The sequence below is a fragment of the Pelodiscus sinensis genome, chromosome 6 (genome assembly GCF_052426305.1).
Source record: "Pelodiscus sinensis isolate ZL-2025 chromosome 6, ASM5242630v1, whole genome shotgun sequence".
NCBI classification, from domain to species: Eukaryota; Metazoa; Chordata; order Testudines; family Trionychidae; genus Pelodiscus; species Pelodiscus sinensis.
The window spans coordinates 83218984-83502603 of record NC_143057.1 but is presented as its reverse complement, the minus strand read 5'-3'; the positions used below and the strand labels follow the sequence as shown (position 1 = coordinate 83502603).

Genomic DNA, 283620 nt, shown 5'->3' with positions numbered 1-283620 from the left:
TAAAATTATTCTGTTATATGCATGTTCACACATACCCACACACACACACTCCATTTTGCCGTTGCTTCAAGTTACCAGTCTGTTGCTCACATTAACACACTAGCCAGGAGAGTTAAATGTGAGGCAGGGGAGGGGGAGAGTGGAGGCTTCTCTTGGTCTGGACTGACACTCCATTCTTGACAAGACGAGACCCAAAGGTTCATACAAGACACTGATCTTTATAGGACTTTTTTTCCCCATTCAGGTCTAAACATTTTGCTGTGTCAATTCTTAATCATCATCAGTTCATGTAACATCTGTTTATCTGGAAGTTGTTTTTCTTTGTCATTTGACATCAGCATGTTAGAGCCTCCTTCCTACTGTCTTTCTAAAAGGGATGCATGCTCTTATCTTCAAGGATGTCCATATGTCCTGCACAATCGGATTTATCTTGGGCTCAGTTGCTGGCACTTGGATGCCCCGAGTCTTTCAGGTCCTTCTCCCGCTTCAACAATCTGGACTCTGAAACTGCTGAGCCTTTAAGTTATCATCTTTCTCCAAACATTCACATTCTAAACTCATTCATTCCTCCTCCCCAGGAGCTTCATATTGTTACACAAATAAAAGGGATACCTTTTGTATACAATTGTATCAGTTTACTTCTAATACAGAACTTCTATTAGTATGAAGTTTTAATCATTCATCATACTTTCTTTATAACACAATCTGCATTTTAATTACTCATAAGAACAACAGTGTGATCATGCTGAACCACAAGGATCTTTCTGATCTCTTTCTGTGTTGAGTCACAAGCAGTCTGCCTTTTGTATCTTTATTAAGGGCCTAGAAGACTGTTCATCCCTGCTAACCAGAGAAGGGTGGCCAGCAGAGTTATAGTTGCTTACCATTTATTCTCATACTACCAATTAACAAAAGACAGGACTATGCAGCACTTTAAAGACTAACAAGATGGTTTATTAGGTGATGAGCTTTCGTGGGCCAGACCCACTTCCTCAGATCAAATTGTGGAAGAAAATTGGCATGACCATATATACCAAAGGGATACAATCAAAAAAAGTGAACACATATAAAACAGACAAATCAGATTTTAGAATGGGGGGGGGAAGAGATGAGAGGGGGAGGTTAATGTCTATGAGATAATGATATTAGAGGTGATAATTGGGGAAGCTATCTTTGTAATGGATAAGATAATTAGCATCTTTGTTAAGGCCCATTCATAAAGTGTCAAATTTAAGTATGAATGACAGTTCAGAGGCTTCTCTATCCTGGAATGGGTTCCCTCTAATGAGTGTAGTCGCTAACATCATCCTGTGAGAATGCCTTCCTTTCTGAGCAAGCCTGCCAGCTCTTGGCTTGCATCTGTGGCTTTAAAAATCTGTTAATAATTCAAGTGAGTGCTTTGAAAGCTCTCTCTTGACCAATCAGAGAAGTACAGGTCAAATCCTCTCTCAGAGGAAAACCACCACAAATGCAAATGTAAACTGCTTATGTCCTGTCTAATTGACAACTTCATACTTTTGCTCCTAATGGACATCTCCCCAAATCCCCTTCTACCTATGATATCTATGATCATTGCAAAACATTTTAATTTAAAAGATTCTTGTTGTTGCTAAAGAATGACCATTGCTGTCCCCAAATATTCCAGGATTCTGTGGACACTGTATCCAACCTTATATTTGTTAAAAATTGTGTTCTAGTTCTTGCAAAGAACACCACAGAAACATGAACTGAGGGCAAACCAATTCAGTGTTATTTTGAGTCTTCCAAAAGCCTAAATCAAAAGCTCTGAGATGTCTGAACTAGGCAGTTAGTTCAATGGGTTGTTAAGATAGCAATTTAAATGTTAATATTGTTAACTTCATCACTGGAAAACGGCTTATTAACATCAAGCTAGTGTCCATGCCATACAATCCCAAACTGCCTCGTGTGCCTCACCAAGTGCCCAGAGTCTCAACTATACATTCCTCAAGTTCCAAATTTTTCAGGTTCCTCCCTGACAATCTCTACAGTGCAGCTATTGCATTGGCAAGAGAAAAAGTCTACGGCACTTCAGAAACAAATGTGGGGATACTGTACATTCTCTCTTAATACACTTTGTCCATTAAGAGTATTTCTTCACTGCAGTTAAACACCTGTGATTGACCCATGTCAGCTGACTTGAGCTAAGTGGTATGTTTAATTACAGTGTAGCCAACCTGAGGCCTGGCTCCAGCCCAAGCCCAAGCCCAAACATCACAATAATTAAACAGCCTCATAGCCTGAGCCAGCTGACACAGGCCAGCCACTGGTCTTTAACTGCAGCACAGACATCCCCATAGCATCCAGCACAGAAGGGCCCTGATCCTTTATATAGGTTCCCACATGCTACTCTATTACACAGTACAATAATTACAGTAAAACAATGTAATGAAATAGGAACACGAACAACACATGGGCAACTGTACAGATTATCTTAATTACGTATTTAATTCAATACAATCCTACAATTTTCTAATTTTAGATAAAACTTGCCAATGTGTCATACCACACTACTTCAGCATCCATGGACTTTGCTGCTGAGTTTATGTCTTGCATGCCACAAAGTATGCAGGGCTTTCCCATAGATTAATTTCCCCCCTTTTTTCTTTTGCTTCCTGTCAGTTTAATTTGTTTCATTTTATTGAGGGCGTATTTTAAATAGATAGATTGTCTTGTACAGTCCTTTAAACACCTCGATAAAAGGCAGAGAACTTTTTATAAATAATATAATTACTAATTATTAATCCAGGGTGAAAAGTCTGATTCAAATGAATTCTTCTTCAGGCTCCCAGTTGTTACCCATTTCCTTTGACTGTTCCACAGGGGCACAAATCCTGTATTTGTTAAGTATTTTATACTTTCTCTCAGTGCAGTTTCTGGAGCTTGATAACAAACCTGATAATTACCACCAAAAGCAACAGAAGATGCCAAAAAAGCTTTTAAAAAAAGCCCAAGATATTTGAAAAACATGTTATAAATATTTTAATAGAAAATTGAACCAAAGACTGCCCTTGGATGCATATATAGTGCTTACATTAACCTCAGCTGAAAAAATACCAGTAAACCCAGAAAAGAATATGTCCCAGTGTGGTAATTATTAGTAATTTTAATAAAAGTAAATTACTCTTTACATAGTATTAAGATCCCAAATCTGCTTCCCCTATTCATGATCAGACATACCTTGCTTCACGAATAGTCTTATGGATTTCAGTAGCACTATTCAGAGTAACGTACTACTTAAAACAAGGCAGGTTCTTAAACTGAGGCCCTAAAAGATACCGAACATATTAATTTCTTCTTCAATTCCACTGAAATCAGTAGAGTTATATTATGGATGAGTCTAGCCATCTGGATCAACTCTACATTCATCTAAGCCTATGAAAACCCACTTGTGTGTACATCAGTGCAGCTCCATATGGCTGCATGGGTTTAACAAAGTAGATTTTGGAAAATAGAAGGTACAGCATGAAAGCTTGTCAAAATGTTTGTCAGCAAAGCATAGAGAGAAAAAAAATTTAATCCTTTAAAAACAATTGGGCTTTTGTGTGTGTTCTGCTGAGCATACAGTGGAAACTTTTAAAATCATTATTATTAATATTACAGAAGTGTCTAGAAGTCACAACCCATCCTACTGTGCTACAGGCTATATGAATAGGTAGCGAGAGACAGTCTTGGTTCTGAAGATCTTACAGTGTAAATAAATGCAAGATAAAAAGTGGGAGGGGGGGACAGGCACAAGGAATTCTCCCAAGTCATACAGCAAGTTCCTGGTAGAGAACAAATAATGCCCCAAACTCCTGAGTTCTTGTTTTGTATTCCACCCAGACCAACACATTCTCTCTCCAATAAAAACAGATTAATTCACACTATCATGTGAAACCGTAGCTATACAAATACGTATTTAAAAGCTTTCTTGACAGGATTAGATTACTTGCTAATACACTTGTCCTTCATTTTCTTTCTTCATAATAGCATCAAGAAAAAACACAAAAACACATACACCACACTCTGCCCCCATATTTTTTCCTTTTACTATTTTTTCAATTCTTTGTTTATTCTGGTTCTAACAATATCCCTCTTTTTTGCTTTACCGTGAAAGGCATGTACTGCACATGGAAGCTACTGGAAATCAAATAATTCATAGGAATAATTCATAGGTCTAGGTTGCATTACTGCAGAAAGGAATCGCAGGGCTACCGTGGACTACAAGCTAAATATGAGTAAACAGTGTGACACTGTTGCAAAAAAAGCAAACATCATTCTGGGATGCATTAACTGGAGTGTTGTGAACAAGACACGAAAAGTCATTCTTCTACTTTACTCTGCTGATTAGGCCTCAGATGGAGTATTGTGTCCAGGTCTGGGCACCATATTCCAAGAAAGATTTGGAGAAATTGGAGACGGTCCAGAGAAGAGAAAAAAATTATTAAAGGTTTAGAAATCATGACCTAGGAGGAAATACTGAAAGAATTGTGTTTGCTGAGTTTGGAAAAGAAAAGACTGAAAGGAGACTTGGAAGGTGTGACACGAAGGAGGGAGAAAAATTATTCTCCTTAACATCTGATAATAGGACAAGATATAATGGGCTTAAGTTGTAGCAAAGGAGATTTAGGTTGGACATTAGAAAAAACTTCCTAACTTTCAGGGTGGTTAAGTACGGAATAATTTGCCTAGGAAGGCTGTGGAATCTCCATCTCTGGAGATATTTAAGAGCAGGATAGACAGACAGGGATGATCTGGCCCTATTGTGAGGGCAGGGGACTGGACTTGACGAGCTTTTGAGATCCCTTCCAGTTATAGTAGTCTATGATTCTATGAAAGTTAAATTAATTAAAAATCAACAACAGAAAATGGAGCCACTTTTTTCTGGTGCAACTAAACCAGAAGATTAAGATAAATTGTCTTAATTACATCTTTCTGGGGTATTTTTTGTTATTTATATATTTTGTATCACAATTTACAGGCTCAAATTACAGCACTTTAAATTATTTTGCACCTGCAGTTTAGACAACTTAGGACCCAATTTTCGAAGATATTTAGGTCTATCTACAAGTTGTGACCTAGCTGCATCTACAGGCACCTCAATGCAGATGGGTCCTTACTCGCAAGCATATATTTACAGGGGATTAAATAACTCATTGCTGACACAGGTCACCTGACTCAGGTTTGTAGGGCTTGGATATTGGGGCTGAGAAACTGCTGTGTAGATATCTGGGCTCAGGCTGGATCCTGAGCTCTAAGACCCTACGAGTGTAGAGGGTCCCAGAGCTCAGGTTACTGTCTGAACCTGGACAGCTACACAGCAGTTTGTTAGCCCTGTAGCCTCAGCCCTAAAAACCTGAGTCAGCTGACCCAGGTCAATCGTAGCCAGGTTTTCCTTCCTGGGTATATTTATCCTAACATTTAATTTAAGGATTCAGTCAGGAATCTAATGGCAAATTATACCAACAATTATTTACTACAGGAAAACAGAAACCAGTGTTTAAGATCGGGTAATATATTTAAAATGTAATTTAAATCTTAATTCTTTCAAAAGGAAAATATTTAAAAAACCAGTCACTGCAAGGCCAGAGTCTAGATCTGTATCCCATATAGCAGAATAGTTCTGTTCACACTTGCCCTGTTGTAACAGTTTGTGAAATTCTCAATTCTTGCTAGCCAAGTCAATATATTTGGAGCTAAGTGATGAAGGAGAAAATAAATCCAAAATACTTGAAAATCAAGATACATCTGTATTTGTAATTTTGGAGACAAATTTTCAGAAGTTGGTATATATATACACACTGTATATATAAAAGATAGCTGCAAATTGTGTGTCTGTGAAGTGAATACCTGCATGCTTCATTCCCCATTTAACACACACAAATACTCAGTGCTTGAACAAATGTGGATTTGTATGTACCAGTATAGCAGATGCAGTTTAGGTATCAACCCTTGAAAATGCAGTCCTGTAAATCTACAGCTAAATTTTGCTATTGATTTGTAATCAAAGATTTTTTTCTAGCTATTTATACAAACTTTTCTATTTACTTTTATGCTTTTCTATATACATTAAGTACATATATGATCCCCATCATTGTAACCTCTGAGCGCCAAACACTCTTTAGTGTACTTATCCTCAATTCCCCTGTGAAGTATGGAAATACTATTTAACCCCCTTTTGCAGATGGGAAACTGAGTCCCAGAGGCTCAAATTTTAAAGGTCTTTAGACATTGCTCCACTCAATGTGGCAATGCCTATGTGACTTAAGATGGCTAAGTTCTGTTTTCAAAGGTGACTTAGGACTCTAAATCTCTTTGAAAGTTAGAGGGTTTTATGCTCCTACTGCCCATTTCCATAAAGGTAGTTAGGGCTAGATCCACAGAGGGACTTAGGCTGCATGTTGCACCTTGTAACTCCTACATGGTCTGCTGCCCAGTGGAATTTTTCAGCCCGCAGTTTGGTGCCAGGCTTCCCTTACAATGGCTGGCAAGAGTTAGGCACCTAGGGGAGAGAACTTTCAAAAGCCATTAAGCCGAGCAGGGAGCCACCTAAACTAGACTGAAATGAAATGCCAAGGCAAGAGCTGGGAAGAATGGCTTGAATACTTAAGTGGCTAACTTGATGCATCTGGCTGATAGGTACCTCCCTCCACTCAGGGTTTTCTGATAACAAGTTATGAGGCTTTGGAGGCTGGAACACGCATAGGAAAAAAAATTAGTGGGTGCTAGCACTAGCCCCCTCTGTTTCCCAATGCCTCCCATCCACCAAGGGACATGCTGCTCAACTCCTCCCCCACTTCTTGGTGCCTCCCTCCAATCATGATCAAAACCATAATGATAATTTCATGGTGTGCAGGCGGTGTTGAGGAGAAAGGGGAGGAATGGGGATGAGCCAATCTTGGGGAGGTTACAGAACTGGGAGAGAAAGGCAGGGTATGGGTGGGGTTTTGGGGATAAAAGTTGGGTGGAGGTGGGGTCCGGGGCAGAGCAGCGATTTGAGTACTCTTGGGGTCAGGAGGAAGCTTGTGCCTGTGGCATTCTTTGAAATGCTTCCAGTTCCACATTTATGCCTGAAACACAGGTAGAACTGCAGGTTCTCAATGCATAGATGGGACAATAGTGTTCAGAGGAGGGATTATTTGGAACTGGGGAACCTTTTGGAAAGGAGAGGCCAACAGAAGATACCTGGACTCCATCTAATTTGAAATGGAACCAGACTGCTGGCATGAAAGATTAAAAATGCCTACAACCCTTTTTAATTTAAGGGCTGTGAGAAAGCTGACAGGACTGCCCTGTTCAGACAGAGATGTCCCTTAGGGAAGAATTTATTAAAGGACAGAAGTTGATAAGTACAAGCAGGAATCAAAAGTAAAGAGTCAAACAAAAAGTCACATTCAATAATATCGCATGAAGGAAGACAACTAAATACTGACAACTGTTTTAAGTGCTTGTATACAAATGCAAGAAGTCTAAGTCCATGGGTGAACTTGAGTGCTTTGTATTACATAAGGATACTAATGTAGTAGGCATCCCAGAAACTTGGTTAAACAATGATAATCAATGGGATACAATAATACCAGGTACAAAATATATTAGAATAAGAGTGGTGTGGGGTAGCACAATGTGAAAGAAAACACAGATTCAAATACAGTAACAATCTTTAATTAATAAAATACTACCATAGAATCTCTCTGACTAGAAATTCCACGCCTGAACAATTAAGAGTATGTCAGCAGGAATATATTGCCAACCACCTGGCCAGGATGACATTTGTGAAATGTGCAGGGAGATTAGAAAGGCTACAAAAATAGAAAATCCAATAATAATGGGGTATTTCAACTATCCCCATATTGACTGGGTACATGTCACCTCAGGACAGGATGCAGTGATATACTTTATAGACCACATTAATGATTGTTTCTTAGAACAGTGAGTCCTGGAACCAACATGGGGAAAGGCAGTTCTTGATTTAGTTTTAAGTGGAGCATAGGATCTGGTCCAAGAGGTGAGGATAGCTGAAGAGCTCAGTAATAGTGATCATAATAGAATTCAATATGCATGTCCAGAAAATACCAAAGAAACTTACCACCTTGGTGTTTAACTTCGGAGAAGGGAATGACAAAAATGAGAGCCAATTAATCAGAAATGAAAAGAAACTGCTACAAGAATGAAATGGTTTTTGTGCAGTTTGCTGCTATTTAAAAATACCATTGCAGAAACTCAAGTTAAATGTATACACCCAATCAAAAACCAGAATAGGACCACCAAAAGCCCCACACAGAGTAAAAAAATACAGTTAGAGGCAAAAAGGCATCCTTTAAAGACTGGAAGTCAAATCCTAGAGAGGAAAATAGAAAGGAGTATATATTCTGGCAAGTCAAGTGTAAAAGTATACTAAGGCAAAAAACAAATTGGAAGTGTAACTAACAAGAAACACAAACTGAAAGCAAACATTGTTTAAGTAAGGAAGCCTGCTCAAACATTCAGTGGTGCCACTGGGTGACTAAGGTGATAAAGGAGCACAAGATAAGGCCAATGTGAAGAAGCAAAATGAATTCTTTGCATCTATTTTCACTGTAGAGGCTGAGTGTGAGATTCCCACACCTGAGCTACTCTTTTTAGATAACAAATCTGAAGAACTGCCCTAGATGGAAGTGTCAATATAGGTGATTTTTGGGAAAAATTGACAAAACAAACAGTAATAAGTCACCAGGATCAGACTGTACTTACCCAGAAATTGTGAAGGAACTCAAATATGAAATTGTAAAACTGAACTGTGATATGTAACATCACTGGAGTCTGCCTCTGTACCAGATGACTAAAGGATAGCTAATGGAACACCAAGAGTTTAAAAAGGCTCCAGAGGCAATCCTGACAGTTACAAAACTAGCCTAGCCCATCAAAGAAAGGTCATCGTAGAGCTAACGACCCAGGATGGGAGACAGGACATGACCCATTCAATGGTGGTAGGAAGAAATGCTCAATTGTCAAGTACTCCTAGGTTGTGTCTACATTGGCATGATTTTGTGCAAAAGCGGCCACTTCTGCGCAAAAACATGCTGCCTGTCTACACTGGCAGGGAGTTCTTGCGCAAGAACACTGATGTTCTAATGTAGGAAATCAGTGCTTCTTGCACAAGAACTATGATGCTCCTGCTCAGGTATAAGCCCTCTTGAACAACTGTTCTTGCGCAAGAGGCCAGTGTAGACAGGCAAAGTTAATTTCTTGCTCAAGAAAGCCCGATGGCTAAAATGGCCATTGGAGCTTTCTTGCGCAAGAGAGCGTCTACACTGGCACGGATGCTTTTGCGCAAAAGCACATCTCTTGCACAGAGGCACATGCCAGTGTAGATGCTCTCTTGTGCAAATACTTTAATGCAAAAACTCGTGTGTTAAAAGTATTTGCGCAAAATCATGCCAATGTAAACACAGCCCTAATGTCTCTGCTTTAATCCTCAGATGGACCACATCCATGCAGAGACACCTCCTTGAATCTGACAGACATGTTGCCACTTAACACATTATTGATAATTGATGTCTGCTTTGCCTAAATATTTGTTTATTAGATGTAAGGTATTATGTAAGCTATGGGCAGAAAACACTATGTAACTTTATATTATTGCTCTTATTTGCCTCACGATTAGCATCTATCCAGGTGGTCTGGGATCTCTCCCCTACCCCCTCCAATCACTTGATCTGCCCATTGAGCATCCTATATAATTAGTTGTAATCTATTGTTTGGTAGTGTTCACTGAGCCTAACAAATGATGTGACACTCCGCCAGCTCTGTGAGTGTAATAAACTGTCCTGCTTGCTTCATACACTGGTGTCCAGATTCTGTTCCTACAAATACCTTAAAAATGTGGTCCTTGTGATTTGTCCAAGGTCACACAGGAAACCTTTGGCACAGCAGGGAATCAAACACGAGCCTCCTAAGTACCAGATTAGTATCCCAGCCACTAAACCATCACTTCTTTTCTAGCACCCTATTCTTCTCCCAGGCACCTCACAACTTTGCCTACCTTGTTAGCTATTTACCCTTAGTTTTAATATAAACCACAACAATTGTTTGGCATTGTCGGTCTATTCCAATAACTGTCTCTCACTTTAGGCTCGCCTCATCAATTACCTCTTCTCTACATATGCACACAAGTGGGTTGTGCCCACGAAAGCTCATGATATAGATCTATCGTTACTCTCTAAGGTTAACAGAACCAACTCTTTTAACTAAATGTATACTCGATACCATCATGTATGCAGGGCATGACAGTTTCGACTACCTGATATATTATTGCTTATTTGCTAAGTCCAAAATACTTCTCAGCAATCTGTTTGGCAACCCTTGCTGACTGTCAGAGGAAATTGCCCACATATGCTCACACTTGGTCAGGAGTTTTAACACTGCTATGACCTTTTACTAGTTAGAGCTTAAATACCAGATTCATTGGAGACTTTTACATAGTGAATTAGGTATCTTGAAATTCTTTACAAATGTTCACAAGACTGCCAATGATTCAACCAGGAGTTTTCCACAGTGACTTTAAGGTCTCTATAAATCTCTAGATTTTTGTAAGCAAATGTCATAAAATAGAAGCACCACCATAAAGTTTTGCAATGACCAGGAAACTCACAACATAATTTTATGTTTAAGTACTTAATGTTGCCCTTCTTTGAAACATTTTATCTATCTGTCTGGAGATGATCCCTGAATTGCTTTTCATTTTGATGATAGTGTAATGATTCAGTCCAATGACTGGTATAAGAGCATAGCACTGGCAAGCAGAAAGTAAGAGGGGGGGAAAAAAAAATCAGGTTTGACACCTTGATCTTATCACATTTTGAATCTAACAAAAATTATCTACAATGCTCTGTAAAGCAACAACAAAAGCCCATAAATGATCAGATTTTGACATATGGGTTAAAATTCTCTGGATTTGAACTTTGTGGCTCTAAAAGAGCCTGCTTCAAAGCTTCTCATGCACTCAACTGCAGGGCTGGAAATCTCAACTGGACTCCTTACTTCTCCTAATCTCAGTAAGAGACAAAAAGGTACATGCACCGCACCGATTCAATCCAAAGGACAATGCAGGAGAATTCTCCCTATTTAGAGCCCAGTAAAGAGTTGCTGTAAACTTTAATAAACTCTGTGCTTGTGTTGTTTTCTGTAATCGAAAGCAGAAGTGTTTTGGACTGACAGTATGTTGTTTGCTCAGAGATAAATGTATGCTAGAATGGACACCCAGGTTTGGGATACTAGTTCAGTTACATGTCTCACTGAAATTAGGGAAAATTAGATACCAGTCTTTTATGAGAAAATGGAAGTCACTGTCTTACATAAAAGCAGTTTCCCTTTTGGACTGAGAAAGCATGAGCTAGGAAGTTATAACACTTTATTTTTCTTTATTTTGCTTTAATTCTGTAGAAACTGCTGTGCACCACTCCCCATTTCTATTCTATAATATCTATAGTTTGAAAACACTTTATTTGGGGCTGACTGTAGCTAATTGGGATTTCTGAAGTTGCTATAAAAAACAAAACAAAAGAATGTATGTTTTGGTCTGAAAAACATATTTTTAAAGTATTACTGTAAAAAATAGCTGTTATCAGGGAATGTAGTAATGGGTTTTGATACTTTTTTCTGTAGAGCTGAAAAATTGTGTAGCTTGAGTAGGCTTTTTTTAATATAAGACTATCAGAATCCAAAACTATTCTATGGCAACTTGTTCTGGAAGTCTTTTAAGTGCTCAAGACAATTGAAGTGTTTAATACTACCTCCACTTGGGCTACCCAGAGAATTGCTTTTGTAACCTTGGAAGCTGAAGCCGCTGAGAATTTAACAGACTAAATGTATAGACATCTTATACATTTCTAAGCAAAATGATTAACAACTTCTCTTTTTGAAGTTCTACACCATTACGAGTAGCTTGGAAATGCTTTCTGAAATGCTATAGAAAACATGAAGAATGTTAGAAGAAGAAAAAGGTTGAAGTGTGTGATTGAATCAGACTGTCAGCATAATACAACAACAACTAACTACTTAGGACTTGTATACTAAAACTTTCCCCCCTTGCAGGCTATGAAAGAACTGTAGAACCATTAAATTCTTAACAAGTTTAATAGATCTTTTCATTTGTTATTAACATATAGCCAGATGGAATGTTCTACTTTTCTGACTGGCAATTCACTCTATCAGATCATTTTCTGCTTGCACCTTGTTCTGTCTCAGCTCATTGATGACTTGAAACAAAAACTCTAGCAGCTTCAGTGAACACCTCCGTCGTGGTTAGCTCTCTCACAGCAAAACAACTGGCACCAGACTTAGTTCATACCCAATCTTGGCCTGGGACAGGGATATTAATTGTTGCAGTCTCATGTAGGTCATTTTACTGGATCAAGGAAACAAAATTAACTGCTTTAATATGCTTCTATGTAGGAATCTGCATAAAACTGGGAGGGAGGAGCAGCAAGAAGGGTGAGCCAGCCAGTGTCTGAGCACATGGCAGAAATGCAACCTACCATTGCAGCACATCTGTAAATAGTAATCATAAAAAGCCAATTTAGTTTTAGAAACAGGGATTACTCATTACTAGGGATGTCAACCTGTAGATGACTACACTATTAACCAATAAGCCTGGGCTTATTGGTTAATCCTGTTGACTACATGCATTCTCCCCCCACCCTTGCTGCCTCTCTCTCTCTGATTGGAGGCAGCAGTGTGTGAGAGAAAACGGAGCGGGGGGAGGAGAGGAAACAGGTGGGAGCCAATACACGTAAGGAGCTAGCTTTTAAGCCATTTCTGTAGACTCACAGGGAGGGGGGAAGGGAGGTAGGAGCTAGTGCTGCCTGTCCCCCCACACTGCTGCCTCTCTCAGAGACAGCAGCATGGGGATAGGGGCAGATGAGGCTGCCCTGAAGCAGCCTCTGTCCACAGTGGGCCCAGGCTTGCTGTGGACAGAAGTTGCTACATAGCAGCAGCCCCTGTCTCTGGAGGGTCCAAGCTCCCCATGGACAGGAGCTGCCATGGAGCAGCCTTTGTCCACAGGGAGCAAGAAACCCCTGCGGGCAGAGGTTGCTGCCACTCCATGTTGCTGCAGCAACATGGGGAGATGGTTTTCAAACCGGCTCCCCTTGCAGACCAGCTCCTGCCTGCCACCTGGCACTGCTGCCTCTGATAGAGAGGTAGCAGCAGCACAGGATGGCTGGGGGCTCCCCAGGAGTGGAGCTGGCTTCTGGCCCTGCCCCTGGAGACTATCAAATAGTTGTGTAACTGCTAAAATTTCATGTGACTATTCAATTACATGATATCTAACATCCCTAGTTATTACCAAGAATATGTTTCATGAAACCTGAGAACGCCTGCTGCTATATCTAGCAAGACCCACAGCAAAGTAGTATGATATTAACAGGCAAACAAAGAAGCACCTAGCAACAGAGCAAACAGGCAGCTTGGAGCGACTCCCAGGAATCAAGATCAGCGGTGACTGCTGGAGAGGCACAAAAGTAGGCACCAGCCACATGACCTTCCACTATGTGACTCTTCCCTGTGCCACCCGTACTCTGGGGGGGAGGGCCCTACCTCTTCCCACTCCACCCCTTCCCTCAAGACCACTCCCCCAAATAACTAATGGAAGGCGTGACACCAGAGTCGGGCCCTCCCCCTGCAATCCTGGTGGCAGGGGTGGGAAGCAGAGTGATCTGGCCCACCCTGCTCTGTGCCCCCAGCTCAGCCACATTGCTCCATTTCCTGCTGCAAGAGAGTATTGGTGGCAGTTGCACTGCTTCCCTTGAGCCCCCACCCCTCAGCGATATGTCTGGGATGTGGGGAAGTGGAGCAGGCTTGTGGTGACATAGGGAAGAGTCCACTTCCTTCTGCAGCCAGTGAGTACAGAGCCGGGCCCAATCCCTATGTTAGGAAAAAAACTGCCCCCCCCCCCCCAGTAAAAATTTTGGCCAGGCTGCTTTTGCTATAGTGGGCTGCAGTACTCCTTGGGAGAAACCAGCCACAGCCTTCCTGCATACCATTGCCTTTAGAAAAAGGGAAGGTGTGAAAAGGGGAAAATAGCCTCAGACTCTCCCACCCGTCACCTTGGCGTGAGAACTGCAGGGCTTACCTGCACAGTTTCGGCCCAGCCTTTGGGACACAGACCCCCACTTGGTGACCATTGGGCCATATATGGTAATATGCAAGCACGGGAAAGCAATATGCAGACTTGGGGATAAATACCCATGGTACAGTTCGCTCGAAGGGGTCTTCGCAACACACGTACCACCGTGCATGTGCCTTCCCGTATACTCCAAAGTGCTGCTGGCCTGATCAACTGACCAGCCACCTCCCCCGACTCTCGGGCATAACCAAGGCCTTCACAACCGAACCGATATCTTTGAAATGTTCCGTGTGCTGTGTAAGTTGATATGTATGATTTGATTTTCTTTGTTGTATAAGCTTAGTGTTATAGTTGTTTTGGGTAGTACATAGAGTTGTAGTTATCACTGTTATTTAATTAGTGTAGCTGGATATTTTTAGAATAGAGACTATTCCCCTTGCCATTCCCATCCTTATATTTCTGACACGTTTAACTAGAAATCATAGAATATAAATACTGTAAATTCATTATTAACACGGTCTATTAAAAATCTTAGAATAAATACTATAAATTCATCACTGTCAAATATCTTTAATTTACTAAAACAGTCCACCTGGTTCTGTCCTCCCCCTCCCCCCGCCTTGGGTATGCCTCATGGGATCTGTGGTTCTCACAATACCCCACTGTTGGCAGCAGGCATCCCACTAGTCCTCTGGGCCATCGTGGGCCTTGTGAGGCTTCTCAAAGCACAGGGCCCAGAGCTCTGTGACTCTTTGTCCCTTCCCCGACCTTTTTGGGGGGGAATTGTGACCCTTTGTACTCCCCCATGTGTCACCTCTGATCAAAACTATGGCTGATATTTTTATTGTAGAAGGAGCTGTCAAGGAAGAGGCAATCCAGGACTATTACACCAACCTGTAGCAACCCCTAAACAAATGCTTGGAGTGGAAGATGCGGCTGGATGCAGAGAAGCTGAACTGAAGAGAACTAACGTCTCCTACATGGGACATCTGGAAGCTTTGAGGGATTCCAACCACACCCCGAGAACTGAAACCATTAAGAAAATGTCTGGACCAAAGGATGTAAATAGTGCAGCAGTTCCCAGGGATGGCCTTATCTTTCTAGATTCTGTACATACTTAATAGACAGTTAACAGATAATGCTGCAGTGTAGGGTTAGTGCTAAGCATTGCTGTAAAATTAGTACAGGTTGGATCTCCCTGGTCTGGTATTGTTGAGACCGGATTGGTTCCAAACAAGAGAATTTGCTGGACCAGAGAAGGTCTCCTGGCACCAGCCACCAAGACCATCACACACTGCTGGCAGGCTGCCCCAGCAGGCAACTCTGCCTCATCCTCCCCCACTGTGTGATTAGACTGCTTGCTCAGCCACTGCTGGCTCCACGGATGGCCCAGGCTTCAGCTCTTGCCATATGGCTCTGGCTGCATATAGCCACGAGCAGCAGCAGGGCTTTGTCCCCATGCCCACACAGTTTCAGCCCCAGCCCCATGCAGCTGGGGAAGCCCCTGGGCTCTGACTCGTCCCCACACATCCCCAACCCTATCCCTGCACAGCCAGGGAAGCCATGGGGCTCAGACCCCAGCCCCAACGCTGTGCAGCAGGGTGAAGCCACAGGGTTGCTGCAGGACTCTGACCCCACACTGCTACAGGGCTCTGGCCTCAGTCCTGCACTTTTGGTGGACACTGGAGACTGCTGCGGGTCTCCATCCCCGGTCCCATGCTTCCCCCAGCTGGGCTGCTGACTCTGATGCTTAGCCTGGTTCTTAGGCTCCCAGGCACTCTGGTCCAGAAACATTTGTGGTCCTGCTGGACCAGGGATAATGCTGCACCAAAGAGTGCTGGATTTTGGAGGTACGACCTGTAATAACGATTATATGTTTTTTATAAGTTTCTACTGTATGCTCAGCAGAAAGCACATATAAGCCCATCTGTGTTTTTAAAGAATTAAACACAAGAACAGGGATTTCGAAGAGTAAAAAAATATGGTAAACAAGACATCAGTTCTAAAGTGAAAAGCAACTAGTGCTACAGTAATGCCTGCCTAGAAACCTAGCAGCAACAATGATGAAAACTGGCTGCCCACAGGAGGAGGAATATTGATTGACACAGGAGCTATGGGCGGTGTTCTTTCCAACAGAATGGTTCCATCAGTTCACCTTTGGACAAGGTGGACATACCATTTGACCACAAGTCATCAAAAGGCATCATGGCAAAGGCAGCGCTGAGTTCTTCCAAGTAACTATGACACATTCTATTAAGGCTCCAGTTCAATGAGGGAAGGATAAGGCACTTCCCAGGAAAGACACTACTGATGGCAGGTAACGGAGAGGAAATACTTCCCAGAATACAATACAGTGTGATGGCTCTGCCAAAGAGAGCATGGAGTCCATTAAAATGCTACACTGTCTTTGTATGTTTGGTGGGAGGCCCCAGGCATTCCAACAAAACTCAACAGAAAGGAGCAGACAATCAGGAAGTTCAGACTTAAGATTGGCCATGTTAAAAAGAACAAGTGGCAGACTCTCCCCTACTACAAAGATGGGAGATGAGGTGCATGTGTAATTCTAACAGATTTAAGAGCCAACATCATGAGATGGGCACATGCGTCAGAAACTGGCAATAGAAGCATGCCTGAGATAAACTAGGGGGTGGGTATCTACTGGCCAGGCATGAATGCCTACTTAAGAGCATACATGGAACAGTGGAAGATGTGAAAAGGATATAGCAATTGATGGCAGAAAGATATTCTATGTTCATTAAATCCCAACCTCTCCCTGGGAAAAGGCTGGAATAACCCGGTTCAGTTTTTATTACAGAAACCCTATGGTCTCAGGTTACTACTCAAGCTTCTCAGAGGTGGGTTTTCTGGAATACACTCTGCAAGAACTGATCAGGCAATTGAAAGCACAGTTGCAAAGTATGGCACTGCTGATATTCTATTAACAGACAATTGGCCACAGTACACCATGCAATATTCAAATAATTCTGCCCCAAATGGGAATGTGAGCACATGTTCCCATGAGATACCCATAAAGCAATGGGAAGATAGCCAACACAAAGGCAAACCAGACAGGAAGAGATCCTGACCTGGCAATGTTAGGCCATAATTCAGCAGCCGAGGGAGTAGACAGTAACCCAATACAGGGATTGATTGGCTGATAAATTGAGACTACTTCCAAGGAGTGATGTTTTCTACAGTGGAGGAGTGATGGACAGAAAACAGAATTATTTAAGAGAATGCCAGGCAAAGCAGGCTGGCTACTACAGAGGAGCCAAGAATCTTAAGCCACTCGGCACAGGTCAATAGATCAGAATCTGGTCATTGACAGCCATAAAAACAAAAGGCAGAAAGCAAGCTGAAGCCTCTCTCTGCAGTGTCTAGAGCAGTGGTCTCCAACCTTTTTACACCCAAGATCACTTTTTAAGTCTCAGAACAGGCGAAGATCTACCGCCCCGCCCCTTCCTTGAAGCCCTGCCCTTTCCTTGAAGCCCTGCCCTCTTTATTCTCCTGTCCATCACTTGCTATCCCCAGCCTTTATACACACTGTTAAACAGTTTATTTTTAAATTATGCAATATATAGAATTAAAATCACATGTTTATAGTTATGAAATAAATAGCCTGTTTTTAATTCATGCTATTTAAATGTCAAATGAAGCGTTTACATTTATATATTTTGTTCTGCTATTTTGTAAACCTAAAATCAAGTATTGATAATTATATATTTTTTCTTCCAATAACAAAGTCTCAGTGTGACACCTGTGACTGAACAGTATCTGCCAGTGTCTTGAAGTCTGGGTTGTAGTCTGAGATTGCTAGTTGTATACAGTCCATCAGATGGGCATCTGTGATCCTACGCTCAGCCTGGGAAGCTTGCTCCAGCACAGCTGGATCTAGACGCAGCCTCCCTGGGCTGAGTGCAGGGCAGCCGGGCTGGAGGGAAGAGAAGTAGCTGCCCGGCCAGCTGGCCATGGCGCTCAGCCAGGGTACACCAAGCTCCACCTGGGCAGGCACAGAGGAGAAGCCGCCGATCAGCTGGAGCGTGGGGCAGCTTCTTTCAGCTGAAAGCCAGTCAGCTTGCTGGGGTGTTTCAGCCCTCCTGATCTCCCAGCTCCCACCATTCCTCGCAGCTACTCACCTGTGTTGTTGCTCAGTGAGTAGCTGCTCCTCAAATGAGAAAATCTAATGTAAATGTACTGCGCAGGCACACAGTTCAGAGAGGGCTCAAGAGCTACTCTCAGAGCCCCTGAGATCTACCCGTAGCTCGCGATCTACTGGTTGGTGACCACAGGTCTAGAGCATAGAGCAGAAAGCCTTTAAAGCAGCTCTAGCTGCTCTCTGCCTAAAGGTTCTGGAGAGGTGGCCAGGGGCTGGATCTGGCAGCTTGGCAGGCCAGATCAGTCCCGCTGGCTGCCTCTTGCCCATCCCTGAGCTAGATCACACAGACATGTTTGCTGAATACATACTTCGTTGTTTCAAATACTTCAGGTATGTCGCATTTGTGATGGCCCACTGTAACATGACAGTCTTTACTGATGAGGTGCTGACTGGTGGCATGGTGTTGTAAATGTCATGGATGAAGTACCTACTTGTTCTGGAAAATGCAGTTTCAAATCACGGCATGGTCTATTGAGTCCATTAATAAATGGAGTCAAACAATTTATTGTTTAGTGTTCTTAGTGCAGACTCTAAAAAACTGCTTTTATGTGGACATTTGAGAGAGTGGTGTAAGTGTACGGGTAGATATCTACCATTAACCCTGGAGGTGGAAGTATTCTGTTGCTGCTGTATATACACGTTCCAGAAGAATACGGCTTTGCACCCACAGGGACTTAGTCTGGGGGGAGTGGTTCAGCAGCAGCTTGGGCTGTGAGGACTCTGCAGGGCTGGACACTCCCACCTTGCTGTGCCGTACCCAGTCTCTCTGCCCCTCCATTTCCCTGAACTGCCCCCTCCCCCTCCAGCCATCTTGATGCCACCCATCTTCCTGAACCCCCTCAGCCACTCTAACCCCCACCTTTAGCCCCAGGCACTTCCTGCCCCTGGCCAGACTCTCTACCCCCAGCTTGCTTCTGCTCCCTGCCTCCCACCCAGACCTTGCCCCTCATCCTTATCCTACTCACTGGCAGCTCTGTCCCACACACTGAACCCCTCATTTTTGTCTCTGCCCCAGAGCCTAAGTGGGTCCATAAAATCCACTAACTCCAAAATCCCAGAAAAGTAAATCTGGCCTATGGGAAGTCCTGAACCTCAGTCCTCCCTCTGCCTTCCCTTCCCTTTGTGCCATGGGGCTGGAGTACCACAGGAGAGGGGTGTCTCAGTTGGGGACCAGAGAGAGAGTTGGGGGGTTTTTGGAAGAGATTTTTTGCTTCCCACTTGTGTGGTCCCCAACTGATTTTTCTGTGGGTCAGTGGCCCTGACAAAAAAGATTCCCCACCCTTGTCATAAATTAAAAAAAAAACATTTAAACCTTGTGTTGAACATAAATTAATATTTTATTTAAAATGAAGTTTGATTAACTCTCTCATGGTAGTTTAAGTGCTTAACCTGTTTAATAATTTAAATTAAACCAGTCTCCATAGCTGCAGCACTAGCAAAATGGCTTAGGGATAATTATGTAATTAATGGTGAGTTTCCATTAGCAACTGGTGGTCCACGGGACAAAAAGTTTGAGAACCATCGTGATAAAAAGGAACTATTGAAAAAAAACTGGTTTACTGTTTAAAGTTACATCAGTTCTCAAATATACTAAGCTATATTGGTCACCTTCTTTTACCTCCACTCCCTGTTCTGAACTCAGCTTTCACATATAAAGATATAATGAAAGCATTGGATAGGTTGTAATAAAAGAGCTGTTACATCGTAATTTGGTTAATGTGATTTTTTTTCCTTTAAAAGGGACTAATGCATAGAGTCATTCTGAAATTGAATACAGCATTACACATTCAGTCAGTGATAGTATTGATAAGGGCAAAACGATAAGAAAATAAAAAACCTTACTAGTAGTGAAAGGTGGAAACTCATTGAATAACTACTGTGCTGTACTTTTGCAGAATAATCAGTTGATAAGACAGCTTCTCAGTACTCTGTAAATGCAAGTCTTTGCACTTTGTAAGACCAAAGTGCTGTCACTATTCAGTTCTTCCTCAGGCGAACTCCTGTTTAAAATAACGGATTTAAAAAAACCTCAGGTTCTCTCAATCAAAAGTAAAATTCAACCCAGGTATCCCTGTATCAGTATCAAGTGTACATAGTATGTTTTTTACTAAGCATGACAAAAAATAAAAAAAATCTGAGACTGTCTTATTCCAAACACAGTAGATAGCTCAGGAAAAAATAACATTGACAGGCCATCTGTAGACTAGTCACATTTGATCTTAACAACTCAAGGAAAAATGTAAATGGTGTTAAAAGATATCCTGAGCATGAAATCTGGCTTCCCACCCCCTTAGGTGAGTACATCTCAAGGTCTTCCAAGACTTTGCAGCATATTCAAACAGAATTGTGTATATTTTTCCAACATAACACCACCACTCATGTTAAGCACTGGGATGATCACTACGTTGTGTGAATTTTATAACAGGTCTATGGAATTTGGCTGTCACTATCCAGTGTGCTTTCTAGACTTAGTCCAGTGTCAGTAAGTGCTGCTGTATATCACTTGTCTTATGAAATAACTTTTGCTAGACTGGCTGTACTAGCAAGGTGAAATTATGTGGTTTAATCAGTGGCACTTCATTCCCCACTGAAGAGCAGGAACAGAGACAAATTGCTGAAGCAATCCCAAGAAACCTAGCACTGTGTCTGCTTCAGGTTTCCATTAACCTAGGAACTCTCAAATACTCCTGTCCCTTCCCTTTTTCCTAAATCTTCCTAAAGACAATTTAAATACATAGGATGAAATCCTGGCCTTATTTAAGTCAGTGGGGTCAGGATTTCACCTCTAATATAGGATAGACTGCACCTTTACAATTGCAGAAACAGCCCACTACACACTGGGGGTGAATCTAGACAACTCTTCCAACAGCACAGCACCCAACAGATTGACTAAGTACAAAATGTCATGTCTATTTGAGACACAGGGGCATTTCAATAGGCAAATCTCTCTCACCTGGAATTCAGTTAGGACAGCTGGACTAACACTGTCTTCTATAGAAAGCGTCATGGGATAGTCAGTGCTCACAAGTAGTCAGGATCTAGGTTTTCCTTCTCATGTGAAAGACCACACCTCCCTAAGCACAAGATCCTTTAGCAGTGGGTTGAATCATTGGTTCTGTATTGGCTCATGGGGGAAGAGTGATATTTATGAACTCATTGCTAGTAGCATACTGAATGCTTCCTATATGCTATTCACATGAGCACTGATGCAGCACAGAACCATAGAAAGGAGGTCTAGGGACCTCCGGATGTCATCAAGTTCATCACTGCACACTAAGGCAGGACAGAGTATACATAGAACTTTCTTACATGTTCTTAAATACCTCCAATAATGGGGATTCTTACATGTTCTTAAATACCTCCAATAATGGGGATTCCACAACTACCCTGGGTTACCTATTCCAGTACTTAACTATGATTATAGTTTAAAAGTTTTTACTTATATCTAACTTAAGTCACCCTTGCTGCAGTCACCCTTGCTGCAGATTAAGCCCATTACTTCTTGACTTACTTTCTGCGGACATGGAGAACAATAGATCACAGTCCTTTTTATAGCAGGCCATAATATATATGAAGTCTTATCAGACCCTCTTCCAGTTCTCTCTCAAGACTACAGATACAGGTTGAACCTCCCAAAACCAGGACTCTCTGAACACTATACTTCAGCTGAGGTCTCCCCAGTGATAAGCAGAGCAAGACAATTCTCTCTCATGTCTTGGATACAACATTCCTGTTAATACACTCCATTATGACATTTTCCATTTTGCAGTTGTTGGCACATTCAGTGCCATCCACTGTAATCAACATACCTTTTTCTGCAGTACTACTGCTTAGCTACTTTTATCATTTTGTATCTGTGCATTTTATTTGTCCTTCTGAAGGATAGCACTCTGCACTTGTAAGTTGAATTTTCTCTTATTGAACTTAGACCCAATTCAACAATTTGTAAAGGTCATTTTGAATTCTGATCCTGTTCTGCCAAGAGTTCTCAGCCTCTCTCAGCTTGGCATCATCTACGCATTTTATAAGAATAGTCTCCACTCCTTTATCCAAGTCTACAATAAAAACATTGAATTGTCTGAGATCCAAGAGTAATCTAGCCAGGATGCCACTTTGAAAGCAAACCACTGATAACCACTCTGAGTATGGTTTTTCCAAGCAATTTTGCATGCACTTCATAGTAATTTCCTCTACACAACATTTCTCTAGTTTGTTTAAGAGAGACAGCCATGTAGGAATGTGTCAAAAATTACTAAAATTAAGATGCATCACATCTGCTCCTTTCCCCTTATCTTCTAGGCCACTAAATTTGTTGAAGAACATTGGGTTGATTTGGTATAATACAATCTTGACAAATGCATGTTGTCTATTACTTATCACCCTATAATTCTCTAGTTCCACGGTATCCAAAATGCTAGCCACATATGGCTATTTGGCCAGTTGATTGTGGCTGCTGCTTCAGAACTGGTTGGACACCACAGCTCTAGGTGCTTACAAGCTGATGTTTATTGTTTTAATCTTCCAGTTATTAAAGTTAGGCTAACTAGTCTATACTTCCTATTTGTTCCCCCTTTTAAAAAGATAAGTATAATGTTTACCCTTCTCCAGTCCTCTGGATTCTTACCTAGCCCCTGTGAGTTCTTGAAGATAATCATTCATGGTTCCAATATTACTTCATCTAATTCCTAAAGTACTGTAGGATAAATTTCACCAACCACTGCTGATTTTAAACTGCATTAACAAGTGTTGATGGGAAAAGGCATAAAGGGGAATCAGATGGAATTAGTACACACAAAAAAGCCTACTGACATAACTAAAAACAAAACGTTCTGATTTAAATAAAAACCCTATCAATAACCTAAGTAGCTGCAGGAGAGAATGCAGGCAGAAAACCAGCATGGGGGGAGGGAGAGGGAGAAGGTATCCTGCTTATTGCACTCAATGTGCCTGTGGGCAGGTGGCATGTGTGAGCATTTGGTGCAAGGAGCTCCTGGCCCTCAAAGACCACGTATGGGCTTTGGAGGCCAGGGTGGCTGAACTGGAGGAGCCAATGGAGTCAGAGAGGTAGGTAGATGAGGCTTTCTGGGATACTGTAGAACTGTCCCTGTGCTGTTAAGGAGGATGAAAGGCTCAGGGAAGGAGAACATTCAGCTGGAGCAGAGGGAAAGGATTCCATAGTTGAGACCGACCTTCCTTCCAGAGGATGTTATGGTATCCTCAGTGCGAGAGAATAAATCTCCGGGAGAGGGAACTCCAGTCGTTAGGAAAAGGCAGGTGTTAGTAATGGGGGATTAGATCATTAGAAACATAGATAGCTGGGTTGGTGATGACCGGAAGAACCATATGGTGACTTGCCTGCCTGGTGTGAAGGTTGTGGATCTCTGGAGACATCTAGATAGTCTTATGTGTAACTGTCATGATCATGAGGGTTAGCCAGCAGCCTGGGGACTAAGGGGTTAACTATGTCCCTTACTTAACACAGATTCAGCCAATAGGAATGTAGGTAGGAATTTCAAACTGAGACAAGGGAATTTTTGGGTTTTTCCCTCCTTTGTTTGGGCAGTTTATCTCCAGCTATTGAAGGGAACAGGATGTCTCCCCCTAAGAAAACTCTCTTCATAGTCTGTAAGTAGGATAAAGTTTAGATAAATCCTTTAGGTTTTATTGTCTTATGGTTTGGGAAATGGGATCTGATGTCTGTGCTTTAAAAATGGGTTTTGGTCTCCTTTGTAACTAAGTTCCTGGCCCATGGTAAATTTCTCCTCCATGAGTATATTATTTTGTTACTTTTCCATCTTGTCAGTAGGCTTGCAACAGGAATATTGTGGTGATAAAAGTTCTTTCCTTTTTATTAACCTGGTATTGGTTAATGGTTGTGTCCTGGTTTGTACTTTAGGGGTGAGATCTTTACCCTGTATCAATACTTAGGTGGTGGCAGCGGAGATTAAGATTTTTTTTGGGGGGGGGGGGAGTTGCGGAGTTTTATACCAAAGCCTGGTAGATAAGGTTTTGGGATACTTTTGCTGGCTCCCAGCTCTGCATTTATCATGCCAGAGGGGGAAGGAGCTATGAGGGTAGTGCTGGGGAGGAGCCAGTGGTCATGGTACATGTAAGTACTAATGACATAGGGAGAGGTAGGAGAGAGGTTCTGGAGGCCAAATTTAGGCTCCTAGGAAAGAGATTGAAATCCAGGACCTCTATGGTAGCATTCTCTGAAATGCTTTCAGTTCCACGTGTAGGGCCAAGTAGGCAGACAGAGCTCCAGAGTCTCAATGCATGGATGAGACAATGGTGCAGAGAGAAGGTGTTTAGATTTATTAGCAACTGGGGAAACTTTTGGGATGGGGGAGCCTATACAGGAAGAATGGGCTCTACTTAAACCAAAATGGAACCAAACTGTTGGCACTAAACTAAGGACTGAGGGAAAGCTGATGGGTGAAGAGAAGCACATGGATCAGATAAAGACATCTATTAGGGGAGGCTCTATTAATAGAGATGCTCGATGTTCTAGTCAGGATAGAGGATGGAAGTATGGGTCTGATCAGATGAGAATCAAAAGAAAAAGTCTAACATCAAGAAACTGCAGAGAAATAAATAGTGACAAATCATTAAAGCGCTTATACATGAATGCTAGAAGTCTAAACAGTAAAATGGGTGAACAAGAGTGCCTAGTTTTAAAGGAAGATATTGATATAATAGGCATCATGGAAACTTGATGGAATGAGATCAATGGGACACAGTCATACCAGGGTACAAAAATATATCGGAAGGAGAGAACAGGACGTGCTGGTGGGGGAGTGGCACTATACGTGAAAGAAAATGTAGACTCAAAGGAAGTAAAAATTCTTAAATGAGCCAAAATGTTCCATAGAATCTCTATGGATAGTAATTCTATGCTGCAATAAGAAGATAGCAGTAGGGCAGTCCCACACAACTCAGAAAGCGACGAGGCCATATTACTCCTAAGAAAACAGCTGAGGGCCACAAGGATAGGTTTGGGGGTGGGAGGTGGTGGTGATACTTTATTAAGAATTTTTCAATTAAATCAGGCCTGCACAACATACAGCTCCCAATACCCTTACCCTTTCTTCTCCCAGCATCACCCTGTCCCCCCCCCCCCACCCAACCTTTTCCTCATTGCCTGCACTTGGCCCCCTGCCTGCACTTGGCCCTCTGGCATTTGTCTCTCCTGCACCCCTGCCCCTTGGTGCCTTCCTCTTTCTCTGGACCTGCCCTACCCCCCCCCCCCCCGACACAAATCCCTTCCCCTCCCCTACCTGGCTTTTGTCTTCCAGTTCACGGGGCTGCCAGAGCCTTTTTGAATCTGGCAGTCACCAGCCGTGACGTCACGACGCCATGTCACACCAGCGTCCTGGCATCTACCGGCATCCTGCCCTCTGGCTTGCGCCCCTCCTCCTTGTGCCGGAGCTTCACGCAGGGAGCCCGGTGGCGAGAATCCCCGCACTTCCCTCCTCCCCGGTGGCGCTCCACTCCTCTGTCCGGCAGGCAGATTGGATGGGGCCATGCGGCCCGTAGTCGTCACGGGCTGCACAATGAGCCCCTGCAGGCCGCATGCGGCCTGCATGTTGTGCAGGCCTGCAGTAGGGGTATATTATCAACCACCTGATCAGGACAGTAGTAGTGACTATGAAATGCTAAGGGAGATTAGAGAGGCTAACAATCAAAAACTTGATAATGGTGGGGGAGGGGGCGCGGGATTTCAACTATCCCCACATTGACTGGGTTCACATCATCTCAGGATGGGATGCAGAAATAAAAATTCTTGATACCTTAATTGACTGCTTCTTGAAGCAACTGGTTCTGGAACCCACAAGGGAAAGGCTATTCTTGATTTAGTTCTAAGTGGAGTGCAGGATCTGGTTCAAGAGGTAAATATAACTGGACCACTTGCAAATAGTGACCATCATATAATAAAATTTAACATCCCTGTGGTAGGAAAGAAACCTCAGCAGCCCAACACTGAGGCATTTAAATTTCGGAAAGGGGAACTACACAAAAATTAGGAAGTTAAACAGAAATTAAAAGGTACAGTGACAAAAGTAAAATCTCTGAAAGCAGCATGGAAACTTTTCAAAGACACCATGATAAAGGCCCAACTTAAAAGTATACCCCCCCAATTAAAAAAAAACAAAACCAAGAAAACACAGTAAGAGAACCAAAAGAGTTCCACTGTGTCTTAACCAGGTAAAAGAAGCAGTGACAGATTTTAAAAAAAAATTTTTTTTAAAGTGGAAGTCATATCCTAGTGAGGGAAATAGAAAGGACCATAAACTTTGTCAACTTAAGCGTTTATTTATGTACATAAGAAAAGCCAAAAAAGGAGTTTGAAGAACAAAAATGCAAAGGCTGTCTATACTAGGAGTTTCCTCAGCAAAAAATATGCAAATGAGACTCATTTGCATGAGTCATGATCTCATTTGCATATTTTCTACTGATCCCATTTTTGCACAAAAACAAGCAGTGTGGATATTTTCTTCTTGCACAAAACTCTTTTTTCTGAAAGATCAGTAAACCTTTTTTGGGGCATAAGAATCGTGTAGAAAGAGGGGGTTTCGTGCAAAAAGAAAATGTCCACACTGCTTGTTTTTGCACAGAAACCCCAAATGCAAAAACGGGATCAACAGAAAATATACAAATGAGATTGTGACTCATGCAAACAAGTCCCTCATTTGCATATTTTGCCGAGAAAACTCGTAGTGTAGACGTAGCCAAAAAGTAATAGCAAAATGTTTAAGTACATCACAAGCAGGAAGCCAGCTAAACAACCTTGGACAATCAAGATGCTAAAGGAGTACTCAAAGATAATAAAGTCATAGCAGAGAAGCTAAATGAATTCTTTGCTTCCGTCTTCACGGCTGAGGATACTGGGAAGATTCTTTTTAGGTGACAAATCTAAGGAATTGTCCCAGATTGAGGTGTCAGAGGAGGTTTTGGAATAAATTGACAGACTTAACCGTGACAAGTCACCGGCATCAGATGGCATTCATCCAAGAGTTCTGAAAGAACTCATGTGGGAAATTGTGGAATTATTTACTGTGGTTTGTAACCTATCCTTTACGTTATCTTCCAATCATTAGGTACGGAACCTGGCTAATGTGACGTCAATATTTAAAAAGGGCTCCTAGAGGTAATTCTGGCAATTACAAACTGGTAAGTCTAACATCAGTTCCACGCAAATAAGTGAAAGCTATAGTGAAGAATAAAATCAGACACACGGATGAAAATAATTTGTTGGGGGAAGTCAACATGGTTAACAGGAAATCGTCCCTTACTAATCTGTTAGAGTTCTTTGAGGGGGGTCACCACACACGGACAAGGGGGATCCAGTGGATATAGCATACTTAGATTTCTAGAAAGCCTTTGACAAGGTCTCCCACAAAAGGCTCTTAAGTAAAGTAACTTATCATGGGATAATAGGGAATGTCCTTTCATGGACTGATAACTGGTTAAAAGACAGGAAACAAAGGGTAGGAATAAATGGTAAGTTTTCCGAGTGGAGAGAGGTAACTAATGAGATCCCTCAAGGGTCTGTCCTGGGACCCTTCCTTTTCAAGTTGTTTATAAAAGATCTAGAGAAAGGGGTAAACAGTAAGGCGGCAAAATTTGCAGATGATACCAAACTGCTCAAGGTAGTTCAGACCAAACCAGACTATGAAGAGTTTCAAAAAGATCTCACCAAAGGAAGTGATTGTGCAACAAAATGGCAAATTAAATTTAGTGTTGATAAATGTAAAGCAATGCACATTGGAAAAAATGATTCATAGTCTCTCTCCTCCTCCAGGGAGAGATCTTGGAGTCACTGTGGATAGTTCTCTGAAAACATCCACTCAGTGTTCAGCAGCAGTCAAAAAATCAAATAGAATGTTAGGAGTCATTAAAAAAGGGATAGAAAATGAGACAGAAAAGATCTTATTGCCTCTATATAAAACCATGGTACTCCCATGTCTTGAATACTGTGTACAGATATGGTTGCCTCATCTTAAAAAAAAATATATATATATTGGCATTGGAAAAGGTTCAGAAAAGGGCAACAAAAATGATTACGGATTTGGAACAGGTCCCATATGAAGAAATGAAAAAGACTGGACTTTTCAGCTTAGAAAAGAGGAGACTAAGGGGAGATAGGATAGAGGTCTATAAAATCATGACTGGTATGGAAAAATTAAGGAACAGTTATTTACTTATTCCCACAATAAAAGAATTAGGGGTCACCAAATGAAATTAACAGGCAGCAGGTTTAAAACAAACAAAAGAAAGTTTTTCCTTCAGTGAGTGTACAGTCAATCTCTGGAACTTCTTGCCAAAAGATGCAGTGAAGGCTAGAACTTTAACAGGCTTCCAAAAAGAACTAGATAAATTCATGGAGGTTAGGTCCATCAATGGCTATTAGCCAGGATGGGTAGGAATGGTGTCCCTAGCCTCTGTTTCTCTGGAGATGGGTGACAGGTGAGGGTTCACATTAGGATTATCTGTTGTGATCCCTCCCTCTGGGGCATTTGGTATTGGCCACTGTTGGCTGACAGGATTCTGGGCTAGATGGACCTTTGGTCTGACCCAATATGGCTGTTCTTATCTGTAGGAGCCTCTTCACAGGCCCAGCCAAAGAGTTCGCAAGGCCCAAGGTGGCATATTGTGATTGGCTGCACCCTGTGACTGGGCAGCTCCCATCCAGGGCAGTGAGTGAGCAGCCAGACAGGCAGAGGCAGACGGGCACCAGGCAGCATGGGGCCATGAAGGCACAGGGCCCAATGGCAACTGCCTTGCTTGCCTTGCCCTAAGGCCAGGCCTGCCTCTCCATGTCAGATACAAAGCAGTTACGTGAGACCTGCAGTAGCAATACTATCAAGGGAGAGAGGATCCAGTAAAGCTAAAGTTCTCTCTACACACTCTAGGTAGGCTTAGAAGAATTGTATCAGTAAACAGAGATTTTATCACACATACAAGTCGAAGAAAAAGTATATCCATTGATAATCGAAGTTCGCAGATGGGCAATGTAAGAAATTGTGCTTGAGAACCTAGAATTCCATATAAGGATCCTTTGTAATTTTGACACGACGTGGGCAATTTGGGTTTTAACTTTTTTGAATCTCAGCAAAGTTATATGCCCCATGCTCCACAGATTGTTTTGAAGAGACCTTTCTTCTTGCCTCATCCATTGGGTTTTTCCTATAGGTTGGAACCATCTGACCCAAAAAATTCAATGGAACTATTTGCATGAATAAGTATTATTTGAGACAGTCTTATCATCCCTAGTCCTAGCTGTCCTATTGCTTACTTTCATTTCTTATTTTGTTTTTACTTAAATCGCAAAACCTGTTCTTTAAGGCATCTAGCATACACCAGGGACTATACAAATAATACATAAAACACCTGTGATTCATGCCCAAATTTAGCATCCATTTTCTAGCACTGAGTACTCAGATACAGGTTTCTGTCTTACACAATCTCTATTGCAGATAGGATTTATGATGTTGCAATACAGTTACACGGAACGGAGAAGAGCTGGTGTGATTATTTGCAGGGCCTGTCTTGAATGGGGCACTGCAGCCTGGGCTGCTGGCAGTCGCACACTGGGCAGGGTCTCCATTTGTGCCCATGTGAGAAGAGCTCCTGGGTTGGTAGCATGGGAGGCTGGGTCATCTGTGATGCCCTTACCACTGGTGCAGGGGCAGCAGATTTGTATAATTTTTGGTGGTGCCCAGAATGGGTCTAGTCGTCCCTCTCTCACCCCTCCACCCGTACTCGCCTGCTTCAATATATTATATTGAGTATTCAATATATATTGAAATATACATATTTCACCTCTCTTTTTTTTAAATATATTTGCACCCTTTTTTCCTGGGTTATCTACACAAACACCATAGTAGCATAAGCATGGAACGTACCCATTGTGGATTCCATTGTGCATCAAACATATTATATTTTGTTGTACCTGTTGTGAAGAAGTGGGAATGTTCTTAATGTTTTCTCTGATGGGCACATGACCAGAAGTAAAGTCCCCTCTAAGGACTTTTTCCACCATCCTCCTACCAAAAGGGATTAGTTTGGCCCTCACCAAACCCCCCTCTTGCAACTATCCTGCAATTGCATTAACCCAATGTGTGTGACATTAACTCAGGGGTGGAGAGGCTGGGGAAAGTGTTTCCTCCCATAAGCAGAATTAATTGTGTTGTGCAACACTACTGAGTTCATGTGGCTTGTTTGGATGTGCTACCGTGGCACCCAAGTTATTAATGAATATCTTATAAACCTCTACTCTTTCCCTCTGCTGTCATGTCTCCTCCCCTTGCTCCATCAGCTCCCTTGGTGCCTGCTGCTCTCGAACCCCTCATCCTCCTCTGCTGTCCTGACTTGGACTCCTGCCCTCAGCCCTCCTGACCTGCTGCCCTCCACCAGCCCTTCTCTCCCCCCCTGTGCCCACTCCTCCAGTAGCCCCACTCTGATCATGTGAGCTACCCCTCCTCATCCCCTCTCCTAAAACCTTCCTTTGCACACCTGCCCTGCCTCTCTCCTCTGGTGCTGGTCCCTCTCCTGCAGGTATCTGCCCTTCTGCTTCACCCCCAGAATCCTCTGGCACCTGCACCTTCCTTTACCCCTGCATCCTCCTGATGCCTCCCCTTTCCCTCACTGTCCCTACCCCTTTGCCCTCTTTTTTCCTGATGCCAACCCCGTCATCATACTCTGCCCCCCATTTCCTTCATGCCCCTGTGCCCTTACACAACTTGCTCCATCCCAACCTTCCTCATGCCCACTCTTTCTTTCAAGCCTTCTCCCAGCACCTCTCCCTCCAGCCCCCAATCCCTTTTCCCTCTCCTCTCTCAGCATCACCCTGTCCCCTCTCCCACTGACACCTCCCCTTCTGCCCTTTTCTTCAGTCTCAACTTGGCCTCCTGGCATGTGTCTCTCCTCCACCCTGTGCCTTGGTACCTTCCCCTTTCTTCTCCTGACCTGCCCCCCTCCCCTCAGCACAAGCCCCTTCCTCTCCCACCCTTTCCTCTATTTTTCGACCTCCCCACCACACCGCACCTTACCTTCTTCCTTCCAGTTTGCAGCACTGGAGTCTGATTGGGCCCCAGCTGCTTCTGGGGCTCCAGACCAATTGCCAGGCCTGTAGCTGGGCTACATGGTTTTACAGTTCCAGGCCGTGACATCACGCCATGCCCGGGGGTCTCCCCTCTCAGCAGTTGCGCAGCTTTTCAGCACGCTGTGCAAGCGCAGCTTTCATTCTCACAGGGACACTCTGGGGCCACGGGGGGGGGGGGGGGGGGGGGGAAGAGAGAAGGAGAACGCTCTGGGGCCGGGCGGGGGCCGGCAGGTGGGGGCCAGAGCCCACTCCAGACAGGGCCGGGGGAGAGACCCAGCTCCAAATATTGATGGAGCAGGGCCCCCAGCTCTGCATATTGCTGGAGCATTGGCATCACGAGCCCATATAACTCGCTGCCTATGCACTGGTGCCTGCAGCAGCCTTCTCCTCTTCTCCCACAGCTTTGGGATGTGCCTCAGGTAGGCTGCACTGCCTGGGCAGGCATGGCCAATAATAAAGCCCAGGACCACAGAGGGGAAATGATTGCACATACCTCACACTGGCCCTGGAATAGAGAAAATAAGAGCATTTGGGAAGAAAAAGGAGGCAGTTTAGCATTTCACTGTGACTGGATTAGACTAGAAGTAGGGGGCAACCTGGGCAGCAATTGAGAGATGGTTGGGTTTAGGATCTGGCAAAAGGAAGAAAGGAGAGCAGCAGAATATGGACCCTGGACTTCATTTTGTCTCCCTTAGGGATCTGATGGGCACGATCTACTGGAAAGCTAATATGAGGGGGGGAAGAGTCCAGGAGAGCTGGCTGTATTTTAAAATAAGCCTTATCGAGAGGGCAGGAACAAACCATCCCAATGTGCAGAAGGAATAGGCAATATGGCAAGTGATCATCTTAGTTTAACAGAGAACTCTTCGGTGAGCTAAAACACAAGAAGGAAGCTTACAGAAAGCATGAACTTGGACAGAAGACTTGGGAGGAGTACAAAAACATTGCTCAAGCACTCAGGGATATAATGAGGAAAGTTGCAGCTAGCAGAGGAGATAAAGGATAACAAAAAGGCTTTTTACAGGTATGTTAGCAACAAGGTGTTGGTCAGGGAAAGTGTGGGGCCCTTCCTGAATGGGGAAGGCAACATAATGACAGATGATGTGGAAAAAGATGAAGTACTCGATGCTTTTTTTTGCCGGGGTCTTCACAAAGTAAGCTCCCAGACTGCTGCACAGAATGAGGAAGAGGTGAGCAGCCCTCAGTAGTGAAAGAGCAGGTTAAGGACTATTTAGAAAAACTGGACATGCACGAGTCCAGGGGACTGGATGTAATGCACTCCAGGGTATTGAGAAAGTTGGCAGAGCCATTTGCCATTATCTTTGAAAACTCTTGGTAACTGGGGAAGATCTCAGAAGATTAGAAAAAGGCAAATATAGTGCCCGTCTTTAAAAAGAGGGGAAGGAGGAGGAACCAGGAAACTAGACCTGTCAGTCTCACCTTAATCCATGGAAAAAAAATCATGGAGCAATTCCTCCACGAATCAATTTTGAAACACCAGGAAGGAGAGGAAAGTGATCAGGAACAGTCAACATTTATTCACCAAGGGCAAGTCATGCCTGCCCAACCTGCTTGCCTTCTATGAGGAGATAACTGGCTCTGTGGATAAAGGGAAACAATTGATGTGATATATCTTGACTTTAGCAAAGCATCTGATATGGTTTCTCAGTATTCTTGCCAGCAAGTTAAAGAAGAATAGCCAGGATGAACAAACTGTATGGTGGGTATAACCAGCTTTCTATCAGGCTCAACAAGTAGTGATCAACAGTTCAATGTCTAGCTGGTATAAAGCAAAGTACCTCGGGGTCAGTGTTGGGGCGAGTTTTGTTTAACATCTTCATAAATGATCTGGATGATGGGTTGGTTTGCTCCCTCAATAATTTGAGGACACTAAGCTGGGAAAAGAGGTAGATATGCTATGGAGCAGAGATTGGATCCAGAGTGACATAGGCAAATTGGAGGATTGGGAAAAAAGAAGTCTGATAAGCAGGGCTCGACAAATACAATCTACTCGCCCATGGTGAGTAGATTGTAACCCAGAAGAGCCGGGTTCGGGCGATCTGCGCATGCGCAGATCGCTGGACAGTGTGGCTGGCGAGAGGGGCTCACCGCAGTTTGGCAAGTCCTGCTGATAAGGTTCAACAAGGACAAGTGCAGAGTCCTACACTTAGGATGGAAGAATCCCATGTACTGCTACAGGCTAGGGACTGACTGGCTATGTGGCAGGTCTGCAGAAAACTGGGGATTACAGTGGATGTGAAGCTGAATGAGTCAATAGCGTGTCCTTGTTGTCAAGAAGGCTAGTGGCATATTGGGCTGCATTTGTAGGAGCATTGCTAGCAGATCTAGGGAAGTGATTATTCTCCTCTGTTCAGCACTGGTGAGGCCACATCTGGAGTACTGCATCCAGTTCTGAGTCCTCCACTACAGAAAGGATGTGGACAAATTGGAGAAAATCTAGGGGAGGAGATTGGAGCATGATTTAGGAGGAGAGGCTGAGTTTGGGCTTATTTAGTCTGCTGAAGAGAAGAGTGAGGCAGGATTTGTTAGACTTCAAATACCTGAAGGAGGGTTCCAAGGAGAATGGAGCCAGGCTATTCTCAGGGGTAGCAGAAGACAGAACAAGAAGCAGTGTAGTCTCAAGTTGCAGTGGGGGATGGCTAAGTTGGGTATTAGGAAAAACGATTTCACCAGGAGGCTGGTGAAACACTGGAATGGGTTACCTAAGGAAGTGGTAGAATCTCCACTCTTAAAGGTTTTTAAAGTGATGCTTGAGAAATCCCTGGCTGGAATGATTTAGTTTGGGTTAGCCCTGCATTGAGCAGGGGTTGGACTAGATGTCTTCCTGAACACATTATGTTAGCAAGTATCCTGAAGGTCATGTACATGAAGCTCATACACAATCCCTGTAAATAGGATTTTGTGCAGGGCAGTATTTTTGTTCTCACTGCATACAGATTACTACTAAAGAATCGTCAGAGAATGACATTTGCAGAAAGAGTCCCAGGCTGTATAAAAACTAAGCTGTACTTCTCTTTTGAAGTTTCACAGGGGTAGCCATGTTAGTCTGTAACTGAAAAAACTTAAGACCCAGAGAGTTGTCCTCCAGCACTTTAGAGACACACACAGAGACACACACACACACACACACAGAGAGACAAAATAGATGCATCAAGAGCTTCCATGGGCACTGCAGATTTCTTCTAATGAAGGGAGCAACAGGTCCAGAATAGGGATGTTAAGAACTAATCGACTGATAAGCAAATGCTTATCGGATAGTTGAAAGGACAGTCAACTAGTCACTCCCCACCCCTTGCTGCCTCTATCAGATAGAGGGGAATACTTCAAAGTGGAAGTGCCTCAGAGAGCCTGGGATCAGCTGTGGGATGTTGCCCCTTTGAAACACCACTGCGGCATTTTAAAGGGGCAATACTGCAGGGAGCCCAGCTAACCCCGAATTCCATGTGGTGCTGAGCCCAGGATCAGCAATTATGTACTGCCCCTTTGAAATGCTGTGGCGGTGTTTCAAAAGGGCAGCACCACCCTATCTCCTAATCAAATAGTTGATGCAAAAATGCATTGACTATTTGATTAGTGAAATACCGGATACTTAACATCCTTAGTCCAAAGTTGCAAATAAATAGCAGAAAGAAAGAAAAAAGAGGAGGTGATGGGGAGAGAAAGAGAAGGGGAAAATTGGCAATTAGAGGGCCTGGGGAGGGAAAAGAAAGGGAAAAAAAATTGTCAGAGTGTCCATGCTAAATGAGGCTAATAGAGTGGGCTATAAATGCCCGATACTTAACTTGTAATGTTATTAGGGTGTTAAATGTAGCAGCCCATCCAAGTAAGGTCTTTGTTCAGACCTCAGTTCAAGGTGTCAAACTTGTAAACGAAACCAAGTTCTGCAGCATCTCTCAAGCTGGTTTTTGAAATTGCTTTGTAACAATATAGTCACTTTTAGATCCATGAGTGGGTGCCCGGACAAGTTAAAATGTTTCTGTGTGTTACCATTTTGAATATCTGATTTGTATCCATTCACCCTTTGTCATAGAGACTGTCCAGTTTGTCCAATATACAAGGCAGAGGGGCATTGTCTAGCAGTGGTCCAACTGTATAGTTTTAAGTGGAATTTAAGCAATGTTTGTGGTGTGACAGCCCATGTTTCAGACAGCAGGGAAAGATCCCAGGTGTTCATTCTTTAGCTCTGCCGCTCTTGTACTGAATCATTGACACATCCAAAGCTGGACTCACTTGAATATGCCTGGGACAGCAGCCCCCTTCCCTCCCCTGCCTGAGCAGCTCAGAGTCTATTGGTGTCACAAAGGGCTCATTTGTCCCACCCTTTGTAGCCTAACAACCTGTGAGGTGGAGGGCAGATCATGATGAAATCTGCAGCAATCGCCTTCCGAGCTTCCTTCCCCACCCACCACTCCCAGAGCCTGCTTGTCTCAATGAATTTGAAGAAAGTGCTGCAGAAACTCCCAGCCCGGCCATTGGATCTGCCAGATACACTGCTGCAATCCTGCTGGTAGAACAAAGAATAGCCAGCAGGGAAGGGAGGGAGTGAACTAGCTTAGTGGTTCTCAACCTTTTTGAGCATATGGACATCTTTTTAATCTATTAAAATTTCAGAATCCACCATTTCCCCTTCCTGGGGGAGAGAAAAAGGAAAGAAAAGAAAAGTAAGGCTCGGGCCCACTGTGGTGGCCCCAATCCTTAAACTTTCCACAGACCCCCTACAATATGGTAATGGACCATCAGGGGTCCACGGACCACCGGTTGGGAACCACTGAATTAGCTTTTCAAGCAGTATGGCTGAGCCTGGGAGGTGGGGTGAGAACAGAGGAAAAGCTACCTATGTTGCTGTTGGCTAGCTGGCGAGGGGAGAGCAAACCAAGGGAGGCCAGTAAGCAGCATGACTGCTCACCTGTGTGTTTTGCATTTGTTGCTGCAGTTCTATTCTTGTCAAGAATGGCACCAGGAGCTCAGATTCTAACCCAGCTGCTTCAAATTTTAGCCAGGAGCAAGCAGCAGTTTTTATGGGCTGGGCAAGGCTCATCAAGCACAACAAAAGACTCAGGCTTGGCCTTTTGTTATGCTTCATGAGCCTGCATTTCTTTCACTCCAGTGTGTAAAACGGAGGGGGAGAGGAGTAAACAAAGAGCTGCCCACATTGCTCTCACTCCTGGCTAGAGGGGAGGCAGGAGAAAGTTTCCTGTTATGGTAAGAAAATTAGCTCCCCCAGCTTCCCTTAAATCAGTGGTCACCACCCAGTAGATCGGGGTCTACCAGTAGACCTTGGAGCCTCTGACAGGTGATCTTGACCTTTTTGGCCAGGAAGCTATCAACCACTGGTACTTCAGTTGCCTCTCAACCCACTGTCCTACTGCTCCTGTCCTCTGCCTTAGAGCTGCCCCCCTGGGAGCCTCCTGCTTGCTGTGCAGGGTGTGAGAGGGAGAAGGTGTGTGCTGATGTCAGGGTGTCCCTCCTCCCTGCCACTCCTGTACCATGTCTCCACACAGAGAGAAGGGCAAGGAGGGAACTTGACAATGAAAGTCGGTCACACTGACACTGTACGTGTTCATGTCTGTCAGTCTCACAAACACACACTGTCCTTCCCTCGCATCTCTCGATCCAGCACACACGTGGGTCTTGTTGTTACGTCTGTTACTACTTGCAAAGTGTGGTATTTTTGGTTTTTGACTGGACTGTGCATTTCATAATTTTCATTTCTCTCCTACACTTACATTTCATTCTTTGAGTAGTGAGTTCTAAAATGCCTAACCCATCATGGCTGGAGTCACTGTCCCTGTGGCAATTGCTTGCTCCTGGAAGTGGCTGGCATGTTCCAGCAGACCCTGAGAAAGGCAGAGCAGTGGGGTCTCCACATGCTGTCATTGCCTGCAGACACCGCGCCTGCAGCTCCCATTGATCAATAACGAGGAACCATGGCCAGTAGAAGCTATGGGCTCAGTGGATGAGAAGCAGCATATGGCTCCAGGGAGCCATTGCTGTACATGCCAGCTGCTTTCAGGATTGGTGCAGGGCCAGGGCAGGAGAAAGCCTGCCTTAACCCCACTGCTCCACCATTCAGAAGCTAGTGAGTTAAACAGTGCCCAGCCAGATGCTGCTTCCTGAACCCGTCCCAGCCCTGAGCTGCCTCCTACACCCAACCTCCTGCCCCAGACATGAGTCCCCCTGCAGCCAAACTCCTTCCCAGACTTTGCATCCTGAAACCCCTCATGGACCCCAATCCCTCAACCTAGGCTAAGCCCAGAGCCCCTCCCACATTCCAAACCCCTTGGCTCAAGACCAGAACCTGCACCTCAACCCCCTACCCCAGCCTGGTTAAAGTGAATGAGGATGGGGGAGCGAGTGAGCAGGGTGAGGTCTCGAAGAAGGGCTGGAGCAGGGGCAGGGCCTCAAAGAAGGGGTGGGAAGGAAGCCATGCAAGGGTATTGGGTTTGAGGTAGCTCTTACATTGCACTTAAATTGAAAAAGTGATGTTGTGGTTAAAAAAGGTTGGAGACCACTGTCTTAAATGGTGCCCCTGTGCCTGCATGGCACAATACATAAAGAAATGGAGAAGACAATGCTTAGGTCTAAACATTATATCCCATCATAATTTAATTAATGCCCTGGTAAGTGCCATCCCAGGGGTCACCCTGAGACCCCCACAGCATGGCGGCTGGGGCGGATGCCCTGAGCAGTGCTATGAATGGGATGGCTCTGTCCCTGGCTGCAATTCAGAGAAAGGTTTAAAGCAGAAACAAAAACCCACAAAACAAACATCCACTTAATGGAATTTCCTTACCTTTCTATTTAACCTACCCATTGTTTTTCCGCTCCTTCAAGTATTAAAACAGAGCTATTTGTTTTCACTATGAAGTTAACAGAAAATATATATATTACCCATAAAATATGAGAATCTTATTTGCTAACTGTCTGAAATCTATAAGCCAGATTCTGCTCTTGGTTACATCAGTGAAATCTAGCCCAGCCCTCTGTGTATGTATAGCACATTTGTATTCTTTAAACCTAGCAACTTAAATAATTTAATGGGAAGTTGTCTACTTTTTTCAGATTTTATCTGACCCAGTAGACTTTGATCTAATTCACAGGAAAATGAATGTACAGATCAAAGAAAAATCCTAAATGAAATTCTAATAAAATATTGCCTCTACCAGCAACTTTAGAAATGCAAACAATAGAAATGAATTTTAATAGGATTTAAATACTTGTTAAGCAGGGTATATATACTTCTGCTCAATTTCAAACCCCTTTGAGCTCAGTGGGATTACTGTGGTTTAAGAAAGCAGAATGTGGTCTAAGTGAATTCCTGTTGTATTAACAATAACTATGATTAATTTCTAAATTCAGCACTCGGACGTACATAAGCGACATACCAAGTATAACAACACGCTTTAAAAAAAAGGATCTAAAAACTTGTCTGGAATGTGAGGATTTCACTAACCCATGGGACAATGCCTGTACACAGTTGCACCTGTAGAAAGTTGTGCATAGTTCTATTACAAAATATTTCACGGACCAAAGGCCAAGTTTAGTCTTGGGGTAGGTGGACACAGCTCCAATGAGGTTAATGGAACTACAACTCTTACACCACATCTCAGTATGTCCACACAGATGGAAAGGCAGAAAGAGTCTAGAACCCCTGGTCTACACTAGGGGGATAAGTTCAAAGTAAGATACACAACTTCAGCTATGTTAATTGCATAGATTAAGTCAAAGTATCGTAACTCAAATTTTGGCACCAGTCACACTGTGGGAAGTTGAATGGAGCACACTCACCCTTGTAGATGCAGGACTACCGGCACTAATGGGAGTGCCCCTCTGAATTAGTATGTCTTCACTAGACTGCTAATTCAAACCTTCTCAGATTGACTGTGTAGACATGGCCCAAGTAAATAATTTAGGCCCAGATTTTACAGATCTTACCCACACTGGTCCTGTTCTGGAACTCATCTCTCCCTGCTGATCAACATTAGTGATTGGAAATGATCATTTCTAGCCAGCAGACATAAGAGAGTGTCCCATGTCCAAGGGGCACATGGAGCAGGAGGAGATTGGGAGTGCGCTTGCAGGTAGCAGAATGCTGCAGGAGGTCAGGAAAGCCCTATGGCTCCTTGGGGGCCGGGGGAGGGGACATCAAGCACAGTAAGCTATCAGAGACCAAAGGATCATTCAATTTGAGTAGCACAACAAGACTATTGCTTTTGTTGTTGTTTGCTTTCTTGTTTCATTTATGTTAAAGAACAAAGAGCATAGAGGGAAAGGGCTACAGACTGAATTGTGTCCCCCAAGCTGGCAATTAGTCCACCAGCATGTGACATGTTATCTCACTGAAGTCAATAGACTTGAGAGAATTTCTCAGGGAGTCAGGCTGTGGGTTAATGTGCTATCTTCCTGTCTCCAGCCAAACAAAACTATTTCTTATGGTAGCTGGAAGACATTTATGAGTTCTAAGAGTCACAGCTGGTCTAGTACTTCTTACTGAAACACCTATATTAATAGTCATATGTAGTTAGATTCTAATGTGCTTTCTAGCAATAAACTGCCAGTCCTTCAGTCACTCAAGCATTCTTTTCTGGACTTCGCCAGCCTCCACTTTGAATAGTCTAGTCCACCTCATATCTCATACGCATCCTCTTGTTGTGCCCAGTCCCTGTCACCAGACACTCCTAGTACTTACCAGATTTACTATTCCCAACAGAAAAGCAAAAGCACCACAGTATTCTTCATTCCACTGAGTATTAGATCCAAATATATAAAGAACATAGATCTATTTATAGTGAAAGTAAATTTGTTAAAGGTTATGATTTTAATAGCTAGTGAGGAAGAGTAATAAGAACAGGTTACACAAAACAAGAACTATGCCAGGCTTCTGCTAAACTAAGCATTCTCTCACCTATGGCCTTTTTTGCAGCAAAGTTGTTTGAGATCCTGCTTTAATAGGCATAACCTCACTGCCCAATTACCCCTCCTATACAAGAAGAGAGAGGTCCTTCTGCTTATACCCCCTACCAACCATTATTTTTGTCCTGATCAGTTTGACATAAGCTTCCATTGAACATGTAACATGTTGGGTGCAAATTATAGCAATATGTTAGATGTAGCAAATTGGTTAGTCCTGCTAGAAGTAATTCTTAAAGAATAGTGAACCCCTTGCCACTTCACATTTAGGAGTTCTCAAGGGCACAGCTTGTTCAAGTGAGTGTTACTTAATGTAACAACAATCTACCTGGCCCTATATGAATATTGATAGTTTGCTTTTTAACTACAAATTATTAAAAATGCAATGGGATGATCAACCATTACAAGTACTGCTAGGGTGTGAGAACCAAGACAATAATTGTATGAGAGCACCTAAAAGCCACAATTAGGGATGGAACCCCTTTATGTAACATATAGGGTCATTGTATAATTAATCTTAATTTAATGCTCAGTGAAATACATGATGCTCAACATAGTGGTGGGTGTGAAATAAGAACCTAGAATGCACTGGGAATTATATTTAATTGGTTGCTCTTGATTTAATGCATAACTGTTAAATAAGGAAACTAATATCCATATTCCATCACTACAGGCAAATAGAAAGATTACTAAGAATGGTAGGTAGCATATGCAAGTGTTAAGTTTGTCAATGAAGTCTGTCAATGCAGTTTATGATTCAGAAGTAATTCATCAGAAATTTGCATACTAATTACTATAGCAGAAGCCAAATTATTTTAATTCAGCACTTAGTTGTCTTCCATACAAGTTGTAAATGAGCAAGTGTCTCAGTATGTCATGGAGAGATTTAATTAAGCAACTTAGACACTGATTTAAATGTGCATCCTTTGCATTTGGTCACAGTTACAGTTGCTTCTCACTTCATAGAAGAAGTGTCTAATATATGGAGCTGAAAAAGTAGACCATGAATAAATAAGGATAATAATAAATAAATACTAAATAAGATCATGAGATCAACATTTAGTTTAATTGCACGTTTATAAACAAAAAAAAAATCACATAATACTAATTTTTTTTTAAATCATAAAATGTTATTGTAATGGAATTCTCACGCTGAACCCTTATTTTCACTTCACAGAACCCTGGGATTCCATGGAGCACCATTTGGGAAACACTGTCTTAGAATAATGAAGTCTATCATTCCATGATCCCTTGCACCCAAATTGCCTTTTACCTTCAAATTTCAACTCTTCCCTGTCTAATCAAGGATGAAGAATTGGTCTGAAAAATTTAAACCAAGTATCACAAAAGTGAAATGAAACATTGAAAGCATTTTTCCTATTGGAAAATCCTTGAATCAGTGTGCATGTACAGTGCTACCGCAACGGGGAGAATTATACATGGAGTTAATATGATTATAATATGGTTAATATGTATTTTCACATGTGTAACTGCAATTATTAACCGTAATACATTACTATAGTCTGGATCCCACAAAGGATACATGGATTACACCTTGTGTCAGTGTAGGTTTAATGCTTCTGGTTACAATAAACAAAATCACACACACTACCAGTGAGTATAACAATAATAAAAGGATACGAAAAATTGAAAGACTTTTTGCCTACAGTAGGTTAAGAGCAGACTGCTATGAAGAAAGATAGACCACGTGGACTGAAGTGATTCAAAACAAGTCACTGTTCTAACTTTTATCATGGTATTGAATTTACTGTATTAATATCACCACAGTAACATTTTACATTACGAAGAAAAGATTACACATTTGCTGCTGGAATATGCATGTCTAACTCCGATAAACTCAGAGGACTTGTGCCTGCTTATGTCAGCAATTTGACCCTAACCATAGGTGGCACATGAACAAAACTTGCATGTGTATGGGCGGGGGGGCGGGAGAGGGGGGAGCGCGGGGACTGGACTTACATAAGAACCAGACCTGGCTTGTTGCCCTACCCCTGCTCCACTTCTTACTGCTTCCCCTCTGGTTCTGTCCCCAAGAGCCTCCCATCTGCTGATAGCTCCTCTCTGCCCCACTCCTCTGAGGCCCGCCCCCAGCCACTTCTCTCCTTCCCCTCCTATCTCTTGCCTTTAAGGCAGGAAAAAAGTGATGGGGTCTTCTGGGCCCCCCATTCCAGTGCCCTTTAGCTGAACTGCTTTGGCTTCAGTGTGCCTGGCCTCTTCCTAGCTGGCCCAGCTGTAGGACTCCTCCTCCTGCGGAATGTGCTGATTCTGGAACAACTCAGGGGAGGGAAGTGGAGAAGAGCAAGTGGTGGGTGGGGGTGGACTGGGAGAAGAGGCAGAGTGGAGCAGGCAGAGGGAGAATGAGGGCAAGGCTTGGGAAGAGGCAGGATGGGGGAAAAAGGCCAAGAGGAAGCAAGGTCTCAGGGCATAGGGCAGGTGGGAGCTTCCAGCAGCAGCGCTCCAAAGGTGATGGGCCAGCACTCGAAAAAGGAAGTGACCAACATTGCATCTGGCTTTTTTTGTCCTGTGCATAGCCAGCCTTTTTTTGAAGAGACTAAGCCTCCCTAAGCCTCTTATACACACCACCCATGACCCTAAGGCTTAATTATTTAGCCTGAAAATGCCGGATGCAAGGAACCTTGTCTCTATAGTTTGTGAAATGCATACTATAGGTTGGCTACTCTATAAATAAAGGTATAAAATTGCAAGATTTAGACTCGGAGAGAAAATGATTGTGAGGGTGATTTTTTTCCCCCCACAAACCCATTTCTCTGTCTCAAGTGACCACACAAGGAATCAGCTAAATATCAATTACTCAGTGGAGATTGGTCTCTAAATAGAACGGTCAAAAAGTTGTATTTGGAACAGAGGATACTTTAAATCAGGCAAAAGAGTGGACTGCATATCAGAAGTCGGTCTCAATGCAGCTTTCAGTGTTTCATTACAATTACAAGGAACATAACAGGCAAACTAAACAGCATGTGTGTTGTGTCTTAAGATTTTGGGTGTTGTACTAATTCCTTCAGAGCAAGTCTTATTCTGACTTGGTCTAACAGCAATATAGTACAATCAAGCTTAAGTAAATATCCTCAAGCAGCGTAACTGAATATGGATAATCAAGTTTACAGATAACTGGAGAATTTTTTGTATTTGCATTTCAGAAAAATGTTGAACCATAATCCTGCATCAGAACGTGAAGGCTCAAATGTGAGATCCTGGTATACTGCCCTTAAGATTTACATCACACAAATAGCCAGACAAGCTGCTTTGTCTGTAGTCCCTGCCTACCTCAGTTGTAATGCCATTTCCAAAAGGTTCAAGCTTAATGAAAGCAGCATTGCTCATGTCTGTGTACATAACCAGTATCTTCATGTGTGAGCTACAGTGAGGTGGCAATCAGAAAGCTTTCAGGGTAGCAACTTTAGATCATTCTACCCATTTGACAGCTCAGATAGTTTTAGGTAAAATTCAGAGGTGAAACAGTGGAAATCTTTGAGATACAGTGAACATATTTTCCAAATCAGACTTACATTAACACACGTTAAATATTGATGAAAAAATCCTTACTACCAAGTATTTGAAACTAATTTCCCCAGAAGTGTTTCATATGTTAATATTGTTACTTAAAAGGGCCATTGGAATTATGAATACAATAATAGCTTTAAAATAGGATGTGAGCAGGGTTAGATAGCAGATAATGGACACATTTGGAATTTCAGGGCCTGTTGTTACTTTGCCAAATCTTTGCTAGGCCTGAGAAGAGCTCTGTGTAAGCTTAAAAGCTAGTTTCTTTCATCAGTAGAAGGTGGTGCTACTGATGTTAGTGTCTAGTCAACTAACCAATAAGCAGGAGCTTATCAATTAGCACTATTGACTAGTCACTTCCCCCCAGCAGTGGCTTTGCATTGTAAAGCCCAGGGAAGCCAGCACGTGAAGTTGCTAGCACGGCCCCTGCTTCGCAGGTGTCTTTTCATTCACCAGACCTCACACTCTCTCACAATCCCCTTCCCCCCCATGCAGAGTTGCAGCTGTGAACGTACGTCTCTGAATGAAAAGGGACGAAGTCGCTGTCATGGCCCCTGCTCCGTAGGTCTCTGAATGAAAAGGGACCCACAGAGCAGGGGCCGAGCTAGCAACTTCATGCACCGGCTTCCCAATGCAGAGCTGCAGCTGGGAAGGTTTTGCTGTGAATCAGCGTGAGCCAAACTGAGCGCTGCAACTTCCTACCATTGTCGACCAATTGAATAGTTGACAGAAAATCTACCGACTATTTGATTAGGGAAGTAATTCTAACATCCCTAGTTGGTACAATAAGAGAATTACTCACCTAACTTATCTTGCTAAATCTTTGAAATGACAAGTACGTTTAGGAAATATATTCATTCCTTACTTAGTTCATCTTATCTCTGGAAACTCTGCAAGCCACTGGGACTTCATGTGTATTCTCTTTCTTCACCAAAAATGATATGAGAAAGAGAGCTCATGCAGATCTCCCCCAATGCATGGTTCAACATGTGGTAGGATTTCACAAACAATAGAGAGACATGTGCATCTCATTTAATCTCTTCTATGCTGATGCTAATTTTATGCACATGAATTCTATAGGGTCAGCCTTATAGATACGGCGTGAGGGGCACTGTCTTTGGGAACCAAATGTTCTGCAAGACCAGATGAGTCATCTTAAAAGTAATGACTAGTGCCACCTAGATACAAAATGATAAATGAAATGCATTATTCAAGAGAGAATCTGAGTTACTACCTAGGACGTATTATTATTACCAAGCTGATTGATGTACCTAGTATAATCTGTGGTGGAATCATAGTGATTTGATTAGTTTTCTTTTGTAATGCAAAAATAGATGTAGGGGATAATGGTGAGCTAAGCAACTGTTGCATTAAAAAAATCTTTAATGCACTAACATTATTCTTTGTTGCTTAAATTATTTACTGTCCAGAATTTGCTGTTTTTGAAACGTAAAGTCTTTCCCAGAAACCTAAAGCAGGAATATGTTCAGCTAGATAATTATGATTCTTATGCCACTCGTTCCCCACAAATTGAAAGTCTATCTGGGGTACATGAACAAGTGTCAACTAGTTTACAAAACCCAAGCAGTGAACAACCCAGTGCATTGAACAATTCATAGGAGGAAAGAAACTAAAGAACTCACTGAAATGCCCTAAAATGTGAACAATTTCTATTCATGTCGAGTACTTTGAGATTAAGAATCAATATGCTAAGATGGAGTGGTTTTACTATGTTGCTAGTGGTCAGATAAACCATATTGAGAATATCCTTTCTGTACCCAATTTCATTTATATGAAATCTTTTACAAAGTCAATAATGACATTTATTTTCTATTTAAACAATCAGAAATAGGGTCCATGCTCCATACTCTTCAGATGTGCACATGCTGGAATGAACAGTCACAAGGGAATGATTCACATGCATAGGTGCTGATAGCACGTGGGCCTTAATTCCTCATCCTATTGCGAACAGGGCACAGTAGGGTTTTTCTTGGATAGGAATTTAAAAACAAAATTAACTAGAAGTATTTCAATTGATTATACAATTTCAAACAAATTACAGAGGGAGACACTGTATTGCTTCCTTTTGGACAAAGAAAATTCAAGTTTCTGGCATTTTATTTGTTGATTAGAATAGAAAACTTGAGAGGAATATACACACCGGGGTGGCAGTTAATTGAGTTCTAAAAGTTTGTCTATACAGGAGCTTAAGCCAGAAATATGGGCCAAGACTAAAGCAGCAGATCCCCAGAAGGGAACTTTGGAATAAATCAATCCTTACAGTCTACTTGTTTTTGTAACCCTTCTGACAGGTGAAGCCAGCAGCAGCCAGGATCAGATTCAATATCTAAGGGTTCCTTTCCATCAATCCAACACAGAACTGACTCAAGCTTTATAAATGTTGATATTGGCTAGAACTGGATGTCTTCAGGTAACTCAATATGCCCTTTCAGCTTGACTGTGAACCACTGGCAGCTGAGTGCACTTCTCCAATCAATTGTGCATCCATCTTATACTATGTTAATCCAAGTTATATTTCCCTAGCTTACTTATGAATAGGCCCTATGAGAGAATATCAAAAGCCTTACTAAAGTTGAGGTATATCACATCTAGTACTTCCCCCTCTCTCCCAAATCCACAAGGCATGTTACACTTGGTTTGACCTGATTGTTCTTGACAAATCCACATTGACTGTTACTTAGCTTATCATCTTGTAGGTGTTCACCAACTGGTTGTTGATTATTTACTCCATTATCTTTCTGGTGCTGAAGTTAAGATGACTAATCTATAATGCCAAGGTTTGTCCTTATTCCTGTTTTAATAGATAGACAGGAGTTTGGTACACCAGGATCTCTCCTGTTCTCCATATGTTGTCAAAAGATAATTACTAATGGCTCAGACCTCATCAGCCATTTCCTTAAGTATTTTAGGATGTAATTCGTCAGGTCCATCAGACGTGAAGATATTTAACTTGTCTAAGGAACTCTTATCTTGTCAAAACAATGGAGGCCTATGGCACATTGGAGACCAACATTTGTTTGGTCATAAGGCTTCATAGGCTGGAACCCACTTTGTTACTGACTTAGTCTTTAAGGGTACATCTAGACCATGTTCTTCTTTTCAGAAAACTATGCAAGTATTAAAGAAAGCACATGATCAAAACATAAGCCAAGTTAAAAAACTGTACTGAAAAGGAAACAGGGGCTTCAGAAGGAAGACCTGTAGTGACCATCTGGCTGGAGTGCCTGGGATAAGAGGCTGCAAACAATGAACCGGAGCCAATGGGAGCAGTAAGGCTCTGTGGTTGTGGAGCCGGTAAACAAACCGACCAGAGTGACCAGTTAGCAGGTTTCTCAGAGTGGATCTATGGACCACTTTGAGAAATACTGTAGTATACCCATGTAGGGTACCAGATATCAATGTTAGCACCCAGAACAGGAGACCCAATTTGAACAGACTTCTTTCTGTATTTGAGGGCAGTGTTATTTATACTTGGCCAGCTTCACAAATAAAAGGGGAAACGTTATCTGTAGCCTGCTGAGCACTGTAGGAATTCTCCTGATGTTTAATTAAGCATCCACGATACCTTTGTCATTTTAAAAACAACTATTTAAATACACACACACACACACACCCACCCACCTTTTTGGAGGAGGTAGAAATTTGATTTGTTGAAAATATTTCCTTATTTTTAAGGAGCACGTGCAAGTAATCTGAGTGCCTTATTGCAAACTTGTTGAACTATGCTATTTGATCAGACATCTGTACCTGCTATTTAGCATCACTAAATTATTCCAAAAGCTCTGCAGGAGGAGTGCTTTGCCAGCATAGCTTATACTGATATACTAGCAGGGATACAACTGTACCAGCAAAACTGTGCTTTTGCTGGCATCGTTTATTCTGGCTTCCTGAGTGAAATAAGATATACTTGCAAAAATCTACACTGGGGCCATGTCTACACTATGTGGAAGATCAACACTGCCCTGTCAATCTTCTGGGGTTTGACTTAGTGGGTAGTATAGACTCTCAGAGTCCCTGTTGGTGCCAGTACTCCTGCTCACAAGGAGGAAGGGAAGCCAAGAGAAGAGTTTGCTCCTGTTGGCCTCCTGCTGTATGGACAGTGTGGAAATGCGACGTAAGATGCGTTGACTCCAGCTATGTAATTGCGTAATTTACTTCAATCTTCTGATGTTGTGTTGACCAGGCCTAGAGGATTTTCTGATGTGCAAGATAAATCATGGATCACACCTTTTCACATCCCTGACCAACAGAGCTGTGCTGGAAGCAGAGCCAGCCCAAGCTATGGGCTGACCAGCTATCGCCCAGGGCGCCCCATTGTAGGCTGCACATGGCGCCGTGCTCCCGGGTCGGCCCTGGCTGGAAGTAGTTCTACAGTGTAAACCTGACCTTGGGATTTGCACAAGGAATTAATTGCATTTGCCTTCTACTCCAAAATGCAATATAGCCCATTAAAATTCAGTGCATTGAAGGCATGTTGGCCAAACCCTCAGCACATATGTATGTGATTAAAGAGAAACCCTATCTTCTCTTTGCCTAGGACTTCATTCCAGGTAGGATTCAGATTGGGACCTTTCAGATTAAGATTTTCAAGAACTAGAACATGTGAAATCCATACATCCATATGCAAAAAGTAATGATGCTCAGTAATCACATTTGGAAGCAAACATACTTCCATGCACAAGCACCAGTTGTGTGCACAATTTCACACACACATTTTGCCAATCCACCGATAATTTTTGATATGCAGATTGAGGCTAAAATCAGTCTTGCTAGCTGGCTTACATGGAAGGCTAAAAGCATAAAATTCCAAACTAACATAGTTATCAAGCCCAGTGGGATGAGTGAGGCTACCAGTTTTAGATCCCCATCAAAAACCAGGAGAAACACTGCCACAGCAAAGAAAAGAAAACCCTCCTTCTCAGGAGGTCTCATTTATTATCTTTTTGTTCTCACAAACACAATGAAAAGTATAAATTCATTGGCCCATGCCAACTACTTGCTACTGAAACAGAAGTGGAGAACACACACACACACACACACACACACAACCATATATACAGCAGAGACTAGCCAATGAGGTATTGAAATTAATGTACCCAGCTGAAACACATGCCCTCCAGGGGCTTGTATTACAAGTGATTTTTAAGGGCTTGCAACCATAGGTGGCAGGTATAAGAGGCAGGAAACTGGTAGGTATGGTCCTGCCCACACTCCACACACAGAATGCTCTGTGCTTCAGCACACCTCCCAGGCTGCCCTCAGTTTTAACTGCACTGAGCCTGGAGATGCTGAGGCAGTGTGCCCTGCCTGCTCCAGGGAAGGAGACTGGGGATGCCTGTCCTCCCAAGCCATGCGCTACCTTGCCCTCCCTGTGCACTGGGACTGGGAAGGCTCATGCAAGAGTCTGGATGCCTGCTCCTGCAGTTGTGTGGGATCACCAAAATTTGGTATACACCTTCCTCTTATCCTAACTTAAAGCAAAGTGAGGGTTTGGCTGTGCCAGGAAAACAGGATGTGACAGAATTCAATTGTTTTCAACAACATGGAAAGGGAGGGGGCTTATTGGAGGGACATGATATTGTACAGTCACCATTGAGGACAGCAAGCATGGGATAGCTATGCTGCAGAGTGACCACTGGGGACAGCTGCATCAGGAAGGGAATGGCCTGTTGGGAACAGGGCTCACCATCTTCTCAGCCACTGGCCCAAGAAAGTGGTCCCCTTCCCTCTCAGCCCCAAAACTTGACTGGGGGGAGCCCCACCATGGTCCCCCAATCCACAGGCAGCACCCCACAACTTCCCCCCCAACACTGCCAGGCTGCTCCCCCTCTCAGGTGTGGCCTGAGCTGCTCTCTTTCTCCTCCCCCTTGTCCAGGCCTGCTCAAGGAGCACGGCTGGGGCTGGCCTGCATGTCTCCCCTCTGACCCCGGGACATGAAGACCACAGCCAGGCCTCTGCAGCATCCCCTCTTGCCCCTGGGCCAGGCCTGGGAAGTGCTGGTGGCAGGCTTCCATGCTTCCTCACCTCAGCCCCATTTCAGGCCCTGGGAACACTGGTGGGAGGCCTCAAGCCCCTCCCCAGAGCTGGGCAATGCTGGGTAAGTCTTTTAGTGTACGCTCTCTGAGTTTGTCTCTGATCAAGAACTTCTTCTGATTTGTTGGTCTTCGCTCTTACCATTTAGGAGAGCAGGTTCCTCTCATCATAACTTAAAGCAGCATCAGGGTTTGACTATGCCAGGAAAACAGGATGTGTCTGCAATGGGATTGCCTCTCAAAACCAAAACAGAAGAGACAATCACCAAATCAAGTACAGTCCTCAAAATTGCCATAACTGAGTGGTGAAAGAATGAATCAAGGAGCTGGAAAATTACATGGGCTTTTAGAAATTTAAGTTCACAGAACTTAGTCTTACGTGGCAGAATAGCAGGACAAAAGGAGAATACTCTCTCCCAGCATCCAAAACCACATGGTCAAGGCCCATTCAACATCTGGAAAAAAGGAGGTAGAGGAGGGAAGAGGAGAGAAAGGGCTGTGATGTTTTTCCACAACAGCTGGGGACTGTCTGCATAAATGCTTCTGGCAGGCCAGCAGACAGTGTGAATGCAGCTGTTCTGCCAAATTCCTCTATGTGACAGCGCTGCTACTTTTAACATCAATCATCTTTGTCCAAAGCAATAGAGGAGATAGGGCTATTCTAGTTCCTAATGGAAGTTTTAGCATTCAAGTCAGAGCTCAAGTTCTGCAAACTACTGAATCATTTAATAAGTAGACTGTTTCCCTAAAAAGGACTTTAAACTATGCCAGTGTCTGATCCTGGAATAGTGGCTCTCAACCTTTCCAGACTACTGTACCCTTTTCAGGAGCCTGATTTGTCTTGCATACCACCAGGTTTCACCTCACTTAAAACTACTTGCTTACAAAATTAGACATAAAAATACAAAAGCTCCGCTGTGTGCTATTATTGAGAAAGTAATCATTTAAAAACTATAATGATAAATCAATTGAAATATAAATGCTGTACTTATATTTTAGTGTATAAAAACAAGAGGTCCTATTGCATCTTGGAGACTAACCAAAATATATAGAATCATGAGCCTTCATGGGCACAACCCACTTCATCAGATGAATTGGAGTGGAAGTAACAGAAACCAAGAGAGATATCTAACAGCAGAAGCACCTGTCAATTGTAGGACCTGTGTTAATGTGGCTAATTAAGTGGGCTGGATGTGTCCCATACATAGTTTTTTTATGTGGAGATGCAGATGTTAATGGCATGAGAAACTGTCTTTGTAATGCACCAACCTATTAATCTGTAGATCTACATATTTGACACCACTACCGTTAACTTAAAAGATATTAACAGTGTTTTGTGCAGTCAGCATGCATCTCATTTCATGTGCCCTTGCTTTACATGCATGTCACATTAGTAATGCTAGTACAAAACACTGACATGGACAGAGAACAGTGCAATCTGGTAACCCTGCATATAGGCAGTGATAAACAAAGTGACTTGTGGGCCACACACAGAACCCTGATGGGCTGCATATGGCCCTCAAGCTGCAGGTGGTGCCCCACTGTCCTGGGGTTTTTCCTTGGACTCCACAGTATCTCTCAGACTTATAAACAAACCAACCAAGCACTACCTAAGCATCCTCTGTCCCTCTCTGGGCTTCAGACTTTAATCCCTTTTAAGGTCCTTACAAAACATTGGCCCCAAGACTTGTCCTAGAGCCTACTGCAGGAATTGCTCCATTCCTTTGGTCAGGCCTGTAGCCACAACACAGCTCAGCTGCTCTCCTCGACTGATAGCCCAAAACTTCTTCCCTATTTAAAGTCCTATATCCAGCATTAGTGGCCAATCAGGGCTAACAAAACAGGGCTGGCCAGCCCCTGGACTTTTGGGCCTTAAGGGGGCAGGCCACCTTGTTACAACATGCCTCACACTTTATGGAATCATGGGTTCATCCAACATACTTTAATCTGAATGGCATAAAACTAGTTTTCAAACCACCTTGTTACTATCAGGTATTTGAAAGAAATGAATTTTAATATTGAATTGCCACCCACTAATATTCGCAAGAGATCAGAGACCACTGTTTTAGTCCATATTGTAATATGATAATTCTAATGTATTTATCCATTCAAAAACAATGACAACATTACAGGTGTAACACATTGAACTGCAATTCTGAAGTGCACATTCCTTAGTTACACTGTGCCTGTCCTTTTATTAGCTTATTTAAAATTCCCTAAATTCTCTTTTCTGTAGTTTAATACTGAGAAGATGTAATAGTGCTTTTCATTTTTATTAGAACCTTTCATCCAAGCTTTCATATATTTTAGTAACATTAAGCCTCATTATACTTGCAAATGGTATCTCTTCCACGCAAGTGGGGAAACTGAGAAAGAGGAGTTAGGCAGCGAGCCCAAAGGCTCACAGCAGACTGACGGAATAAAACACAGGAGTCCTGGCTCCCAGTTCCTTGCTTTAACCACTGAATCATACTGTCATAATCCACTGATTTTCATCCTAAAGTTCTGTAGAACATTCTTTTTTTTCTGATACTCTGAACAACATTGTCTCTAGACTATATTGCTGTAAGATGAAACAGTCCTGCTAGTTGAAGCAAAAATTCACAATGTAGATTATATACTGACCATACAGATGATCTGTAAAATCCTGCAATGATAGTGATTCCATACTGTGGGTTTGTCAGTGTGATATTTATAACCTGAATACTTTAAGCAGTCATGTTTTCCTCACTAAAAATAAGAGCAATTTAGTATTTCTGTTTCAGTTCAAATAGGAATTAACAGACTATTTTATAGGTTATTGGATTAACAAGAAAAGACATCCCTTTTCTGAAGGGTAATCTACCAAGGCATGTTTCCCTAAGTTATTGCCACCTCAATTGAACACTAGGGGTCACATTTAGATAACCACTGGTATATTAAAGAACCCATCCACGAAAAGCACAGGAACATAACCTTAGCGTTTTTGCTGCATCTGAAAGCTGATTTACTAAGCATCAATACAGAGTTAGAGCCTACCTAGGTTGAAGGATGAGACTCACAACATAACGCTCATGGGACCAACACCTTAGCCTTTCTAGATCCCACCTCTAGTCTGAGCGCCACATCAGACCACCTCTAACCCTAATTCAGGAACTCTGGCCACCGCTCTCCATATTGTTGATCTACAACCCCCATGAGATAGCTGGAGAGTTTGACAGGAATGTTAAAAAGTAGTGATATTTTTACCAAGATTGTTCTGTTTTTGCTATTTGTAAATTTTTAATCTCTCTCAATTATTTTATGTTGAGAAGCGGTTTCTGCACCTTCCATCTCTTATCTACTCTGAACAAAGCTGACAATATATTGCAGTCAAAACTAGAGTTCTGTGATGTTGCCGTGATTTAAATGTAGTGGAGATAATGCCATTGGGGGACTATTTTAACAAATCTTAAAATAATGTCAGTGGAAAGATTTGAAAGAAGTTTTATTCTTTGTAGTTAAATTCAATGCCTATAGATGAAATCCAACATCACTTACATCAATAAAGTGTGCCCACTAACACTTGGTCTTATGGTCTTTTATAATATTTTATTCCTGAGTCACTCCCTCATCATTATTCTCTTACCACACTGTCAGGCCTCCATCCAAGTTCAGTTTGTTTCAAAATCCAGACACACAGACATTAGGAAGGTTTACGCATTTTCAGTGACCACAGGCATTTCTTGCTCCCACCTCTCAACCACAGGGGGAAATTAATTCCAGAACAAAATATGGAATGTTTAAATTCTCAAAATAATTTTAGATTAAAGCCTGAGTTATGGCAGACAGCTCTGTATTGTGAAAGCAACATATTACAGAAATGAGAGATGGAAAATAAATATTAGGTCATCCTAAAATTTCCTCTCTCAACTTCGTGTTATTTCTATACAACTGGATAAATAATTGCTTTGTACACTTGGGTCTTGATTGTGACAGTTCTGGTACAACTTTACAAGAGAGAGGAGGAAAGCACAATGGTTCTTCATCACACCCTACCATCCTGCACCCTGGTGAGGCTTAGCCTGCCAGGGAGCACAAGCACTGCTTTTACCTCCTACCATTAATAGTTACCTGCAGGTATCAGGGTAAATTTGGAGGATATATAAAATACTCTCAGGAGGTTATTCCAAATACAAAGTCTACTCAGATTTCAGTTTCAGGCTTAGATTCTGGAGAGCAAATGGGTATCCCAACTGTATAAAATAAAAGGCCAAACGATGCTTAACAGACATAGGAGAGGACACAACGAAGGTGTATTACCCCAGCAGTATTAGAATTTTTTAGGCCTTCCCAACTGTTTTAGTCTGCATTTTCCAGTATGATTGTTACATCAAAACTTTACAGATGGGAGCTCAGCAGGTGGCAGTCTGCCCTATGAACCAATGAGTAAACATCTACATGATGGTAGAGGGGCACTGAGCTTCTGGAGGTGCTGTCTTTTTAATCAGCATCTTAATATGTCATTTAAGATCCTAGAGTACATTTAACAATAATAGAGGGGTTTTCCCTGTTACTTGGTTAAATTACAATCTGGATATTTACACTGCTGAGCTAGCATATACAGGTTGAACCTCTAGTCCAGCATCCTGGGGACTTGACCAATGCTGAACCAGAGAATTTGCCAAACCACAGGAGGTCAATATTGTCTAGCAGCATTACCAACACTTGCACTGCTTACTGGGCTCTTAGAAGACATTTCCAGATAAATTAGAGCTAAAAACACAGCACAGAACACTGAGAGCCAGGACCGGTGGCTGTAAACTTTATGTGACCATGGGGAACTTGGCCATACCCATGATAAGTAGACATCCCACTAACTAAAATCATGCCAGACCATAGCTGTTGCAGGGCAAGAGTGCACCAGACTAGAGATGTTCAACCTGTATTTCCTAAATTTCAAAATGAATATGTAATTCTTCCCTTCCCAAACACCGTTGTGCAGCATTACTAATACAGTATTTGTTGTTACATCTCAGAGATTGCTGAGTTTCAGCACAAGGTGAAGTGATTCGTTTCTTGTCAACAGAACATTTTAGGACCTGAATCTTCTGCATGAAAGCAGCATCATAATGTAAGACTTTAGGAGTGGTAGAGTGTCTTTATGAGAAAGCCATACACTTAACAGAAAGTCTCCCATTGAAACTGGTACAGGTCCCCAAACACCATTACTGATTATAGGCCAAATTCACCCCGGTTTAATAATACTGACATCAAAGCTATCAGCTGAAGCCTGAGGGGACTTTGAACTAAGACACTCACAATAGAGACAAGGGGAGAGAAAATAAATCTATTTTTTTAAGCTAAAAGGAAAATATTTTAAAATCCTTAGTTTCTTCAAAATCTTTTAGCAAAAATTGGATTTGTAAAAAACAGTCCTCTTGAACATACATTTGTATACAGATTCCTCGTATAAGAGAGACACAGTAAATGCAATATATCTGGACGTTAGTAAGGTTTTTGATACTCTCTCATACATAAACCAGAGAAATACAAATACAAACTAGACAAAATTATAGGGCAGGTACACAACTAGTTGGAAAAATATAATTATACAATAGTTATCAATAGTTCCCAATCAAGCTGAAAGAATATCTTGAGTGGGATTCTGCAGGGATCTCTCCTGAATCTGATTCTATTCAGGATCTTCATAAAATAACTTCCTAATGGCATAGAGAGTACATTTATAAAGTTATGGACTATACTAAACTGGAAGGGGTTGCAAGCCTTACAAATCCAAGGACAGAACTAGAATTCAGAATGAGCTTGACAAACTGCAGAAGTGGTCTGAGAGAAATAAGATGAAATTCAATAGGGACAAATAAAGTTCTCCATTTAGGAGGGACAAATCAGTTGCACACATATAAAATGGGAAATGGATGCCTAGAAGTACTGCAAAAAAGGATCGGGGGATACATTGAATCATGAACTAAATAGGAGTCAACAATATAATACTGTTGCAAAAAAGAAAAAAAGCAAACATTGTTTTGCGATGTGTTCACCAGAATGGTGTAAGCAAACACAAGCAGTAATTCTTTCACTCTACTCTGTACTGATAAGACCTCAAGTGGAGTATTGTGTTCAGTTCTGTGCACCGCACTTTGGGAAAGGGATGGACAAACTGGAGACAGTCCAGAAGAGAGCAAAAAACAAACAAACCAAACAAACAAAGAGTCCAGAAAACACAGCTTATGAGGACAGACTGAAAACCCTAGGTTTGTTTAGTCTAAGAAGAGGAGACAGAGGTGACAAATGAAATACATATAAGGTTTTTAAAATGAAGAAGGCAATGGATTTTTCTCCTTATCAGTGAAGAACAGGGCAAGTAGTAATGGGCTTAAGCTGTAGCAACAAAGATTTAGGTTAGACCATTAGAGAAAGTTTCCTGACTATAAAAATACTGGAACATCATCTAAGGAGGATGTGGAATCTCTGTCACTGAAGATGTTTAAGACAAAATTAGACACACACCTGTCAAGAATAGCATAGGTAATACTGTACATAGTCCTCTAGATGGAGGACTGGACTAGATGGCAAAGTCAGTTCCTTTCCTTTCCTATATTTCTTAGTCTGTGAAGAGGCTCAGCCAATCACATGCACTGTTAGATAACATGTGTCTTGTTCCACATGAGCAATCACAGCAAGTAAATCTTGAATCTAAAGTACGCTGGACCAGCAGCCCAATAAAACATGTAGACATGGAATAATGCAAGGGTGTTTAGTTTGTGACCCATGAGTGTCTTAAGAAGAAAATTTGTGTGATTATGAATTGGAAGTGTGGTAGTTTAGCTGCAGAAGTGTTCTGATTAGTCCTGTTGCTATGGCAGAGGAGCAAGGGGGAACTACTCTCCCTGCCAATCTTGGAACAGCTTAGGCTACAAATCAGAAGCAGTCAGTACAGCTGCTGTCTTCCCTGTTGGCTGCCCTGCTATATCAGAGTGGAGGGAGGAGAATAGTACTGGATCCTCTGCCAGACTGTGGGAGCAGGGGGGTTGGAAGAACCTGTATAGTGGAGATGCTGACAGCCACTGAACCAGACAGCAAACGCTGCATATAATGGAATTCACTTCAAGCCAGAAGGTGCAGCAGCACCTCCTAGTCCAGGCAGTTATGTGTGAGAGTCCCAATTTGACACTCTCTGCCCCAGCCTGGGAAAACAGCCAGCATGGGGAGACTCATTTTCCTGAATCACCTGTATGTATAAGGGGGAAAAAATTGCTAGAAGCTTCTATAAGTAGTTTATGGAAATAAAAAATTGACCAACCACCACATTTTAAATCCAAATCCAGATAAATGTTTCACACAGCTTAATCCTAGATTGGTCAAACTGTGAATGACAGTATACTATACATCCTAGTGCAGAAAAATACCTGTCAGGGAGATGTTTTGTTTTTTTGGTCAGGCCTGAGAGTATGTTTGGGGCCACTACTCTTGCCATTTGAAAGCTGACCTAAAGAAGTTGCCAAGCTGACTTGAGAGATTTGTCTGCCACTGCTGCCATTATGTTAAGCATGACCCTTCCCTCCTTAGTTCATTAGCAAAAAAAGAAAACGGTCACTCCTTCCTCCTACATTCTTCTGCTTCAGCATATTTGAGGCATATTGTGCAAGACAAATAAAATATTCTGTTCTTCCCATAGCACTCTCTTGCTGTCGCAGCCAGCTTCTCGTGTGCCTTGCACATATTGGCACATTTAACAAATCTTTATAGTTAGTATTTTCATACTAATTGGATTAAAATTTATTGCACATCAGTATGACTCATTGTGAGACTCTAAAGTGGTGCCTTTTTAATTCTATAAAATGTGATACTAAAGGAGGAACAGTTCAATGTTTGTTTAGGGCCCATATATATTAGCAATAAAAACATTTTGTTTTGCTAGTCTCCAAACTATGGGCTAGGCTCCCAAATGTGAGGAAAAGATTCACCACCTACACTTACTTTATTATAGACAGTGATTTTGAATTAGATGTTCCATTTATTTCAAGGCAGTTTGCTTCTGGGAGCAGAGGTTATGAAAGAATAAATAGTAAGTCTTAACGTTCCCATTCAAAAGCAAGTGGGAGCTATTCAATATATACACACTGTACGTAATTTTACGAGAAAAGAGGAATCCATGGCAGAAGCCACTCATTCTCAATAGCAATCAGACAGACTTTTACAAAGGTTTCCTGGAACACTTAACACAGGAGCCATCTAAATTAATGGCTAGTAATCTAAATTCTACATGTGCTAAAAGCCAACTTTGTCACATAAAGAGCCTTTTTGTTCCTGAAGGCCAATATCAATATCCCAAACTAAAGTTTGGTCATCTTTCTATGCCTCCCATATTTGAAAAATGTGAAACCTATCTTGTGGCAAGAGACTGACCCTACAAGGCAAGAAAGGAATGGATATTTTTGCAGGAGGAAAGACTGCAGGATTGAACCCAGAAAGAAATATTAATTTGAACAATATCTATTTACTCTATCAGCCAGCATGCTCACTCTAAGCTGCAACACAGACTTACCATTTCAGTATGCAGTAAGCCCCAGTCTCGGCTGCACCTTCTTTCAGGCAAGCTCTTGCTACCCACTGGGCCCCACTCAGGCCTTTCCACAGCCACCTGCATGGCAGATAGCCTGCAGGGAGGAGTGGATCTGTCTCACAGGTGTAGGGAGGACTGAATCCACAGGCTCTCATTAACCCCTTCCTGACTAGTATGTTTTGTATACCCCATCACACCTTCTACTCACTTCTTTTTAGAATACCTTTCCATGATAGCTATTCATTATCTCACAATGCACAAGGATAATCACCAGACAGAGCATTCTACCTTTGTGGAATTGCCCCAGCCTCTCACCTCCAGGCCAGTGTTCTCTCTAATCTGTGGGGCAGCACAGCTTCACAGGTGATTAATCAGCCCCACCCAGTCAGCTCTGAATGGAGCCCTGAGCCTCTGACTGGGCAGGGCTGATTAATCATCTGTGAAGCTGTGCTTCCTTGCAGACTAGAGGGAACACTGCTCCAGGAACCCTTTAGTGATGGGGGAGGACTGAATTCCTCCCCTCTCCCAGTTCATATGGGAACTTGCTGGCTGTTCCCCTTCATCAGGGAGCCAGGGGAAAGTGCATAGTTTTCTGCATTCCTCACTCTGGATGGAGTGCTCAAGGCGAGATGAAGCTGACCCTGCCCCAGCTGTGCCTAGTGGAGCTGCAGCGACCATAGAGGCAATTCTCATCTGGCCAAAAGCTGCTGCAGTGAGAGAGGGCTGGGTTTGTCCTCTCTTCCCCAGGGTAGCCTGCATACTGAACCCCTCATCCCCAGCCTCACCCAAGAGCAAAGGTTTAAATGAAGCAAGTGCATTTTTATACTATTTTCAAAAAAACAAAAACAAAAAACCCACCAAAAATTGAGTTAAGAAACTGAACAATGGTGGGTAAATCTTCTAGTATGTTATTTAAATCTAAATCCATCATGATACTTTAGAGCAAAAATGAATTCACTAGCAGTTCCAGTTATTTATAGAATTTTCTTAAGAAAATGGACTAGCTTATTACTTTACAAATTATTGCTTTGCAGCTGTCTATAAAAACATAATCTATAGTTGCTGAGTTTTATAAACAATTTAATTTAGATCCATCTGGGTCTGTTCTGATCTCAGGGTACATCAACACTTGCTCCCTAGTTCGAACTAGGGATGCAAATGTAGCAGACTGAAATTGCTAATAAAGCGGGGATTTAAATATCCTGTGCTTCATTAGCATAATCTTGCCCGTGCGTTATTCCGCTCAACAGCTGATTCGAACCAGGAAGTGCACTCCTGGACGTGTTAGTTCGAATCAAACCCCTTGGTTCGAACTAATGTTACTCCTCATTTGTTGAGCGGAATAATGCGCTGGTGAGATTATGCTAATGAAGGGCGGGATATTTAAATCCCCACTTCATTAGCATTTTCGGCCCGCTACATTTGCATCCCTAGCTCAAACTAGGGAGCAAGTGTAGACGTAGTGTGCAGATGTAACTCTTGTTGATGGGGATGCTGGTCAAGAATCGAAGCTTTTTTCTCTTTTCAAGTTCATCCTGTGATCAGTGTAAGTTGCCTTATATAAAAGAACAGTCTTTCCAAGGTGGGTGGTTTCAATGGAACAGAATAGTAACAAATAGAAACATGACCAACATGCCTGTCTGATGGCATGTGCTGCCAGTGCCATCCTTAACAGTATAGCTGCCTTACACAGCCCAAGCACCTGCACCCCGCTGCAGCACGGTGATGCCCTGAGGAGGAGGGCTAAATTCAGGGCTATGGGGCCACAGGGGCAGGAGCTGTGGGGGGCAGTCCCAGCACTTCAAGGAGCAGGACAGGAAGACAGCAGGGATTGGACTCAGCAGCCATGGCAGGATGGGGAACAGCCTCAGTCCACTCTGCTCCACTGGCTCCCAACAACATTGCTCAGGGGAGGGGGCTTGGAAGAAGGGGTAGGACTGCCTCTAAACTCACTGACCGCGGTGGGAGGTAGAGTGATGTGGGTGGGAGCAGGAAGAGTATAGCAGGCTGTGACCAGGTCACTCCAGTTTGTGCTGCTGGTGAGTGTGGGGATGGCCCAACCCCTGCTCCCAATGGCAGGCCTCCCAGTAATCCCCCTGGTTTCATTGCTCAGGGGAGGGGGGTTGGAAGAAAGGGTAGAATGAGGGTGGGGCAGAGCAGGAGTGACAGAGGTAGGGGTGGAGTCAGGGGGTTATCTCATAGGGATGGTCCTGCTAGGCACAGCTCATGGGGAAGCAGCCAGGGGATGGGACTGGCCACCAGATCTGATGCCTCTGCATATGCAGCTACCAAGGGCACCATGAAATTTGGCTGTGTGTTTTACGTATTAGTAGAGAGGGCTGTGTGCTACCCTAAAGGAAGGATGAAATTAATGAATTAATTAATGAAATTAATGTTATGGTACATCTAGACAGCAGGGCTATTTTGGGATACCAGAGGTATCTGGAAATAGCTACCCCACATCTTTGAAACGCCCCTGTTATTTTGAAATATTTATCAAAGTAATGGGTGTGCTATTCCGGCATTCCCGTAACCCTCGTTCCATAAGGGTTAGGGGGTTTCTCGAAATAGCACATTATTTCAAAATTTGGCGCTGTGTAAATGTGCCAAATTTCGAAATAAGCTATTTTGAAATACAATCATAAGAAGATACACAATTTGCGTAGCACAAATTGTGTCTTATTTTGAGTTTAGGGTGCTTTGTAGATGCACCCTATGATAGCAGAAAGCAGTTGCATTATGGAAGTGATGAACATAAAAGACTAATGGTCCAATTCTTTATTGCCCTGCACCTTTTGCAGTCCATTACATTTGTGGAAAACAAGTATAAAGCATATGTCAAAGGCTGCCATTGTGATTTGGACTGGTGTAAATAACTGCTCAAGATGCCCAGTAATGGGTGCACAGGTTCTACAGCAACACAAGCAGTGAAGCTATAATAGCAGTCAATTTACCTCTTGAAAATAAAAGGCCAGTGAGAACCTTCCTGATGAGCAGTTGTTCGTTCCTATAAAATACTGCTCTACAAGTAGGCTTGTAGGGCCTTATCCTGCAAATACTTACTTGTGTTTGGTATCTGTAACAACTATGCTTTTTTCTTAAAACTTAGACAAACCAATAAGCAAACCCTGTGAACCTCCCTCCACCCCCTCCACAATTTCTTCAGAAATGTCCAGATCTGTTTATATGAATTCCTGTTTCTGAGTGTTAATACCCTGGGATATTTTGGAGTTGGGTAGAAGAAGAGTGGTCATCAATAAAGTTGCCTAAATCTCAGATTAGTACTATTTAGGGCATCCTTTTTTTCCTGACAATAAAGGGGAAACATACAGATGAAGAAATTCCAATGGCAAGACTTCTAGGTCAGTCTGAGGTTTTTCCTGTAAATGGTTTTTTTTTCCTGTGCTTTAAGTTGTAATCAGTTGCTCTTCTACTAAACAAACAATACTAGTCTTAAGCAATTTCTTTTTTAATTATAAAAAACACACGCCACAATCTCTCTCTCTCTCTCTCTCTCTCTCTTTGGTAGAAGAGAGGAAATCTAACAGATTAAAAGTTCTGCTTTTCTTTTCACTTAGCTAATTATTTGTGGCATTAGCTTTCTTGGTGCTTATTTTCAGGGCTTGACAAGCGGTGGCGAACCCTGCTCGCCAGCCGCGCGGTTTGGCACACTGCGCATGCACTGATCACGCTGCGGCGCTGTGTCGGCTTAAAATCTACTCACTCCGGGCGAGTAGATTGACTAATTTGTCGAGCCTTGCTTATTTTTATTAGTGATAGCTGCTTTGAACTCCAAACCATATACTCTGCCACAATCAAATGTTAAATTTAAATTATTTTACAACAAAATTACTGTTTCAAACCTTTAATATGTGTTGTGCTTAATGCTGCTGTCTTTATCCAGAAAAAGCTTTTATTGGGTCTTGTCTGCTCTACCAAGTTTTGATGCTAAAAAATAATTTTTGGCAACAAAATAGTGAGAGCATACACAGCACAATTCTATCTTAGTCACATGCAAAAAAGCGCCCAGTTTCAGTAACAAAAAACTTCCAGCCCATGAGAATTTTTTTCTTTTCCCCTCCCTTTATCGTTGACAGATATGCAATGTAGGCCACCCAGGAGCTGTTGGATCTGATTAGTATATGGGGAGATGAGTCTGTTCGATCCCAATAGCGAGTGATCCAAAGGAACTGGTACACATATGGGCAAATTTCTTGAGGCTTGTGCAAAAGGGGCCATGATCAGGACATGCTGCAGTGCAGTGCGAAGCTAAAGGAGTTTAAAGCAATGAAGACAATCATCACTCTGTATCTGCACCTAACTTCCCTGCATTTCTGTAAGAAGCTGGACACTATCCTCTGTGGTGACTCTACCTCCAGAAGCCCCATGGAGACTTTGGAGGACATGGAGGCAGCAGAAAGAGAACCTGATCTGGAGGATTAAACAATAGATGAAGAGACTGAGCTAGATGAAGACGTGGCTCACGACAGGGTTGCCTAGTGGGGCAGGTAGCCAGGAATTATTCTCCACTCCTGAAGTGCATGTCCAGTCACTTCTAGTATGTGAACTGCAGGGATAGGTATAGAAAAAGTGGGAGGCAGACTGTGTTTCTGTGAGCTGGACAGTGCCCTGTGTAGCTAATGGTCATGGTCATGCAGGGTGTTGGTGCACAATGAGATCTCAAAGGAATTCTCTAGGGAGATGTTCTGGAAAGTTTTCTAGAGGTATTTCTTAATCCTCTACTGCAGATTTCATAGCAGTGTGCTGTGTTCCTTCCCCCACTGTAAGACACTGTCCTGTGTCATTGTGTAATCATTTGTGCAGGGACCAAAGCAGCACATAGTACCCTTCATTGTCAAAGTGCTTCCTCAAAGGTTTCCTGATGTTAATAGCAGCCCTCTGGGCTCTCTGACAGCCCTAGTATCTGGCTGTTCAAACTCTGCAGCCAAGTACTATTCCCCAGTGTTCCACCCTCTAGCTAAGAGCAGCATGAAGATATGACTATGGGAAGATTATCCTCAGTAAGGTCTAGCCTGCCATAGAGACATTTCCATCTTACTTTTAATTTGCCAAAGGCACATTTCACTATCATGCCACACCAGCTCAGCCTGTTGTTAAAATGTTCCTTACTGTTATCTAGGTCCCTGGTGTAAGATTTCATGAGCCAGTATTATTATGGGCATTTCTACAACCCTCAATGTAATTTTGTGACCTGGAAAGAAAGTCCTCGCTTGCAGCTTTCTGTACAGGTCAAATGTTCCTGATACATGCAAACATGCACCTTTCCAGACCACCTCATACTGATGTCTGTGAAATGCCCACAAGTGATCCACAAGTGCCTGAAACACCATGGAGAACTATTCCTTCCTGTTGATCTACTCAGCTGCCAGGTGAGCTGGTGCTAAAATTGGAACATAAGTGCCATCTATTGCCCCCCACACATATACAGTTTGGAAGCCTATTTCTGCAAATCCATCCACTATTACATGCACATTTCCCAGAGTCATGGCTTGCTGTAGCAGAATGCAATTATTGCCAAGGGCAGAGTTTCCGAAGTGGGGAAGGGGACAGCAGCTATGCACTCCGGCATGCATCTTGCTTTTTTTCCGGAGCAAGGAGAATGTACTTGCATTCAGTGATTTACTCTTCTACCCCCTCCCTTCAGCAGCCAGGAGCGAGAGGCATTCACGGAGTGCAAGTATTTTCCCCTCACTCCCTGTTAGTCCAGGGAATGGGAAGAAAAGCAAGGTGCGTCCCGGAGCACACGGCTGCTGTCCCCCCTGCCCTTCTGAAACTCTGCCCGTGGTTATTGCTCTACACACTTGCAGTAATACAACCCCAGTTGTAGACTTTCCCATTCCAAACTGATTTGTAACTGACCGGTAGCAATCTGCAGTCACCAGCTTCCAGACAGCAATTGCCACATGTTTCTCTTTGTGGGGGAGAGGCAGCTCTCATTTTGGTGTCCTTGCACCACAAGTCAGGGGCCAACTCAGCACAAATATCCAGAAAGGTTGCTTTACATGTCCTAAAGTTCTGTAGCCATTGGTCTTCATTCTATATCTGCATGACAATGTGATGCCACCCACCAGTGCTGGTTTCCCTAGCCCAAAGCGATGGTCTACCCCCTGTAGCTGCTCTGTGAATGCCAAAAGCAATGCTAAGTTGCCGCTCTCCATACTACGCAGAATATCGGGTGCCCGTGAATCTTCCTCTGTAGTAACTTTGAGAATAACTATGTGATGTTCTCGTGACATTGAACAGAATGTAGGAGAGAAGTGCAGGATCCATCTTTTCTCACTGCAGGTGCTGGAATGCACAGCAAAGAATGGCAGTTTGAAAAATAGCACAAAAGGAAGCTGCAAACCATAGGAGGGCTGGGACAGAAAGCAATGCCTTACAGGACATTTTGCACAGTCCAAAGATGCACCACACTCCATCCTGCATTCCCACAACACCTAGTGACAGATGGTATCACTAGGCACCAGGCGTGATGGTGTCATCACGCTGCCGATGATGGAGTTCCCAATGTTGACAGAGGGAGCAAGTGTGAACACATCTGAGTGACGTTGCCTTTGCTGATTTTGTGCGTATCGACATTAGTTTTGTTGATTAACCTTTATAGTGTGTACAAGCCTTTGGAGTCAATGAGTGTATATAGGCTGAGAATGGACTATCCTTTGTTTACAGTGCCTGCTGTGTCCAACCTTCTCCCATGGTTTGGTCACCTATAGCATTTATTATCCCTCTCTCTCTATATATATACAAAATTTCCTGCAAGATGACAGTGATGTCATGATGCCACTCTGCATCCTGCCTGCCTCCTCCCAGCTTTCCTTAATGCTGGGGAGCCAGGGATGCTGCACCATGGCTTCACATGCCCCCCTTGCAGCTGGATGGAGAGAGCTGGGGCTGGCGATGCCTTGGCCTGGTCCCCTTCCCTTCTAGTGGCTGGCGGGAGAGCGCGGGGCTCCTTGGCAGCCAGGGGGTGAGATAGGGGAGAGCCAATGCTGGCCCGGCGTCAGCTGTACCTGGAGGCCAGGGTGAGCAGGGAAGAGCCAGGGCTGGCCCGGCCTCATCCCTTCCTGATGGCTAGGGGAGGGGGGAAATCTGGGGCCCTGCCTGATGGCCAGGAGAGAGGTGGGAGGGGCTGGTGTGGCTGGGAGGGGGAGGGAATAACACTGAGGCTTGCATGGCCTTGGTCCTCCCTGGCTGCCGGAGGTGCGGGGGGCGGGAGAGCCAGTGCTGACCAAGGGGACTGGGGGACAGGGCAGGTCAGGGCTGCCACACCTCGGCTTGGCCCTCCCTGGTAGGGGGAGAGCTGGGGCTGCCTACCCCCAGGGAGAGGGGGTTGGCAAGCATAGCAAGCAGGGGGTGCAGCCCCTTAGTTGATATTGAAATACCTAACACTTTGAGTACTACCTGACCGTAAAATAATAAGTGCTCTTTACAGTCAAAGAAGAGAAAATGAGGGGAATTCTCTCTCTAATGGTGCTTACGTAAGAACTTGAAAAGACAAAAAATCCTGGTCTGTTTTCACATGTAGGGTAACTCCACTGGCTTTTCAAGAATAGAACTAGTCCCAACTATATGACCTATGATAAGTATAGACCAGAGATTACATTGGTAATTCAATATTATATATCTGCAAACACTTCTGTGAATTCAGAAATATTGAACAAAACTGTGTCTCCTTTCGTCACTGACCTCAGTGATTCTCCTTACCCTGTGCACATGCAGGGTACGTCTACACTGCATCCCTAGTTCGAACTAGGGATGCAAATGGAGACAACCGTAGTAGTTAATGAAGCGGGGATTTAAATATCCCGCGCTCCATTAACATGATCTCGCCGGCGCGCTAGTTCGTATCACAGCTGATTCGAACCAGGAAGTGCGCGCCGGGACGCGTTAGTTTGGACTAAAGCCCTTAGTCCGAACTAATGTTACTCCTCATTTTTTGAGGAGAATCATTTTTTGAGGAGTAACATTAGTTCAGACTAAGGGCTTTAGTCCGAACTAACGCGTCCCGGCGCGCACTTCCTGGTTCGAATCAGCTGTGATTCGAACTAGCGCGCCGGCGAGATCATGTTAATGGAGCGCGGGATATTTAAATCCCCGCTTCATTAACTACTTCGGTTGTCTCCATTTGCATCCCTAGTTCGAACTAGGGATGCAGTGTAGACGTACCTGCAGTGTGTGATTAATTCATTCATGTCACATCTCCATCATACTATTTTTGCAAAATAAACTTTTGGTGCTTTTGTAATAAAAATAATTGGAGTCACCATATGAAAGATCTAGGAAGTCTGTCTTTGAAATGACCGCAATTAATGGAGTTCACAAGAAATGAATTTGATCTGGAACAAGGGCACTTTTAAATTATAGCAAGGCATTTATTTCTAGGAAATTCATCTCTTTAATAGGTTTGAGTATTTATTTCTACTCACCTTACCCTCAAAACAGTAAATTAAAAAACTGTGGCCCATTGAAGGTTAAACTTGAATTCCCTATTAAATGCTGATTAGATGTTACCTTTCTCAGTAAATATAAAAAGGATTCATATCCCAAGGTATTATATCTATCAGTACATGTTTTGATCATATTATGATTATAAGAAATTGGTAGTTGGAATGAAACTTTCCAAACATTTTAGCTAAATAAACTAAAATATTTACAGAATGACCCTGATACTAGATCATACTATCCAGAATATATTATTTATGGCTTTGGCACGCAGACAGAACAAGTGTCTTAATTAGATGTAAATTACTTGATATTCATGTTAACATAAGCTTCAACATGACATTCTGAATGCACCAGAATTTTTGAAGGGAAGTCCTTTGGATTCAAGTCTGAGTCTCTGTGTACATATTCACATTCTGCCAGTTCATTCCTGAAAACCTAAAGCAAACATTTAAACCAAAACCAAAAAGTGAAAGAGGCATATCTGAGACTGACTTCCAAGAAGCAATTAGATTATTTTATAGTAATTATGTCTGGTTTTAGGTCAAGGAAACATTACTATGCATTACTTAAACAAGCCATCAGCACACATGAGGCTGGGAGGAAAACATTCTGATGCACTGATGAAGTGGATTCCAGACCATGAAAGCTTATGCCCAAATGAGTTTGTTAGTCTAAGGTGCCATAGGACCCCTCATTGTTTATCCTGAGGCATTTGCTCACAAGTAACTAAGATCTAATTTTGTTGGCCAACATGATAATGTGGTTATGTGATAATGTCCAAATTTTATTCTCTCAAATTAAAATGAAGTATTGTTACTGGTGCAATTGTCTGAAGGTATTGCTCTACATTCATTTTGTTTTGTTGTGGATGGTTGTGACAAGGTTTTGTATTTTATTTAATTTTATTTATTTCATTTATTTATGTATTGTTTTCAGCATGTCTGATTCATTCTTGGTCTGATTTGTTAAAATGTGTCCTCATTAAATTGTAAAATGAAAAAATGCCAGCTACCACAGACTGAGACTAGGTCAGAATTAATAATCTATCAAATTATTTCAAATTCATGGAAAACAAATCCAGTACCCAATTAACCATTTTTAGTGTCCATTTGTTTCAAATCTAGATTTGATCATGAAGAACATCATTAGTTAAGCCCTCCATTCATGCTGTCTGCAGAGTGCTCATTTTGACTGTGTCCATGAATATATTTTGTGTTTTATTTACATTCAGGCTTATAGAGAGTAGACTGATGGGCCCGGAGCTTCTACTTTGATGCATATATGTGAATTGGTTTGTTTTGATAAATTAATTGAGGAAACATGTATTCTACTACTGCAGCACAACAGAAAAACAACAAGGGTATTTCCACCACTAGTAATATATCCTAATAGACAACTGCACATGGCAGTTAGAAGTTTTGTTAAATATCAATGCACACTACCATTTGTTGTCGATTTGACTGGATTATAATGCAGCCACTGCAGTATGAAGCTCTCCTTTTCTTCTTCACTCAGAAACTGAAGTATAAAAATAGTCTAGTAGATGGTTTACATATTAATGACTGATGCCATAATTAGGTGTGTTTGGTTTTTTGGGTTTTTTTTAAACCAATCAATGTCTGGAGTCAAAGTACAGAAGCCATGCTCTAGCCTGGTGAATCTGGCATCCTTATATTCAATGATAGCACATAGGTCTGATTTTTCTTCAACTTCACTTCTGAAAGCATCAAAAACATATGTTTTGTCTATCCCTGTGTCACGTTACTGGATCTTGAGGGGAGCAGCCAGATCACTGATGCACCCATAAGTGGGGGTGTTGGCCCCAAAAATGGTATAGAAGGGGGCCATGTGAGGTATTGAATAGAAGCTTACTGTCTGATAATCCTATGTACGCTGTTCATGTGTTTGTATAATGTCTGTGTATGCAATTATTAGCATGTAATTGTATGGATACTGAAGATTTCCCTGCATGTGGTTGAGCATTGGGCAGGGCCAGGCCTGTGGACATGCTAATTAGCGAGGCCCTGTGGGACAATGGCTTTCAATGGGCCAAGGACACACCTAAAGAATGGGGGCTGTCACCTGAGAGCTGCCAGCAGGGAACACAGAGATTGGCCTCTGACCAGGTGACCTGCTACAGCCAAGAAGGGACCAGGAAGGAGGGATAAATAGGCCATGTGGTCAACGCCATCTTGTTCTCAGCTCAGCACTTCATCCCAGAGGCAGCATTGCAGGGATCGAAGAGCCCGGAAGACCAGTGAACCCATCCTGATGCTAGGATGTGCAACAAGAACTTTTAAACCAGCAGCTGTAACATCTCTGCTAGAGCCTGCATCGAGGGCTGGGAGTTTCGATGCATGTGATGTATGATTCTTTAGCAACCTTACTCTCATGCTTTTCTTTCTGGTGATAATAAACCTTTAGATATAGATTCTAAAGGATTGGCCCAGCGTGATTTGTGGGTAAGATCCAGAGGGTAAATTGACTAGGGATCTGTGGCTGGTTTCTTGGAACCGGACAGGACTTGTTTGGGGTAGGTGGGATTGGGTGCTAGGACCCCCCATCTGTGTATGAGGCCCGGGGCCATCTGGGGCACGGATATTGCTGGGGTGTCAGAGGGGTTTTGCTCGTGAGGCTTCAGGCAGGCAGCTGAAGCGCTCTGTGAGACTGGTTTGTGGCCTGTTTGGAGAGGTCACCAGTCTGGGGGCTGTAAGGAGCCCCGGATTTGAGCAATTCGCCCTGAGCAGACGCCCTCAGCTGTGCCCAGACTTGGCCCGGCACACCCTGAGGAAAGTTTTTTGATTTAAGAGCCAAGAATTTCTTTCAATGTTGTGGGGGTACAGCACAGCACTTTAGCTTTTGCAAAGCTTCACAAAAATAAATGCTCTTTTTGAAAAGTAAGAGATGTCAGTCACCATGAAGTTTGTAATTCAAGATGGACTCAATATGACTCAAATATCTCTGTCTTGATCTCTAGGATAATGCTTCTCCTCTGACTATATCAGCTCTTGACTAAATTCTGCAGTATGTTCCAAATGGGGAACAACCAAATTATTATATTTGATCATTGTTTTCGGTGTAGCAATCCTGCATACAAGGTGGATCTCCATAAAATAATTTACTAATAGCTTGAAATACTGGAAGTTGTTGTCATATTTTGGGACTTAGGACTATTGGGAAATGTTTTTCAAAATAAATACAGATTTTACTCTGACTGTTAAAATGGTGCATGATATGCCTCCATCATCCCTTTTCATATCCTCCTTACATTACTCATACTCAGTACTTGGCAGAAATGCCATTTGACTACATACTCTTTCTCTGAGGAATGACTAAATACTTCTGGAATGGCACATATATTTAAAGTTAACCCTTTGCTATGTTGACTCTCTCCTCAGGCACTATGCTACCAGCACTTCTAACTATCTTCAAGTCACCACTGACTTCCTGAGGAAACAACAGAGCATCACTAATCTTCCTGAAAACACCATCTGGCTACCATAGATGAAGAAGCTCTTTATACAAACATTTCACATGAAGATGCACTACAAGCTGTTAGGAACAGTATCCCTGATAATGCCACAGCATACCTGGTGGCTAAGCGTGTGACTGTGTCCTCACCCATAACTATTTCCATTTTGGGGACAATCTATATCTTTAAGTCAGTGCACTGCTATGGGCACACATATGGCCCCACAAAATGCTAACGTTTTTATGGCTGACCTAGAACAATGTTTCCTCAGCTCCCTTCTCCTGCCACACCTTCTCTACTTACACTACATTGATGGCATCATCACCATATAGACCCACAGGAAGGAGACTCTTAAAAAATTCCACAGAGATTTCAACAATTTCCACCCCAGTATCAACCTCATCCTGGACCAGTCCACACAAGAGATTCACTTTCTTGACAATACAGTACAGATAAATAATGGTCACACAAAGACCACACTAAACTAGAAACCTACTGACCACTATTCTTATTTACATGCCTCTAGCTTCCATCCAGGACACATCACACAATCTGTTGTCTACAACCAAGCCATAAGATACAGCCAGACCTGCTCCAATCCCACAGACAGAGACAAATTCCTACGCAATCTTTATCAAGCATTCTTTAAACTTAAATACCCACTTGGGGAAGTGAGGAAACAGATTGACAGAGCCAGAGAAGTACCCAGAAGTCACATAGTTCCAGACAAAACAAGGAAAATAACAGAACACCACTGGTCATTACCTACAGCCCCTAGCTTAAACCTCTCCAGTGCATCATTGACAATATACAACCTGTCCTGGAAAACAACCCCTCACTCTCACAGACCTTGGGAGACAGGCCAGTCTTTACCTTCAGATACACTCACCCAGGAACCTACCGCTGCCACAAACCTAGTTGCCAACTCTGTCCACACATCAATACAGGCAACGCCATCACAGAACCTAACCACATATGTCACAACATCTGCGGCTCATACAACTGCACATCCTCTAATATGATGTATGACATCAAGTGCCAGCAATGCCCCTCTGCCAATGCCCCTCTGCTAAGTCTCTGTGACAAAGGATTAATGGACACAAATCTGTCGGGAATGGTAACACAAACCTATAGGGGGACATTTTAACCTCCCTGAATATTCTATAATGGATTTAAAAGTAACTATTCTTCTACAAAGGAATTTTATCACCCAATTACAGAGGGAGACTGCTGAACTTGGAATTCATTTACAAGTTCGACACCATCAACTTGGGCTTGAATAAAGATATTAATTGGTTAACACTCTACAAAGGTAATTTTCCATGCCTTTGATATACACATTTGCACATCAAAAACTATGAATGGGACACATCTAGCATTATTAACACTGGTCCTACAATAGACAGGTAACTGCTTTTGCTGTTATATATACTCTGTATTCTGTAATTTCCAATCCAACTCATGTAATGAAGTGGGTTTTACTCATGAAAGCTCAGGATATAATATATTTGTTAGTTTCTAAGGTGCCACAGGTCTACCCTTTTCATCTTTGTTTTTTTATTTGCCCCCTCGTTAATGTTTTATCTTTTCCACATACAACAGGAAATACTAGTCACATCATTCTTTCACCCGCCTAGTTATGTCAAAGCCTGACTTTCATAATTAAAGTTTTAAGTGGCTTAAATATGAATTGAAGGTTTTTACAATTAAGTCAGTGGTAAGACTTCTCCTGGGAATAGTACCAGTACTATTCTATGCATAAAGGTACTTTTTCAGTCTGTCAGCTTTTCATGTCTCATTATTGTACAGTAAATAACAATTTATTAATAATATAGGACAATTGACCAAATTCTACTCTCATTAACAATGGATTTATACTTCTATAATGCCGTTAATTTCAACAAGGTTCATTTAACTTTATACCTTTAGTGTTCATCAAAAAGCCTTCCACCCTTTGCTACCACACGGAAAAACTATCAGGGCACAAAGATGACTTTTTACTCAATGCTTGTTGAAGACAGTCCAGGGAAAAACCTGAAACCCTTAATGGCACCAATGTTTGTCTTAGAGTAAAAATGTCAATAAATTCACAAATTGGTGAAAGAAAAATAATTTTCTATGGGTTGTTACTGTGACTGGATGAAAAATAAGCAGCCATGAAAATGAAGAGTGGAATATAACAAATTGATTCATAAGCAGGGGTGGGCAACAGACTTGCTGGGCTCTGGGCAAGGAGGCGGGAGGTGGGGGGTGGGGGAATAGCGCCATGCTCCCAGAAGAGGTAGGATCTTGGGAGGAAGGGGAAGGACTGGGGGAAGCCCTCGGCACCACCCGAAGCATGCTGTGCTAGCCTCCTCACCACACCCAGACCTCAGAACTGCCCAGAGTGCGCGGCACTATGCTCCAGTGGCAATTATAAGGGCCTGGGGCTCTGGCCAATGTTCCTGTAAGTGCTGCGGTGGAGGTATGGAGCCCAAGACCCTAGGAAAATTGCTGGGCCCTAGGGCTGCTGCCCTCTTTGCCCCTGCTTTCAGCAGGCCTATTCATAAGTATGGTCATTCACTCACTGTGCCTTTCTTTATCTCTTCAGCATCTGAGGAAGTGAGTTGTAGCTCATGAAAACTTATGTTTTAATATCCTAATAAATTTGTTAGTCTTTAAAGTGCCACCAGACTCCTTGTTGTTTAAATTCAGTTCTGCCTCTTTTCCCACTTAAGCAGCATTAAAATATATCTACAGCATGATAAATCTAATTTTGATATACACAGCGGCATTTTGCATGTATGCTATGGTTTTCCATTCTTAGAAAGGCTGAATTAATCTCTGGTGTAATTCTGACTTCAGATAAATATGACCCCTACACTTTATCTATGAGACTCAAAAAGTGTTTCAGTTTTATAACATTCTGTAAAAGTTAAATTTGTTAATTTATTTTTAACGCACCAAGAGATGTTTCATTCCTCTCTCTCTCTCTCTCTCTCTCTCTCTCTCTCTCTGTGTGTGTGTGTGTGTGTTGTTTTTACTGTGACATAAGATTTCTCCTTGTTTGGCATGTAGGATTATGTTATCTGTACCCTTTTGGCTAATGGAGTTCTCTGCATGAGATATGGGCATTTTAATCCTAGATACTACTTTTAGAACTTCATTTGTTTTGTTGTAGTTGCACAGAGACAGCTATAAATTAGTCCTTATGAAGCCAATAATGCAGATATAATACTTGAGGAATTCCTTTTGGTTCAGTTGTATTTATTTTTCCAAACATTTTGTTTGAGCGAAAATGAGATGGCTATCTACTGTTTCCTTATTTTTTTGCAGGAAAGCAAAGAGTTGTTGACTTCCTCTCCCCTCCCTTCCTTCCTTCTTTCTGAAGGTACTGTACTCATCTGAAAAAAGAGAACGAAGTGATTGTTCCTGTTCTCTTTCTTAAGTCATTTGAAACATTGTCCTTGCTCATTTTCTAAGTTTACTGCAATCTCAATACAGGGAGCAGGAGAGATTGCCAACAGGAAAGCAGGTAGAGAGCTTAGCTCATTCCAACTTCAACAATTGGTAAGTTTACCATGAAAGAGTTTTTACTGAAATCTTTGTTAGTTTAGTAGATATATCTATAAATATAGGAAAGTTATTTATCAACTACTAGTTTAAAAATAATGACTGTATGCCTTGACATGTGGTATATGTTGTCATTATAACATATCTACTGGCAGTTTTTTAAATACTGCTATTAGTTGTATGAGGTATAATCAATATATTGAGGAATGATTTCTCAGTGAGATTGATAATCTTTGCAGTTTTCAATAGTGCAAATTCTTTCATATGAAGCTGAGTAGTTGACCTTTCCTTTCTAGCAGCCATTGTAGCTTGTTACACACTTCACTGACTTTATAGTGAAAGTTTCAGTAAGGTTTACTGGGACCTCACAAAGGCAGAGATAGGGTTAGTAGGTATGCAATTGATAGGCTAGTATAGTTTGTTCATCTCTGACCATTACCTAGGACATATTCATTCAAGTATTATATGAGCAACTGAGCTGTCATCGAGCTGTCCCATAAAAAAGAAAGAATTACTACTCTTTTTTTTAAAACAGAGCTTTATTGGGTGTGTGAATACACGTTTGTATCTCTCAGTACCTTTGATATATGCAGTCTGAAAGCAGTGATATTTGAACACTTGAGTGAGATCCAGTTTCATTTTTAAAAGACTAAGTTACAACCAATGTCATAAATAGTAAGATTATCCACCAAGGATGATAACATGATAAAATGCTATCTACTCAGTTATATTTTTTATCAACCAATGGCCCGTCAACTACAGTTTCTAATGATCAAGTTAGCAAAGTCTGACTGCACATTTAGCAAAGAGTGTGATGTAAGCATGTAAGTTATTTGTATAAGGCAGGCAACAACACAAATAGCAACTTTTATACAAGAAGGCATAGTAGGAATGAGGAGTAGAATGTGTCACGTTTCTACAAAAGAGTATCTAGATCATCGCTTGGCCCCATATTAACTTGTCTGTGAGACATCAGAATGTTTTGTGGGACATCAAGTCCCTGGCTGCTTAGCTCCTAATGCAGGGCAGGGCACTCGAGACCAGGTACAGACAACTCTGGCTGGTGATGGATCCTCTGAGATTCATGGGTTCTGGGGGTTGTGCTTCCTCTGAAGTGGGAATATACTTTTCCCCCAATGACTGAATGAACACATTTTTCTTCCTTGTGATTCTTTTCTATACTCCCCTCTCCCCCTTTTCCAATGGTAGGGAGTGATCTATCCCAAATTAGCAAGCTTTCTGATAAAATTACATGTTTCTCCAGTACTTTATAACTAATGTTAAAAAGAAGGAGTTAATCAATGTATTGTTTAATATGGTTTGAAATTAAACGTACCAATTTATCTAATTTGGTGCTATTCATGAGCTTTGGATGATACGTCACCTACAAAATGTTTTCTAAGGTTACCAGTATAAACCAGTTTTCAAGTGTACGCAAGAAAATGAGATGCATACTTTTTTTATTTGGATGCCCAGTTTGGCACTTAGTTGGACATAAAGGCCACTTTATGTGACCAAGTTCTGATTCAGACAACCAAATGTAGAGTTTGGATAGTTATTTAGGTGGCTACGTCTGAAAACTGGGTCCCCATTAATATGTCAGTTACGATAATCAGAGAAGCCTTTTTATGCCATTTGCTTGGAATGGCAGAATTTTTCTGTTCTACTGCTGTTCCCACTATTGATGGGTCCCACCTGCAAAATTTTGATCTGGGATTGCAGACGCCCCAAAATTCTGGGAAGGTTGAATCCAGCATTTAGGCTCAATCCGTGATTAAGTTGGGAGCCAACTACAAAATTTAGATCCAGATTTCAGTGTTAATAATCTCAGCAAATTCATATACACTTGAAATCTGGGCCCATGTTTACTAGATATCCCGTCTGAGAATTTGGAAAAAAGAGAATTCTATGATCCCGAAGCAAAAAAGCATGTATACTTGCTGTTGTAGTAGCTAATCCAAACATAAAATGCTGATTTTAGACTCAGTTCTCTATTAATATTTATGTAAAATAGCAATGTAGAATGACACTTTATAATTTAGTTGTAAATACAGTCCCTGAGTTTTGTGCTTCATTCTTGGATTATGCGTTTCAGTTACATTTCTCTTTGATACAATACATTTTTGTTGGTCATTTGCAATGGGTATAACATTGTGCACTTTTGTTATAAAATCACTACAACATGATTTTATAAAATAATACCATTATAACTAACTAACTAACTTCGCTTTGAGAGGTTTGAAAATGGAGTTTTGTCCTTATCTCACTTTGCTGCGAAAAAGTTATAGGCAGAGAATCTGGGGCTATGTCTACACTGCAGAGTTTTTTTCAGAAAAATGGCCATTTTCCCAAAAAACCTTCACTTACATCCACACCCCAATTGCGTTCTTTTGAAAAAAGAATCGAAAGAACAGAGGTTTTTTCCCAACATTGGTAAACCTCTATCCACAAGGAAGAAGCCTTTTTTCTGAAAGAGCTCTTTCAGAAAAAGGCGTGTTTGGATAGGGAAGAGGGAGTTCTTTCGAAAGAAGAAGACTCCAGAAAAAAACACAGGTGTTCTGTTGGCCATTCCGTCCATAGTAATCACAGCTTAAATGTGAGATAGCGTTCATTCAGTGTGGACACTGTCTTTTGAAAAAGCAGATCACTTTTTCGATGTGCTTTGGCAGTGTGGATATTCTCTTTCAGAAGAAGTTTTTTCAGAAGATCTCTTCCGGAAAAGCTTCCTCCGAAAGAAGCCTACAGTCTAGATGTAGCCATAGGTTATGAATGCTAGCCTCCATAAATTTAAGTGTGTAAGTTTAGAGAGTATGCTTAATGTTTATGAAATAGATTTTTAGTGATTAGTGATTAATTCCTATGTTATTAAGGAAGGCAATAAAACAGGTATTTATCAGAGACACACTTTTTTATCTTATTTAAAAGCTTATTAGTGCCTTTCTTTAAAAAACCCCAAAACATAGTGACAATATAGTTTTGAGTAGAGCTGTTTGAAACTCCAATTCCCATTCAACAGGATATTCTGAATATGTTTTAAAAAATTGTTCCAAAATAAAAATGAAATTAAAATTCCAAAATTTCATTTGTAAATGTTGAAATGTTTCATTTCAATAAGGTAAAACCTTTTTTTAATAACATGCCTTTCATTTCAAATTTATCTGACTTGACTTATATTTTAAAATTAGATAATATAAAAAGGCAAAAGATTTCAACTTTTATCTTATAAGTTATAACAGAATATAACAAAAGTTGAAAAAGTTGAAATGAAATATTTCAATTTTATCTAAATGAATCATTGTGAAATTTTCATTGAAAATTAACAAAAAAGTTTTATCGGGATATTTTTGGGATCAGCAGTAGTTTTGAACTATTATACACTAACTAGCAAATATATAAAAATAATGAGTAGCCCCATGGCGCCTTAGAATATAATATTTTTTATATATTTTTACACACACACACACACACACACACACACACACACACACACACACACACACACACACAGTATCATGAGCTTTCCTGATGAGATACATCCAGATGAGATGCAGCTGAAGAAGTGAGTTTTGCCCAAGAAAGCTCATGATACTAAATCTATTTGTCACTCTCTAAGGTGCCAAGGGGCTACTCATTTTTAAAGTTACAGATTAAACACAGCTACCCCTCAGAGACTTTTTAGCTAATATATAGTTTAGTGTAAGGATAGGGGCTATGTCCTGCAGCCTTACTTCTGTGTGTAGCTCCATGGAAGTCATAGGAGAAAGGGATTAAAGTCAATGAGATTTTTTCTGTAGAAAGAAGCTTTTCTGCTGGCATACATTTGTGGGAGTGCAGACATGCTAATACACAACAGCTGAAATTTGGCTCATGGGTTCTAAATGTTTAAAAGGTATTATTTCCTTTCACATTTTGGCATCTCTTTTACAGTTGTTGTGCTGTTCATATTTTTTGGCAATGGGAGAATTTTTACCTTGAAAGATCTGTATTTTACCCACAAACCTTGAAAGGTCTTGGCCTAATTGTTCTTAAAGCAGCTTGGGCATAATGTGGATACAGATAAGTTTTAAAGCTGTAATTATAATATTGTATATTTTTGAGGCACCACCAGAAGATAAATGTGTTGGCATGGATTAGAGTGGACGAAAACTTCTTGGCAGCTTCAAACCAAGATAAGCCTGAAATAAAAATCACCACATTCCTAGAAGTAATCCTGGATTGATTGTAAGTAGGATTGAGAATTGATTATCCTAGGCAAAATGTATTGAAATTTTCAATTTTTGCATATCACAGGGACTCCAATACAGCAAAGCAATCTTCATGAATGGACCATTTCACCCATACAGATCCCTTTGTAGGTTTGGTCCCTTAGAAACAATAGCAATAATGCTTTGTAAAAGAAGATAAATATAGACAGAGATAAGTGTATTCATTATCTGACATACCTTTTAAAATGTTATGTCTTGAATGTCTGTATTAATCACCTTTTTGAAAAGTGTTGTTAAACCAAATGAATCATGTATTTTAAAAATGCAGTAGCTTCTCCACTCCCACTGCTCACCTGAAGAGGACTAATTAAGCATGGCAAAATGTGATATCAGAGAAGAAAAGTGTCTTAGAGAAAGAATTTTAGAAGGAAAAAAATGGAAGCCTTTAAAAAGAAAGAAAAGGTCAAAAAATAGCTAGAGGAAAAGCAGATGCTGGGAAAGCCTGATGTCACCTTCATTTTCATGTTGAGAAGCTGATAGTTATGAAACAAAAATGACAATACCATTTTTAATGGCTGATATTCAGCATGAGGGTTAAGAATGCTCATCCAGACAAGAGCTCTGACTAGGTGAACACCTATTGTATTACATCTAGGATGTCTAATTTGCCTTCATATCCATTTGGCAGGGATCAAACCTTCTTGCCTTATGTATAAAATACCAAAGATTCTAGGAAATAATCCCATCTGTTTTAAAAGAAGTACTTAATGCTTTCCTTTCATGCCCAGGGAATTCACAGCTATGCAGTAACACTAATGGAACTACATAGGTGCTATTGTGGTTTGTACACTCACAATAAAGTAATTTTTCCTTTAAATTGAGAACAGTATGGTATTGCAAGAGGGTTTCCTTCTTGGACATTGCAAACAATTGCATTTAACAAGTCTTATACTAAAAAAAATTGGGATACTTCTAAATTGCAATATATTCCCTATCTGGTGACTTAATTTCTCCCTCTTCCCCCATTTGCTCCTGGTTTCTTGCTGCATAATTTAGAAACATATCATCACTGGCAGTCAGTGACTTGAATCAGGGAGTAATACAGCTATTATTCTGTTTCCTCAACTATTCTAAAAAACAAAAAATGTAGCTACCTTTCACTTTCATCTTTTAGACACTAGATGAAAGCCAGCGTTAGTTGCAAACCAACTGTGAAAAATCCACTTTACAAAAGATTTAGGAAAGCTGTGTTTTTCATTAGTTGGAGATCAAATTTGTTTTTTTCCCCTTGACAATTTTTATAAACAACTAACATAAAAACTGTCCTAGTTTTTGATGGTCCATACTTATTGGGAATGTAGGGTACCACTTCATATAGAAACAGGATTTTGGAAGCTGTACAAAGAATAAAAAATGTTTAAATATTCACTTGGCATGAAGGTTCGCAATGTTGAATTAACAAAAGCAGTAAAATTAATTTAGTGAATATGTAGGTTGATACTTTTCATTGAAAAATCATTCTCCCCTCCACCTTTCTCTATTGGATTAGAAAGAAGTACCATTTATTTTAAATCAGAAGCAAAGTTGCAATGGGATCATACCATGAGTTTCTATTATTCTGTGAGGATTTATTAAAGAAGTGTGCTAACATTAGCAATGAGGCATCCATTGTCTGATCTTTCACTTCGAAGCAATAATTTCTCCTTATTCATTGACTGATCAAGTATGGAAACTATATAATTTATCTGGGTTAGACTGTAATTTTACAGTCTGCCCTGAGTAATAGAATAGTACATTGCTGCACTATGCCAGGAACAGAAACGAGAATGAATTATAAGCCAGAAACTATTCTATTTCCTTTCCTGCTTACTCCTTAATCTGAGTGTGTCTACACAGCACCCTAAATTCAAAATAAGATACACAATTCGTGGTACACAAATAGTGCAAATTGAGTATCGTATTTTGAATCTATTTCAAAATAGCTTATTTTGAAATTTGGCGTGTCTACACAGCACCAAATTTCTAAAGAACGTGCTATTTTGAGCCATCCCTTATCTCTCGTGCAATGAGGTTTACCAGGATGCCGAAATAGCATGCCTGTTATTTTGAAAAATACTTTGAAATACTGGGCAGCTTGTGTAGATGCGGGATAGCTATTTTGGGATACCAGAGGTAGCCGTGCAGTGTAGTCGTACCCTGAGAGGGGAGTAAATTACTTCACCCCTTTTCAGAGAGCAGCTTACACATCCCTGTCCAGATATCTGAATGACTACTCTGGCTGGCCACTAAAGAGAGGGGAGCCACAATTGCTTCTATACCTCCTCTCATTACCCACTTGCTTCACGGTAGGAGGAATATTGGCTAAACAGTCTCTGCTTTGCCCTCCCTCCCAGAACCAGAGTTGTAATTTGATGGAGTTTGTGGGCTTTATTCTGTCATAAAATGAAAATGATGTCTTCCTCATGGTAGGTCTCCCAGAAGGTATACATACTTCTTGCTACATGTGCAAATGTTTTATAAATGGATGTGTTGATGTACTCTGTAGCTTTAATAAAAATAATATGCACAATTGAAAAATTTAGATTGATTGACCTCCTTTTGGAAGGCAGCATTTCCCTTGTTAGAACAATCTATGTGTAGACCTCCACCCCATATTGGGATTCATAGAATCATAGGGCTGGAAGAGACCTCAGGAGGTCATCAAGTCCAGCCCTCTGCCCAAAGCAGGACCAATCCCAACTAAATCAACCTAGCCAGGGCTTTGTCAAGCCGAGACTTAAAAACCTCTAGGATGGAGATTCCACCACCTCCCTAGGTAACCTATTCCAGTGCTTCACTACCCTCCTAGGGAAATACAGTAAAACTCCGATAGTCCAGCATCCAACTGTTCGGCATTCACGATACTCCAGCATCAAAATGCCTGACCAGCTGATTAAAAAGCCTGCCCCTCAGCACAAGTGTTGGCTGTAACCAGAGGGAGCATAAGGTTGGAGGAGAGGGAGTGGGATCGTGTTACAGTATGGAGAAGAGCGTTTTGCTTCAGGGAAGGAGAAAGGGAAAGGGAGGGGGAGGAGGATCAGGTTACAACACGGAGGAGCTGCGAAGAGGAAAGGGGAGGCGAGAGGGAGAGAGATTGTGTCCTGGCCAGCTGTTAAACCATGCAGCTGTACCGGACCTCCTGATTCTCTGGCAAATCTGATACTCCAGCACCACCTAGGTCCAAAAGGTGCTGGATTATCGGAAGTCTACTGTAGTTTTTCCTAATATCCAACCTAGATCTCCCCCACTGTAACTTGAGCCCTTGCTCCTTGTTCTGCCATCTGTCACTACTGAGAACAGACTCTCTCCATCCTCTCTGGAACCTCCCTTCAGGAAGTTGAAGGCTGCTATCAAATCCCCCCTCAGTCTTCTCTTCTGCAGACTAAATAAGTCCAAATCCCTCAGCCCCTCCTTATACAAATTATCATCCAGTATCTCTGCTTAATGCTGAACATTAAATCATTCCATAACAATCATTACAAAAAGCAGTACAGATCTGAAAGCAGAGTTTTACCTGCAGTCATGTGAATACCAACATCAACCACATGTGTCTCACTGGGAAACAGATCCCCAAAAAATTGATTCCAAATATATATTCTTCTATCTGAGGAGATAAGAAACACCTCTCAATTTAAATATAAGTCTCAAACCAAGAAATTGAATGCAATGGGAGTTACTTGTGTCCAGTGGAGAAAGAATCAGGACCCAGGATTCCATGTGATAATCTTAATGAGCAGGTCCACTAGTCATCCACTACAGGCAACAACGATACACATGAGTAAACATAACCTATTTTGTGCAGTCTTGCAACATGCCTATACCTGTAAGTCAATATAATGTACGAGAATTCTACATTCCACATAAAATAACTAGCAACTATGAAGCCCCCAGTGGACTTCATGGAATCTCTGGCACTTTTCCATTCTCAGGAAAAAACAAACAAACAAACAAAAATTCTGCATGGGAAAAGATTTTTGTTTTTTTAACTTTATCGAGTTATTGTTATTTTTGTTGTTTGCTTTGGGTCTTTTTTCAAGATTTGTTTTAGGAGTTAGTTGTTTGTTTTTTTCGTTGGATGGAGGTTTTTGAATGTAAGGGAGAGTTAATGTTTTGTGTATTTTTCTTGTGAAGGAAAGCACTTTTTAAATGAGACCTTTGGGATGGCTAATAATTAATAATGATTAATAGATCTAAGTAATTATTGGAGTGGCTTGAAAATGTTAATGAAGTTTCAGACTTTCATTAAAAACTATATGCCATTTTTGCAAATGTTTTTTCAAAAAACACATCCCCTTTTTTCTCACTTCTAATCATTATTATAGTATAATGTTAGTGATGCTAACTTAATTTTTTCAGAGTTTTCTAACACTGCCATTTAAAACTGTATTTGAACCTTGTCAGCTATTGCGTATTTCTGCCCTAATGACAGGACTAAATTGATAAAGTTGAATTTTATTTCTGAAATAATAAAATAATAATCATAATCATAAAACCCCAAACCAAACAAACAACTGTGGTGCCAATTTCAGGTGCTTTTTTAGATCTGTTGCCACTAACTACTGCTTATTTTTAAAACTTTAATTTCTGCAATTGCTAAAATTAGAAAAATAATAATTAAACATTATTTGCAGAATATTCACTGGTGGATCAGAGAGTAGAAATATCATTGGATTCCCCTGTTACTCAACCAACTACAGGATTCAACTTTTGGATCACAGGGGAAGGGAAAAGCCAGAGATGAAGTTGTATTAAAGTATTCCTTGTGAGCTTTTAACAAGTCATTCAGAAACAATATTCAGAGCTGGAGCTAAAGCACCAAGGATATTGCTCTTTTACACACACACAAAAAAATCAACATTCACTTACACATAGGAGGAGACAGGAATTTGGTAGTGTAAGTTCTTTTTCTGATAGAACTACTTCAAATAAGAATTGTTTCTGTACACTTGTAGCCTGCATTTCTTATGCCTAATTAAAGAAATACAAACAATAGCAAATAACCAAGGCCACTTTGTGATGAATGCAATATGGCTAGATACCTCTCATCACATCTGTTGTAGTCACATTTTTGTTTATTTACATTGTGTTATCTGCTGAGGTCTATACTAGCAGAGAAAATTGATGCAAGATACACAACTCTGGCTACATGAATTTTGCAGCTGGAGTTGACATACTTTGCATCGATTTTTTGGTGCAGCCCCACAACAGGAGACTGATCGGAGAAATGCACCCCTTAACTCCTTTGAGCAAGGAGTACTCAAGCCAACAGGGGGTGCCCTCAAGGATTCAATTAGTGGGTCTTTACTAGACCCACTAAATCAAACACTGGAGGGTCAATAGCCAGAGCATCAATCCTCTCGGAAATGGAGATGTGTCCTTAGGCAGCTCACTTTGCTGGTGAAGAGAAAACTCCAAGTTCAAATTTGGAACATGGACCAGCAATTGGCAGATTACAGCCATTAACTTTATTTTAGTTTCCCTATATTTTATGAAGATTTGACAATTCTTAACATGGTCTCAGTGTAGTTTTATCATGATATATGCTTGGCTTAGGGAAGTAATTTTCCCTTAAAAAACAGAAGAAAAGTTAAGCTCTGGGTAAGGATTTCATACAATGCACCCAACTCTGGAGCGCTTTCCTCTGTATTGAAAAAACAGCTAAAGTACTGTACTTTTGTCAATGTCCCCAGTATGGTCTGGGAAAAGTTAGCAACACACACACACAAAGACCCATGTTAACTTTTTATTTAACCTCCTCAGCTTTATCCTGAACTTGTGCCCAAAGTGGAACATAGGAATTTCATATTGAATGAGGATCCAGTTGGTCCATTATCCTGTTTTGAATGGTGGCCAGTACCAGATGATTCTTTCGAAATTTAGATAATCTTCCATAATTCCTTCAATGCTGTACAGACAAATTCTCTTTTATACCTTCCAATAGATAATATGGGAATTTATAATTAATCACTGAAGATATACACTTTTTGGCGGCTTTGGATCAATACACTTCCACTCATCTTCACATAAGCACATTAAAATTATATTGATTGAGAACATTTTGAATTTGTTTAGTGCTTATGAAAGGTAGTAGATGGATGGCCCTCGAAACAAGAGTTCACTGTTGCAGGCATTTATAGCATATGATATTTCCTCATATTGTCGCACCAATTCACCTTAAGTTGGGGGAGCCATCTGTACAGATAGAGTTCAGCAGTTCAGATTTTTCTGCCCACTGTAATCCTTGGTCTCTCTGCTGATATTGCCAAAAAGCTGTCAGTTGGCACACATCCAATGGCTCACTAGGAACTTGGCTGAGATCACCACCACACATTTGTTTAAAGGTTAATTGACTAAGTCACTCTTGGCCCAGGCTGGTTTCAAGCTGAACATAGAAGTTAAAAGTCTTCTATTAGTCTTCTCAGCTAAGCAGTTCCTGCCAGTTAAAAGCATTTTCAAAAGTAAGAAGATTTTTCTTTTTAGAACCTTGTCCAGATTCTCTGCTGTTTAATACCATTTTCCTCTGCTGATGATTTGAAGGTGACAACACTTTGAACACTATTCTGTGTGGCCATACTGTCACTTCAAGGGCTATCCATCTACTATCTTTCATAAGCACTTAACACAGTAGTGTTAATGTCTGTGTGGGTGAGGTGATCCATGAAAATAATACTAATCAGTGTTTCAATATTTACACTCAATTGTACACTTTGTCATTTTAACAGTCCCTTGGAATACTGTAGCTCTTTCCAAAACATAGGCAACTCACAAGTGCTTGCCTGTCTAAGGTACTCAGAGAAGAATCCACAAAATACTGACAGCCTCATCCCATTACCATTTTTATCTCTACAAGAAAGTGACATTTTCCAAAGTAATCATGCTTTTCAAATAGGTTATTTTCAATAAAACCTTTTAAACACCCACTTAAAGCATCCATTAGTGCAGTGTTTCTCTATCTTTTTTTATAAAGTACCCCTTTTTTAAAAAAAATTATAAGTACCCCCTTTAAAAAAATAAGTACTCCCCGTACCTACAGTTTTCAGACACACAACATTTTTTCTACCATTTCAACATATTTGTTTAAACAACTTAATCATAGCTGGGCGGGCGATGAAATTTGTGGGTGTAAAAAGTACAACAATAATAAAACACTGTAAAACTTAACAAAAATTCAGTTTTCTCCAAATTTCAGTTGTGTTGAAGTCCCTCTCAGACTTATCTCAAGTACCCCTAAGGGTACTTGTACTACTGGTTGAGAAACACTGCTTTAGTGCACCCATTCAAGTATATTTATTGCACCTCTACCTTTCAAAATAGTTGACCATAATTGTTTGGGGGAATTTTATTGTTGGGAGACAGTGTAATCTTGCAGTTAAAGTACCTGACTCAGGATATCTGGGTTCTGCCATTGTGCAAGGTTTTATTTTTAAAGATAAAGGGCTTGATTTCCTTTATACAAAATAAAAGCTAAAGTGGGAATTGAAGGCAGTTGACCATTCACAATCAGATTTAAAGTGAACGATAATGTATGCAACTGAAATTACCAGGGAAATTTGTCCAATACACTATGGCTGTGTCTACATTGACGTGATTTTGTGCAAATACTCTTTAACACAAGAGTTCTTGCGTTAAAGTATTTGCGCAAGAGAGCGTCTACACTGGCATGTGCCTTTGCGCAAGAGATTTGCTTTTGCGCAAGAGCATCCATGCCAGTGTAGACGCTCTCTTGCGCAAGAAAGCTCCGATGGCCATTTTAGCCATCGGGCTTTCTTGCGCAAGAAATTCATGTTACCTGTCTACAATGGCCTCTTGCGCAACAACAGTTGCGTAAGAGGGCTTATTCCTGAGCGGGAGCATCATAGTTCTTGTGCAAGAAGCACTGATTTCACAAATTAGAATGTCAGTGTTCTTGCGCAAGAACTCGCGGCCAATGTTGACAGGCAGCAAGTTTTTGCACAAAAGCAGCTGCTTTTGCGCAAAATCATGCCAATGTAGATGTAGTCTATGTTTAAGAACCCATCTCTTTTTAAATGTTAAGGTGGTATTTAGCAATTGCAATATATATTAAAATAGGTGTCCAGATCTTCCAGGAGAAACTAGATCAAACTTTAGCTCTATATTCATAACTGAAACTGTATTCAGCTAAATCCACCTAAGCTTCATAAAGATGATGGATGCATAATTTGTAAACTGTTTTTAAGGAACTGGAGACTGAGACAGATGTGAGCAGTGGATAGGTTATATCTTTTGCTGTCAGTATCGAGAGTTGAATGAGTCCTCCTGTTTCAGTTCATCCAAAAGTAAGACCCACAGAATCTTAGTAGTATGTGGGTTCCCAGCATTTCAGCACCTCTGGATTTCACTTTCAGCTGTGTGAACCGAAAAATTCAAAGCAAAACTTTTTAAAAAGGGCAAAATCCTGGTCACGTTAAAGTAAATGACAAAACCAGTGATTTCAATAGCACCAGGTTTCAATCTAAAATCTTGTTTTTGAGGTGTCAAATGGAAACTGATTAAATTCAGCTGAGTATCCCACAGTAGCACCTTCTTATCTCCAGAAGTGTCCAAATACACACATTTTACCTGCTCTCTTCTTTTGGGCACCTGTTGATGTGCAAATGAAGCATTCAGGAGTTGACAGTTTGGATCCAAAGACTCATGATGTAGGAACAAGCCAACTGGCTGGCTGGCTGGCTGGCTGGCTTGCAGACTGATGACTGTAGTCCCCATCTAACAGCTCCTAAGACTTGAGGAGATGGGAGGTGACCAGGCCACATGATGGCCTTCTATGAGATAGTAACAGGAGTGGAACTATGGTGGGAAGGAAGGCCAAGCCAAACTGAATCCCTTTGAAAGCAATGAAAAGTTCACTTTTGCAACAAAGTCCTAACACAGAAGAGTTTGCAAAGGTTAGTTTCTCATTCTGGACTCTCTGCAGGGCTCCTTTACTTTTTGAAAATTGCTAATATTCCAAAAGAAAACTGTTTGGTATGTACAGTGGCTCAGGTGCCAAAAATGTGATGTTTTCAATTGCAACGATAGATGTGGAAGTAGGCAAGAAATAAGGATGGAATGAGATGAGCGGTGAGTTGAAATCATAAGCTGTGATTTTCAAAACTATTTTATACATTCCATAAAGGTGGTGACAAACTTCTTGTTCCAGATTTTGACACGAATACTGTTATGATTTTTATATAAAAGTCTGAAGAAATGTATCTTTTTGACATCAGATCATAACTTGATCTCAAAGCCCAGAAATGTCCTCAATTACAGCTATATTAGGGTGAGTCTACACTGCACAGTTATTTCAGAACTAGTGTTATTTTGAAATAATGCAAGCATCTACGTAGCAGTTCTCTAAGGGCACGTCTACACTGCATGCTTATTTTGGAATAAGCTATTCTGGAAGATATATTCCAAAATAGCTTATTTTGAAACAGAGCCTCCACTGTACAGGGAAGTCTCAAAATTAGTCCAAGGCAGGCTCCCCTAATGTGAATGTGTTATCTCAATTTAGAGCCCCAGGAAGCACAGGGTAGAAATTACCTAAAATGGCCTTGGTAGGGAGCTATTTCGAAATAGCAGCAGTAGAGTATCCACACTGCAGCTATTTCAAAATAGCTATTTCGGAAAAGAAGTTATTCCGCGTGGAATGAGGTTTACAGAAGTTGGAATAAGCCACCCGTTATTTCGATATTATTTTGAAATAATGGAATTGCTGTGTAGATGCTTGCATTATTATTTTGGAATAACACTAGTTATTCCGAAATAATGGTGCAGTCTAAGAGCAGTCTACTAAGTCTAAGAGCATGTCTACATAGCAGGGCTAAAGCTGAAATAAGATACGCAACCTTAGCTATGTCAATTGCATGGCTTTAGTTGAAATAGCTTATTTCAGCTTTTGATACTGTCTACACAGCAGGAAGTCGAAGAAAGAGCAGTCATCCTCTAACTTCCCTTACTCCTTGCAAAATGAGGGCTATAGGAATCCAAGTAAGAAATCCTCCAGCTCAACATTATTTTGACAGTAAGTTGAAATAACTTCTCGTAGTGTAGACATCAGTTACACCTAATGGATATAATATAACTGACAGCAAAATTTGATATTTATAATGGACCAAATTTTGCTGTCAGTTATATTACATCTCCAGCAGAGGCCCTAAACTGAATTAAAAGGCCACTTCATATCACTGACACATTAAAGTGGCTGGAGATGGTCAGTTAATGATCTCCCCTATAAGGGATAGAGGCATATTAGGAGGAGCATTAGGGATAGGAACATTTCAAAGGCCAAGTGTAAGCTTTACATAGTAGCCCACAGCACTGTGAAGCTATCCCACACAGAGTCCTATATCTAGTTTCCTTGGGAAACAATGTAAAAAGTATAATAGAAATGATAATGAATCATTCTGTCAAATTAAGGGCAAGCTAGCTGTTCATCTCTGGAGGAAAGGAACTTCAGTATAGACCAGGAAAAAACAGCTGGGGAATAAAAGAGGAAAAAAGCAGTGTTGAAACATAAGCCATAAGCACACCCAGCAATACAACTAAACAATTTTCTGTGCATATACTTGCTAGCAGCACCCAAAACCAAATTATACCATAATAATGTTTTCACCCATAGATTGTCTGAATTCTTGACAGTGAAGAGAACAGAGTTACTCTAGATTTGCATCTGTGAGAATAATCTTTAATAATTCTTTAAAATATGTGTGAAAATAATCAGGGCTCGCTGAACCGTGGCGAGCCCCGCTCGCCAGCCGTGCTGTCCAGCGATCTGCACATGTGCAGATCGCCCGAACCCGGCTCTTCCATGTTGCAATCTACTCGCCACGGGCAAGTAGATTGAATTATTTGTCGAGCCCTGAAAATAACAGTACGTTGATTTATTTTAGGAGAAGATTTTTTTTTAATTCCTGCTATAGAAAAATAAATGTACTCTTCAAAATGTTGTTAGCAAATATCTGTCTGAATGGTAAGAAAGGCAAATAATGGACATGAATGCCCAAAATGACTAAGAAGCTTAACTATCTGTATAGCCAGAGTGTGCAAATAGACTATTTCCCAACCTTGGGGGGGGGGGGGGGCTTTGACATAAAACAACTATGTTTAAAGGTGCAGTGAAACAACAGATATGTGGCTGAGTGATGAAAACTGGTCTGCTTTTCAGTTTGACTAAAAGAGGCCTGTCTCATTTTCACACGCAAGACAAATGCAGCTGTGCTGCTGTGGGAAGCTCAGACTGTGGAGATAACTCAGAGAGCCTGAAAAATAACTTAAAAACATACACACCAAGCCTGAATTGAGTCAGGCATGTGCAGAAAACAGATCCAGTGAAACTAACATGGAATAAAGTATTAAGTACTGTGTTATGTAACCCAAGAAACCATTACTTAATTGCATAGAACTATAAATGAAAACCACATGTTTCTATTGTAGCTGGTTTAGTGTATCATGCTAACCTGTTCAAATCCTTCAGAAAAGTTTCAGTTAATTGCTTATGCATATAACTGAAGAGTCTCCAATTTTTTGTAATCTTCTGCATATAAAAGTGGTTAGCATGGTTAAGTGACATGTCAAGAATGCTATCTGTTAAAGCTAAATCACAGCAAATCAAGTGAATTTCCAAAGAAAAAGTTACCTATGAAGAACCAGCCTTCTGACAAATTACATGGGAAATCATTAAGGATCTGACCCAGAGCCCACTGAAGTCATGGAGAGTCTTTCCATTGACTTTAATGAACTTTGGGTCACACTATAAAAGAGCTGACAAGTCGTCAGTTCCACTTTACAGCATAAATTCTGATGAGAAATGTTTCTTGCTGGAAAGAAGAAGTTTTATCCTGCAACCCTAAATCAGCACATGAAGGTAATTTCCCAGGGAGAAGTGAAAAGACAACAAACCTCTCAACAGTATCATGTTCATGCAGGGAGAAAAACCTGATCCTGTCCACTTCCTGATTTCAAATCATTCCAGATCATGTTCATGAGCAACTGTTTATATGTTTCCAATTCCAATGCCATTAACAGCAGCAAATAAAAAAGGGAAGAGAAATAAAGTTGCGAAGGTGAGCCCCTGTCTTGCATCTTAAAGATATCCATAATTTGGCAAAAACACCAAGGCTGAAATCATGAAAGCACTCCTCTTCAACAAAGCACTTAAGCATGTTTAAATTTAAGCTGTTGCTCAAGTCCCATAGACCTCACTGTAGACAAAGGAGTGTGAGTGTATGTATGTGTGTATGTGTATGAAAGAGAGAGAGAGAAAGGGCAGTTGGTACTAAAAGAAGATATTTATTAAAACTCCAGAAAGTTTACATTTCTCAACTCTGCCCTTACATTCCCCAACATCTCCCATTTTGTGACTCCCTAACATATCTTTATGTCCAATGGCTTTTCAGGAGGAGTTTCCTACCCCTACCCACACTTTTGTTCAATATTAAACATCTCTCTTCTAGATTCAGTCCACATGGTACAGATTCCTAACACACGTGTTTTAGGGATGAATTGGGCTTCACTCAGTCAATTTTCCATATTCATGTGTTTGCAAGCACATGTGGTTATTGCAGAGAGCATAGATGGAAAATGCACCCTGCTGTATCATCCCCACATATGAAATAATGTGACATTAGGGTGAAAGAGAAAGAGAGCAGCTGGCATAAAAGGTAAGGGGAGTGTTCTGGCAGCAGCAAGAAGATCTGAGATATGAGAAAGAGGACTGGGGAACTGGAGCTACAATTGCTCCTTATCCTCTGCAGCTCCATGTGAGTGGCATATCTGAAACCCATATCTGAAACCCATCATTTTTTACAGGTTTGTGCTCCAAATGGATGACAAAGAACAATGAATTGACAATCTGGCATTTGGGTACCAAACACTAAAATGAGTCACCTCCACAGTTAGGTACAAAGAGAACCTTTATTTTCTCATACATTGAGGGACAGACATGAATAGGGGAAAAAATAAAGAATGAGGAGAAATACTAAATACATGAAATTTACAAAGTTACAGCACACCAGATGAGAACATCCTCAGATTTTAGAGAAGTTCAGATCTGGATCTGAATTGAATTCTCTGCCTCACACCTAATTCTGCTTACTACAGCTCACTCAAGCGTACAGCAGAAATAAAATAAATAGTAGGCCTAAATGAGTGTGAGGAATTATGAAAACAGACAAGTATTGAGCAACACATGCAGTGAGAAATGCTAAAAATCAAAGCTTGAAATTATTCTCATTAGTTAAGCACTGAAAATATGTTGGACCTGGTCTAAAATATATCAAGATAGTCCCTGCCCCAAAGAGTTTACAGTATAGATGATTCATATTTTAAGGTCAGAAGGAACTGTTGTGATCATCTAGTCATTCTAATATGGCTTCCTGTCTGACACAGACCACAGAACAAATAAGAGAGCCAAGGCACACTGGGAGAATCAGAGGAAAGAGTTACCTTATTTACTCAATGTCCCTTTATTATTGCCATTTTTTTCCAATTGTGGACTTGACAGAAGAACACAGTCCTTGGGAGAAAGGTGAAGAGAGGTACACAGGGAATGAGAGGTTACTCCATGAATAGGAAGCAGCATGAAGGTAGGAGTGAAAGAAGGAAATTAAAAGGTCATTGTTGCTAAAGCAAAAGAGAAGTGGGAAATGTGAGAGATCAGATATGTATAGGTTGAACCTCTCTAATTTGGCACCCTCAGGACCTGACCAGTGCCGAATTAGAGAATTTGCCGAACCGCAGGAGGTCTATTTTGTCTAGCAGCATTACTAACACTTCCACTGCTTACTGGGATCTTGGAAGACATTTAGGGGTAAATTAGAGCTAAATTACAGCACAGAACACTGAGATCCAGGACTGGTGGCTGTAAAGAAACCTTATGGGACTGCAGGAAACTTGGCCACCCCCATGCCAGACCATGGATGTTGCTGGACCAGAGAGATTCAACCTGTAGCTCAGGCAGAGCTTTGCAAATTAATTCACATCAATTAAATGAAAGTTCATAGCTAATGGCAATATACAAATTCACATTTGTATAAATAATTTTAAGACTTGCACTGATTCAAATTGTACTCTGCAAAATATTGACAATATTCTGTAGGCAACAATTCTACATTGACCTGAATGGCCAAATGGTTCTTCTACAAATGTCTAATCAGTTGAATCCTGAGGTCAATGGAAAATTTGCCCAAACAATAAATGAATAAAAACTATATTAGAAATTCAGAGTTTGGCCCAAACAAAACTTAGGGGCAAGTTATGTAAAGGCCCATGAAACCTACTGGGTCAGTGATAACTGGGTCATCAAAATGACTGCTTGCAAATGTTCTGAGATTTGCAAAGCTTTCATAGCTCATCTGGAGTGAAGGAGTATAGTAGTTATTTTATTGGTCAATTGGCCCTCACCATAATATAGACAGAATGAAGTAATCAAACAGTAAAGAAAGGCAGTTACAATTAATTCTTTCCTTCCAAATTCCAGCATCAGTATTTCAGTTGCATAGGGAAAACAGGACTGAATTGACATGATCCATTCATCTGTGTGTTTGAATCACACGTGGTTGTTTAAGAACATAGTTCTTATTAACTCACAGGAGCTATGCCCAAATCTACCACCTTTATATTTTCCACACTTGCCTAAATTTCATGCTTGTTTCCCGATCCTCAAGCCAAGCTCCACTGTCACATCCAACTAGTCTGGGTTTCCTATCTTAAAGGGAACAAATAGTAACCTTTTTTCAGTTCTCACTCATTCAAGTCTCATTTCTATTATCATCATCTCTGTTCTGTAGTAGTGGTAGCAGGGGAGTAATTATAGTCTAAGCCAGCTGTGTCCAACCCATGGCTAATGAGCACTCTTCTCCCTCAGGGTGCGGCTCGTGAAACCTCCCCCAATGGCTTGTAAAGCCACCCCTGCACTCCCAAAAATGGCCCTCTCCTCCGATCTGGGCAGGGGAGCCATCCAACGCGGCCATTAAAGATGGAGAATTAAAGATGGCGTCAGCTGGCGGGAGCCTGATGTGGTCAAAAAGCCTTTAAATGTATTTTCTTAAAGGGACAGAGCTTTATTTTTATTTTTTTTCCTCAACCAAATGCAACTGGGGTTCCTTTTAAAGGGGGAAAAGGGAGCAGTCCCCCTTTTTTTTTTTTTTGCTTGACAACTTTGCCCCTCACTGGATCCACTGATATCTTGGCTCTTTGCCCAGAATGGGTTGGCCACCACTGGTCTAAGCTGTTTGGATCACTCACATTTATACTGGTGCCTTTCTGCCTCTTCTAATAATTGGTGATGGCTTCCATTTAAGGAATTTTGCCATATACTTCAATAAGATCAGGATTGAAGGGATTCTAAAGTTATGTATGCTGGTACCGTGAGTAGTATGATAGATGTACAAGTTTAGGTTTTTTTCTTCTAGGGAAATATGCTTGGAAATGAGAAAATAAGAGGTGATTCATTTTCTGTGTTAAAAACTCTTTTCCTCTTTCAAGGAAGTTAATTCAATAACAACATTACTTATAAATAGCAGTACAGAAATTTTGTTCTGGAAATGCCGCAACAGCTTTCCCAACACAGTTGGGATTACTTTATGTAGTTCCTTTTTTGTAGTTAGTATATCATACTCCAATATACTCATGTATAGAAATTAAAAATGGAAATTAGTGAGACATAAGCTTGTCCTCCATTAGTAAAAAGTTGAAAAAGACTAATATGGCTATCTCTCTGAAACCTACTCCATAAGTGATGGGCAGACCATTTGGGAAAAAAAGAATCTCTTGAAACTCTCCACCTATTTCTAGATCCCAACTGAAACAGAACCTTTTTTAAAGCTCTGGTGTGTCTTCATATGTGTTTAGGCACCTGAAAGTTTAAAGATAGCATGAAAAATTCTGGCTTGGTGAGATTTCCAGATTGAGTTTTCAGACTCAAGAAGCTTAGATAGCTCAGATAAATGCTCATTATCTAGGCTTAAGTCTAAAATAATTTCTAAAGTTTATTGAATATCATTATGCATACAGCACAAATATTTAGGTGAAAAGTGATTAAAGGAAATCAGCTGTGATTACATATTAAATGATAGACACCTATAAAATACTTAAAATGAGGGTGATATAAAATGTCTTTAAGTTTCTGAGAATAAAAGAGGGACCTGACTCCAGAGTCATGGATCTTCTAAAGAGAAATAAAGTAAAGTAATGAGGAAATATTCTATTTGATGGTAACATTGTGTCTTCTAGCAAAGTTATTTAAAGCAGAAGAGACTACACCTTTCATCTTTAAAGGAATTAATCCTTACATTTGTTATCAGGCTGCAATCCCTTCTATTGGAAGGGTTAGCAATCTTTCATGGAATGAGATGATGACCAAGGAGCAGGTCATGCTCCCATTAAATTAATGGGATACTTGCTATTGACTTCAGGAGCAGTAGGTGCAAACCCCACATTTGTCCCTCGTCTTGAACAACAAAAACGTTTGCTTTCCATAGTATAAGATTTGACAAAACTATAATAACAAGCCAGAAATGGCAAGATGATCCATAGCAAAATGTAGATTTATTGACAGGGGTGTCTCATTATGTTTGAACAGAGCCTGTCTCACAGAACCTGATTTGGAGCCCTTAGATGCTATTGTATTCCTTCACCTCAGTCTACCTGCACCCAGCTTCTGTGTTAATGCTGATTCCTGAATAATTGAACGTCCTCTTTCCCAGGTATACCTGAGCCAATGATTTATATGATAATCCATTATAGGATAATATGACATAAGCTTTTTGTGAAAGTGACTATGCTCTTGTTGAGCAATAAAATGATTCCTCTTCAGTAATGCCTCTTCTACTTCAAGGAAGAGACTCTCAAATATAGTGATAACCTCTGTCACTATTTCCGTCTCAGGATGGTTTGAAATCCCCAACACAAATGAAGGTAATGAAAGCTGAGAGAAGCCGGCAGCATCAGACAACAGCAAAAAGCACTTAATTACAGTAGCTTTGATAGATTCTTGATAGCATTACAATGCTGTCAGCAAGATCTGATTTGCCACTGCCTTTCACTTCTTTAATGTTTAACCAACTTTGGACCCATGTAAATGACTATACAAGGAACAGGACAATGGAAAGTTGAGCCCACAATGTTTAGGGAAAGTTTACATTTTGAGGCAGATGTATTTCCAATTGAAATTACATACGTTTAGAATAACTTCGAATAGTTTAAATATGCCAGACTTCCTCTCCCCTCCCCCACCCACCAATGGAGGGAGAGGGAGTCATCTACGTCCCTCTTGGATCCGAAAGAATTTCCCATTTTTTATAAACCAACCCATTGTGTGGTCATGAAAGAGGGACTAGATTAGGGTGCGAATTCAGGTCTAGCTGATAACAGTCCTTTACTCCCTGTCTTAAAGAGTTTTTCAGGCTAGAGCATTACATTCTGCTATTACTATTCTATTTTACTAACTGTAATTCTCGATGCCCCAGAACTTATTCCTCTAGTTCAGTGGTCACTTACCAGTAGATGAGGATCTACCAATAGATCTCAGAGCCCTGACAGGTGATCCTGATTGGTTTGGACAGGAAACTATCAAGCACTGGCACTTCAGTTGCCCCTCCACACACTGTCTTGGAGCTGTCCCCCTGGAAGCCTCCTGCTTGCTGTGTAGGGTATGGGAGTGAGAAGAGGCAGGGCGCTGATGTCAGGGTGTCCCTCCTTCCCCTCACTTATGTACCCTATCTCCACACAGAGAGAAGGGAATGGAGGGAGCTTGGCAAAATAAATCTGTCACACTCACACACTGTGTGTGTGTCTGTCATTCTCACAAATACACTCTGCTCTTCACTCTCATCATCTGACCCAATACATACTGTGGGGGGTTGTTGTTTCTTCTTTTACTGCTTGCAAAGTGGGTTATTTTTGGTTTTCGACTGGTCTGTGCATTTCATAATTTTCGTTTCCCTCTTACACTTCATTCTTTGGGTAGTGAGTTCTAAAATGCCTACCCTGTCGTGGCTGGAGTAATTATCCCTGTGGTAATTGCTGCTCCTGGAAGTGGCTGGTATGTCCCTGCAGCCTCTGAGAAAGGCAGAGCAGGAGGTCTCCACGTGCTGTCCTTTCCTGCAGACACCACTCTTGCAGTTACCATTGATCAGTAATGGGGAACCGTGGCCAGTAGAAGCTGTGGGCTCAATGCCTGTAGACAAGGGGCAGCACATGGTGCCATCGAGCCATTGCTGTAAATGCCAGCTGCTTTCAGGAGTGGTGCAAGGGCAGGCAGGGGGAAGCCTGCCTTAACCCCACTACTCCACCACCCAGAAGCTGTCTCAGTTAAGTGGTGCCCAGCCAGAGCCTGCTTCCTGAATCCCTGTTCCAGTCATGAAGCTTCTCCTACACCCAACCTCCTGCCCCAGATATGAGTCCTCCTGCACCCAAACTCCTTTCCAGAGCTTGTACCCTGAAACCCCTTCTAGACCCCAATCCCGCATCCTGGGCTAAGCACAGAGCCCCTCTAACACACCAAACCCCTTGGCCCAAGACCAGAGCCTGAACCCCAACCCCAGCCTGTGAAAGTGAGTGAGGATGGGGGAGGAAGGTGAATGGGGTGAGCAGGCTGAGGCCTCAGAGAAAGGGCGGAACAGGGGTGGGGCCTCAAAGAAGGCACAGGAAGGAAGCTGGGGAAAGGTATTTGGATTTGAGGTAGCTCTTATATTGCACTTAAACTGAAAAAGTGATCTTGTGGTTAAAAAGATTGGAGACCACTGTTCTAGTTAAACCCTTCACACACTGAGGCTTTCCCATTAGTTCTATTCTCACCAGTGAAGATTCTTGTTTTATCAGTTTTATCTCCTGGGTGCCCTTTGTGTCCAGTAGTGTCTCAGAGATTGCTCCAGAACTCTTCAGATTTTACTTTTGTACATCCTAAAAACATTAAGGTGACATGCTTGTGACCAAGTCTTTAAGATGTTGTCAGCTCTCCACACATTATCTAGGGCCATGTAGATGTTCTTTCATCTATTTTTAGAAGCAAATTTCTCCAAATTGGAGATTCCAGATAAAGTAAATGGAGCTTCTTTAGCATCTCCACATCTCCCAAAAATGGGGTTATTAATAGCAATCAACAAATTCACTTGCTCAGCCTCAGCATCTCATAGATGGCAAAGCAAAAAATTTATCTTTTTTCCCCCGCCTCATCCTGGACAGACAGTAGTACACCAAAAAAATATGTATTATTATAGGGTCAATATGAAATCTCAGTGGTCTAATTTAAATATTCAAATTAGATCACTGGGATTACATATGCCAAATTCTGAAGTCCTCAATATTTTACTCTGTTACACAGGCTAAATTCCTACTTGAGTTAATAGCATAAAATTTGCATGTAGATTTTGGAATTTTGCTTAATGACTTTATTGCATGAAAAGGCAGTGAAATGTTATCAAAAAAGAGCTGGCAATCTCAGGTTCTCAGTTGCTCTGGAAAGCTAAAGGCGTGTTTGATATTATTTAACTCGGTTAAATATGTTTTCTTTGTTTAAACACTATATACTTACCTAACTGATTTAGGTAAAGTAAAAAATATTGCCCACATTAATTCCATTCAAGATTTTAGCTTAAAAAAACCCCAAATGTCTCTCAGTCCCTAGCCACACGTACAATGTTTATCATCACTTTTCAAGAACCAGGAAATCTAGCATGGAAGCTGATGGTACAGAGTGTTCTAAACTCACTTTGCCATTGTTTTCTCAACAGCAGCACAAGTTAATGATATAAAGAAGTTTGAACTTCAGATGTTTTGGCTTTGAATTTTTTTGTCACAACCATACTACAATATATGCATCATCATTTGTATTGTTGTATCTTTTAGTTACAGAGCCAAACTCTGGTGCCTGTGCGTGCACATTCAAAGACAAGATTTGGCCTATAATTGATTTAGCTGAATTACACAGTGGTATTAGAATAAATATATGCTGAACAGTGTATTCAAGTACATTACCATTAGATCATAAACAAATGTTTGATCTGAGCTTGATTTAAAGCACTAATTTCTAGCATAGAAAGGTCAAAGCTTCTTTGTTTCCACTTACAGATTTTGTATAAGAGAAGTTAATTGGTAACTTATTTGGTCATGAGACTGTTTTATAAATGAACCACAAAATAAAACAAAGGCCTTAAAAGAACACGAGAAGAAATTAAAGTTTTGGTTTTTTGTTTTTGTTTTTTTTTTAAGGAAGGCAAACAATGCAGAAGGAATTAAATACGATGAAAAATGAGGATATATGTTTTAATGTGGACAAAACACACACATCACCCTGCCTGCAGTCAATGGACCCCGATGTAAAGTCTCACAGAACTGCACCACTAAGTGAAGAATTCAGGGCACAGCTTGCACAGTTCCAGTACAGTCCTTCACTTGGAGATATAGAACCCTTTCATGGATCCTTAGAAGGAGGGTCCCGAAAACGCAAAAGCATGCCCACAAAAATGCCTCATGCTATCTGCACAGGCGATCCCACATCACCATCACACAGCTCTGAAGACAACAACATATGCTCTCCAAGTTTTCCTTTGATGTATCAACAACCCACACAGCCCAAGTACAGCTCCCAAATGATTGATCTGTGTAACATTGGTTTTCAGTTCTACAGAAGTCTGGAGCACTTTGGAGCCAAGCCCATTAAACAAGAACAAGTAAAGCCCAACATGATGTGGCCCAACACTCCTGCATTTGTGCAGACTCCTTACTCCTATTACCCGAAAGTTCACCCTGGCCTGATGTTTCCTTTTATTATACCCCCAAACTTTCATTTCAGGAATTCCTTCCAACTGAAAAGACCCTTGGAGCCAGCATTCAGGAGGACTGAGCTGAGCGAAAGTGGTGACAATAAACAGAAGGTGGAAAGAGTAGATGTCAACCTCCAGATTGATGACAGCTATTATGTCGATGTAGGGGGAGAACAAAAACGATGGCAATGCCCAATGTGTGAAAAGTCCTACACTTCCAAGTACAATCTGGTCACCCACATCTTGGGACACAGTGGCATCAAACCTCATGCTTGCACTCGGTGTGGGAAACTTTTCAAGCAGCTGAGTCACTTACACACTCATATGTTGACACACCAGGGCACTCGACCACATAAGTGCCAGGTGTGTCACAAGGCTTTCACCCAAACCAGTCATCTGAAGAGACATATGATGCAACACAGTGACATCAAACCCTACAACTGTAGGATTTGTGGCAGAGGTTTTGCCTATCCAAGTGAGCTGAAAGCCCACGAGACTAAGCATGAGAGTGGCAGAGAGAATATTTGTGTGGAGTGTGGTCTTGACTTTCCAACCCTGGCCCAGCTGAAGAGACACTTAACAACCCATCGAGGTCCTATACAATACAATTGCACAGAATGTGATAAAACTTTCCAGTACCCAAGCCAGCTGCAAAACCACATGATGAAGCACAAAGATATCCGTCCATACATATGTACTGAATGTGGCATGGAGTTTGTTCAGCCCCACCATCTCAAGCAACACTCCTTAACCCACAAGGTAAGTCACTAATGTGTAAATTTGCCCTGATCTTGAAGGCCAACACAAAGCCTTTGCACCATTAAAATCCAACTTACATACTCCAAAAGAACTGATATCTACAGGCCCTTGTATGGATTTGAATTTTATGCAAAAACAACAAGAATAGTATGGCCATTAACAGAAATGATCTCTAGTCTTAAGAAATTCAGTGCAAGAAAAAAGAAATCTCATCATAGCCAGGAGTTCACTCAAGTTGCTTGTATTACTCCCCAAATTTAAATACACATTCTCCACATTAGTTTAGTTTTTATCTTCATGAAAACCATAGTTTTGTATAATGATCTTTAGCAGTGAAATTTAAACACATTTTTTTAACCATGTATAGACAAGAAAATTTACTACTCCTTGTTAAATTTTGTGTAAACGGCTTCTGTACTACAGTTAGAAAAACCATCCCAACCTCTACCACCTTATCCTAGAAGTAACCTAGAAAAACAAGTGACTGGAGCTGTACAAAAAGGGATCTGATCCAAAGCCCTTTGACATAAGTGGGAGTCTTTGCACTGGCATCAATAGGTTTTGGATCAGGTGTATAATCTGGAATGAACAGAAAAGAGTTTTCAGTGTGATGCGTAACATCTGCAATTAGAATTCTCAGTATATCACAAACCTATGGTAAGGATCAATTTTAATCTAACAATCAAATTGTATTTTAACTAATGTTGATAAACTAACAAACACATCCACATGTTTTATGAACAATTGGATTCAGATTTGGGTCTTCTCCCCCCTCCAGTGGTCTAATTTGGGTTAATGTTTAAAATTAAAACACTAAGAACACAGAACATTGCAAAATTTAAGTATTATAAGCTAATTTTTTAGACAACTACCGGTACATAGTCAGTATTTTCTTTTCTCTTTTTCTTCCCATTTCCTCTTCTGTAGGACCAACTCTTCTTTGGATTTACTCTGTAATTTTAAACTTAGCTAAAAGTCTAATACAAACTTGCAATAAAAAATGCAACACCTTCTTGCCCGTAATTAATCAAGTGTGATCAGTTGTGAGCACAATGGAAGAGTCCTTAGCTTCTAACGGTCTGTTGGATCTTAAAGCTATTATTTGTATCCACAGTTAATGTTTTATGCCCACAGATGGTCAGTAATGCCCAGTGCCACTGGTATTATTGCTTTAATTGCATGACTTTTTGCTCCTTACAAAAAATTGAGCAGGTAATTTTAAAATATTTTTCCTCAAAATAGAGACAGACTCTTTCTTTGTTCCTTAAGGCTAAATCCAACACCCATTGAAGTCAAACTCCTACCACTGACTTCAACAGGGATTGTTCCAGGCTCCTAGTTATCAGATGTTGGAAAGTTATTTTAGGTCTCACTTAAGTTTATAAATGGTTGACTTGGTATTGGCATACATGCAATTGGTAGGTAAGCTACTAGTAGAGCAGTAGAATTTTACCACTGGGTTTGTCATTTGGATGTCCTAATGATATTAATACAGGGTAAAATTTTCAAAAGCTCCTATGCCACAGGCTGCTAAGACCCATTTTCTGAAAGGAGCTAGACAATTTTTTCCACAGTGTTATATAATAATTTCTCATCACTAATAAAATCATATGATGCTCTTGTAGTCAGTAAGAAAATCAGTTTAATGGCTCTCCCATAGACTTTCAGTGGAACTTGGGAAAGTGATTTCACTTCCCCGTGTCTTGGTTTTCCCCCATTTGTAAAATGAAGAACATGCTCCCCTATATTAATGTTCATAAAGTGCTATGTGATCTTTGGATGAAAGCACTATAGAAGTGCAAAATTATTATCTAAACGGAGTTTGAAAGGGGAGGCCGAATAGCCTGATATGACTGCTCTGTAAAACTTACTGAGGGAAGTGCCACTTGCTATTCCTCACTCCTATTTATATTGTTCTGTCATATAGACATTTTATGGTTTCTCTTTCCCCTTACAAAATCTTACATAAATTGACCAGAAGAAAACAAAAGTATCCAAATAGCTACCACTTCAGCAGGGTGATGTTAACAAGAACTGAACTTATTCATTGGTTTATTAGCACTGCTTGAATATATATTCATATAACAGCTTTGAAAATAAATGACTGAAACAGTCACATCTATTCAGTTTTCTGACTTTCTGTTTCCATAAGGGTGTAAAAGAGCATAAATGTAGGATCTGTGGCCGGGAGTTCACTCTGCTAGCCAACATGAAGAGACATGTGTTGATCCACACCAATATCAGAGCCTACCAGTGTCACCTGTGCTTCAAGAGCTTTGTGCAGAAACAGACTCTGAAGGCACATATGATTGTCCACTCTGATGTCAAGCCCTTTAAATGCAAGGTAAGACTTTCTCATGAGTTGCAGAGGCACAGTATTAGTGAATGCTCCCGAGATTTCATTAAGAGTGGCAGGATGCAATTGGAAAAGCAATACCTAAAATAATATTATATGCTAATTTAAATTCACTTTTCAGAATAATTCTTTAGTTTCTTTTCTTAATCAAAGTAGTTTCAGTGCAAATAAAAAATCCAAAACAGGGGCAGGAAAAATTACAGATTTTTTTTTATTTCCCACCTTAAATATTTTCAGTATCCTTAATCTTGAAGCTGTATTTTTTTCCTTAGTGAGTACTAAAGGTAGTTGCTGATCTGATAATGATAATAAAAATAGCTGACATTTCTTCTTTAGAATGAAATATGCTAGATAAAAGTGCTCAATAAATTGATGTACCTATTAAAATACATTGACCTGGGGAGTCACAGAAATGCCATTAACAATGCTCCATAATCCTACACTATAGCTGGTGCAAGACATGAGGTACACTGTAGCAAAACAGAACTACAAAAACATTTTGAATAGGTCAAATATAATTGCCTCCAAACTGAAATTTGGCCAGGACATTAGTATCCCAGCCTTCTGAAAAATACTTGTTTGCCTTTTGTGATGACAACCAAATAGCATAGGTTCATCTTAGGCAGGATTGCTACCTCCCTCAAGATAGCGCACAGAAATTAAATGGATGTAAAGCACATCTTGATCTGAACTTCAAGTTTGGAGGCATTTGGATTTGGGGTTCTGATTTACAACCATCTGAAGAAGTGGGTTGTACCAGCAAAAGCTCATGATACCATCTATATGTTTTGATAGTCTTTAAGGTGCTAGACTATTTGTTGTTTTTCAATTTTTTATCATAGGGAAGAAGTTATTCAAGTTTGTTTTCCTGCTTAAGGCTGACCTGTATAATCACCATTTTCATTTCTTATATGTATTACTTCTTTTAACTGACAACATGGCTCAATAATATATCTTTTGCTTATAATGCCCAAATTTGTATGTTTCAGTCTCATTTGGGTATCCTTTAAGCACAAAGGAACTGAATGCAGTATAAATACTTACAGAGCATTATGTTTTCCAGTTTCTGCATAAACTCCTGGGCTTCGTCTTCACTGCCAGTTCTTCTGGCAGAAAATATGGTAATGAGGGAATAATTAGCATAAGTTGTGATCTCATTAACATATTTTCTGCTGTTTTGTTTTGTGCAAGGGGTTTTTGCACAAAAAGAAACAGTGTGGACTCTTTTTTTGTGCAAAGACCCTGTTTTCGGCAAGATCCTTATGCCTGTCAGGCTACGTCTACATAGCTTCCCTCTTCTGAAAAAGCCTATGCAAATGAAGTGTGGATTAGCATATTGCCGCACTTCATTTGCATAAGTAATTAGGAGCCATTTTTGTGCAAGTAATTAGGAGCCGTTTCTGCATCTACACAGTGCCTTTTTGTGCAAAACCCCTCTCTTGCGCAAGAGCTGTTCTTCCTTGATTTTTCAGGAAGAACTGCTCTTGTGCAAGAGGGGGTTTTTATGCAAAAAGGCACTGTGTAGATGCAGGAGCAGCCCGAGGCTGGCTGCAGCAGCTGGCACCCTAGGCGGGGTGGTGCAATTGGCTCCCCTGCCTGCATGGCTGTCAATGGCTGTGATGTCACCATGGGGCGCCCGGGCCAGCAGCGCCCTAGGCAGCTGCCTGGCTCGCGTAGGCTCACGGGCCACCCCTGTGTAGATGGTGCCTTTTTGCACAAAAACCTCTTGAGCAAAACCAGCTCCTAATTACTTATGCAAATGAAGCAAGGGAATATGCTAATCCACACTTCATTTGCATAGGCTTTTGCGGAAGCGGGAAGCTGTGTAGATGTAGCCTCACAGGCATAAGGATCTTGTGCAAAATGGGGTTTTTGCACAAACCACCCCCCCATCCACACTGCTTCTTTTTGCGCAAAAAGACATGATGGAAAATATGCTAATGAGATCACAACTTATGCTAATGAGTTTCTCATTAGCATATTTTCTGCCAGAAAAACTGGCATTGAAGATATAGCCCTGGAGTTTGATCTGGATGCAATCTTTGAATTCTTCATTCAAGAGTCTGAAATGAGACCTGTTCTTAAAGGAAATGAAAGGTAGAGCTAATCACAAAATTTTCAATGAAATAGTTTTCTGTTGGAAAATGCACTTTAGTCAAAATCAAAATGTTTAATGGGAAAATAATTATATCAATTAATTTTTAAATGGAAAAAAATCAAAACAAATTATTTCAACTTTCTTGTTTTGTTTAAATAATGCTGAAATGTTTTGTTTTGACTTTATTGTTTCAGATCTGCTTGTTCATACTTTTATATAATATTACAATGATTTCATTTTATTACAATGTTATTTAACATCAAAGCATATTGTATTTAATATGTCATATTGTTGCCATATTATCAAAACAAAACACTTCACCTTATTAAAACAATGTTTCGATGGTACCAAATGACAAATGTTTAAAAATTTGTCAATGGGTAATTTAAAAAATTTCAGTCTTTTGTTCTGATTCAGAACAAACCAGAGTAGCAAGCAACATGTTTTTCAACTAGCAGCAAAAGCTTCAGAGGAACACCTGTTTTCCTCCCCATCTCTACCCAACATTGCCTTTCAGAACAAAAACAAATAAGCATTGTGGGCCACATTCTTCCCACTACTACACTGGTAGAAGTAATGTCTCTGAAGTCAAAAAGGAATTGAACTGCTGTAAGAAAGGGGAATGCCAGGGCCCCTAGCTCAGGGTTATCCATTGCCTCTCTGGTAGAATCCCCAAAGGAAATTTGGATTAGTCAAGACTTTTTGGATGGTATTCAGAGGGTTAAGGCAATGACCAGATAGCAGCCTTTTGGCACCCCGTTCCTCCTCAGCAGAAGGAAGGATATAGCTGTATGAACTGCCTGCTTAACAATGGCTCACATGTCCCCAGGGAACCGCCTGCAAATAGATTTCATCTTGCTTTCTCTTGTACTTTTCAAAGCTTCCTGTTTTCTCACGGTCCTTTTGGACAATTTACAGTCTTTCTCCCTCTCCCTCTCTCTCTGTGAGGAAAGGAACACCCTTCTTATGAGGAAAAAAAAATAGAAGAAGAATGTAAGGGAAGGACAGCACAGCAGTGGCCTTTCTGCCTCACTGCAGGCTGCAATTTTTGAGGCTTTTTTTCTCATAGCAAAAGAAAACACATGGCTTTCCTATATGTCTAATCACAGCCACACACAGACTATCTGATGTTAGGGAGTAGAAAATTCTTGTGCCTTGTGTTTCCTCACCCAGCTACAGCTTGTAATCTCATTTGGCTCACTCTCTGAAGAGTGAAGATCCTTTCAGCTTTTAAAAAACAAAGTCTATGCTTCCTTATTAACAAAAAATACTACAGTATTCAGTACCAGTTGCTTCCAATGATGTTCTGTTGCTACAATAAGATGGGAAGATTGCTTCTCCTGAAATTAATAAGAGGTTTGCCATTGGCAGTGAAATCAATAACCATTGAATCTTTACTAAAGAATACTTTGGTATTTTCCTCAGTAATACCAAGTACACTTGGTAGCCTTGGTCTTGGAGTAAGAGTTTTATTCATGCTCATTCCATTCTTTGCTTCTCTTCCAAGACTGCCCACAAGGACGCTAGTGTGTCCCAAGCTTTCCTATTATATCCAAGAGCATGGTTTCAAATCAGTAGGTAATGGAAATGAATTCATACTGTAGAAAATTTTTAAAGACTCATAAAATGCTTGACAGAGTCTAATACCGAGACTCTGGAACATGGTGCTTTGTGCTATAGGGTTACTTCATGGCATGAGCAAATGGCTCAGCTTACAGGCATTTTGCTACAAAATTTTGAGTAAGTCAGTGGGACAATTCACTGGCCAGTATGTCAAAAGACTCTCAATAGCTATAGGAGTTCAATTAGTTTTTGTCAGTTTTATTTCTCACAACTAAACCAGTTTAACAATGAGCTCCACATGTAAACTACATTGTTTCACCTGACCTGGAATCTCTCACAGGAGACTGTCTGCTCCCTGTAGTTCCCACAGCTCTAGGCCACTGCCTGGGAAGCACTACATTCCAACAGATTGGCTTCCAGCTTTCCTAGCTGGCTCTCAGCAGGCTCTGCTCCCAGTCTGTTTGACTGGGACTTACGGAGAGCTTCTCTGCTGCCTTCTTTTCTTTGTCCTGTTCTCTAAACTCAGGCTGCTTTTATATGCCCATAGACCTGACTCTGAGAGCATGACTACACTACAGTTATTTTGAAATAACAAGGTGAGCATCCACACAGCTAGCCCATTATTTTGAAATTCTTTCAAAATAAAGGGTTTGTTATTTTGAAATAATAACCCCTCATTCTAAGAGAAATAACACTTATTTCAAAATTGCTGTTTCAAAATAGAGTTAATGTGGATGCTCAGCTGCTGCTATTTCAAAATAACTATTCCCCAGAGTCATTCAAATAATTACTTCCCAATGCTTCCATGGGTTCTAAATCAAGATAGTGTGTCCACATTAAGAGATCCTGCCTCGGACTAAATTCGAGGCTTCCCTGTAGTGTGGACATGCTATTTCAAAATAGTTATTTTGGGAGTTATTTCAAAATAACTTATTTCAAAATAACCTGGTAGTGTAAACATAGCCTGAGTCACAATCTTCTGCCATGTGACCCTGGAACGTATTCCCCTTCAGTTGGAAGGTAGGCAGAATCTGGCAAAGGGTGGAACTGAGCCCAAAACCCCACAGAGGTCCAGTTCACCCTGTAATCGTGCCCTTCCCTGCCAGCCACTCTCCTAATAGATATAATTTTATTTCCTTTGTTTTATTGTCCTGTAACATCTCCCTCGCGGATTTTCCCTTGGCATCACTTCCCCCCTGCCATCAAGGGATTCAGTTTCCAATTACATTCTTCAGCTCTAGTGAAAAGTGGTTTTAGGGTCAGGAGCAAATTTAGCTTTATTCCATTCCTTAGACTGTGAATGATTCAGGGAAATGGAAACTCTGTCCTCTTTGTCCAGAGAATCAGACCCATTTTGTTTCCTCCAGAGAAAAAGAACCAACAATATGTACGGCTGACTAAAAAGACTCTTGCAGAACTTGTTTTTATAAACCTTATAAAGACTCCTAGACGAATTAACTACTTTAATTATTCAGACTGATGTGTTACTTGCATTTCTTTGGTTAGTATTTTAGAAGATAGGTACAAAAATCCTCCAGTCTGAGCAACAGATTAGCCAGAATGTGAACAACAAATGTTCTCAGGCTAAAAAATATCTCTTAAATTCAGAGAATCATTGCTATATCATGGGCTGTTCCAGCTGCTATTAAGAGCAGCTATTGTCCTTCATGGATTTTACTATGTTAACAGGGCTGAGGATAGACTTGCCTGGGCCCTGGGTAAGGTGGGAAGGAGACTAGTTAGAGAAGGAGCATGGCCTCAAGTGGTAGGGGTGGGGATGAGGCAAGTCTCCCTCACCCAAACATTCTGTGTCATCAGAAACACACCACCTGTGACTTGGTGCCAATGTAAAGGGCCCAAGGCTCTGGATGCTGCCCACTTCCCTCCTGTCTCCCCTTCCCCCAATTCCCTATCAGCAGTCCTCTACGCTAATCAACACTTCTTTGCCTCTCTTTCCCCCTGGATGCTTTCTGAGGCACTGATTTCAATAGGGATTTATTACTGAATGAGAACGGAGAACAGAGTTTGATCCTGTAGTTGTATATAATTACACAGATTATGATAAATCAATTGCTGCAGTTGCTACCACCACAAAAGATTAGCAAAAAATGATATTAAAAAGTATCAGACAGCAATCTGAGGATGCAAAGGATCCAGGTCATGGTGAAATCTGCTGTGTTATTATTTTAGTATACTGTCTGCTGTAAATAGAGGTGATCAAAAAGTGGGCAACTATTCAACTGATGAAACAAGATTTCAGAAGCAGGAACTAAGTTGCCTATGAACAGTTTATAATTCTTGAATGGATATATCTGAAATGATTTTGTCACAATTTCTACAAATAATTCTTGACCTATAAATGGAGTACAGCCTATTCATTGCAGATATTTAATCATGAAAATTTGAAATATAAGCTGCCAGATTTGTTATCTTTCCTTGGAAGCTTAGGACATAGAGTCCTATTTCCTAATTGGATGAGTAATACTTAGAATCTAGTGTCCTGTGTGAAATTACAAATTAATAATTCATTTTCTGAGACTATTCTAAAACTTTTATTAAAACTGGGTTTTTTTCTGTGAGCACTTTTGCCAATAAACTCGCTGGCATATTTGCAGAAGACAAAACAAGGACTAACACAGAGGAAGCAAATCATTTAAAAATGCAAGTGACTATTTTCAGATATTTTTCAGTATTCATTCAATTCTATTGTAGATTTGAAAAGAATACTCAGATATCATGCAGTTTTTAATAGTTCAGTTAACTTTTCTCAGAGGAAAATGGGAAGCAGTTCTAGTGCAGAAAAAAGAGGGGGATAGTCCACCCAAGATCAGCCCACAATTTTAAACTTTCCCCACAACAGCAGATAGTCTGGTAGACAGTGTAACAAATTTGAATCATCCCTCAAACAATAGTATAGTAAATTCCCCAAAATAATGTGAAATATCTAAATCAGAATTCAAATGAAACCAAGGTTTCTAGTTTAAATCCATATAGAAAGTACTGTATTTAGCTAGGGAGCCCCTGGGCTCATATAATATGAAGATGCAGATTAATCAGTTCAACTGGGAAGAGACTTTGATTAAAATTTTTCCAAAAAGGAGTTCAAATGTACAGTATGCAGTGGGTTCTACGTCTGCTGGAAACTTTCCTGACTGAGGGAGACATCAATATGAAAGGAAGAAATGAAGTTACTTGTTACATCCTTATCAGGAATTGGAAGTTCAGAAGTCCATAACAGGGTTAACAAATATCTGTTTGTATATCTACATAGCAGCATTATTTCAGAATAACTGGTGTTATTCCAAAATAACATAATGCACATCTATACTACAAGCATTTATTTCAAATAATGTCAAGCTGGAGGACTTCTTACTCTGACATATGTTAATCCTCCTTTCATGAGGAGTAAGGGAAGTCGAAGGAAGAGTGTTCTTCCTTTGACTTCCTGTTGTGTCGACAGTGCTGAAAGGCAAATTAAGCTATTTTGACTTAAGCTACACAATAGACGTAGCTGAAGTTGCATAGCTTAATTCGACTTTTACCCTGTGTGTTTGAGAACACATTTTGTTTATAGGGCAATGAAAGGAGACATCTAGGAACAAAAACAAAAACCCAACATATTGTTTCATCAAAGGGAAACCTGCTGGATCAATGGCTAGTGTTGGAATTAATGTGCTCCAGGAAAACCTGAGTCATTGTTGCAGCCACAAGACTGTCTGAACTTCAGCTTACTCATCACAGGCATAAAAAACAGAAGCTAGTACACAGAAAAGGAGAGGATCAGAGAAGAATCAAGAGGATGTGGGGGAGGGAGAATTTGCTTTTACTATCTTTCTGCTAAATACTTCTGTCATTAGAAGTGCATGGATAGGGAAGCTATACACTACTTCATTAATACCTTTTACCTGTCTGATCTTTCATCAGAAGTTTTCCATGTTCCTTCTTGGCATGGTATTAAGGTCTAGATTTAAACAGCAGAAAGTATATGGCCTGACTGAACAGGCAGGGTTGCCAGGTGTCCGGTTTTCGCCTGGACAGTTCGGTATTCGGGTCCCCCCATCCGGTAAAAAAAAACCCAGAAAATACCGGACATGTGAAATGTCCGGCATTTCCTGTTTCCCTTGGATGGAAGCCCGGCGGGGACAATTTTCCCCTGCCGCATCTGGCGGGGGTGGAGGAGTGAGGAGTGTGGGGCCGTTTAAAGGCGCAGCGCCCTTTTTTCCCCTTAACTTTGGTCTCCCCCGGGTTTTTTTTTGCTTAACAACTTTGGTCTCCTCCTTTTTTTCCCCCAACAGAATTCCCCCCCACACTCTTTTTTGTTTGTTTGTTTGAGGGGTGTTCGGTATTTTTTGTTAAACCATCTGGCAACCCTATGAACAGGATTTTGAAGTTGTGATTTATTTAAAGCTAAAAGATATAGAACTAGGCCCAGGCCCCTTTAAATGTCCACCAGAGCTTTGAGCAGTGCACACCCGGTGACACTGAAGGGCTGGCTGGGGCCTTTAGCCCATCTTCTACCTGAGGCCTGTTGCCTTCTGGGGGCCTGGAGCCAGCCTCTCCTAGCCTGGCGAAGTCTGTCCTGAGCCTTGACTAAGCTTATAGAGCTGAGCCTCTTATGCCCATTTTATGGGCTTTCTCTGATTCTGAAGGGCTCTTTATTTAGATTCTTACAACATTAAACAACCCAAAGTGTTTGCTTAGCTATGTATGTATGTATGTATGTATTTGGATAGAATAAGCCCCAGCACTATACTGACAGTTTGTTTTTGTTCTTTGGACACAGTTTGGAATGATAAAATGAAGTTCCTGGCAGAAGCTGTCTGGGCTACAGTACATTCTTATCTCAAGGGGAAATTGTATTTACCTTTAAAGTGCTCGCCTTATAGGTGCATCTACAAAATAAATCATTTTAATTTCCATTGTTCTTGACAGCTGTGCGGAAAGGAATTTAACAGAATGCACAATTTAATGGGACACATGCACTTGCATTCCGACAGCAAACCATTCAAGTGTCTCTATTGTCCCAGTAAATTCACCTTGAAGGGAAACCTCACCAGACACATGAAAGTCAAACACGGGGTCATGGAAAGAGGATTTCATTCTCAAGGTAATAACTAGCAAGAAGGTTGTTCTTGCAGTGGTTTGAATGCACACAATGACACTGTAAAGGGCACAGTGACAGATCTCAAAAGATAGTTGTTTCCTCTGCTTTTGATACTGGAAATTACTGAACTTCACATTGCTAGGAGATTATGTTGCAATGTAAGAGAGGTTTATTGAACCATATCAATGTTTTCTAAACATTATCTGTCACTGTTCCTCAATCTCTGTCACTGCACAGTAGATGAACTTCCTTGGATCTCCATCTTATCCAGGTAGTGCAGTAGAGTTTCAGTTTTACTGATTAGTTTGGGCCATGGAAGGGAGTTTAAGAGTTTTAGTCCTCATAAGACCAAGATGATCATGGTGGGTTGAAGAAGCAATTGGAGGACATAGCATAGAGATTATACTGACCCTCCTGACTGCAGGTGTAATTTATTATTTTTGAGTAAGAATTGCAACTTCATTTGGCGGAATTCCCAGCTGTTTTAACACCCTACATCCTTTTGGAAACTTGTAGCTGGTACAAGACACTGCAACAAGATCTGCCATATCACATGTGGGAACTCCAGTGCCCCATGTTCCTACTGACTGACTTCCAAAATGTCAGGTGTGACCTGTAAAGCCCAAAATAGTCTGGAATTTTCCCACTTGAGAGATAAGTGGGTCAATAAGGCATGATGAGAGACAGAGATCAGGATAGGAGCTCAAACTAGAGCTCCCTCCAGTTACAAGGAGCAATTTCTCCAGTAGGGCATATGCCATTGATATTTATTCCCCATTTTGGTTTGATGAATCAACTGTTGTTGACTTGTGAAGAATATGCTGCCTGTTTGATTAAATGGGCTTTGCTTTTCAGAAGAGTTGAGATAGTTGGGCATGAGGTTTCATTTGGGAATCCGGATGGCAAAGAGATTTTACAAAGTTAGATTTTCTTGATAATTGACTGTTTTGTGCTAGATGGGATTTGTTGGTGTGTTTTTAATAATTGCTGGGATTCCTACAGCCTGCAGTGCATAATTTTAATAACATTTAAAAAACATTAAAATGAAACAGAGGTGGATCCTAACATGTAGAAGTTTAAATGACCTGATATTTACCGTGCAGGGTTCACACACGCACACTTCCCTATGTTTGTCTCTGACCACTGCAACAATGAGACTGCATACATTCTGTAGATGTCATTGCCAGTTATGGAGGAAATAGAACCAGTGGTAGAAATACTTGCCCCACTGAAGTTAATGGGAGTTTTGCTATTGACTTCAATGGGGACAGGATTTCACTTAATGATTTTTAAAACCAGAGATGGGGCCAAACTGTGAAGTCAGACTCCTGATTTGAGTTTCCTCACAGTTGGAGGGTTTTGGAATCTGAGGTTATTGTCTGGGCTCACTTCTGTTTTCAAACAAGCAGAAGGGAAACACACAGAGCAGACGCTCGAGACAAGACCCGTATGAGTATTGTTATGAAAGGAAAGATTCTGTAAGACCATTCAAAAATGTCATCTGATTATTTCCCTAGTAACTTAGCAGAAACGCTGAATGATACATAGCAGGCTTTTCAGTACCATTAGCTGAGGAAGGTCAAACTAAATTAACTGAGGAACAGCAAACTATTTAGAAATGATCAGGGCTACCATTTTAATAGTATTGCTTTGGAAGCAGAGCACCCATAGAATGTATTAACAGGTTTTTATACCTTTTTACCTCACCTTGAATGGGCAGAAATTAAAGCTTTGGTGGTGCTGTAGATGATCAGATATATGTAAAAATATAAACAGGGAAGAAGTGTGTAAATCTAGTAGCAAAAGTAGTCAACTAGAGTTCATGACTATAGGTTTTTGTCCCTATTTGTGTGACTCATTGATAAGTCCAATAATCTATTTTATGCTTCAGTTTAATTATCTATAAAAGGATACAATAATGCTTTTTCTATGTTAACTCTTGCGGTGCCAAGAGACTAATGTTTATTAAATGTTTGGAGCTAAATGGATGAAGGATATACTTTGTAAGGGCAGAATATTTAAACAGTCTGACCCCATCTTACACAAATTGCATTTTAAAAAAAAATCCAAACCCAAACCATGGTTTGACTAAAAAGACAGCATTAAATAAACTTATGTATAAATTGTAACCTTTTTTTAAACCACCATAAGGTTTTGGAAGAGGAAGAATTACACTGTCCCAAACAGGTGTCTTGAGAAACTTGGAACAGGAAGAGCCTTTTGACCTTTCCCAGAAAAGCCAAGGAAAAGGAATTTCATTTCATTCTGATGGTGAGAGTGCCAAGGGAAGCTCAGGTCAGGAGGAAGAGGAAGACAACTGCTATGAAGCAGAGCAGTACAGTCCTGTCATGTACCATCATGAAAACAACAAGCTGTATATGCCCCGAAATCTGTCTAGCAAATCAGACTACGTGGTGAAAGATTTCAAAGAGTCCTACTGTGATGAGAAGGAGGAAATGTTGAGAGAAGGAGGACTGGAGAAGGAGAAAGGAAATCAAGACAAAGAGAGCCAAGAGGAGAGAGACTTTGCAAATAACAAGGAATGCCTGAACTTTAGACCCTTTGAACAGGCCAGACTCAGCCATTCTCTCTCTGATTACCTATACTTCAAACACAGGAAGAACAGTTTAAAAGAATTACTGGAAAGGAAAATGGAAAAACAAGCAATGCTTATAGGCATCTAAATTGACAACTTTTAAGTTACACTTGGAAACTGAGAACCAGGCAACTCATTCATGGTTGTTAAAATGAATAGTTATTGCAAAAAATTGGCAGCTTGTAAACGTTTTTCAGGATGAACGAGCCAAATGAATACAGATAATTTTAAGATAAAAATATAGAATATTTCATTTCCTGGTGTAATTTGACTGCTTTATTCTTCTCTGATAGACATCATTTTCATATATATTCATTTCATATATAGGCAGACAATAGAATGGGTAAAGAGGTTTTATTTCCTTTATTTAGGACAATACCTACATATTCACAATTTCTAGTTATCAAAAAGCAGTGTACTGTAGTGTTTGAGGTATAAGTTGACTAAAGAATATATAAGAACACTTATTTCTGCAGGTTTCAAGAAGATGCTAAATGTTTTCCAGCATATGCAGAAATATTGTTAGATATGCATGCATGAGAATACCGTCATTGATAGCAGAATTAACACAACCAAGAGGTTTTGAGTTTTGCAAATGACTGCTTTACTGCATCTGTTTACAGTGGGAAATAGGAAACCAAATAAGATGAAACTCTAATGTTTTGTCAGATAAGCAACAACTTTATAATTTACACTCTTGTGAAAGGACTAGAATTGGGCCTTTTCTTCTATGACAATAGAATATAGTAATGCTCGCCTCTATCTCTATCAGCATGGTAGCATTTAACAATTATTGAAAGTAAATAGCATGAACTGAACAGACATTTTATTTTGTTGTTTGTTCAGGCCAATACATTTGAGGAACAGCAGCACATTGTATTTGCAAGTTTTGCTATAATTCCACATAATTATCTCATTCTTATTGCTTAATTTAGATAAGCACAAGGGTAAAATTTCCCATTCAGCTCTCCATTTTATCTTGGAGCGCACTGCTATTTTGAAAGCCAATCTCTTACCAGCTTTTGTTTTAAAAGAGACATCAAAACAAAACACCCCCACAAAGGCATTAGGGTCTTCTTGTACTTCATTTTCTGTTACTTATTTGACAAGGCTGCATCCTATTGGTCAGTTATGTGAATGGGAGAAAGTTTGTTTGTCAAATCAAAGAAAATTTAGAGTTCTGCTCCTACTATTCTTAATGATTCAGTCCCAGATTTTCATTCTCTGACTCATGTCCTATCCTATTGTATCGGGTCCTGGACAGGGAACATATTATTTTTAAGCAGGATTAGTAAGTACTGTATTCGTGTAATATATGTGGAGTAGTTTGATAGAACACCCTACGTCTTTTATTCTGGTAACTAGTAAGAGTCTTACTCAGAACACATTCCTTTAAAAGTGGACTTTTTTTTTGATCGGTGCCCTCATTTCTATAACTTTGAGAGATATAGCAGAGTCCAAAGCCATATTGTCACTTGACAAGGAAATAACAAAGCTTTAATTCCTTCTTAATTATATGTCCTTTTGAGATTCAAAATAAATCCAATAATTGAATATGTTTAGATTTACATATTAAGACATATTTTAAAAAATATATAAAAATGATTTTCCTCTGTATTTATCCGTCAAGCATTCAATTTAAGATTCTGTTTTACCACTGAAATATGAGATGTCTACAGCACATGAATTTGTTATGAGACACAAATATTATAGCACATATATGTTCATGGGTCATTAGGAACCCAGGCTGATTACTTCTGCTTCAAAATCTGAGTCCTCTATCACTAAAGGAAACACTCTTGGCTCATGGAAGTAGTTCTCACATTCTTTCTGTTGGCCAGTCACTACAGGGAAATACCACTCAAATATGGTTGTGCAGCATACTAGATTTGTACAGTTTAAATCTATAGTGAAAGATATGCTGTCATTTCTGACTACCTTCCAAGGCCTAGAAATGGGATACAATATAACACAAAGATCCTGAATGAGGAGCACATAAATATTACTTTTCCAGGATACTTAAAAATGAAAGATCCATTTCCACAGTCTAATTAACTTTCTTTCTGACTTGAATAATTTTAATAATAAAAGCCAGGGCATACCAAATTTGTGTGGAATGCAGGCAACTTTGGGACTAAAGTGAATGATGCCCCCCCCCCAATAAGGTACATTTGAAAAAAAATAAGAATGGCCATAGTGAGTCAGATCAAAGGTCCAGATAGCCCGGGGTGAGCAAAAGGGCTTCCATGGACCAAATTTGGCCTGCTAACTGAGTTGATCTGGCCCGTGGAGACCCTACTGCTCCCTTGCCCTGATTGGCCTGGGGGGGAGGAGGTGCAACATCTCCCCCCACCCTGTAAGGGGTATAGCGCTTCTAAGCACCATATGCTCCTTGCAGGACAAGGAGCAGGGAGAGAGGAAACTTTGCATGCTCCCCCCGCCCCCAGGCCAGTCAGGGGGCAGGGAGTGAGAGACATCATGTGCTCCCCCTCCCCAGGCCCTAATTAGCCTAGGGGTAGCAGGTGGGAGCCTGCAAAGTCTCTTCCCACCACTAGGGGCACAGGTACCAAGAATCAACTGTCAGCTGTTCAGAACAGCTGGCAGTTCCTTGTGAGGGAGGGAAGACTTTGTGTGCTCTCCCACCCCCAAACCAATCAGGGTCTGTGGGTGGGGAAGCACAGAAGTATCCTGGCCCCACCACTTCCACCTGAGGCCCTGCCCCTTCTGGGGTGGCCTGGGGCCACTTCAAAAATTTCTGAAGTGGCCCCACCAGTCAAAAATTATTGCCAACCCCTGAGATAGCCCATTATCCTGTCTTCTGACAGTGGCCAATATCAGGTGCTGAACAGGTAATCATCAAGTGATCCATCCCCTGTCACCCATTCCCAACTTCCAAGACTCTTTTTGCCAGGACAGCATCCCTGCCCACTCTGGCTAATAGCCATTGATGAACCTATCCTCCATGAATTTATCTAGTTCTTTTCTGAACTGTGTTATAGTCTTGACCTTCACAACATCCTCTGGCAAACAGTTGCAGATCAAACTGACTGTGCAGGTCAACGGCCATTCAGAGATAGGTCCATGCCATTTTATCATATGCATATATGTTACACACTTTTTCATTGTGAGATGGTCCATCCTAGTCATTACATTCAAAAAGGGGCCTTAGGGTTAGGTGTCTATCTTGAAAGCTGTATGGTTGCAGAGGTAGCATTGCTTCATGGATAAAATAATGGACATTGTGAGTCTGTGGTTCTATTCTTGGCTGGGTCATATTGAGCAAGAATTACAGATGAAGAATGCTACTTAAAAACTAGGTGGTATTATGTGATAAGAGACAAAAAACCACACAAAGTGCCTTAGCCAAAAGATATAAGAGATCAGCTAGTCACTCAACATAATCTCATGCAATAGCGGCCAGATTTTTACCCCCAGTCATCCAAATTTCCAAGAGAACTCAGCTTCCATGTAGGCACTACATAAGTGACCAGGTTTTCAAGCATGTTAAGAGTGCAGATGTTTTTAAACATCTAGACTTGAGTAGAGAATACCGAAGTCTGGGCTTGAGCTCTTCTGAAAATGTGGCTACAAACATGGGGTGCTCAATTAGTGACATAAACACTAAAATATTGGCTGTGGAAGAGGTTGCAACAAAATTGCATACTCTTAGAATCTTTACTGATGCCACCAAATGCAAGTGCCAAGTGGGCCCTTCATAAAGTATGTCAATGCAACTACATCAGCTTGCCTGGCTGAGTGATGCAAAGCTTCCAACACCACCTTCATTGTCACCAGCATTTTCCTCCTGATAAAATCTCATGTCGCCTCAGAACAACAGCAAGATGTAGTCCTGTAGCTGAAAGGAAAGGATAGTCTTCCTCAAATTGGCAGTTGGGAACTACCATTCTGATTTGAAATCTGATGTAAACCACACTTCTTACACAAAGAAATGATCACCCGAGTTTTCTTTCCAGGAGGCTCTCAGGAAATTCCAGACTGTTCATTCCCTTAGCCATCAACCATCCCATGCTCATTCATCTTAGATCTATAAAGAATTCAACCAAAGCATTCATGAATCACAGAGTGGCAATGGAATTGCAACAAAGCCATTCCTGAGATAATGATAAGGACTTGGCACAAAGAGACAAGCAAAGCAATGTGGGTCCCAAGGAACAAAATTAAGGACAATCTCCACTGTGAAATGCCTTGCTTTTCTTTTAATCGATCTTCACGTTATTTACATTGCCATTTTTGAAGGGGGGATATTAAGAGCTTTTGGTTTTCAAATTCCTTGTAGAAATAAAAATTGCACTAAAAGTAAGACCTTTTCTAGATCTAATTTTTATGTGCTCTACTATGATCTGCTCTGCCTACAGGCATGGAATTGCTCCAGGTTTATATTATAAAGGAGCCACTGTAAGGTGGCACAGAAAGCTTCACTTTCATTTTCTATAATCTGGACCTTTATAATTGTATTATATTTTAAAACCATTTTAGAGGATGCCTCAATGTGGCCTCTTGCTGATGGTCCCACACTGCCTGCATGGCCACTTTGGCACAGCAGGTCAAATTAAAGCACAGCCACCATGAAAGCTATACATTTAATTTGCTTATACTGATTTCCTTGCTTATTACTGGAATCTGATTAATAATGATTCAAAAGTGCTTATAAAATTTATTTGAGCAAGTGCTCCACAATGAATTTCAGTCAAGGAGCTCTGCCAAAGCCTACTGAAGAATGGTGGATCAGCAACTTCATCAAGGTATGGGCAGCAGAAGGTTCAGGACACACATCGTTATAAGTAGGTAAATGTTACTATCAGGGCAGCACTGGAGTGTTGAGTTCTGTAAGGTACTATACAGCGCAGAGTAAGCAAGCAACAAATCCAGGCAACAAATAGAACTCTGGATGAAAACTATGGCGCATTTGTTGAGAAATATGCATTATTGATAATGTGCTGCTGCCTGAACAAACAGTGAGCTTTACCATAAAGAATTTGGTAACATTTTTCACAAACTCAAGTTTGCAGGGTCCAGAGCATCCCCTACAAGGTTCTGAGCACCCTCCACTCCTATTGATGTAGACATCAGTGGCTAATGCTCAGTTTGACAGAAGATGCTCAGCCCCTCTAAGGAGTACGCCCTTTATGTTGTTGTGTAAAGGGAGCTTCACCATACACTTCCTGGCTTTTATAATGTGTCAGCTACTGCTTGATTATCAGACAGGCCAAGTGATCGTCTGATGCTGCCACCATATTCCTCTGTTTAGAGCTCTGTGCGGTCATGTAGCCAGTTTTGTAATTTCATTATTCATCTGGTGCTGCTGGACTCAGGTGCAGCTGGTGTACATTTAAGAAATGCAATGTAAGTACTGTATTTATTATGCCAAAAAGTATTTAATTAAGTATTAACAATTTTTTAATAGTAAGTTGTGTCTGCTTTGCTGAACAAGATGTAACAGAGCTAACATTTTGTACTCTTAGCATATTTGGAAAATACTGCAGTGGATGTTTATTTCATACAGAATGCTGGCTTGCTGTCTAAAAACAAACTCAAAAGAATTAACCAGTTTAAGTTGTGAATGTTCAGCTTGTGGCACTAGATCTTGATAGCAAAAGCAGTTCACCTGAAAATAACATGTAAAATGTATTTTGTTAATTTAAGCAAATAAAGATATATGGAAGATGCTGCTGTAATTCTTGTTAAACCATTAAACACACCAGGACATAAAACACTAAAAATCTGTGCTGTCCAATAATGCACACAGTGTACTCAGACCATAATCTGACAGGGAAGGCCCTCACTTTACTCAACAGTGACTCCTCCTGGCCACTGACTCTTCTGTCAAAAGGACCGTGATTGTGATGGGACACTGATAGAAATGGAGGAAAGGTAAATGGGATGAGGAGAGGGAAAGACCTTCAGAATACCTTCAAATATGTGAAGCACCTCACCATCACAGACTGCCGGGACAAAACACAACATCATTCTTATTTATGATTTAACTACTGACAACATACTCAGCCCCATACAAGACTCAAAGGTCAGGCCTCACCTCCAGGAATATATAATCAAAGGTTCAATCCTGCAAAGACTTCCACATTTCCTTAAGGTTAAACCATGTGTGAAAGTCTCTACAGTATCAAAGCCTAAATGAGCTAACTGAGCATAGATGGTGAAGACACCTCAGTAACCCAGAAGATCATTCTACTATAAAACACCACTTTAATTAGGCTGGTAGTTTTTCTTTTTTTCCAGTGAGATGCCGAGAGGACGGCATTATTGAGAGACTTGGGTTAGTGCTTGCAGATGTTGTAGAGCCTATTTAAAGGGAGTGATTTGAATGGAGAATTGGAACCTGTCATGCTAGGCAGAGAGGGAGTTCAAACAATGAAGGAAAACAGGAACATTTCTGTTTGAGTTCTGACTGTCACAGAAATAGGTTTATTCTATAGTGATTTAGAAGTCCAATATCCCTTAAAATGTGGGACCTTGTTATACGACTCCCAATGATATAAACCTAGAGATCTCATGGATCAGAAGCAAAGCATTTTTTCTAATTATAGATAACCATTACAGGCATTATAAACTAATTCTGCATGTGAAGGAAGGTATGTCTCTTTGATAGCTGGGGAGTGCCCTAGTTCAGTCCCTTGTGGCTTAGTATCTGTGGCTCTCAACACTTCCTCTTTGCTACATGCAACAATATATTTTAGAAAAACTGATGGTTGGCCCTTTTCACAACTTTCCTTTTAATTTTTGGTGAAAATGACCTTGTATCTTCAAACAAATAAAGAGGAAACGAAAGAGTTTCTCCTAAAGTCCCCCAGGGAGTTGCTATGTTTTCAGAGAAATGTGGGAAAAGTCCCGGTTTAGCTACATGTAGCAATGTAGCATGCAGGGAGAGAAGCGGGAGAGGGATTACCCAAAATAGGAGAAAGGTGACAACACTTCATTTAAAATAGAAATTGTGGCATTTATCAACTCTGTTAGCTAGAAGCTATTGCCATAAAATACCGAAGAATAGTCATTGCTGAGCACAGCAAAAATTGCAGTCAGCGTCATTACAAGTTAAAAAGGATCAAATCTTCAGTAGGTTAAAGTCTTGGCCCATGTGCAAAACCTGCATCTAGAGTTGCAAACCTTCATGTTCATTCACCATTGCCCCATTCTCTCACACAGCTGCATGTTAAAGTATGGCTGCACAGTTTTACAAAGTGATAATGGCTGCCGTCATTTTTCAGAGTTTGGGACAAAGGGTCAGTGTTGGCAAGGCTGGCGTTTGCACGTAGTGCAAGAGGAACACCTGGTTGAGGAATACTTTAGCAATTTTCTAGTAAGTAGTATCTTATCATAAGCTATAACCTCTCAATGAATCGTCCAAAGTATAAATGAAAAAGAATAAACTTTGAGAATAAGCCTTATGGTCCCTGTCATTTTACCAGTGGGGGATCTGAAAGGTATTGTCTATTCAGGGTTTTCCGCGATACTGTGAAAACTATATAGGGGAATGCCTGCATGGAGCCCTAAGGGCTTCTGGGGGAGTCTGCGCCTAGTGTCACTTGTTGGATCATGATTTTAGGGGGCAAACACTTCTAGGCTATGTCTACTCTATAACCTCTTGCGCAAAAACATATGCAAATGAGGCGAAGCATGGAATATCGCTGCACCTCATTTGCATAATTAACGGAGGCTCTGTTTTTGCACAAAAACTCCCTCTTGCTCAAGAGCAGTTCTTCCTGAAAAAATGCGGAATAATGGCTCTTGCACAAAAACAGAGCTTTGTTAATTATGCAAATGAGGTGCAGCAATATTCCACTCTTCACCTCATTTGCATATGTTTTTGCACAAGAGGCTACAGTGCAGACATAGCCCTAGTGTTCAGGTAGCACAGCTTCTGAGTGCACTGGAACTGTGCCAGTTCATACTGGCAACAGTTTTGGCCCTAAGTTCTTTGGGACAAAGATCAGGTCTTAGGGTAAAATGGTGAGTATACTGCTGGCACTCAGTTGCAAATTAACAATTAATAAAATACTAATTAACATATCAAGACAGAGGATCTGGTAAACCAGACTGATTAATCTGAATGGTAATGAGCAAACTGTTTACATCTTTATGGGCAAGTAGTATATAATTTAATAATGGTAAAACCAGTATTATTCTAATAAAGTTAGATAGGGTTCTACATAGATTAATGAAAAAGGCATGGAGATACTTTGGTGATTCGAGGAAGGGGACATACGAGTATCCCTAAAGATAGACAGAAAAACCTACAGATTTTAATACAAATTATATCATTCTATGGAATTCTACTGGTTGATTTAAAAACTCAACAGAAAACTTGTTCTCTATAGGTTCCACAGGACTTTTTCCTATAAGTATATAACTATTGGTTTATTTTCTTGAGCATGATTATTTTTAAACACAGTCTAAAACACATCTGTGAAAGATAATTAGCTCCCCAGCCATCCGAATAAATATAAAGGAAACCAGCAATGAAAGAATCTTTCTGTAAAGAAAGTCACAGTAAAATTTAAGAAATAAAAAAGATTATGTATGCTATTTGAAATTCTATTAAAAATGAATTTTTTCATGTTGTCTAAAATGATATTATTTTTGAAGATGGACATATGCATATTATCTGGGGGGTTGGAAAAGAAATTAAATCCTACTGGAATTAAATACATTTAAAAAGTTACCCTCATGAAAATTTGCATTAGACTGTAGTTAGTCAGGATTCTGATTAAGCAAAGTACTTAAGCACATGCCTAATCTCATGTATAAGAGTAGTCCCATTTAAGACACTGGGACTATTCCCATGCTGAAAGTTAAGATATGTTTACATTTTTTATAGAAATCAGTACCAATATGTCCAGCATGTCCATCTAACTTTGAAAATGTGTTCCTACATTATTCATCTTCACACAGCATTATCGCATCCTACTAACTCGACTCAGCTAGGTTAAAAGGAATGTCTCGGTTTTGTTGCTACGGAAGACTTGCCATAATAGAGACTGATACTACACCAATGAAAAATAACACTTGTAGTTTAGGGACAGAAATATACCTACACAACAGGCATTAGGATTCAGTGAACTCTTTTCTCAGTTGCTCACAATCTCATATTTTGAAAAATAGAATTGTCCAAGATTTTAAATCTGCATTTTTTACAATCCTGAAAGACCTAATGTATTAACTAATTTTCACACTGGACTATCTCCTGCATTCTGATGAAAACTAGGAAGCCATTAATCCCATGCTTTTTTTGACTGTTGGTGGTAAAATATAATTTCTCCTGCTTCTGGTTCCTTTTTAAAAGAAATATTTCCCTTTTCCATTTCACTTTCTCAGATTAACTGTTTAACTGTCTGCTGCATGTAACAGTTACTCAGCATTCTGCAGAACATAACAATTCCAAGGTGACCTACACCAGATACACTTCTGCACTGTCATTTGCATTCTTTCTATTTTAATTCCACTAAGTACCGCTCAAGGGAAGAGAACATACCGAAACAGTAATGAGCAATGAGACAGAACTACAGAGACAGTTACTCTCTGAAATGTACTCCAGTACCAGCGCCAAGATTATAGCAAAGTAGTTCTGGCTTAAGTGAGCCATAAATTTAAATTTAAGAAACTTAGAACAGGTGGATTTTTCTAAGTAGGCTAAAAGAATGAGAAGGTGTGAGCACAAATTCACAGTGCAATTTTTAACAAATAGGCCTTAGCTGATGAGATAGTTTGCTAAGGGTCTATACACTTCAATGCACTTATTTCCATACATAAAGGATTTTAATAAAAGTAATGTGAAAAAAAAATGCAGACTAGACTGATATCTGCCATTAAACACACACAGCTGATCAGGGCTGCTAATGAACTTCTCATCCCTCTCATACCATGGCAAAAGCCTAGCAAAATAGTCAGCCAACCCAGCCTCTTGAAACAGGGGAGTCAATTAAATTCCAATGTCAAGGACCCTTCTTTGAAAATAACATTCTTCCTCCTTAAGCGAAAGAATTTTCAAGCGTCTCAACTACTGTGGTATCACAGATGGATAGTGACAGATGTGTGTGGGGGGGGTCATGTTTAATGGTCAGAGCTGGAGTCCATGGCCAACTGCTAGAGCCAAGGGTCAGAGACAGGTTACTAGGGTGAGGCACAGCTGGATCTGAACATAGAGCTATTACAGCCACAGACAAATGTTTTGACCAGTCACTGAACTGCTGCTGCTTCTGGGTTTAAGAAGCAGAGTAATAACTCTTTCAGTCAACCGAGCAGTGTAGCCAAATCAAGTGGCTGTACATGATAGGTTGCCTGGAACCTGGCTCTGCAGCACACTCTGATTTTTGACATATAGAAGCATTTTCGTGGAGGAGGAGTTTCACCTATACCAGTGTTTCTCAGAGTGGGCCGAGGGCCTGCTTTGGGAAAGCCGTTAGTGGGCCTATTCTACTTTGTTAACCTAAAACAGGGGCGGATATAGGGCACAGCGAGCGGGGTGGCCGCCCCGGGCCCCGAGCTTCAAGAAGCCCCACGCATGCGCCGTGGTGCCACCGTGCCTGCGCCGTGTCAAAGGAGGGGCCCCGCGAAATTGTGCTGCCCTTGGCCCCGCAAAATCGTCATCTGCCCCTGACCTAAAAGGTCCATAATCATGGAGCCTCACAGCTCCCATTAGCTCTGGTTTGCCATTTACAGCTAAGGGGAACTGTGGGAAGTGTCTTGGCCCAAGCCACTGCTTCCTGCAGCTCTTCTTGGCTGGAAATGGTGAACCAGAGCCAATGGGAGCTGCGAGGCTCTGTGACTATGGACCCCTTAGGTAAATAAAATGGCATGGGCCCACAGCCCACTTTGAGAAACACTGACCTTCACTAAAGTTTCTAACTCTTCCAATTATGGTCCTCAGTTTCCAATTGCTTATAACTTTGCTAAACCCAAACAATTCAAGCTGATTTTTTACTCTTGTTCTTTGCTTCAAACTATCACTACTTCTTTGTGTTTGGGGTTGAAAGTTGAGCAAAAATTGTGCAGTCATTTTAGGGAACAAGGCTAAGCGGAGATAAGGTCATTTTAAAATTAATTTTGAAACAGTTGTAACACCTCCATGATTTGGAGCAGGTCCTTGATGTTTGACAGAGCCTCATGTTGGGGTCAGAGAGCATCCTTTGGTTGACTGTACATCCTGTGAAAATTACCATTTGCACATGATGAACAAAATGTGTTGGAAAGTGGTCCCTTCCTTTTTCAGCAGCAATGTGTATTCTCCTGGCCCCTCGTGAGCCTCCTGCATCAGTATGAAACAGCCACCACTGGATTTGGACTACAGCCTTCCCCACTAATTTTCCCTCTAATCTTTTCTCCTGTATGTGCGGAATAATGTTACGTGCACCAATGCATTTGTGAATGTGCACTATCTCTAGAAACAAAACCTAGCTGTGGGTGCTCAGCTAATCAGAAGAGATTCAAATGCTGCCTAGCTGAGTGGCTGCATAGCACATAGCATATGGGAAACACAGGTCCTCCCCCAATGAATTCTAAGTTCACCTCTTCCAGTTGGTGTAAAAAATTCTCCGCATTTCACACCTCTTATTATTGAGCAAAATCCCCATAACCCTGCCTCAAGAGAAAGTCAAATATCAGCCATTAATTTTGCATAAGGAATAACAGATTGTTGCACCAGGTTACAGGTATGACTAGGACCCAGGGCTCTAAAATGGTTGAATCAACTGAGTCTCATTCACTTAAGGTAAGATTCTGGACCAAGCCTTGTTCCAACTTTTTTGACAAAGTGGACTGACATCACTGTTTGACTAAGAGTCAAATGACCAAGACCACTTGTAAATTTTATTTTGTAATTTCAAAACAAGCAAGACAATGTCACCTATTCCTAAACAAATTCCTGTGGATAGCAAACTTTTGGTATCATTAGTAATAATATTACTCCACAAAACAAATTTGATCTTTCGCATCCTGGTTTATATATATATGATGGATTTTTCTGTGTTGGTAGCAGGCCTCATGATAAGTAGACCCTACTTCCCCACATGCATGCCCTTATAATATTCCCAAGATTAGTGAGGACTCAGAAGAGAAGCAAGACTATGTAAGGCCACCATTTTCTTTTTCTCAGCTTGCTACACAGCCTCTGGGAGTCATGGCTCAGCACTCATGTTGCCCATCAGTACCAAGAGCAAGTTAGGGAAGCTAATGATCCAATCAGTTGATCAAATTTGGTCATATGCCATGTGCGATACATTGCACATAAAATAATTAGTACACAGACTCTGAGTTCCACAACTACAAATCTACTTGTTTTATGGTCATGAAAGTTAAGCCATAATATACTGTTCATTGTGATTTTGGGTGAAATAATGTAAATCATAAACACATAAGATTTGGATCAGCCTATCTTTCTAGTCACTCTTTGGCTACATCTATACTGCAGGCTTCTTGCGCAAGAACAACTGTTCTTGGGCAAAAACTTGCAAAGCATCTACACTGCACACCTGTTCTTGCGCAAGTAAATTTACAGTAAAGCATTGGAACAGAGGGCTTCTTCCACAACAGTTATTCCTTTCCCCACGAGGAATAAGCCCTCTTGCGCAAGAAGGCAGCGTGGATGGCCATCAGAGCTTTCTTGAGCAAGAGAGCATCCACACTGCCATGGACGCTCTTGCGCAAAAGCACATGGCAGTGTGGACATGCTCTTGTGCAAGACCTTTTGCACAAGAACTCCTGCACAAAACAGTTATTGCACAAGACATCTGCAGTGTAGACATAGCCTTTGGCTTTACTCTAGTCTACATAGTTTCTAGTATATAAAAAGATTAGGTCTTGGAGATTGAAAAGAGGAAACTCTTCAATAGCCCCCTAATTAGAGCAGAGATTCCATAGAGATTTATATCCCAAAAGCACACCTTTACCATTTCATGTCAGAAAATCTTGATTCCCTCTTCAGGCACAAAGAGAAACACTCCAAATAAACTCCTGTTTGTATGTTTTGAAGTTTCAGAGATGCTCTTCTGCTTTTAAAGTCCTATTCCTGATTCCCAGTCTCTCAACACACCATTAACGCTGCTCTCCAGGGGGCATTACTCAGATCAATTTTTCAATTTGTAAAGGTCATTTTCAATTCTAATCCTATCCTCCAAAGTGCTTGCAACCACTCCCAGATTTGTGTCAGCTGCAAATTTTGTAAGCAAGTTTCCACTCCATAGACCAGGCCATTAATTAAAATGAAAACACCCAGAGCTGACTCTTGCAGGATGCCATTAGCTATGTCATCTCACTTAGGCAGCAAACCACTAATAACTACCTGTTGAGTATGGTATTTTGACCAGTTTAAATTAAATTAATGGAGATTGCCTATCTCCTAGAACTGGAAGGGACCTTGAAAGGTCATTGAGTCCACTCCTCTGCCTTCACAGCAGGACCAAGTACCATCCCTGACAAATATTTGCCCCAAATTGCCTCCACAAGGATTAAACTCACAATCCTGGGTTTAGCAGGCCAATGCTCAAACCACTGAGCTATCCCTCCCCCCCTAAAGTTGTGCATACACTTTACAGCAATTTCATCTAGAACATATTTACCCAGTGGCTGTGTCTAGACTGGCAAGTTTTTGCGGAAAAACTTGCCAGCTGTCTACACTGGCCGCTTGAATTTCCGCAAGAACACTGACGATCTCATGTAAGAAATCAGTGCTTCTTGTGGAAATACTATGCTGCTCCCGTTCGGACAAAAGGGCCAGTGTAGACAGCTCATATTTGTTTTGTGCAAAAAAGCCCCGATCGCGAAAATGGCGATCAGGGCTTTTTTGTGCAAAAGCGCATCTAGATCGGCACAGACACTTTTCTGCAAAAAGTGCTTTTGCACAAAAGCATCTGTGCCAATCTAGATGCTCTTTTCCGCAAATACTTTTAACGGAAAACTTTTCCGTTAAAAGCATTTGTGGAAAATCATGCCAGTCTAGATGTAGACAGTTTGTTTATGAGAATGTCATGAGGAACTATGTCAAAAGCCTTACTAGCCTCCCCTAACCTTCCTCCCCAAGATCTCACAGATATTGCTTTTCCCCCATCCACGGCCAGTACAGGCAGTCCCCAGGTTACATGGATCCGACTTACATCGGATCCCTACTTACAAACGGAGTGAGGCAACCCCGCACTAGCTGCTTCCCCCCAGCAGACCAGGGAAACGCGAAGCTAGCGCCCCCCCCCCCCCCACCCAGCAGACCAGGGAGACGCGGAGCGGCTTTTCTCAGCAGACACCTCAGCTTGAGAATAAAGGACTGAGGGAAGTGAGGTGTGGGAGAATAAAACTGAGCTCTGGAGAAATGTTTGGCTAGAGTTTCCCCTACAATATGTACCAGTTCCAACTTACATACAAATTCAACTTAAGAACAAACCTACAATCCCTATCTTGTACGTAATCTGGGGACTGCCTGTACTCATGAAACAGAAGGAAATTAGGTTGCTTTGGCATGATTTATTCTTGACAAATCCATGCTGGCTATTCCTTCTAATCTCCTTACAAACTGTTCAATAATTCATTCCAGTATCTTTCCAGGTATCAGAGTTACACTGACTGATCTATAATTTCTCATATAGACACGGAGTTCTCTAACCAGGGGGGTTCTTCTCCCCCCCCCCAACCTTTCCGCCCCAAGTCCTACCCCCTTCCACATCTTCAGAAAAGTTCTTGCTCTGCCTCTTCCCACCTCCTTCTCGGACACATTACATCCCCACTCCTGCATGTCATGAAACAGCTGTTTGTGGTGAGCGGGAGGTACTGGGAGGAAGATGAGGAACTGAGCAGCAGTGGTGGTGGCAGGTGAGAGTCACTGACAGGAAGGGAGAGCTTGGCTGCCAGTAAGTGCTGAGGTCCTACCAATTTTTCCCTGGGGGTGCCCCAATCCTGGAGCACCTCGAGTTGGTGCTTATGATTACCCAAGTCCTCTTTGTTCCCATAGTTAAAGCTAGGTGAAGGTTGAACCTCTCTAGTCTGGAACTCTGGGATCTGACCAATGCTGCACCAGAGAATTTGCCAAACAACAGAAGGTCAATATTGTCTAGCAGCATTACCAACACTTCAACTGCTTACTGGGCTCTTAGAAAACATTTGGGGGTAAAATTAGAGCTAAATAATAGCACAGAACACTGAGGCTACATTTACACTGGCATGATTTTGCTCAAGAACTCTTTTGCGGAAGAGTTCTTGTGCAAAAACTCTTCCAGAAGAGAGCATCTACACTGGCATGTGCCTTTGTGCAAGAGATGTGCTTTTGCGCAAGAGCATCCATGCCAGTGTAGATGCTCTCTTGCGCAAGAAAGCTCTGATGGCAATTTTAACCATAGGGTTTTCTTCCACAAGAAATTCATGTTGCCTGTCTACACTGGCCTCTTGCACAAGAACAGTTGTGCAAGAGGGCTTACTCCTGAGCGGGAGCATCATAGTTCTTGCACAAGAAGCACTGATTTTATACATTAGAACATTTCATACATACATTACTGATTTCATACAGCAGTGTTCTTGTGCAAGAACTCACGGCCAGTGTAGACAGGCAGCAAATTTTCGCGTAAAAGTGGCCGCTTTTGTGCAAGATCACACCAATGTGGACACAGCCTGAATGCCAGGACTGGTAGCTGTAAACAAACTTTATGGGACTGCAAGGAAATTTGGCCACACCCATGATAATTGGACAACTGGCTGCCTAAAATCATTCTGGGCCATGGATGTTATCAGACCAGAGATTGCCAGACAAGAGAGGTTCAACTTGTACTATATTTTACCTTGCCCCAGTTCTTTGGGACCTCATGTCACACAAGAGTTCTCAAAGATAATCACAAATTCCTTCAGTTAGTTTCTTTATTTCAACAGACCTTACCAACTTGAATACATCCAACTTATTCAAATATTCTTTAACTTGCTTGTCACTTACACCAGGTATGGGCCTTTGGATTCCAGGAAGCACTGTAGGAAACCTCCACTTAGTTTGCCCCTGGTCAGGGCAGGTCTTTGACTTTGAACTTTGCCTAAATCTAGAAGCATCTCTAAACTATACTCTGGGAGGTACCCTTCTCTTTTGCAGTCCTAGGCCTTTCTACCTCCCCTACCTTCTCTGTATTCCTTCCTTTATATTAACCCTTGTTTCCTACATTGGACACAGCTGTGAATGTCTCCCTCCATGACTGGGAGTTCTGGCATCGGCCAGTGAGTGTGACTGACAGCTATTTGCCTTCAGGCTCCCCTTCCCCTTCTGCCTAAACTCAGGCTGGGATATCTAGACAATATTACAGAGCTCTTTCCCTGTTTTGGCTTTCCTTTATGTCTTTGTTTCTATTATCTAAGCTATCGGATGATAGGGAATTTTATTTTTAAAAAAGCATCTCATACATTTAATTATTTCCCAGGGTAGAAATCTTTGCCAGTGTTTCGGAAGCACTTTCAGGACCAGTAAACTTTTCTAAGTACAGGTCCTAGAACCGTGCTCAGACAGAAAAAACTCAACTGAGTTAAACTGCACCCCCTCCGAGCTAGCCAGTCTGGGGGAATTAGAGAGGGGACTGGAACAGACAGCAAGTGTCACCCCCCCCACACACACACATTCACCCCAATGGTGGGAAGTAGAGGGACCTGGTCCTAGCTCACTATGCTATGCTGCCTCCCAGCAATGTTGCTCAGGGGAGCTATGCTGGCTGAGACCAAGTCACTCTGCTTCTCATCACTGCTGGTGAGTGTGGGGGTGGGCCCAACTCCTGCTGCCCCACTGGTCCCCTAGGTTGCACCGGGTCCCATGGGGCAGATTCTCTGAATGGTCCAATGGACAGGACGACTTTGTCTCCAAGTTATAAAGAAGCTCTGACTACAGCCTGTTCACCTGCAGCTGGAATGGTATAGGAGCTGCTACAGCAGTTCTGTGCCACTTGACGATCATGCTGTACAGAGAAAATTCTGGAGCAGTATCTGCAAACGTTAGGGATTTCTTATGCCAGTAGGGTGGTGCAAAACAACTGCAGTGCTGCCCCGGATCAGGTTGAACTGTTCTTTTTCCCATTTGGAATCTTTGCGTATGTGAATTGTTGCTCAGAGAGGAGGAAGTTTGCATGTCAGGAAAATTGCTTCCTATTGCAGTGTGAACAACCCAACTGGTAGCAAACTGGCTGTTTGCCATTTAAAATTGAACAGCCAGTATTAAACTGTGTCAGTTATTTTGTATTCTTTAATGCTTCTAGGCACACACTGGAGCAACAGTGGTCTCAGATCATAATGAGTTCAGTTCAGATAGATGAGGAATGGAAAGACAAGGAAATTTGCCTGTCATAAAATTTGTTTTATGTTCCATTGTGAATTGCTAACTGGCAGCTGGTCAGTCATTTGGAGTTTAAAGGTCTAGGGACACCTGTGTCAGGTGCATCCCTTTTTTAATCTAACAGGGCTAAATTTATGTGAAATAGATGACAGCTTGAACTGTTAACTGCAATCAAGCTGCCATTTCCCAGTTAGATTGTCCATTGGACAATCAATTAACTGATACCCATGGCCAGTGAGCTTTATTGATTGGTACATGCTGATCATAATTCTTGTTACTGGACAAATAGCTCATGAGGACATTTTAATTTTCAGTGTATAAGAAAAACTGGTGCTTGCTTTAAGGCCCAGTCCAATGCTCACTGAAGACAATGGCAAGAATAATTAATGAGTGATGAATCAGTCCTCTTGTGTTCTTCCTCCCTCCTCCTTGGCTACATCTACACTGGCATGATTTTCCGGAAATGCTTTTAACGGAAAAGTTTTCCGTTAAAAGCATTTTCGGAAAAGTGCGACTGGATTTTTTTTTCGGAAAAAGACTTTTGCCGGAACAGGAGCAGCATAGTATTTCTGCAAAAGCACTGACAATCTTACGTGAGATTGTCAGTGCTTTTGCGGAAATTCAAGCAGCCAGTGTAGACAGCTGGCAAGTTTTTCCGCAAACGCAGATGATTTTGCGGAAAAACTTGCCAGTCTAGACACAGCCCTTGTGCATTATAATTGCATTTAATAGCACTAGAGGAAAGAAAAGAGGTTTTTTTGTCCTGGTTTTCCACATGTTGACATTCAAATATCGTGACAAATCATCTCTTGAGTCATGGTGGATTTTTATGCAGTAGTGGATTCAGCATTTTAAAAGATTACCAGGCATAGTGAAAGGTGAAGGAGTCAAAATTGTCATTTGAAGATGGAAGGTGCTATCAACTGTGGAATCTATATCAAATTTGAAGCTATTGTTTCTCTCTCCTAAATAGTGACACAGATCATGTTCTGGGATTCCAGGTACAAGACAGAATGGAGGTTGTTGGCTATTTTTTCAAACAGGGTTCCCTCCCTGCCTGGGGTGCTGGAGCGGTTTGTATAGTGGGGATGCTAAGAGCTATTGAACCAAACTATAAACCCTGTAAATAATAGAAGCCACTTCAAGCCAGGGGGTGCAGTAGCACCCCTTGTTCCAGCACTTATGCTCTCTGCACTAGTTTTTCAATGGGACTTGGAAGATGCATTTCTTGGATGTAATCCTATTTATAATGAAGGTACAGAACTCTTGTTTCCCCACACACAGTAGGAACAAACACACAGTTCAAACTAACTTTACTCCTAATTTTTGAGGAGTAACTCCAAACCAAGGGGTTTGGTTTGAACTAACGTTTCCCGGCACGCACTTTCACTTTCTAAACAGCTGTTGATCAGAGTAACGCACCGGCAAGATCATGCTAATGAAGCACAGGACATTTAAATCCCCGCTTCATTGATTATTTCGAATGCCTACATTTGCATCCCTAGTTTGAACTAGGATGCAAGTGTAGACATAAACCTATAAACCTCTCCCTTTTCCCTCTGCCATCATGTCTCCTACCTTCCCCTGGCCCCATCTGCTCCCCTGGTTCCTGCTACCTCCCACACCTCAACTTCTTCTGCTGTCCTGACTCCTGCCCTTCTCACTCCCTTCAGCCCTTTGGGGCCTTGTTCCCCTCCCCTGCACCAGCCCTTCTCTTCCCCTGTATCCACTCCTCCTCTAGCCCCACTCTGATCATCTGTAGCTACTCCATCCCATCCATTCTCCCAACACCTCCCTCTACTTACCTGCCTGCCTCTCTCCTCTGTCCTCTGGTGCCCATCTCTCTTCTCCACGTGTCTGCCCTTCTGCTTCACCCCCCACAATCTCCTGGTACCTACACCTTCCCTTTTCCCTGCTCCTTCCTGGTGCCTCTCCTTTCCTCACTTCCCCTGCCCTCCTTGCCTACTTTCTCCCTGGTGCCCACCCCCTCACCATCCTTTGCCGCAGTTCTCCTCATGCCCCTCTGTGCCCTCACACATGACTTGCTCTATCCCCTGAATTCCTCATGCCCACCCCTCCTTTCAACGCCTCTTCCCCCAGCACCCACTCCTTCCCTCTCTTCTTCCTCCCCTCTCCCAGCATCACCCTGTCCCCTCCCTTCTCCCACCTCCACTGACACTTTCCCTCCCATCCTCCCTCCTGCCCTTTTCCTCATTGTCTCCTCTTGGCCCCCTGGCATTTGTCTCTCATCCACCCTGCCCCTTAGTGCCTTCCCCTTTTGTCTCCTGCCCTGTCCCACACTCCTCACCCCCCACCGTCCCCTTAATTCTTCCCCTGCCTTTTCCCTCACCTTCTACCTTCCACGTGCAAAGCAGTTTGCGGGACTGAAGCCAGGCTGTGATGCTATTTTTATTACCATGGTCTGGCCTCAGATGCCCTCACAGTCCTGGATCCAGCTGCTCCCAAGGCAGGACCACGTTCTGCAGAGGCCACCCACAGCTCTATTTTTAGTAGCACGATCCCAGTCCTCGTAGACTGCCCACATCCAACTGGAGTCAAGAGACAGCTGCACGAGACCTATTCCGGTGCAGCTGCCCCATCTGGAACGTACCTCGTGTCGCTTCCACTTGACTCCAGCCGTCCATTATTTCAAAATTATTTCAAAGTAATGGAGTGGCTGTGTGGACGCTCACATTGTTATTTCAAAATCATGCTAGCTATCTCACAGGCATTATGACTGCCTGAAGCATCGGGAAGATAAGTAGCCCTCATAATTTTCTTAACTTCTTTGCTACTTAAACACAAATAAAGTAAGTGCATCCGTCTTATTATTAATCTTAGACAGAATGCTGAATTTGCACAGAGTTCTTGGTAGAGACCCATTTATCATTCACTGTATAGACTCATGCATCTACAGGGCTATAAAACAGATTAATAATGTAACAACTATAAAGCCACTGACAATTAAAGTACAATTGCTTTTTATCCTCCATTTCAGAATTTGAAGCATTAGCCATGTAACACAAGACTGAGATTCTATTTCACTGTCATTTCCTTCTATTTGATCTAAATGTTTCCCACTTTTGTAGTAATCTTAAAATCATTGGGATAAATAGCAGTTATGAGAACCTGCATTTCACAAGCACCGCAGATGCTATACCGAAGACAGGTATACATCTAATTCAGTTCATAAATCACACAGCATCTGATCAATGGAGTATAAGATTATTTATTTGAAGTATTTCAGGCCTAATTACTCTTCTTCAGAGCAAGATGTTGCAAAGGTTGACAAGGATTCCATATAAACAATATCAAACACAGGAATGGGATTTAGTTGTCCTCCTCTCTCTTATACCAATATAAATCTGGAGTAACTCATTCGGAATCAGTGCATTTAGTCTGGTTTGAGAGAAGAATCAGGCCCATGACTTTTAATCTTACTGTGGTATTAGCAAGAAGTGGGACGTCTTTCTTTGGATACCTACAAATGCATTTTTTGAACAACATGCAGGGATTTTGCTGCATATTTCTCACTGACACTTGTAGAAGTTGTGCAGAAAACTTCCTGGGTATCGATTTTTAAAATATCCATTTGAGTTTCTATTGGTAATTAGAGATCACTCTAAGTAGTTTAGCCTGTCCATGTTTGTACCCAGGGCTCTAAGGGCACAACTACACTAAAAGGGAAGGTTGACTAAAGATATGCAACTCCAGCTACATTAATTCTTAAATCACCATCCACACAGCAGGAGGTCAATGTGAGCAAACACCCTGTCCACTTCCCTTATTCTTGATGGGGGTGCCCTCTCAGTTCGAGTTAGTGGGTCTTCTCTAGACCCACTAAATTGAACCCCCAGAAGATTGACCGTGGCAGCGTCAATCTTCCACATAGTGTAGACATGGAGTAGCTGAGCAGAAATGAGGGAAAATGTAACTTTTTGTTTTTGTTAAAATACAGAAATTAATCTATTAAATAGAGTAGGCTGAGGAAGAAGAGATCCCTCTGTCACCATACATATTCTGCATTCAAACACACAAAGGGACTGATTTTCAGTTGTTACTTAGGCAAATCACCCATTTGATATGACTTCAGAGCCCAAAAGAATCTTATATTTTGCAAAATTGTCTTATGACCTTCTAAAGAACTGTAATGTTCTTTCCAAACAGTGGTTTTGATTCCTCTGCATCTACTTGGTCAAAACTACCAGGAAGTTCAATGCCCAGCTCTTCTGGTGCATTCAGGGAGCTTCGTGAGGCTATGCTTGTGTAATCCAGCCAGAAAAGGGGCCTATATTATTCAGGAATTGAGGGATTGTATATGGAATCCTGCACTGACAAATATCTTGTAATTGTTGGCATAGGGCCTGCAGGGTTGTTGATAGACACAAAACAGGAGTATGGTTAATGCTTCTCCTTGTTGTGCTAATACTCAGCTGCATTGTTAAGGCAAAACAGATGAAAGTAGCCATGTAATAAAGCAGATACCTGCCTGTTCTAGGTCTCTGTATAATAGTTTATACTTACCCATTAGTTTGAAGAGAAAAAAGTTTCCTAAATGTTGCTGGAGGCTCACTAGCATCTCCTGACATTAAAGTATTTCTTGACTACGGCCACATACAGTCTGGGGCAAATGCTGGCAATCTCAATAAGGACCAGTTACACAAAACTGAAATTTTTACATCAGAGACAAGGGTGAATGTGTGAGGTAGTGTCTTTTATTGGACCGATTTATGTTGGTGAGAGAGAAGCTTTTGAATACTTCGTCCTTGTCTAAATGAATCATGCTTGGCATAATCCAGTTATCTGAAGGTAAATGGTCCCATAATCTCACAGACACCGATGACATTTGTTTCATTAGTAAAATGCAAATTCCTATGAGGCATCATGTAAAAAGCTGCAGTCTGTACCCAATCAGGTATGTATGTATTTCAAGCAAACACCATCAACTACAACTAAAGTGCTACCAGACCATTTGCTTGCTGGGTTTTTTTTCTGTAACAGACTAACTCAGCTACCCCCTGAAGCTCCTACACAATCTATGTATCTTCACAGATATTCCATTATGCAAGTCCAGCACGTACAACCCTACATCAACAGTAATAAAGTAAGCTGTCCAGCCTTTCATCTGTAGAACTTTCAGTAACAATGTTTCCTCACTACCAATCATGTTCCAAATATACTTCAGATGAATGTGGTCATTATTATATTTGAGCACTTTCTCGTTCTTCAGTATTTCTCATCACAAAATCAGACAGTTACATTTTAAACAATATCAGTGTGTAATTCTAGATATAGTGATAGAGATGTAGCCGTGTTAGTCTGGTGTAGCTGAAACAAAATACAGGACTATGTAGCACTTTAAAGACTAACATGATGAGCTTTCGTGGGCCAGAGAGAGTTCCATCTCTTCCTGCATTCTAATCTACAATAGTGTGGTGCTGCACTGTGATTTCCATCAACCACAGTTTAGGCATTCAAGGATATTCTTCTGGGAGAGTTTTCACAAAGAGACGCATTGCTCTGCATATGGGAAAAACAGAAGCAGTTTTTCCCATATGCAGAAAAACTGCTACAAAAAATGTGTAACTAGAAGAAATAGCACATTCCTCTCTTATCTGGATCTGAAAAACAAAATGACCTGGCATAAGAGCTTAAGGCCAGAAGACCTTAAGATCATGTAGTCTATTTACTTGTATAATTCAGGCCATAAAATTTTATTCAGTAATTCCTGTATCAGGCTCATAACCTCTGGCTGAGCTAAGCATAACTTTTAGAAAGACATCTAATCTTGATTTAGATATTGCATGCTCAGAATTGATGCAAGGACATATTTGTTTTAGAAAAAAAGTATTTTAGACTGTACATGACACCTGCTCCTGGCGTCAAAACGCGGACATTTTTGCCCACATGGCCCAGGTACTCGCCCAGCAGAGCCATCCAGCCCGGATCCTGGAGCAAGTCCGGGCTAAAGTAAAAGAGCTGCTCCTGGGCTACGTCCGGGCCAGAAAGATCCAGGGGGCAGGAGCCGACGCCTGCCCCCCTACCGACGGCTCCATGCCATCCTGGGCCAGCCAGTACCACAGGGACCGGATGTCCCCGTGGACACCTGCATGTACTGCCCCCCCCACCCCCGTCACCAGGATCACTGAGGCGGGGGAAGGAGACACCAGCAGCGGGTCGGAGGATGAGGCCAGCACCACCACTCTGCAGGCCCCCTCCGGCAGCCCCGACATCTCCCATGCGTCCTCGGAGGCCGGGGAAGGATTCACTGGTGAGTGTTGCACTTTGCACTCACAAGGGCGGAGGGGAGGAGGAGCCAGGCGCCCGGAGGGGGGAGGGGGAGAGCACATCACTCAGGCCACGTGAGCTGCACGGGCTGCGTAGCATTAGGCAGAATGCAGCACGTGAAACCATGTGGCCGCAGCAGGCAGCTCCAGGCATGCCTGTGACTGTGCTGCTCACACACATCTGGCGGGAGCAGGGGGAATGGTGGATGCCAGCTGGAACCAGCCAGGGCCCCAGGGGCTCAGGCAAAAGCCCACACCTCCACAAGGCTGCAGCACACAGAACGGCACACTGTTCCATGCCTGGCTGTGCGGCCCAGCCAGCTGCTCCTGGGAAAACCGCAGCATCACAGCCCGTGAGCGTGGCCCCCACTGAGCCCCTCACTTGCTCCCGGTGCCTTGGCTGGCCCCCCCGAGGGAAGTCCCCACTGCGGCCACACATGTCCCTGGGCTATGTGTGTGAGGGCTAGCGGGAGGGGGAGGGGAGAAGCGCTCAGGCCAGCCCTAGGTCCGCCTGAGTTTTGCTGCAATGATAGTACACTCCCCAGTCACTCTCCTGGATCCGTCCAGGAGATATCCCACGTGATGGGGATCTGAGAGCCCAGACCATGTCTGCCAGATGTGCTCCCAGGCACTGTGTGGGGATTCATTAGCCCAAAGCCTCACAGCCTTCACCAGCAGGGAGTTCCACAGGTTAACACAATACACGTGCCCTCCCACCCTCCAAGGGGCCAGGACACAGACTGGTGGTTCCAATACATGGAGGAGGACCCTCCTCCAAGCATGCAAACATACAACACGGGGGGAGGGGGCTAACCAAGTGGGCCCAAGCCACACTACTGTGGGTTCACCTGGGCTCAGGGATGGAGGGCATGAGGTGTGGGGACAGTGGCCGGGCTGCCTGACTGAACCATCCTTTCTTCTGTTCCCCACAGCGGGACCAAGCACAAGCCGGGGACCCTCTAGCCCTGCAGCAGTGGCAGCAGCAGCACCCCCAGCCGCCCAACCACCACAGCGGCAGCTCCGCCACCGGGACCAGCTCCTTCGGTGCCATGTGCAGGCCGTCGAGCGCGTTGAGGCAGCCATCACACGACGTGTGGAGGTGGACGTGCTGTGGCGCCAGGAGGCCTGGGGCTCCTGCCAGGCCCGGTGCGTCCGCATGGTGGATTCAAGCGCCACCCTCATTGCACACATTGGCCATGCCATCCATTATGGCATGGCCTTGCCACCTGCACCTGCCATCCCTCCCCAAGCACTGCCCCTGCCCCCTCCTGCAATGGCCCCTCCTACTCCGGCCCCTACCCCTCCTGTGCACCTCCCCATGCAGCCTGCCCCGACGCAGCCTGCCCCCCATGTGCAGGTCCGCCCCCGCAGGAGCAGTTGCAGGGGCCACCCCTCCCAGGAGTAGCTCCTCCCCCTCCCAGTTCAAGGTCTCCCCTCTCCCCATTGTAAATAAAACAAAGACAAGTTTCTGTGTTCAAGAAAAACTGTGTTTGGTGTTTATTGGGCGGTAAAGGGAGGGGAGAGGAGGAGAAGGGAGGACAGGGGTAAGGGTAGGGGATGGGAGGGAGTTGTAAAGGGTACTGAGGTGACCCTACTATGGGGCCTGGGAGAACATCTCTGTCAGGGCCTCTTGGATGCGCACCCCATCCTGGTGCGCCTGGCAGATGGCAGCTGTGCGGAGCTGTTCATAGGCCAGGCCCTCAGCTGCCATCCATGAAGGGAGGAAGGCCTCCCCACTCCGCTCCACAAGATTGTGGAGCACACAGCATGTGGCCACTACCTCTGTGGCGTTCCGTTCACCCATCTCGAGACGAGTGAGCAAACAACGGAAGCGGGCTTTCAAGTGGCCGAAGGCGCACTCCACTTGATTGCGGGCCTGGTTGAGGTGGTCGTTGAACCGGGCTCAGTTCTGGTCCAGCTGCCCCGTGTAGGGCCGCATTAGCCAGGGCAGCAGGGAGGAGGCCGCATCCCCAATGACACAGATGGGCATAGGCACATCCCTGACAGTAAACTCCCGCCGGGGGAAGTAGGTGCCCGCCTCCAGCCTGTGAAACAGGCTGGAGTTCTGGAGGATGCAGGAGTCGTGTGCTCTGTCAGACCAGCCTGTATAAACGTCCAGGAAGTGGCCACAGTGGTCCACGAGAGCCTGGAGTACGATCGAGCAGTACCCCTTCCTGTTCATAAAATGGGCCACTTGATGTTCCAGGGCCCGGACGGGGATGGGGGTTGCATCCAGGGCTCCCCCGCAGTTTGGGAACCCGAGGGCAGTGAAGCCGGCCACCATAGCATCCATGTCACACAGGTGGATGACTCTTGGGAGCAGGACATCATTGATGGTGTGGACGACCTGCAGAAGGGTGCAGAGAAACACAGGGAAACACATCACATAAGGCAGGGTGACTGTGCGCTCACTTGGGCTCCCCCCCGGTGATGCCCTCTGTGCACACACACACACACACACACACACACACACACACCAGGGCCCTCTCCTCCCCCCCCCCCCCATCAGGCCTGTGCAAGGGAGGGACAGCCCAAACCCCTGGGTGACCCAGCCTGGAGTCTTGGCTGCCCCTGGGCATGGAGTGCAGCACCCTCCCTTCACCCCACTCCCACTCCCCCTGGAACTTACCTCCATCTCGATGACACCGACGGTGGATCTGCCCACCCCGAACTGGTGTGCCACCGATCGGTAGCTGTCCGGGGTGGCCAGCTTCCAGACTGTGATGGCGACCCTCTTGTCGACGGGGATGGGTGCCCACAGCCGGGTGGTGGTTCTCTGGAGCGCAGGGGCGAGCCAGGCACACAGCTCCAGCAACGTCCGCTTTCGCATGCGAAAGTTCCGGAGCCACTGCTGGTCATCCCATTGCCCCAGGACCAGCCAGTCCCACCAGTCCGTACTGGTGTCCAGTCTCCACAGTGGCCTCTCCACCATGGGGTGGGGATGCCACAGGGACGCATCCTGGTGAGGAAGTCCAAAGTGATCTGTGCCTCCAGGTCCTGGAACAGGAGGGCAGCAGCCTGGAGCACCAGCTGCAGGCACTCCAAAATGGCCGGAAGGGGCCAAAGCAGGCACATGGCCACCCCTGGCTCCATGGCAGAAAAAACAAGGGAGATGAAAAAATAAACCAGGCAAAGGCACTAAAAGGCAGTGGTGACCAAAAAGGCAGAGGGCAACCACCAAAACTGCTACGGCTGTCAGTCCCTGCAATAGGTCCCAAAGCACGCAGCAGGAGAGAAACGGCTGTCCAGGGAGATCCCTTTAAGCACATGTCTCAAAGGAGCTCCAGCCACCGACCCCAGAAAGGGCTGGTGCCCTTTTTACCTCTTCAAAATGGTTCTGGGCTTCTGCTTTTGCGCAAAAGCGTCCCGCCAATGTAGACGCGCTTTTGCGCAAAGGCACATCATTATAACGATAACTCCGGGACCAATCTGGACACGCTTTTGTGGAAATGCTTTTAACGGAAAAACTTTTCCATTAAAAGTATTTCTGGAAAATCATGCCAGGCTAGATGCAGCCAAGGAGTATGTGGATCCCATCACAACAAGCTATGATGGGTCAAAAGCTTAGCAGGACTCAAAATAGACTAGCTGTCTGTATGGAAAGTGACTACACAGCACTACCGTAGTCAGACTCCCTCTCTGCTTGCCCCACCCCCACAAGCTGCTCAGAAAAGCCAGCTGGCCATATCCAAAGTACCACTCACCCCTTCCATCTGGATCACAGCTGTTCACAGACACATATGGCATCTTAGAATCAAGATATTCAATTTTGGGACAAAAACCAAATACAGGTTGAACCTCTTTAGTTTGGCACTCTCTCGTTCAGCATGATGTTAGTTAGCTGGATGTCCACTTATCATGGGAGTGGCACTCAGGCTGTGTCTACATTGGCAAGATTTTGTGCAAAAGCAGATGCTTCTGCGCAAAAACTTGCCACCTGTCTACACTGGCCGCTAGTTCTTGCTCAAGAACACTGACATTCTAATGTAAAAGCGACGAGGAGTCCTGTGGCACCTTATAGACTAACTGAAGCGTAGGAGCATAAGCTTTCATGGGCAAAGACCCACTTCGTCAGATGCATGTAGTGGAAATTTCCAGAGGCAGGAATAAATCTGCAGGCCAGGATCAGGCTGGAGATGACGAGGTGGATCCAATCAAGGAGGATGAGGCCCACTTCTAGCAGCTGATCTGGAGGTGTGAATTCCAAGAGAGCAGAAGCTGCTTTTGTAGTTAGCGAGCCATTCACAGTCTTTGTTTAATCTAATGTAAGAAATCAGCGCTTCTTGTGCAAGAACTATGATGCTCCCGCTCAGGAATAAGCCCTCTTGCACAAGTGTTCTTGCGCAACAGGCCAGTGTAGACAGGCAACATGAATTTCTTGCGCAAGAAAGCCCGATGGCTAAAATGGCCATTGGAGCTTTCTTGCACAAGAGAGCGTCTACACTGGCATGGATGCTTTTGCCCAAAAGCACATGCCAGCGTAGACGCTCTCTTGCGCAAATACTTTAATGCAAAAACTCTTGCGTTAAAAGTATTTGCGCAAAATCTTGCCAATGTAGACATAGCCTCAGTGTTCTGTGCTGTTATTTAGCTCTAATTTACCCCTAAATGCCTTCTAAGAGCCCAGTAACTAATGGAAGTGCAGGTAAAGCTGCTAGGCAATATTGATCTCCTGTGGTTTGGCAAATTTTCTGGTTTGGGACCAGTCAGATCTTGAGGGTGCTGGACTAGAGAGGTTAGAACTATACTTGCCAATTTTTAAGATTTCAGTTTTTCAACAAAGAAATCATTTTTTCTGTGGAAAGCAGATACTTTTCATACACAAAAGTATAGTTGGAGGTGGTTACTTGGTTTGGCTTTGAATAGCTTCATTTCTGACCTCATCTTGTCATTTATTATGGAACAGCTAACAAAATAAATGAAAATAAAAAATATTCTGCTGCTCTTCAACATTCCTAAGCACCTACATTTTATTGCTGTACAATAGGTTATCTATAAATCCCCACCTTCATAACAAGCTTGATGTCAAATCCTTCTCATGGAGGCTGCTAATGGGATCGAAATATAGCAGCAGCGGCTGCTATACAAGTGTTCACATCTTTCGAGCATCCTTTAGCAATTGTCTATGATGCTTCCCAAATGTTTGACAGTCTCTGTAAAATTGATGAAAATAGTAATTTCATCCCATGAATACCATGGAGGCTTCACTGGCTAATGTTCAGCTTGCAAGTTCTTAAAGCATTGTGTAAGTGCTAAGGGTTACTGAGTGCAGAGGTATATAGACAATACTGTAGCAAAGCTAGCTACATATCTGTGGTCCTCAAAATGTTCTTATTCCACTCAACTAATTTATCCACCCCTTGTGAAAACATTTCACTTTTCATGGCAGCCACTGCTTATGAACGTGGCAGAACAGATATAATATGAGCTCATTTGTGCTTTGGGACTAGAGAAAAAGCGAGAGAATCTGTTCCATCCTGTATTTCATTTACAAGAGATTTTCCTCAATTACTGTATTACATGGTGAAATTGATTTTATTAATTATAATTACAGTAATCTTCTGTATTTTTGTAAAAGAATAAATTAATCAGGAGTTTGTTGAGCTGTTTAATAGGCTATCATGGCTATTAAATCATCAATTTTCACTGTCCCTGTGAACCTCCTGATTTGTTTTTATTCCCAACAATGTGCTCTACCGTAATTCATTAAGGCAGAAATCCAAATGCATCTTGGCAAGGAAACAAAAGCTCTGATGAAGTGAACATTAACAGTGTGATTTGCTCTAAGATGGTGATACATTCCTCTCTTCATGCCACCCTTCATTGGGCCCCTTTCTGGTTATTCATAATTAAAGGAATTATTGAAAAATGTAGGACAATATTTCTATAACATGGATCATTTCTGCCTTCCTATGAACTGCCCAGATTAATCTGATGATAAATCTTCAAAACTGGCGTGACCCATTCACTATAAGATTGTCCTTGAAAATTTATAAGGAAAAATGCCACAGCTGTAAAGAAGACTAGGTGTTTGTATAAGCAAAATGTTATAACATGCATTATAATCCCAGGAGCAAATTGAGCATGCAGTGTTGCTTTTCTTAGATATTGCACTGATATTTAAGTTTTAGGGAAAGAACAGTACTAGAAACATGTTGCAATGGGCAAATCATAGTTTGTCCTGGATAGGTGCACTAAATAGGAAAGAAGAGACATGGAATCAGGCCATAGGGGGGCCATAAATCAGCTGATCAGCATCAGGAGCTTCAAATAAGAACATAAGAACAGTCATACTGGGTCAGACCAAAGGTCCATCAAGCCCAGTATCCTGTCTGCCAACAGTGGTCAATGCCAGATGTCCCAGAGGGAGTGAACAGAACAGGTAATCATCAAGTGATCCTCCTCCTGTCATCCATTTCCAGCCCCTGACAAACAATGGATAGGGACACCATTCCTACCCCTTCTGGCTAAAAGTGGAGCAAAAAGCTAGTATAGGAGCATATCTGAGAGATGGAAGAGAACGGAAGGTGTAGCAATTTCCAAGTCCCTCCTGGGGCAAGATGCCTTACATTGGACTAATAACACTCTGCTCAAAATAAGACTCATGTAAATGCAAAGTAATCCTGCTGACTTCAGTCAGGAGACTGGACAACGTGGGTCAGATTCTGTGAGACAGTGAGCAATTCCCATCGATGTCAATAGTAGTAGAAGGGGCTTAGCAGGATCAAACCCAGCATTTGTGGAAACACTTGTCGGCATTCTCAGAGCCAGTGTGATGGAGAATAATTGTGTAGCCTTGTGTTGTGGTTTATTCTGCAAATCTGTTTTCACTTCTGTGACTGCTACTAAATGTTTAGAGCCAAATAGACACAACAGATTCTTTTAAATATAGACAGTAATTGTATTTTACCAGATATTTGTGGCATGAAAGCTTGCATGTGTCAACACTTACAAAATTAAACCTCTACAAAGGGTAGTAAAAGTAGAGCAGAACAGATTCTGTGGTCTGAATTTCCCCTGAAAGTACTTTACCACTAATGCTATTTTGTACATGTATCATCCTTTCTCCAGTATAGTTCTCTTTTTCTGTCATTCTGATGTGAGAACTGATAAAACTTTAAACATAAAGAAGAAGTTCTTCCCTAAGTCTACGCCTTTTATTTCTCCTTTTTTTGCCATTGAGGTGATGTTTTTAAGGAATAGCAAGGAGACATTTCTGAGAAGTTATACTCCTAACTTCATGTATTAGGAACTTTTTTTTAAAATTAGGTAAAGTGAAATTATGCGAACTAGTTTCCTGTTTCTAGTTTAGCACATTACACTGAGCAGACTTTCTAGTTTAACACATTACACTGAGCAGGCTTTCTTACCCCAGGCCTGGCTATACTATTGTACATGGGCAGACCACTGCACCTGAGTAAAGCCCTATTAACGCCATTTACTTCAATAGAGCTCTGCTTATATGCAACACATCCCAGGATTGGGTCCTTTACTTACAGTGATTAAATAGTTACCAAACCAAAACTGAAAAATCCTAACATTTTGATTCTTATTCAGACTAAGGTCTCTTTACACCATGAGCCATTGTAAGTTATATGTAACGTACAGTATGTAAGTTATATGTAAATATTACTTACAAGGGAGTGTTAACATACACTACAATTTAGGCCTCAGTTCTGCTGGAGTACAATATATTCACTGTATTTATCCACTCTTTTATTATCAACTTTCAAAATTCGTTCAAGTTTGCATCACCAATTCTCCCACTACAGAATGTTTACTTGAACCAAGTTCTCCCTTGGAAAGAAGAGACATTGGCAATGCCTACTGACCAGGGGAATGAATTATTTGGACCTCAAACATCTTAGACCCAGAAAGATTAGAATCCATACAAATAGATGGATTAGCCCCACTGTAATAGGTGGCATGCATGGGTGGGGAGCATCTTTTTATGTTTTGGGTTGTCAAAGAAAATTAACAAAAAGAGAAGGAGGGTGAAGAATGATGTAGTCAACTAGTGTAAAAGGTGAGTTTGAAGCTCAAAGAAAAGAAGCATGCTGGGCTTTGGCCAGGTTACATTTTTCTACTCTGAGTAGCAAAAGGAAACTGAGAAAGGGTCACGGCTAGTCCATCCTTTATACTCTAGCATGGGAGAAGCACGGCCCCCATAAATATAGTTATTCACAAATAACAGGCACATCTACAATGGGAGCCATGCTGACAACAGAGCTCAAAAACTGGGTTTTCTTAATGGCTCAGCTCTTGGAGTCAGGCAATTACCAGATCCTGAACCTCTCAGCTTTAATTAAAAAAAAATTAAACAGAATAGCACTGGTCATCTGTATCATGGTCCATACCTACCTTAAGCAATACTACAAAAATCTGAGGTTTTTTCAAGTTATTTAAACTAGACTCAGACCTTACACACAACAGAATGTAGACATTTTTTGAGGCCTGGGGCCATTCCTTTTCTCCTATCAGTAACATAACAAATAAGGGCTTTGTTGGGAAGGAAAATAATGGGAAATTATTTTTTGGGAGGGAGAAAAAAAAAGCACTAAAAAGATATTAAACCGAAGTGGAAATGACAGAACATACAGAATGAAAAGAATTTTTTTTAGAAGACATCACAGGTGCACACCTTGTATCATTGTGAAAAATAAATGAATATTAATATCCGGTACAACTTGGAGGGGTATCAAATTTGGTCATCAATATGGTGTTGGTGTGTCTGACCCTAAAAGAAACTTTTTAAAATTTGGTGATTTGCAATAAAAAAAATTGGAAATTTTCTTTTTCTTTTATTCTCCTAATTAAAATATTATATATTATTCCCTTCTCTTTGATTACGGGCAGTTATCTTCTTATGCATGCCATTCAGATTGCTTCCACCACTTTCTGTCATGAAGTAATATCAACGATTATTTTGCTTCAGTAAATTTATTGAGGCCATTTTCCAATTAAATGCCATGAATGTCTAGACTTAGTAATCTTTTTGTTTGTTTATTGGCATCAACTCTATCAATTAAATCCTCAATTTCAGGTAGTTTAAATAAGCCTGTGCTGCTTCAACACTTCATTTTGTTACTGCCTTGCACATAATCTCATTAATTAAAAACGTAAATTTTTAATCAGTCATTTATATTGTTAGAAAGTATGAACTGGAGCGCCCTCTGTGGTATCCTGTGTCACAGTTCTAAGCAACTACTGGAAGACAGGAGCAAATAGATTTTCTTCTTTCATTCTATACTGTGCAAAAAAGAATTTTAGTTATTTTAACAATACATAATGCCTGATAGAGCCGGAGTATCAACCATTACAGCTGCAAATTCCATCATTTATCTAGTGCCTGAAAAAAAAACACAAAGATAAACATATCAAAATATGATCAGATTATTTATTACTTTGAAATAGAATTCCCTTTCTCTCTCAGTCATACGGCAAACAAGTTGAATTTTGTTACACTAGTTTCACTTTGTTTTAATGGCTTCCCTTCAAATATTTTTATTCTAATTATTTTTAGTTTGTATGGTATTTTGTTGGGTCTGGATACAATACTGTACAATATACTATAACACATATGGGTATATTGATATCTGTGGAAAAACTTGATTCCCCAGGATTCCGAGCATTCTGATTCTACTCCAGCAAAACACTTAAGTGTGTGCTTAGTTTTAAGCATAAATACTTTTAACTGTGGCTCACAGTCACATTATTCCTAAACATATTAGACATGGGGTTAAATGTGCAGCTGAATCAGAGCCACAGTTGTCAGCACTTTGCTTGACTAATCCCTAAACTAACAGACAATATTACAATACACTGACATGTTTTTAATCACATAACTTCAGGACATGCAAAATTTGAGAGACTGGGAACCTGCTTAGAACTTGACTACATTTAATTAGAACACAACTGTGCATGAAAGTATCAAAGCAGAAGACGACAACCACAAAGTTTGCTTGTACTCTTATCTTCCTTGATACATGAATAGGTTCCCAGTTTAAGACTGGGTTGGAAAAATTATGGTAAATATATTTTGAATTTTAGTTACCTTTGGTCCTTCTGAGCTTACTTTTTATTATTTGGCTATCTCCTTTATTTTTCACGATGGTATTATTTATTCTTTATACCATACAGTTTTGTGCCACCATCGTTAAACAGTATAATTTTATTAGTGCTGAATTGCACCAGTTCATATTTAGTAGGTCTCCATTACCCTCAGGTAGTTCCCTTGGTTTTTGGAAGATGGTGGTGCTGCACCTGTAGTGTGTAGCAGTTCTAACAGAGCTTTGCTCCAAGACTCACTCTCTCTTGTTTGCATCATACATTTATTTTCATGGTTTTCAAACCTCTCAAAAACACTATCAATTGTATTATAGAACTATTATAGACTAATAGTGAACTGAAGGGGAAAAAGCCTTCACTGCTAGTAGATCACTAATCTAATAGACTGATGTATACTTGGTTTTAAGGCCTAATAGATAAATAGCAAATACTCTATGAAGAAATGTTATAAAGTACCACAAGACTTAGTCAAGGCATTTGTTAATTCTTGCTTTGTTCTAGGCTTGGTAAACTGCAAAAGATGATACCCCCCCACCCTATTAACATGTGCATCCCATTTTATATATTCTTATGTACCATCTTCTACCCTTGATGAGATCATCCTATCTTTGCTTCATTTACAAATGACCATCAAAAAAATTACCAGATTCAATTACCAGAGTCAGGGCTTCTCCCTCCCTCCCTTAAAGATAAAGGAGTGTACTACAATTTCAGCAACCCTTTCTCTGGTCCCCACTTCTCTTACCTCTATGTTCATATCTGAGGCTATGTCTACATTACAGAGTTTTTTCCGCACTTACGTTCACACTGCAATCGCGTTTTTTCAAAAGAAAATCAAAACAAGAGAGGGGTTTTTCCAACATTGTTAAATATCTTTATGTGAGGAAGAAGCCTTTTTCTGAAAAAGCTCTTTTGGGAAAAGGTGTGTGGGGACAGGGAAGAGGGAGTTTTTCCGAAAGAAGAGGAAAGAAGAAAAAGCACAGGTGCCCTGGTGGCTACTCCATCCATAGTAATCACATCTTAAATGTGAGATAGCATCCACACAGATTGCTTTTTTGACGCGCTTTGGCAGTGTGGACGCACTCTTTCAGAAGAAGTCGTTTTGGAAGATCTTTTCTGGAAAAGCTTCTTCTGAAAGAAGCCTGCAGTCCAGACATAACCAGAGTGATCAACAAGAGTGGTGAGAATAACCAAAGTAGAGAACTATACCTCATGCTATTGCCAAGGTATTCAACTCCATCCTAATCAATGCATCCGGGATGGGACAGGATTGACAATGACATTTGCCTATACAAATGGAAGCTGATGACTAACTATGGCCTGATGGCTTTGTCCTCCACTCTGGAAAGAGCAAAGATGGAGGATTAGTAAACCACAGCCCATGCTGACATGGACTTTAGTGTTACAAGATAACACTTTTAAAAAATGTTAAGTTGCAGACAGGACAGTGGCTTTCTTTGGTTTGTAAAACCGGAGAGGGGCCTCGCCAACCAGGAAATCTGATCTGCATAATACGACATATATACCCGGGAACAGAAATTGTACAAGGAGCACACATTTTTATACTGAACATAGAACACTAGAACTGGAAGAGGCCTTAAGAGGTCATCAAGTCCAGTCCCCTGCTCTCATGGCAGGATGAAGCACCATCTAAATCATCCCTGACAGATGTCTGACCTGCTCTTAAATATCGCCAATGATGGAGACTTCACAACCTCCCTAGGCAATTTATTCCAATGTTTAAACCACCCTGACAGTTAAGAAAAACTTCCTAATGTCCAACCTAAATCTCCCTTGCTGCAATTTAAGCCCACTGCTTCTTATCCTATCATCAGATATCAAGGAGAGTAATTTCTCTCACTCCACTTTGTCACACTGTTTTATGCATTTGGAAATTTAGCAAAATTGAAGATACACTGGCAATTTAACAAAGATAAGTCACACTATTTTTATTATTCATAAAAGTGCATTTTATATCAAACTATTTTTCTCCTAAATATCAAATGCCTCCTTCTGAGTGCACACAACACTCTGCTCTTTTCATTTTACCTTAAATTAATGTTTAGCAATTACTGAATTGAAACCATCTTTATGAATACTGTATCCAATATATTTACAATACTGTATGAATATTCATTTTAATAGAAAATATTCAAAGCTTCTTTAGTGTCTGGATTGAGTTAGAATTAGTGACAACATTCCAAACTGAGGATAAGTAGAAAATTGTCTTTAATCAATAAGTCAATGAATTTACCGATTAAAGACAATTTTTTCTTATCCTCAATTTGGAATTTTCACACCAGTTCTAACTCAATCCAGACAACACATCTAAATAAAAAGTTAAACATATTGGGCATCAGGACAAATCCTCCAAAACCAACTATAATACTACTAGGAACATGTGTGTATGATATTTTATCTTGACCATATGCATGTGCTTATGAAAGCAGCACACAGATGCCTACATTTCTCAAATCATCATTTGAAGTTTGCCCCATAAGGTAAATCCTTTATGCTGCACTTGTGGAGGGCACAAAATCAGGCCCATACAAATGACACTATTCCCATAGTATCTAATGTTTACACTACTAAGCGGGACAAAGCAGAATACAACTTAACGAACAAAAATCACGTTGACAGAGCAAACATGTTTGTCAGCTATAAAATGTATTATAGTGCCAGAGTCAGGAGAGAAATTCTGCACCAAGAAGTGACTAGTTGAATAAGAAAATGTCAGTTTTATACAATCTGCTCCTCACATATTTTCAAGGTCATATTGGCTCATTTGAATGACTAAGCCTCTGATCCTGCATGGAACCCTGCTGACTTCATAAGTGCATAGGTCTGCCCATGATTCTTTATTCTAGGGTCAGTGCCTATGCTTTTACTTCTACTACTTCCGCAAAGCCAACAAAGAGGAGACTGAGTTGAATTCTATTCTTTCTTGTATATCAATTGGATTATTTACTAACTTCCATTTATAGGGCCAATTATTTTGACATGTGCAGAACCAATCAAAAACAATACATACACACAGGTCACAACTTGGACTCTAATTTTTATTACTGGTGTGAATGCACACGAAGAAAAAAAATCCTGCTTGACCCTCTGCTCCCTCGTTGAGTGTGTAAGGCTAGCAGTCAGAAAACACATTTTCCTAATAACTAAAGCATATTTCATCTGGAAATCAGTAAAACACAAACATTAAATTCCCCTCTTCCTTTTTCACAGTCCCATTTTTCAGGCTAGGACCACACTTGAAACATCATCATTTATTTTGGTAGACCTGTTACATGTATCACATTTACTCTAGAAGACCTTAAGCAAGAGCTGGGCTTGATTTGTAGTGTTTGTGTGAAAATCTGAACTCTCCCAAACCATAGGGGTGTGAGGTTGGAACCAGAATCCGAGGTCAGTCCATTTCTATTTTGAAGTTTAATGACTTGAACTATTTCAAAGAAGCAGTATCCAGGCTCATTAATTAGCTTCCCTTGTATTTTTCAGAGCATCTCCACACTCACGTTTATGAAAAGCAATACATTAGCAATTCTCTGACTATTTCAAAGAGGACAGAAAAGGGATGAACTTTGTAATGAACTGGAGAAATCTTGTGCAACCTTTTAAATCCCAATGTGCATAAAAGCTCTAAGCATACCTACTACACTTGAAGGCTCTAGTGTCTTCAGAGCATCACCCACCATACTGTAGGAATCAGAACTTAAATCCATGGACATTATCATCTACCCTCTTGTAACCCACAGGAATCAGGTCAGGACTACATGGTGCTTTTTGTTTCATATAAAAGCTTTTAGCGTAAGCAAAACCTGACTTCAGTGCCAAAGAGGGAAACTTCAAATACTGTCAGATTATTCCATTTTTCATTGTGCAAGTTCCCAAATTCATATTTTATTTTGAGCATCAGAATTCAACAAAGAAAACCCATGATTTTTTTTTTTAAGTTTCAGACAAATGACTTAAAACATCTGTCTGCAGGAGAGAGGAAGATGAGATGCTTTATTCACATATTTTTAAAAGTGGTACTGTTGTGAGTACAATTTGTAGTCAAATATAGAACTACTCAGAAAGCAGAGCCGATTGAAGTGGTCTGAAAGTCCGATGGCTCACTTGCTTTTGCTTTAATAACTGTATATGGTGCTTCTTCTGATAAGGAGTCTGGCACAGCATGTCATCCAGAGTCAGCTTGGTTACCTGTCCTGATGCTTGCAGCTTGGCACAGATATCTTCTAATCTGGCACGAAAAACAGAGTTTTCCTCCAACTCTTGCCTGACTGTAGCCAGCTTTAAAGAAGAGATAATGGCACACTATAACAGTCCAGCAAATACAAATCTCATTCAATCATTGCCTTCCAGACAACACAAACAACCATTCCATTAAAAAAAAAATGTGCTAAGGGTGAGATGCAAGTTTAGCATAACCATCTGCAAGAAGAGATTGTTAAACAGCACGTTACAATGCAACATGCCACTGAACATGGATTGCATACCAATTGAAGAGAGTTTATTAGATTAAAAGCTTCTGTAAAGTATCTGAAAAGCTTCTGTTTTAGTACAGACTGTAGGAACACAATTATTTCTTCTTTAAACCCAAATGATATAATTGTTTTCTGGAATCTGTTTCCCAGCTCATAGAACTATAAATTCAATGAAAGTAATCTAGCATGTTACACGTAAAGTGCAATCAGGCCTCTATAATGTTGAAAAGTTCTGTGCACCATGAAATCTGTAAATAGAGATGAACTCACAAGCAAATCTGTCTTATATGGATTTGATGAATAATGCACTCTGCAGAAGCAAGGGGGTAAAATATGTGTTTGGTCTTTAACAAATTTATAAATATTTATTTAAATATAAAACATTTGTAACCCTGTAAAGCAGGGGTGGGCAAAAGGGCCTCTGCTAGCCAGATCCAGCCCGCCAAGTGGGTGGATCCAGACCGCAGAGGCCCTGCCGCTCTCCCACCCACAAGCCAATTAGGACCTGGAGGCGGGGGGGAGTGCACAAAGTTTCCTCCCCCTTTTCAGGAGCATGTGGTGCTTGGAAGTCCCAGGCACTCCTGATGGGGCTGCAGGAGACTTCGTGTGCTCCTTCACCCCCAGGCTAATCAGAGCCTGGGGGCAGAGGAGCACACAAAGTTTCCTCCGCTCTGGTCCAGCCCTGTGAGGAGCATGGGGAACTTAGAAGTGCCACGCTCCTGGCAGGATGGGAGAAGACTTTGCATGGTCCCCTGTCCCCAGGCCCTGATTGGCCTGGGGGAGAGGGAGTGTGGGATGTCTCCTCCAGCCAGGGGCATGGACACGTAGGAGGAAGGCAGGGGGCGAGAGGGAAAAGGCACTCCCCTACCCCCAGACCAGTTATGGTCTGGGGGTGGGAAACCCAGAAATATCCTGGCCCAGCCCCTTCTGCTCAAGGTCCTTCCTCTTCCGGAGTGGCCCTGAGCCACTTCAGACATTTTTGAAGTAGCCCTCAGCAAAAAATTATTGCCCACCCCTGCTATAAAGAATATGGAGGGGGGAAATATGGGGTTTTGATCATGAAAACAAGTAAATTACAGGAGGCTGCTTTTTAAAAATCCTATTTTTTGTATCTTATTGTTTGTAGTAATGTAGTTTAAAATATACCCGTAATGTAGACAGACTGTACAATTATCTTTCTACCAACTAACAACTCTGTTTGACACCTACTCTTTCCCCACCACCCCATTAATAATCCTACAGATAAGTGTTTAAGTGGGTATTTACATCTTCTTACACTGTCTCAGTCAGTAGACCAGTTCAGAATGAAGAAGTTCAACATGCTGCTAAACATTCAGAAAAAGGAAAAGCTGTGCTGCCAAACCCAACTAAATCAGTGTTTTCCTATAATGTATTTTACCTACTGATTAATTAACACTTTTTCTGTAGGAAATCTCAGAATACCTGACAAACATCAATAAACCTCACAACATCCCAATGATATGAAAGTTAAGGTAGGGTGTACAATTTTAAAAAGCACTTACACAACTTAGAACTTTAATTTTACTGACATTAAACAAGACTTAAGCAAAAGTACTTAAGCATCTAAGTCCTGGTTTTAGGTGCTACTGCAAAAGTAATTATCAAGTTTGTTCATTTATCTGGTACCTCATGCTATCTAGAAAATTAAATACAATAAATGATAATAGAGAAGGGATGATAAAATAGATAAATGAACAGCATTGATGATAACAATTACTTTTTTGGTAATCTTTGTTCTTTCACTTAAGTTGTTCTATTTCCGCATTCCATTCAAAATAACTTAAATAAGCCAAAGCTCTAGAAAACTTACTAGAAGAAGAGAAAACCTGGAATGGTAGGGGAAAGGAATGGACTGGCTGAATCACCCAACAGGTCTCATTCTCGGTGTTAATGATTACATAATTTTTAACTAATTTAACCAATTATGAAGGACTCATAACTCACCACCTGCTCAGAAAACTCAGTTCTTTTCACTAAGCGGGAATTACCCATATCCAGTGCTGCTTCCAATGTCTGCAGAAGATCTTCTAGTGCCCCAGACTTGGCTTGTATAAGAATCTTTTTAAAGAGGGAAAAAAAAGATATACAACAACCAAAACGCTTGCTTTTAATGTGTTACAAGGAGAATAACGTCAAGACTGATAGAACAAAATACAAGCCAACTGTACAAATTTTAATTTTTTAAGTGTTCTCTTGATCTTGAATAAAATCTATCTTTCATAGGGGAGGACTTAAATAGAAACCAAACCAGCCTTTACACTGTAATAATTGGGCCCTTCAAGGTGAATCAGAGACAGTGGTCTTCAGAGACAGCTGTGTGTGTTTGTTGTTCTGAGGGAAACTGGTTTTGATTTTACTGAGTTATTACTGCTGCAGCCCCTGCTAGTTAACCACAACCGGTAAGCATCACCCAGTTAACCATTCACAGCCCTAGCCTACTCTTATACTGAAGTAAAATGTATGTATGTCACTAAGGGGTGTGAATAATCCACATCTCCGAGCAATGTATGTTCTACCGACCTAACCACCAGTGTAGACAGCCCTAGGTCAGAAGAACTTCTCCCAACAACATAGCTATCCCCTCTCTCAGATGCAGAAGTTATTAAACTCACTCCCATCTGCTTAGAGCATATCCACTCTAAGTACTAAAAGCACGCACATGCACCAAAGCTGTAAGTTCTGCTGTGTAGACTTATACTTATCCATGTGCTACAATATTACAAATAGTAAAGAAATAATAAAAACCAAATCAGAGGGGTGGCATTTTACATCAAGACTGGGCACATTTTGCATAAGTACATGTGATCTATCCAGAACCTCAAAATCACCCATCCCCCGCCTCCATTTCAAAATCCATATGCAAGATTTCTCTGGGCTCTTTCAGCTAAAGTAGTAAGAGTGCTATCATACTTAAACATCAATAGTTATTACTAGTCCTGCCGTGATTGCAGGGGACTAAGTCTCGTCCTGGATGACCTCTGAGGCCCCTTTCAGTCTTAAGCTTCTATGATTACACTGGGTGCAAGACAGTAGAAAAAAATCAAGGTCAAAACACATATGTAACTCTTTGAATTTCTCTGTACAAGCCTATGTGAACATACAAAATAAGCACACTTACATTAAGATTACAGCACAGTCTGTTCTCTCTGTTCATGATCTGAGAATATAAGGACTGGGCTTTCACCACATCATTCTAGAAGGAAGGAGGGAAAACCCCAAATATCAGGTTGTTTGTATAAAACCTAATTTTGTTAAACAACTTTTTTTTTAAGTTACCAGATGATGTCTTGAAGGTCAAAACTATAACAGGGTACAAAAAGAGCTAGATATATTTATAGAGGATAGGTCCATCAACAGCTATTAGCTGGGATGGACAGGGATGGTGTCCCTATCTTCTGTTTGCCAGAAGATGGGAATGAGTCTCCAACCTGTTCTGTTCATTCCCTCTGGAGCACCAGATACTAGCCACTGTCAGAAGACAGGATACTGGACTAGATAGACCTTTTTACTGATCCAGTATGGCTGTTCTTATGTGCTGCTCTGGGGGTCTTCAGCTAGGAAGCTGGGGTTATCCTGGCTGTACTATCGACTATTACTGGTCAAACCTCCAACCAGTATGAATTTATTACTCAGTTTACCTTTCCCTGAATATGGAGAAGAATATGCACAAAAAGCTTGGGTTAAACAAGCTGAGATTCCCCCCCTCCACACTTCACCAAGGTACACTTGTTTAGATAAAGACATAAAACAAGTTTGTTAACTATAAAAGGTGTTGATTAATCCAAGTTAACTCATGCGATTAAAAAAATATTGTGATTAACAGTGTGATTAAAACTGCAATTAAACAGTAGACTAGCAATTAAAACGTATTAAATGTATGAATGTTTTTCTACATTTTCAAATACATTTTAATTACAACACAGAATACAAAAGTGTTCATTTTATAATAAATTCCAACATTTGCACTGTAAAAACAATACAAAGAAATAATGTTTTTCAGTTCACCTCATATAAATACTACAGTGCAATCTCTTTATTGTGAAAGTGCAGTGTAGATTTTTTTTTTGTTACATAACTGCACTCCAGAGGAAAACAATATAAAACTTTAGAGCCTATAAGTGTCACTTCTTGTTTAGCCAATTGCTAACAAACAAAAGGTTGTTTATATTTATGAGAGATAATGCTGCACGCTTCCTATTTACAAGGTCTCCTGAAAGCAGAGTGTTTGTGTGCCAGCTACACTAAACATTTATATGCTGCTTCATTCTTTGGCCACCAATCCAGGGGATAGGCTTCCACGCTGATAACACTTAAAAAAAAGTAAAGTGAGGGTATGTTTACACTGCCACCCTAGTACGAACTAGGGTGGCTAATGTAGGCATTCGAACTTGCAAATGAAGCCCGGGATTTAATTAGGAGCTTTAATTCGAACTACCTAGCCCATGTCGCGTGTAGCCGCGGGCAGGTAGTTAGAACTACAGGGCATTTAAAAAATGGCGGCGCCCGGGAACATGCAAATAAAGCCCGGGATATTTAAATCCCGGGCTTCATTTGCAAGTTCGAATGACTACATTAGCCACCCTAGTTCGAACTACGGTGGCAGTGTGGACATACCCTGAGATATTAAATTTTTAAGTGAACTCCGTGGGAGAGAATTGTATGTTGCCTGCTCTGTTCACCTACATTTTGCCTATTATTTCATGTTATAGCAGTCTTGAATTGTTTGTTTTGAGAACACTTTCACTGAAGACTTGACAAAACACAAATGTACCAATATGAGATTGCTAAAGACAGCTACGACATTCGACATAAGGTTTAATAATCTGAAGAGCCTCCAAAATCTGATGCAGAAATTTCAGAAATCAACCATTCCCACCCCTATCCACACACAATATCAACTTTCTGCTGGTGGTATCGGACTCAGATTATGCAAATAAACATGTATCGGTCTACATTGCTTTGGGTCATTATTGAGCAAAGCCCACCATCAGCATGCACGTATGTCCTCTGGAATGGTACCTGGAGCTTGACTGAGAATATTTCAAGTGACTTTGTATACAAGAAGTAGGAAGAATTATCTCCTGCAAATGTAAACAAAGACACTTGTTTGTTCGAGAGACTGGCTGAACAAGAAGTAGGACTGAGTGAACTTGCAGGCTCCAAAGTTTTACATTACAGGCAGTCCCCGACTTACATGGATCCGACTTATGTCGGATCCGCAGTTACGAACATGGACTGCGGGACCTCGCGGTCCCGCAGCCCGTGTACTCCCGGGCAAGAAAAGCTGCTCCGCGTCTCCCTGGTCTGCAGACCAGGAAGACGCGGAGCAAAGCCACGGAGGGGCTCTGGCAGCGGAGCCCCTGGACTGCCCCCCTGCCGGCTTCCCCCGCGGCTTTGCAAAGCTGCGGAGGGGCTCAGGCAGGGGGGCAGCCCAGGCGCTGGGCTGCTCCGCTGCCCGAGCCCCTCGCGGCTTTGCAAAGCCGCGGGGGAAGCCGGCAGCGGGGCAGCCCAGAGGCGCTGCGGCTGTCCCACTGCCGGCGTCCTCAGAGGCTTTGCTCCCAGTCTCCCTGGTCTGCTGGTCTCCAGCAGACCAGGGAGACTGGGAGCAAAGCCGCGGAGGACCCGGGCGGCGGGACCACGGTGCTTCTCAGTCCGCCTCCTGCGTCTTCCAGGTCTGCTGGGGGGGAGGGGGGAGGGCGCAGCTAGTACGCCCCCCTCCCCCCAGCAGACTAGGCTTTTCTCCAGTCGCCTGTGGCAGAGCAGCTGGGGCGCTGCCGGTTGGTCCCACAGCACCGCTCTGGGCGCTACTGGACCAACCCGGCAGCACCCCAGCTGCTCTGCCCCAGGCGTCCTGATTCAGCCGCTGCTGGTCAGTTTCAGCAGCGGCTGAATCAGGACGCCTGGGGCAGAGCAGCTGGGGTGCTGGTGGGTTGGTCCAGTAGCGCCTGAGCGGCGCTACAGGAGCAACCCAGCAGCACCCCAGCTGCTCTGCCCCAGGCGTCCCCAAGTCAGCTGCTGCTGAAACTGACCAGCGCTGACTACAGGAAGCCCGAGGCAGAGTTGCTCTGCCCCGGGCTTCCTGGAATCAGCTGCTGATCAGTTTCAGCAGCAGCTGACTTGGGGACGCTTGGGGTTCTTAAGTTGATTCTATATGTAAGTCGGAACTGGCGGTCAGTTTCAGCAGCAGCTGAATCTGGACGCCAGATCTGACTTACATACAGATTCAACTTAAGAACAAACCTACAGTCCCTATCTTGTACGTAACCCGGGGACTGCCTGTATTGCATTTTTGATGCAGTTACAGTACTGTTTATATATAACTCTGCATTTGTATGTTCAACTTTCATACTAAAGAAATTTCACTACAGTACTTGTATCAGGTCAACTGAAAAATACTACTTCTTTTGTTTTTTACAATGCAAATATTGGAAATAAAAATATAAAGTGAGCATTATACACTGTATTCTGTGTTGTAACTGAAATAAATATATTTGAAAAATATACAAAACATCCAAAATATTTAAATAAATGGTGTTCTATCATTTTTTAACATCACAATATTCATATTACTAGCACAAATATGGGGTGTAGTGTCACACAAATGCCTTGAGGGCAGGGTCCACATTTATGTCTTTGGACTCTGGGTACTACTGTTGCTAACAAACATCTCAATTCATACTGTGTTGGGATTTTGCTGTATGCTTTAACAGGGCTAAATAATTGTGTAGTGGATTGACTATATATTCTTAGAATATCAAAATCATCACATTTTAAAACAACAATTATCTTAATCTCTTTTTAAAAGGTCTAATCATGGTGGTAGGCAGACACACCTCCTCCATTTTAATTTTGCCTCTGCTTGCTCCCATATGCCACAGAAAGTCAACAGAAGCAAAGGCTAAATAAAAATAAAACCTTAATACCTGTTTCAGAGCAAACGCAACAGCAAAGCAGTATGCTCGTTTTGGCATGCTCTCCCCTTTTAACTGAGCCTCTTCAAGTAAGTTTGTGCAGATTTTGCAAGACTCTGGGCTGTTCTGTATAGACATTTAAATTCACATTGTGATAGTCAGTTTAGAGAAGCAGCAAAAGCTGCACATGATTTCAGAATGTTATTGACTATATTTACTGCACATAAAATACATACATCTCATAGGTCATACGAATAACAAGACATGCATCTTTTCAAATAGTCATCTCACCTGAACCACCAACGTAGACAACACTAGGTCAGGAGAGCTTCACCTGAACCAAACTACACTACACTATATGGCAGATTCTGTGCAGCACTTCCTGAGAAGGATAGCACTGAAGGTACAAACAAGGGGAGGAAGGACTGTGGGAGCAAAGGTGATTTTAGTTTAAACCACATTTGCGTTACTTTGCGGGCTGCTCAGAGGACTAAATGGTTCTACGACCATTGTGCTTAGCACGATGGACACTTCCCCCTCCCACGGCCTGTATACCTCCTAAGCAAACTGACTTTTCATTATTACATCTCAAAATGCATCTTTCAATCTGCACTGGATCCCAAAGGAAATTGAAGTACTATTAATCTAAGTGAAATCTGTACTCTGCTACTTGAGAATTCACCTGTTTCCATAAGTATTATCTCTTGTATATTTTAGAGATTTGTGTGGCTGTCTGAGAGTCCATTTGTTCAAGAACTCCTGCTAAACAATAAGAGCTAGGACCACTAAATTTTGTATGCAGCTTCCTTTTATCCTAACTTAAAGCCAGGTCAGGGTTCAGCTGTGCCAGGAAATTGGAATGTGCTTGGAATTACAGTAAAACTCCGATGGTCCGGCATCTGATGGTCCAGCACTCCTGATGGTCCGGCACCATGAAATGCTCCGGGCAGCCGGACCATTGGAACTGCTCTACCCCAGGCGTCCTGATTCAGCCGCTGCTAAAACTGACCAGCGGCTGAATCGGGGACACCTGGGGCAGAGCAGCTGGGGTGCTGCCGGGTTGGTCCAGTAGCGCCGAGGAGCGGCGCTGCGGGACCAACACAGCAGCACCCCAGCTGCTCTGCCCCAGGCATCCCCAAGAGCAGCTGGGGTGCTGCCGGGTTGGTCCCGCCGCACCAAGGGTCGGCGCTACCGGACCAACCCGGCAGCACTCCAGCTGCTCTGCCCCAGGCATCTCCGATTCAGCCGATGCTGGTCAGTTTCAGCAGCGGCTGAATCAGGGATGCCTGGGGCAGAGCGGACTATCAGAAGAGGGGGCTATGAGGGGTCTGGGATGGCATTCCCCCCCCCCCCACCCTAGACCCCTCATAGCCCCCCCTTCCAATAGCCCGGCATATCTGATAATCCGGCACCCCTGGGTCCCAAAGGTGCCGGATTATCGGAAGTTTCCTGTATATTGTTTTCCACGGGAGCTAATCAGAGGGACAGCTATACTGCAAAGTGACCACAGGGAGCATCCACACCAGGAAGGGAGTCGTCAACAGGGGATGGAGCTCTCCATCTTGCTGGCCACTGGCCCAGGTAAGTGGCCCCCCTTGTGCCAAACCTCTTCCTCCCTGGCTCTTGGCTGCAGATTTGGCCTGAAGGAATGGGAGGGAAAGCCCTACTGATGCGCCCCCCTGCAAGCACCACCAGGGCTGTGAAGTGCAGGTTCTCTCCCCACCGGAGCCACAGTCTACCACCTCCCTCAGCAGCACCGTTGGGCTGCCCAGCATAGCTGTGCCTAGTGGCCTGTGAGTCCCATGCCCCCTCCAGCCCCTGGCTGGGCCCAGGCAACGCCGGTCAGTATTCTAGTTACAGAATGCATTTTGAAAGATGGCTCTATAGAAGGAATTCTAATATAGCTTTGATTTCAGCTACTTCTTTATTATAGATCATATGCATTATTTCTTGGAAATAAATAACCACAAAGATGTTCCACTAATGTCTTGAACTGTTAGGGCCAGGTTCTACAAAGATTTGCGCGCACGCACGCACACACACTGAAGCCAGCAGGATCAGGGCCTTATGGTGTTAAATGCATTCATTGATATTACATCATGATTTTTAAATGGGATGATATAATAAAGTGTGATACATTTGTCCACATATTTTCTACTTAATTAATCACCTTTCATTTTTTTCTAATATTTGTTTCTGATTTTTGTTGCTACAACTTCAAGAGTTACTCTGGAGATGTATCAGCTGAATGGTTTAGGATTAGTGTATTTCAGTGTTTAAGGCTGTTATATTATTAAAGTGATGGATAGTCTTCACCACTACTAATGGCCCTTGATATGTTATTTTATTTAAAGTACATTATTGGAGACTTATTGCAATGATTAGCAGACAGACTTATTATCTAAAGGTTTTATTCTCCAAAAGATAGCTACTGCCCTTCCTGGCAGCAGGAGAAAAAGACTACCTGGTGAAGTCAGAGGAGAGCCATCCCTTTCATTAATGATTTGAAATACTCAGTTGTCTGACCTTAAAAACACTTTTGTGCAAAGATTAAACAATAATTCCTTTGTTTATCCACAAGCAATAATCCCAGCTTTAAATCCTATATATATTTCTGAGCAGGTTCCTCCTATTGCTATTCAAAATAAATCTATCCAGTTTAAATTACACATTACTATTACTTATTGTAGCATCACAATTATTGCATCCTTTTAAGAGTGTGCTCATATAGCCTGTATCATAATATATGCGCGCAATGGGGATGAATTCTAGTTGCACAAGCTATCTTAATTATGGCATTTTCTAACTTATGAGTGCTCAACTTTGTAAACTTCACTTTTTTTGGTGTGTGCAATATATTTTATATACTTGACAAAGAAGCCATTTATGACTGACTCAGGTTTCCAAATGAAGTATTTGCAGCTGATGAGAAACCATATCAGGGTATCAAATAGAAAATTTTAAATATAAAACTAATTAAAATAGAATACCACAACAATTCTTCATAGAAATAATGAAACATTTTACCAGTTTGTAGCATACTGCAAATGCAAGTAGATATGTGTCTTTGATGAATTTTACATGTTGTTTTTTCATTTCTACCAGCACTTCCAAGGCACCTGCCAAAAACCATGCTTATTATTGGATTAATGTGTTTCACTAATTGGGGCTCTTATACTTAATACATGATCCATCCACTACTGAAAAACAAGATTATTTTTGAGCTCATATAATACTGTAATCTGCAACATTTTAAATGTACACTTAAGAATTATTAGTTTAAAAAGAGACTTTACATATAAATCATACATTGCCAGAAACCTTCCATCAGTGTCAGGTGGATATATCTATTGTTTTACAAAAGGGATGAGATGAATACTTGAATTTGGGTTAAATTTGTATGTAAATCTAATCTTATTGTCAAAGCTATATTTGTACAAATCTGATTCTCAAGTCATATGCCTGCCTGCCATCATCCCAGATCCCCAGACACCAGGCAGTGGCCATTTAAAAATAACCCTGTACAGCATTTCCTCAAGCTCCCAGCTGCTGCTTCTCTACACCCCGGCCCTCTGTCTAATCCCTAAATCTGATCATTTCCAGGACAGCTTGCCTCCTTGACCTACTGACCCTGGCAATATATGAAGTCAGATTTGCCAAATGCCAAAACTATGTGCTAGATATTCTATAATTTTTTTTAAAAAGTGGATTTGTCTTAACCTTACTTTACACTGTGCTTTACATTTTTCAGATTAGAAAAACCTTTCTAGACCACATGAGACAGCTTCCCAGGTCTTCATAAAGGGCAAGACTGTGATTTTAAGACAATGGGAGTGATGTGGAGAGACGCGTTGACTGCATGCATTTTCAGAACAGAGCCTCTGAACGATTTTCTTACAAGCATTTATTTTCCAGATGCTCTAACGCCCACAAAAATGCCTGAATAAATTTTCTTCAAACTTCTCCATCTCACTAATAAAACAAAGCAACCCTCGGGGAGGAAAATATTAAAAAAAAAAAAAAAGCATGAGATGTGTCAGTCTACAGGACATTTTGAGAGACATTAAGCCTTTGGAAAATAGGAGTCTAAAACAAAAGGCTCTCCACTCAACCATAATTGTAATGTATTGCTAATGGGAGATTAGACTGCTGCTATAAGTACTTAATAAGTACACATTATGGAGCCCTTCAAATGCTGTTGCACAGGCTGTGCAGCTTTCAAATCCAAGAGTGATCACATACGGCTCAACTAGCCAAAAGAAGCATAGTGTTCAGTGTTATTTATATCTTTAAAATAGATCCATGATTACATTTAAGATGTATACCTTGCTCAAAATGCATTTGCCTTAACATTTATTTCAGTACTTACTTTCATAATGACCTTTTTTAAACAACATATCCATCAAAATATTGAATGATGTGCTATCAGAGAAGAAGCCATGCAGAGTCTGGTGAAGAAACATATAAACAGAGCCGGTTTTAAAACTAAATGGCTTTACCACGTACCACATCTTCTCCAGCTGCCGACTGGCCAGGTCCCTTAAGTGAGACATTTGGTTCTCAAAGTTCTCCATGTGTTCTCAGTGGAGTAATCTTTAATTTTCCATTGAACTAGATCATTTTGGGTCATTGATTTTTGAAGAACTTCCTACTGAGTTCTGCTTCATAAAAGATCAATGGCAGGATATGCCCTTTATGCTAATACAAACAGAACTCTCTGGGAGCAGGCAACTTCGAAAGTTTAACCGTTTATAAACCAGGTTTGGGTTTTCCTGTAGCTGAACGCAGATTAATGGTGTCTTTGAAGGACAAAGTGCAAGTACCAAACTGAAGGAGTTCTTTGCTGAACACAGAACAAAAATATTGTGCTGACCAGGACGGGAGCTGGAATTATGAGGAGCAGAGTTTAATGAGCTAAAACATTACAATGAAAAAATGAGCACATCTTCCCCTCACTAAAATTATACTGAACATGGAACATTCACATGGAATGAATGAGACACAATATAATGCTAGAAGTAAATTAAGTTTGAATTTCTACCCACAGATGCTTAACAAATGACTGTCACTGTTGAATGTTACTGTGGAGAATGAAGGAGCTAAAAGGAAGGCTGCGACTTTGGTAGGGACATCACACCATTCCTTGTAATTGTGAATCTGAATAAAGTCCATGATCTTTGTAGCAACAGCTCCTTTTTCCTCCAGGAGTTGCAACCTGGTTCATATGATCACAGATCACGTTTGGTGTGCCCACTCTATAAATGGGGACTGAGGGAAAGAGATGCCAAAAGTTAGTGGCTTGCAATCCGGTGGACTAGGTTACAATACCCATTCAATTTAGCCCTCTGTCCACCCCTCCATATATGGAGGGATAGATGAGCCACACATTAGTGGTGCTGTGACCAAGTATCAATGCCTACAGCAGGAAGCCAAGCTCAGCCCTACATGACAGAAGCTACTGCTGTGGGATGAGTGCAAGGCAGGCTTCCTCTCTACCTTCCCCTCCCCCTTCCTCAGGGCCTTCTCCCCTCACTGGGAACAACTCACTTTCCATCCCTTCCCATAGTTCCCCTTTCCACAACATAGCCTTGTTTTCACCTCTGCCATTAAATTCATTGCATTTTTTTTAGTGAAAAAAGTTGCAGCCTTACATGTATGTGGTACTTTTAAAAATATACCATGCCCTGATGGTTATCTCTTCAACACTGATTTTAACTTCTGGTAGTCAAGCAAATTAAAGAAGGTTAAGGGAGAAACCAGCAGGAAAGGCATGACAGTTGCAAAGATAAGGCTTCTTGGAGAAATAGTGAGGGACCTATCTATTGGGAATAGCCCTTGTCTGGCTCCAGCTAGTCTGGCAAGGTGTATTCATCCCAAACCAAGCCTATGATCAAGGTGTTCCTAAAACACAGTGTGTGTCTTCATGATACAGTCAGTCTGAGTTACAACTTGAGTGTTACGTCCCAGTTTGACTCCCATGCACACACACAAATCTTCAGCTTGAGCTGACAGGTGCTTTAAGGATGAGTTAGATCAGGCAATTTTTGATGGGCAGCCAAGCCAAGATTTTGGAAAGTGATCAAAAGCCACGCTCTTCCATGATATTAATGGAGAAGGCATGGGGTCTGGGATGGAAGTTGGGTGCAGAAAGGAGCCTGGGGTAAGGGACTGGGATGTAGGGATTTGGATGTAGGATGTGTAAGGGAGTTTGGGTGAAGGAGGCAGTTGTGACCTGGATGCAGGAGTTTGGTTATGATCTAGGGCAGGAGGAGCTGTGACTACAGGCAGGTGACTGGAGTGCCAGATCTGGGAGGGGGTATGGGTTCAGGAAAGAGGCAGAGGTTTTGGCTTATGTTGGGTGGGGGGAGAGAGGGGCTAGGATGCTAGAGGCAGGCTCTGGCTGGGAGACTTTCCTGGGTGACTCCTGGCCAGCAGCCCAGCACGTTCTTCAGTCAGCATCCTTGCATGCCCCGCCCCTTCACAGGCTGCACAAGCCATGTGTGTCTGTGAATAAGAGCCTGAGGGGAGGCGAGAGTAGTACTTCACACACTGCCTGTTCTTCAAACAGGCAACTCCAATTGGCATTGTGTGTGGGGCGGGGGCAGCATTTCCCTGCTCCCCCTGGCTCGCAGCTGAGAAACACAAACTGCCCAGCAGCCAATTTTCTGGGCAGTGTGTGGGGGCCAGGACAAATAGGGAGTCTATGTGAGGCTCCCTGCTGCATCTGTGGGCCAGTTATAATGGATTGGCGGGCCAGATCCAGCCCATGTGCCTTATTTTGCCCAGCCCTGAGTTAGATGCTCTGTCAGCTGGGATTGTGCCTAACAGCACAAGCAGAAAGATTTTCTTCAGCTTCACTTAAGCTAGCATGTTAAAAATAGCAGCATGAATGTTCAGTAAGGGTGGTGGAGAGGACTAACCATCTCAGCTCAGGTGATTGTGCTGGGTCTGAGCTCAGGTGTCTAGCACATGCTGCAACATCCACATTGTAATCTTTAGCACCCCAGCTTGAACCGGATTCAAGGTTGCTTGGGTAAGCTAGCTGGTGCAGTTTTGTTGTGTAGACATGCCCTGAGGCCAACACCAAGAAAAATAGAGAAACACACAGGGACTGCAGCAAGTAGGACGGCTCTCCCAAACCACAGATGGGAATAAACTGAACCTACATAAAGTAGCTTAAGCTTAATTAAGGGAATATATTCAGTGCTGTTCTTTTGGCTCATCTGCCAAAACACCGTGTTCCCTTTGGCAATTAAATACTACTTTGTTTTCAAGATGCTGTTTCCGAGTCACTTCAATCAACAGCTGTCACTCATTCCTGAAGAAAAAGGGCTTACAGGTGCCAAAAGTGGTTGGGGCAGTTGGATTAGCATAGGCTGGCTAACACAGGTGTGCTACAATCTGAAGACTCAGTCTAGGGCCATGGTGTCCAATCAGTTCTGAAGTAGTAGCCACTATAGTGGCTACTGCTATAGCGAACTAGCCAAACTCAATCAGCCAAATAGCCACATGTGGCTAGCGTGTTGGACACCATGGATCCATGGATCTAGGGAGTGGTTGGACCACATGATTCCACCCAGAGGGAGGTGCAGGCAGTTAGGCCTTTTGCCTGAGGGTTGCACTCAAGAAGGGACACAAAAGTGTCTGAAGTAGGGATGTAAAATCCTGTTTAATTGGCTACAGCCTCTCTCCGACTTACGAACCGGTTACAGACCAAGCAATTGCTCATAACTCGGTTTGTTCATAAGTCGGACCCCACTGAGTTACATGCAACTGCACTGTTCATAAGTGCGGATCGCGTTTGTAACTTGGGGTCCGCCATTTACGATAGTTTTGGTTGTAACTGCGAATAGTTGTAAGTCAACCATTCGCAACTCAGGGACCGGCTGTAACTGGTTAAACATATTATTTAAAGGGAAGCAAGGGGAGTGCTCTAACCCAACTGGAGCGCCCCTCCCTGCCCACCGCTGGGCTGGAATGACTCCCCCTCTCCTCCCGCTGAAGGCAGGGACTGGCTCCAGCCTGGCCAGAGCAGCCCCTGCCTTCTGCAGATCTGGGCACCCTGAAGGCAGGGGCTGCTCTAGCATCCCAGTCCGAGCAGCCTCTGCCTGTGGGGTGCCCGAGCCTACTGCAGGCAGAGGCTGTGCTGGAGCAGCCCCTTCCCCACAGCAGTTCCCCCACAGGGCTGAAGCAGTCCCCTGCCCACGGCAGGGACTCCAGCTCCACTGGTTAACCTTAACCAGTAAGGCTCCTCTCTTTACATTACAGGCCTCCAAAGTGCATTCACCCCTGTAGTAATGACCTATGTTGCATGTAGATAGCACTTCGTTTCTTCAAAATGCTGTCCCAAAACTAGACTTTAGAATTGTAAAACAATAAGGGACTGGTTTTTAAGAGGTGCTGAGCACACACAGTTCTCATAAGCTTCAAGAGCTCCTGAAAGTTCTCAAGCTCTCTAAATGTGGGCCCAGTCTTCTATACAAAAACTCACAACCTGGTGACTCCCAAAGATGATGTTATGGAATCAACAATGCACCAATAAAATATATTTACCACCTCAATGTTAGGTGTGTTTGGTAAGCTAGAGAACTATTTGAACCAATACATTTTATAAAAATGTAATTAGTTTGAAAGCCAGCCAACTTCCCAATTACAACAGAAGGGACAGCATGACTGAATGTTTTCAACTGTTGTCCCTAATGGAGAAAAAGATGGGCTAACCACCACACACGTTTGTATCTTAGTAAATGAATTCCCATTATTTCTATACATCTTCCATTTTATTATAACTTTGAGCTTACAGGAGGTTAGGACATGCAACATATTACTGACCAAAATGAGAACTGAAATGGAAAATAATTATTTAAAAAGGGAAGCTACCTGATCTTTGAGGAGCTCTAATGCAGGTACGTCAAGGTCCAGCTCATAACACAGCCTCATAAAAAGAGGTCCAAATTTAAAATCACCAAAGGCCACATTTCTGTTCTCTGCATGGTACCTGATTAGGAAAGATTTTTAAAATGTAAACACATCAGGAGTAGAAAATTGCAACTAATTATGACTTCCAAGAATAATGAAATCCATACGTGAAATAGTTTAGGCAGCCTGTCCTGTCTGTATGCAGTTTATATTTAGAAAAATTGGAAGATCATTGCAAATTAATCTGTAACAGTTTAGCAATAGAGTGGGCCTAAATTGCTATAGCATTTATCTGTATTGTTTTTGTCACTGGGGATGATGTGTGAGGCCAGCATGAGAGGCTCACGTGCCTCCCTAAATGCTATGGGAAGGAGGGGTCAGCCAGCTCCTCCTAGAGGAGCAGATTACTGGGGGGAGGGAGAGAAGGGGAGACTGGAACCCACAGCAGGGATCAAGCTCCCCCTTGCACTCACCAGCAGCAGCAGGGGAAGCAAAGAAAGGTGGCTTCAGCTCGCTTTGCTTTTTCAGTGCACCGCTCCAGAGGAGAGCAGGGCTGCCCCTGCACTCACCAGTAGGAAGGGGAGAAACATACCCAGGGAAGCAAAGTGAGCTGGGAATGCCTTTCCTCACCCTGCCCCTAGTGCCAGAAAGTGCAGGTGGTGGACTCATGCTGCCAGTATGGGTCCCCCCAGCCCTGTTAGTCCCTCAGGCCGCCTTAGGGAATACGTGGAGAGAAGGTGGAGTGGGGTGGGAAAGGCAGGGCATGGGGCAGAGGGGGGTTGTCCCGGCTCTTCCCCAGGCTGGAGAGGAGGGAGGGGGTCAGGTGGCTGATGGCACCCTTGGTTCCCTCCTCACCAATCTCTTCTGTTTGTGGCAGTAGCTTTTTAGTACACGAGCTACTGCAAAATGTGTTGGATTGACAGCCCTAAATACTCTAGGCCTCTGTTTGCAAAGCAAAAGCAGTAGAGGCAGCAGCAAGCCCATTTCCAACATGCTTCCACCCTTTTTTGCAGGGCAACATCTAGGCACAAGCAGCTCTTTCACTCTCCATAGTCCTTTTTTCCTGTTTCCTGAGCTCACCATTTCATCGCTGCTGGAGAGATACATTACAGCAGTGGTAACCAACTAGTAGACTGGGATCTAGCAGTAGATCTTGGAGCCTCTGACAGGCGATCTTCACTGGTTTGGACAAGAGGCTATCAAAGAGGCCAGCACGTCAGCTGCTCTTCTCCCCACTGCTGTGTACCTCCTGCCCTTTTCCTTAGAACCATCCTCCCACTCCTGCTTGCAGGGCAAGGCAGGGAAGGAAGAAGAGGGGGTGTTGATGTCAGCGTGCCCCTTCTCCCGCCCTGTAGTCTATCTCCACAGAACAGAGGGGGGCAAAACAGGGCTTGGCATGGAGGGAGTTTGCTGGCTGCTTTTAAGAATGGTACAGCGCTGGGCCAGGGCAGGGGTGAGCCTGTCTTAGCCCCATTGCACCACCACCCAGGAGACACCTGTGATAAGCAGTGTCTAGCTGGAGCCTGCATCCTGAACCCCTGCCCCAATCATAAACCTCCTCCTGCACCCAAAGTCCCTGCCCTAGCCCTGAACCCCCCCAGACCCAAACTCCCTTAGAGAGCCTGTACCCTGAATGCCCTCCTGCACCCGAACTCCTACCCCAGGCTCAGCTCAGAGCCCCTATCACACTCCAAACCTTCAGCCCAAGACCAGAGCCTGCATCCCAACCCTCTGCCCCTGCCTGACGAAAGGGAGGAAGGATGGGGGAGTGAGGGAGGATGGAGTGAGCAGGGATGGAGCCTTGGAAAAGGGGCATGAAGGAGGTAGGGCAAGGGTATTTGGGTTTGAGGTAGATCCAGGATTGCAGTTAAATTAAAAAAAGTGATCTCATGTTTAAAAAGGTTACATTACAGTTAAAATTACCATAAGTGCATAACTGAAATATACAAGGAGCCAGAGAAAACAATTTGCTTTAGAGTTTTTAAGTTACCTGTAAATAACATTTTTAGCTATTTCCAGATCATCTGGTGTCTGACACAAATGCAGTAATGTTTTTAATTCCTCTTTGAGGATCATTCCATTTTTCTTCAATTTTTCTTCAATATTTCTAAAATATGAATCTGAAAGTAAAAAATTGTTGCAGCAATCTGTTGGACACAGCTCCTTCAGTCAGCATACGCTGTACTGGAAATATGACAATTTCACAGGCTACATCTATGCTACAGCACTGATGCAGCTGTACTGTTGTAGCACCTGTGGAGAAGATGCCCTAAGCAGACAGGAGAGAGCTCTCCCACCGGCATAATAAGTCTGACTTCTGCAAGAAGCTCTCCTGATGATATACTGCTGTCTACGCTGGCACTTAAGTCAGTATAATTTACTTCACGCAGGGGTGTGGATTTAAGCTCCCCCTGAGCTGCGTGACCATGCAGCAGCCTATTAAGTGCTAGGCATGCACTCAGGGCTGCAGCAGGAAGAGATGCCTTTCTTGCAGCCTTGGACCTGCAGCAGCTGGGAGAGGTATTGTCCCCACCAGTCCAAGCCCAGGACCAGACCTGCTGCTACCAGGGAAGAGGCACCCTACTCCTGCCCCCAACCCCAACCAAGCCCATCCCTGGACCTTTTGTTGCTGGGGGAAGTGCATCCCTCTCCTGCCCCAACCCAGTACCACCTCAGAGCTGCCTCAGCCGGGTAAGAGGCAACTATCCCTCTTCCTGGAGCTGCTGTGGCATGAAGAGGTACCTCCCTCAGTAGTAAAGTTGCTACTGCAGGGAGAGAATGGTGGGCGAATTCTCTCTCCTTGCCCTAGCCTCAGGACAACCTGCATCCCAAATCCCTCATCCCTAGCCTCACACCAGAGTCCCCTGTAAGCTGAGTGCTGGGTACCTGAGAGATTCAGGTACCACCCAGCTGATTAGTAGAGCACTCAAAGCTCACACAGCCAACAGCATGTATTTCCATTGGTGGAGCATATCTGCACATACCTCAGTGCACATCATAAAATTTATTCTGCACATGGATGGAAAAAAATTGCAGGGAACATTGGCCCTCCACTCCAGTGCACCCAACCTTCTACCCCAGCTCTGAGCCCCTGTCATACTCCAAACTCCTTGGCTCCATGCATGGGCAGAATGAATCATGTTATGCGCACCAATCATTGGTGCACATAATATAATTCATTCTGCGTATGCCTGGAAAATTAGAGGGAACACTGGATTTTATTCATACCCTTAAGCAATGTAAGTTATAGGGAAGTAATCTGTAATGTAGACAAAGTCACAGCATTAAAAGGATTCCCCCAGTAAAAGGCATAAAACTGCCCACAGAGAAGTACATATCTGAGGATTTTCTTGAAAACTTGAACATTTGAAAGAGATAGGCATTATTTTTAGGGTAAGTCAAATTGTCAACAGCTGATTATGTACCACCTGCATTGTTTTTTTACTCTCCCAAGGTGCTAATGTGGCACTATTAGATGCCATATACCTCAATTTTAACTTAGGAGCCTCTCACTCTTATTCTATTTTGCATATGACATGCTGACAATTTTTAACAGTCTTTATCTTTTATCTCAGGAAATAATTCTCAGCTCGCATCCTGCCCTCCTTCCCACACACAAAGAAGAGGTTATTTAAGATTGGGTTCTGCATCTTCACTTTTACAGATCATCTCCTAGTCCAAAACACCTAATTTTCTTCTTTGAGATAATCTCAGCATTTGTGGAATTAAAAAGGTTATTATTGACAGAAACTAAATCTGTGGATAATCATGCAGTTTCTTGCATAACCTTTATGAACATCTCAGGGCAGATTTATTTTTCATTAAAGAAAGGGAGAAGGAACCTCTATAGATTTTCCTACTGAGACTCTGTCCATTAACTATAGCAGAATAAGACCGTACTCCTCAATTCTTTTGGAGAACCCAAACTTATCTTCCATATTTCTAGTTTACAGGTGTCACTGGAATCAGAGGAAATGCAAGATGAGAGGCTGGGAAAACAGAAATAGCCAAATAGCACACAACTGCTAATTTACAAAGTGGATTAAGACAGAATTATTGGCATAAACATCTTCTGGATACCTAAGCATTTACTAAATATTGTACTGTTTCTCTGTAGAAGAAAACAGTTACCTGTTCTAAAGAGTTCCCAAGTTGCACTGTGGTTTGGTAGTCTTGACTGGAACAAACAGAAATATTAAGCACAAATTATAATATTGATGATATTGCTCAATAAAATAAATACAGATACCTTTATCACCATAAATTTTATGTTCAGTCGCCACCTTCTTCTGCTGAAATTCTTGCAATCGTATAACATCATCTGTTAACAGATATCGCTTTGCTAAAAATGGGACAGAAGGAAGGGGAAGAGTCAACATAATATTAGATTTACTGTTTGACAACACTGAAATTTGCAGTTAGGGAACTACTGCCATCATTTACCATGTAATGCAGGACAAGAAGAAGTTTTAGGGCCTGGTTTTCAGAAGTGCTAGGCACCTGCAGCTTAGTCAATGGAAGCTGTGGGAGTTCAGTGCCTTTAAAAGCCAGGCTCTTAATGTGCATCATGGACAGAATGTGACACTACACCTGGCACCTTCTTTCTCAACTGTGAGTTATGACACTTTATGACAAAAACAAGTATTTACTCCTGTAGCTTTACAGGGTAAATACTGATAAGGAGGAATGAGCAGTATAATAGTCTTGTCTCATACATAAATAAAATAAACTGCAAAAGAAAAAATTAAATTAAGATGTGTGTTCCCCCACTAACTAGGCTGTGAGAGCATTCAGAACAGAATGTAAAATCCTTGTGGCAGTGGTCCTTTCTGGCTTTCCCAAGAGATCCCACAATACAGCATTCTATGATAGCACAAATAGTGGCTGTGAGGAGACTGATATTTTGGCTATCATAGAACGATGCATTCTGGGATCTCATGTAAGCCAGGAAATACTCAAAGAAATTCACAAAAGGGAAAAATATAAAAGATAGGCATGTATTATATGCATCACAACAGCACCAAGCAAGTTTGGAGCTCTTATGTGCTAGGCTGTATAGAAGTACATAAGATGACTGGGGATGTAAATGGTTAACAGGAAGGGGCTGCAGAACACCTCCTTCCCCTTTCTACTGGAGGGGGGGGGGGGTGAGGGCTGGCCCTGCCTTCTCTCTCCCTGATTATATGCTGGCTCCTGGGGAGGCAGCTTTGCTGCTGCAGCAAAAGTTCCTCCCCAGGAGTGGAGCCAGCAGAGAGCTTACTTAAGTTTTATATTGCAGAGCCTGCAGCACTGTAACTACTAGGACTTTTAACTGTTACATTTTTAAACAAAGTTATACATCCTTAAAGACCACATAGTTCTTGCCTCAAAGAGTTTACAATGTCAGAACACCTGATGTTGAAATCTTTTATTGTGTTTTGCATCTCATCTTTTTCTGCTAATTATCGGCTAAGTTCTGTTTGCAAAATCTTTACTATCACCGACATCTGATCAGTAACAGAACCTATCTGCAACAAAACAATTTTGACAGGGTTATTGTAATCGTTTACTTTTCCACAATCGTCAGAGGGGTAGCCGTGTTAGTCTGAATCTGCATAAACAATGAGAAGTCCCGTGGCACCTTACAGGCTAACAGATTTATTGGAGCATAAGCTTTCGTGAGCAAAGACCCACTTCATCAGGTGGCTGCCTACATGCAGGGAGCTCCCCCATTGCTGCTGCCTCCCCACACTGCTTGCTGCCTCTGTATCAGAGACAGCAGTGCCGGGTGGCAGAGCAGGAGCCAGTCTGCATGAGGAGCCGTTTTTAAAATCAGCTTCTCTCGTGGACCGGTTCCCGAGTGCCGCCACCGATACAGAGGCAACAGTGCAGGGGGCAGGTGGCAGGGCCCCCCCCCCCCAGGACTGGGGCCAGGAGTGTGCTGGCTGCCAGCCCCGACTCTGGGGACTATCAAATAGTTGTGTATTGGATAATATTTTGTGCAGTTACACAATTATTCAGTTACACGTTATCTAACATCCCTATAAATGACACAATTCTCCTATTACCTACTGAGCTAGAATCCTGAAAATCATTCCTCTCTCCTCTACCAAAAATGTGTCATTTCTAACATTTCATCAAGAGATCATCATTTTAGTAATTTATTTTTTAAGCGATCCTCTGATTTGGAGATTAAAGATAACCTAAGATTTTATTTATTGGATTTTCACTAACAACATTGCTGAAGGTGTGAAACTGCGCCACAATAAGCGTTGTTAATATCCACAGCCAGTGCTTTTTGTGTGTGTGTGGGGGGGGACGGGGGGGGGGGGGCGGGAAGGTGCTGGTACTCCAGGGGAAAAATTGTTGAGCTCTGACTGGAGGTGCTGGTACTGCATCTGGAGGTGCCGGTACTGAGTACTGGGGCAGTACTGTCACAAAAAAAGCACTGCCACAGCTGTCCAAAGCATGGAGTGCAGTCAGCTAAGAGATAATGGTGTCCCAGGGCTGCATATTAAACTTTATTTCTCTGTTCAAAGGCAGAAAAAAAAACCACATGGAGATTGTCAGATCCATGGCTGAGTGTAGCCCTTGCATTTAGAAAAGCCATCTTTTGACTAATAAATTGTACAAGTTTAATATGAACATAACAGGGAGAGATAAAAGGCATTCAACTCCAAAATACCATTTTTACTCCCCCATCTCTCTGCTTTCCTCTTTCACCTGTTCTCTCTTGCTTTACACTCAGCCTTAAGCTCTTTTGGGGATGGGGGAACTGTCTTTTTTGTTCCATGTTTGGACAGTGCCTTGCATGATAGGGTTGGGATTAGGGATGTAAGCGACTGGTCACTTCCTCCTCCCCTTGTTGCCTCAAACAGTCCCCACTGGCCCCACACTCCCTGTGGCTCCTGTGGCCCTTGTACATTTCAAAAGCAGGGAGTGCAGGGTTAGCAGGGGACTATTTTGAGTCCCCCGCTGGCCCTGCGCTCCCAGTGGCACTTCCGCATAGGAAATGTAGGAAGAGCTGGTAGGGCTATATTTCAAAGGTAGAGGTGCCCTTATCAACTAATCAAATAGTCGATGCAAATTATATTGACTATTCGATTAGTTGATTAATCTAAATTTAACATCCTTAGTTGGGATCCCAGTCCCTGATGAGTTTCTTAGTACAACTATAATACAAATAATATATTTTTTGACTAGCTTAGTTTTCACATTTCATCAGGATGTACAAGTCACCTAGTACAAACTCTACAGTATAAAAGCTAACAAGAGGTTTTCTTTGCTATGTCACTTTCTTGGGAAAAAACAAGTTGTGGAGGGCAAGTTGACATGCACATTGATTGCAAAGGAAAGATACAAGGTTCTAGATAATTTGAAAATAGAGGATTATGCTCCCAGAGCCAGAAACCCTTACAAAAATAACCCTTCTGGTACTCCAGGATTCCAGAACTCTGGAAGGTCACTTCTTAATGTCAAGTTTTACATGGCAAGCATCCAACACAAGAAGAGTCAAGAAGTCTACTTCATATATGGCACCCAGATAGCGTGGTGGCAGACACAGCAGAAACAGACAAATATAGAAACCTAACCATAATACCCAGTAAAAAGTGAAGTAAAGAGCATTAAATGCAAATGTATGTAGTTTTGAACCCCTTACACAGATTTTCAAAGAGTGAAATATAGTTCTTTATTAGGTAATTAGAAACATTTGGAGGACAATGTGGACAGAGGCCATGGAAGTCACCACTGTGTAATGCGTAGTGGGAAACAATAGAACTGGAACAATCACCATGAAACATACGCAGTAAAGCTCTGAAAAAACTAATTATGGAGTTGGGAGAACACTTCTGGTTTAGATTCTTCACATGAAACAATGTCTTATATTCCTTCATTGTGTTAATTATACATATACCGTTTCCATCCCAAATCAGTGAATATTACTAAGAAGCTACTAGTATATCCCACCACTGCAGCTATAAAGTCTAATGTCAGAACTGTGATTACAACTCAGACACTTCTATTTTGGGGCTTGATCCTGCTAAATCTCAAATGCCCTCAAATCCCTGCCCCCAAAAGACTATGATCTGAAAGATAAAAGAAAACAAAATTCCAGGGAAAAGCATAAAAATCATAAGCAGAGAAATTGTTGGGGGGGGACTGATACATGCATTATTAATGCTGCACTAAAATATATAGCTACTATTTGTCTCATTGGAAGATCTACTCCAAACCGCCTCTTTTCCCAGATAAAAATTATTTTACCTGCTGCAACTGAATGGGGTTTTTAAACATTTTCACAATATTTTCTAAACATGAAAAAAAATGTTTATTCTATGTAAACAAACTCATTTACTAGAAGCTGCTAAAGGATAGGAGTGGATGGCATAGAGAGGAACAGCAACACCAGAAATGGACAGCTGATAGCTGCAAACACAAGCGGCTCTCTAGCCCAGTGGTTTTCAAATTACAGGTTGCAACCCAGTACTGTGTCGCAGGATGTCAGGCACTGGGTCTTGTTGCTGTAGGTTGATCAGTGGGGCTGCTAAGGCAGGTTTCCTTCCTGTCCTGGCACCACAGACTGCAATGCACTCCACAAGGGGCTAGCAACAGGCCTGGGTCCTAGGTGAGGGCAAGGAGCATAAGAGCACACAGCGCTTTGTGTACTACTCCTGCCCTGAGTACTTCCTCTGCACCCCCACTGGCTAGAACCCGTTGCTGGCTGCTTCTGGGGCACAGCATGATGTGCAGTGCCAGGAGAGGCAGGAAGCCTGCCTAAGCACCCCTGCTGCATGGCTGACCAGCTGTTCGAGGTACACCCCTCCTGCATTAGCCCAATGCTCTCATCCTCAGCCCTACCCTGGCACCCACGTTTTAGTCAAATTATAAGAGGTCGCCGCCATCAACAACTTTCTTCAACGGGGTCATAAACGAGCCTAACCCCAAACACAAGGGCGCACACGCCTGCAATGCTCCCCGCTGGCATGCCGAGGGGCTGCTCCATGCCAGCCTAGCAGGGATGGAGGGAGCTTGCAGGGACTACACAGCCCAGAAGCAACAGCGCCTCTTATCCGAGTCCACTAACGCCAAGGCGCTGCAGTGCATGCTGGGAAACGTAGTCCGCATGGGCCGCAGCACCGACATTAGAGTGCGCAGCTGGCTCTGGGGCCCAGACCAGCCTATACACAGAACTCCCCAACCGGGCCGCCCCGGGCCAACCACCGCGAGTACCTCCGTGCGGGCAGCTCCAGCAGCCGGGCGCCGCGGCGGCTGCGCGCAGCATGGAACGTTTGATCGCCTCCCGCAGGATTCGATTGGAAAGGCCGGCTACCGCGGCAGCCATTCTGTCCTCGGGACGTACCACCGGCGCGCAGAAGCGGGGGGGAGAGGCCACCCGTAAATACGCTTCACCGCATTCTCTCTCCCCGTCCACAACCGGTGCTCTTCCGGGGGTAGGAGGGGCGCAAGGCTCCAACAGCTAAATAACTAGTTCAGGGGATCCTTGTCCCTGCGGTTGTTTTCTTCTCCTCCCCTTCACCTCAAGTGTTGGTACAGACCGAGATGGCGGCCCCCGTGCTCCGGCGAGCCGTGCTCTGGAGCCGGGCTGGGGTTGTGAGTGTGTCTCGCGCCGCAGCAGGTGGGTGATGGAGCGCGTGGCCCACGCAGCACGCGGGCTCCAGCTGCCTGGGCAGCGCTTGGCGCGATCGATTCCCGCGGGGCCCGGGCTAGGAGCTGCCCCACGGACGGGGTGCGGCAATGGTGTGCCCAGGCCCATAGGCTAGAGCAGGAGAATTGGGGTCTGCTCCTGGCTGAGGCGACGTACAAAATGGGGCTAATACAGGGCGTCTCAAATTTTCGGGCCACAGCCCAACCCGCTCAGTGCAGACCTTTCTGCAGACCCCCAGCCAACCACCCATTGTGGTAGAATAGGTGCAGGAGTGGAAGGTCTGGGAGGGGAAGGGAGGGGAGTGGTGCGGGATCTGGGCATGAGAGGGGTGGGAGGCACTTACCTGGCTCTATGCCTCCCACCGCTCCTAGGTACTGCTCCCAGTGACCTTGATTCTGGCCAGTGGGGGCAGCGGGGAAAGCCTGCACACAAGTGGTTTTCTGTAGCACTGTTCCCCCAGTGGAAGTAGGGAAAACGGGAGCATTTGGTGCTGTTTCTTTTCCCTGTAAGTCGGTTCTGGCCCATTAGCCCCTTACCCCCTCCCAGTGGAAAGCTGGTGCTGATGCTCCAACCTCTCTGGTGGGAGGGCAGGACTGGAGCACCAGAAACTCTTCCCCTTTGTGGCAGGGAGCCTGAGCCCTGAGCCTGTGGAACATGCTTTGAGAACCACTGGATTAATCTTACACACAAACACACACACACACCCATATCAAAAAACAGGACTATGTAGCACTTTAAAGACTAACAAGATGGTTTATTAGGTGATGAGCTTTCGTGGGCCAGACCCACTTCCTCAGATCAAATAGTGGAAGAAAATTGTCACAACCAAATATACCAAAGAATAATATTTTTAAAAAAATGAACACATATGAAAAGGACAAACACATTTCAGAACAGAATTTCAAATTCTGAAATTTGATTTGTCCTTTTCATATGTGTTCATTTTTTTAAATTGTATCCTTTGGTATATATGGTTGTGACAATTTTCTTCCACTACAGGCAGTCCCCAACTTACGCGGATCCGACTTATGTCGGATCCGCACTTACGAACGGGGCTTTTCTCACCCCGGAGCTCGCAGGCGGCAGGACCGCCCAGAGCGCAGTGGTCCTGCCACTGCGTCCTCTGGGGCGAGAAAAGCTGCTCCAGGTCTCCCTGGTGTGCTGGGGGGGACTCCCCAGCACAGCAGGGAGACCCGAGCAAAGCCGCACAGGCGGCGGGGTCCCCCGCCTGTGCGGCTTTGCTCCTGTCTCAGCACAGCAGGGAGACAGGAGCAGAGCCACACAGGCAGGGGACCCCGCCGCCTGTGCGGCTTTGCTCCGGGGCAAAGGAGCAAAGCCGCACGGGCAGCGGGGTCCTGCCGCCTGTGCGGCTTTGGTCGGGTCTTCCTGCTGTGCTGGGGGGGACTCCCCCCCAGCACAGCAGGGAGACAGGAGCAAAGCCGCAGAGGTGGGGGACCCCGCCGCCTGTGCGGCTTTTGCTCGGGTCTCCCTGGTCTGCTGGGGGGGGAGGGGGCGCAGCTAGTGCGCGCCCCCCCCCCCAGCAGACCAGGCTTTTGTTGCGGGACACCTGGGGTAGAGCAGCTGGGGTGCTGCTGGGTTGGTTCTGCGGGGACCTACCCGGCAGTGCCCCAGCTGTTCTGTCCCAGGAGTCCAGATTCAGCCGCTGTTGAAACTGATCAGCGGCTGATTCCAGGAAGCCGGGGGCAGAGCAACTCTGCCTAGGGCTTCCTGTAGTCAGCCGCTGATCAGTTTCAGCAGCGGCTGAATCTGGAGCCAGTTCCGACTTACATACAAATTCAACTTAAGAACAAACCTATAGTCCCTATCTTGTACGTAACCCGGGGACTGCCTGTATTTGATCTGAGGAAGTGGGTCTGGCCCACGAAAGCTCATCACCTAATAAACCATCTTGTTAGTCTTTAAAGTGCTACATAGTCCTGTTTTTTGATTCAACTACACCAGACTAACTCGGTTACATTTCTATCACTATTCTACACACCCATATGACTGAGTACCTTTGGACCCCTTGCTCCATTGATCTGAAGAAGTGGATTGTGCCTACTAAAACTCATGATGATATCTACATTTTTGTTAGTCTCTAAAGTGCTGTAGGATCACTTGTTGTTTTTAAGTTCCCTCTGTTTTTCATCCACGTGTAGAATACATTTTGTTATGTGTATCAAGGCATGTGCATATATGTACTGCTAACAGAAACATTTTGCTGGCTGTGGCTGCTCTGCTAATCAGCTGGGTGGCATTTGAATCTCTCCTGGATTGCTGCCCAAGCGCTCATCTTACAGGGAACACTGCCTACTGGTATACTTCACGAGGCATACTGGAGCGGTCGACAAAGGCTTCCCTTGTCGACCGCGCTGCATCTAGACTGCCGCGCTGTGCTGAATCAGCTGATCATTAGCACAGTGCGGTGGCCATTTTTATTTTAATGAAGCGGGGATTATTTAAATCCCCACTTCTTTGACTATGCCAAGTAAACTATTTTTAGTCTATACGTACCCTTATTCCCTTTATCAACCCTATACCATCATCTACCCAGTCAGCTGCTTTTCAGGCTAACATCAATTAGCACCCTGCCTTCTGTTATCCTGGAGCTGTAAAATCTGCAGGCATAAATGCTTTATTTCCTCCAAGCCTTTCATGGCATTTTACATCTATAGCTGTATCTCTTTCCCTTTTAGCAACATATGACATGCTGCCCCTTACACCTCTCATGTATTCCTTTTCTCAGTGGAAAGGATTCAGGGATTCAGCATTTGCCTTTGTCTATCAGAAGATATGAAGTGTTGCTCATGTTTCACAGGGCTGCTGTCTCTCAAATAGAGCTTGGAGAATAACCATTTTATTTGAACCCCCCCCCCCCCCAAAAAAACCCCACCCTTTGAGTTGAACCTAAAATGAATTTTTGAAACTTTGAGGGCAAATAGAAAAATATAAAAAATCATTTGGGGTCGAATGCAATGCTTTGCTTGATGCTAAACTTTTGCTTTCAATTTTGAACATAGATGTTTTTGAATTAACTACTGAGGTAACTGTGGGACTGCACACCTGTAGAAAACATGCCCTCCCGCTCCCGAATATTTGTGTTTTCCTGTAGAAAACGTCAGAATAATGAAGAAAGCCATATGTAGGGTTGACAGATGATTTAACAAAAATACCAAACAACCGGGAGAAAAATCTGTCGGGGGGGGGGGGGGGGGAGAAATGGGGAAGACCAAAGTTAATCAAAAAAAAAAAGGGGGGGGGGAGCCAAAGTTGTTAAGCAAAAGTTGCACCACTCCCTCCAGTTTGGGACCACACACTAACCACCAATGCACCCACCCCTCCCCCTGAACCAGGTCCCCCAGTCTCTCCATCCCAATGTACTCACCCCTGCCTCAGACCCAGGCCTCCCACAGTGTCGCCCATCCCAATGAACTCACCCCTGCCTCAGACCCAGGCCTCCCACAGTGTTGCCCCCATCCCAATGCACTCACCCCTGACTCAGAGCCACGTCCTCCTAGTGTCCCCCCATCCCAGTGCACTCCCCCCTCCCCTTGAGGCAGGCATCTCCAGCGTTGGGAGCCCCTGCTCCAATCAAATCTCCCCCCTCCCCGCAGCAGAGCCAGGCATGGAGGAATAATCTGACTTTTAAAGTGGCTGCTCCTGCTGCCCGGCCTGGCTGCCTCGGCTCACATTGTAGAGAGAGGGAGGCATCACGTGGCCAGCTCCCAGTCTCTGATGGTCACGTGGGCCAGAGCAGCATGAGCTCCGCTCCCACCCCAGCCTAGCACCCTTCTAGCGTGACGCCTGGCAAGTACCCTCTCCTCCCCCCCCCCTTCGCTAGACTCTGCTACGCTCCTCACTCCCCCGGCCCCGCCAGATGCGGCAGGGGAAAATAGTCCCTGCCAGGCTTCCGTCCCAGGGAAATAGGAAATACTGGACATTGCACATGTCCGGTATTTCCTATTTTTTTTACCAGACAGAGCCTGCAAATAGCGGACTGTCCGGATGAAAACTGGACACCTCGCAACCCTACCCATATGGCAGGAAAAGAGGTGTGGGGTGTGGTGACCATGTGTACAGTGTTGGGAAATTGGCCTCCAAACAGAGATTAGAGATGTGGGGGGAAAGAGGAGAGGAGGCACATGGACTTATGTGCCACTCCCCTCTTCCCCTTTCTGCGAGCATTGAGCTGCCTAGTTGAAAGAGGATGCATATCCATCTTGGCTCTGCTGACTGTACAGATGAATGCTTCCTCCTGTGTCCTAAAGCCACAGTGAGTGCCTGCGAGGGGGGTGGGGAAGCAGGGAGTGGGGTGGAGCAAAGAGTGGAGCAGTGAGGAATGGTCTAGATAATATAGTTAGTTGTGCCATGAGTACAGGGGACTTAACTAGATAGAAGAATAGAATCATGGAATAGAATAGTAGGACTGGAAGGGACCTTGAGAGGTCATCGAGTCCAGTCCCCTGCCCTCATGGCAAGACCCAGTACTGTCTAGACCATCCGTGATAGACATTTATCCAACCTGCTCTTAAATATCTCCAGAGATGGAGATTCCACAACCTCCCTAGGCAACTTATTCCAGTTTAGTTTAATCACCCTGACTGTTAAGAAGTTTTTCTTAATGTCCAACCTAAACCTCCTTTGATGACTTTTTGAAGTCCCTCCCATAGTCTGCTTCTGTGAAGGAGAGAGGGGAATAAAGTAAAGGATTGCCAGCTTTCTAAGTGCACTAGACCAAATGCTTTGTGCACTGTGCACTGACTGTGCTTACGGGCACCACCTCTCAGTACTCATAATTGCCATAGTTCCTGGCTAATCAGAGCTGCAGAGCAGGCTCTCAAGGAAGGGGTAATGTGTGTAGCCTCTCTGGCCTCCCCTGCACATAGGACCTGGACAAGGCAGCTGCTTAGAGCCAAGGAGGCAGGGATCCTGCCTTATCTTTGCTGCACTACCAACCAGACTTATACTAAGGTCCCTTTTCAATTGGGCATTCTGGTCAAAAACTCTGGGAGGGGAATGTAAGAGTGAGGCATAGGTGCTGGAACTAGAGTGTGTGTGTTGAGGGGCGGGGGTGCTACCACCCACTTCCCCTGCTTGAAGTGGTTTCCATTAGATAGTGTTTACAGTTTGGTTTAGTGACTCAGCACCCCTGGAATGAAGGTTAGGGGTGGAGCATAAGAAAGAAAAGGGGATAGAGGAATCGTGGTGAAGCAGAAGCCAAGCTTGTGGTGTCCCTTCATCATCAGCTTGGGGCTCCCCCAATAAGCAGGCCTTACCATGATAAGCCCTACCCTCCTTCTCCTGGACCTCTCACTCCCAGACCCTCACTTTACTGGGCCCCAACCAGCTGAATCTAGGTACCCACATCATCAATTTCCATTCCCGCAGCACCTAATTCCCCCTGCTGAGCCCCAACCACCTTCACCTCAATTCCCTGCAGAGTTCCATTGCCCTTGCATCTAGACCCTCCCAATGAGCCCCTGTGCATTAAGATCTCCCATCAAGCTGCCTGCAACCCAGACTTCCCCATGGAGAAACCTCTCACTCCACTCCTGGATGTCCCCACTAAGCCCCTTCACACTTGGATACTGCTGGGCTCACTCTGTTCACCCATATCTGGTGTGCCTGGGGCAGAAGCAAAAGAAAGGACTATGCAGCACTTTAAAGACTAACAAGATGGTTTATTAGGTGGTGAGCTTTCATGGGCTGGACCCACTTCCTCAGATCAAATTCTGGAAGAGAGTTGGCATGACCATACAGGCAGTCCCCGGTTAACGTACAAGATAGGGACTGTAGGTTTATTCTTAAGTTGAATCTGTATGTAAGTCGGAACTGGCGTCCAGATTCAGCCGCTGCTGAAACTGACCAGCGGCTGACTACAGGAAGCCCGAGGCAGAGTTGCTCTGCCCCGGGCTTCCTGGAATCAGCCTCTGATCAGTTTTAACAGGCTGAATCTGGACACCAGTTCCGACTTACATACAGATTCAACTTAAGAACCCCAGGCGTCCCTAAGTCAGCTGCTGCTGAAACTGATCAGCTGCTGATTCCAGGAAGCCCGGGGCAGAGCAACTCTGCCTCGGGCTTCCTGTAGTCAGCGCTGGTCAGTTTCAGCAGCGGCTGACTTGGGGATGCCTGGGGCAGAGCAGCTGGGCGGCGCTACTGGACCAACCCACCAGCACCCCAGCTGCTCTGCCCCAGGCGTCCTGATTCAGCCGCTGCTGAAACTGACCAGCAGCGGCTGAATCAGGACGCCTGGGGCAGAGCAGCTGAGATGCTGCCGGGTTGGTCCAGTAGTGCCCAGAGCGGGGCTGCGGGACCAATCGGCAGCGCCCCAGCTGCTCTACCACAGGCGTCCGGAGAAAAGCCTGGTCGCTGGGGGCTGTGGGGGCATACTAGCTGCACACCTCCTCCCCCCCCCAGCAGACCAGGGAGACGCGGGCAGCGGACCGAGACGCACCGCGGTCCCGCCGCCCGGGTCCTCCGCGGCTTTGCTCCCTGTCTCCCTGGTCTGCTGGTCTCCAGGCTGTCCCGCGGCTGTCCCGCTGCCGGCGTCCTCAGAGGCTTTGCTCCCCGTCTCAGCAGACCAGGGAGACGGGCAGCAAACCCCGTTCGTAACTGTGGATCCGACATAAGTCGGATCCGCGTAACTCGGGGACTGCCTTTATACACCAAAGGAATACAATGGAAAAATAAGTGAACACATTATACAACTGACAAATCAGATTTAGAACAGAAGGGGGCTAAGGGGAGAGGGCTAGTATCTATGAGATAATGATACCGGGGTGATAATTGGGGAAGCTATCTTTGTAATGGGTAAGGTAAGCAGAGGAGCAGGGCCCTGGGGTGTTTCTAGGGCAGGCCTAGCCCTTGCACCGTGTCAGGTCAGGTGCAGCTTCACTGCTGAGTCCCTGTGCTGGGAGAGGTGTGAGTCCTGTGCTCTCCCCTGCCATGATGGAGCCATGTTCATTGACAAAATTTGCAGAATTTTAAATTATTGTATACATACATTTTAATTTTTTGATGCAGACTTTTTAGGTGCAGAATTCCCTCAGGAGTGGAATTTGCTGAATAAAATTAAATGACGTTTCAAAACCCAAACTTATTCCAAACTGAAAATGTGTAGCATTTTGTTTGTAAAATATAAAAATGTTTTGAATTTCATTTATTTTCTGAAACAGTTTGAGGAAACTGATATCAGTTTGTAAACTGACATGAAGTTGTTATTGAATCTGCATTTTTTGCCCAAAAAGAGTTTCTGTTGAAACATTTAATTTAGCCCTAATCACAATTGTGCATGAACTGACAAGTACATGGAGAAAACTACATGTATAATGCTATGTGGGGTTGATTCATGAATGTTTCCTGATCTTAAGTTTTTATTAGAGTCAAAGCAGTGAAAAGAAGAAGTGTGTGAACACTAAATGATATTTTAATGCTTCAAAGCTTTCTGCCAAAGGGATATTAAGTTAAGTGTTGTGGAAGTTAATTTCATGTTGCGGGGCTAAGGGAGGTGGATATGGTAGGCCAGGCGGGAGTGCTCTGGCACTGTTGAGCCTCCCTTTCTCCTCCCCTCCCTCCACCCCGTGAGGTTTTGGGGGTCAAATTCGTACTTTCTTATGCCCTTTTATGGCCAGCTTTCAGCTTCTTTTGGGCCAAGAGTTTTTCCTATTTATGAATCTCAGACTGTAATCTGACATAGATTATGCTTGGATAAATCCAGGTGAATTGCCAGTTGTAATTTTTTTGAGGATTTTGCAATTGTGAAAGCTTATGTCCTTATAAAAATATTGTAATAAAATGTATATTTAGTTAAACTGACATGTTTAAATGATCTGTCTTACACATTTTTTTTTCAATTAGGCAGACGATCTATTCTTTCTGCAGCTTATGTGGACAGTTCAAAATGGGACGAAAGAGAAAAAGAGGTGCACAGTTTGGGTAAGAAAAGAGTTATTTTACATTTACTCATCTTGACTAACTGAAAATGCTAAAATCACTATGAAACAGGTAATATGGTTACATTTTGTAGTTCTTTACACTAAGTATCATTTTACTCCTAAAATACTAAGATTGACTAAGAGGATCAGAATCCAGTCCTGCAATTTAAAATATCTTCTTTGTTTATACTGTTTATCCTGAACAAAAACATGCAGATATTTCCCCCCAAAAGTAGACTTTATACCTTTCTTTAAAATGAGAAAATATCTTTTCTGTGAATCAGTTGCTTTCTTCATAAAATATACAGATTCTATTAATGTAATTTTTTGTTTTAATCTAAGAAGTGCCCATTCTGGGTTCTGATATCAGACTTTAAAATGCAGTCTTTCTGTGCTACTCACAATAAAAAAGATGATGTTAGATGTACAAGACGTCATTTTGTAAACTATTGGAGGATAATTCTCGCTTTCAAAAATACTGTCTAAAATCTCAGTGTCTGCTAAAATATTTTCTGAAACGTTTTGATTGTCTATGAGGAAAATTGAAATTCTTATCTTAATGTTGAATCAGCTCAAAACTATCCATTGTGGTGCTTGCATTATCTCCTGTAGACCAAGCTCCTTGGCTGGACTATACCTCCCATCAAGCATAGACCCACTGAAGGGGGGACCAAGGAGGCAACTGCCCAGGGCTCCTGGCAGCCATCACCACTACTGCAGCAGCGGCAATGGCCAGAGCCCTGGGCTCTTTAAATCACCGCCAGAGCACCATGCTCTGGGGAGCTCTCAGAGCTGCCTGGAGGCTTTTGGGAACTGCATGGCCTATCATAGTAGTTTTATGGCCAGCTTTCAGCTTCTTTTGGGCAAAGGGTTTTTCCTAATCATGAATCTCAGACTGTAATCTGACATAGATTATGCATGGATAAATCCAGGTGAATTGCCAGTTAGTGCCAGTTGTCATTTTTTTGAGGATTTTGCAATTGTGGAAGCTTGAGTTGGGGGGAGGAAAGGTACTAAAGTATCCAGTTGGTTTTCTTGACCATGCAAGAGGATATTGTGATGGGCTGGATCACAGTAATCCCCTTGGGATTGTCACCTGGTGTATTGGTCATGCCATTGAGCCCTCCAGCCTGCCCTCTGAAGCACCCCATCACCCTGTCTGGTCTATCCCAGCCAAGATAAAGAATTGGAATACAGCCTGAAAGAGGACCAAATCCCAAGTAAATCCATTTTACTCTGTATAAAAGTTTTGCACACAGAAAGTGTATACATTTGCCCTTTTTATTGATGAAAGAGAGGTGCACAGTGGTTGCTTCTTCCTTCCCTCCATGTAACAGTTATTTACACTGGGCTTGATAATAAATAAAAGTGGTTTTATTAAGTATAAAAAGTAGGATTTAAGTCAGCAATGGACAACCTAGGCTAGCAAGTGGGCTGCATAAGTTGCCGCCTTTCGTCTAAGTGGACCATAAGACTGTTGTAACCAAGATGGTCTCCTGGGATTCTTACACAAGGTAATGTGAATGTATTAATTTAGAATGCCAATTAGGCTAATTAAAAAGTACGAAGATTACAAGGGCAACTCCAGATATGTTTCTATCACTGTTTGAGTGCTCTTTACCTCTGGACGAGGCGCGTCAATGAAAACTTAACACTTTAGATAGATTTTAAAACCACAAGGCTATATTATCTTATCGCAAATAATCAACAAAGATTAATCCCCACAAAACAGTAGGGGGTTTACCAGAGTCACTGGCTCTAGGGACGATTGATGTGGTGCTGGCGACCTCAATCCGTTGGCTCTTCCAAGCCTCAGGAGAGGAACAACAGAAGTCCCTTGGTGGTAGTCGGCGCCGAAGCTGGCGACCTCAATCCTTGGGTCCTTCCGGGCCCTCAGAGAGGAACAGCCAGGAGTTTCTCGAAGCGCTGGAATCAGGTGCGAAGTGTTCACCTTCCGTGAAGACCTCGTCCTCTTCCTGCACTTCGGCGCAGCTGGAACTGGCGATGGAAGCTAAAACCCTGACTACTGTGCCTTAAACTATTCTAAAACAAAACCCTAAGTAAATCGCAACGCACCCGCCGAACAAGCTCGACAATGGGCGACATGCGTGGACCGACGCGAACCTGACGAACAGTCATGATCTATCTACCACTAAACTAACTAAACCTAAAAAGAGAGAGACACAAGCCTTCTCCTTGGTCTACTCCTTAACTTAACTCATTTACTCTAATCACTCATTGGGGGACAATAACGCATCCAATCACACGTCTCATGCAACCTAGTGTATCCTAAGCCTATCCCGACGACCCGACGCGACAATGCCAACAAGTGTGTCACAGGCTTTTATAGACTAGTCTCATACATATGCATGAGGGCTTCATTTTAAAATGATTGGTTGGTACAAGATGCGCATTAGCATAAATTTAAAACAATTGGTTCTTAAACATATTAATTACTTATTCATGACATAATGTTCTCCTTATGAATATTCATTGAGCCAACAGACTAGACTCATGAATATTCATTTACAGTTGAAATTTGAAATGTACACCAGTCAGTTGACAGTCATGATGACTCAGCAATGTCTATGATGACGTATGCCTATCTTATCTTATACAGGCACATTATCAATTAATATTAGTTAGAGGTGTTCATTAAGATGTTATCACAAGCACTCATTAAATATACAATTCTGTTAACCTTTCTAACAGGATAGGCTAGTTCTGTTAACTGTACTTGCGTAACTAGAATTGGCAGGGTGTGCTGATTGAACTGCAGCAGTGCATTGACTAGATGCAGAGGGAGCACATGGCTCTTACAGTCAATGTTGTATGCAATCAGCATGCATCCCACTTCGCATGTCCTTGCTTTATGTGCGTGTCACTTTAGTAATACTGGCAGGAAAAAAACTACATGGACAGAAACCAGTGGAATCTGGCAACCTGGCATGTGGGCAATGACAGAAAAATTGCTTGCAGGCCACACATAGATCTTCAATGGGTCATATGTGGCCCTTGGGCCACAGGTTGCCCACCCTGGTTTAAGTGATTGCAAGTGAAAACAGAGACAGAACAAAGTAAGTTACTAAGCCAAGATAAAACATGCCAGCTAATCCTAATATACTAGGAAACTTATTGCATCAAATTCTTGCCTCACAGCCTTCTACCTTAGACTCAGTCGTTCGCACTGTTCAGTCCTAGATGTTTCCGGCAGACATCTTGTATGGTTAGTGGGGGTCTCCTGGCTTTTGAATACCCATTGACCTCAGTGAGACTTGGGGGTGGGGGAGAGCCCCTCCTGCGGTCAGACAATATCTTATTCCTTGGGCTGCTGAACAGGACCTTTCCACTGCCATAGAAATGCTGGAGCAATGTGGTCTCATTGAACCTTCAACTTCATAAGAACGGCCGTACTGGGTCAGACCAAAGGTCCATCTAGCCCAGTATCCGGTCTACCGACAGTGGCCAGCACCAGGTGCCCCAGAGAGGGTGGACCGAAGACAACGATCAAGCGATTTGTCTCCTGCCATCCCTCTCCAGCCTCTGACAGACAGAGGCCAAGGACACCATTTTATCCCCTGGCTAATAGCCTTTTATGGACCTAACCTCCATGAAATTATCTAGCTTCTCTTTAAACTCTATTAAACTTCCTGTGCCAATGCCCCAGCATGGCCCATATGTAAACCTGGTGGGTCCTGGAGGTTAACCATTGACTACTGGGAACTAAACTGTGTCACTTCAGTCCTTGCTGATTTGGTAGCCAGGGGTGGGTATAATTGTAGACTTGAGGCAAAACCCACCACTGAAACTGTGATCCCTGCCAAGTAAAGGCAGTTTTCCGTCAGCTTCCAGAGGCCAGAGGAATAGTCAAAAAGCTGTTAGAAACATCCAGCACTGAGAACCATCGGTCTCCTGGCTAGATTCAGGCAATCATTTCAGAGAGGCCGGCTACCAAATCAGAAAGGAGGGAAGTGACACAATTTAGTTCCCTTATCCTGTGTTAGCTGTCTGGCTGCTCCGAGGGTGAGCGGGGGGAGGGGAGGGCGGGACTCAAGTCCCCAACCCTGCACTCTCCAGACAAATGCCATAGTCCCCAGTCCACTCAAAAACCCAGAGCACATCCCAGTAGTCTCAGGACCCACCAGGTTGCCTGTAAGCTGCGCAGATGTTTACTGAGCCCCTCTCAGAGGTTCAAAGCTCCTGAACAGGCAGGGAGCTCAGCTGACTGGCAGGGTGAGGGACATTTAGCTAAGCAGCAGCTAAACAGAGCTAGAGTGCAGTCCGGATTATCCGACCTTCGCTTATCCGACCTTCCGGTTTATCCGACATAGCCATTCAACATGCTATTTATATGTCCATGCGTCGCATACCGCCATGGCCGTAGCTTCGTTTGTTCCTTTGCACCACTGATTTATGTTTGTTCTGTGATTGTGTTTCATTTTTCCAATTGCATTTTCCCCTTAGTGTAATATAATTTTATTGTTTGAGGAACATGGCATGTGAGAGAAAAAGTGGTTCTTTCCATTGAACAAAAACTCGAAGCATTAAAGAGAATAGACAAAGGCGAGTCCATGCTAAAAATTGCATCCGAACTCAGTGTGGGGCGACTTACAGTTGGTGACTGGAATAGAGGAAAAGAAGTGAGTTAGAAAAGTGGTGCTCTGATCGACTTTCAGGTGCAGGACTGAAGGACAGAAAAACAATGAAAAAATGTGAATATGAAAATGTGAGTGAAGTTTCATTCTTATGGTTCACACAGCAAAGGGATAAGGACATGCCTATCACAGGCTCTGAGTTTCCAAAAGGAATTTAATGAAGGGGAACCTGATTTCATGGCTAGTATAGGCTGGTTTGATTGCTGGAAAAAAAAGATACAGGTTAAGGCAGCTCAGTATATGTGGCGAAAAATTATAGGCAAATCAGGAAGGGTTTCTGAAATTTAAAGCAAATTTTCATTGTCTCATCAAAAATGAAGGATTATCATGTGAGCAGATATATAACTGTGATAAGATAGGCTTAAACTATAAAATGCTGCCTTCAAAAACTCTAGCTTCTCGGGCTGAAGCTTCAGCTCCTGGGCATAAATGAAGTAAAGAAAGAGTGATGATTCTAGCCTGTATTAACGCTACTGGTAACCACAAACTAAGACTCACATTTATTGGAAAGGCAAAAAACCCACGAGCTTTCAAAAACATAGCACCTCTGCTCTACCAGTTTCGTACAAGAATCAGAGGAATGCATGGATGGATTCAGCAATTTTCCGAGGCTGGTTTTTCAATGAATTTCTTCCTTCAGTAGAACAATTTTTGAATTCGGTAAACCTACCAAGGAAAGCAATCCTTGTCATTGATAATGCGCCATCTCATCCTCATGAGGATGAACTGATCAGTGGGGTATCAGCAGAATGAATATGTGGACAAAGAAACCATCTACTTCAAGACAGACCCAAGAAAACCAACAATAGAACACCACTTGTCATCACCTACAACCCCCAACTTAAACCTGTCCAACACATTATCAATAAACTACAGCCTATATTGGAACAGGATACCATACTCAAAGAGGCTCTGGGAGACAGACCCATAGTCTCCTATAGACAACCACCTAACCTCAAGATGATTCTTACCAACCACCACAGGACATACCACACTAATACCAACCCTGGTACCTTCCCTTGCAACAAACCCCGTTGCCAGCTTTGTCCACATATTCATTCTGCTGATACCATTATTGGACCTAACCAAGTGAGTTATAAGATCAAGAACACATATTCCTGCGCATCCAGAAATATAATCTATGCTATCATGTGCCGAAAGTGTCCGTCTGCTATGTACATTGGACAAACATCTCAGACACTTCGCCAAAGGATTAATGCCCACAAAACAGATATCAGACAAGATCACAAAGAGAAAACAGTTTCTTGCCACTTTAACCAGAAAGGACACTCTCTAAATGACTTAGCCACCTGCATTCTGCTACAAAGACCTTTTACATCTGCACTTGAAAGGGAATCCTCTGAACTGTCATTCATGTTAAAATTCGACACTTGCCAACAAGGACTTAACAAGTCTTTGAACTTTCTCACCCATTACCAAGACAGTTTCCCCAATTATCACCTGTAATACCATTAACTCACAAACATCCCACTCTCCCTACCTTTAATATCAGCAATTCACAGACACTTACCTTCCTTCCTCCCCCTTCCCACCCCCCCGCATCCCCCTTCTGTTCTGCAATGTGATTTGTCCTTTTCATATTTGTTCATTTTTTTAATTGTATCCTTTGGTATATATGGTTGTGACTACTTTCTTCCACTATTTGATCTGAGGAAGTGGGTCTGGCCCACGAAAGCTCATCATCTAATAAACCATCTTGTTAGTCTTTAAAGTGCTACATTGTCCTGCATTTTGCTTCAACTACCCCAGACTAACACGGCTACATTTCTAACACAAGAAATGGTGCAAGAAAATTGTGGTAACCTGCTACCTTTGTTATAACAAATTCCAGGCTGTGAGAAGGTGAATGATGATGATATACAGGAATGGATGGAGAAAGACGAGCAATAAGAACTGACTGACCGCAACATAATAGCTCTGGTGAATCGGTATGACAATGACAATGAAGATGAAGATACAAACGACCAGGGCTCGACAAACTATAGAATCTCGCCCATGGCAAGTAGATTTCAGCCGCGTGCCCCGTTCACTGGTGGTGCGCGCATGCGCAGTGCGGGGCTAGCGAGCGGTTTTCGCCGCCGTTTGTCAAGCCCTGCAAATGACAATGACAAAACGGAGAGAATTAGTCATAGTGAAGGGGTCAAGGCTCTCGAGGCGTCACTGGCTTATGTTGAACAACAAGGGGAGGCAACTGCTAGTGATGTTATGTTATTGAGATGCTGATGCAACCTCACCACAAGGAAGAGAAACAAAGCTGGGAAACAAACTTCAATCACTAATTTTTTTAAACAATAACTTTAGCATTTTGCCATATTGCATACTAAATGTTCTGTACTCTATTATGTTATATTAAGAAATGAGAGAAATATTGGTACACAAAAGTTCTATTCCACTGCTCTGGCTTTGTAGTGTTTCAGTCTTGTTCATTTACGGGTTGTATGCATATAATGTATTGTTATAATCTTGTCTCTGTAAAAATAATGATGGTTGCGTTCTAGACAATCTGATTCCCTTCTGTGACAAGGTAACTTGTTCTGTGGATGTGAGGAAGGTAGTGAATGTGATATTCCTTGATTTTAGCAAAGCTTTTGATATGTTCTCCCACAGTATTCTTGCCAACAAGTTAAGGAAGTATGGATTGGATAAATGGTGGATAGAAAGCTGGCTAGATTGTTGAGCTCAATGGGTAGCGATCAATTGCTCAATGTCTGGTTGGCATTCGGTATGAAGCAGAGTGCCATAGGGGTTTTGTTCAACATCTTTATTAATGACCTGGATAAGGGGATGTATTGCACCTCTTAGCAAGTTTGCAGATGACGCTAAGCTAGGGAAGAGATAGATACGTTGGAGGGCAGGGATAGGGTCCAGAGTAACCTAGACAAATTGGAGAATTGGGCCAAAAGAAATCCGATGAGGTTGAACAAGGACAAGTGAAGAGTCCTGCACTTGGGACAGAAGAATCCCAAGTACTGCTACAGGCTGCGGACCAACTGGCTAAATAGCAGTTCAACAGAAAAGGACCTGAGGATTGCAGTGGATGAGAAGCTGGATATGAGTCAACAGTGTGCTCTGGTAGCGAAGAAGGCAAATGGAATATTAGAGTGCATTAGATTAGAAGGAGCATTGTCAGCAGATCTAAAGAAGTGATTATTCCCCTTTATTCGGTATGGGTGAGGCCACACCTGAAGTATTGCGTCCAGGTTTGAACCCCCCACTACAGGAAGGATGTGGACGCATTGGAGAAGGTCCAGCGAAGGGCAACAAAAATTATTAGGGGGCTAGAGCACATGACTTATGAGAAGAGGCTGAGGGATTTGGGCTTATTTAGTCTACAGAAGAGACGACTGAGGAGGGATTTGATCGCAGTCTTTAACTACCTGAAGGGGGATTCCAAAGAGGATGGAGAGAGGCTGTTCTCAGTGGTGACAGATGACAGAATGAGGAGCAATGGTCTCAAGTTGCAGTGGGGACGGTCTAGGTTGGATATTAGGAAAAACTACTTTAATAGGAGGGTGGTGAAGCACTGGAATAGGTTGCCTAGGGAGGTGGTGGAATCTCCTATCCCTAGTGGTTTATAACTCCCAACTTGACGAAGCCTTGGCTGGGATGATTTAGTTGGGGTTGGCCCTGCTTTGGGCAAGGGGTTGGACTCAATGACCTTCTGAGGTCTCTTCCAATTCTATGATAATAGCCTAAACTTAATGTTCTTGGAGTGGTAGGATTGAGAGTGCCAGGTATTGGAAAGGATGCAGAGGAGAATATTGGTTAGTTTTGGATGTGGATTAGAAGGTAAAGAACAGTGGTTTTTAAAAGGTGAGATTGTGAGATGCATTGCTTATGGTTTTCAAATAGCATACCGATGGGGGAAAATCAGTTTAATATAATTGGCTCTCTTCTGAAAATTAGATGTTCAGAAAATAGGAGGACTGGATGGATCTATGTTCTCTAGAATATTATGTGCTCTAACAACAAAGATGAAGTTAACTGATTGATGGGAAGTCAAGACAGGACCAGTATTCTTTGTAAACTGAGTGTTTGGGCAGCCACCCAGGAGAGATTAAAATGCTGCCCAATTGATTAGCAGAGTGCAGACAGCTAGCAGTATGTGTTTCTACTGGTGATGCACATCTACACATGCCTCAGTGCATATAACAAAATTTGTTCCATGCATGAATGGCAGATATTAGAGGGAACATTGACATCACTAATGGGCAGCAAAATAAGTTTTCTTTTTCCTTGCGAAAGAATTGGCATTTTAGTAATCTAAACAGTCCTATCAGAACAATAGATGGCAGTGCTCTCATTGTAGACATCAATGATTCTCATTCAAGACCTTTGTTGTTATAAAAATTAGTTCTTTGCTGATGGCTCCTAGTAACATGGAGGCCAGCGCCAGGTATGTGTGCTGCGTCTCATTTGCAATTTAGTAGTTGTGAGCAGTGAGACATTTGAAGAACTGGAGCATAAACTTTCTGGGCAAAGACCCACTTCGTCAGATGCATGTAGTGGAAATTCCAGAGGCAGGTATAAATACACAGGCATAAGAAAAGAGTTCCAATCAAGACTAAGGTTAAAGACAATCTCTAACTTTAGTCTTGATTGGAACTCTTTTCTTATGCCTGTGTATTTATACTTGCCTCTGGAATTTCCACTACATGCATCTGATGAAGTGGGTCTTTGCCCACAAAAGCTTATGCTCCGATAAATCTATTTGTCTATAAGGTGCCACAGGACTTCTTGTTTTTGCAGATTCAGACTAACACAGCTACCCTTCTGATATCTGAAGTACTGTAGCACTTGTCAAAGTCAGACAGGACTCACAGATTTGTCAGACCGCTCTGTTTATTCAGCAAAGCTGCTCTGCCAAATTAACCCAGAAAATGTGAGCCCTATACAAGGTTCAAACCCCTCGATTATACAGTCAAAAGAAAGCCAAGTTAACAGGATTAAAAAGAGGGGCAAAACTTCACATAATTAGTGTGAGACTAGTCAAGTATCTTCATTTCAACATCAAGCACACAGCAATCTCCTGTCCCTATCTCCCTGTTTATCTCAATTGTTTTCTGCCTAACACCTAATGTTCCTTTTCCTGTTAACTCTGGCTAGCACTCTGGAATCTGCATACCTACAAACAACATTAACATACTTTTCTTCTTCCTGTTTAGAGACAAACAGTATTCCTTCAACTTATTCAATTATTACAGCATAATTCATCTTTCTCTTACAGTATAATTCTTTCTCCTTTCACACACTAAAGGCATAGGATAAGCTCTTGATTCCAGCCATTATTAAATCTCCCAACACGGGGCAGGATTTTTCCCTCCCAAGCATTTTGTTTTTATAAAAACTGAATTAGCACTTGACAGTTCTGTACTGAAGTATGTCCCCACTCACAGTACAAGTATGCCGTAGGTCTCAGAATTGCCTCATCACTGGGCTTCAACCTTGTTCTTGATGAACCACCTTTATGAGATTGGACAGTGCAGTCTGCATACCACGTCCATGTTTTGTCATAAGGATGTCAATTGTCAGATTGGTTTGTGTGATAGAATGACGTCTACTGAGGAATTGAACTGAAATGCATTCATGTTCCAGGCCACCAAACAGCAATCTGAAGTTAGCCACTTCTGACCTGAGTTAAATTTCAAATCAGTAACTTGGGAGATGACAGACTTTCTTTCATTAGTACATCCCGAGCCACCTAATTGTAGGGAGCAGAAATTTTAGTTTCCAGGAACAGATTTAAAAATAAATGATCAGACATCCTAAAGCCTATTATTCCCATGACTGAGAGAGGAAGATGATGTCTTGAATTTAAGTTACCCCCCTTTTTTTTAAAAATACATGCCAAATCTTTTATAGTCTGAAGAAAATTACCTTTTTTATGAAAGATAATAATTCAGTAAAAATTAACCTAGTATGCATACATATGTGAGAGTTGATCATATTAGTCTACTATTTGATAATTACCACATTTTCTGTGGATATGTATTAGAATTTAAATACACATTCACTTTGGCCATGTAAACACTAGGGATGTGAAAGATTAAACAGGTGATGCTTACTGATTCTAGTTAACCAGTAACTGGTGGGAGCTGGAGCAGCAGGCAGGGCAGCTCTGGTGCTCTGCGGGTAGAAGCTGTTCCAATGGAGGCGAGGAGCCAGGAGCCAACGGCAGCGCCAATCCCCACATGGGAGCTGGCAGAGCCAGCCCTAGTGCAGGGGACTGCTCTGGCCGGGTTGGAGTGGTCCCCAGTGTGGATCCTGCAAACAGTGTAGAAAAGTAAAATGCTTTAAGCACTAATCTGTTATTTCATTAATGAAAGATTAAGACATGGCCTCTTTCAGAATTCATTAGTTTTTGAAGATTAGCCTTAGATACTTATGCCTAATTACACAAAACAAGTTACTTAGAAAAATAAAAATCACAATGAAATGATGTTCTAAAGAATGGCACAATAATGCAGTCTGTAAAGCAGTCCACCCCCTACTTCTGGGGCATTCTTGCTGGAGTACTTGACTGTGATCAGATAGGTGAACTGACATTATTTGAGCCAATTTACCAGCTTTCCACACTTACACACAATACATTCATAATTTGCAGCACAGCTAATATTTTGTTAAATAGCAACCCACTTCACTATTGAACAATTTAAAATAATGAAATTCAGAAAATAAACATTCGTCTCTCTGTTCACACCAAAGTGAACTTGGAATATGTTTAGTGCAAATTATTCATTCTTCTCTAGTAGCTACAGTAGAAGCCGTAGTTTGGCTGAACAATATCGTTAAATGATTTTTCTTTCCTATACTTAAAGCTTTGATTTTAGTGTGATTTTTTTATACTGGGACTGAGGAAGCAGTGTCAGTGGTGCATGTTTCTTTCCGTGATGAAGTGCTGACAGATTTCCAACTTCACTCACTGATGAAATGACTAATCCTACAGGTCATATGTGTCTTTCTCAAATACTTCAGTAGGAGTTGTGTGAGTGCCTTTCAGGACTGAACATCAACACTCAAAGTTGTCCTAGGCATCACCTTTCAGCTAGAGATAGAAATGTATTAGATCCTCAAAAGTCAATGAATTCTGAAAGAGGCTGCTACAAATGTATTTCTCAAGCTGTACATTCATTCATCATAGAACTATATTGTGGTTTTGTTTAAATACCGAAGAGATTCTTTTTGAATATTTCCTGTTCTTTTCACTGTAGATTAAAAACTCTAGATAGTCTCCGCTTAACATGCTCAGGTGGGCACCTTTCTGCAATTAGTCTTCTGGTAATTGCTGTCAGTGTGCTGTTGCTGCTATATCTGTTGGCCCTGGGGAGTAATTCATTCCACTGTTTGAATTTTATCACTGTTGCGAAGAATCAACAGTCCTTTCCAACTGTTATCTGTTGTGTAGAGTGGTGGTTGCCAGCTGCAGTGGGCTGCGGACCTCTGGCTGCCAGGCTGCAGCATCGCTGGAGGCCAGAGCTGGGGTACATTGCTCTCGCTGCAGCTGTTGGGAGAGGCATGCCCTGCCCTACATCTCAGCCATCCAGCATCGGGCAGAGGTGGGGTCTCTTCCTGGGCACAGAAGAGCATTTCCTCATAATCAAAGAGGCTGTCAAAGGGGGTGCTGTAGTCATCATGAACAGAACAGATTATGAACAGCAGGCTGCCAGATAACTCACTAATACCAGATTCTACAGTAGGGGTGGGCAATAATTTTTTGCCGGGGGCCACTTCAGAAATTTTTTAAGTGGTCCTGGGCCTCTCCTGAAGGGGCAGGGCCTAAAGTGGAAGGGTCGGGGCCAGGATATTTTCCTGCTTCCCCACCCACAGTCCATGATTAGTCTGGGGGTAGGGGAGCACCTTTGCCTCCCCCAAAGATTCCCTCTAGGGCACCGATGCCCCTGGCAATAGGAGGAGACTTTGTGCACTCCCCCTTCTGCCCGTAGGCCAGTCAGGGCTTGGGGGGCTGGATCCGGCCCACTGAGGCCCTTTTGTCCACCCCTGTTCTACAGGCTTCTCTCCTCTGATTCCACTAAAGAATACCAAAAAACCCTAAACCATCTGCTCATGAAACTTCTTGCTACGAGTCAGGACCAAATCTACATAAACACTTCCCCAAATCCCTGACCAGGAATTTTCTATCTGCTACCAAGATACACAAACCTGAAAATTCCAGACGACCTATCATTTGAAGCATAGGCACACACACAGCAGGCTTGTTTAGTTATATTGACGCTCTCATCAGGCTACCAACACTCCTAACTATCTTTGAGACACCACTGACTTTCTCAGGGAAGACAGATTACAGGCTGTCAGGAACGCTATCCGTGATGATGCCACTGCACACCTGTGATTTTGTCCTCACCTACAACTATTTCCAATTTGGAGACAATTTATATCTTTAAGTCAGTGACGCAGTTAGGGACACCCACATGGCTACACAATATGCCAACATTTTTATGGCTGACCTTGAACAGCGTTTCCTCAGCTCTCGTCCGCTAACCTTACTCTTCTTATGCTACATTGATGTCATTTTCATCATATGGACCCACAGGAAGGAGATTCTTGAAGAATTCCATAGGGATTTCCTCTCTCTCAGTGTTCTGTAATGTTATTTAGCTCTAATATATCCTGAAATGTCATCTTAGAGCCTAATAAGAGTGGAAGTGTTGTTGATGCTGATAGACAATACTGACCTCCGGTGGTTCCGCAAATTCTCTGGTTCGGCACCAGTCAGGTGTTGAGGGTGCCAGACTAGAAAGGTTCAATCTGTACCATGTTGGGCATTATTGGAACAGGCTTATGAGATGTTAACATCCATTTGTGATTTGATGTTTTTCTTCTTGGGCTTCAATCACTGTGTTGGTTGGTTCTGTGGTTTTTATTTTATTCTAAAACTAGCAGAAATACCTGGCGTTGCCCGGGTATAGTATAGTAAAAGGTGTGATGAATGAACTACGTCAATGACATTAACATAGCATATTTTATTGGAAATACTTTTCTCTTATATATTACTTTAAGAAATTAACATAGTTAGTGATGTGCTTATAAAACACATTTACATTTAACTCATTTCTTAATAACAAAAGGTGTGGTAAATGAACTACGTAAATTACATTAACATAACATTTTATTGGAAATATTTGTTCTGTTATCATAGGGAAAGGATCTCATAGTTGCAGTTTATGTGACATGCTTAACAGAAGAGACCAGCAAATGCCTCTGATCAGGCGCTATTAAAAGCAAATTAGTGGCCCGGCGGAGGGGCGCAGCACTCAGTTGAGCGCCCCTGGCCGTGTACGTCACCGCCCCGCCCCTCCTCTCCCGTGGAGGCCTGAATGAGCGCGCAACACTCAGCCCAGCCGCCACGGAGGGAGGGGAAGAGGGCCGGGCACTGACGTACATAGCCGGGGGCGGGGCCGTGTACGTCACCGCCCCCTCCTTTCCCTCCTCCACCAGGGCCCGGCCGAGGGGCACAACACTCAGCACCACGGCGGGAGGAGAAAGGGGGGCGGTGACATACATGGCCACGCCCCTTGGCCATGTACGTCAGCGCCCCGCCCCCCCCCCCCTTTCCCTCTGGCTGGGGCCCAGCTGAGCAGTGCAGAGCGCCACAGGGGAAGGGGGGCAGGTAGCTGTCGTACACGGCCAGGGGGCATGGCCGTGTACATCAGCATTACAGACGCACAGACACTGGGCTACTATATGTATGATAAGAAAAAACAAAAACAGAAGCATTGTCCAGTAAACACCAAACTTGAAACCAACAATGAACTTTCAAGGCATCTGTCCAGCTTGTTTAGGCACTTATTAATTTCACCTGTTGCTTTATGATTAATAAGTCTTTTCCCAATATCAAACATTTTGAAAAAATCCTCCATGTATTTCCATCTAACTCCAAATGAAAATAAAATACATTGCTAAGAACCGATATTCAATGTCATGACAGTAGGCCTTGTTCCAGTTTGCAAAAGAGTTAATCTTTTACTGTCAGTTTCTCTCAGTAACTTTGGTTGGTGGGAAATAATTTTATTTGTGTTTCTACAGCTGAATTGGCCACATTAATGGACAGAACCTACGAAAGAAATCTTCCCGTCAGCTCTTTGACAATATCACGGGTAAGAAAGAAAACTCACCTTTGTTAATAGTGGAGTGTGACATGAGAATACTTAACTTATCCCTTATGAGTTCACTTGATTTCTTATCTGTGCTCAGAGTCCAACTATACAAGTGTTGTTATATTGCTAAATTGAATCATAAGCTGTATAAAACTCTGCTATAGCCACCTGCTTTCACTGATTCTTGTACTTGGAGCGTAAGCTTTTCAGCACAAAGACTATGTTTTTATGATGTGTTTATACAGTGCCTACCACAGTAGGTCCTGACCCATTATTGAGTCCTTAGATGCTCTATACAGTACAGATCACATAGAGTACAGATCATATATGTATATTTAATATATACATATTAGATTAGATTCACTGAAACTGGCACAGAAGAGTATAACTTAAAATCCCCTGCACCAGCCTGGGCTGTGCACCAAAGGTAAAAAGACCCATCCATCCCTATTGAGTGCTGGCAAAGCTGCTGTTGCCCACCCTTTTGTGGTTTCTGTTTGTGACAGCAACGGCTTTAAAATCCACTAGGTATGAGGTGGCCAAACTAAACCTGAGAAGGAGCCAGAATTGACCGATGCACATTGCCAAAGAGCAACAGTTCTATGTCACCAGCCCGATCATCTCCCCACCATCACTCTCAGCACATCCTGCCCACTGGCAGCCCCACCAGTCAGTGCCTCCTTCTCCTTTTCCTCCTGCCCACCGTGATCAGCTCTCTCTCAGTGGGAGACACTGGAGGGGGGAAGCATGGGTGTGACAGGCTGAGTGGTGAGGGTAAGAAGTGGTAGAATCCTAGAGGGGAAGAGTAAAAGGGACAGTGCCTAGGGCAGAGCTGGAGGTTGAACAGTGAGCACCCTCCGGCTCAGTGGAAAGTTGGCACAGGTAGTTCCAGCCCTGGATCTGGTACCTATGTAAGGAGCTGCATATTAATTTCTGAAGAGCCACATGTGGCCACCCCTGCACTAGGTGCTCCATAGCAGTGGCTCTCAACCTTTCCAGACTACTGTATCCCTTTCAGGAGTCTGATTCATCATGCATACCCCCAAGTTACTTCACTTAAAAATTACTTGCTTACAGAATCAGACACAAAGGACAGCACACTGAAAAATTGCTTACATTCTTATTTCCCCCCTATAATTACAAAATAAATTAGTTTGAATATTAATATTGTTCTACTTCCGTGCATAGCATATACAGTAGTATAAAGTCGTTGTATGAAATTTTAATTTGTACTGACTTTGCTAGTGCTTATTATGTAGCCTGTTGTAAAACTAGGCAAATAATCTTGATGAGTTGATGTACCCCCTGCATACTCTTGGGGTACGTGTGTCCCTGGATGAGACTTGCTGCTCTATAGGAATCCCATTTGTCTAGGCAACTTCAGGGAAATACACTGCCTGGCCATCCATTCTCCTCCCTCTTTAGGCCTCCCGCCAGAGTGGGGATTTTGGCCACTTTCTACCACTGCAATTTTCTCCCTCACTTCAGCAGAACTTGACAGCATGTTGATTTGGGTTAAATTTAGCCAATAAGTGGTTCTTATAAGAACATAAGAACAGCCATGCTGTGTCAAACCAAAGGTCCATCTAGCCCAGTATTCTGTCTGCCGATAGTGGCCAATACCAGATGCCCCAGAGGGAGGGATAACAACAGGTAATTCTCACTTGATCCCTCGCTGTCTTCCACTTCCAGAGAAACAGAGGCTAGGGATACCATTCCTATCCGTCCTGGCTAATAGCCATTGATGGACCTAATCTCCATGAATTTATCTAGTTCTTTTTTGAACCCTGTTAAAGTTCTAGGCTTCAGCGCATTATAAATATTATATTATAAATCTTAGCCTATTATACTCGCCTTCCTTTTTTGGTAGGGGAGTGGATTGTGATTTATTTTCTAGATTGTGCTAGTAAGTGCTGCACATATGATGCTTGCTTTTAAAAGAATTTCAAACCACAGAACTACGCCAAGAAAGAGAAATAGCTGATTTGATGTATTGGAAACTCAGCAGTACTATTCACACCCATCAACAATCACTGGAGTTACCAGTGGAGTTGTCAGACCCTTTCATTCAGGAAAAAAACACTTCATGCAGTTAGTAAACACTTTTTGTGGCCTCAATTCTGGTAAGTCATCTCGTTTGTAACTGCTTCCACTGGGAGAAACTGTAAACAGTTTTGCAGGACAGTATGGTCTTGGTCCAAAGCCTCTTGAAGACATCAGTGAAAAGGCTCACATTGACCTTAGTGGCTTTTGGATCAGAAAGCTTTGCTTAAAAAAGAGAGAAGGAGAGATAACACATTTTGGGTTGAATTGTAGCTTTCTGACTGAATATAAAACTTGTGAGAGTTCGGCGATAATTACTGAAGGTTGAGGAATAAAAACAATCTAGCAGATTCCCATAACTCCTCCTGTTCTCCTCTCCTGATGTCTGTTTTTAATTTAAGATTTTTTTGTAATATTGTCTAAATTAGAGAGAACTTTCCATTGGAAAAGATCAGCGGTAGCTCCATGGAGTTACACTGGTGTAAATAAGAGCAGAATCGACCCTATTACCCCTGCTTTCTTTTTAGTATTACAGTAAAACACCGATGGTCCGGCATCTGTTGGTCCGGCACTCCTGATGGTCTGGCACCATCAGGAACCCGGAAGTGATCTGGGCAGCCAGACCATTGGAGCTGCTCTGCCCCCGGCTTCCCCGATTCAGCCGCTGCTAAAACTGACCAGCGGCTGAATCGGGGAAGCCGGGGGCAGAGCAGCTGGAGTGCTGACGGGTAGGTCCCATAGCGCTGCCCCTCGAGGCTGCGGGACTAACCTGGCAGCACCCCAGCTGTCCCCGATTCAGCCGCTGCTGAAACTGACCAGCGGCTGACTCCAGCAAGCCCGAGGCAGAGCTGCTGTGCCCCGGGCTTCCCCGATTCAGCCCCTGATCAGTTTCAGCAGCGGCTGACTTGGGGACACCTGGGACAGAGCAGCTGCAGTGCTGCTGGGTTGGTCTGGCAGCGCCAAGGGTTGGCGCTACCAGACCAACCCAGCAGCGCCCCAGCTGCTCTGTCCCAGGCATCTGGATTCAGGAGCTGTTGAAACTGACCAGCGGCTGACTCCAGGAACCCCGGGGCAGAGCAACTCTGCCTCGGGTTTCCTGGAGTCAGCCGCTGATCAGTATCAGCAGCAGCTGACTTGGGAACACCTTGGGTAGAGCAGCTGGGGTGCTGCCGGGTTGGTCCAGTAGCGCTGCTCCTTGGCACTGTGGGACCAACCTGGCAGCCCCCCAGCTGCTCTGTCCCAGGCGTCCTGATTCAGCCGCTGCGGAAACTGACCAGTGGCTGACTCCAGGAAGCCCGGGGCAGAGCAGCTCTGCCTGGGGCTTCCTGGAGTCAGCCGCTGATCAGAATCTGCAGCGGCTGACGTGGGGACACCTGGGGCAGAGCAGCTGGGGTGCTGCCGGGTTGGTCTCACTGCACCAAGGGTAGGCGCTACCAGACCAACCCGGCAGCACTCCAGCTGCTCTGCTGCAGGCGTCCCCGATTCAGCCGCTGCTGACACTGACCAGCAGCGGCTGAATCAGGGACGCCTGGGGCAGAGCCGGACTATCGGAAGGGGGGGCTATGAGGGGTCTGGGGTAGCATCCCTTCCCACCCCAGACCCCTTATAGCCCCCCCTTCCGATAGCCTGGCAAATCTGATAATCTGGCACCCCCTGGGTCCTAAAGGTATCGGATTATCGGAAGTTTACTGTACATGCCTAGAGACTAGCTGGGATCTTGTTGTTTTGGCACTGTATATACACATAGCAAGAGATAACACCTGTGCTGAAGATCTTACAATATAAACAGACAAGACAAAACGGGAAGAAAAGGATGATTTTTAAGCTAGGTAATGGAAGCACAGAGAGGTTAAAGGATTTGACGCAAGTCAGAGGATGGAGCTAGGAATGGAATTCAAATCTCTTAATTCCTGGTCCAAGCCCTAACCACCACACCATCCTTAGTTTTTATGTCTCTGGATCTCATACAGCCCAGTTGGTGATTCTTCAAATTATACAGCATGTTCTGGATGTTTTTTTGCTTGTTTTCATTTGAGAAAACATTGTAAAAATGAAGTCAGTTATTTAACAAAATTAAAACAAAATACAGGACTATGTAGCACTTTAAAGACTAACAAGATGGTTTATTAGATGATGAGCTTTCGTGGGTCTGGCCCACGAAAGCTCATCATCTAATAAACCATCTTGTTAGTCTTTAAAGTGCTACATAGTCCTGTATTTTGTTTCAGCTACACCAGACTAATACGGCTACATTTCTATCACTGTTTAACAAAGTTAAGATTTTTGGTGTGGTTAGACAAATAAATGTGAACCAAAATGAATGTCTTAATGTTCTAATATGCATTATGATTTCTGTGTACTAAAATATTTCTTTTTATTTTTAAATCAGTTTATTGACAACATTTCTTCACGAGAAGAGTTAGATCAAGCTGAGTATTACCTTTACAAGTAAGCATCTTTTTGCCCAACCTAATCTTTGAATCAAAGTGGATATTTTACAGGAATAAAATCCTTTTCTTTACAGGAATGGTACTTTCCCACTCATTGTCTTGGAGTTCTGTGATTTAAAGTACATATCTGTTCTTAACTTGTGAGACATCTTGTTATTGTTGGTGCTAGTATGGCTACTCTGCTTCCTCTCCTGTGGCTTTCGCGCTGATCAAGCATGCTGATTTTGTGCAATTGAGCAATTAATATGTACCCCGGTTATGCCTTAAGTTAGGGTATGTCTACACTACCCTCCTATTTCAAAATAGGAGGGTAATGTAGGCATACCGCAATTGCAAATGAAGCCTGGGATTTGAATTTCCCGGGCTTCATTTGCATAAGCCGGGCGCCGCCATTTTAAAATCCTGGCTGGTTCGAACCCCGTGCCGCGCGGCTCCACGCGGCACGAACTAGGTAGTTCAAACTAGGCTTCCTAGTTCGAACTACCATTACTCCTCGTATTTCTTTCAACTTTCATTGTTCTGAATAAGCTGTGTGATTGATTTATACTTTTTCACTTGCGTGTTCACTATAACATACTACTTCGCTAGTTCTAGAGGAATCTGTCTAATAAGCAGATTTTAGCCTTATGTTATGTTTGGCCATCCATCTTGATCTTTGATGAGAGGGAAGTAAATCTGAATGATCACTGAAATAGTCAGTACTCTGTATGCATTGCAATATATATAGTCTGATGAGACTTATATTTTCAAAATTAGAGAGGAGAGATTCTTGTGAATACGTAGGTTCATACTGCATGTCCCTTTACCCTGACTGGTAATTATATATCTGGAAGTACTAATGGTCATTTTAGCAAGTAAGTTGTACAAGTTGAACCTCTTTAGCCCAGCACCCTCAGGACCTGGTCAGTGCTGAACCATAGAATTTGCAGAACCATGGGAAGCCAATGTTGTTTAGCAGCATTACCAACTCTTTCCACTTCACAAATAAGCATATTTTTGCCCAAACTAATCTTTGAATTGAAGTGGATACTTAGAAGCTCTTTTCTTTATAGAAGTGGCACTTTCCCCACTCAGTACTGGGATCTTAGAAGACATTTAGGGGTAAGTTAGAGCTAAATAAGAGCGCAGAACACTGGGGAAACTTGGCCACACCCATGATAAGTGGACATCTGGCTAACTAAAATTATGCTGGACCATGGATGTTGCTGACAAAAGAGTGCCAGAGTAGAGAGGTTCAACCTGTAGTATAATAGGGAGAGAGTTGCACTCTTCTGAGAGGTATTCCACTCAAAGAATTCCACTTTGTTTGGCACAGTTCCACTTAAAAGCCAGCTTCTTGCGGGCACCGGCTTCCATAGAGCAACCTGTCCCTTTGTTCCCTTCCCCCTGAGGCAGCAGCAGGGTCAGAGGGGTGTCTGCGTGTAAGTGTGAGAGTTATAGGGATGTAAGGGTATGTCTACACTACCCTCCTAATTCGAACTAGGAGGGTAATGTAGGCATACCGCACTTGCAAATGAAGCCCGGGATTTGAATTTCCCGGGCTTCATTTGCATAAGCCAGGCGCCGCCATTTTTAAATCCCGGCTAGCTCGAACCCCGTGCCGCGCGGCTACACGCGGCACAGAGTAGCTAGTTCGGATTAGACTTCTAATCCGAACTAGCTGTACTCCTCGTGGAATTAGTTGACTACCCAATAAGCTTAAGCTTATCAGGTAGTTGAGTTGACTACTCACATTCTCCCCCCTCTACCCTCCGCTGTCTCTATATGAGAGGCAGCAAGGGGGGCAGCAGGAGTTGGTGTTGGGAGGAGCTGGCATATACAGTTTGATTGGTTATCCTGTCCGACTTTAGTATCATTAACCTATTGAGAAGATAATAGAAATATTGTTTTCTCAAATGATTTGTTCTCAAAATGTATGTAAGCAAGAAGCTCAACCACAAAGAAAAGTCTGTAATCCAGGTGAAAATGTGAACAAAACCCATTTATAACATCACTTTCCCTTTTCAATTAAAATGAATGCACTATCTTGAGGAAACAAGATAAACGTGGGATCTGTTTTATTTTTCTTCACATTTCGCACTTAGTCTGGAGTTCACATAAAGGACAGGTTTATAAGGAAATCTCTTCACAGCTGGGAGGTTGTTAGAGTGAGAGAGTGCATGCACATTGCACAGTTTTCAGCCAGTCATAGCCATCAGGCATAAAAGGACATGGGGAGTTAAAGAAGGAATAGCAACTTCAATTAGGAATGACTCTCTTTTGGATTGTTGTGTCCTTAATGTTGTAAAATAGCTCTGTGTTTAATTTTTTTTGTTTAAATGTTAGTGCAAATGTTTAATATGGGAAGGAATGAAAACATTTTTCTTCAGTGCTGGGTATTGGGATGTCAACATGTAGTTGACTACATGATTATCCGATAAGCCCAAGCGTATTGGTTAATCTTATCAACAATACATACTCTCTCTCCCCCCCTCCTTGCTGCCTCTGTATAAGAGGCAGCAAGGAGGGGGAAGGGAAGAGCCAGCCACCATGGGGAGCCACCTTTTAAGCCAGCTCCCCACAAGCACAGGATCCATGGAGCCGCCTGCCCCCTCCTCCCCATCTCTACATTGTTGCCTCTGATAGACAGGCACAGCAGAGAGAGTGAGGGGGGCAGGCAGAAGCCAGTACAGACAGGAACCAATTAGTGTATTACACAGCTTTCAAGCTAGCTCCCCATGCATATGGACTCACGCAAGCCACTTTCCCCTGGTGCTGCTGCCTCTGTATAAGAGGGTCAGCAGCACAGGGTGGGGGTGGGGAGATGGGAGCTGATACATGTGGGGAGACAGTTTTTGAGCTGGCTCTGCTCATGTGCTGGCTCCATAGAGCTGCCTGCCTACCCACTGCCCTTTGCTGCCTCCCACAGAGGCAGCAAGGGGGGCAGCAGGCAGGAGCTGATGCTGGGGTGGAGGAACTGGCTTAAAAGCCCCTCTCATCTCTTTTATAACCCTGTCATAGTCTCTGTGGAATGTGAAGAGCTTGGGGCACCAACCTGGTCTTCACTGGATTGTCTCGTGTCCCCCCTCAAAATCCCAGTGGCACAGCCACATGAGTTACAGCAATGGATTCCGCAATGATTAACACTTCCTCCTCCATGCTGCAGAATGTTGCCCTCAATAAGGAAGACTTTGAGGCCTAAGAACCTATGTCAGCACAGCTCTTACAAAGGCAAGCAGCAGTTCAGATGCTCTTGACCACTACATAGATCTGCCAAGACCCACTGTGATTGCAAAGGGCTGCAGGTTTAAGGCATGAAGGCTCCATCCCATTTGCAAAGGGGCAAACTTTTTTGGAGAAAGAATCAGAAGAAAACTCTAGTTTTCACTCCCATACTGTGGTTATTCCTGCATACTGGGAGTATTGGACCTTTAAATTGTAAGCTGTGTGGACAGGGAGTTTTTGAACATTGCTAAAACATTGTGCACATTCAGTGAATACAGGGGCGTTCCTGAGTATTGCTTAACATATTTAGAAAAACTTAAAAAACAACGAATAGTCTAGTAGCACCTTAAAGATTAACAAAACTACATGTTGTGTTAGTGTTTAAGGTGCTACTAGACTATTCATTGTTTTCTTAAGTTTTTATAGTTACAGACTAACTTGGCTATGCCTCTGAAGCTTTTTAACATATTTAGTATACTAAAATACAGTGTGCTTCATGTATTTAGACTTACTTAACTGTCTCTGCTTTAAAACTGTGGGTCGCTAACCACAACTCAGCATCCTGCACTGTCAAGAATAGCTGTGTGGAGAATTGTGAGGAATGTTAATGACTAGAAATCCCATTTTGAAGCATGATGTCAGCTCCTCTTTGTGTTATCTTTTGAATACCTTTTTTCTTGTTAAAACAAAAAACAGGACTATGTAGCACTTTAAAGACTAACAAGATGGTTTATTAGATGATGAGCTTTCGTGGGCCAGACCCACTTCCACTTTCATCATCTAATAAACCATCTTGTTAGTCTGTAAAGTGCTACATAGTCCTGTATTTTGTTTCAGCTACACCAGACTAACACGGCTACATTTCTATTACTTTTTTCTTGTTACTGTCTGACTTAAAATCCTTTCATCTCCAAGCATCCCAACATAAGTTCTATTCAGAATTCAAAACGCTTTTCTATCTGCATCAAAGGCTGACAGTTTGCCCCACTTTGTCCCCCCACTGTGCCCAGGGCACTTCTGTCAGCTCTCCTGCTGCAATTGGTGGGGGAGGAAAGGTGCACTCTGCCTTGAGAGAGAAAGGGAGGAGCCCCGCAGGGCCAGCATGGAACTGCTATGGTGAGAGAGAAGGGGAGGGGGGGGGGGAGACCACAGCAGCTCTGTGCACAGCAGTCCTAATCCCCTGCATGAGTTTTATTAGTCAGCCATGTAGCTTACAGGAAACCCTACTTGAGAGGCTTTTTGTTTTGTATTAAGCATACAATCATAATATTGAGAAGGAAAAGGTGATATGTAAAAAGATACCAATCCAGCATGTCAGGTCCACTGTAGATGAGTCAGCTTTGCTTTAAAATTAAGAAGAGTCTTGAAGTGATGTATGTCTGAGACTCTCAGCAGCAGCAGCAGCAGCAGCAGCAGCGTAGATGTACTGTCTAAGCACAGTCTCAGAGGGGTAGCTGTGTTAGTCTGTAAAAGCAAAAACAACAAGGAGTCCTGTGGCACCTTAGAGACTAATAGATTTATTAGGACATAAGCTTTCATGGGTAAAACCCCACTTCATCAGATGAATAGTGTTTTATTGACCCTGCTGGTCTGATATTGAGATGGAGTATGAAACTTCGTCCTTTGAAAAAAGTGCAGGTACTTCCATCAATTTGGATGTATATTATAAGATTATTTTTAAACACCAGTATGTGATTATAATTGCAAAACAATGCAATGTCAAGCTGTGAAGCTTTTTATGTATGTTATTCTTATATCTCTATTGGTAGCAAATTACATTTTTTAAAGCTTGATTTCAGCTTTCAAGCCATTTCAGGTCCACAAAAGCTATAGATGCGTGAAATTAGCTTGGTTCCTCATAGTGCCAAAGTATCAATATGATCTAATATCTCATGTTACAAAATAAATTTATTCTGAAGGGAGCATACCTGCTTGCTCTATATTTGCTGTCATAGATTAGATTAGATACTTTTCTGCAAGTCAAGCAGCTGAAGGCTAGATGGATCAACAAATCATCCCAAAATGTTACGTAATAAAATGATCTCAATGCATTAAATAGAAATTTTGCTCCTGCACTATGTGTAGGATGATTTTTGCACTACTGTGATAGTTTTGTTTCCTTTCTTTGAAGTTATTTCATAACATATTGTAACATGTTACTATGCAAACTAGGGGCCTAGTTTTGTCAAAAGCTTATTTCTTCTTTGAGATGCCATGAAATCATGCCTCACGTAGACCCCAGTTGGGGTGATAGCAATATCGTAGGAGCCTTTGTCCTAATCATCTGTTGTCTTTCAGGGTTTGTACCTTGCATACCCAGAGTTCATAATCTCTGCAGGAATCATTGTGAACTGGTAACCAGCCTTTAACCTTCCATACTCTTAGCAATTTAGGCACAGTGTCTACAAATCTGACAATCTCCACTGTTCATGAAGAACCAAATGCTTCAGCCCCTCCTCTCCTTAGGGATTTAAAAGAGTACTCGATTAGTTGACTACTTGATAAGCTGAGCCACCTGGTTCTTACTGCATTTAAAAGGCAGAGGTGCAGCGTGGGACCTGGTGCAAGCCAGGACTGAAGCAGTCCCGGCTTGCGCTGGGCCCAGGCTGCTTGCATGCCCGGCTCCTACTATATTTAAACTACAGCGCTGCAGTGGCCTCTTATCAACTGATTGTGTACTCGATACAAATTGAATCAAGTACACAATTAGTCTTTTACTCACTACTTAACATCCTTACCTCACCGGAGTAGCTGTTTTTTACATCACTGGAGTTGTTTGCAGAAGCAAGAGATGCAAGACCCCTTCACAGAATAGTCTATCATGGCACTAAATGGTTTTCTTTTCCTATAACACAGTTGTTCAATTATCTGGTCAACTCAGTCTAGTCCTGCATGTTATTTCTCCCTCAGACGTTATTTCTCCCTCCTACTATATTTAAACTACAGCGCTGCAGTGGCCTCTTATCAGCTGATTGTGTACTCGATACAAATTGAATCAAGTACACAATTAGTCTTTTACTCACTACTTAACATCCTTACCTCACCGGAGTAGCTGTTTTTTACATCACTGGAGTTGTTTGCAGAAGCAAGAGATGCAAGACCCCTTCACAGAATAGTCTATCATGGCACTAAATGGTTTTCTTTTCCTATAACACAGTTGTTCAATTATCTGGTCAACTCAGTCTAGTCCTGCATGTTATTTCTCCCTCAGACGTGATGAATGTAATTTAAAGTTGGAGTTTCTACAGTACACATACAATGGCCAGAAAAGGTACACTAATTGCTTTTTAGGAAATTATGTTTTGAAGTTAGCAGGTGAAGACATGCAAATGGTTAAAACGGCGTGTGTATAAAATAATCTAACTTCAGTGGAAAACCCTTGTTCTGTGGAGGCGTCACTGAGGTTAATCAGAGGAAGTAATCTTAATCAGAGGAAAGTTAATTGTAATGAACATAGATTAGAAATTAGGAATTGAAGAAAACTGATAAAGGAATAGGGATGTGAACAGATACCCAGTTAGCCTTCATCAGGTGATGCTTACCAGGTACTGGTTAACTGGTTAACCCAGGAGCAACCCCCACCCATAACCTGCCACGAGCAGAGGGCTGCCACAGTGGGTCTGGGAGCCAGCAGCAGCTCCAGGACCTGGGCAGGAGCCTGCTGACAATGGTATCGATCAGTTACCAGATGCAAATAATAGAATTATCACTAGTACAGAAAAGACAGAAGTGTTCAATAAATGTTTGCTCTGTATTTGTGGGGGGGAAGCAGCTGAAAAACCATCATATGGTTATGATAATTTTTCCATTTCCCTAGTATCACTATAGGATAGTAAAGAGTACTTGTTAAAATTAAATATTTTTAAAATCTGTATGTCCAGATAACTTGAATCCAAGAAATTTTAAGGAGTTGGCAGGAAATTTTAAGGATTGCTGGATTGCTAATGCCGATTGTCAATAAATCTTGGATCTCTTGGGGAATTTTCAGAAGATTAAAAGAAAGCTAATGTTAATCCAATTGTTTTTTAAGGGCAAATAGGATGGCCAAGGGAATTATAGGCTTGTCAGCCTGAAATCAATTCTGGGCAAGATAATAGAGCAGTTGATACAAGACTTTACTAATAAAGAATTAATGGAGGGTAATGTAATCAGTGGAAATCAACGTGGGTTTATGAAAAATAGATCCTGTCAAACTAATGTGCCTTTATAATGCGATTACAAATTTGGTTCATAAAGGAAATAGTGCTGATGTAATAGACTTGGACTTATGTAAGGTGTTTGATTTTATACCACATCACATTTTGATTAAGAATCAAAAAATCCTAATATGATAAGATTAACATACTACATATTAAAAGGATTATACATTAGCTAACTGATAGGTCCCATTAGGTAATTAAAGAGGAAATCATCACTGAGTGGGTGTGTTTCCCAAAGGGTCCCAAAGGGATTGATTCTTGGTCTTACTTTAACATTATTATCAGTGAACTGGAAAAAAATGAAATCCATGATAATGTTTGTAGATGACACAAAAATCGGGAAAGTGGTAAATACTGAAGAGGACAGGTCACTGATTCAAATAAATCTGGATCGCTTGATAAACATGGTACAAGCAAACTGTTTGTTTTAACATAGCTAAATGTAAATGTAGAAGACTAGGAACAAAGAGTGTAGGCTGTACTTGAATCCAAGAGACCTTCAAGAGTTAAATTGGGCTCTATTCCAGCAAGCAGTGACTGAAAAAGATTTGGGGCTCACGTTGGCTAATCAGTTGAACATGAACCCCCAGTGTGATGCTGTATCTCAGGTGTGGAGAACCTTTTTTGGGTTGGGGGGCCATTGACCCACAGAAAAATCATTCTGGGACCGCACACAAGTAAGAAGCAAAAACCAAACAAATCCTCACTGACGTGGGCCCTGACTGATGAGAAGGGCACTCCCCTCGCACACCAGAGCCTAGGGAGCCCAAACTATTAGATTTCGTAACTCCAGCCATGTGGTTTGGGGGGCGGAGCACTGGCGCAGGCTCTCCAATGCTGGGGGGAAGTTCTGAGCCTTGGAGGTCAGATGTGGATCCTGGGCTTGAGGTTCCCCACCGCTGCTGTAGCTAAAAGAAGTAATGTGATCCAGGGATACATGACAGGAGACCCTAGACTAGGAAGAGGGAAATTATTTTACCTCCGGATTTGGCACTTCTAGAATACTGTGTCTACTTCTGCTGTTACTAATTCAGAAAGGGTGTTGTTAAATTGGAAAGGCTTAAGAGAACAGCCACAATAGTGATTAAAGGATTACAAAACACACCATACAAATAGATTGAGCTCTTTGAGTTTAATAGAGATACAGTTAAGTGGTAACTTGATTGCAATCTGTCAGTACTTACGTGTTCAACAAATATTCAACAATGGGTTCTTTAATCTAGCACAGAAAGGTATAACATCATTCATTGGTTGAAAGTTGAAACTAAACGAATTCACATTTGAAATAGGCATACATTTTTGATAATTAGGGTAATTAGCCAAATGTAACAGGCTTGCTGCAAGTCTGACATCCCCCGACTTCACTTGCTTGCCCCATAGTCTCTCTCACTTTGAACTCCGTTGCTCTCTCTCAGAGACTTAGTCCTCTGACCAGGTTCTTCCATTCCAGGTACCAAGTAGCACTGGTCAGGTTGTCTTAGGCAGTCTTCCTGTCCACTTAGGCCTGGTCTACACTGGGAATTTAGGTCGAACCTACGTGCATTAAGTCAATTTTCTAAACGAGTCCACAGTAAAGTTGATTTCTGTAGTCCTGCTTTCTTGAGGAGTAATGCTAAATTTGATCTTAAATGGTCAATTTAATGGTAGTGCAGATGCAGCGATATGAAAATCAATGTTCTTGGCCTCCAGGAGGTGTACTGTCTCATGTTGACTGCTCTGGCCATGAATTTCAACTCTACTGTCCAGGTGAACAGGAAAGCCCTGGAAAAATTTGAATTTAATTTTCTCTGTGACCAGCATGACAAGCAGACCTCAGAGCAGACAGCACATCTGAACAGTACACCTGACCATGAGTTCAAGTTCCACGAGCTCCCGTTCTCAGGGTCACAGACAAGCAACAACATGGAGCATACAGGAGGTCCTGGACCTCACTGTTGTGTGGGGAGAGGAATCTGGAACTAGCAAAAGAAGCACTATGCCAAGATCTCAAAGGGCATGGAGGTTAAAGGATACACCAGGGATGTTCAGCATTGCCGAGTGATAATGAAGTAGCTGAGGCAGTCATACCAAAAGGCAAAGGAGGCAAATGGACAGTCTGGAGCATCGCCGTAAATATGCCACATCTACGAGCAGCTGCATGTGATCCTGAGGCAGAGACTGGATCAGCTTCTCTAGCCAGTCCCTGGATACCTCCCAAGACACTCAGGTGGCCCTAGCTAGCTTGCAGCTTGCGAAAGAGGCAGGAATTCCTAAAGATGTGTGGGTCATGCACCTTTTCTGACCATCCCACATTGATCTCAGTGCAATGGCCTTTGTGATCCACCAGCCCCTGCAGCAGCATTGAGTAGAACTCCTTACGATTTATGCAATCTTTGGCAAGGTGGTTGGGTGGGGATGTTCGTTTCATCTCTCGACCTCAGCACAGTTAGGGAACCCTAGCACAGCACAGTCCTCCATGTTTCCCAGAGTCACTACCCTCTGTAGCAGAAAGGAATTGATTACTTTGACTACTTGGCTCACAAGAGCCCTCACTGTAAATTTCCCTTCTTTGCATTGATCATGAATCTGACGAAGTGGGTCTTTGCCCACAAAAGCATATGCTCCAATAAATCTGTTATTCTATAAGGTGCCACAGGACGCCTCGTTGCTTTTGCAGATCCAGACTAACATGGCTATCCCTCTGATACTTGACTATGAATTGATTTCCTGCTGGCACTGCAAGCTTCCACAGGGCAATTGCCACTTGCTTCTCCACTATCAAAGCTGGTCTCATTCCGGCATTCTTGCACTTTAAGGCAGAAAGCAATTTGCAAAATTCCATGAAGTTTTGCAGCCACTGCTGATCGTCCCATACCTGCATAACAATGCAGTCCCACCATCCTGTGTTGTCTGACAACACAAGAACCAGCATTACACTGTGTCCAGAGGATCGGATGCTGGCAACATTTTTAAGTTGCTCAACTCAAGTGCTTTACAGAACAGCATGTTTATGGCTTCCGAGATTCTTCCTTGTTCTGGCGCACTCTGGATATGCTCTTGACATATTCCAGCATTAGGCACACCAAGGTTATTAAAGCATTAAGATGATATTGCTTAACAGGATCCACGATAGGTTCCATGCCTACACTGCTATGGTGTCTGCATGGATAACCAACAAGAGAAAAAAGGGCATGAAAGGACTATTTGCCACTGGTTTTAAGCAGTGGGGAGGGAGAAAACAAGTGCATTTATGGGCCACTGAAGACACGTACTCACTGCACCTCCTGCTGCACAGTTTTGGCCCGAGCATGCACTGGGAGCATAACCCAGAATGCAAAGGGGTACAAGCACTGTGAGATAGGTACCCACAGTGCATCTCAAAGTTGATGGTTGCCACCCTACTGGGGATGAGCTACTTTGAACTATGTCAAATTTTTGCGCTCAGTGGGGACATTCACCTTCGACTTTACAAAATAGGGTGCTAAAAATCAACCTTAATAAACTCAGCCTTACCTCTCAGTGTAGGCATAGCTTCAGTCTGTGCCGCTTGCTCAGTAGGGAAATCTGAGCCCGTCCACTACACTGTGTTCCAGCCCAGGGATCCCATGCTTGCAATCAAATTCTGGCCTTGTAGCTATTTTCCTGGCCGTTTTCCTACCTTTCTCCGCTATCTTTTGGTCCTCTGGGTTACAACTGAGGCTTCTTCTTCTTGGTGTGGCTATTTCACCCTCTCTTGGGCTCTTGCCCGTCATCCAAGGAAAGATTCCCTTAGACCTCCTCATTGTACCTACTTGCCTTCCTTTTTCCTCTAGGGAGTGACCATAAAGCTCCTCTCTACAGTCCTTTCTTATTACCAGTTTCCTCTCTTTGTAAGCTTATCCCAGCTGGCCTTTCTAAACCACTAGGTTTTATCAGGCCCCTGCTTTCCTCCAGGTGCATTCTGTAAAGTTAATTGGTCTCTTTTAACTAACTTTGTCTTGTGTGGGGTGGACACCTTGTTACAGAACAATTTGACAAGGGATGTTGTGAATTCTCCATTACTGACAGTTTTAAAATCAAGATGGGATGCTTTTCTGAAAGGTCTGGTCTAAGACTTATTTTTGGGAAGTTTTTGTATCCTGCGTTATACAGTACAGCAGACTAGATGATCACTATGGGCCCTTTGGGCCTGGGAATCTGAGTTATTACAGCACCACTCAAGATTTGGCTCTTATTCATCCCAAAGTTAACCTGGAGTGCATTCAATATCAGTCTGAAGGTTATTTCAGAGATTGAACCCAAAATGGTATTGTCAGCCAGATGGGGTCCTCCTGATGAATTGCTGACAGGTCTCTGGCTCCGTTGATGATGATAACCAGAAGGCTGCTTGCGTGTGTGTTCAATGATGTGTGCCATTTTGACTTATTCAGCAGACCCTGAGAGAGTTCCCAAAGACCACAAATCAGATAAGGATCGAAGGTGCCTTGCCAGGTTTATTGTTAAGCAAAGTACAGTAATAGTTGTCAGTAAATTACCGAATCACTAAACATATGAACTCATAACAATGGACTCCGCTCAACCAGGGGGAAACTTCCTCTTCCCCTACCAGCTGGACATAGACTGTCCCCCCCAAGACACTGCTTTATATACAGGTACAAAAAAGTTACATACCACTCCTGACATGTCAGGTTACCATCGTCTGACATGTCTTAGATACCACCCATCACCCTGTACCTCGTGCTTTGATTAGATCATCTCTATCCATCATGCTATCATTTTAGACCCTTTCCTGAACCTGGGTCTATATCTGTGAGGAGTGTGTACCAAAGTTTTTTTTTTTTTTTTAATGAGCTGGTGGTACCATCCTTTTGGAATGTGCTTTCAACTAATGACCAGAACCAATTACTGTTCTACACGTGGGCCTATTAACAATTAGTGTTTCAGCCCTGTTCGTGCCAAAATCTATGAGCAGTGGCCTGCCTCTTGCTCACACCTTAGCTTTGCTTTATATTAGCCCATTGTTTGTTAGACCTAAGGCTTCACGCCAGGCCTGTGCTACATGGGCTTTTGTTTTAGGCCTTCATCTTATTACAAATGGCAAAAAGCCATACTGGAAACAAATTGTGAATTATATTTTAGAAACTTTACGAGCTCAGCCATAGACAAAATTGCAGCCAAAGAACATAGAGCATACGTAGTTCAGATGAATATAAATAAGCAAGACATGAGATTCAGAAAAATCTTTTTAGAGCCAGTGATGTTTCCAGAAGCCAGTTCAGATATCTAATAGCTGGCAAGGTATATTTGAGACTTATACCCTATCCAGCTACCATTGAAATGATCATTTGTTGACATAACATCCTTGAAGGACTATGGCATCCAGGATAAGGTAGAATAGCCCCCAAGTGAGCACAAAACACACACAAAGAAACCACTCCAGAATTGCACTGAGTTGCCCCTAGGCAGCTAGATTTAGCCTAGGGAGTTCAATCATCTTATTTGCAAGATCTGTGTAAATTATATAATCACTTACTTAAGAACCATTCATGAGCTAATGCTTAGTACCTGCCAGTTTTCATCATTCCTTTACTATATCAAGTGTGATTTTTTTTTTCATTTCCTTTTGTGGCAAATAAAACAGACATAAGACAAAGAAAATGTAGTAACTCGAGCAATATTCTAACTGTATTTCAATTATTACTGGGGTACAACTGAAAGTTAGGGGAAGTCATTGAAAAGAAAAAGTTAGGCCATCCTAATTTACTTATGAAGATAGATGTTATAGTTTGTACCTAACTCTTACTTCTTAACATGAAGGATTTTGTACCTCTAACAAAAGTTTTGATTTGTTCTGAATCAGGGTGAATTGATTTAAATCAAGGCAATTTAAATCACCAACAAAAAAAATGATTTAAATCAAGTTTCCCTCTGATACTTCTTCACATATTTCTTAAACAATGGTGCAAATCTGATCACTAAAACATGTTATTTTACAGCCCAGTACAGCATTTTACAGCATCTAAGGGTATGTCTAAACTACATTGTTTTTTTGAAGAAATGCCCTTTTTTTGAAAAATCTTCACCTGGGTCCACACTGCAATCACGTTCTTTTGAAATAAATTGAAAGAACGCGGGGGGGAGAGGGTTCGACATTGGTAAACCTCAAATTACGAGGAAGAACGCCTCCCTGTTTGTGAGCAGCAGGTCAAGCTGCGCATGGCCCCTGGTCAGTTCCTTCAGCACTTATACCAAGACGTTATTCCCAACATTCTCCAAAAATGTCCTGGATTGTCTATATACTTTTGTATTGGTCTCCCAACACATGTCAGGGTGATTAAAGTCCCCCATGAAAACCAGGACCTGTGATCTGGAAGCTTCTCTCAGTTGTCTGAAGAAAGCCTCGTCTACCTCATCCACCTAATCAAGTTGTCTATAGCAGACACCAACCACAACATCACCCCTGTTGCTTCCACCTCTAAACTTAACCCATACACTCTCAACAGGCTTTTCTCCATCTTTATACTAGAGCTCTGAGCAATTATACTTCTCTCTTACATACAGTGGGACTCCTCCTCCTCCCTCCACCCCCCATTATACCCTTCCATGAGAGTGCTCCAGTCATGCGAGTCATCCCACCATGGTTCTTTGACTGTGCCACAGCTTCTAATTCTTTGTTTGTTTTCCAAGCTTCTTGCATTTGTGTACAAACACCTTAGATAACCAGTTGATCACCCTACCTTCTCCATTCGAGTCAGGGGTCCTCCTTTGTTGCTCGTTCCTCCTTGTGTTTCTTCCCGGTATCTGACTTCCTTAATTACCTCAGTGGTCGCAGTCCCCCAATGAACCTACTTTAAATCCCTCCTCACTAGATTTGCAAGCCTGCCCCCGAAGATACTCTTTCCTCTCTTGGTTAGGTGGATCGCATCTCTTCCTAATAATCCTTGTGCCCAGAACAGAGTCCCATGGTCAAAGAAACCAAAGCCCTCTCTCCAACACCACCTGCGCAACCACGCATTTACTTTCTCAATTTGACGATCTCTACCCAGACCTTTTCCTTCAACCAGAAGGATGGACGAAAACACCATTTGCACTTCAAATTCCTTGATCCTTCTTCCCAGCACCGCTCAAGGACATTCTTGGCCATATCTTTAGTTCCTACATGGAGAAGCAGGAAGGGATAGCGATCTGAAGGTTTGATCATTTTTGAAAGAGTCTTGGTCATATTTACTGATTTTATGGTTTTGCTCCAGCCCTGAAATGCCTGGCATAACTGAGGCATTATTTTGAGATGCCCTTGCCATAACAGAATCATCATCTTCAGAAGTTAGGGATCTACCTTTATATCTGTGGTTAAGAATGTTCACATGAAAATGAGATGGAGTTAGTTTTTGATCCATTTGCTTCTTTATTGCCTGAAGCTTAACTTTCTGGTGAGGTATTTCATCAATGTCTTTTTAAGTGCCTTCTGGATTTTGACAGCATCAGCAGTGCAGCAGCAATTTCTCTGCAGTTTGAGTAAGACTATGGATCATATGTTTCGATATACTGAGCATATATATCTTCTACTTTCCTCTTTAAACCAATGTTAGATAATTTGGATGAGATACTGCCATCTATTTTATCATAGTTTTCTTCACAAAGTTTTATGAGACTAGGCCAATTCTTAATAATTTGTTCAAAACAATCAACCACAGAATGCCATTGAACATCCTGAGAGAGAATTAGTTTAGATCCTCCTGCTGTCTTCAGTGAAGCTGAAGCAAAATGGTTGTTACAAAAGTATTTTGTGACTTCAACAACTTTTTCTTTTATTCCTGGAAAAAACACACTTAAGTCTTTTTGATTAAAACATGCATTAAATGGGCACTGCAGTCATATGTTATTAAGGAGCATACTTCTGTTTATTCTTCTAAGTATGTTCTAATTTCTGCCATATTTACAACACTGTCTGTGACAAATCTGCACATATACAGTTGAATTTTTGTTCACAGTTTATTACAGATTTCACTGCCACTTCTTTTGAATATTCTGTTCTGTGGGGATTTCCCGATGTATCTATTGTTTCTGAAAATATATGCACCCCTATCTTCTGTTACTGATTCACTATTCCACTCCTTACACTTTAACAGGCAAATTTCCCCTCAGTATTTCTAACACACAGTTTTAAGTTTCTTCTCAGGCCATGTCTCCACTTACCAGATTTATGTTCTGGTGATCATTCTTCCAGAATTCAATTTTTGCAGGTCTAGTAAAGACAGGCTAAATTGAACGCTAATGATGCCCCCGTCAGTGCCAATATTCCTAGCTGTCACAAGGCGTAAGGGAAGTCAGTGGGAGTTTCTCCCATTGATCTCCCGCTATGGAGAAGGTGCCACACTTGTCTTACTGTACATTGACTCTGGCTACCTTATTTACATAGCCGGAGTTGCATACCTTGAGATCTTAAGATGAAGATCCAGGGAGTAATATAGACCTGGCCTCATACACTGTACCTGGCAACCTTCCACCAATGTCTGCTCTGCCATGTGGGATGTAGCCTGGTCATAAGGATGCAACTAATGCAATGAAGGTGTTTATTGTTAACAATTCAAAAAAGAGAATTTGTGGCATAAATGAGCGAAGCAGTTTTTTCATCTATGGTGTCTTGTTGGTATTTGTTGGTCCTTACTACAAGCCCATCCATGGTGGTGGTTTCAGTGGATAACTGTAATCTTTTGCTTCAGAGGGGTAGCTGAGTTAGTCTGTACAGGATAAACTTAAAAAACAACAAATAGTATGGTACCACTTTAAAGACTAACAAAACATATAGATGGTATCGTGAGCTTTCGTGGGCACAGCTCACTTCTTTAGATGACCAGTATTTTGCTAATACTTTGTTGTCTGAACTATGTTTAGTTACAACACTGTTTTCAAAGTGCCAACGGATGACTCTGAAGTTGTTGCATATAGACAGTCTAAGTCTCCAACACTAAATGGATCCTGCAACAAAATTCAAAAATCATTTTGAATACTCATTCTTCTCCATTCTTTTCACTGTATTATTCTGTACCCAAAGCTCCCTTCTGCACCCAACATCTGTCCCAAACCCCACATCTCCCTCCATGGAGAAGTGCGACCCTTAACCACTTTCCAAAATCTTGGAGTGGTCCCCGATCAAATATTATTGCCCAATCTAAATTGTTCTTCAGACACATCCATATCAATTTCTCCCAATAAGCAGTTTTCCTTATGACGTTTCATTCTTGCAACTAAACCATGTATCATCTTCTTGCACTACTTATACTTGACATGTTTTCCTTTTTTACCCAAGGAAGGAATTTCTTCAAAATATTCCCAGATGGGGTGTCTCTTTCACCCAGAAGCCATGATAGTTTTTCTGTAGCAAAAGTTTGGGGGAATATAAGAAGCTGTGTGTGTGTTGAATAATTTCTTCCCTTTTTCTTTCCAGTCCACTCCACTGTTCCTTTCTATGTTGCCTCTGTCCTTTCCTATATATTGTGTCTCTGGCTTTAAGACAATGTCTTAACTAACTCCTCTGCTATGCCAGGTCCACTACCACATAAGCACAGAACAAAAACTATCCTATTTAATCTGTGTCTTTCTTAGAACATATTATGTTAGTCTTCTGAGAAACAGAAAGTTGAAACCCAGAACTTTCAAGAAGCAAGAGCTGATAGTTAGGCTGGACAGATTGGAGCTATTCATTAATTTCTGTGAGACTTTAAGCATATGTGTAGCACGTTTGTAATGAGATTTAATTGTAAATATTATTTTAAAATCAGAAATATAGTATTTTATTTATTAAAATTGTGATTTAAATAACATCCGATTTTTAATTTTTAAAAAAATCATTGTTTTTTTTTATCCACCCTGTTCTGCATATTTTATTGTATTTCTGGTTCACAGCTATAGCAGCATAACTAAAAAGAACAAACAGGCACAATGCAGTGTACCTATGGTTCACATATCATGTGTCTTCCAAAACGCTATAGAGTCTTATACATATCTATCTATCTATCTATCTATCTATCTATCTATCTATCTATCTATCTATCTATCTATCTATCTATCTATCTATCTATCTATCTATCTATCTATCTATCTATCTATCTATCTATCTATCACAACACAGCTTGTGGCATAAAGCAGAGAAAGAAGTAGGATACAATTTTCAAAGGCTCCTAAGTTAATTAGGCACTCTTGAAAAAATGTACTGGTAGTCTAAAGAAAGGTACAGTGAATACATGAATACATTTAGTTGTAAAGCCAACAACACAGAGAGAGATCTTAAGAGACAAACTAAGGATCTAATGCCCCTTTGCATGCCAGCGTAACTCCTTTGCTGTAGTAGCATAGTGGTACATCAGACCCTATTTTGTTAAGGTGAGTTTTGCAAAAAGGGTGTGTATGAGGGGGATGGATATTCCAGAAAGAAGCATTGGCAGATGGAGAGCCCCACTTGTTGGGGGCTGGATCCAGTACCCGGGCCTGAGGTTCCCCACCCCAGCTGTAAGAACTATTTCTGTCTGCTTGTTTTTAAATAATTCATAGATGGTGCTGTCATGCAGTGTTCCAGTAGAAATAAAACATAAACACCCTTCTGAGAAGCCACAAAAACAAGTCCGCCTGGATTTTATTAATTTTTTTCTTAACTTTTTTTAAATATTTCATGTTTTGTGGACAACGTTTTAGATATTTGGCTGATCCACTCAGATTAGATCTGTGGAATATGTTATAGCACTCCGAGAAATTCTACAGTTTTGATCTGTGACATAACATGAGACAGGGATGGGCAAATTGGGCTGGATATAGCACATGGACCACATCAGCTGTTTTACCTGGGTCTTACAGCGCCTGCTGGAGAGCAGGGTTGGGGGCTTCCAGAAGCAGCAGTATGTCCCTCCACCATCTCCTGTGTGTAGGGGCAGCCAGAGGGCTCTGTGCGCTGCCCTTGTCCAAACTACCACCCTCGCAGTTCCCATTGGCTGTGGTTCCTAGCCATCTTATTCCATCTTAATTGTCATTGTGCTGTTCAGCTGTGCTGGATCTACAGTTTAGGAAATTATTTTAGCACTTGTTTCTTGGACAGGTAAAGTGCAAGCACTTCAAGACTGTCCCAAGTTTGGGTCTTCTGGGCCACTTTGAATGAGGATGGTAAAGATTCATGCTGTAAAAGCAACCAGCTTGGGGAAAGGTAGAAGGAAGGGAGAGCTGCATAAAAATGATGGTGATTTATGGCCTATTATGTGTTGACTTGGGGGTATAGTAGTGGAGACACAGGCAGGCAAGGGGAATGCTGAGGAATGGCTGGTTGGCAAGTGTTTCAATGGCTCCAGGTATGTCAATCAATTTGGGAAGCAGCTACATTACTGACCATGTGTAGGAGCAATCTTCCAACTGGCTGGGCAAGTGAAGAGGCAGTAAAGGTGGGCGGGGAGGGAAAGAAGGTAGAGCCATATGAAAAGATAAGGAGCATCATGGTGGAAGTGCTCCACTTGTTATATTTCCAAACTGTTCCTGATAGTTCACTAAGCTATGAGTTGGACAAGGGGCTACTATACAAAATATTATGGCCTATCGGCCCTCGTTGTGTTGATTGGCTTTGATGTAAGATGGACAAAAATGTGTGTCAGAAAAAGAGAGGTGGTCCAGGTGCCGCAACTGGGGCTCTTGTGTCCTACAGCTAGCTAAAATTAAAAGGATTTTAATGAATTTTAAAAATATTTGGAGTCTTTCTTTCTTTCTTACCTGAGACTGAAGATTTTATCTTTTAATGCTTAGAAAAACATGGTGCCTTCCATGATCATTTTAAAATGTTCACCTGAGTATCCATTGAGTTACAGCTTTATTGCTTTAAAAATAGAAGACCCCACCTTTTCATGCTCCACCAAAACTATTTTGTAATGGTCACACATACCCAGATGGCTTCCTTTTTCTGGGTCAAAGATTGTAGCTCCTAACTTCATTTTAGGATTTTTGAATCTGTTTTGAAAGCCATGATTCTTTGTGGGGTTTTAAAAAAGCCAGCCTGGAAAATAAATCAGTGCCAATATCTATTTTGACTCAGCAGTGTATAATATTTTAGCTGTGGGCACAGGTATGTGAATGTAATATGCACACATGTAGTACATTCACCCATTCTGCCTGTCTGCTCTGTTTTTGTGTGCAGTGGGTAGCATGACATATATAAGCTTTATGCACTATGAATGCTTCAGAGAGCTGGATGCTTGTAAATGTCAGTTCACTGTCTGAATACAAGAGCTGAGTAAGCCAGCACAGTGGGGAGGGATATCATTGCATACACACACTCGCATTGTGTTCTGATGTTCATCGGCAATCACAAACCCAACAGGTGGCTCGTATTTTCTGACTGTCAAGATTGACAAGGTTCCTTTTCAGATGGGAAAGGAAAGGACAATAAAATATCCTCCTGCATTTTCCAGTCATTTGAGCTTTGAGCCACACACAGAATGTTCATGGGAATTATGCAACTTGCAAAAGCCGACAACTTTGAACATTTATCCAGTGATATATTCAGCACTTCAAGTTAGGTTCTTATGATCTCTTTTTAAATAAAAGCTTTGACTTTTTTTTAAAAAGAACTGTGTAAAATGCAAATTTAGCCATACTCCTTGTGTAAGTAAGCTTGTTAAATTCAACATTTGATAAGGAAGTACTAGTACATTAAACAATTGCTGTAAACCCAAAAATGTAGTGATTCCACAACCCACCATTAGTAAATTAATTACAACACATATCTGCAAGTTGTATTATCTGTGACTTACTATTGACTTTAGAGCATTTACCTTTATTTTTCCCACATATTGGCAAAATGCTTGGACCACCTCTATCATTATTAACTGAAAAGTGTTTACACAGGTTTGGCATGATGTAGTACAGTAATAAAGACAACATCTGTCCCAGAAAAATTAAGGAGAGGCTAGACCACAGAAGACAGGGTGTATTGGGAAATCTTCAGGTTGGATGCCTTAGTTTAGATAAGAGGTTGGGTTGCTTGTCTGTTTTTGGTTTTGATGAACTCAAGATTTGGGTTTTGTTTGGTAACAGAATAAAAGACTCTTAAATAGATGAGACGTTTGAAAAGCAAAGAGATATAAACAGATTGCTGTCCAGTTCTAGGATCAAATCTTTCATTAGACTGCATTACTTACATTGTCATAGCACCCAACAGCACAGTGGTTGCTATATAAGAAACAGAAGGTCTGTGTCCCTCAGAGCTGACATTTGGACATCAGACATGTCACAAAAAATGGTATGACAAACAGTAGGGATGTGAACGACTAATCAATTAGTTGACTATCTGCTAAGCAAATGCTTATTGGATAGTCGACACACTAGTTGACTAGTCACTTCCCCAACCCCTTTGCTGCCTCCATCAGAAAGAAGCAGTGGGGCGGGGGGAGGAAGAGGTGCTTCAAAGCATCAGCGCTGCATGGAGCCCGGGGCCAGACCCTATGCTACACGTGGCGCTGCCATTTTGAAACGCTGAGTGCAGCCCGGGATCTGCCAATTTGAAACACCATGTGCAGCTCAAGGTCAGTTGGGGACTCCCCCACTAAGCCCAGGCTCCATGTGGCACTGTCACTTTGAAACGCCACATGGAGCCTGACGCCAGGCTCCCTGCAGCATTTCAAAGCAGCAGCGCTGCATGGAGCCCAGGGATCACGGGTCTCCTCAATGCTTTCGCCTTTGAAGTGCAGCAACAGCCCTGGGGCTGTTGCTCCACTTCAAAGGCAGAGGCGCTTTTATTGACTAATCAAATAGTCAATGCAAATTGCATTGACTGTTCAATGAGACCATTAATCTAACAGACAGTAGTGAGGAGACCGGGTGGGAAGATGTTACTGCAATAAAATCATGCAGTAAAGACTATGAATATTATTGACTCACTTATTGGCAGAATCCCACAAAAAAGGGAATTTTCAGAAGGACTTAAATTTGGCAATGCTTAATTGCCTATTAGACCAACTACAAAAAGTGCTCTGTGCATAGAGGTTGCCATGGAAAACAGCATGGAGTTGTGAGTTGGATTAAAGGAGTGCTATGGCAGGCTCCATGGTAAGAGATAAGGCTGGATAAGTAGAGAATGGCAAAATTATATAGGGCCTTGAAGGCAAGGACAAGAAGTTATAATTGATGCCAAGGAATAGGGGAGGGCCAGTGAAGAAATTCATGGAGATTAGTGATGTCACAGGAATGTCTTAGGAAGATAGTGTTAGCAGCTGCATTCTGGACGGACTGAAGGGAGGGAGGCAGTATGGAGGTTGGGAAGGCCAGAAAAGACAGGGTTGCACAGTAATTATGAGGGGGCTGATAGGGGCCTGGGTGGGATTATTTTGTAGATCGGACAGAAAGAAAAGGCTGGATCTTCAAAATACTGTGGAGAACAAGCAAGACTGAGTACAGCGTAGATGTGGGAGGCAAATGAGAGAGCCAAGTCAAAGCTGATTGCCAGTTTGTGGACCTGAGCAGCATTGAGAGAGCTGGTGATGTTAACAGTAACAAAGAAAGAAGAGGAGACAGGTGAATGAATCCATTACCTGGAGCTACAATACAACTGTGACAATATTGTGCAATGTAATATTGTTCAGTTAAGAGTATAATAAGGCTTTCTACATCACTTACTATACATTATAAAGCTTATACTTGATAGTAATGTTGAGATATAGCACTGATTCAAGGTAGAGTGCCCAATAGCAGCTTTCAGTGAGAGTGGTCAGATAAGGATTTTGTTTTCTCTGAGTGAATTTTTTTCCCATATTCCCCTAGGTGAGAATCCTCAGGCATCTACCAACAATGCACTAACTTATTACATTTTGGAAATACAGTAAAACTCCACTGGTCCGGCATCCAATGGTCCAGCACTCCTGATGGTCTGTCACCATCTGGAACCCAGAAGTGCTACAGGCAACCGGACAATTGGAGCTGCTCTGCTCCCTGCTTCCCCGGTTCAGCCACTGCTGAAACTGACTGTAGCGCCGCCTCTCTGCGCTGTGGGACCAACCCGGCAGCACCCCAGCTGCTCTGCCTCAGACTTCCCCAAGTCAGCCGCTGCTGAAACTGACCAGCGGCTGACTCCGGGAAGCCTGTGGCAGAGCACCCCAGCTGCTCTGCCCCAGGCTTCCCCGAGTCAGCCGCTGGTCAGTTTCAGCAGCGGCTGACTTGGGGAAGTCTGGGACAGAGCAGCTGGGGTGCTGCCGGGTTGGTCCCACAGCGCCGAGGGGTGCATTCCCCCCACGCCACCCCAGACCCCTCATCGCCCCCCCTCCTATAGTCCGGCATATCTGATAATCCAGAACCCCCTGGGTCCTAAAGGTGCTGGATTATTGGAAGTTTACTGTAGCTGCCAATTTGTGGCCAAAACGTTAAATGAGCCTGAAGCAATTGATCAGTAGTATGTGTGTGTTTAATTGAAAAATCCCATTTGTATTCCTTTACATTTCATGTCATTCATTCTAGCTCTGGCACCACTGTTGATGTTGAGTTGGGCTAGCAGTATATAGTGGAATCAAATTATTATAGTGAAGAATTGTGAGTACAGAATAGCAAGGTAAAAACCATGTTCATCTGCCACATGGACTCTTGTTATGAAATGGGGAGCAAAGACAGGGCAGTGGTATCACCCACTTTCAGTTAAAACATTTTGAAGTGAATGAACATAGAAGTAAATTTTTAAACTTGGAAATTGGTTTGTACTAGTATCACTTAAAATTTTTTGCAGCAACTGAGAAGTTCACTTCTGTAATCTTCAGTCTACTTATAAAATCTGTTCAGTGGTTATGTTGTTGCAGTACTGCCATGTGAGTGAGTGAGCATGTGTGCTTTTGGGGCATGTGGTATGGTATGAAAGTGAATGATATTGCAGAATAAATTGCTTGGTCCCAGAACTCTCTAATTAAAGTTGCTGGTACAGAAACTGGAAGAAAAGATTGCTACATAATCTGCATAGATTCAACTTTGACACTTGTCATAGTCAAGTGTGTAAGCAGTTGTGGCAGGTGGCACAGTTTTAAACCAGCATCCATTCTGTGCTAGACAGAAATTATGTGAAGTATTTGCAATTTGAATAGCATAAGCAAATTTTGCAACACGTTGTTACAAAATGAAGGCTTTCTAGATGAGCTGAGTCTTTGACAAATTGGAAACTTCTCCCTCTCAGACTAAATTTATTCTATACATTAGCCACCATTAAAAAATTGGTACTTACAGGAATTTACCACAGTAATTTATTGCACTATTCTTCTGTTCTTGGAATAGAATATCACTGTGGTAATGCTGTATTTGTTGGAAAAATCTACTTTTAAGGCGCTCACAGAGTGGCACTCTTGTTCTAAATATGAAATGGAAAGGCATGTGGTAGCAATCTAAGCAGACAACTTGAATCCAGAAAACCCTAAATTTTTTAATCCTAATCCTAATGCAGATTTATCTATGGCTTTAACAAATTATTTAATCGTCCTGTTAGTTTGACCAGTCCTACGTTAAAACAAATAAGATACTTTGTAGTTTACCCCAGCAGTGTCCACAAAGGAGAGCTAAAGCAAAATATGCTGAACTGCATGGCAGTTCACACTCCCAGGCTACGTCTACACTGGCCCCTTTTCCGGAAGGGGGATGTAAATTTCAGCAGTCGTCGTAGGGAAATCCGCGGGGGATTTAAATATCCCCCGCGGCATTTAAATAAAAATGTCCGCCGCTTTTTTCCGGCTTTTAAAAAAGCCGGAAAAGAGCGTCTAGACTGGCCCCGATCCTCCGGAAAAAGTGCCCTTTTCCAGAGGCTCTTATTCCTACTTCAAAGTAGGAATAAGAGCCTCCAGAAAAGGGCACTTTTTCCGGAGGATCGGGGCCAGTCTAGACGCTCTTTTCCGGCTTTTTTAAAAGCCGGAAAAAAGCGGCGGACATTTTTATTTAAATGCCGCGGGGGATATTTAAATCCCCCGCGGATTTCCCTACGACGACTGCTGAAATTTACATCCCCCTTCCGGAAAAGGGGCCAGTGTAGACGTAGCCCCATAGTCTAAACTGTGGGACCATATTGACATAGATTTAAGGTCACCTTTCCTCCTGCTAGATAGCACCATTTTTGTTATCACAAAGTAAAAAGTAGGCTCTGCCTGTAAAACTAATTTTTTAAGATGAAAATAAGCAAAACTTTTCAAAGCAGCTAAGAGCTGAAAAATTAAGCTGTCATTCTCTCAAAATGAGATCATTTGATAGTGCTCGAGTAATATAGAGTTTGAAATGTACTTTTTTGACACTCCGTAAATTAACAATAATTTGCAATATGCAATTAGCGGGGAATAGATTTAACTGGCTTGTTGCCAGTTTAATTGAATAATGAGCCTGGATGGAAAGATGATGACTTCAATAGAAATTTAAGTACATTTTCAACAACATGTTTACCTGTTTTTGAAAAATGTATCAGTTAGATTACTTGTGTGCCAATTTTCAAACAGACAGAGAATCAATCAGTTTAGTGACAGGCATTCAGAAAGGCTAAATGACTAAATGGGCAGAAGGAAAAAATATTTATTCACAATTGCTATAGTTTTATAGCCTTTGGGTCTAATTAATTTTCAGAGAGTTGAAGATAAGTAATGGTTCCAGACAACTGCCTTTAATATCAAACCTTAATATAAATAAGTTTTAGCCTAATTGTTTGAAAGTGCTGAGCTTTAAAAATCTTCCCAAAGCAAGAAATCTAAAGTGTTTCTCAGTTCATAATTTTATAACCCGTATTTCCTTGCCAGTTTATCAGGGGATGATATAATTAATGCAAGTGTTGGTTGTAAATTAGACTTTATTATGGTTACACTGGGATTAAGGAAGGCACTAGAGACTATCTTCTCATAGAGTCACTATAGCAACAGCTCACCCCATCATCTTCCATGTTTTCCTGAGACTATCATACACTGAATCCTAACACTAGATTATTAGTGGCATTTGTATTCAAATCCAGTCATTTTCAACAGTAAAAACCCAGAAGTATTTTTAAGAAGTAGAAATCCTAGGAGCCATGTCCTTTAGTGTCAGTAAGATTTTGGGGAGGTTAAGAAAAGTTTTCTTTCCATTTAGTTTTTAACTGCAGCACCTCACAAGAATTTCAGTTTTATGATGAAAATAGTATAGGTTATTCACACAGATGACAAGAAATTCTGATTCCTTCTCTCTTCCCACTCACCTTTCTTTTCTGTTAGGATTGAGAAGGAAATGGGTAATCAGACATTCTGTTCATCCAAAGGGCAGGAGAGAATAGGGACAGCATTTAAAGTGTTTGTTGGATCTCTTGTCTCTCATCCAGGTTATATCCGTAAGCAAGGAGTGAAAATAATCTCTCCCTGCCACATCTTCCTATCCCAAAGAAAATCTGAAAAAGTAATATCCAAAAGATTTTTTATTAGTTTGTTTAAATTAAAGAATATTAAAATATTGATAAAATAATTGTCTTGCATTCTACAGGAATCTAAGTTTCTACAGGAAACCCAATGCCATCTTCTGAGTTTATTAGTGGTATTTACATTTCTATAGTGCTTTTTTTTCCTGTAGGCTCCCAACGTGCAATATAAACTGCACAGGAAACTGAAGACATGGGAGACATGTCTTTAATTAGGTCATTTCAACTGCGTTAAAGGCAATATGTCTTGTCTTTTCTAGACTTTTTAAAGCATGTTAGATAGCACCTTTAAATCTTAGTCTAGAGACAGCCAGAGACTGAGGAACTGTTATTCTGGGATATGAAAGATACAGTCCCTTCATCAAAATCATGTTGTGGAGGGTGTGAAGCATGCTGAAAACCCTGTTTTGACAACCAAGCTTTTGTTGATGCATCCTAAGACTGATCACTAATGTATTGTTCCATACTGTTCTGAAGAGATGTAACCAGTTTAATCAGTTAACAGGTTAAATGTTTTGGTTGACCAGTTAAGCTGGATGCTGGGCGGGGACTGCTCCCAGGTGATGCTTACTGGGTAACTGGTTACCTGTTCACGTCCCTAATTAGAAGACTCTGGACATGGACAGCAGGTAATGAAGGCAGGGGAAGGCAGTGCCTTCCCAAATAGCCTTGTCCACCCACACTTGGCCTCCTCCTACCTATCTACCTACCTGCATGCATACTGCTCTCTAGGGAGCATGCTGAGGCTGGAGCTGTCCAGCACTGAGGGGCTTTGACATTGTGGGGAGCGCAGAGTGAGGCAGCTTCTGTCAGGGCAGTGCTGCGGCTGGTGCGTCGATTTGGAGGGGGGGAAGCTGTGAGTCAGATTGGGCCAAGAAGGCTGGGGTCACGCAATTGCTCCGGGGAGAAACTGGGGATGGCCAGCACTCCAGAGCCCAGGAAGGGAGGCACTAGCTTTGGGCAGGAGCCAGCAGCCGTAAAGGGGAGACTGAAGGTGCAGAACAAGCGACAGCGGCTACTGGGCATGGAAGAGGCAGGGCTGGGACTTGTCTCCCCAGGACAGCCATTCACCCATGGCCCATGACTCTGGAAGTACAATTGAAAAAGTGAGGGTATGTCTACACTACAAAGTTAATTCGAACTAACAGACGTTAGTTCGAATTAACTTTGATAGGCACTACACTGGTGCTCTGCTAGTTCGAACTTAATTCGAACTAGCGGAGCGCTTAGTTCGAACTAGGTAAACCTCATTCCACGAGGACTAAGCCTAGTTCGAACTTACTAGTTCGAATTAAGGGGCGTGTAGCCCCTTAATTTCAACTAGTGGGAGGCTAGCCCTCCCCAGCTTTCCCTGGTGGCCACTCTGGCCAACACCAGGAAAACTCTATTGCCCCTCTCCCGGCCCTGGACCCCTTAAAGGGGCACGGGATGGCTATGGTGCCCGTGCCAGGTGCAAGCCTGCCAGCACCCAGCCAGCAGACCCTGCACCCGGCACGGCTCGAGTCAGCCACCCGATGCCCCCCAGCCCTCCCCCTCTTCCCGGGACCAGGCTGGTGGCTCCCGGGAGCTTGCCCAGGACCGCAAGAGGCGGGCACCCGCCTGGTCCAGTGCAGACATCGTGGACCTCGTCCACGACCTCCGCACTAGGCACAGGAAAGCGGCCGTCTAGGGCAGGAGACCTGCCAGCCTGGCCACCCAGGAGCAGGTTTGCATGAAAATCAAGGTGGTCCACTGAGACCCCGAACCCTGAGCCCTGAGCTTAGAATGGCCGTACTGGGTCAGACCAAAGGTCCATCTAGCCCAGTAGCCTCTCTGTCGACAGCGGCCAACACTAGGGACCCTGGAGAGGATGGACCAAAACAATGACCAAGCCATTTATCTCGTGCCATCCATCTCCAGCCTTCCACAAACAGAGGCCAGGGACACCATTTCTACCCCCTGGCTAATACCACTCCATGGACCCAGCCTCCATGAATTTATCTCACTTCTCTTTAAACTCTGTTCTAGTTCTAGCCTTCACAGCCTCCTGCAGCAAGGAGTTCCACAGGTTGACTATTTGCTTTGTGAAGAACAACTTTCTGGGTATGTCTACACTACAAAGTTAGTTCGAACTAACGGACGTTAGTTCGAACTAACTTTAATAGGCGCTACACTAGCGCTCTGCTAGTTCGAACTTAATTCGAACTAGCGGAGCGCTTAGTTCAAACTAGGTAAACCTCATTTTACGAGGATTAAGCCTAGTTCCAACTAGCTAGTTCGAATTAAGGGCTGTGTAGACCCTTAATTCGAACTAGTGGGAGGCTAGCCCTCCCCAGGTTTCCCTGGTGGCCACTCTGGCCAACACCAGGGAAACTCTATGCCCCCCTCCCGGCCCCGGACTCCTTAAAGGGGCACGGGCTGGCTACGGTGCCCGTGCCAGGTGCAAGCCTGCCAGTACCCAGCCAGCAGACCCTGCACCTGGCACGGATCGAGCCACCCACCCGATGCCCCCCAGCCCTCCCCCTCTTCCCAGGACCAGACTGGCGGCTCCCGGGAGCTTGCCCGGGACCGCAAGAGGCGGGCACCCGCCTGGGCTAATGCGGACATCGTGGACCTTGTCCACGATCTCCGCACTAGGCACAGGAAAGTGGCCGGCTTGGGCAGGAGAGCTGCCAGCCTGGCCACCCAGGAGCAGGTGTGCATGAAAATCAAGGGGGTCCACTGAGACCCCCGACCCTGAGCCCTGAGCTTACAATGGCCGTCCTGGGTCAGACCAAAGGTCCATCTAGCCCAGTAGCCTGTCTGCTGACAGCGGCCAACCCTAGGGACCCTGGAGGGGATGGACCGAAGACAGTGACCAAGCCATTTGTCTCGTGCCATCCCACTCCAGCCTTCCACAAACCTTGGGCAGGGACACCACTCCTACCCCCTGGCTAATACCACTCCATGGACCGAACCTCCATGATTTGATCTCACTTCCCTTTAAACTCTGTTCTAGTTCTAGCCTTCACAGCCTCCTGCAGCAAGGAGTTCCACAGGTTGACTCTTTGCTTTGTGAAGAACAACTTTCTGTTACTAGTTTGAAGCCTGCTACCCATTCCTTTCCTTTGGGCTGTGTCCAGATTCAGGGTTTTTTTCGGGAAAAGTAGCCTTTTCCCGAAAAAACTTCCCCTGCATCCAGACTCAAGCCGCGTTCTTTCGAAATTATTTCGAAAGAACGCGGCTTTTCTTTCGATGGCGGTAAACCTCGTTTCACGAGGAAGAACGCCTTCTTTCGAAAGTTCCTCTTTCGAAAGAAGGCGTTCTTCAATGTAAATAGGGCTTCTTCAAAAGAGAGCATCCAGACTCGCTGGGTGCTCTCTTTCGAAAAAGCGGATTGCTCTTTCGAAAGATCCGCCTGCAGTCTAGACATAGCCTTGGTGTCCTCTAGTCCTTCTTTATGGGAACTAATGAAGAACTTTTCTGTATGCACCCTCTCCACCCAACTCCTTCTTTTAGAGACCTATATCCTGTCCCCCCTCCGTCTCCTCTTTTCTAAGCTGAGAAGTCCCAGTCTCTTTAGCCTCTCTTCATATGGGACCTGTTCCCAACCCCTGATCATTTTAGTTGCCCTCCCCTCTCCCACCCTCTCTCTTCCCCTCTCCCACCTCCTTTTCCCAGTCTCCCCCAGTTTTGTTCAATAAAGACAGATTCCATTTTTGAACACAATTGTCCTTTATTTTGTACATCAAGGAAAGGGGCTAGGGAAGGGTAAGTGGAAGGAGGTGAGGGAAGAATGGGGCACAAGCCCCCGATGGGGAGGACTGGGCTGGCTCTCTGGGCTTCTGGGGGTGGAAGCTCTCCTGCAGCCCCCCAATTGCCTCCTCTCCCCAGATGGCAGCCTGCGGCAAGTGCAGCTGGGCTGATGGCCGAGTGGTGTGATGTGCCCAGTGTGGGCACTCCGGGCACTCCAAGCCACGACTGGTTTTCAAGCGGGGCACCACTGAGAACTGTCTGCCCGGGGTGGGGGTCGGGTCCCTTTAAGCACAGCCCTCGGCTAGCCTGAGACAGCATCTCCACGCTCTAAGTCCTCCTCTGATGCCCTGCCGGCACTGCTTCCGGCCATCCTTAAGCCCTGTTCAGGGTCCACTTAATGTGGACATGCTAGTTTGAATTAGCAAAACGCTAATTCGAACTAGTTTTTAGTTCTAGACGCGTTAGTTCGAATTAGCTTAGTTCGAATTAACTAATTCGAACTAAGTTAGTTCGAACTAACTCTGTAGTGTAGACATACCCTCTGTTATTAATTTGAAGCCTGCTACCCATTCCTTTCCTTTGGTGTCCTCTAGTCCTTCTATTATGGGAACTAATGAAGAACTTTTCTGTATGCACCCTCTCCACCCCACTCATGCTTTTATAGACTTCTATCATATCCCCCCTCCATCTCCTCTTTTCTAAGCTGAAAAGTCCCAGTCTCTTTAGCCTCTCTTCATATGGGACCTGTTCCAAACCCCTCATCATTGTAGTTGCCCTCCCCTCTCCCACCTCCTTTTCCCAGTCTCCCCGAGTTTTGTTCAATAAAGAGAGATTCTATTTTTGAAAACAATTGTCCTTTATTTTGTACATCAGGAAGGGGGGTTAGGGAGGGGTAAGTGGAAGGAGGTGAGGGAGGAATGGGGTATGAGCCCCCGATGGGGAGGACTGGGCTGGCTCTGCAGGCTTCTGGGGGTGGAACCTCTCCTGCAGCCCCCCAATTGCCCCTTCTCCCCAGATGGCAGCCTGTGGCAAGTGCAGCTGGTCTGATGGCCGAGTGCTGTGTTGTGCCCAGTGTGGGTACTCCGGGCAATCCAAGCCAGGACTGCTTTGCAAGCGGGGCACCCCTGAGAACTGTCTGTCCGGGGTGGGGGTCGGGTCCCTTTAAGCACAGCCCTCGGCTAGCCCGAGACAGCAGCTCCACGCTCTAAGTCCTCAACCGATGCCCTGCCAGCACTGCTTCCGGCCAGCCTTAACCCCGGTTCAGGGTCCACTCTGTGTGGACATGCTAGTTCGAATTAGCAAAACGCTAATTCAAACTAGTTTTTTAGTCTGGATGCGTTAGTTCGAATTAGCTTAGTTCGAATTAGCACTGTAGTGTAGACATACCTTTATAGATCCTGAAGGGGACAGTTTGTGTGCTCCCTCTGTTGCTGTTACAGTTTGGAGGAGGTGTCTTGTTCAACTTCTACAAAGTTCACTGCCAGTGGATGGATGGCTAAATGTGCAATCCGCTTATCAGAGCCAAGAATTTCAGATCCACTATGGTAGCTTTGGTGCAGATTCTAGAATTGCTGTTATTACTATTTGTTTTCTAATGTTCCTTTTGTGTATTTTAATGAAAACACGGCATTTCCTTTGTATTTGCATAGTGAGTCTCCATTCATAAACTGTTATGAAACGAGTAGCAACTCTTATTTAGTTTTTTGCAAACTGTTTGCCAATCCTGTTTTTCTCTCTAAACATAAGATTGGTTTTTTCTGTTTTGTTCAGAGGAATGCATTAAATCTATCAAACAAAAGAGGAACATTTGTAATGACATAAGTCTAGAGATTGACAACATTGAGCATAAGTGCTTGTATCAAAAATTCAGCTTGTCAGTAATTTCTAAGCCAGTTCAGAGAAGCGACTGTCAAATATACTAAATGGATCACTAATGGATAGCCCAGATCTTGCCAGCATATTGCTTGAGTCCCCCTAGGTCACTGGTGGAAAGAGATCTTTTGAAGCTGTTCTTTCTATGCAGCTGAATAGTTTTGAGCAAAATGTTAGCCTTTTCAAGACTCTCGAATGATAAATAGTAGGGATGTAATGGTATAGTCGATTAACTGATAAGCAAAAGCTTACAGGTTAATGTTATAGACTACACGCATTCACCCCAGCCTGCCAGTAAATTTTTTAGCAGGCTGGCCAGCAGCTCAGCTTAGTCTTGTCTTCTGCTGGGTCTTGGACCTACCCCTGCTGTGGCTCTGCATTTAAAGTGTATTAGGAGCCAGGTGGGCAGGCAGCCCAGCTCAGTTCTGACTCATGCTGGGTCCCGGAGCTTAGCTCTCTCCCCCCTTCTCCCAAGAGGGACTGCTGCCACCCCACGCTGCTGCTGATGATACAAAGGCAGCATTGCAGAGTGTCAGGGGGCTCCTTGAGAGTGGGGTTGGGCCATGCACTGGCTGTCATCCCCACCCCCCAGGGACTATAGAATACAGGAAACCCCCATGTTACGGCAGCCCGAGTTGTGACCTTCCCCCCCCCCCCCCGCACTTACGACCATTTTTGTAAGTGCGTAAGGGACCGAAAACGTCCGACTTATGTCCTCGGCCCGCATTTATGATGGTGCATGTCACCTATTGAAAATGCGGGTTCGAGTTACGACGCTCTCAACTTGCAACGCTTCCCCAGGAACCGATTGTGTCGCAAGTCTGGGGCTGCCTGTAGTAGAGTAACTAATAAGAATTCATGAGTTTAATTGACTATTCAATTAAGGGATATTTATCATCCTTAAAAAATTGCATTGCTTTTACTGTTAAAAGATTGTTTTGCATGATCAAATTAATTTCTCATGCAAATCCATTCACATCTAATCTCTTCTTAAATAATGAGGAGTCCTGTGGCACCTTAGAGTTCATCTACACTGCACCATTATTTCGGAATAACTAGCTTTATTCTGAAATAACAATGCAAGCGTCTACACAGAAATTCCATTATTTCAAAATAATATCGAATTATTCACGAGGAATAACTCCATGAGGAGAAATAGAGCATCCACGTTAGGGGAGCCTGCCTCGGACTAATTTTGAGGCTTCCCTGTAGTTTGGAGACTCTATTTCAAAATAAGCTATTTTGGAATATATTTTCTGGAATAGCTTATTACAAAATAAGTGAGCAGTGTAGACGTACCCTTAGAGACTAACAGATTTTTTAGGGCATAAACTTTGGTGACTAAAATCCACTTCATCAGATGAATTGGAGTGGAAAGTACAGAGGCAGGGGTATATATAAGAACAACAAAAGAAGGAAATTACTTGTGTTAATGAGGCTAGTCAAGTCATAGTAGAAGTGTCTCATTCACAGTATTTGATGTGGAGATGTCAAATGCTGTGAATGAGACACTTCCACCCGGACTTGTTTAGCCTCATTAACACAAGTAACGTCTTTCTTTTGTTGTTCTTATATATACTAAGGATGTAAAAATTAGTTAAAAAATGTAACCGAATAACCACTAAAGATCATAGTGATTACGCAGTTACATGCGCTGTGGGCACTGCAGTATAAAGCTTAAATAAGCTGTAGACTGCAGAGCCCACAGGGAAGCCACGTCTCTGGGAGCAGAAGTAGCTGGGACTGCTGCCAGCCGTGCTCCTGAGAAGAAGGCTTTGCTGTGGGCTCTGCAGGTGGCTCCCTGGGAATAACTCGCTGCGGGGGGGAGCCAGACCTACAACAGATAGGGGCTGCTCCGGTGGGCCACGCAGAGGAGAGGCTAACCGATTAACCATTTACATCCCTAATATTTATCCCTGCCTCTATACCAATTCATCTGATGAAGTGGATTTTACCCACGAAAGCTTATGCCCTAATAAATCTGTTAGCCCTGTGGCACTTTAGAGACTCCTTGTTGGTTTTGCAGATACAGACTAACACGGCCACCCCTCTGAGACACTCGTCCTAAATGACAGTACTGTACATGCAAGTATGTACTTCTCCCAACAGAAACCCCTGCCAAATGAGTCTGTTGCTTTTACCCAACTTGATTACAACTACACAGTGGGCTAACAACAAAAATCAACTAACCCAACTGCACCTTGGACAAGATTAAAAAAACCAGGCAGTGGAATGGGAGGGGAGAGAAGGGATTGGCAAGTATTAAGTGGTGAAGGCTGTCTACAAGATTTTGAGTTCTGGGTTCTATTCCCAGTTCTGCCACAGACTTGCTGGGTGACTTAACTGTGTTTCTGTGCCTCACTTTCCATTTTACAATATATTATTAATTTCCACCAGCTGCAAGGCTTATTGTGAGGCTAAATTCATCAGTGCTTGGAAAGCTCTTTGTGATACTAAGAAGGAAGGTGCTACAGAAATTACGAAGTATTAGTTTGGAAAGAAAAAAAAAGCCTACCGTATAGTCAGAGGTGGGCAATAAATTTTTGCCGGGGGGCTACTTCAAAAATGTTTGAAGTGGCCCTGGACCTCACTGGAAGGGGCGGGACATCAAGCGGAAGGGGTGGGGCCAGGATAATTCCCTGCTTCCCTATCCATCCATAGGACTTTGGGGTGGAGGGAGTGTGCCACGTCTCCTCCCACCCTGCCAGGAGTGTGTGACACTTCTGAGTGCTGTACGCTCTTTGCTGGGTGGGAGCAAGGCAAAGGAATCTTTGTGTGCTCCCCCCGCCCCTAAGCCCTGATTGGCCTGGGAGCAGAGGAGTGCGTGAAGCCTCCTCTCGCCTTGCCAGGAGTGCGTGGCTCTTCTAAGCGCTGCACAATCCTCGTTGGGTGGGGCGGGGCAGAGGAAACTTCGCACTCTCCCCCTGCCTCCAGGCCAATCAGGGCTTGTAGGCAGGGGAGCGTGCAAAGTCTCCTCTTGCCCTGCCAGGAGCCGTGCACTCCTGGCAAGGCGGAGGAAACTTCATGCGCTTCCTTGGGCCCTAAATGGCGTGGGAGTGGGGGAGCGGTAAGGCCTCCACAGATCAACCTGCTTGGCAGGCCGGAATCAGCCCATGGTTGCCCTTTTGCCCACCCCTGGTATATATACTGTGGCAGTGGGTGGAATACAAATGCTTAGAATAGCTCACAGCACAAAGAACAATAAGTTTAAGCTATGTTAAAGAAAGCTAAAATATAATGGTTAACTTTTAAATACATGACTATTTTTAGGTAATGCAGTGAGGCTTTTCTATAATGGCCTACTTGTAGGAGAGAGCAGTTGTGTCTTATATAGCTGATAATCTGTTTTTAAAAGCTTGTTTCTATTACTGCTCTTGATGATAATTGATTTATTGTGCAGGTTGAATCTCTCTAGTCCAGCACCCTTGGGACCTGACCAGTGCCAAACCAGAGAATTTGCCAAACTACAGGAGGTCATTATTGTCTAGCAGCATTACCAACACTTCCATTGAGTACTGGGCTCTTAGAAGATATTTGGGGGTAAATTAGAGCTAAATAACAGCCCAAAACACTGAGAGCCAGGACTGGTGGCTGTAAACAAACTTTATGGGACCACTGGAAACTTTGCCGCCCCTATGGTAAGTGGACAGCCAGCTAACTAAAATCATGTTAGACCACAGATGTTGCTGGATCAGAGTGCTGAACTAGAGAGTTTCAACCTCTAATGTGCAGCAAAGGTATTCTACCTTAATCCTGTATAATGTTTTTATTTTCCTTTAAAAAGAAAATGTTTCCCTCTGCTTCTACCTGAGGTTAACGAGTCATTACATTAAGAAATAACTTGTGTATGTCTTGCATGAATGGTATTGGATTTTAAACAGAGTAGACTCTCGCTTGTGCATACAGACAAATGCATATAACAGATATAGCTGAGAGAAAGCTGATGCTTCCTTCACCCATCCATGTTTAAAAGTAGATTTCCAACCCACAAAGTTTTGCAGGGCAGTTGTCTTGACACTGACACATGATCACTGCCTCTGGGCCCATTTCAAATGCCAAGGATTTCTCCCAGGGTATACAGCGTGAAATGTCAAACAAAGGAGACATTTAGATGTTGTTTTTCTTAACGTGTTAGTTTCCAAGCTAAGTCTGCCTGAAATCTATTCAATTATTATGCATTGTAGCTTGAAGAAATGTACCTCAGAATTAAAAACCATGGCATTGCAAGGGGCTTTGCATCTCCATGTGACTTGCACTTAGATAGTGGAGCAAAATGCAGGACAATGTAGCACTTTAAAGACTAACAAGATGGTTTATTAATCATCTAATAAACCATCTTGTTAGTCTTTAAAGTGCTACATTGTCCTGCATTTTGCTTCAGCTACCCCAGACTAACACGGCTACATTTCTATCACTATTAGATAGTGGAGTGGTTTTGGATTAATTCCAGAGAGGCAGCTTCTTCCTGGCAGTTAGAAACATTTCTTAGGAATTGAGGCATTTTTCATCTTGTTGATTCCATTTCTGTTCTGCTCCAAGACCTTTTAGAATCTAAAGTAGATGAGAAGAAGCCTGACTGTTCCTTTTCTTGATTAAAACAGATATGCATCCAGATCCATCTCCTGCTCCAGTTCTAGGGAACCAAAAGACATCTTAAAAGTTAAATGGAAGAATTTCCCTGGAGTATTCAATATAAGACAGGATCCATGTTATTGAAAGGGAGATAACTAACGAGCTTATTGGTATATGTTTAACTATTATGAGGAAAGTTGAGTGCAAGATATGAGCATCAGTTATGGGTAGAGGTGGGAGGCACAATAGAAATATTCCAAATATGTAAATACTGTCTTTGCCAGAGAGAGAAAACAATATTTAGGGTAGTTCAAAGTTGTTTAGAAGTAATAAGATGATATTTTAAAAAGTTAAATTCAGCAAAAATCCTCTACAAAATGTAATTACTACAAAATCACCTAGAGGGCCTTAGAGATCCCATTGTCTTGTACACTGCACATATACTTGATTCCAAGTCTAGTGCTTTAAGTACAAAGCCATCCTGAAATGTGAAATAATCTCCCAAGGGAAGTAGTGAGGGAAGCTCCATCAACTGCTGTACATTTTAAGACAGAATTTAAAAATTACAATTTCTATCTAAATCAATATAATCTTGAATGGTTTGGGGGCAGAGAGGACTAAACAGTTCAATTGATCTGTTCCATCTGCAGCTGCTTTTATTCTGTGAACTGGTTTTGGTGCATGCAAGTTCTTTCAGGCTTGTAACTTTTTTGAAACTGGAAAGAATATGCTGCCTTCTTTACCATTCTATTGTCAGCTCCAACCCTACTATAATTTCCTTGAGGAAGGACTATATATGAATGTGGTAGTACATAATTTTGCCACTTGGTGGCATCAAACAATTTTTTTAAGGGCAATTTTTTTTTTTTAAGGAACCAATTCAGCTGGTTTTGCAGTGCTGGAAGGAATCAATGTGCACCATGCTTCCTACAACTTTGAACAGAAAAACTAACCCTAAGGCATTTTCAGCATCTGATAAACTGCTTCAATATTCACTGTCTTCTAAAACATTGAAATATTTCAATATTATTATAAATAACAAAGTCCTGATGTGGGAAATCTGTAGTTTAGACCTATATTCTCCCATAATATATAGACTTTATCTTCATGTCAGTCATAGTGCGGAGTTGGTCAGTTGAAATCATGATAGTTGTGCTGAATATGCCCTGGACATCATAACTGCCAACTCCAAGATACATTAATAACCAGTTTCTACAAAAATTAAGCAATAGTTTGAATCAGTCTACCTTAGAATAGATCATTTGAGCATTTTTTCACACAGGGGAAGAGGGGGCATACTACTTTTGGTAATAGAATCGTAGTATCGTACTGCATTCTACATATTTAGTTTCACAATGATCTCTCTAGTTCACTGACTCTTTGTCTTAAAATTATTCCTTTCTGGCTTCTCTTTAGGGAGAGATGTTCAGTTCAGTGGCCATGAGAATCGACATATTGATTTATCCACCATTAACACTAAATTGTTCCAACACTGAGCTGCACTAACACTGGTATAGATTCTTCCCCTTGTCTTTTCCGAGGGTCATAAAAATCTGATATTTTTAAAGTTTTATTAGACCTCAAAGGAATGAATCTCTTTATCTAACATCTGGATGATAACCTCCTGGTCTTTTCCACTGAGCACGTAGGAATTGCTAGAGACTTCATTATATGTTCTCTGGTTTGCCATAGTCTACTTTCCATAGTTATTTGTCTCCTGTTTTTTGTTTGGGGTTTTGTTTTGTTTTCTTTTGGTCTGTCCCTGCACATATTGCATTCCCTAATTATATCTTGTTGTGTATTTCACAGAGAAGGAGGGAGATATTGATACTTGTCCAAATGGCCAGCATTTTCCCCCATCTATTTCAAAAGAAAGCATCTGCTACAATGTTTGGCTATTTCATCTGGGTTAGATATAAAAATTCAGTGGCCTAATGGCTTCGGTCCCCAATTGATACAGTAACCTATCCAAGCAAATTAGGCTTCAAAGAAATGATGAAAGAACAGATTGTGTATATCTTCCTTTCATAACTAACTCCCTTCTTCCTCTCCCACCATCCCTTCAGAAAATGTGCCACTGCAAAGTGGTCTGCATGCATGCATGTGCGTGGCACGCTCACACACATATGTAGTCTTGCTGATGTTGAGACCAAGCGAGTAAATCTGGCATCCTTCCCTCCACTTCCCATGCACAGCTGTTTAGGAATTGTTTATTTCTGAGAGAGTAAGTTATTTGGGGGCAGGAACAATCTTTGTTCGGTGTTTGTCTAGGACCTAACACAACATAGTCCTGGGGGGTCTATGACTGACGCACTTATGTGCCACAGTAATACAAATAAATAATAATTGCACCCCAGTGGATTCCACTGTGGGTTGGTTGCTGGTTACCCACAAAGAAAAACCCATCCCACTCACAATCACCAGCATCATTGTCATCTTTATTTTGTGCCCCCCAGAGACTTTGATGGCCATGTCATTTTCAGAATCTTTCATTAATGAGATTAATTTCAAGCTGACTCCAATTTTTAGACAACCCAGCATTTTTGTTATAGTCCTTTACTGTTCACTTTCAGTTTTATTTTGAATCAAGAACAAATTCAGCATCACAATATGCTGTAGTGCTTCTAGAATGCAGGGAGAAATAATAGAGGCATCTCTGTGACTGGTATGTTTTAGACAGGAAACATAGCTTTGCTTAAAGATGAATGTTCAGATCCATTAAAGACTTCAGTTTTTAAATCTCCTTTCAATTCTTTACTGCCACTTCACGGGAAAAGAGACTAAAGACCAGATAGATGTCAGTGAGAAGTTTTTAGTGTATCTGAAAGTATTACTGTCATGTCTTTGTAGAGCAGTACTTTAGTTGTGCACTTAAGAAGGGATGTTAGCTGTTAAATGAAGTAACTTTGAATGATGCTGGCAGTGGATACCCAAGATTTCATTCTGACATCTTTTTAATTACTAGTTAAATAGTCTTCAGCAATTGGATAATTGTTTCATCAAGATATAATTAAATCTGAATGTATGTAATTGATGCTTCCTGTAAGCATTGTTGAAGTAAGACTTTCATTAAAGCAAATATAGGATCTACTGTTTCCCTATATCAGAGTTGTGAAGAGGGAGGAAAAAGGGGAGGAAAAGCAAGTAGATCAACAGAGCAGATGTTATAATTTGATATGTTTTAAATTGTGTGTGGGGGGGGTTACTTTTAAATTGTAATTTAATAGGAGTGTTCCCATTTGCCATATAACTCTATAATTAGACCTTATTTAACTGTTTATGTCTCAAAGCCACTGTTTTTGGCAGTCCAGTCGCTAGCAACTCTGCAGATTCTGTAGGCCTGAACATTTTCTCCCTGTTTTCCAAGCTCAGTGATCTGTGTAGCTTTTAGCCATAGAATACAATACATGGGAATTCACAGGGGAGGGTGGGGGAAGAGGGTTGGTGGCTATAATAATCTGATAAATGTTGTGGAAAGCATGCTCATTCAGATGGAAGAGCCAGTCCTGCAACTAAATAGTGTAGCAAGGCTCCAGGCTGCTAACATCTGCACATTAGTACAACTTTGCCATCACAGTTTTCTGCAGGAAGTGGCAAGAACTATAACTTTTGTAATTTAGGCATAAAACCTTTTCTTGATGCAAAATGTGAAAAGCTTCAGGTATCTCTTGACACTTAGATATGAAATTCAGCCCAAGAGCAGGACTATAACTATAACACAGGGGCTTTTAATTTACCTTACAGACTATAACTACTGTAAGACTTGGCAGGTATTGGTCATTAAATTTTCAAGCAACTTGTGAGCCCTATTTGAGTGAATAAGGACGAACCTTCCAGCAATTGATCTTTGAAGTTTGGTCTGCATCATCCCCAAACCTCAGCTGTTCATTATAGGCTGATGCCCTTGGTGAAATTGATCATCAGCAGCAAAGTTAATGAAGATCAATTACAGTGCTATATAAGCTGTAGCATGAGTTCTAGGTTTTTCGTTCCATGGTGCAAAATACTATTTTCAGATTTTACATTTTTTTAATGAGGAGGGAGATGGGGTAGAGTAAGCTTTCATTGGAAAATAAGTTTAGTCCTAAAATGTGGTACCCTGATCAACATTTAAGATTGCCTCAATACTTTTATTGTAATTCCTGCTTTCATCTACCTCCCTGCCCCCCCAGTATGATTGAGGAATAGAGATTTGCCTTGGGTTCAGGGCTGGCAACAGATGTCACTGGGCACTAGGCAATGTGTGTAGGAGGGCTTGGCTCCAGAGACTCCTGAAGGGGCAGGGTCTCAGGTAAAAGGGGCGGGTCTAGCAGCAGCCAGCCCTCAGTGCTGCTGGAATCATGCCATGCCTCCTCAAGCCAGCCCTCAGCATTGCTTGGATCATCCCACATGGAGCTCCAGCAACGATTTAAAGGGCCCAGAGCTCCAGGCCATTTTAAATCTCCAGGCCCTGGGGCAACTGTCCCCTTTCCCTCCTCCTTTGGTGACTCTGCTTGAGTTGCAATGTGGTTTGTGAGATTTTCTCCCCAGAGGAAATTCATTTGAAGTTATGATTATTACAAAAAGTAAATACAGAAAGAATTAATTAACTTGGTTAAATTTAATGTTTATTTTTATTCAGAGACTTCTTTGGGTCCGAGTCTAATCAGACTGCTGGTGTAAAACAGGGTAATGATACTGATAGCAATTGAGGTACTCGGGGTATGTGAAATGGAATATGTAAATCAGGCCCATGCTTCTCAAAAATATTTTCTGATTGGAAATAAGACAAAAATGTAATGGTTAGAGTACATTGGAACACCTTATGCAGGGTTGTGGTGGATTCTCCATCACTGACAATTTTTAAGTCAAGATTGGATGTTTTTCTAAAAGATATGCTCTAGGAATTATTTGTGGGAGGTTCTGTGGGTTATACAAGAGGTCAAATTATATGAACCCAATTTAAATATTACCTAACCTTTTTCAGTTCTTTTTTGTCCCCTTCATAACATGATAAAGTTATAGTCCTCTAGAACAATGGAAGGACTGTCTATATCCTTTCTTTGATGAGCAGACAGACAGCCATTGCTTGCTAATGCTAAAATCATGGGGGTTCATAGTACCTGTCTTATCAAAACTCTGGTAGGTAGGAGAAATTTATAAAAGAATTGCATATATTTACTATTCTACTATTAGTAAGTTGGGCTTAAGGCATCTAAGAATAGGCAGAGTTTTCATGCTGCTGCAGCTATAAAAAGATACACATTTTTTGTGGAGCGAGAAGATAGTGGAGTGTTTTTAAATTATGCCCTTTGCATCTGTGAGACTTCTGGGAAGAAATTGTCATTTAAGACTGTTTTGTTTCATCCTTTAGATTTCGGCATAGTCCAAACTGCTGGTACCTGAGAGACTGGACCATCCACAGCTGGATCAGACAGTGCTTCAAATATGGTGCACAGGATAAAGCCTTGTACACATTAAAAAACAAGGTGAGGTTTTTAAAGAGAAAAAGCAAGATTTAATTTCATGAGCATTACTCAGGTGTAGCTTATTCTGAATTCCTGTCATATAAAGTTCTCCCCAGCTTTTTTTTACGTTTCCCCATTTGATGTCTTTCCCTCCAGCCCCAACATGGACTGTGGTTGTGTTCTAAATGTGCTGGTCACTATATTGGCATATGGGAAGATAGTTTCTTTCTATTCAATCCTGAAGAAAGTCCCTGATAACTGGAGGAAAGGTCATGTCCTAGAAGCCTAGTTATCAGAGAGATAAGCACATGAGCTTTGATTCTAAACACTCACATGCCTTAATGTTATGCAGGTGCATACATTCTTGCAGACTTAGAGCATGGACTATAGATTTTGGTTTTGTTGTTGTTTAAATGTAAACAAATAAATATTATGCAAGATGCCTCTCTCGTGTTCTAATCACTCTAGCAATTCAGAATATGAAATACTCCAGATATTTTTCAATGTGTTTTTCTCTCTCCTTTTTAGGTACAATATGGCGTTTTCCCAGATAATTTCACCTTCAATATATTGTTGGATTATTTTATAAAGAGTGAAAATTATGAAGGTAAGAAACCAGATATCACTTATGTCATCAATTTTACGCTTTTCATAACTATGATACATTGGATTTTAAATAGTCTCATAGTGAATTATATCCAAAATTTGCTTTTCTTAAAGCCCTTTATTTTCCTCTGGAGTTTAACACATCTCCACCCATCCCAAAGTTCCCATGTGATTACATTTGGTTCCTGTGTTTCCCTTAGGCTACGTCTACATGGGGCATTCTTGTGCAAGAAGATATGCAAATGAGCCGTGGCAATGAATATCGTTGCCCCTCATTTGCATACTTAATGAGCCGCCATTTTGCACAAAAACCCACTCTTGCGCAAGCAGAATGGCTCTTGTGCAAGAGGGGGGTTTTGCGCAAAATGAAGGCTCATTAGGTATGCAAATGAGGTGCAGCGATATTTATTGCCGCGGCTCATTTGCATATCTTCTTGCGCAAGAATGCCCATTGTAGACGTAGCCTTAATGTCTTTACATAATTTTGAAAAACTTAGGGTTCATCAGCTTTCTACCATCTTTAACTCTTCTTCAGTCTAGCTTCGCTTTCCCCATGTTTTTGAACACACACATACTGTTTTTATTATAGTGGTGTCCTGCGTGGTGTGGTGAGGATATGCAGTATTAATTAGATACCTAAGATAGAATACTCGTTTAATAGCATATTTATTGCAAACAGTGTTATCATGAAGTCTCAGTTTCTGATAGATAAGATTTTAATTTCACAGCTATTTTATTTGGTGCTTTTGTTGGCTTAAACCTTTGAATTTGCTTTGTTGGATTTGCTTTTGTTGGCTTAAATCTTTCTCAGAGCAAGAACTTAACCACTGCAAGTGAAAACAGAATTGCAGGAGGTCTTGACTCCAGTTGTTAGATTTGAATTGTGCCAAGTGGCTACTGAAGTTGTTAATAGTAGTACCCAGAGCTGGGGTGTCTGTCTGATTCCTCCCCATTCTATACATTTATTTTTCCTATGAAGAAACCACCTGCTCTCAAAGGCCTTTTGTTTTAGTGGCCATCCTTTTGGTGGAGAGAGCAAACAAAACCCCCTTTGGAGTTCTTCAGTGACAGGGGGGGTGAGCAAAGCTGTCTTAAAGCCACAGTAGGGCTTTGTGAAGACACTTCCTCAGCCAACAGGAGACCTTCTGTCAGCACAGGTTCTCCGCTTCCCCAAGAGGCAGTAGCTCAAAGGGACGCACTTATACCAACATAAGATTGAAGTGTAGACAAGGATTTAAAGTATAATGAATGGAATATATTAGTTCTATAGGCCATTTTTATCTCCTATTTCATTATGACTGATTCTGCATCCATTGTATTTACTGTGAGTTTTACCTTTCTTTCCAATGGAAGGAGAACCAGAGAATATATAAACAATTCTGTTAAACCATCTTCAAACTGTTGTTTTCTTTTCTTACCTAGATGCTATGTCAGTAGTTTCTGAGATCATGCTTCAGGAAAGCTTTGATGATTTCTCAACACAGCTTCTCTCCCTCTATGTCTTATACCAATACCTGGCAACCAAATCAGAATTTACGGTAAAAAGTTTGTTGCACATAAAAACTATCTACAGTACTTCTGATTAAAGGGTTACTGCATTCTTGGGGAGGGGATGTGATGCTTAAGCCCCTTCAAGTTCACTTATAAAATGAAGTGATGTGGTGCCAATGCTTCAACTGATTGGAACAGCATAGGAAAAGCAAAATCTGTGTATTTCTAGAAATTTAGGAGATTAAATGAAGATGAAAATGAAGAGTTTATGTTGCAGATTAGGCATCCTATCTTTCTATCACAGGATTGATTAGTACTGGGCTCCAAAGCCATTAATTTGAAAAGTTTTATAAGTACAAATAAGAAAAACTTTAAAAAGATACACTTACTATCTATTAGATAAACAGTATGGGAAATACCACAGTTAGGGTTGTTGTTTTGTGTCAGTGATGGTAGTAAGAGTCTTGTGCTGTGAAGGATTTCTCACAGGGATTGCTCACTAGGATTTCTGCCATGTGTTGGGTTCTGGAAATACTGGATTTGATATATAATTTTTTTAAACTACGTTTGTGTCTTATCCCTAATCAGTCTTTGTTTGTTTGCTTTTGTATTCCCAACACTATCAAGGCCAGCCTAATGGTGGCGAATCTGGAACATGGTACTACCCCGTCTTTGTAGAGAGCCCAGATAGTAATCAGCAATGGTTCCTCTGTGCATATCAGCCAGGAACTTACACCTAACCTTGATGGGCATAAATCTTCTATAGCACTTTGTAATCTATAAGAAAAGTGCTCAAAGACCCCATTTTTGTTACGTGAAACACATTCAGTAACATATTAAACAAACTTCAAGTATCATAAGGTTTTAATCAATTGGCTAAGAATTAGGGCTGTCAATTGACCTGCATTAACGCCTGCGATTAACACAGAACTGGATTAACGCGTTAAAAAAATTAACGCATTAATCGCAGGCGTTTAATTTTTTGGCGTTTAAACCATTTTGGCTCTTTAAAGGGGCAGTGCATTAGGAACTGGGGATCAGCTGGGAACTCCAGCTGATCCCCGACTCTGCTTGCGCTGCCCTTTTGAAGTGATGCTCCGGCGCTTCCAAGGGGCAGCGCTGCATAGAGAACTCCAGCTGATCCCAGGCTCCATGCAGCGCTGCCCCGTTGAAACTCTGGCATGGCATTTCAAAGGGGAGGTGCACGCGGTTAATCGCGATTACATTTTTTAATCACTTGACCGTCCTACTAATCATTTCATATTGTTTTCATTTCTGATAACTGTTCAAATCTCTTAGTCTCCTTTTTTCCTTCTCATTCATAAAAATCAATCATTTGTGTTGTCTTTCCTAATTGCATGATAGATGTTCACAGTGCTTTTTTTGTGTTAAAAAAAAAAAAAGGTGGTGGTACTCCAGGGGAAAAGTTGTTGAGCTCTGACTGGCGGTGCCGGTACTGTGTCTGGAGGTGCTGGTACTGCATACCGGGCAGTACCATCACAAAAAAAGCACTGGATGTTCATAAAATCTAGGGGAACAAAAATCCCATTTGGATATATGCTCATCACCTACATGTCTCGTTTGCACTGTTACCATGACCACAAGTGCTAGTCGATATGATATGTGTTTGATATGCATATTCAGACACCATCTGGTGATAGAATATACACACACAAATGCCAGGGCTTGAAAATGTGCCCCTAAATGGCTTGTTAATTCGGAATGCTGAATCCCTTTGCTGTTGAAAGTGCATATACTTCAGGAGTCTCTTGGCTCGTTTTTTTCCCCCGCCTGAGGATATTAATTTCTATAATATTATTTCAAAGCGGGGACAAAGATACTGGAGTGCAGTGCAATATAACAGAGTTAGTGAAGAGTTTAGAGTCTCTTCAACTCACTGACTTTTACTTTCAATCTCTTTTTACGCTATGTCTAGACCATGTAGTATTTTTGAAAGAGAATATGCAAATTCCGTGGGCTGGCGGGCATGGCTGGCGGAGGAGGCAGAGATGGTGCTCATGACTTTTAAGTAGGCTCCCCACCGAGCACCGGCTCCTTCCTGCACCTCCTTACCCTCTGTGCTGCTGCCTCTCTATCCAGTGCACATGGGAAGCCAGCTTAAAAGTCACTGGTTTCTGCTGATGCAGAGGCAACAAGGAGGAGGGGAATGGGTGTAGTCAACAGGATTAACCGATAATCCTGGGCTTATCGGTTAATCGTGTAGCCATCTACGCTTTCCCTATTCTCTTTTGTGTTCATAGAAATCATAAAAATGTAGGATTAAAACAGACCTTGAGAGGTCAGCTAGTCCAACTCCTCACATATTGAGGCAGGACCAAGTATACCTAGACTGTCCCTGATAGTTTTTTGAACCTGTGCTTGAAATCCTTCAATGATGAGGATTCTACAGCCTCCCTTGGAAGCCCATTCCAGTAATGAACTTTCCTTATTGTTAGAAAGTTTTTTCTAATATCTAACCTAAAATTCACTTGCAGTAGACTAAGCTCATTACTTCCTGACCTACCACCAGGGAACATGTAGAATAGTCAATCACTGTCCTTTTAATAACAGCTTTTAACATCTTTGAAGACTGGTATCCGGTCGTGCTCCTGCCCCACTCAGTCTTCTTTTCTCAATACTAAAAACATGCCTCGTTTTTAATCAACATTTCCTCAGAGGTCAAGTTTTCTAAAACTTCTATAATGTTTTGCAGCTTTCCTCTGGACTTTTTCTAGTTTGTCCGTATCTTTCCTAAAGTGAGGTGCCCAAAGCTTGACATTGTAGTCCAGCTGAGGCTTCGTCCATGCTGAATAGAGTGAGACAATTATAAAATTGTCACACTACTATATTCAAGAATTATATTAGCCTTTTTTGCAGCCGCATCAGATTGTCTCACCTTTAATTTGTGATCCATTGTCACACCCAACTCCCAGATCCTATTCTGTAGTACTACAGTCCAGCCAATTTATTCACCATTTTGTAGATGTGCATTTGATTTTTCCTTTCTGAGTGAAGCACTTTGCACTTGTCTTTATTGAGTTTCATTTTGTTGATTTAAGACCAAACTAATTTATGAAGATCATTTTCAATTCTAATTTTATACTCCAGAGCACTTGCAACGCCCCTCATATTGGTGTCAAAATATATTGGCATGCTCTCCTTCATTCAAGTATTAATGAACTATTCAATATACCAGACTCAGGACAGACCCATGTGGGACCCTTGCCCTTAGTTTAACAGCAAACCATTGATAACTAATTTTTCAACCAAGTTGTGTACTCACTTTATAATAATTTCATTTAGATCACATTTACTTAATTTGCTTTTAAGTATACCATGAGGGACTGTCAAAACTTTCACTGACATCAAGATATTTCACATCTACTTTTTCATTCCCATCCCACTAAGCCAGTAACCCTGTTAAAAAAAGGATAGTAGGTTGGCTTCGCTTGATTTGTTCCTGACAGACACATGTTGGTTATTGCTTATTACCCGATTATACTCTTGTACTACATCTACATTGGCATGATCTTGTGCAAATACTCTTTAACGCAAGAGTTCTTGCATTAAAGTATTTGCGCAAGAGAATGTCTACACTGGCATGTGCCTTTGCGCAAGAGATGTGCTTTTGCGTAAGAGCATCCGTGCCAATGTAGACGCTCTGTTGCGCAAGAAAGCTCCGATGGCCATTTTAGCCATCTGGCTTTCTTGCGCAAGAAATTCATGTTGCCTGTCTACACTGGCCTCTTGCGCAAGAACAGTTGCGCAAGAGGGCTTATTCCTGAGCGGGAGCATCATAGTTCTTGCACAAGAAGCACTGATTTCACACATTAGAACGTCAGTGTTCGTGCTCAAGAACTCCCCACCAGGGTAGACAGGCAGCATATTTTTGTGCAAAAGCGGCCGCTTTGGCGCAAGATTGTGCCAATGTAGACACAGCCTAAGTGCTTACAAATTTATTGTTTAATAATTTGTTCCAGGATCAAAATTAGGCTGAGTGGCCTATAATTTCTTAGGTCCTTTTTGTTCCTCTTTTTTTAAATATAGCTACTGTGTTTGCCTTTTTCCAGTCTTCTGTGACCTCAGCCATCCTCCGTGAGTTCTCAAAGATAATTGCTAATGGTGCGAGATTGCATCAGCTAGTTCTTTACATATTCTAGGATGAATTTAATCAGGCCCTGCTGACTTGAATACGTCTAAATTATCTAAATATTCTCTAGCCTGTTCTTTTTCTATTGTGGCTTATGTTCCTTCCTCGTGTAAATATTGATTGCGTTAAGCAATTAAGTATTTTTAGAGACAACTGAAGCAAATTGAACACAGTTTATGTCTGACAACTGTTCATCTTCTTTCCCAAAATTCTTTAAGTCTGTTTCTTTGTTTTTTTCTGCAAAGAAGAATAATGTATGTTTTCCAAAGTCAAAGCACTCATGTATGGTTTTAGTATACTTACCAATTTGGCCCCGCTCTCCTAACCTCACGGGTGGCCTGATTCTTTAGGGAAGCTCATGCAATGCTTGTTCCTAGGAGCATAGCCATGTCTCAAGTGAGTCCCAGGGCACTGCTAACTTGACCAGTAGTGTTAGTTAACATTACCCTGAATATTATGAATTTCAGAACACAGGTTCAGATCTTTGAACTGCTAAATGAAGATAGCTCCACTGATTTCAGTGGAGTTATGCTGAATTATACAAGTTGAACCTCTCTAGTCTGTCACTCTCTCGTCCAGGAACATCCTTGGTCTGGCATGAATTTAGTTAGCTGGATGTCCATTTATCATGGGTATGGCCATGTTTCCTGTGGTTCAGTAAAGTTTGTTTACAGCCACCGGTCCTGGCTCTCAGTGTTCTGTGCTGTTATTTAGCTCTAATTTAGCCCTGAGTGTCTTAGAAGAGCCCAGTAAGCAGTGGAAGTTCAGCAAATTCTCTGGTTCACCAATCAGGTCCTGAGGGTGCCAGACTATAGAGGTTCAACCTGTACCAATTAAGGATCTGGCCTACTGAATTTGTTTACTCTATTCCAAAATACAAATTAACTGAAATGCAAGCTAAGACTGTAACTTTCAATTTCTGATAGGAGTCATTTCCATTATTATGGACCTATTTACGGATTTTTTAAGTCCCATGTTGTACAATATAAGGCAAACACATGCTGGTTGTTGTGATTGTAAGTTAATGTTTTATGCAAGCAAGACTTACCTGGTTTGAATTATTTACAGTGGGAAGAGGAGAGAAATCTTGGAGCCTCTCTTCTGCTTACAGGCCTGAAACAGACAAACACAGTAGGTTTTAGCTCCCAGCTGTATGGCTATACGTTTCTTGGTAAGTTTTTAAGTTCTTTGCATACCCATATTTTTTTCCTCCAGTGATTTCATTAAAATAGTCCCATTAAATTATTTATTTTGTATATTAAAATGTCATCATCATTTATAGGCAATAGAATAAAGCTTAAATAAAGCAAAAGTTTTTATAAGAAAAAAACTAAATATGGGTGATTTACAATCCATGTTCAGTTTATGTTAGTCAGTGTAGAGAGGTCTTGATGATGTGAACTAAGAACAGAGAATCAGGTTTAACTTTGAAAATTGTGCCTGTCATTTATTTTTCACACCTTCCCTTCCCTGTGGGCTTCTCCTTCAAGTTGCCCCGCTATCATGGAATAAGAGGAGGTATTCCTTTAAATGTTTACCTTTCATTGGCACATCAGTGTTTCCATATTGAGGGAGCTGATATTGGAGGTGTGTTTTCCCCAGCATACCAATATGCTGCATGTATGCAAGTAGCACTAGGTGCGGTGTGTTAGACAGTATTATTTAAATAGTGTTATATCTGAATTTTCTTAAAATTTCACATTATCACTTCTTTTAATTTTCATAATTCCCGTGTTTCACAGGAGACTATAAAATGCTCAGTAATTTTCTTTCTTCGCCACTGCAAAACTCCATTTATCTCTGGGTAAATGCCTATTTTAGCAGCTCCATCACTGTAGTAGGTTATTTTAGAAATCTATCAAAAGTAAAAACAACTAGACATGTTTTGAAAATGTAACTTCAAAATAAGATGTGTAGTGGCAGAGTAAGGATGTTGATTTTGATTTAACCTGACTGTAAGACAAAATTGCACACTCAAAAGAGAGATATAAGTTGTAAGTAAATTTGAAAGCAAGTTTTTCGTGGGACTGTTGGTTTATCATCCCTTTGAGATATTAGGACAGGTAGATTTTTGTTGCTTGGTTGCCATTCAGATTTATTATGCCATATAGATTGGCTGGAAAGCAGTTCTGTTTCGAAAAAGTACTTTAATTTTGCCTGTGAGCAATAGTTCTCATCCCATGACATTGACATTCAGTGGATCAAAAGCTATTTACTGCAATGTCACATATTCTACAATCTTGCCAATGCTAACGGAACAGACCTATGCAAGAGTGAAAGATGTCTCTGGGCATAGCCTGGCCTGGAGCACTTTAGCAATTTAAATTTAGCCATAGTCTAGTAAGCTTTGTCTGTGCATTTGTTACTGTGCTTTTCCTAAAACATCCTTCTCCATTTAAGAAAAATAAGGTGTGTTTTAATAGCTTGCATTGTCAGAGCCATCATTCTAATTGAGTTGGAAACTTAAAGGTTATATGAATTCCAGTAAGGTAGGTAAGGCTGGATCAAAAGAATATAACAAAAGTATATTGTCAGTTACTATGGTCACTGTCAAGAGCTTAGACTGGTTACCAGAAAATCAGCATTTACCAATATGTTACCATGCTGTAATCTTCATTTCTCTGTATGTAGAACAGGGGTTCCATGTTTTAGGACGTGTTAACTCTTGGCAAATGGGCACGATCTCCAGTGCTGCTGACATCCTTTCCTAGCTCATTTGAGGTCTGGAAAAGCCAAATTAGTAAATGATTGTAAGGCTCTGGAGCTTGACTGGCATGTATTGTAGGCTGGAGAAGGCTGTGCCTCCTCCCACAGACCCACACAGATCTCACCCATGTTTCACCCCTGTAGACTCCAGCCCAGGCAGGTTGCTCCTCTTCCAGTAAGTCTGCTAGGACTGCGACTAGAGGGTGGCTGGGACTTGGGGCTGCCCAGTGATGGAGGCAGGGACAGGTGCTGGGGTGCCACTGCCCAGCACTCCAGGACTGGGTGTGCTGGGGCCATGCTGCCTGGCGCTCTGTGCTAGAGGGAGGCTGCCCACTTGGTGCTTTGGGGCAGGTGAGTCATGTGCTGCCTGGGGCTCCGTGGCTGGAGTGGGAGAGGGGACCTCTGGGATTTGGCAGGGATAGGGGGATGGAAGGCAGGCGGAAGGATGGGCCAGGCCAGGGGCTAGCCTTCCCAAGCCCATGATTCACCCACCGCCCATGCCCTAGAGAAGAGCAAGTTGTTGTTTCCTTAGACACCACCAGTAGACCCGCCAATGGGAAGATGGGGCAAAGAGGGCAATTGCTACCAGGGCCTGGCAATTCTAAAGGGCCCAGGGCTCCCAGTTGGTGCTATTACAGCAGCAGTGGCACCTGGAGACCCAGGCCCTTTCAATCACACCAGAGCGCCGGGCGGCGTACTCTGGATGGCTTTAAGGAGCAGGGAGGGGACCCAGCATAGTGCCCAAGGCCCTGCCCATTCCAGGAGCACAGAGTGTCCCTTCCACCTTGCCTGGGGGCCCAACATGGCTGTCGGCTCTCCTGACTATGAGAATTGCTTTCATTTTTTTAGTGCAGCTTTTTGTTGTTCCTTGTCTCAGGGCTCAAACAATAAAGATTTAACCCTTAATATTATTATGCAACAGGAAAAGTGGAGTTGAACAAAGGACTGCGAGCTGTGTACCACCAAATGCCACTCATGTGGACACCGGGATACCTGAACAGAGCTTTGCAAGTGATGGACAGTGTGGCCTCGCTCCCAGGGGATGTAAAGATCTGCAAAGAAGCTGTAAGTGTTCAAAACCATTTAGCATGGAAGAGTTGGGCACAGTGCATGGCCTTGAGGGTCACGTACAGCCCATGGAATCCCGAAGTGTGACCCATGGGCTCCCTGTCTTGGTAACTGCAAAGTGGGTGATAAAGCTGACTAACCACAGGTCTCTGGTGAATCCTTGACAACAAGCAATGTGTGTTCAGTGGTGCGCTACCTTTCCAGCATGAGAGCCAGACATAGTACAATGACATGGGACCATAATCATTGGTTACAGAGCGTTCTCTGCTCTAGTCCCAAGCCATCTGCTGAGGATTCCCCTGCTGCAAGAGTATCTACAACAGGCACAGAGCCAGCGGAGCCTAATCCTTTCCCTCCCTTCCCACAGCCCACGACTCAGGGGACTGGAAGGGGAATGAGTTGGTGGTGCATCATTCAGTCTATTTCCAGTGGACTCAGGGGGACATTGGCAGCTGGTGAAAATCAGAGCAGCCTGGGCTGGGGCAGGGACTCAAGGAATCCTTAGCTGGTTGTTGGTTCTCAGCTTATTCTTTTTATACCCTCCCCTGGATGGTTGTCTGCAGGGAGGGAAACTTCCCTTAGCTAAGAGTTACTCTAGGCTCAGGCAGCTAAGCTCTTGTCTTGCTCTTGCGGCTCTCACAGCCTTACAGGGGAACAGGCAGGTGGCAAGCAGAGCACCTCTTTTCTTGTCCCTCCCATGTCGCAGGAGGCCCGCAGGGGAGTTGCTGAGCAGCTTTTCAAAGCACTGCACAGGCTCACCGCAGAGCAGCAGCTGGGGCTGCAGAGGGAGGCAGCTGGGGAGGTGGGCCTCAATTTGAGGCTATTTTTAGAAATTGGAGGGTACAGCTCATGGGATGCATTTCCAATTCCTAATCAAATGCTCATTTAGGGACATAACTCTCAGCCCCCAGGACCACAGATGGCTCTTTGGCCACAGTTTAGACACCACCGATCTGAGTCATAAGAAATATAAAAAACCAACAAACACCATAGAGCACATGGTCTTGCAGTGCATGCATTTGGTTTGGATTTTTTAAGCCTTAAGGATGAAGCCTGGTAGGTGTAGATTTATAAGCACACAGTAAATAAGCAGCCATTCAGACTGCTTTGGACAACAACACTGTGGCCCCTGGTGCCACAACCCTGAAACCAGCTTTTGTTTCTGTTTATAGAACTTTAGATCTGATCTTTTGTGTTCTAAAATTTTATTTCATTCATCTGAATGTGAAATAATGATCATGGGCCTGAAGTGGCCCTCTTTGTACAGATTTTAATGAGTGAACCATCAGGGTGTTTGCTAAAAATTTCAAAAGCGCTTAAGTGACTTAGGATATGTCTACATTACACTAGAGGCCCAGGGTTTAAACTCAGGCTCAAGCCTAACCCTCCTGCCCTGTACAGACAAATCACACTAACCCAGGGGCCAAGAGTCCATGAGCCTGAGTCAAGCTGGTGGTATCCAGAGTTCAAGCCCTATTGCTTTGCATTGTAGATGCACCTCCAGTGGATTCATGTGAAGGGAGTCCTCCAAAAATATTTCAGAATCTCACAAGCTAAATGGGTGTCCTCTGGACAGTCAGCCTTGGAGGACAGTCAAATTTTCCCATGCTGTACTACGAACAAAGGACTAGAGCAGCTTCATTTTGGGAGGGTGGTCGGAAGTTTGAGAGGCTGAACTGAGGCATGACTAATGTAGATGTTGGACCCAGAGTTTAGCAGTTCCTAATCCGGGATTCTGTGTGTGTAGGGCTTGAGCAACTACAGGCCAAAACCCAAAAGTATGCTAACTAGAGTTCTGCTAACCCTGGGCTTACATCGCTGAGTAGAAGTATCTTTAACTATTTCTGAAACTGCTGCTTCAGAAAGTTTTATCAAATCTAAATTGTAACTTGTTTTGGTCAGAGAGTAGCAAAAATTAAAATAGATGCGGATTGGTCCCCACAGCCACAATCAGAGGCACTCGTCTGTAGAAAGACAGCTAGTATCCTCAAGGGCTGAACTAGTGCAGCCTATGAGGTATGTATATTTGGCACCAAGAAACTTCATTTCTGCTGAGGAGTAATACTGCTCTCAGTTACCAGGGTAAGATCAGAATTGATCTCATTAAAGTTATAGGAATTGCACCAAATCTGAGCTCGTAAACTGGTCCAGTGGGTTTAATGTCACAAAGTGACTTATTCTCAAATCGTTATTGTAAACCTGTCATTATACATCAAAATGTTGGTCCATATCTAGACCCAGATGATCTATGCTGACTTACACTGGCAAAGGATATAACCATCTCCATGTAAAGGTTCATTTAAGAGATAGCTCCTTTGAGATGTTTTTAATGATGTTATCAGAGTGAATATAGTGTTTTTAAGAGAGAGAAAAAATAGCATTGACCCACTGTAGCATATCTTCACGTGAGTCCACTGGAAGCTGAATAAAGTACAGTAAGACCGTCTTTCTCACAGCTTTGGGGCTCTTTTGAGACTGTCAGACATGCACAAGAACAGTCATACTAGGTCAGACCAAAGGTCCATCCAGCCCAGTATCCTGTCTTCCAACAGTGGCCAATGTTAGATGCCCAGAGGGAGTGAATAGAAATAGAATAATAAAGTGATCCCTCTCCTGTCATCCGTTTCCAGACCCTGACAAACAGAGGCTAGGGACACCATTTCTACCCATTCTGGCTAATAAGTATTGATCGACCTAACCTCTATGAATGTATCTAGTTCTTTTTTGAACTCTGTTGAAGTCCTGGGGCCTTCACAATATCCACGAGCAAGGAGTTCCACAGGTTGACTGTGCTCTGTGTGAAAAAAAAATTCATTTTGTTTGTTTTAAACCTGCTACTATTAATTTCATTTGATGACTTCTGTAGCTGAATTACATGAACTGTAGAATGGTTTGGGGAAGTGAATAAATAGGGGCCATATCAAAGCCACTAAATTTACCCACACTTCTGTGATCCCACTTAGTACAGGTTGAACCTCTCTAGTCTGACACTCTCAGTACCTGACTGGTGCTGAACCAGAGAATTTGCCGAACTACAGGAGGTGAATATTGTCTAGCAGCATTACCAACACTTCCACTGCTTACTGAAACAAAAGACAGGACTATGCAGCACTTTAAAGACTAACAAGATGGTTTATTAGGTGATGAGCTTTCATGGGCCAGACCCACTTCCTCAGATTAATATGTGGAAGAAAATAGACACGGCCATATATACCAAAGTGATACAATCAAAAAAAAGTGAACACATATAGAATTGACAAATCAGATTTTAGAACAGAGAAGGGGTGAGGGGGGAAGGTTAGTGTCTGTGAGGTAATGACATTGGGGTGATAATTGGGGAAGCTATCTTTGTAATGGGTGAGATAATTAGCATTTTTGTTAAGACCCATACGTAAAGTGTCAAATTTAAGCATGAATGACAGTTCTGAGGCTTCCCTTTGAAATCTGGAGTTAAATCTCTTTGAAGCAATATGTATGTTTTAAGGTCATTGAGAGAATGGTCAGTCTGGCTAAAATGGCAAGCAACAGTTTTCTCTCTGTGAGAGAGCCTGATGTCTGTTTTATGTACATTGATTCTTTGGCGAAGTGTCTGAGAAGTTTGTCCAGTATACATAGCAGACGGATACTTTAGGCACATGATGGCATAAATTATATTTCTGGATGAAATTTAATTTCCTACTGAGGTTTAAAGCTTCCATTAATCTTTGACTAGCTATTCCTTTGTTTCCTTTCTGATCTTTCTTTCTCCTAAGAACTCAGTGTCCTTTTTGTTATCATTATAAATACTTTAATTATTATTTAACAGCTGCTGCGCACATAAAAAGATACATGCTCTTACCCAATCTCTGGATACTCTGAGGAATTCCACAAATGAGAGTATACATGTTTCTAAGCATGCTTTTTTGTTCTTGCCATTTATTTCATCTTGATGTTTCATTATAGGGAATTTCAAGCTGGTTTGTGGTCCCATTAGATTACAGTCTCCAAAAACAACATTGGTACATTACAAATGCAGACAGTAGGAAAGTGATCTTTAAAAATAAACAAATTGCAGGCATCAAGATAACGTTTGCTTTGTGGAAAGTATCAGATGCTTAGAATGTTCAGTGGCTATTTATAAAGCCATTTCATCCTACTGCTATACATGCAAAATTAGGATTCACAGGATAACAGCTCTTTGCATATGTAGCAGTTGAATCTGAAAAAAATCAGACTAGATAGAATTTTAACTTTAGTCATTTAAAAACTGAAATTTTCCCCAAGTACCTCAACAGCATCAAGATATCAGTACCTTCCTTTGCACTGATCATACATAAAAATTGTTTATGCATATTGTTAATGTATTCCTTTTGGTTCTGCTCCAGTTAGATTAAGAAATGGATCAGTTTTCTCAAAGAGCCAAAGTACATCTAGCTGAAAGCAATACAAAGAGAATAAGGATCTCGTGTAAGAACATAAGAATGGCCATACTGGGTCAGACCAAAGGTCCATCCAGCCCAGTACCCTGTCTGCCGACAGTGGCCAATGCCAGCTGTCCCAGAGGGAATTAACTGAACAGGTACTGATCAAGTGATCTCTCTCCTGCCATTCATCTCCACCCTCTGACAAACAGAAGCTAGGGACACCATTCCTTACCCATACTGGCTAATTGCCATTAATGGACTTAACCTCCATGAAATTATCTAGTTCTCTTTTAAACCCTGTTATAGTTCTAGCCTTCATAACGTCCTTAGGGAAGGAGTTCCACAGATTGACTATGTGCTGTATGAAGAAGAACTTCCTTTTATTTGTTTTAAACCTGCTGCTGCCCATTAGTGGCCCCTAGTTCTTGTATTATGGGAACAAGTAAATTACTTTTCCTTATTCACTTTCTCCACACCACTTATGATTTTACATACCTCTATCATACCCCCCCTTAGTCTCCTCTTTTCCAAGCTGAAAAGTCCTAGTCTCTTTAATCTTTCCTCATATGGGACCAGTTCCAAACCCCTTACCTTTTTGGTTGCCCTTCTCTGAACCTTTTCTAATTCCAGTATATCTTTTTTGAGATGAGGAGACCACATCTGTATGCTGTATTCAAGATGTGGGCGTACCATGGATTATATAAAGGCAATAAGATATTTCTGTCTTATTCTCTATCCCTTTTTAAAACAAAGTCTGTACTCTGGATGCTATGTGATCATGTGTTTTCTTTCAGTTCCTAATATGAAATTATCAAATTGCTGAATTAAAGATATTTTCTACCAGTTAAACAGATCAAGAGTACACAATGCACTTTAGCCAAAGATGAAGCAAGATGTCCTCTTGAAAATTATATTACAGAAGCATTCCAAAATAGGTCCCAGTATATAAATGCTGTTGTAGATTATGTCTGTACAGTTTTCACCATGACATTTTTATAACCAGAAATTAGAGTAGTAAAGGGGTGGGATTTTTTTAGAAGGACTCAGCATTGGCTTAACTCTGCCCCTAATGAAGTCAGTGGCAGGTTTACCATTGTATTGAATGGGAACAGAGTTTCAACACTTCTGAAGATCCCAACATTAACACTCCCAAACATATTAAATAGCATTAATTCCTGAAACAATGAGTCATGTTCCTTGTGGAATTGCTTCTTACAGTACAGCCATCTCAGAATCAATGTCATTCTTATATTTAGAACACCTTCATGATATGTCAGATTGTGTTTGCAAACTACATAACAGTTCTGATTTCTTGTTCAGATTGATGTTCTTGAGACCATTTTGCAGTCTGTCCCTGAGGTAAAAACTGATCCAGAGCCATCAGAAGAAGTTGAGGGAAAGCCAAAACAAACAGAATCTGAAGAAACAGAGCAGTCTAAACTGCCTGTATACCTTACCCAATTTAAGGTAAGATTTTCTTTCTTATAATTTTTACCAAGTTATAGTTGATTTCCGCTATAGATAGCAGTAAGTAAATATGTTTTCCTTTTATGCTGAGGGACTGGTACCCCCACTTGCATCAGTAATGCTACCTGGCATTTTTAAAATTGACACTGAATTACATTTTTATTGCTCAAACAGGAAATTGCCTTCAAAGAAACAGATGCTCAAGGCCACTTGTCTATTTTGTCTGTCTGCTGGGATTTTATCTCCTCTTTTCATATGTCAGACTGATAAATCCAAATCCTGTTAGCAAAAATGGTGTGTCATTACAGATCTATTATTTGACCATATGTGGGTGCTTGCTTGTTAAAACAAATGTCGTTGGTCTGACATTGTCCAGTATTTGTTGCCCATTCAGTTTGTTGTCATTAAATATGACTGTTATAGCCTCTAACTTCAATCAGGGAAGTTATCTTCCCCCACACACTCCTTTTAGTAGTAGTTTAAAGACAACAAATGTGCACAATACAAATTATAAGACTAGCGTCTGCAGTGAAAATCCATATGCACATATTATGGCCGTGTGTATTTTTTTTAGTGTATGAAAACCTATGTAAATGTATTGCAGACATTAGGATTCTGTCAGGTTGCCCTCAGTCTGGCAATGTCTGGGCAAAGCCCTGCCTTAATAATACTCAGACTTTGTAGAGCAGTGGTCACCAACCAGTAGATCAGGATCTACTGGTAGTTCTTGGAGCCTCTGACAGGTGATCCTGACTGGTTTGGCCAGGAAGCTATCAAGCGCTGGCACTTCAGTTGCCCCTCCACCCACTGTCCTGCTGCTCCTGGCCTCTGCCTTGGAGCTGCCCCCTGAGAGCCTCCTACTTGCTCTGCAGAGTGCGGGAGGGAGAAGGGGGGGTACTGATGTCAGGGTGTCCCTCCTCCTCCCACTTCTGTACCCTATCTCCACACAGAGAGAAGGGGATTGAGGGAGCTTGGCAATGCAGATCTCTGTCACTCACACACTGTGTGTGTCTGTCATTCTCACAAACACCAGCTGTTGTTTCTTCTCCTCTCCTGACCCAACACATACGTGGGGGGGGGAGGTTGTTGTTACTACTTTTACTATTTTGCAAAGTGTTTTATATTGGGTTTTGACTGGTCTGTGCATTTCATAATTTTCATTTCTCTCTTACGCTTAAATTCAATTCTTTGAGTAGTGAGTTCTAAAATGCCTAACCTGCTGTGGCTGGAGCAATTTTCTCTGTGGTAATTGCTGCTCTTGGAAGTGGCTGGCATGTCCCTGCAACCCCTGAGATATGCAGAGCAGGGGGTTTCCACATGCTGTCCTTGCCTGCAGAAACCGCTCCTGCAGTTTCCATTGATCGATAACTGGGAACTGTGGCCAGTAGAAGCCATGGGCTCACTGCCTCTGGTTGAAGGGCAACACATGGCAACATGGAGCCATTGCTGTACATGCCAGCTGCTTTCAGGAGTGGTGCAGGGCCAGGACAAGGAGTAAGCCACCACCCAGAAGCCATCTCAGTTAAATGGTGCCCAGCCAGAGCCTGCTTTCTGCCCCAGACATGAGTCCCACTGCACCAGAACTCCTTCCCAGAGCTTGCATCCTGAAACCCCTCCTGGACCAAGCCTGGAGCCCCTCCCATACTCCAAACTTATTGGCCCAAGACCAGAGCCTGCACCCCAACCACAGCCTGGTGAAAGTGAGTGAAGATGGGGGAAGGAAGGAGTATGGAGTAGCAGGGTGAGGCCTCAGAAAAGGGGTGGAGCAGGGGCAACGCCTCAAAGAAGGGGCAGGAAGGAAGTGGGAGAAGGGTATTTGGGTTTGAGGGAGCTTTTACATTGCACTTAAATTGAAAAATTGATCTTGTGGTGAAAAAGGCTGGAGACCACTGGTGTAGAGTTTCTCCTTTTTCTCTGATGATATTGGCTTGTGTTTTTCCAGCTGAAATTCATCAGTTTTATTGTTCATACTCTTTATAGAAGGATGTAGCTGATGATAATGGTGTCTGTGTGCTGCATTTTTCTTCCATGTTTATTTCAAGTAATTACTTGGACTGTTTCATACTTGGACTTGCACTACCTGGTATTTTCACACATGGTTTTGGATTCCTTTCTGTGGTTGGTATTCAAAGGGGCTGTTTTTGGAAACTGCATAAATAATCCTTTTCAGACTGGCTAACAAGGAAGATGTTTGGCCGAGTGGATCCATAGAGGTGCTGAGTGCCTCATCTCTACTAAACGGACTGGGAGTAAAGGACACTCACTACCTTCCAGGATCAATCACTTAGTGCTATGATTTAGACTGTATATCACATTGTTGTCTTTGTAGTAATTACACCTTTTCAGATACCATACTGAGGCCTACAGTTCAGTACAACTTTTCTCCAGTAACTCTTTCCAGCTGTTCAAATGATCAGTGGGCAGGGCTTTCATTACATAAAGGCAATACAGACAGCTTATGCGAGGCACCCAGCCATACACAAACCATTCTGTCTAAAAGCAGTGTTCCTTTTTGGACTGTCTGTATGCAGAGCCCAGGGGAACTGTTTTAAGAATCAATTATTTATCTATTTACAAATGCCTTCTGGCATTTACAGCCTGCCATTTTCCTAAATGAGTTTCATTTATGTACTAAAGTATTTCCGGAGAGTCCAAGAGTTCCGTTGTTTTAGGTGATGGAAGATCATCTAGTGCCTCATTCTTTTGCCTTTCTTTTTGTTTAACGTTTTGGCATGCAGCTGTCCATCTCCTCATTTCTCTGCACTCCACTCTCCCTGGATATGCAGTAGGAAGAGTTTTGGAGTGATTTTTAGCAGTTATATTTAAAAACAAAAAGATAGCTAGTTTGGCAGCATGGAAGTAGCTATCAGGAATGCCATCCCCCACAACCAGATATGTACAAACTCATCACATTTCTCACTGACATTCCAGTTATATTTACTAACAATATTACAAACAAGAGCCCCATATGTTCAGATGTGATCATGTATTTGCATAGTCTGGTGACTTCCAAGCAATTGTTGATCTTTTGTCATATTAGAGTTTTACTGAAGCCACTAGCTCAACTGATTAGTAAAACCTTCCATCAGTCCAGTATGTAGTGTTCAACCCCGCCTGCTCCCCCACCCCCAGCATCCCTTGCGGTCAGGCAGTCTAGGAAGAGCAGAGGCTGCTAAAGGAACACTGCAATCTTCTGTGCACTTCAGAGCTGAGCTCCATGGCAACTTTCCCTGCAGGAAGTGAGGGGGGAAAAATATTTGAGCAGAGAGAGAAGGAGGAATGTGGTCAGTGGGTCTGCAAACAGTGTAGCACACAGTACTGCTTGGGAAGTTGCCTTCAGCATGCAACAGGCGCCTTAGCTCAGCTGCCTAGGTGCTCTTATCTGCCTTCTTGTTTGGGAGTGAAACACACCCACCCATATTCACACCCCAGCCTCCACCTCCTCCAGCCTTTGTGCAAGGGGGCATCGCAGAAACAGTGTCTCCTCTTCAGGGTACACAACTATTTCATGAATTTCCTAATAGAGGTTCAACTCCATGAAATAGATATTAAAATTGTACTTATTTTCCTACAGCATGAGAAAATGGGATCCTTTCTGAAGGAAGAGCAAAGGGCGAACATTTACTTCATTATTTTTTAGCTGCTTGATGCCATGTCATCTTCCTTCTCCAGAAAGCCTCCCTCCCCTATTCTCTGGAAGGCTGCACTGACAATGACATTTTCTGCTTTAATGATGCAGTATCACACTGTTCCTTAAGCTTCCAGAAAGCCATAAATGACCCCTCTGAATTATCTAAATCTTGAAGCACTTAAGCAAATGAATATTTTTGTGCTTCTCTTGGGTACGCCGCAAGAAATACTGTACAGCCAATATATGAGAAAGCTCAAGAAAAAAATACTACCTGGCTTCCTCACCAAGTTCTGCTGTTAACTCCACTGGTGTAAGCAAGCGTAGAGTCCATCTCTGAATTAACAGTGCTAAGGCAAGAACTATTGCAAGAATAGCTGAGCTTCAGATCACATTAGTTGGCAAACATCTGTAGTGAAATGTAATGTTTCACAATGGCTGCAAGGACTCATGGGAGCAATTTTGTATGCCATTATTAAGAGACTATTTAAATGATTTGCATCTGTTGAAAGAGATGCTAATAGAGGCAATCCAAGGCAAATTCTTACATCAGCCTTGGCTTAAAAACACCAGTCAGGTGTTTCAGTTTACATTTGTCTTAGTGGACCGGTCATCTATCATTTGATATTTAAGATTTGTATTTATGGTATTTCGCTTTAGTTTTACGAGTTAGGTCAACTCCAGTATTTACTGGAATTAAAAATTGATTATCTGAGCTTGTTTAATGCCAAATGAAAGCTAATTTAGAAGTTGTGTGTTTCGGAAGAATGGCAAAAACGGACAGTTAATATAGCGAAATCACTTTGCGAAGATAAACGTATAAGTTAAATTGTACCCTAAGCATGGCACAATCAACAGTTAAATAAAAACAGTCATTTTTTTCAGGAAATCATGTGGACATTTTGTGTCTGACTGGATTTTTTAAACCCTTTTTTAATGACAGAATCTGTATTCTAAACTGCATTCGCTTGACAAAGTTGAATCTGAAAGCCTGTTGACCCTGACCACCCAGCTTGTCAAGGAAAAACTGCCTGCATGTGAAGTAGAAGACATTGCAAAACATGAGCAGAAGCTAAAAGAATGGGAGCAGGAGCAAGCCCTTCTGATGGAGAGAGAAAAAGAGATGCGCAAGAAGGCTAAGCAGGAGCAAGAAGCTAGGAAATTAGCTAAAGCATCTACTTAGTATTGCAACTCAGAGACTGCTGTTATGCTACGAATTTTTCTGGTAATAAACTTAAGCACACACCATTTTTAATACTGAAGTGCAAACCTGCTGTAAATGTGACATTTACTGTATGCAAATTAAACTAACTCATTGTTTGCATGTGTTTTGCATTTTTTTGGAGTACATGTGCAGTGTATCAGGAGAATGAGCAAGAGAGAGAAAGATGGCTTAAGACAAAGAAGGAAACAAAATGAAGCAAAAAGCAGTTTGTAATTGGGTACAGGACATTGACACAGGAACAAGTTTGAAAAGAAAAAGAAAAAAAAATCTGAAACATCTATAGGCATGTCCGGTCTTTTCTTTCCTGTGCTTTATTTTTATTTAAGGTGCATCTGGATCATTTCCATAGGAGAAAGGAATCTCTATGTCTATTTTAAACCTGAGAACCATCAGGATTAATATATTAATCACTCAGAATTCTTGTTTAGAAAAAATGAACAACTCTCAACTTGGGAGCTTAAATTGAGACACCTTATTTTAAAAATCTTAACCTGTTTGTTTACTATTTGTAAAGGTACCAAGCCTCGTGCTTTATAAATGAATAAATAAACTTCCACTAGCCCCCTTTCACCTTTCTAGGATCAGTGAAGTGGTGCTCCCAGCCACACCAGAAAAGGTAGCAGAGAGCCTCATGCTGCGCATGCCTGCTTCCCCTCAGTTTCTGGGCACCGCTGTCCCCTTTTAGTCCCAGTTCTTCCCTGGCCCTACACTGCTTATATCATCTGCTCTTCACACAGGTGCCAGTCTTTGAGAGGGTCAAAAAGCAGGTAGTGTGCCATGTTGTGGGCATAGAGAAGAAGAAGATTAGGGCTGGAGGAATCATGGCTAGCCCCCCCTTCCTGATGTACAAAATAAAGGACAATTGTGTTCAAAAATAGAATCTCTCTTTATTGAACAAAACTGGGGGAGACTGGGAAAAGGAGGTGGGAGAGGGGAAGAGAGAGGGTGGGAGAGGGGAGGGCAACTACAATGATGAGCGGTTTGGAACAGGTCCCATATGAAGAGAGGCTAAAGAGACTGGGACTTTTCAGCTTAGAAAAGAGGAGATGGAGGTGGGATATGATAGAGGTCTATAAAAGCACGAGTGGGGTAGAGAGGGTGCATACAGAAAAGTTCTTCATAAGTTCCCATAATAGAAGGGCTAGAGGACACCAAAGGAAAGGAATGGGTAGCAGGCTTCAAACTAATAACAAAAAGTTATTCTTCACAAAGCAAATAGTCAACCTGTGGAACTCCTTGCTGCAGGAGGCTGTGAAGGCTACAACTAGAACAGAGTTTAAAGAGAAGTGAGATCAATTCATGGAGGTTGGGTCCATGGAATGGTATTAGCCAGGGGGTAGGAGTGGTGTCCCTGCCCAAAGTTTGTGGAAGGCTAGAGAGGGATGGCACAAGACAAATGGCTTGGTCACTGTCTTTGGTCCATCCCCTCCAGGGTCCCTAGGTTTGGCCGCTGTCGGCAGACAGGCTACTGGGCTAGATGGACCTTTGGCCTAACCCGGTACGGCCATTCTAAGCTCAGGGTCGGGGGTCTCAGTGGACCACCTTGATTTTCATGCAGACCTGCTCCTGGGTGGCCAGGCTGGCAGCTCTCCTGCCCTAGATGGCCACTTTCCTGTGCCTAGTGCGGAGGTCGTGGACAAGGTCCACGATGTCTGCACTGGACCAGGCGGGTGCCCGCCTCTTGCGGTCCCGGGCAAGCTCCCGGGAGCCGCCAGCCTGGTCCCGGGAAGAGGGGGAGGGCTGGGGGGCATCGGGTGGCTGGCTCGATCCGTGCCAGGTGTAGGGTCTGCTGGCTGGGTGCTGGCAGGCTTGCACCTGGCATGGGCACCGTAGCCAGCCCGTGCCCCTTTAAGGGGTCCAGGGCCGGGAGGGGGACAATAGAGTTTCCTTGGTGGTGGCCAGAGTGGCCACCAGGGAAAGCTGGGGAGATCTAGCCTCCCACTAGTTCCAATTAAGGGGCTACACACCCCTTAATTCGAACTAGTAAGTTCGAACTAGGCTTAGTCCTCGTGGAAAGAGGTTTACCTAGTTCGAACTAGCGGAGCGCTAGTGTAGCGCCTATCAAAGTTAATTCGAACTAACATCTGTTAGTTTGAATTAACTTTGTAGTGTAGACATACCCTAATAGCTAAGCACCTACTGCCAGAGAACCGCCCTCTTTTGTGGCAGGGCTGGAATTGCCTTCTTAGAAATAGGAAGTTCCAGGTTGGGGGCCCTGGTGCATTAGGGCCCAGCGTTGCCAGGTGTCCAGTTTTGAATCGTACAGTCTGGTATTAGCTTTCTGTCTGGGAAACAAATTGAGAACATACTGGACATATAAATTCCAGTATTTTCTAATTAAGTTTTTATTATTATCATGAGTATTAGTACGTAGTTGTGTACTGCCTGCCTGTTAGACACCAGTGGGATGGAATCCCCTGGGCCAGACTCGCCCATGTGCCCTGCCAGGACTGTGCATGGGACGGGCAGCACCTCAGGATCTGCGTGCACCCGGGCCAGTCCCGTTTCTCGCCAGCTGGTCCCTTCCCCTTCCCCCTGGTGGCCAGTTCCCTCCCAGCCAGCTCCGCTCCCCCTGGTCTTTTTTTTGGCATCCAATAACTGTGGACGCTGTCTTTCGAAAAAGCAGATCACTTTTTCATTGCGCTTTTGTTGTACAGACGTTCTCTTTCGAAAGAAGATTTTCCGGAAGATCTCTTCCAGAAAAGCTTCCGAAAGAAGACCGCAGTCTAGACATAGCCCCAGTATATAGCAAACATCATAATACTAGAGTTGTATTTGCATGCACAGCCTCTGAATCACACATGCAAAAAGGGGGCCAGATAGCATCACCATGTGCAGTCACCCACTTCACAAGCAGAACTGTGATAAGTTTCTGTACATGTAGAGGTATTGCCACATTCAGCTGGCTAGTGTTTGGAAAACACCAGCATTCTGCGGGTTAAAGTTAGTTCTTTTTAATTTGAAACAGATCACTAATTCAAATTCATGGCAGACACCAAATACTTGAGCTATTAGGTAAGCAAATCTGTTGCTCGCCCTACCCTGTTTACTGACAGATCATTTTCACCCTAACACTAAAGGGCAAGATCGATTATTCACAAGAGAAAAATTATATATCTGTTTCCTTGCAGCTGAGTTAAATATTGTTCAACATCATGGAACTTACTAATCATATTTTAATAGGCTTGTGTTACTTTAAATAAGTAAACATACATCTGGTAACCAGAAATGTATGAGCTCAATGCTCCACACAGAGAGCTGAGAATGAGCCTCCTCTTAGACTGTAACTTACTGCGACAAAATACCCCATCCTTAACTCATACCTGGACCTTCACCATCTTCCACAGCCTCTTTGGGCCTTTCTGGCAGTACAAATGGGCCCTAAAGCTGGCTTCACTAGCCAAAATGAGGATCTGCTGGGTGTCACACAATCCTCAGTGTAGCAGGGGAGAGGAAATAAGGGCAAGAGGAAACATTGGTAAAAGCTCTTGTGGTGTTTATCATCCAATACAAGTTAGACCTAGCTTCAGGCAGCTCTGACCTATGGATGGGTCCTGCCCTGACTGTAGCTTGGCCAGTCCCAAGGCTCAAGGCACTGTGTCCTTGAAAATAATCAGAACTGGTTGTGGAGGACTAAGGGAGGTAAGTGATTGCCTGCACTGAGGACCCTTCACTGCGTATGCCTGGTGTGGGGCCCTCTAGCTGCTCTAGTGCCCTGCCATGAAACAACCCATGGGAGCAGCAATCGAAAAGGTAAGCAGGGCCCAAACCTTCCAGAACTTTCTATAGTAAAACGAGCATATTATACATCACCTGGAAATCAACTGGTGCCCAGTGCAGATTATTTAGCACAGGTGTAATATGAACACTCCAGGATACTTAATAAGCATCAGTCACTTTCTGCACCAACTGTGATTTCTGAATAGGCTTAAATTATGGTCCTGTATTGCTATATAACACACACTGCAGTAATCCAAGCTCATGGTGACAAAGGCAGGGTTCTGTACCTGAAAGAAAATGCTGCTGCCTTCGGAAGCACAAGAAATGAAAGGTGCTTTTGGCAAGTGCCCCTACCTGGATATCTGCCTGCAAGGGGATTCAAGAAGCCCCCTCTCTGTGAGACTGTGAGCCTAGATAAAATCTGTGAGAACATTCCCACACTGGGGAGTGAAGGTTGGGTTGATATAAACCCTGTTTCTGAACCGCAAACAGTTTGGTCTTCTCAACACAGATCCTCAGCCAGGTAACTGTCCTCATCACCTCACCTGCTCTGAAATTGCAGCCAGTCTACCTGGTTCAGAAGAGGTGCAGATTTAAAGCTCAGTGTCACAGCTGCTGCTAACTAAAAATCTCCACAGAAGGAAGAGCCCAGGAGTGACAAGCCATTGCTCAAAAAGAATGGTTACTTACCTCGGAACTGTGGTTCTTCAAGATGGGTTGCTAATGTCCATTCCAATTAGGTGTGTGCACGCAGCATGAACACACTGTCAGAATTTTTTCCCTCAGCAGTATCCTTAGGACCAGCGGGGAGCTCCCTGGAGTGGCACCGGTATATCGGCCCATATATACCCCTGCTGGCCCCCTCACCCACTCAGTTCCTTCTTACCGGAATACACCAGAGAAAGAGCTGCGAACGGGGATTTGGAATGGATGTGAGCAACACATCTCGAAGAATCAGTTACGAGGTAAGTAACCATTCTTTCTTCTTCGAGTGATTGCTCATGTGCATTCCAATTAGGTGACTCCAAAGCAGAACCTATGGAGGAGGGTCAGTTATTGAAGCTACAGAGGAGTAGAGGACCTCCCTGCCCGGGGCAGTGTCTTCCCTGGCTTGATGCGTTAGCGCATAGTGATTGGAAAAGGTATGGACAGAGGACCATGTCACAGCTCTGCAGAGGTCCAGGGTGGGAACCTGTGCAACGAAAGAGGTGGAGGCGGCCACAGCTCTCGTGGAGTGCGCTCTAAGGGTGGGGCTGGTACCCCCGCTAAGGCATAGCACTCCTTGATACAAGTGGTTACCCAGGAGGAGATCTTCTGGGAGGACACGGGCTGACCCCTTGTCCGTTCGGCTATGGCCACGAAGAGTTGCGGGGACTTTCTGAATGGTTTTGTTCTGTCTAAGTAAAAAGCTAACACCTAGAGTGTGTAAAGCCTGTTCTTTCCCAGACGTGTGCGGCTTGGGGTAAAATACAGGCATGGAAAATATCCTGGGAGGTGTGGAAAGAAGACACCACCTTGGGCAGAAAAGCTGGATGGGGGCAGAGCCTGACCTTCTCTTTGAAAAACACAGTGTACAGGGGATCCGAAGTGAGCACCCTGAGTTTGGATACACGTCTGGCATGTGTGTGCCACCAGGACAGACACCTTATAAGACAGGTATAGGATGGAACACGTTGCTACAGGTTCGAACAGGGGTCCCATAAGTTTGGAAAGGACCAGGTTTAAGTCCCACTGGGGGACAGGCTGGCGGACATGTGGGTAGAGCCTGTCCAACCCTTTCAGAAACCTGTTGACCATTGGGTTACCAAACAGTTTTTGCTCCTTCCCCTGGGTGGAAGGCCGAAATGGCCGCCAAGTGAACCTTGATGGAGGAGGAAGAGAGGTTCTGGAGCCTGAGGTCTAACAGGTAATCCAGGATCAAGGGGATTGCAGCCTGCCTTTGGTGTACCCCCTTCTGGGCAGCCCAGATACAGAACTGTTTCAACTTAGCCAGGTATGTGGTCCTAATGGAGGGCTTCCTGCTACCCATAGGACTTCCTGGACCCATTCTGAGCACTGAAGTTCCTCGGCCATTAGCCACGGAGCTTCCACGCAGTCAAATGCAGCGAGTGCAGGTCTGGGTGGCGGAGCCTGCCCGAGTCCTGAGTAATCTGGTCTGGGAGCAGCAGGAGGGTCCTGGGTCTCTCTCATCACAGCTTGAGGATGGTTGAGAACCAGTGCTGCCTGGGCCAGGCCGGGGTGATTAAAATCAGGAACACCTTGAACTCCCGAACCCTGAGTAGGACCTTGTGGATTAGCGGGAATGGTGGGAAGGCATATTGTAGGCCCTGCGGCCCGGGGAGAAGGAGGGCATCTCCCAGTGAGCCCTGTCCCATGAGGGAACAGAATCGGTGGCACTTCCTGTTCTGCCCTGTGGCAAAGAGGTCCAGATGGGGAGACCCCCCATGCACAAAAGATAGATTGGGCTACATCCCACCTCAGAGCCATGTGTGTCCTGCAAATCAACTGCTCAGTTTGTCCGCTAGGACGTTTTGGGAGCCCGGGAGGTACAAGGCCGTCAGGTGGATATCTGCCCCAATGCAAAGTTCCCACAGGTGAATCGCCTCCAAGCATAGGTGAGGGGAACGGGCCCCGCCTTGCTTGTTTATGTACGCCACCGCTGTTGTGTTGTCCGATAGAATGAGAACAGACTTGTCCCTGAGGTGGGGAAGGAAAACCGCACAAGCCAGTCAGACTGCCTGGAGCTCCCTGATGTTGATATGCAGGCATATCTCATCCACAGACCACATACCTTGCGTGTGAAGGTCTCCCAGGTGGGCTCCCCAGCCAGTGTCTGACATGTCTGTGACGAGTCGGGTGGATGGTACCAGCCTGGAAAATGGTACCCCCACGGAGACCTCTGCCTGGTTGGTCCACCAGTTCAGCGCGAGGAGGACGGAAGCGGGACTGTCACCACTCTGTCCCATGAACGGACGACCAAGTTGTGGGCTCACCATAGCCACATCTGTAGTGGGCACATGTGTAGCCTGGCGTGTTGCCCTACATAAGTGCAGGCAGCCATGAGACCCAGGAGGCACCTGCAAGTCCAGGCGGTGGTCACTAGAAAGTTCTGGAGCTTCCTGACTGCTGCCTGTATTGCGAGAAACCGGGACTTGGGTAGGGAGGCTGTCGCTGAGGTAGAGTCCAGGGTGGCTCCCACAAACTCTGTTATCAGTGTGGGCATTAGGGATGACTTTACTAGGTTTAACGAAAGATCTAGATCGTCAAAGAATGCACGCACTACGGTGATGTGCATTCACACCTGAGACTCAGAACTCCCCCTCAGTAGCCAGTTGTCTAGATGGGGGAACACCTGGATACCCCTTTTTCTGAGTGCAGCGGCTGCCACCGCCACACACTTGGCAAAAACCCAAGGGGCCGTGGAAATACCAAACAGGGGGGCCATGAATTGGTAGTGGTCCGGGCCCACAGTAAATCTAAGGAATTTGTGGTGGTGGGGGGCAATGGAAATGTGAAAGTAAGCGTCTTTTAAGTCGAGGGCAGAGTACCAGTCTCCGGGGGCTAGTGAGGGAATTATGGACGCCAATGTTACCATTTTGAACTTTGCTTTGGCAATGAAGGAGTTGAGGGCTCTTAGGTCCAGGATAGGACGCAGGCCCCTTTTGGATTTTGGGACCAAAAAGTAGCGGGAATAGGACCCCCTCTCCCCCGAAACTCGGGGGGAACGTGTTCTGCCACCCCATTGTAAGGAGGTGTTGGACCTCCTCTTTAAGCAGAGGCTCATAAGATGGGTCCCTGAAAAGGGACGGAGTAGGGGGCTAGAAAGGGGAGAAGAGTGGAAAGGGATTACATAACCCCTTTCCACTATCTCAAGCACCCAGCAGTCCAAAGTGACCAACCGCCAGGCTGGGATAAAGTGGGATAAACGGTCCCGGAAGAGAAATAGGGAGACTGGAAGGTTGCCCTCATAGGTCCCGTCAAAACCCCTGATGGGTACCAAAGGGTTTGTTGGGGGCCCCTGGTTGTGATCAGGGGTTGGGCACGGGCGATGCCTGTTGTTCCTGCTGTTACCACTTCTGCTTCTATGGCGGGAGAAGTCAGTACAGGGACCCTGGGGAGTTGCTCTAGGAACATTCCTAATGGGGAAAGGGCGCCTCAGGGTAGCCGGGGTGTGCATGCCCAATGATTTTAGGGTAGCACGGGTGTCTTTCAGGCCATGGAGCCTCTGATTAGTTTGTTCAGAAAAGAGAGGGGCCTTCAAAAGGGAGGTTTTGTATGGTGTTCTGGAACTCTAGAGGAACCCCAGAACCCTGTAGCCAGGAACTGTGGTGTAAGACCACCACAGAGGCCATTACTCGGGCAGCAGCATCCACCACATCTAGAGCCGTCTGGAGAGCCACCCTAGAAATCATTCTCCCCTCCTCGTGGAGAGCTTTGAATTCTGCGCAGGACTCTCGGGGAGTAGGTCCGTGAATTTGTCCATCGAGGTACAGGTGTTAAACGCACACCGGGACAAGAGGGAGTCCATGTGAAGGATGTCCACCGCGGGATCCAAGTCATAGGACACCCTATCCGTCTGGACTCCCAAACTTTGGGCCAGACGTCAGAGGGGGTCCTGGTGGGCCCTGGTGTCCATAGAGGCCATGGATGGTCCAGGGTCTCCCAGAGTCTCATCAGGGGAGGAGGACGATGATCCCTTTTGGAATTCCCCAACAGATACCCCCGAAAGTGCTGATCCTGCTGTGTGCCAGCGGACGAGTGTGGGGGAGGTTGGCTCACCAGAGCCGCACTCCCCAAAGGACCAGGAGACTTCTGGGCTGGGGGACAGTGACTGGCCAGAGGTTGGCGATATGACCAGTGGGGTCGCCGAAGGAGGGGCCCGAGGACCAGATGCGACCGAAGCCGACCTGGAAGGTGGATTTCCCTGGGCTTGGTGATATGCCCAAGGAGTCCAAAATGGCCACTGGGCCAGAGGTTGAGGAGGCCACGATTGCTGGAGCACCAGTATCGGGACTGGTCGTGTCCATTGCTGCTGGTATGGACGAGGCAGACTATGGTGCAGGGAGCGGTGCCGCAAATGGGAGCGGTGTCACGACTGGGACCGGGAGCCCTGAGAAGACCAGGTGGATTCCACCTCGGAGTCAGACATGTAGTCCGAGGCGGACCAGGGAAGAGCCGACGCAGACACTTGCGGCACAGCTACGTACCTGGCCGTAGATTCCGGCTTCCCACGGTGCCAAGGCGGCGGCATAGTGGTGCGGACATCCGGTGTAGAGGTAGGTGCTGGAACGGTGTGAGCCGGTGCCGGGGTATGATACCACGGTGCATCCAGTGCTGTGTCCTGATGGGGCACCGCGGGTAGGGATGCGCCGCTGGTTGGTGCCGCGGGTCGTGCTGGTGGAACTGGGAGGGGAGGGTGGTGGGTCCAGGCCTCCGGTGCCATGGTCTTGGGTTATTTCGATACCCGGTGCCAGGATGTCCTGGGTTGCCTGAAAGGCGTTGGAGTAGGGGGTGGTGAGGGGGAAGAGTCTATGAGCACCTTTGCTGTTTCTAAGGCTTCCTGTGTGGAGGGTTCAGGAAAGTCCTCCAAGGGGCTCGGTTCCCTACCCTGGGAGGAAGGTCCACCCGACCTGGAAGGTCTGGGCTCTGGACTTGCCGGTGCCGTGTGCCCCACTGAAGGGCACACAGAGGGCGCATGCCTAGCAAGGGACCATCCCCTGTTAGGCCTCCTCCTCTTCTGTGGTGCCGGAGACTGAGACCTGTGTCGAGGTCTCTGTGGTGCCGGTGAGGCACGGTGCACTTTGAGGACCCAGTGCCGACTTTGGCACCAGTACCGGCTAGAGAGCTACCTCCATAAGGATGATCTTAAGATGCGACTCTCTCGTGCGTTTCGTTCGCAGCTTGAACGCCTTGCAGATTTTGCAGCTTCAGCAAGGTGCATCTCTCCCAACCACTTTAAACACAAGGGCTACGTCTAGACTGGCCCCTTCTCCGGAAGAGGCATGCAAAGCAGGCAAGTCAGAATAGGGAAATCCGCGGGGGATTTAAATATCCCCCGTGGGATTTAAATAAACATGGCCACCGCTTTTTTTCCGGCTTGGGGAAAAGCCAGAAAAGAGCGTCTAGACTGGCGCGATCCTCCGGAATAAAGCCCTTTTCCGGAGGATCTCTTATTCCTACTTGCAAGTAGGAATGAGGGTCACCTCGGGGCATAGGCTTGTGGCACTTTTTTTTGCAGGACTTAAAGCCTTGCAGGCTGGGTGCAGCGGGAAACAGCAATGAAAACAACAAAGAACAACAAAAGAGTCTTTAACTTAACTGCAGGTACTTAGCTAACAGAAGACACAGAAACAATACTGAAGAGAACTATCGCTAAAAGTGCTGAGGGTTGTTCCAACGACCGTCACGGCGGTAAGAAGGAACTGAGTGGGTGAGGGGGCCAGCAGCAGTATATATGGGCCAATATACCGGCGCCACTCCAGGGGGCTCCCTGCTGGCTCTAAGGGTACTGCCGAGGGAAAAGCTTCCGACGACACGTGCACGCTGCGTGCACACACCTAATTGGAATGCACATGAGCAATCACTCGAAGAAGAACAACTATTTTCTGGGATCACTTAGAAAGGAAAAAACTGATTCCGTATATCCCTGCCAGGGTTTAAGGTCAGTCAACAACATTTCATGGCCAATGGTATTGAAGGCAACCTAAGAGATCTAAACGACTCCCTGTAGCTACTGATCTTTATCCATTTCTGGGATCACAAATTTGTACACCTGACACCCAGGCCTCAAATCTAACAGGCTCTGGCTAAGGCACCCCAAGAATTCCCGGCCTTAGCTGCACAAATTCCCTGCATCCTTCTCAATAATATTTCAGACCCAGAGTGAAAGGGGAACAAGCCATGATGGTCAGTGCTGACAACAGAGTGATAGCTAGAGAGATTGGCAGTGTCAAGAGCAGGGCTCTTGAGCAAGAATCTAACAAATGTGTCTTTAAAGGCTACTAGCAGTTTTTGTGCCAGAAGGGAGATACTAATAATTAGCTCCAGCAACAGTCCCTGCCCTTGCATTTATTAGCCACAACTGTCAGGGAGTGAACTCACAGTTCAGAGCCAGTGTGCAGAGACAGCACTTCAGCTCGCAGGCCTGGCCAACACTCCAGCAAAGCTTTCATTTGCTCCTAAGCGCAATTCAGCTCTTCCTGCTCCTGCTGCCTTAACCCGCAACACAAAATGGAGCTAACATTCCTTTCTGAGAGACACACTCAGCTAACTTGATCTGAGGAAGTGAGTCTGGCCCACGAAAGCTCATCACCTAATAAACCATCTTGATAGTCTTTAAAGTGCTGCATAGTCTGGCCTAGCTGAAACAAAAAACAGAACTAACACAGCTGCATCTCTATCACTTAGCTAACCTTGTCACCTGAGCCAGATTAAGGTTTTGCTTGGGCCCTGGACACAAATAACATTTGGACCTGCCCATGGATGGGGGGAGGAGAGGGAGAGAGACAGTTCTAATTTTCATTAGAACTTTAACTTTGCTGGCCTATTTGGTAAATATGCTAATGCATGTGCGAGCAGCTGTTCCCTGCCTGGAGGCATAGCCTGTGGCTCTGTATACTTAGTTGCCACACATCCATTGCACCCTGTGGAGTCCCACAGAACTCAGTGAGCTCTAGTGCCTTTAGGAAAGCAGTCTGGGCCATACAGTTACCTACATGCTTCCAGCTCCCATCCAACACACACCATACGATCCATCGTCTATAGCCAAGCCCTTTGATACAACCACATCTGCTCTAATCTCACTGACAGAGACCAAAAGCTTCAGGATCTCTACCAAGCATTTATAAATCTCAACTACCCACCCGGAGAAATAAAAAAGCAAATTGAAAGCCAGACGAATACCTAGAAACCATCTACTTCAAGACAGACCCAAGAAAACCAACAATAGAACACCACTTGTCATCACCTACAACCCCCAACTTAAACCTGTCCAACACATTATTAATAAACTACAGCCTATACTGGAACAGGATACCAAACTCCAAGAGGCTCTGGGAGACAGACCCATAGTCTCCTATAGACAACCACCTAACCTCAAGATGATTCTTACCAACAACCACAGTCCCAACTACGGGATGGCTTCCCTCTGCTCCCATTGAATGCTCTGTTCCCTTGAGACTTTCATCCTCCTTAAGAGCACTGGGGCACTCAGACTGGAGGTGGGACAGTACTACAGTGTCCTGGAAAGTCTCATCAACATAGCTCTCTAACTCCCTTAGCTCCTCCAGTTCAGCCACCCTGGCCTCCAAAGCCCGAACTCAGTCTCTGAGGGTCAGGAGCTCCTTGCAACAGGTGCACACATACGCCACTTGCCCACAGAGCAGGTTATCATACATGTTACACTCGACACAATAAACAGGATAACCCCCTCTCTGCTGCTGGGCTATCTCTATTTTTCTAATGAATAAGTTTAAGTATAAACCGGGATTCTTTTTAAACCTCTGGAGTATAGATTATTCTAAGAGTTATGTTTTAAAGAAGGTCAGAAGTCATTAGTGCCCTCTAACCTCCCTCTCCAAACTCTCCTGTTAGCTGTTCCTGGTCGCTGAGTCACAGGCTTATATAGCTCTGGTAGCCCCTCCCCCTGACTGAGGCTCAGCCAATTAACAGAGGCTTCTAGATTTCAAACCTTTTAGAAGCTCCTTCAAACAAACAAACACACACACACAAGCTCAGCACACTGCAAATAACTCCCCCACACACAAACACACACTCCAGACAGCCACATACCACAAGGGTCCCGTTTTTACTCCTCTTTTACCTGGAGAACTCCCTCTCCAAACTCTCCTGTTAGCTGTTCCTGGTCGCTGAGTCACAGGCTTATATAGCTCCGGTAGCCCCTCCCCCTGACTGAGGCTCAGCCAATTAACAGAGGCTTCTAGATTTCAAACCTTTTAGAAGCTCCTTCAAACAAACAAACACAAGCTCAGCACACTGCAAATAACTCCCCCACACACAAACACACACTCCATCCAGACAGCCACTTACCACAATGGTCCCGTTTTTACTCCTCTTTTACCTGGAGAACTCCCTCTCCAAACTCTCCTGTTAGCTGTTCCTGGTTGCTAAGTCACAGGCTTATATAGCTCTGGTAGCCCCTCCCCCTGACTGAGGCTCAGCCAATTAACAGAGGTTTCTAGATTTCAAACCTTTTAGAAGCTCCTTCAAACAAACAAACAAACCAAAAAGACAAACACAAGCTCAGCACACTGCAAATAACTCCCCCACACACAAACACACACTCCAGACAGCCACATACCACAAGGGTCCCGTTTTTACTCCTCTTTTACCTGGAGAACTCCCTCTCCAAACTCTCCTGTTAGCTGTTCCTGGTCGCGCCTCTCTTTCTTTAGTTGATTGCTGAGCTAGAGCGGAAAGCCAACAAAGTAACCAGGCTTACCAATGACTCTTTAAAATGTTTCCCATGTCATTTAGGGACAATCATCACGGTACAACTTTGCCTTGTTTCTTGCCATGTTTGTGAATCAGCAGCCAAGCTATTCTCAGCAGGCTTATGCTTGGCATACCACTGACTTACCTTAGGAGTGCGTACGGTGTGGTAACAGAACAAAATTGGCTCCTTATCCCTATAGCTAAACTATTATACTGATTTGAAATTTTAAAACCTCAGGAAACACTTAACCTGAGTAGTCTCTAGCTGGCCTAGAATGCACAGGGACTGCCATGTTGCCTCCCTCACCTCCTGCCCCATAATCTTCAATGTAGTACATTCCCTAGGTGAGCACTTATGGTACTCTTATTTATCATCCTCCCCTCCACCCCCGTATAAGGCATAGACAACTAGCCATAGATTGGAGCAGGTCAACTCTGTACTAGGGTAGTCAACGGCCCAGGCTGGCTGAAGTATTGCGACGCCACACATAAGAACATAAGAACGGCCATACTGGGTCAGACGAAAGGTCTATCTAGCCCAGTAGCCTGTCTGCCGACAGTGGCCAGCACCAGGTGCCCCAGAGAGGATGGACCGAAGACAATGATCAAGTGATTTGTCTCCTGCCATCCTTCTCAAGCCTCTGACAGAGGCCAGGGACACCATTTCTACCACCTGGCTAATAGCCTTTTATGGACCTAACCTCCATGAAATTATCTAGTTCTCTTTAAACTCTGTTATAGTCCTAGCCTTCACAGCCTCCTCTGGCAAGGAGTTCCACAGGTTGACTACACGCTGTGTGAAGAAGAACTTTCTTTTATTAGTTTTAAACCTTTACCCATTAACTTCATTTGGTGTCCTCTAGTTCTATTATGGAACTAATAAATAACTTTTATTTATTCGCCCTCTCCACACCACTTGTGATTTTATAGACCTCTATCATATCCCCCCTCAGTCTCTTCTTTCCTAAACTGAAAAGTCGTAGACATTTTAACCTCTCTTCATATAGGACCCATTCCAAACCCCTAATCATTTTAGTTGCCCTTTTCTGAACCCTTTCCAAGGCCAAAATATCTTTTTTGAGGTGAGGAGACCACATCTGTACACAATATTCAAGATGTGGGCTTACCATAGTTTTATACAGGGGCAGAAAGATATTCTGGGTCTTATTTTCTATCCCTTTCTTAATAATTCCTAGCATCCTATTTGCCTCTTTGACCGCTGCTGCACACTGTGTGGAAATTTTCAGAGAACTATCCACGATAACTCCAAGATCTCTTTCCTGATTTGTCATAGCCAAATTAGCCCCCATCACACTGTACGTATAGTTGGGGTTATTTTTCCCGATGTGCATTACTTTACACTATTTAACATTAAATTTCATTTGCCATTTTGTTGCCCAATCACTCAGTTTGTGAGATCTTTTTGGAGTCCCTCACAGTCTGTTTCTGTCTTGACTATCCTAAACAGTTTGGTATCATTGGCAAACTTTACCACCTCACTGCTTACCCCTTTCTTCAGAGCATTTATCAATAAGTTGAACAGGATTGGTCCCAGGACTGACCCTTGGGGGACACCCCTCTCCATTCTGAAAATTTACCATTTATTACTACCCTTTGTTTCCTGTCTTTTAACCAGTTCTTAGTCCATGAAAGGACCTTCCCATTACCCCATGGCAATGTAATTTACACAAGAGCCTTTGGTGAGGGACCTTGTCAAAGGCTTTCTGAAAAATCTAAGTATACTATATCTACTGGATCCCCCTTGTCTGCATGTTTGTTAACCCCTTCAAAGAACTGTAATAGATTAGTAAGACATGATTTCCCTTTACAGAAACCATGTTGACTTTTGTCCAACAAATTATGTTCTTCTGATTCATTTAATATTTCATTTGATTCTACATTATATTTCACATATAGTGCCACTCTGCCACCCACTCAGCCTGCTCTATTCTTCCGATATATTTTATATCCCGGTATGATTTTGTCCCACAGATTTTCCTCATTCTACAAGGTTTTAGTGATGCCTATTATGTCAATCTCCTCCTTTAATATGCGGTACTCTAGTTCACCCATCTTATTAGTCAGACTCCTAGCATTTGTGTAGAAGCACATGGCTTTCCCATTTCAGTTGCACCCAACAGATTCTGGATGCATCTGAAGATGAAACCCCCAGGCTATTATAGTCCAATGACATTCAAAAATACTTTACAACCAGGTGAAATATTAGTTAACATCAGTAAAAATGTAAAAGCTGCTTTATAGTCTATAAAAGCACAACATGAGGTCTGCAGCAGGGTGGAAAAATGAATTCACTTAGCCATAGTGTTTTGCTTGGTGATGCGCAGGGTACATCTAAACTGGCAGCTGCTTGTGCAAGAACTATTTTGTGGAAGAGTTCTTGTGCAAAATGTCTTCCACAAGAGCATATCTACACTGGCATGAGCTTTTGCGCAAGAAATGTGCTTTTGTGCAAGAGCATCCATGGCAGTGTAGATGCTCTCTTGTGCAAGAAAGCTCTGATGGTCATTTTAACCATAGAGGCTTCTTGCACAAGAAATTCCTGTTGCCTGTCTATACTACCCTCTGGTGGAAGAACCCTTGCGCAAGAGGGCTTATTACTCATGTAAGAAGCCCTGTTTTACAACACTATACTGTAAATTTACTTGCGCAAGAATGCACATGCAGTGTAGACAGTAGGCAAGTTTGCACAAGAACAGGTGTTCTTGTGCAAAAAACTGCCAGTGTAGACATAGCCTAGAGGTCAAATGTTAGTCTCAGTAACACCAATATAAATCCAGAGTAATACCACTTAAATCAGTGCTGTAATTTTGGATTTACTTCAGTGAAACTTGGAACGGAGGCTGAGCCTGCATCCTCCTCAGTGCCTATGTGTTAACGGCAGCCTCACTCATGTGAAACTTGCATAGGTCTGACAACATATAAGCATGTCACAGAAGTGGTTCAAGTTCAAGATTTATATTTGACTTTCCTTGTATTGTTTTCATTTTGCTCTTACGCTGCCGTGCTCAAGCCAGGTCATTCCACAGACACTGTAGTTGTGTATTTTATAGCTTAGAGGTGAAATTATAGACACCTAAGAGTAAGGCTTATCCCAGATAGTTTAATTTCACAGTCTGATAGATCTCTCCACCAGGCACATTTTTTTATGTGCAATCAGTTTTCATTCGTTTCATCCCACTATATCTACTTCCCTACCACTCCATCTGTGATGGAACACCCTTCCAATAACAAGTTACTATGCCCCACTCCACTCAACTCAATGGCTGTGTCTAGACTGGCCAGTTTTTCCAGAAAATCAGCCGCTTTTCCGGAAAAACTTGCCAGCTGTCTACACTGGCCGTTTAAATTTCCGCAAAAGCATTGACTTCCTACTGTAAGAAATCAATGCTTCTTGCGGAAATACTATTCTGCTCCCGTTCAGGCAAAAGTCCCTTTTGCGCAAAGCTTTCGTGCAAACGGGCCAGTGTAGACAGCTCAGATTTGTTTTCCACAAAAAAGATCCAATCGTGAAAATGGCGATCGTGGTTTTTTTGCGGAAAAGCGCATCTAGATTGGCACGGACTCTTTTCTGCAAAAAGTGCTTTTGCGGAAAAGCGTCCGTGCCAATCTAGATGCTCTGTTCCGAAAATGCTTTTAACAGAAAACTTTTCCGTTAAAAGCATTTCCAGAAAATCATGCCAATCTAGACGTAGCCAATGAGAGCAGTGGAAGTGGCATAGGTTGTAGCGACATGCTGGCCATCGCTTCCTGCAGTTTCAGTTGTCCAAGAATGCTGAAAAATGGACACTGGAACCTATGGGGCACCATGTCAGCAGATGGTCATCGCAAACAAAATGCCTCACGGCTCACCAGTGGATTATCCCAAAGGGCTACATGCTGAAGGCTGCTGACAAGTGGCCTATACTCTCTCATTAGGCCTCAAATAACCATATGTTAGATTCTGACTCCTTTGTAAATCTGAGCCAATTTCTCTAAGGGTACATCTAGACTACTTCTTTCGGAAGCAGCTTTTCCA

The 283620-nt window shown here is 42.7% G+C and overlaps 3 protein-coding genes across 11 annotated transcripts; 2 read left to right on the top strand and 1 right to left on the bottom strand.

Moving 5' to 3' along the window:
• Positions 1 to 73766: 73766 nt before the first annotated feature.
• Positions 73767 to 113665, top strand: ZNF366 (zinc finger protein 366). Of its 6 annotated transcripts, none has more exons than XM_006124296.5 (7): positions 73767 to 73924; positions 78026 to 78148; positions 94754 to 94877; positions 98383 to 99695; positions 101848 to 102039; positions 110645 to 110819; positions 112968 to 113665. In XM_006124296.5, exons 4-7 carry the CDS (start codon positions 98394 to 98396, stop codon positions 113498 to 113500), a joined length of 2202 nt encoding a protein of 733 aa, XP_006124358.2. In that variant the 5' UTR covers positions 73767 to 73924; positions 78026 to 78148; positions 94754 to 94877; positions 98383 to 98393; the 3' UTR covers positions 113501 to 113665. The 6 variants fall into 6 exon arrangements, with proteins under 6 accessions (XP_006124358.2, XP_006124357.2, XP_075788359.1 ...); XM_075932244.2 differs by having other exon boundaries at positions 73771 to 73924; positions 78036 to 78148; XM_006124295.5 differs by lacking the exon at positions 94754 to 94877.
• Positions 113666 to 139650: 25985 nt separating this feature from the next.
• PTCD2 (pentatricopeptide repeat domain 2) lies at positions 139651 to 176763 on the bottom strand. Of its 3 annotated transcripts, XM_014574172.4 has the most exons (11): positions 176630 to 176763; positions 171669 to 171761; positions 169410 to 169539; positions 167381 to 167498; positions 162870 to 162948; positions 161528 to 161619; positions 158513 to 158626; positions 154708 to 154782; positions 153534 to 153647; positions 151285 to 151374; positions 139651 to 146356 (listed from the first exon to the last, which is right to left on the bottom strand). In XM_014574172.4, the coding sequence occupies exons 1-11, from the start codon at positions 176739 to 176741 to the stop codon at positions 146342 to 146344; spliced, it is 1032 nt and encodes a 343-aa protein (XP_014429658.2). In that variant the 5' UTR covers positions 176742 to 176763; the 3' UTR covers positions 139651 to 146341. The 3 variants fall into 3 exon arrangements, with proteins under 3 accessions (XP_014429658.2, XP_006124360.2, XP_075788358.1); XM_006124298.5 differs by lacking the exon at positions 139651 to 146356 and having other exon boundaries at positions 150117 to 151374; XM_075932243.2 differs by lacking the exons at positions 139651 to 146356; positions 171669 to 171761 and adding an exon at positions 171551 to 171596 and having other exon boundaries at positions 150117 to 151374; positions 176630 to 176702.
• Positions 176764 to 176901: 138 nt separating this feature from the next.
• MRPS27 (mitochondrial ribosomal protein S27) lies at positions 176902 to 266506 on the top strand. Of its 2 annotated transcripts, XM_006124359.3 has the most exons (11): positions 176902 to 177035; positions 184926 to 185003; positions 199723 to 199793; positions 204226 to 204284; positions 245574 to 245688; positions 246196 to 246274; positions 247696 to 247811; positions 252983 to 253085; positions 255543 to 255685; positions 261412 to 261558; positions 266130 to 266506. In XM_006124359.3, the coding sequence occupies exons 1-11, from the start codon at positions 176960 to 176962 to the stop codon at positions 266367 to 266369; spliced, it is 1227 nt and encodes a 408-aa protein (XP_006124421.3). In that variant the 5' UTR covers positions 176902 to 176959; the 3' UTR covers positions 266370 to 266506. The 2 variants fall into 2 exon arrangements, with proteins under 2 accessions (XP_006124421.3, XP_075788357.1); XM_075932242.2 differs by lacking the exons at positions 176902 to 177035; positions 184926 to 185003 and adding an exon at positions 197183 to 197234.
• The last annotated feature ends 17114 nt before the right edge of the window (positions 266507 to 283620 follow it).

Excerpts from the sequence above, each read along its gene's own strand:
- ZNF366 (XM_006124295.5), top strand. The coding sequence starts at position 98,394 with ATGCAGAAGGAATTAAATACGATGAAAAATGAGGATATATGTTTTAAT. Across the intron at positions 102,040-110,644 it reads TCAAGCCCTTTAAATGCAAG|CTGTGCGGAAAGGAATTTAA; the intron begins GTAAGACTTTCT and ends TGTTCTTGACAG. Across the intron at positions 110,820-112,967 it reads AAGAGGATTTCATTCTCAAG|GTTTTGGAAGAGGAAGAATT; the intron begins GTAATAACTAGC and ends AACCACCATAAG.
- PTCD2 (XM_006124298.5), bottom strand. The coding sequence starts at position 176,741 with ATGGCTGCCGCGGTAGCCGGCCTTTCCAATCGAATCCTGCGGGAGGCG. Across the intron at positions 171,762-176,629 it reads CTGGAGCTGCCCGCACGGAG|CAAAGCGATATCTGTTAACA; the intron begins GTACTCGCGGTG and ends TCCCATTTTTAG. Across the intron at positions 158,627-161,527 it reads TTGCAGTATGCTACAAACTG|AACAGCCCAGAGTCTTGCAA; the intron begins GTAAAATGTTTC and ends ATGTCTATACAG.
- MRPS27 (XM_006124359.3), top strand. The coding sequence starts at position 176,960 with ATGGCGGCCCCCGTGCTCCGGCGAGCCGTGCTCTGGAGCCGGGCTGGG. Across the intron at positions 247,812-252,982 it reads CAACCAAATCAGAATTTACG|TGGGAAGAGGAGAGAAATCT; the intron begins GTAAAAAGTTTG and ends AATTATTTACAG. Across the intron at positions 261,559-266,129 it reads TATACCTTACCCAATTTAAG|AATCTGTATTCTAAACTGCA; the intron begins GTAAGATTTTCT and ends TTTTAATGACAG.